General features: G+C 28.5%; 53 protein-coding genes across 53 annotated transcripts; 27 read left to right on the top strand and 26 right to left on the bottom strand.

Moving 5' to 3' along the window:
* Positions 1 to 1,817: 1,817 nt before the first annotated feature.
* GO595_003741 (uncharacterized protein) lies at positions 1,818 to 2,948 on the top strand (the record flags this gene model as incomplete). Its single annotated transcript, XM_067916795.1, has 1 exon — positions 1,818 to 2,948. One exon carries the CDS (start codon positions 1,818 to 1,820, stop codon positions 2,946 to 2,948), a length of 1,131 nt encoding a protein of 376 aa, XP_067776028.1.
* A 1,016-nt stretch (positions 2,949 to 3,964) lies between these two features.
* GO595_003742 (uDENN domain containing protein) lies at positions 3,965 to 5,578 on the top strand (the record flags this gene model as incomplete). Its single annotated transcript, XM_067916796.1, has 1 exon — positions 3,965 to 5,578. The coding sequence occupies one exon, from the start codon at positions 3,965 to 3,967 to the stop codon at positions 5,576 to 5,578; it is 1,614 nt and encodes a 537-aa protein (XP_067776029.1).
* Positions 5,579 to 6,584: 1,006 nt separating this feature from the next.
* Positions 6,585 to 9,374, bottom strand: GO595_003743 (alpha-galactosidase; the record flags this gene model as incomplete). The annotated part of the gene is made up of 1 exon (XM_067916797.1): positions 6,585 to 9,374. One exon carries the CDS (start codon positions 9,372 to 9,374, stop codon positions 6,585 to 6,587), a length of 2,790 nt encoding a protein of 929 aa, XP_067776030.1.
* A 701-nt stretch (positions 9,375 to 10,075) lies between these two features.
* GO595_003744 (Clan SC, family S33, methylesterase-like serine peptidase) lies at positions 10,076 to 11,122 on the top strand (the record flags this gene model as incomplete). The annotated part of the gene is made up of 1 exon (XM_067916798.1): positions 10,076 to 11,122. The coding sequence occupies one exon, from the start codon at positions 10,076 to 10,078 to the stop codon at positions 11,120 to 11,122; it is 1,047 nt and encodes a 348-aa protein (XP_067776031.1).
* A 13,105-nt stretch (positions 11,123 to 24,227) lies between these two features.
* On the bottom strand, positions 24,228 to 26,009 carry GO595_003745 (Dynamin central region family protein; the record flags this gene model as incomplete). Its single annotated transcript, XM_067916799.1, has 1 exon — positions 24,228 to 26,009. The coding sequence occupies one exon, from the start codon at positions 26,007 to 26,009 to the stop codon at positions 24,228 to 24,230; it is 1,782 nt and encodes a 593-aa protein (XP_067776032.1).
* A 5,662-nt stretch (positions 26,010 to 31,671) lies between these two features.
* On the bottom strand, positions 31,672 to 33,225 carry GO595_003746 (CAMK family protein kinase; the record flags this gene model as incomplete). Its single annotated transcript, XM_067916801.1, has 2 exons — positions 31,672 to 32,553; positions 32,638 to 33,225. 2 exons carry the CDS (start codon positions 33,223 to 33,225, stop codon positions 31,672 to 31,674), a joined length of 1,470 nt encoding a protein of 489 aa, XP_067776033.1.
* A 1,214-nt stretch (positions 33,226 to 34,439) lies between these two features.
* Positions 34,440 to 36,893, bottom strand: GO595_003747 (uncharacterized protein; the record flags this gene model as incomplete). The annotated part of the gene is made up of 1 exon (XM_067916802.1): positions 34,440 to 36,893. One exon carries the CDS (start codon positions 36,891 to 36,893, stop codon positions 34,440 to 34,442), a length of 2,454 nt encoding a protein of 817 aa, XP_067776034.1.
* Positions 36,894 to 37,091: 198 nt separating this feature from the next.
* GO595_003748 (Pab1p) lies at positions 37,092 to 38,111 on the top strand (the record flags this gene model as incomplete). Its single annotated transcript, XM_067916803.1, has 1 exon — positions 37,092 to 38,111. The coding sequence occupies one exon, from the start codon at positions 37,092 to 37,094 to the stop codon at positions 38,109 to 38,111; it is 1,020 nt and encodes a 339-aa protein (XP_067776035.1).
* A 160-nt stretch (positions 38,112 to 38,271) lies between these two features.
* Positions 38,272 to 38,712, top strand: GO595_003749 (putative Impact family protein; the record flags this gene model as incomplete). The annotated part of the gene is made up of 1 exon (XM_067916804.1): positions 38,272 to 38,712. One exon carries the CDS (start codon positions 38,272 to 38,274, stop codon positions 38,710 to 38,712), a length of 441 nt encoding a protein of 146 aa, XP_067776036.1.
* An 8,022-nt stretch (positions 38,713 to 46,734) lies between these two features.
* On the top strand, positions 46,735 to 47,232 carry GO595_003750 (COMM domain-containing protein 8-like; the record flags this gene model as incomplete). The annotated part of the gene is made up of 1 exon (XM_067916805.1): positions 46,735 to 47,232. One exon carries the CDS (start codon positions 46,735 to 46,737, stop codon positions 47,230 to 47,232), a length of 498 nt encoding a protein of 165 aa, XP_067776037.1.
* Positions 47,233 to 47,734: 502 nt separating this feature from the next.
* GO595_003751 (Eukaryotic initiation factor 4E family protein) lies at positions 47,735 to 48,244 on the top strand (the record flags this gene model as incomplete). Its single annotated transcript, XM_067916806.1, has 1 exon — positions 47,735 to 48,244. The coding sequence occupies one exon, from the start codon at positions 47,735 to 47,737 to the stop codon at positions 48,242 to 48,244; it is 510 nt and encodes a 169-aa protein (XP_067776038.1).
* A 5,410-nt stretch (positions 48,245 to 53,654) lies between these two features.
* On the bottom strand, positions 53,655 to 54,722 carry GO595_003752 (RNA ligase, Rnl2 family; the record flags this gene model as incomplete). The annotated part of the gene is made up of 1 exon (XM_067916807.1): positions 53,655 to 54,722. One exon carries the CDS (start codon positions 54,720 to 54,722, stop codon positions 53,655 to 53,657), a length of 1,068 nt encoding a protein of 355 aa, XP_067776039.1.
* A 3,427-nt stretch (positions 54,723 to 58,149) lies between these two features.
* GO595_003753 (tetratricopeptide repeat protein) lies at positions 58,150 to 59,805 on the top strand (the record flags this gene model as incomplete). The annotated part of the gene is made up of 1 exon (XM_067916808.1): positions 58,150 to 59,805. One exon carries the CDS (start codon positions 58,150 to 58,152, stop codon positions 59,803 to 59,805), a length of 1,656 nt encoding a protein of 551 aa, XP_067776040.1.
* Positions 59,806 to 60,155: 350 nt separating this feature from the next.
* On the top strand, positions 60,156 to 61,064 carry GO595_003754 (tRNA-dihydrouridine(20) synthase [NAD(P)+]-like; the record flags this gene model as incomplete). The annotated part of the gene is made up of 1 exon (XM_067916809.1): positions 60,156 to 61,064. One exon carries the CDS (start codon positions 60,156 to 60,158, stop codon positions 61,062 to 61,064), a length of 909 nt encoding a protein of 302 aa, XP_067776041.1.
* A 38-nt stretch (positions 61,065 to 61,102) lies between these two features.
* Positions 61,103 to 61,378, bottom strand: GO595_003755 (uncharacterized protein; the record flags this gene model as incomplete). Its single annotated transcript, XM_067916810.1, has 1 exon — positions 61,103 to 61,378. One exon carries the CDS (start codon positions 61,376 to 61,378, stop codon positions 61,103 to 61,105), a length of 276 nt encoding a protein of 91 aa, XP_067776042.1.
* Positions 61,379 to 66,845: 5,467 nt separating this feature from the next.
* On the top strand, positions 66,846 to 67,238 carry GO595_003756 (C2 domain containing protein; the record flags this gene model as incomplete). The annotated part of the gene is made up of 1 exon (XM_067916812.1): positions 66,846 to 67,238. The coding sequence occupies one exon, from the start codon at positions 66,846 to 66,848 to the stop codon at positions 67,236 to 67,238; it is 393 nt and encodes a 130-aa protein (XP_067776043.1).
* A 9,180-nt stretch (positions 67,239 to 76,418) lies between these two features.
* On the top strand, positions 76,419 to 76,979 carry GO595_003757 (Beige/BEACH domain containing protein; the record flags this gene model as incomplete). Its single annotated transcript, XM_067916813.1, has 1 exon — positions 76,419 to 76,979. One exon carries the CDS (start codon positions 76,419 to 76,421, stop codon positions 76,977 to 76,979), a length of 561 nt encoding a protein of 186 aa, XP_067776044.1.
* Positions 76,980 to 78,182: 1,203 nt separating this feature from the next.
* On the bottom strand, positions 78,183 to 78,842 carry GO595_003758 (Ras family protein; the record flags this gene model as incomplete). The annotated part of the gene is made up of 1 exon (XM_067916814.1): positions 78,183 to 78,842. The coding sequence occupies one exon, from the start codon at positions 78,840 to 78,842 to the stop codon at positions 78,183 to 78,185; it is 660 nt and encodes a 219-aa protein (XP_067776045.1).
* Positions 78,843 to 79,458: 616 nt separating this feature from the next.
* Positions 79,459 to 81,705, bottom strand: GO595_003759 (DUF5057 domain-containing protein; the record flags this gene model as incomplete). The annotated part of the gene is made up of 1 exon (XM_067916815.1): positions 79,459 to 81,705. The coding sequence occupies one exon, from the start codon at positions 81,703 to 81,705 to the stop codon at positions 79,459 to 79,461; it is 2,247 nt and encodes a 748-aa protein (XP_067776046.1).
* A 1,160-nt stretch (positions 81,706 to 82,865) lies between these two features.
* On the top strand, positions 82,866 to 83,879 carry GO595_003760 (GCC2 and GCC3 domain containing protein; the record flags this gene model as incomplete). The annotated part of the gene is made up of 1 exon (XM_067916816.1): positions 82,866 to 83,879. One exon carries the CDS (start codon positions 82,866 to 82,868, stop codon positions 83,877 to 83,879), a length of 1,014 nt encoding a protein of 337 aa, XP_067776047.1.
* Positions 83,880 to 88,050: 4,171 nt separating this feature from the next.
* On the bottom strand, positions 88,051 to 88,635 carry GO595_003761 (Carbohydrate binding domain protein; the record flags this gene model as incomplete). The annotated part of the gene is made up of 1 exon (XM_067916817.1): positions 88,051 to 88,635. One exon carries the CDS (start codon positions 88,633 to 88,635, stop codon positions 88,051 to 88,053), a length of 585 nt encoding a protein of 194 aa, XP_067776048.1.
* A 596-nt stretch (positions 88,636 to 89,231) lies between these two features.
* Positions 89,232 to 89,474, bottom strand: GO595_003762 (uncharacterized protein; the record flags this gene model as incomplete). The annotated part of the gene is made up of 1 exon (XM_067916818.1): positions 89,232 to 89,474. The coding sequence occupies one exon, from the start codon at positions 89,472 to 89,474 to the stop codon at positions 89,232 to 89,234; it is 243 nt and encodes an 80-aa protein (XP_067776049.1).
* A 665-nt stretch (positions 89,475 to 90,139) lies between these two features.
* On the bottom strand, positions 90,140 to 90,637 carry GO595_003763 (uncharacterized protein; the record flags this gene model as incomplete). The annotated part of the gene is made up of 1 exon (XM_067916819.1): positions 90,140 to 90,637. One exon carries the CDS (start codon positions 90,635 to 90,637, stop codon positions 90,140 to 90,142), a length of 498 nt encoding a protein of 165 aa, XP_067776050.1.
* A 543-nt stretch (positions 90,638 to 91,180) lies between these two features.
* Positions 91,181 to 92,440, bottom strand: GO595_003764 (protein phosphatase PP2A regulatory subunit B; the record flags this gene model as incomplete). The annotated part of the gene is made up of 1 exon (XM_067916820.1): positions 91,181 to 92,440. One exon carries the CDS (start codon positions 92,438 to 92,440, stop codon positions 91,181 to 91,183), a length of 1,260 nt encoding a protein of 419 aa, XP_067776051.1.
* A 10,498-nt stretch (positions 92,441 to 102,938) lies between these two features.
* On the top strand, positions 102,939 to 104,054 carry GO595_003765 (radical SAM domain containing protein; the record flags this gene model as incomplete). The annotated part of the gene is made up of 1 exon (XM_067916821.1): positions 102,939 to 104,054. One exon carries the CDS (start codon positions 102,939 to 102,941, stop codon positions 104,052 to 104,054), a length of 1,116 nt encoding a protein of 371 aa, XP_067776052.1.
* A 459-nt stretch (positions 104,055 to 104,513) lies between these two features.
* On the top strand, positions 104,514 to 106,076 carry GO595_003766 (MatE family protein; the record flags this gene model as incomplete). Its single annotated transcript, XM_067916823.1, has 1 exon — positions 104,514 to 106,076. One exon carries the CDS (start codon positions 104,514 to 104,516, stop codon positions 106,074 to 106,076), a length of 1,563 nt encoding a protein of 520 aa, XP_067776053.1.
* Positions 106,077 to 109,314: 3,238 nt separating this feature from the next.
* On the top strand, positions 109,315 to 110,175 carry GO595_003767 (uncharacterized protein; the record flags this gene model as incomplete). Its single annotated transcript, XM_067916824.1, has 1 exon — positions 109,315 to 110,175. The coding sequence occupies one exon, from the start codon at positions 109,315 to 109,317 to the stop codon at positions 110,173 to 110,175; it is 861 nt and encodes a 286-aa protein (XP_067776054.1).
* A 479-nt stretch (positions 110,176 to 110,654) lies between these two features.
* GO595_003768 (N-acetyltransferase eco) lies at positions 110,655 to 111,098 on the bottom strand (the record flags this gene model as incomplete). Its single annotated transcript, XM_067916825.1, has 1 exon — positions 110,655 to 111,098. One exon carries the CDS (start codon positions 111,096 to 111,098, stop codon positions 110,655 to 110,657), a length of 444 nt encoding a protein of 147 aa, XP_067776055.1.
* Positions 111,099 to 111,329: 231 nt separating this feature from the next.
* On the top strand, positions 111,330 to 112,124 carry GO595_003769 (proliferating cell nuclear antigen; the record flags this gene model as incomplete). The annotated part of the gene is made up of 1 exon (XM_067916826.1): positions 111,330 to 112,124. One exon carries the CDS (start codon positions 111,330 to 111,332, stop codon positions 112,122 to 112,124), a length of 795 nt encoding a protein of 264 aa, XP_067776056.1.
* Positions 112,125 to 112,869: 745 nt separating this feature from the next.
* GO595_003770 (cell division cycle protein 48-like) lies at positions 112,870 to 115,269 on the bottom strand (the record flags this gene model as incomplete). The annotated part of the gene is made up of 1 exon (XM_067916827.1): positions 112,870 to 115,269. One exon carries the CDS (start codon positions 115,267 to 115,269, stop codon positions 112,870 to 112,872), a length of 2,400 nt encoding a protein of 799 aa, XP_067776057.1.
* A 751-nt stretch (positions 115,270 to 116,020) lies between these two features.
* GO595_003771 (14-3-3-like protein) lies at positions 116,021 to 116,698 on the bottom strand (the record flags this gene model as incomplete). The annotated part of the gene is made up of 1 exon (XM_067916828.1): positions 116,021 to 116,698. One exon carries the CDS (start codon positions 116,696 to 116,698, stop codon positions 116,021 to 116,023), a length of 678 nt encoding a protein of 225 aa, XP_067776058.1.
* A 3,548-nt stretch (positions 116,699 to 120,246) lies between these two features.
* GO595_003772 (uncharacterized protein) lies at positions 120,247 to 120,597 on the bottom strand (the record flags this gene model as incomplete). The annotated part of the gene is made up of 1 exon (XM_067916829.1): positions 120,247 to 120,597. The coding sequence occupies one exon, from the start codon at positions 120,595 to 120,597 to the stop codon at positions 120,247 to 120,249; it is 351 nt and encodes a 116-aa protein (XP_067776059.1).
* A 341-nt stretch (positions 120,598 to 120,938) lies between these two features.
* On the top strand, positions 120,939 to 121,928 carry GO595_003773 (uncharacterized protein; the record flags this gene model as incomplete). Its single annotated transcript, XM_067916830.1, has 1 exon — positions 120,939 to 121,928. One exon carries the CDS (start codon positions 120,939 to 120,941, stop codon positions 121,926 to 121,928), a length of 990 nt encoding a protein of 329 aa, XP_067776060.1.
* Positions 121,929 to 122,292: 364 nt separating this feature from the next.
* GO595_003774 (uncharacterized protein) lies at positions 122,293 to 122,619 on the bottom strand (the record flags this gene model as incomplete). Its single annotated transcript, XM_067916831.1, has 1 exon — positions 122,293 to 122,619. One exon carries the CDS (start codon positions 122,617 to 122,619, stop codon positions 122,293 to 122,295), a length of 327 nt encoding a protein of 108 aa, XP_067776061.1.
* A 5,059-nt stretch (positions 122,620 to 127,678) lies between these two features.
* On the bottom strand, positions 127,679 to 129,649 carry GO595_003775 (Alpha amylase, catalytic domain containing protein; the record flags this gene model as incomplete). The annotated part of the gene is made up of 1 exon (XM_067916832.1): positions 127,679 to 129,649. One exon carries the CDS (start codon positions 129,647 to 129,649, stop codon positions 127,679 to 127,681), a length of 1,971 nt encoding a protein of 656 aa, XP_067776062.1.
* A 271-nt stretch (positions 129,650 to 129,920) lies between these two features.
* Positions 129,921 to 131,108, bottom strand: GO595_003776 (uncharacterized protein; the record flags this gene model as incomplete). The annotated part of the gene is made up of 1 exon (XM_067916834.1): positions 129,921 to 131,108. One exon carries the CDS (start codon positions 131,106 to 131,108, stop codon positions 129,921 to 129,923), a length of 1,188 nt encoding a protein of 395 aa, XP_067776063.1.
* An 8,076-nt stretch (positions 131,109 to 139,184) lies between these two features.
* Positions 139,185 to 139,763, top strand: GO595_003777 (small GTP-binding protein; the record flags this gene model as incomplete). Its single annotated transcript, XM_067916835.1, has 1 exon — positions 139,185 to 139,763. One exon carries the CDS (start codon positions 139,185 to 139,187, stop codon positions 139,761 to 139,763), a length of 579 nt encoding a protein of 192 aa, XP_067776064.1.
* Positions 139,764 to 140,606: 843 nt separating this feature from the next.
* On the top strand, positions 140,607 to 141,725 carry GO595_003778 (uncharacterized protein; the record flags this gene model as incomplete). Its single annotated transcript, XM_067916836.1, has 1 exon — positions 140,607 to 141,725. The coding sequence occupies one exon, from the start codon at positions 140,607 to 140,609 to the stop codon at positions 141,723 to 141,725; it is 1,119 nt and encodes a 372-aa protein (XP_067776065.1).
* A 5,277-nt stretch (positions 141,726 to 147,002) lies between these two features.
* GO595_003779 (CCR4-NOT transcription complex subunit 4) lies at positions 147,003 to 147,857 on the bottom strand (the record flags this gene model as incomplete). Its single annotated transcript, XM_067916837.1, has 1 exon — positions 147,003 to 147,857. The coding sequence occupies one exon, from the start codon at positions 147,855 to 147,857 to the stop codon at positions 147,003 to 147,005; it is 855 nt and encodes a 284-aa protein (XP_067776066.1).
* Positions 147,858 to 148,486: 629 nt separating this feature from the next.
* On the top strand, positions 148,487 to 151,009 carry GO595_003780 (uncharacterized protein; the record flags this gene model as incomplete). The annotated part of the gene is made up of 1 exon (XM_067916838.1): positions 148,487 to 151,009. One exon carries the CDS (start codon positions 148,487 to 148,489, stop codon positions 151,007 to 151,009), a length of 2,523 nt encoding a protein of 840 aa, XP_067776067.1.
* Positions 151,010 to 155,233: 4,224 nt separating this feature from the next.
* On the top strand, positions 155,234 to 155,929 carry GO595_003781 (33 kDa inner dynein arm light chain, axonemal; the record flags this gene model as incomplete). The annotated part of the gene is made up of 1 exon (XM_067916839.1): positions 155,234 to 155,929. The coding sequence occupies one exon, from the start codon at positions 155,234 to 155,236 to the stop codon at positions 155,927 to 155,929; it is 696 nt and encodes a 231-aa protein (XP_067776068.1).
* A 90-nt stretch (positions 155,930 to 156,019) lies between these two features.
* GO595_003782 (Eukaryotic translation initiation factor 3 subunit H) lies at positions 156,020 to 157,006 on the top strand (the record flags this gene model as incomplete). Its single annotated transcript, XM_067916840.1, has 1 exon — positions 156,020 to 157,006. One exon carries the CDS (start codon positions 156,020 to 156,022, stop codon positions 157,004 to 157,006), a length of 987 nt encoding a protein of 328 aa, XP_067776069.1.
* Positions 157,007 to 157,671: 665 nt separating this feature from the next.
* Positions 157,672 to 159,216, top strand: GO595_003783 (pseudouridylate synthase 7-like; the record flags this gene model as incomplete). The annotated part of the gene is made up of 1 exon (XM_067916841.1): positions 157,672 to 159,216. The coding sequence occupies one exon, from the start codon at positions 157,672 to 157,674 to the stop codon at positions 159,214 to 159,216; it is 1,545 nt and encodes a 514-aa protein (XP_067776070.1).
* A 297-nt stretch (positions 159,217 to 159,513) lies between these two features.
* GO595_003784 (uncharacterized protein) lies at positions 159,514 to 160,449 on the bottom strand (the record flags this gene model as incomplete). Its single annotated transcript, XM_067916842.1, has 1 exon — positions 159,514 to 160,449. One exon carries the CDS (start codon positions 160,447 to 160,449, stop codon positions 159,514 to 159,516), a length of 936 nt encoding a protein of 311 aa, XP_067776071.1.
* Positions 160,450 to 160,636: 187 nt separating this feature from the next.
* Positions 160,637 to 161,968, top strand: GO595_003785 (AGC family protein kinase; the record flags this gene model as incomplete). The annotated part of the gene is made up of 1 exon (XM_067916843.1): positions 160,637 to 161,968. The coding sequence occupies one exon, from the start codon at positions 160,637 to 160,639 to the stop codon at positions 161,966 to 161,968; it is 1,332 nt and encodes a 443-aa protein (XP_067776072.1).
* A 179-nt stretch (positions 161,969 to 162,147) lies between these two features.
* GO595_003786 (tRNA (uracil-5-)-methyltransferase-like A) lies at positions 162,148 to 163,794 on the bottom strand (the record flags this gene model as incomplete). Its single annotated transcript, XM_067916845.1, has 1 exon — positions 162,148 to 163,794. The coding sequence occupies one exon, from the start codon at positions 163,792 to 163,794 to the stop codon at positions 162,148 to 162,150; it is 1,647 nt and encodes a 548-aa protein (XP_067776073.1).
* Positions 163,795 to 165,726: 1,932 nt separating this feature from the next.
* Positions 165,727 to 167,649, top strand: GO595_003787 (ARF GAP-like zinc finger-containing protein; the record flags this gene model as incomplete). The annotated part of the gene is made up of 1 exon (XM_067916846.1): positions 165,727 to 167,649. One exon carries the CDS (start codon positions 165,727 to 165,729, stop codon positions 167,647 to 167,649), a length of 1,923 nt encoding a protein of 640 aa, XP_067776074.1.
* An 8,044-nt stretch (positions 167,650 to 175,693) lies between these two features.
* Positions 175,694 to 176,254, bottom strand: GO595_003788 (Ras family protein; the record flags this gene model as incomplete). Its single annotated transcript, XM_067916847.1, has 1 exon — positions 175,694 to 176,254. The coding sequence occupies one exon, from the start codon at positions 176,252 to 176,254 to the stop codon at positions 175,694 to 175,696; it is 561 nt and encodes a 186-aa protein (XP_067776075.1).
* Positions 176,255 to 181,865: 5,611 nt separating this feature from the next.
* GO595_003789 (Ras family protein) lies at positions 181,866 to 182,444 on the bottom strand (the record flags this gene model as incomplete). Its single annotated transcript, XM_067916848.1, has 1 exon — positions 181,866 to 182,444. The coding sequence occupies one exon, from the start codon at positions 182,442 to 182,444 to the stop codon at positions 181,866 to 181,868; it is 579 nt and encodes a 192-aa protein (XP_067776076.1).
* Positions 182,445 to 183,357: 913 nt separating this feature from the next.
* GO595_003790 (ABC transporter family protein) lies at positions 183,358 to 185,808 on the bottom strand (the record flags this gene model as incomplete). The annotated part of the gene is made up of 1 exon (XM_067916849.1): positions 183,358 to 185,808. The coding sequence occupies one exon, from the start codon at positions 185,806 to 185,808 to the stop codon at positions 183,358 to 183,360; it is 2,451 nt and encodes an 816-aa protein (XP_067776077.1).
* A 615-nt stretch (positions 185,809 to 186,423) lies between these two features.
* Positions 186,424 to 187,608, top strand: GO595_003791 (Pumilio-family RNA binding repeat containing protein; the record flags this gene model as incomplete). Its single annotated transcript, XM_067916850.1, has 1 exon — positions 186,424 to 187,608. The coding sequence occupies one exon, from the start codon at positions 186,424 to 186,426 to the stop codon at positions 187,606 to 187,608; it is 1,185 nt and encodes a 394-aa protein (XP_067776078.1).
* A 330-nt stretch (positions 187,609 to 187,938) lies between these two features.
* GO595_003792 (zinc finger protein) lies at positions 187,939 to 188,706 on the bottom strand (the record flags this gene model as incomplete). The annotated part of the gene is made up of 1 exon (XM_067916851.1): positions 187,939 to 188,706. The coding sequence occupies one exon, from the start codon at positions 188,704 to 188,706 to the stop codon at positions 187,939 to 187,941; it is 768 nt and encodes a 255-aa protein (XP_067776079.1).
* Positions 188,707 to 201,681: 12,975 nt separating this feature from the next.
* Positions 201,682 to 202,305, top strand: GO595_003793 (Ras family protein; the record flags this gene model as incomplete). Its single annotated transcript, XM_067916852.1, has 1 exon — positions 201,682 to 202,305. The coding sequence occupies one exon, from the start codon at positions 201,682 to 201,684 to the stop codon at positions 202,303 to 202,305; it is 624 nt and encodes a 207-aa protein (XP_067776080.1).
* Between the last annotated feature and the right edge of the window lie 3,667 nt (positions 202,306 to 205,972).

The following is a 205,972-nucleotide window of genomic DNA, read 5'->3' on the forward strand; positions in this document are numbered from 1 at the left end:
AATTTAACAAGCGGAAACCTTTAGCATTAATATCAATTCCTTCTTGTTCAAGAAGTAATTTAACTGTTTCTGTATGACCAGCTAAAGATGCCCATATAAATGCTGTATAAAATATTACAAATAATTTCCAAATATTATTTTGAAATCCAAAATTATCAAAATAAAAATTAAATTAAACAAATAAATATTTTTAGTATTAATATCAATTCCTTCTTGTTCTAGAAGTAATTTAACTATTCCAAAGTGACCTTTGGAAGATGCATTCATAAGCGCTGTTTCAAATATTTTAAATAATTTCCAAATATTATTTTGAAATAGAAAATAAAACATAAAAATACCATTTTTAGCATTGACATCAATTCCTTCTTGTTCAAGAAGTAATTTAGCTATTTCAGTATAACCATACCAAGATGCATTTATAAGTGCTGTTTCAAATAATATAAATAATTTTCAAATATTTTTTTAAGATATTAAATCAACAGAAAAAACTTCAAATAAAATAAAACAATCTCATCACAATGCGTATTTACATTAATTCCTTCTTTTCCTAAAAAATATTTCATAAGTTCAATATTTCCTGATTTTGATGAATAAACTAAAATATCTTTCGGAATGAAGTTTTTTTTAATAAGATATAATGTGAGCAACATATTTCCATTTTTTGCAGATTCATTAATTATATTATTATTGATTTTCATACCATTCTCAATTAAAAAGAGAAAAATTTCATAGTTATGATATAATATGCAAAATATAGCTAATTCTTCTAATTTGTAATATTTAATTTCCAATTTCTTTTCATAAATATATTTAAAGATATCATTTCGATGAAACATAATTGCTGTTTCATATGCACCTACAAATGAAGAATGATTTTTTTCACATAAATGAATGATTTCTAGATTTCCACCTGCAACAGCACATCTACCTGTATTATATACATCTGCGCCATTCACAAGTAAATATTTAAAACATTTAACTGATCCAAAAAATGCTGCATAATCAATTAATGTAAAATCATCATACATAAGATGAAGATCTTCATTAATAAAATTACATCTTTCATAAGGTGATGGCTCAATAATTTGATCAATATTAAAATTTGTTTGTGATGATATTTCTTGAAGTTTTTTGATGTCATCATTTCGAATTATTTTCGCAATTTCATTCGGATTAACTCCTTCTTTAACATATTTTTTATGAAGTTCCCAATCATTCTTTGAAAGTTCTTCATAATTTTCAATGATTTTCTTCATGAATCTGATTTTATTATATTTTTCAATTTCTTCTTTTGTCATGTAATGAGCAAAACATGATGATATACATTTTTGAACAATTTTTGGAGAAACAAAATTATTTTCAATCATTTTATTAAGAAGATAACTTGAGTCGCATGTTACTTTACTTAAAAGATGTTTCGTAAATACGTCTAAGATTTTTGATTTAGTTTGATTATTCTCTTCAAACACTTCAATTTCTTTTATAAAATTCAAATACAAATCATAATCATTCATTTTTATAACAAGAACTTGATAAATCAGTTGACTGACAATCATATTAAAAGATAATGAGTATGTTTTATCAAATTTAGTAATTAAATTTATTGATTGTGTAATATTTTTTTGATTTAATCCAAAGATTAGTTCTTTAATAAACATGAGTGCTTCCCATTCGTTTTGTGCTTTTTCCTTCGTTTCAAAGAGCATTATATTAATTCAAGAATCAAAAAATTGTAATTGTTTGCTTTCAAACGAACTCTTCATGTAATTTGATTATTTTACAAAAAAGTGATAAACACCGTTAATTCGTTCAGGTGGATGCTCCCAAAGAAACTCAAAAAAAAGCCAATTTCACTTGAATCATATTATACTCCATGCTCCACCAAAAAATTTTCATCAACAAAGCTGTGGTGTTCTTCTGACATGATTCCTTTTTTTGAAACAGAAAATTCAAAGGAATTTTTAAAATGGTGTACAAACTGGAATCAATCCGAACCTTGCTGTCTTTTAGTCGGAAAAACATCATCTGGTAAATCAAGAATAATTGAAACAATTGCATTCAACCTCAAACTACACATAATTGAAATTGATTGTGCTTCAATTTCTGGACTTAAAGAACTTATTGCAAACGCCACAGAAGCCACTAAATCTCACTCTGTTGGTGGATTTATTGATCATACTGAAATTGATTACACAAAATTATCATCAATAGTTGTTTTCGAACACATTGATGCCTTAATTCAAAAACCATCGCAAGTTACCAAAGGTGTTCTTGATCTTTTGTTTAATACCCGAATTCCCATTGTCATGACGTCTTATATCAATCCATTTAATCAATCAAAAAAACTCAAAGTAATATACTGTAACCCCCCAGAAGATCCATTTGGGGTTCTTTCTTCCTCATTATGGATGGTTATCGATAAATCTCACAAAAAACAATTATCAAATATTCTAAAATTCTCAAACTTCGACATACGTAAAACAGCTCTTCAATTCCAGGTTGGCCCAGATGTACGTGATTTAGTTCCTCCTGACATAAAATTCTACCTATCAATTCCTCAATATATTTTTGAGGAGGAGCGAAACGAAAGGGAAATAAGGGATATGTATATGGTTTTGACGGATTTGCTCATTTCTATTGATCCTGAAGACCAAATATGTAAACAATATCATCGAGAGATCGATGATACATTTGATGATTTATCAAGGAAAAATGAAATTGAAGAAGTATATCAAATTATAAATGAAAATGTACCTATGTCAAGGCTACCTCCAGCAGAATTTGAGGAAGTCGCCGAGTTAATACATACTGCATGCGAATTCCCATTAAGTCCAACAAGAAGAACAATGAAGCCATGCTTAAGTGGTGAAACGCATTTAAGGAAAAATGAGATTTTACATATACAGAGTATCGATTTATGGCCAGATTCAATGGATTTGGATGAATAGAAATTGTAATAAAAATATAAATTTATTCGATCAAATTTTGATTTACTTCGTTTTTGTTCATAAATATTGGATAAAAATTCGAGATGAGACTTGTACACAAAGAAAGGAGTTTTGATGTAAGTCCAAATGTTAATTCCAAATTTCCGAAAATATTCTGTAATAGAACTATTAGTAAAAGAATTTAGTTGACCTTTATACAATAATAAGTATTATATTCATGAACCTCATTTAAATGTATACATCTTCACTTTTGGTAAAGAATCCACAAACACATATATGCATACACTGGAGTTCATACTCCAGGAAACCGAATAATACGAAACCCATTATAACAACTACTATAAACACAAATCTAGATTTATTAATTTTAATTAACAATAATTTTTAGACCAATTAAAAAATGAACAAAGAATTTGTTTGAAAAATCTTTTATTGTTTATTTAGTAAACATAAAAAAGAAGGATAAAGTTTTTATATTAATAACTATGTGTTAGAGTTGATAGGGTGGTTCAGAGATGGCTTTGCCTCCGTTTTTTTCATCAAAAGCAGTTGGCCGTTGGTAAAGCTCATCATAACCAAAACATACTTTTTTTCCTTTTCTTCTTTTTGCTTTGTGGCCAGCCCCATCCATTCAAATATTTCAATGGGTTTGTTTTCGGTGTTTATTTCAGTAAACATCCCAAAAACTTCCAACTAACGTACAAAATCTCATTTGTGACCAAGCCAATAGAAACATAAGAAAAAACAGATTTTATTAAATTTCAATATGTAATCATCCTTTAGGATAGTTTTAAATTAATTTTTTCTTTAAATTTCTATGTAACATCATAAATTGATCAGGAAAAAATTGTTTCAATATAAGTAAGTCAGCCTTCAGAAATAATTTGCAACCGTTCTGTTTTCTGTTCCCACACAGGGTTTTTGTATTGAAAAACGGATATCTGCCGAATAATTTCAAAGGACCGCCGGTTTATAACAGATTTCTTTAGAAAGGCAAAAACTTTTTTGGGCTCTAAATGAGCAAAGCAAGCTTGACAGATGAAAAAAATACTACCGACTTAGAAGCTTCCAATAAGGCTCAACAGTTAACTATGAATCAAAGCGAATACCAATTTTTTGATCAATTAATATTAATTGGTGTTCCACCAAAATCCATGAATTCAAAATCCCCTTCAATACTGTCAATCTTCCCATCAACACAGAACTATAAAAAAGAAGAAGAATTTGATAAAATCATTGATTTTTGTTTTCCTTGTGGCTTTCAAGGTACTCTTCATGAATTCAATGATTCTCAGTTTATCTTCAATGAGTTTCCATTTTTCCTTTGTTGCTCAGATGGTAAGAAAACGTATGGTGCATGTATCCAATTTTATCTCCCACAAAATACTAATGCTTATTTTGCCACAAATAACAACCGACGCTCACCGTTTTGCCTTTGTTTACTTAGTCGCCATCCATTCTTTTCCTCACATTTCCAATTTCTTACTTATTTAACATATGTTTTATGCGGAAAAGAGAAAATTCCAACAGCGAAAACACGACGAGAGATGCTTCCACTCAAAGGGTTTTGTCACTCATCACTTACTCTTGATGAGCGCTCGCCTGTAGTTGCAGTTTATCCCGGAATTCATACTCCATTAGGAATTGTTGACATATTAATCTCATACTACAAGAAAACCATACCAAACCAAAACGTTCCTTTTTCAGATCCTTTATCCACTGACTTTCCTTTAATCATTCCAAATCATTTATCTCCAAATAATTGTATGAAAATGATATCTCTAGATGTTTTATTTTCTTCACTTCCCGTCAACTCAATTGTTTACCTATACACATCAGTGCTCCTTGAACAGAAAATAGTATTCGTATCTAACGACCCGCACAAGTTTTCGCTTTGCACGATCGCATTGAGTTCGTTAGTTTGGCCTTTTGAGCCATTAACCGCCGTTCTGCCGGTTTTGCCTCACAATTTCCTATCGTTCCTCGAGGCACCCACCCCATACATCATCGGACTTGATAAAAGTTATATTAAGAGCGCATCTTCTGCAGACGTTGTCGTTGACTTGGACCAAAAGTTAATAACAATTCAGGAACGTATTCCAGAGCTTCCAGGTGCATCTGAGTTAATCACTGAAATTACATCAATATTAAAGGATAGAGCACAAGAAATAACTCCTCCTTGTCCACATGTTTGTACATTTTTTGCGCTCAAAAGGAATCCTGAATATGACAGATTCATATCAAAATGTGATAAATTTATTTTTCCTGAAAAATACCTTTCGATGCATCCACAGAAGTATATATTCACTTCAAGTGTTGTGGAGTCCATTGGCGACATATTTTCTACACATATTTCGATTCCGATAAATAATTATATCATTTCATGTTTCGTCACGGAATCAAATGGAATGGAAAAGCCAGTCACTGTGTTGAATAAGAAATTGTTTTTGAGCATTGTGGACCCATCTGAGCTTGAGTTTTATCGGAAATTCTTCAACACGGTCGTGTTCCAGCACTACTGCAAAAGCGCATCGAAGGCATACGAACAGATAATAGGAAAGTTCTTCCCGAAGAGTGATTTCGATAAGGAAAGCAAAACAGATATAGAAAATTTAATAAAATGTTTTTAATGTTTTATAAATCTATAATTAGTTTTTAACTACGCAAAAAAAGAAAATAATTTTTAATTCGCAAAAGGTAATTTACTTTATGTTAATGAATTGTTATGTATTTAACTATCGATTACATGAAAATATGAAAATTCTAATTAAATATCATAGAAGTACTTCGATACAAATATATTTAATAGAATGAAATTTAATAGATTTCGGTGTTATGATATTTTAGAACCCACTTTATGAAATATTTGGAATTAATGAATCCTTCAAATTCCTTTTCATAAAGATTTTGTAAAACATATGCAATACATTCATCAAATGATGAAGGCTTGAATAATACAGGAATTTTGAATGATGCTGGAATCTGATATTCTTGAGGAAGGCGATGAATATATTGAATAATTTTTTGGTGACGATTTGAACGACGTTCAAATTGAGAATAGAATTGTTCTCTATATTTAGTTACTTTGCAATATAATTGGATGATGATTCCAAGATTTCTATTTTCGATATATTTTTTGAAGTAATAAAAAAGATTTTTATCACAAAAAACTCTTTGGAAAGGAGGTACATATGAATGACATTTACAGTTAGATGACTTCTCATTGATAATTGGAAAAAAATTTGTGGATTCTGTTTCAGAAAAATCATTCTTAACATTATATAATGCTTCAGACACTAAAGACTTTCTTTTAATACTTTCTTTTGGATGTGGAAAGAGCGTAGTTGAAGCAGACTTCCTTCTTGATGCGGCAAGTTTGTCAGCTAACTGTAAGCACTTCATGTATATATTTTTTTCAAGCTAAATAAAATAATATTAAAGTAAAATAAAAATTTCAATATATTGGAATGAAAAATACTTGTGAAATTTTAATAACAAATTCATAAAAAAGCAATCGCAATTATTTGTAAACGAGAATTGAATCAAAGATCCAAAATTATCAAAAATGCAACATAAAATATTATATCAATCAACAAAATAACATTAAATACCATGAACGATTTATTCTAATTCTTTCTATTCTTGTTTCTTTTTAATTAATACCATTATGATAATAACAACTACAGCAATAAATACAAGACCGACCACAACACAACCTGCAATCAATGCTGTATTATCTTTTTGTTCTGGAACATTTCCATCAAATTCGATTCTATTTCCCTCAATTAACATATTATATATACCTTGCGAAAACATAACGCCAGGTTTAATTGTTATATTTTCATGTGGTATATATACGTTATTAATAATTTTAACATTTGAAGCCGAACTCACATAGAAACAGCCTCTATAATTGAAAGGATTATTTCTTGTTTTATTATTCATTATTATATTATTCATAAAAGTCACATTACCAGCAGAACCTATCCACACAATTAAACCATAAGAATTCATGAAAGTATTATTGGCAAATAAAATATTTGATAAAATCGGATAACTTGTTTGTTCGATAGAAGGATCTTGTCTTAAATAAGTAGCGATTTGTATATCACGTGAATATTTACCACCTGCGATTTTCTCATCACATTCATCACATTGATTAAATGTACAATTACGTATTACAATATTATCAGCGCCATAACCTTCACACCAAGTTGTTAATGTATAACCAGTTTCGATTTTAATTGCTCCCATTTCAATGTGATAAAAACTACAATTTTCAATGGTTATATCTTTTGCAAGAAGTAAAATACCACGCGCTCTATTTTCATGGAAATAACAATTTCGAATAATTATATTATGTGTGTTATAAGCAGTATTAAATAAGACAAATCCATCACCAACTTTACCAGGAATAGTACAATTAAGTACTACTTCATATATTCCATTTTCTTGATCAATTGGAATTAAATCTTTAACAATTGCAAAAACATTTGTAGGCGAATAATCATCATAACGTAATTCGATTACTTGATCAATTTGATATAATTCATTGTTTTTATCCGAAATAGTTTTTAATGAATTCTCCGAATATTTTGTTAAATAAATAGAATTATCATGAATATTAATACAATCGTCTGCGCCTAATGAAAGTTCGCAATTCTCCATTAAGAAATATCCACTAGAACGTGACAAATGAAAATGATCAGCTGTACAAGTAATTGCTCGACGTGGTACACCTTTAGGTCTCTTAATGTTAACATTATCAAAATGCCAATACATTTGATCGCCTGAAACAATAAGCGCACTCCCAGGGCATGAATAAATGTTTACATTTCGTAATGTAAAATGTTTGTTTGAACCTAAATAAGCACCGCCATATTCATAATAACTATGTTGCATCCGATAGATTTGTCCTACTGAATATATGGATTGTCTTGAGTCATAAATCCTTAATACATTACCTGAAAGCCATTCTGTTGTAGGCTTAGTATTAGTTAAATACATTTGATATGCAATAGTTTTACCGCTTTCAGTTCCGACAGTTAATGTTTCCGGATCAACTTGACTTAAGAGTGCAACTCGAAGATTTTTGTTTGGGAAATCATCATATTCGAAAAACTCAAAATCAACTGTTGACGCAGTTACGTCTACAACTTTAACAAGACTTCCAAGTGGATTAGTATCCCAATTCCAATCGATATTTAAGTTTTGTACTAATGTTTGCTGACATGAATTAAAATTAATTCGTGCTCCACCCGATTGAAATAGATCGCCATCCCCAATAAACGTTGAACCAGATCCTTCTAAAGTAAAGTTATTCAAACGTTCCATATATATCATATTTCCTTTAAACATTTTATATGTTCCTTTGTTAATTATAAGTTTTCCTATGTGATTATTTCGACAATAATCAAGTGCTTTATTAATAATATCACCAGCGTTTTCAACACTTTCATTTAATCCAAATTCAGCCGCATTGATAAAAGTAGTATTTTCATCATCTGGTGGAAGAAGTACTTCGAATTCTTTTGCTCCTTGTGGTAATGTCTCATTATTAACCTGATAAAAATCATCATATGGTGGTTGTACTTTTGAGTAATATATTTCTGAAACTTTATATACTTCAATTGATGTAATAGTCCCTGATACAGTTAAATATGCAGAGATATATATGGAATAATTTTCTGCAAAATCATCAGTTATAAATTTAAATGTTGAACTTGTTGGACTTCCAATATCCAAATTCAATGAGCCATAATCATTAGTATCTCCTGTTGTTTGTCTATCTCGTGCATAGATTAAGACAGTTGATTCTTCCATATCAGATTGAAATTCATACGTTATATTAACAACATATTCTGCGTTACGTTCAAGTGGCGGAGAACGAATAAAGACGCACCAGCCTTGATAATTAGCTGCAACTGTAACTGTTTTCTTATCTTCAGAAATTGTGGCTCGATCATTAAGTAAAATAAATTCGGAAAAAGTAGAAAACATATGAACAGGTGACGAATATTTATGTCTATATAATGCATTCGCTTCATTAACATAAAAATCATTTCCGAAAAGTGATGTGATGTCGGCGGTTTCTGGCATTTTTAGGACGTTGCTCATAAATTTGGAAAAAGTAATATGTGAATTAGTGGATTCAAGTGAATAAATGACACAACGTGAACAAGGCTCATTGATCGTGATATCAAGATTAGTAGATTCAAGAAGTGAGAGTAATTCAAGGCGACAATTTGAATTAAGAATAAGATGTGGAGTTAAAGAAAATGTTAAGCCTCTCGATATTATGGAATACGATTCAATGCTAAGTGTTCCTTCTACATAAAATTTTGATGTAGGAGATAAATCAATTGAAGTATAAAGTGAACCATCAGGAGTAACTTCAATTTCTTTGGAGTTAATGCTAGAATACATATCTAAGTAAAGTGAACCTGAACATGAAATCTTATCAGAATCTAGTGATGAATTTGATTGAATTCGAAGTGTCGAATTTTGATTTATGATAAGAGATTCTGTGCTAACACTGGCATCAGTAATAAAAACAGAAGCAGATGTTATTGAAATCGAATTTTTTGCAGAAATTGATTTGCTGAAAATAACTATAGAGAGATTTTCGCTTTGCCCTCTAATTACAAGAGAGTTTTTTACATCGATCTCTTCATTTACAATAATTAAATTTGGTGCTGAAGAGTTTGTAGAATTTAATTCAATTTCAACAATATAATCATCATTTGATAATATCTGTACTTGAGGCTTTATTTTAGCTTCTTGTTCATATGTTGACATGCATAGTAAGATAGTCAACAAAAAACATTCAACCATTTTAAGTGGTTAAAATTTGAAAACGGGAAAAAACGATCAGTTTCAAGTGAATTGTCCCACAAAAAGTTTAAGTTGTGTTGGTTTTGTTCGTGATAGACAGTCGAAGTTATTAATTGAAAAGCACGTTATCGTTCTATCGTATTGCCACAAAATGGTTCCACAAAAGTGCCAACATGATCGCAACCTAACAAAAGTATTCAATTTAATTTTTTGAATGCGCGTCCGATCACTTCATGTTCTTGCAGGTCTTACTTGCACTTCTAATTTTAGCGATTGGCGTTTTTCTATACCGCATGTTTATTGGATATAAACCAAAAATTTACTACAATCCAAACGGTAAAGTATGTAAACTTGTTGAAGAAACATCTGAAATACACAAAGCTTATAAACCAACTCCATGGCTTATTGGCGGACACTTACATACTGTATGGGGTATGAGGTTCCGTGGGAGAGCGCCAGATAACTATCGCCGAGAAGAATTCAAATTTGAAGATGGAGGTACAACACTTTTAGATTGGTTTGAACCTAAAGACGCAACACCAGAAACACCCATTGTTGTAATTGTTCATACGCTTGGAGGTGGTACTCGTGAACCATGCACAAATCATTTTGCAATGGCTACTATGAAACATGGCTGGCGTGCAGTTGTTGCAAACTCCCGCTCATGCTCCGGAGCGCCAATTACCAGCAGTCGTTTATATAACGCGTATGAAACAAATGATTTACATGCTATTATTGAACATGTTCATAAGGTTTTCTCTCCAACGGCCGTCTTTATGATTGGCTTCTCCATAGGTGCGACACAGTCAACACTATATTGCTCTAGGGAATGTCATGTTGATGGCGTTGCTGTTGTTTCACATGTATACGATTCAGTCGTAGCTATTGGAATTTTGGAGAGCCCGCCACAAAACAAACTATATCTTCCTATTATTGTCTCGAAATTGACACATGCAGTACACAAAAATCAATTCATCACTGATCCAAATCTAAAGAAAGCTGAAAACGCAAAAACTTTGAGTGAATTTGATGATATGTTTACATCCAAGAACCTTGGAATGAGAGATCATATTGAATATTACGAGAATTTATTGATCAATCCAAACATTCCTCTATTCAAAGCTCCTACCCTAATCATTGGCTCTGATGATGATCCATTCACATCCAAGACAGTACAGCCAATCAAAGAGGTTATGAGCAGTGAAAATGCTGCAATGGTTTGTTACCCAGTCGGAGGTCACGTCAGCTTCCTCACAGGAATGGATGGAAAGAAGTCAATCGTTGAATCAATTGGCTTGAACTGGTTTGATACAATCCTTAAGGAAAAAATGAAGAAATAAATTGATAATAATCGACACTTTTTATATAAATTATTTCACTTCACATCGCGCCGAACATTTTAACGTTTTTCAAAAATTTCGAATTGCTTATATCAATTATATTCTAAGCTTAGAAAATGCATCACGAATTTTTTGAAATGTAACGATAGCTAAAAATTGAAATGTAAGATAGCTAAAAATATTCATTTTAATAATTTATAATATGTTTTAATAATTTGGAACAGCACTTCATATAGCAGTTAGAAATAATATAGAAATAGTAAAATTACTTTTAGAACAAAAAGGAATTGATGTTAATGCAAAAAATATTCATTTGGATAATTTGAAATATGTTTTAATAATTTGGGACAGCAAATCAAATTGCACGACAAAAAAGTTATACTGAAATAGTAAATTTGCAATCTAGTAGTTCAGTTGTTTTGATGAAATATCCTTTATTGCATTTTAATAAAAAAATATTGATAGTATTTTAAAAATGTGTCTAACCAAATATAAAATTATTAAAACATATTACAAATTATCGAAAATAGATTTTTGAACACATTATTTTTTCAACTGAACAAACAATCGATGCTTGATATATTTTAATATTATTTTAAAATTATAATTAATATTGCAACCGTTTACACGAAAATCACCAACTAAATATTATTGAACTAAATATTTATGGCATATGACTTATAGAATATAATATCATAAAGGTAGATGTAAAACTAAATAAAAATATATTCAATCTATTAAATTATTTTGAAAATTCATATTTATTTTGGTAAATTCTCATCAATGTTTATTTAATGTGCTTCCAAGCGTGTCAATGTCAAAAATTCATTTGTTTATGCATGTAACTTTTATAATATGGAAATTAAACTGTTTCATTTTCTAAACGATGATGCAACCAATGAAATTATTATTAAACAAAGAAGAAATACCCTAAAAACAATTGCAAATATCAAAATCTTGATTCAATTGCGATAATTATAAAAAATCTATGCATGATCTTTCTTGTTGAAGTTTTTTTTATAACGCACTTTGTAATATTATTGTATCTATGCATTTCCATTTTGCTTTATTGGCATATTTTTTATAATGTACATTGATATTTTGAAGATTTTCATATGTTTGAATTTTATCAACTTTTATTTTGATACAATTAATTCGATTGTTTTATGCGAACATTTGATCTTTGAGTTGATTTTGATTATTAGCAATATACGCTTCATTTCCATTTTTTATTAAAAATGATGATTTGATATTTGTAGAAGAGGAATATGAATTAGAATTTTGGTTTGTACTTTTTTTCAAGAAGTAAATTTATTATTTCTGTGTAACCTTTTTGTTGTGCAATCTGAATTGCAGTCAAATATTATTAAAACATAATCCAAATTATTCAAATGAATATTTATTGCATTCACATCAATTCCTTTATCTAAAAGTAATTTTACTATTTCTATATTATTATTTCTAACTGCTATATGAATTGCTGTTTCAAATTATTAAGGCATATTTCAAATTATTAAAACATATTCCAAATTATTAAAGCATATATAAAATTATTAAAGCATATTCCAAATTATTCAAATGAATATTTATTGCATTAACATCAATTCCTTCTTTATCTAAAAGTAATTTTACTATTTCTATATTATTATTTTCAACTGATATATGAAGTGCTGATTCAAATTATTAAAACATATTTCAAATTATTAAAACATATTCCAAACTATTAAAACATATCCAAAATTATTCAATTAAAATTTTTTTACATTAACATCAATTCCTTTTTGTTCTAAAATGTATTTCACAAGTTCAACATTTCCTGATTCCAAAGCAAATGACAAAATATTTTTTGGAATTTGATTATTTTGAAGAAAATATTTCAAGAGAAATAAATTTCCATTTCTTGCTGGTTCATTTATATTATCAGCATTAACATTAATTCCTTTATCTACCAAAAATGCTAAAACTTCATAGGGTTAATTCAGATGTCCCCAGGGACATGTCCCCGGGTGTTCAATTTTTTAACAGTTATTGTGAAAATTTATGGGTTTCAGCAGGATTTTTTTCGAAGTTGGAGAAAACCGAATAAATTGAGTTTATCGGTAATACAAAAAGTTAAAAAGACGATTAAATTGCTTTTAAAAAAACACTGAGGTTGAACAAAAGACACTTCCAATGTTTTATTTATTAAAAAATCGTCTAAAAATGTTTATTAGCACCACTGGATGTTTTCTTCGGTTAAACTGAATACAGTTTTTTCAAGATCAATAAGGAATTTCAAACAAGTTGATAAATTATTCAAATTTTTATGGTAGTCTCATTATTAAGTGTGTGGTTTATCATATGAGTAAAGTGTTGTATAAGAAAAATTGATAACCAGATAAACGGTCTCTTAACGTACATTTTAAGGTGTTAAACTTTTTATTTTGGGTAGTTTTCCTATTTTTGGGTATTATAAAAATCGTTGATATCAACGATGTTATCATATATATCAATTTTATGGGTTTCAAAAGAATAAAATGAAACTTCCGATAAATCTGAAGAAAAGCTTACACTTCCCAAAATTTATTTTATGTTTAAAACAAGAAACACAACAAACAGTTTACAAATTATTTTTCATTTGAATGTATACCATACAATAGCAACTAAAAGTGATAAAGCAAATGCAATTGTAATGTTGCGCGCTGTGAGTTTAGATTTGATACCTTTTGAAATGTTTTACGTTTTGTTGTCAACAAAGTCCGTTATTTTCTCTGATTTGGCTTCTGTTTCTTCTTTAACTTCTTCTTTAGTTTCTGCAGAAAAAAGAATTTAAATTCATTTTAGAAAATAGGTGAAATCCCATCACCCTTAAGAAAGGAGCTAAACCTAAAATTACAGAAAACATTAAAAAATTTATCGAAATTAACACATTAATAGATGAAGCTCATATAAAAATATTTTAAAAAGCATTAGAAAATTAATATATGTTAATTTTCAAAAACCATAGGGAATAAATTTTAATAATATATATATATATATTTATTTAACATACAGAAAGTTCATTGATTGGATAAATTATTTCTTCAATTATATTTCCTTCTTCCACGAAAATCATTTTCTCTTTATCCTTATAATATTTCATTTCCACCACGTTATTTTTCAATCTTTTTTCTATGCCAATTCTATTCATGAAATACACTTCGTAAATCGAAATTCTTCTCATTTGTGCCACAGCCAAAAAGTCGAAACCTTTTACTGAATTCCAAGTTATCCAATAATTTATTTGGGAGTCCATTTTCTTTTCACATATAAACATTCCGTTGATCGAATACACCAAAATTTTATATTTTTTTGTGTTAACTTCACAAACATAAACGACAATAAATCCCCAACCTTCAGTAATCAATATTTTATAAGGAATTAAATCCTTTAATTCGATTACTCGTACAGTTAAACATGTTTCAAGTGTACCAATGATTAAAGAACCGTCTAAAGTTCCTATCACTGTTGAATGATATGTTTTACTAATACAACAACATGTAATTCGATCTCTATATTGTCTTAAACTTGCGAATGGCTTATTTAAGTCATTTAATTTAAAGATGTTTAAAATAGAATCATTACCACAACATGCAATGAATTCTCCTGATGCTGTAATATATTCATGAGAAGCCTTAATGTTTGATAAATTTTTTGACGTGGTATTAAATATATAAAAATTATTCATATCTTCGGAATTAATAAATGCAATGATTTCATTACTAATTCTTTTCATTGTGAATTTTTTCGATATTTTAATTTGTTTATTCGTGAATATTATTTTAAAGTTATTATTCATTATGAAAAATCCGGTTTTCTCATCAAAAAAATAAAACAAAGGTTCTTTAGTTTGATAATCTTCAACTAAAAAACATGAATTAAACTTAGGTATATCATTCAACATAATTAAATTCGAATTTATGTCATAATTATTGGAATTGTTTTTGATTATCTTTTTAGGATGTGGTTCATCAAATAATTGATGAGGAATTTGCCCAACAAATCCTAATGTGTCTTCAATTGATTTCCGCATAATTTCATCAGTAAATTTATATTTAGTCCAAACATCTTCATATAATTTCTCATTATATAAATTATAAGCTTCTAATGCATTATTCCCTTTTTGTTTATACCCCCATAATAAATCAATCCAATCATTAATATGATTCGAAACGTAATCACTTTCAAGAATTTTTCGATGTAAATATATAAAATCAAATGGATTTTTAGCCCATTTAGGTAAAACTACATTATCAATTGATTTAATATTATTCGAAACTGGTTTACCAAAATTAAAATTATTATCATTTATTAAAATTTCAGGTTGAAAAAAGAATTCGGGTGTTAATTCCCAATATTCAGTATTGGTTTGTTGTATTAATGAATAATAAGTTTCTTTAAGCGAATAAAATAATCGTTCAGGACAATCGAAATGACCGCCTTGAAATTGCACATGCATTTTAGCAAATGGTTCCATTCGAATCATTAATATACATATAGACAAAGGTGAAACAGGTCCAGATGCATATAAAAATGCAGGTAATCCTTCACTATGATATTCATTATAATGGTTTAATAAATATTCAAGTTTTTCTTTAGTTAATGCTCCAATAGGTAAATGTAAATCACGAAAAGTATTTTCATTTAATAAATTTAATTCTTCAGAATCATAATCTTGAATTAACCATGGAAAGATTGGATATTGACTTAATACATTAAATGATCTTCCACTAAATATGTTCAAATATATTAAATAATCAAAATTTGAGATCTTCGATTCACACCATAAATTAGTTATTGGTAATGTTTTATAATATTGTGAAAATGTTTTTGTTTGTATATATGGACAATTCGAATAATATGTTAACTTCTCTAACACTGAAAATGATCGCGAATCACCAAAATCAATAAAATAAGATTTCCCATCATTACAAAAGATTTCGATTGCACAATCTTGATGAAAGATAGTTCTACGTAATGCATAATTAATTGATGAATTTATTATCACATAAATCTTTTTTGCAAACATTAATTGAATATGTGTTTTATATAATTGGAATTCGCCTTTAATTTCGCCTTTGATATGAATTAAAGTACATTTCTCTTTGATTATACAATTCTCACAATTAATTTGCGTTTGTTTATGTGATATTAAATTATGTATCGAATTGGATGTCGACATTGTCTTTTTCTCATCTGAATTAACTGAATTTATATTTCTATATTTCATAAATTTATAATTTCGTCGCATTTTAATCGGACAAAACTTATAACAAATCGTGTTGTCACGTTTCCAACGAATTTTATTGTTCGTCTTATCACTATTACTCCAAGGACCACCATTAATAGATAAGCTACTCCATAATTGATCCCAAATATGTTGACTTTCTTGTTTCCGCTTTTTAATTCCTAAGATTAATTGTGTCATCATATCTTTAGTACTTTTAGCTAAGTTTTGTTTCTCAAGTTGTTCTTCATGATTTTCAGCATGATAACTAAATGTGTTTTCAATAATTTGATTAAGTTCATTTTTAACTAAAATTTGATTTAATGAAAATAACCTCGAAACACAATTATTATTCGTTTCATAAAAGTTTTGTAATGAAATTTGTTTCTCATTTTCATTAAATTTAATGCATTGATTAAGTTCGGGTTGATATTTATAAAGAAAATAAAGTATTGTTTGATAACGACCATTAATTAATGGGAATTCATACTTTTCTGATAGTTGGATAAGTTTCTTAAAGAACTCTATGTCTTCCCATGTGCCATCTTCATTAATTCGAAGTCCAATTCGATAATCACTGGATTTTTGAAATGTAACAACATATAATTTCTTAAATAACTTCTTGAAATTTATATTTTCTTCTGTTCCTAAATCGAAAACTTCTTTACTTCCATAAAATATCTTAACATTTTTACTTAAATTTATATTATTTTCTTTTTCTGAATCATTTTTAGTATTTTCATTTTCTTTAGCATTTTCGTTTTCTTCTTTAACATTTATTAAATTATTTTCTTTTTCTTCAATATTATTATAAATTGAATCATTATATAGTTTAAGTAACGCTTTATTATGCGTTTGATTTTTTCTCATCAAAATCATAAAAAATGAGAAATCGATAAAATGCGATAAATTTTCTAATGAGAAATTACGATTTTCTTCAATTAAATAATTACAAAATTCATTTAGAAATAATAATTCCAATTCTTCTGAATCTTGACCATCAGCTTCACATATAATATCAATTAACATAAAAACTTTTTTCCAACTTAAATAAGTTTTCGGTATTAAAATTTTAATAAAATCATTTCGAAATTCTTTGTTTGATATAAATATATAATATGAAATTAACCAAATTAAATAATTTGTATTATCATTAATATTTATTTTATTTAATAATACTAACATAATTTCATTAGTTTTATTATCATTTAAATATAAACAAATACAACAAATAACAGAAATTAGATCAGGAAAAGTATCAATCGATTTTATTAAGTTTAAAATTAAATTATGTGAGATATTTTCATGTTTTAATTTAAATATCAATGAATTTAAATGAATCGATAATTCTTTTTTAGGTAAAATATTATTATCATGAATTTTACATATAAAATCGAAAACACTTTTAATGATTTTCGAATGAATAGTATTTAATGCTTGACTTAATATTAAAAAATCGGATTTTTCTAACTTTAATGATAAAAATATATTTATATTTTCTCTTAACATAGTATTTAACATTAACAAAAACAAATTCGAATGTTTTGGATTTTTATTATTACATTCATTACATATATAATAAAAATCTTGTTTCGTGAAATTGATTGCAGCAATTTTAGTTAAAAATGATATAAATATAATTCGACAACCATCGATATTTTGTTTAATATTTTTATTTTGAATCTTTTCATCATCCCTAAAAGAATAATAATTATTAATATACATAACATAATTTGAAAATTTGATTTTTTTAATTGGTAAACAATGTACTAATATATTTGACCAATGATTTAATATTAATGTATGTTCATTTATTGATGCCTTAATCCAAATTTCGTTATTAATTAAAATATATTTAAAAATCAGCTTTTTATGTTGTTGATTTAACATTTGAAACAAATCAAAAAAATATAAATATAAATCATATGTAATGAATTCAGTTGAATTTATTGATGTTAATAAATAAGAAATTGCCGAAATTTTATTCCTTTCCATAAATTGTTTAGTAATTTCGTTATTACATAATAAAATTGTATATAATATTTTTGTCGAATATTTTGCAGATTGTTCCCATAATGTACCATCTTCAAAAGGGGAATCGAATAAAGTAAATAATGGTAAAATTAAATCGATCTCCCATTTAGATATTAAACAATCTGCAAATGTATTTTGATTTTCTTCTTCTTTATCATTACTATTATAATTTTCATTTTCGGCTAAAAAATTTAATGAATTTGTTTTTCCTTTTGAACCTTTATAAAATATTTCATTTATTAAGTTTAAATCTGAATCATTTGATAAAGAAATTGAATTTATTTCAATGTCTCCATAATCAAATGAATTTGCGCCAATTATAATTTGTAAATCATCTTTATGAATATTAAATTCAGTTGCTAATTTAGGCAAATTATAATTTAAGTTTAATGAAGATAAAAAATAAAATGATTCATTGATAATTAAATATGAAACAGAGATAAAATTCCAATGATCAAATATTAAATTCTCTTTAAAATCAATATTTATTGATGAATTATTACTAAAACAAGCTAAATTAATTTTTAATCCTGAAAGAGAAAATGATATACTTGATTCAGAATTAAATATTGTTAATAATGTAATATCATTCTTATTTATATTATGTATATTACACCAAAATGATAAATGAAAAATCGGCGAATCAAAATTTTGATAATTTTTTATTGATTTATATATAGTTCCATTTAATCTATAAGTTAAATGTTTCTTCCAATATTCTTCTAAAATTATATCATATAAAGTTTCTACAAACAATGGTTGAAACTTAGAAATAAATCCATTTTCATTACGTTTAAATAATGAAATAAATTTCAATACTATAGTTTGTGATGATTTTACTATAGAAATTGATTTTATTATTTGTAAACATTTAGTTATTAATTCTTTATTATCAGTTATTTTTATTAAGTTTAATAATTCTAAATCAACACCAGAATCATGATATTTTAAACAGTTTTCTTTTATTCGACTTTGTTTAATTAATATATCTAAAAAATTTGTTATATGTTCAGTGTTTTGTATTAATGAAATAATTAATGGTATAAATTCACATTTTTCTATTAAATCATTTCCCGTGAATGACAAAAACAATTTATACAAATCTAAATCAATTTCTTCATATAAAGTTTCATTAGTTTTTTTAAGATAAGAAACATAATGATTTAAATTAACATTATCTTTTATTAGATACATATATTTAATTGTTAATATATAAAATGTTTTACATTTGTTTATTTTAATTAAATTCGGATAAACTGATTCAACAGTATCATTTAGAATTGAAATAAAAAGAAATTTTAATTCGTTTTTTTCATATATAATATATCTTATAGTTTTAAATATACTTTTTAATAAACTAATTGTTTTAATATATATTTTATTATCTTGATTTTCTTCATTATTCTTTAAGTTTTCAATAACTTTTTCTTTTAATTGTAATAAGTTCATTGATAAATTTAATTTTATTAAATGTGATAATGATTGAATCAAATTTTCTGTTTTAGTAAAAGTTAATATATAATAAGCACATAAATTAAACGCTTTTTTCTTCCAATTTTTTTCAAATAAATATGAAAAAAATGTATTTAAAAAATTATGATTCGTAAATAACAATTCCGAATTATTTGATTTAATAATTTCGGATATTATAACAAAGATATAATGCCTTGAAATCATTGCTTTCTCATGGAAATTAGAATTATCTCTTGATACATATGTATAAAAGTGATAAATACCAGAAATTGTTTCAATTGATTCTTTTGGATGTTTACAAATATACTCAAAAAAATAATTTTTTATTAACAAAATCCGTTCCATCCATTCGATAAAAAAATCGGGAAATTTATATATAAAATTAAAAAATTCTTTAAGTGAAAATTTATCATTTCTTAAGATTAATATTAATAAAAATATTCGAATTTCATTTAACTCTTCATAACCATTAATAATGTTTTGCTTGGAATATTTTGGATCAAATATAATTGGAAATTCGAAAATTGATTTCAATGAAAACGTTTCAATATATTTTTCCGATGTATTTGATAATCCATTAATAAACATTAATATTAAACCAAGTGTTCCTTCTCCATTTAAATGTATTAATGGAAATATTAAATCAAAAAATGTATCAAATGATTTTGTTGTTTCATTATTATTATCTTTTAAAATTTTATTTATAAAATTTGTTATCTTTTTAGAATATAAATCAAAATTAATATTTATTTTCACATCAATTTTCTCATCTGTAAATTGATATAATGAATTACTTTCTGGTTCTGATAACTCAAGTAAATTCGTTTCTTTGATTGTTGGAATCGGAATTATTTTACGTGGAATCGAATTCTTAATAATTTCCTTCAAAATTATATCTTCACTTAAAACAGGTTTACCACTTGTAACAATATTAAAATAACATGAAATAGAATCACTTAGATCTAAATTTTTTGTGATGATGTCGGTGATATTATTTGAGGGTAAAAATGTATTTTCATCGATTGGCAAATCTTTAAGAATTGAAAAAATACACTGCAAAATAGATTTATTTGATTCAAACTTGTTAAGAATTATTGCAATTAAATTAGTTGGTGATGAATATATATTATGTGAAACTTTAAAAAAATTGTTTAAGCTTGAAAATAAAGTAACTGGAGTCTCTGGTAAAGCGCTGTTGGCTACAAGTTTAATTCCAAAGTAATATGAAGAAAGAGCAATTTCCTGGAATTCATTATAAATTTGTAAAAGCAATTCAAATATTATATGTGAATCTTGAAAGAGAAAATTTGGGAATTCGAGGACCCAATAAACAAATGAATATAATGTAAAAAGACTACAGTTTAAATTGTCCTGAAAATTAATTTGTAAATCTAATAGTTCTGATTTTTGTGGCATAAAATCTGTAAATTTAGGTGCAATGATTTCACGTATTTGATCAAGTTCTGATCCTTGAATTTTTTCAATATTTTCAACCGAAATTTTAGGAAACTTAGAAGGAACAATAAATAGAAAACCTGACGTTTCTTCATTCTTTGGGTAGTATTTTAATATTGTTGCAATTGGAGAAGGATCAAATTCTTTCATTGCTGAGTGGATTATCGGCTTCCTGAGCAAACCTCCGATGGATTTTATTTGAATACACACAATTTTCACATGAAAGTTGATCTGCCTATTCAAATTATGTGATTCAATTTTTACATAAAGCATAGAAAAAGATGAAGGAAAAAGCAACGAAAAACATATATTTTCGGAGAAACTATTTCATATCAATATTTACATGTTCAAAATGAATTTTGATTTATTAGTTATTCCAATGTAATTATAAACAATAAAATTTTAATCATTTCTTTCTATTTGAAGAAATGGGAGTTTCGAAGGAGGCCGTTATTTTGACACAGCAAACTTTTTGAACCTTTAAAGGTTGACACCTGGCAAACGTTGTCAGTTATATTTTCGATCAATTGAAAAAATCCAATGACTTTAACCGAAAAGTCATAAACCGTTATGTCAATACGTTTTAAAAGTCATATCACATTCATAAATGCAACTCAATTAAGAAGTCTCCTATGAGGGAATAGGTTGTTTATAATGTTGAGAGCATTGCATCGCCAGAAAGCAATATCTGTAACCAGGCTGCTATGTGTTTAATGTAACTAACGGCAAATCCAAAATAATTTTCAACTTCTATGAGTTTAAACATATCAAATATATCACTTTCAGATTTATTACGTACTATATCCTTATTTCTTGCTTATCTAATTATTGATTGGATTAAAAGAACTAATCAACTGTTTTTTGGTGAACAAGACTTCAATTTATTTTTGCAAAACATGTACCAACAAAGTATTTCTCTCTTCGCAACTTTTGATATTCATGCTGTATCATTATTTGCAAAAATATGTGAGATATACTTCGATTATCATATTGAAACAATAATTTTTTCAATGTCTTGTACAGCAAAATTTTAGAGATTTTTTTTTATTAATACCTCACTGAGTGAAGAGAATTTAATTCCATCTCATAATCTTCTAATTCTTAGATTTGTATTTTCATATCTTTGTCCTCCTTATGTCCCCGTATTTATTAATCTTTTTTCTATCATCCGATTCTAATTTAAAGATTAATATGTTAAAGGTAATTTGAAATTCTTGAAATACCACAACTTAAACTTCCAGCATGCAATTGCCTTACATTAATAGCAGGAATTTTTTATGATGAAACACTTCCAAAAGAATTCATGATAAAACACTTGCGATTTAAATGAAGCCCCAGTAAATCTTAGGAATGCATTTTTTTCACTTATTAATGGAATAATTCAACATTTTTTATACCATTATTTTCAACTTTAAAGAGTTCAACAATTATATTTTAAGAAAACAGATTTTAATAAAGAATCAACATGTGTATCAAATAAAATTATTAGAAACTTAGCAAAATTATTTTTTTCCCTTATTAACTTTTATTTAAAATTACTCATTCAATATTAGATAAAAAAATTTGTTTATGGTTGCGGAAATGCTTGTGTACATATTTTGAGTGAAATTGCCAAAATATCTGATGCTTTGAACATTAGAGTTAGTGAATATTTACCATTACTAATTTTATAAAATTTTTTGTGTTTGAGGTTGGAGTTTAAACGGTTGCCATTTTTTTTTTTTTTTTAATTATTATTATTATTATTGGTTAAAGATCTTCAGAATAAATTTGTGTTTTTGGTATAAAATTGAGATTGCCATAATAAGGATTTTTTTTTAATTATATGCTTATTTTGGAATTGGTGAATAATATTTTATCAATTTTAAGATATCGAAAGAGTCATTAATTACATACATTGAACGGAATTGCTTTATAACATATAATGTTTAATAGATTAATTTATTTTCTATTAAATATATTTCAAGATCAAAAAAAATTTGAGTTTCATATTATTATGAACATTTGCACTGCTATCAAACCATATATTGGACAAATATTTTTCATAGATAAAATTATTTTGAATTCGTAAAAACGATCAAATTTCTAACAAAAAGTTAAAATATTCATGCTATGATAATATTTTATAAAATATTTATAATTATTAGCATAAATACTAATTATAAATATATGTTATTGACTCCTAGTTACTAGTTTCTCTAAATTATAATCTAATCAGATAAAAAAACCGAAATTTAAAATATTATAATGATAGTAATTAAATTTCAATATGACTATAGTACATTGTTTTATACATATTTTTATTTGTTTTTTCGTAAATGTGTGGGAGATTAATTCTTATAGTTCCTTTCACATAATTTTTTCATTTAGAATTGAATGCAAAATGATCGTTAGCTTTTTCATTGTTGTTTTCTCAACGTTGATAGACTTGATGATGTGTATTTGAAAGAAACTCAATGATTTGGTAGATCTGACAGAGATTCCGACTCTGGAGATGTCCCTTCAGAATATTTGTAATTATTTTTTGATCAAATACACTTAAAATATTGAATAAAAATAATTTGACTAGTTTCGGATTATTCGAATATATGACTTTTATATATATAAATTGAATATTTCGAAATTTGATCAAAAAATTATGAAATACAACTGCGGACAAAATCATAATATCTGATGACAATTATCGCAACTCACAGTATTTTGTGATATTTTAATCCCTTTTTTCCTGAAAAAAAATATGTTCATATCTAATCATTTTCAAATGTCACACCAATAAATTACAAAAAAGGTAACAAAACGTAACCAATAGCAAAACTCTATTTGACATTTACAGTTATTTTCTTGAACATTCAGTTGTTGCACATCCGAAAAAATTTGTATTATTCAGCTGTTTACTGACTACACTCTCGTCATACGTACTTCGTTAAGTATACTCGATGCCTCCTTCAGTGCCTTAATTAATTCGACGCATTTCTTCCTTCTTGCTGCGACTTCCGGATCCTCTGTGAGGTTTGGCTTCAGCACGAGTCTCTTGAACAACTCATGTCTTAAGTACTCGGTTGATTGCTTAATGAGAATTCGGTGTACACCTTTTGCGATTTGATCTTCGACTTCTCTACGACATATTAAGAAATATCTTTCAGCCAATTCGAGAAGAAGTTCAACATTACTTTGTAATGAACCACTTTGTAAATGTGCTTTTGTCTTTTCTTTAAATGTTGGATGCTCAGAGTTAATATATGCTTCTTGTGTATCAATGAAATCCTTAATAAATGTTGTGCATTCTTCAAGATTTTCCTTGGTAATATCTAATATCGATTGCGATAAAAGAGCTTTCGCTTTTGGAAATCGATCTAATTCAGCAAGGTGCACTTTTTCGTGTAACTCCATCAAACGGTGGTGAACCATTTCAGCGGCTTCAATTGAAGGGGCTCTCAATTTTTCAATATATTCGATCGTTAACCGTGTGAATGTTGCCTCGGGGAAGAACAATGCCCTTTGAATGCCACTGTTAGCCTCAATCATGTTGGCTACATCTTCTCTCTTCATAGTAGTTGGTAATGGGATAGTGTTTAGCTTTGCAGGGAAATCATTAACAAGATAACTCATCAAATAATAACCACCATCGATACCTGTAGCTCTTAATTCATCTGATGTACCAAGTAACAAAGAGTTGTATATAGATAAATAATGCTCAATCATTCTATATAAAAGCATTTGTTGTTCTTCAATATTATCTCCAAATGTTTCACCATATCCTTCAAGTTCAGCCTTCTTACGTCTTAGTAACTCATTTATTTCATTGTGGACGGCTGGAAGATGCTTCTTAATATGTTTCATCAAAATTTGATTAAGTGTACTTGCAAGATATGGATAACCATTAACATCAGCAATGTCTCTGTAGTCGTTACTTGTTACAAAGAATCTGTGTTCTTCTTCAAGTACTTTGCTCATTGGTTTTTTGGTGTTAATGTCTTGTTGTGAACGATTAACAACGCCAATGAAGCCGAGCTTGAGTGGATAGACTTTGTTTGTGAGGATGTCACGTGCATTTGTGCCTTTATCCATAATATCGAGTTTTGTCAATACGCCAATTGTACGATCTCCTTGTGGATCTACTTCTTTGGCAATGAGAAGTGAATCTGAGTTTGCAATATCAGTGTTTGCTGGTGAAATGGCAAGAATGATGGAATTTTCTGGTTTGATATATTTAAGAACCATATTGCGAATAAGTTGTGGAAGGTCATGTGATTGCCCTTCGGTGGCAACTTTGGTTAGACCTGGAAGATCGACTAATGTAAGATTCAAAACATTTGGTGAATATACTTTAAGGCCAATAGGTGCATCAGTAACGCCCTTATCATGGCATACACGTTCGGTTTCATCTTCAATCTCTTTACGAACGAGATCAAAATTAGTGAACTTCTTATCGGGAAGATGAAGGAAGTATGCATATTCTTCAGGTGTATCAGTGTGAATAAGTTGAAGGATAAGAGGACGACGAGTTACAATTCCAGAACCACGAGGGAGAAAATCTTTTTGAACCAAAGATTCGAGAACAGAAGATTTACCACAACTTTGGCATCCTACAACAACAATCTGAGGGAGGTGGATTGAATCGTTTCCAACTCTTGCAAAAACATCCTGGAGTTTGTTTAAAACAGGGATGAGGGCCTGCATTTAATGACGGTTTCTCGTCAAAACCGTTATTGTATCGTTGTTTCGGTGACGGTTTTAACTGGTGTTTCTTCTTGACCATATTACAAATTTTAAAGCAAAAAATATACTTCAATAAAAAAACAAAATAACTTTAAGCATTATTCAGGTTGTACTAACTTCTAGTTATAATTACTTGTTGCCACCAATTTTATGGGAATTAATTAATTTTAATTATGGAAAAAATATATTTTAAAATCTTGTATTACCAGTTTGTAATTAATTTAATGAGTTAATTTATCTTTCTTAATTAAAACTCAATGAAAAGTTCATTTCTTGTATTATAAAAATATTTTATTTCATCAAAACAGTATATTATTAGCCGTGATAATAGGAAATAAGGCATTTCTTTTATATTTTCGTTCGGCTTCTTTTATTGCGGTTTAAAATGTATATCTTAAAACTTTTTATTAGCGAACGAATTAAAGATAAAATACTTTATAATATTTTTAATTGAAATTATTTTTATTCCTGTGAATTAATTCTTTCTGGATTGTTTTTTAATATGAAAGCGGTTGGACATAAATTCATTAAGTGTAAAAATTTTGGTTGCTAAGGTTTTTCCATAAAAAATATATTTTTTTCTATGCACGAATTTAAAATAGAAAATATCATTGAGTTAAATAAACATGGCCAAAGGCTTATTCCTGCTTTATATGATATATCAAAGCTCTTAGATTCATCAGATTATGCTTTTCTTCGCTCAAATGACATTCAAAAAAGGTTTAAATCTCCATCAAAAAAAGCGCAAAAATTACCAAAAAGTTTGAAACCAAATGAAATAGGCCCTTATCTAAGAAGACCATATGCAATTCTTCAACATGCTCAGCAGTTTCAAATTAATGCTTTTAAAGCAATGGTAAATGTTTGTTCAAATTCATATTCATTAAATTTTTTATCAAATTATTATATCACTCTTAATGTGATGTATTTATATACAAACTATATTAAAATGCATATAATGCTCTCATTAAATACTGAACTTTTTACATTAGTTAATTGTTATAGGTCATGTTATGAAGAGACTTCAAACGATACAAACTATGAAATTATAGATCTTCTTAACTTTATTCATGATCGGGAAAATTTAAAATTAGTCGAAAGTGATATAAAAAACATTAGCACATTTTTAGTACCTTTTATGCAAACAATAATACCAATTGTAAAGGAAATGCTTGAAATGAAATCTGTTTCAAAATATTTTTGTTTAAGTGAAAATCCAGACACATCAATAGATTCAGATTCATTTATTCAACTTAATTATATAATATTAATTCATTTCTATGACATATGTGAATGGATTTTATTTTTCGGCATATCATCTCCACAATGTCTAACTGGTGATTCAAAACTTTTAGAAGGATTCAAAAGTGTTTTCCAAAATATATTAACTGTTCATATTTATGGAAGTCTTTATATTGATGCTAAAACATTATTTTCTTCTTTTAAGAAATATAAAGACAAAAAAGTTGATATTGATATTTCTTTCTTTGAAAACGCAGAAAATTTCTATATAAAATCTAAAGAGAATTATAAAAATAAAAGAAAAAGTCTTACGAACGAAATTTATTACTTTATTTCAGCATGTAATGCAGATATATCAATATCATGTTCAAAATATGTTATTGCTTTAAGTTTGATGGGACTTGCTGCATTTGAAATTAAGAATGTTTTTAGGATAAAAACACGAAAACCAACAATTATTTCATTTGATTCGGATATTTCGGAATTATTATATTTATATTCTAAATTAACGTCAATATATTTAAGATTAGTTCCAGATCTTCAAAGATTTTTTGTATATAATATTCGTGAATTTGATATTCCATCCCTTGAATCTTTAATGAATTCTTTTGCGATTCCAAAAGAAATACATGAATCAATGCAAATTCTAATAAAAGGATTAAGTTGTGTAGATATAAGTGATTTTGATAAAGGTATAACATATGATTTATCTTCTTGTTTATCATTATTACATTCAATATGTGATCATTTTTCAAAATTTTCTAAAAGCTCTGGAACAAGTCATTTAACACAACTTTTTAATCTTTTATCAGGAATCAGTTTTAGAGTTAATTTATTTCAAAGTACATTCCAAAACATTGTACAAATATCAAAGATTGGAACATTATGGGCTCATTTAGATTCATTTCATGCGATTTCAAAAGAAATCAATGGAAATAATGCTCGATATAATATTGTTGTTTTACAACTTTGTCATTATCATTCTATAGATAATTCGGCAATTTCGGAAGTTACATTTTTAGCAGATACCATAGAAAAGCATTATCAAAAAATGTTGAGACAAATAATAAGATCAATTAAGGAATGGTGTAACTTTATTATTAATTCAAATTATTTTGAACTTAGGAAACAAGTAAAAAGTTTTGGTTTATATAATATGAATAATAATGTAAACCAACCAAGAAAAGAATTATTTGCCATAAATAAAGTAGCACAAAAACTTTCAAGCACATTAATTTTTGCTAAAGAATTTGGAATAATAAGAATATGTAATAAAGAACATAATATATTACAAGAAATTATTCCCGAAATCTCAATATTAATTGATCAATGTATTCCTCAAGATAAAGTTTTCCCTGCATATATAATAATGAAAAAATTAGAATTACCAAGATGGATAGCACAACTTATTTCATCTTCGAGTTCTATTTCATTTTCAAAAATATTTAATAAAAACCTTCAAGAATTACTTAATCCAGAAAGAAAGTTTTTAGAAAAATATTGTAATACATTTAACCTAATTGCTCAACAACTAATGTATCCAAATGTTTATTATAGTATTACACAAGAAATGTTCTTAATTGTTCCAGGTAAAGAACAAAATATTAATGAACAAATAAAATTATTAATAAGTAAAACAGCTTTAGTATCACTTCAAAAAATTATTCACCAAAATGGATTTGATGAAATAATTAAATCGCTTGATACAATAGTTAAAACACGTATCAAATCAGTGATTGATTTTCTTTTAAAAATAATGAAAGGTAATTCCAAAGATTATGAAAGTGGTTATGCATCTTTTTCAGATTCAGAATCATTTTTAATTGAAATTTTAAATCTTTCTTTAATCCTTAAGTTTAGAAAAACAATTTCGAAATATGCATCAAAAGAAATTCCTGAACCACATAATGATGAAAGTTTAATGTATATACTTGGAAATATTTCTGGAAGTAATGAAATATTTCCTGATGATTTAAATTCTAGATATAAATGTTTACAAGTAATAGCTTCTTTGTTTTCTATACAATATTGGGAAAACTTTGAATATGATACATATAATGATTGTATTAAAGATAACTCACATTTAATTGGATTAGTTTTAGATTTATTATGTGGATATGGTATACATCTTAAAAAAATAACTAAATCAATTGAATTTTATGAAAATTTTTTTGGTTATTTCGTTATTAGTATTATCGCAGGAAAAGATCATTTTAAAACTAATAAGAAAATTAATTTCCCAAGTGTAACACTTTTAATAATCGCTGATCATATTGTTAAATCATCTGTTTATGCGAACTATTCAGCAATGGTAGGACATATTTCATATCAATTGGTGAGAACAATTTATACAGGAAAATTTGATATATATGAGAAAGAATTAAAGGAACCTCCAGCAACCCCAAAATCAAAGATACGAAATTAAAAATTATTTTATTTTATTCGTTTTATTATTCAAAAAAATCTGTAAATGAACTATTAATGTGTAAATTTTGTGTCGGATAAGAATTAACAGTTTGCATTTGTAATGATTTGGGTATAAATGAATCTGTTGGAAATTTGTTTGATATGGAAATAATCTCTGTTGCATTGTCCTTGAAAAACCGTTCAATCGCTTCAGACGTTGCAGAATTGGAAAGCTCATCAAGATTATGAAGTTCACTTTCTCGTTGTTTAGCAAGTGTTAATATCTCTTCTTGTTGGCGTTTAAGAATGTTGTTGCATTGAATGTAATAACGTCTGTTTATTTCTGAACATCTTGATTTAGAACTTTTTTGGAGTTTTTCTTCTGCTTTTAATTTAATCTGAGATGCTTCATCAAATTTCCCACTTTGAGATAATATTTTAGCTGTTGTTATTGTGTTTTCATATTCAATTTCTGCAAAATTATTGACATATTCTCTTTCTTCTTTCCATAAATTAATGGCATCTTCAAGCTCAGACCTATGCCTGCTTTGCATTTTTAGAAAAATCTGTTGATATTCAAGAATTACTTGGATCTTTGAATCTCGAATACGCTTATTGTATTTGTTACAAGTTGTCTTTAAAGCTAATGATAGATTTTGTTTTTTCTTAAAGTATTTATAAACATTTTTTGAAAGATATATCTCATCTTGATAATTTTGTAAAATAGAAATTTGTTGGTGATATTTTTTAGCAGCCGCAAAATCGCCTTTTTCGATCGCCTTTTCCATCATTTCTTTTGCTTCTTTGGGCATTTTTGGCGAGTTTTGCTGCAAAAAGGACATAATTTTATGTACGTTAAAATCTCTAATAAACGGTCGTATGTTTATCATAGCATTAGAAAAAATATAGAATGAAACTCATATGGGTTGTTTAAACAACTGCTACTGGCTTCAATAAGCAGTACAAAATATTATGAAACCAATAATATATTTAAACATTTTGAATTATTTCAATCTAAAATGTATAAATTAATACATGCAATAAAAGATATTTATTTTTGCCTTTTATGACAGTTTATAATCGAAGTGATTTGATATCAAATTTGGATTATTCCAATATATGACTTTTATTTGTGTAAATTGAATATTTCGAAATTTGATCAAAAAATTATTTCATAATTTTTTGATTATTTATACATATTAATATGCACAATAACATTGCTAAGTATGCTATTAGGTTTTTTCTATAATAAATATTATTGATTTTGAGGAAAGGTACATTTATTATGAAAATTTACATGCCAAAAGATCATCAAGACTCTAAAAACTCACCCTTTTTTTTCTTTAAAATTTTATATAAGAATTTATATATACCAAATTTTATTAATTTGAAAAGTGTACAAATTTCTTTGCTGAGTTCCGAGAAAAAGTAGTATTTTGCACATCATTATAAAAAACGTGATTTATTATTCAAATATTTTTACGGTTCTAAACTTTTTAGATGGAAAATAATCGTTGGTAGAAGAAAATATGTTATACATGCATATTATAATAAAATATTGTGCTTAGAAAAGAAAGACGAAAAAAATTAAAGATTTAAGCAGCTGCTTTGGCGGTGATCTCAATAAATTAATGAAATATTATTCTTATCGATCTCCAGAGTCAATAAAAAAGAAAATAACAAGAATGAACGTTAAGTAAAATTCTTAACTTTACTTGACTATTTTTTGTGATAATAATTGGTCTGGAAAATAACTCATTTAACTGAATATCACAAAAAGTAAAAAACTGTCGTTGTAATTTATACAACGATTCAAATTATTTGAAAGAATCAAGCCGCAAAATTTATGCAACGGTTTTCATCGATTTTACCACAATTTGTTTCAAAAAGAATGATAAAGCCGTTTAGCATTCAATTTCGGGAAACTTTTTCAGATGCCTTACTTGGTGACTTCATTGTTTCTTAATTTCGTTTTTTATTCATGCCCCGCTGCCATAACTTCTCTTATTCTCTGGTAAATTATATCCTGGTCCTCTTGTGACTCACATCCTATCATCTGTACATGAACATCGATTGCCTCTGGTGCACAGTAGTACATATCAAACACAATATATGTTTCCTTATCGTTTTTCGCGATGATCTGCATATCGTTTGGATGGAAAAATATGTATCTCAGCTGATTTAAAACGATCTGTATCTGCGACGCCAGTAATACAAGAGGTACATTTGCGGGACCCAAAATTTCGTTAGATTCAAAGTTGGGGCCAAACATTATTGGGTCATTCATTGCCCATGGCGCCGCATGTGCCAATGAAAATCCGTCAGGTGTCGGCGATTCTGTCGTTCTACGCCTCCTACGCCCGAGGTTTGCTTGGTAGAATGTACCTTTGTCTGATGTGAACTCAACTGGAGCATCTTGAAAATCATCATGGATAATCTGTGAAACAGCACACTCCCATGGAAGGTCTTGATATGATACCTTTCGAGAGAGCATCATGACAAAGATCTTTACGGGGTTATTTTCTTCGATTACCAATGACGAATTAATTTCAGATTCTGTGAGACCTATCTTCGTAAGAAGGCCAAAGACATCTGGAGGAATCGTGGCGGGGTTGATGGGGTAAGAAAAGTCAGCATATGGAATGGGAGAAGGAACAACATATGTTGATGGAAGACCTTGGCGAAAAGCGACGTGGTTCTTGATTTCGGCTATGGTTATACGTTTGTCAGGATCAACAGTCATCATCCTGCGAATAAGGTCTTTGATATTTGGATGGAAATCTGGCATATGAAAATAACCTTTTTTGACTTTGGCAAGAAGACTACGGATCGATGGGTCATCAAACGGTAAATATCCCTATGTGTTAGTTGTTGTAATTAATCATTTTCACGAGTGAAAATGATTATAAAAACATACTGCAAGAAGAGCAAATAATATAACGCCTGCGCTCCAAATATCTGCGCGGCGGCCATCATATGGAACTCCTCGTACAACTTCTGGAGCTGCATAGTGAGGAGAGCCACATGAAGTTTCTGCGATATTTTCTTTCATCCAACGAGCAAAACCAAAATCTGCTATCTTAATTTGTCCATTACCATCAATCAGAATATTTTCTGGTTTGAGATCTCTATGACAAATTGAATGAGAATGCAAATAATCAATACCATAGATTATTTGTCGGAAAATATTGAGAGCTTCGCTTTCCTGAAGAGACTGAGAACGAACGAGATAATCAAAAAGCTCTCCATTCTCGGCATACTCAAGAACAAGATGAAGATGCCTTGAACTTTCAAGGACTTCCTTCAACTTAAGTATATGAGGATGGTCCATTAGCTTCATTAGAGCTATTTCTCGGTGTATTTTCTTTTCAAGATTCGGTTTGTGTGCAAAATGAGATTTTTTAATGATTTTTATAGCAACTAATTCTTCTGTCTGGCAGTGCTGTGCAAGCTTTACCTTGCTTGTAGAACCAGACCCAAGTGTTTGTAAAAGAATATAATTGCCGATTTTTTCTGATTGATGTGACATAAAAATATGTAAAAAGTGACACTTTATTTCACCAAGTGAAATCATTTTCAATTGGAATAAATTTGTCGAGAAATTTTTTGAGTAAAGCAATTTGAAACAGTTTAGAAATTTGATTTATTGAAATTTATAAAGCATTGATTATTCCATCAGACTATCAAAATAAATTTTAGAGTGACTCAAAATTCCAATAAAAATTCAAAACTGAAGAAAATTCAATCTACGGTTACTGGCGTTCCGAACCTCTTGATTTTGTAGATTTTTTTTTCCTGCTTTCATTTTTTTTATATGATTCAACTCAATACATAAATAATATTTATGTGCATTCCTAATTTACAAATTAGAATTTGAATTAAGAATTCAAATTAAAGATATGTTTTTCATATCGAATCCAATTAGAGCACTTGCTCCTAACCAAATACATTATTAGTAGTGTTTCTTGTGTGTCGTTTTATATAATTTTTAAAGAAAAAATCCTAAATACTCAGAATCAAAAACTGAAATGTACAGTCAAAATGTCAAAAATATTAACATGGTGAAATAGCAATGATGGTTTAAAAGCTTTGATCGAAAAATTTTATAGAATCGTAAATGAGAATGTAAAAGAAGATCAATTTTCATTGAGAAGTTGGTTTTTTGAACTCTTCATTTAAATGAAAATATTATGCAAATAGCAAAATTAATTATTGATAAAATTGATACAAATTACCCATTTTCGTTTAATTTAATCATTATTCATATGATATGCATTTTGATTGGTATATGAAACAATGATTCTGACATATAGTTAAGGTTTTTAAAAGAAATTAAAATGTTTGAAACTGATACAAAAATGTCTTATTTATTAGCATATTTAATATATAGAAAAAATATCAATGAAACAAGATATATTATTAATAATTTACTTGAATATGGTTTTAATCAAAGCTCATAAATAATATAATTTCACATGATTATAATCATGTTGAATTACTTCTTGAACAAAAAGGAATTGATATAAATACTAAAATAAATTATTTGTTTTATTTAATCTTTATTTTAATAATTTGATGTTTGCAAATTATATTTGGAAATTATTTAAAATATTTAAAACAGCACTAATGATTGCATATATAAAGGTTATACAGAAATTGTTAAATTATTACAATAACTTAGAAGATATGATATCATACATGTATATGTTTTTAAATATAAAAGAAATTTCATAAAAAAATTATTTATTTAGCTTCATGATGTTTCTTCTTTCTGTGCTTTTTTTCACCATTTTTCTTCGCTTTTTCATCACCTTTATTTGTGAATTCATTTTGTAAAATTTTGACAACTTCATCAACATTTTCAACACCTTTTGTCAATGTTGGAATTGTTGGTGGACGTCTACCATTCGCTGGTCTTGGTGAGCGCCTCACTGTTTTCACCGTATCGGGATTGTAAACGAGGTTATCGTTAGCGGTTTGGGGCATCCCATAACGTTCCTCAAGTTCTGAAATAAGTTCAGAATTATCGTTGACTTTTTCACTTGAACTTTCAGAAGAAGATTTTGAATTTTCTTCGATTTTTGGTGGTTTGATCTCTTCTTCCTTTTCATCATTTGTTTGCTTGATTTCGATTTTCTCACCATCAGAACTAAGTGATATCACGTTTTCATGTTGTGGCGTTTCTTCTTTTTCTTCTTCTTTCGTTTGATTGATTTCAATTTTTTCTTCATCAGAGCTGAATGATATTATATTATCTTTTTGTGGAATTTTTATTTCTGGTTTTTCTCCATCTGAAGAACTTGAAGAAATTTTTTGCGGAATTACTTCTTTAGTTTGCTTTGTCTCGATTTTCTCATTATCGGAAGAACTTAAAGAAATCAAATTTTCTTTTTGTGGAATTTCTTCTTTAACGATTTGTTTAATTTCTGGTTTTTCTCCATCTGAAGAACTTAAGGAAATTTTTTGTGGAATTACTTCTTTAGTTTGCTTTGTTTCGACTTTCTCATTATCAGAAGAACTTAAAGAAATCAAATTTTCTTTTTGTGGAATTTCTTCTTTAATGATTTGTTTAATTTCTGGTTTTTCTTCGTCTGAAGAACTTAAAGAAATCAAATTTTCTTTTTGTGGAATTTCTTCTTTTTTAATTTGTTTAATTTCTGGTTTTTCTTCGTCTGAAGAACTTGAAGAGATTTTTTGTGGAATTACTTCTTTAGTTTGCTTTGTCTCGATTTTCTCATTATCAGAAGAACTTAAAGAAATCAAATTTTCTTTTTGTGGAATTTCTTCTTTTTTAATTTGATTGATTTCGATTTTTTCTTCATCAGAACTGACGGATATTAAGTTTTCCTTTTGAGGTATTTTGGTTGGCTTATCATCAGAAGAAGAACTTAAAGAAATTACATTTTCTTTTTGTGGAACTTCTTCTTTAGTTTCGACTTTCTCATCATCAGAAGATAATGAGAATGAAATTACGTTTTCCTTTTGTGGAATTTCTTCTTTGTTTTGATTGATTTCAATTTTCTCTTCATCTGAAGAACTCGATGAAATTAAAATTTCTTTTCTTGGAATAATTTCAATTGTTTTCTTGGTGAAAACTTTTTCTTCGTCAGAAGAACTTAATGAAATTAAGTTTTCTTTTCGTGGTATTTCTTCAATTGTTTGTTTTACATCAATTTTTTCTTCATCTGAAGAAGTTGAAATAATTTTTTGTATTTTCTTTATTGTAATTTTTTCTTTGACTGATGATGACGATGAACTTTTAACTTTTTCTTCCTTATCTATTTCAAATAAACTTAAATCTAAATCATTTTCATCACTTATGTCTTTCTTATGCGTTTGTGATTCTGGTAATATATCAACAATTTCACTAACAATACGTTGTATTTGATACTTTTTGGGTATAATTTTTTGAACTTGTTCAAATAAACATAACACACTTGAAATTTGAAGGTTTCGCTTTGGCCGTTTTTTCATTTCAGAAGAAGATGAAGAATCAGATTCAATGATACGCTTTGGTGAAGGTGCCCTTTTAATTTGATGCCTTGAAGTGTTTTTATAATTGTGCAAATCTTCGTTATCGCTCGAAGAATTCTTGTGCGCACTTTTCAATGGGCGTTGATCGTTATGAGAACGTTTACTCTTTGATTGAGTTTGATGAGGCGAATAAATTTGTTTTTTGAGCATTAAAATCTGCTTATCAGTAAGGAATGCTGAGTCTCCGAGATTTGATCCAGTATATATGTCTTGGAAAATAATCAAAGTTGTGAACAATCCTTTGAGTTCTTTCTCACTTCTGAATGCTGAATTACTTCCGAAAAATGAAAGCCTAAATAATTGAAATAGATTGTCTGTGGAAACAGTAGTGACCGTGTTCAAAAACTTTGTAAGATACTGGATAGTTCTAAAGGAACCAGCATATATGCCAACCAATGTATTTCTATAAAGCTTTGCTGCTCCATGTGCTCTTATAGAAACTTTAATTGCAAGGAGCTTTGTTAATGTTGGTTCGGTAATTAATGGTTGTTTTTTAGTGATAGTGTTTAAATATTGAATTAGTGTATTTGACAATAAAGGAATACTCATGAAAGGTTCCCAGTCACTTATTCGCCCATTGTTAAATAAATTTACTAAATCTTGGTATTGCTCTTCATCAAATAAATCTCTTTTAAATAAATTCCTACTTGATGCAGCACCCATTTCTTCTAATTTTTTAACAAGAGATTCAACAATGTATGGTATTCTTCCATGGTAGAAATTGATTGGCTTTGAGAAAAATCGCTCCATTTTAATGTTTAATTTGAGTTGACTTCGTTTTCGTGACTTTTTGAATGATGTGGTTTAATGCCGGTTTACTGCACCAAAAATTAAATGGAAAAATAATTTTTTTTTTACAAAATGCAAGAAACCAGCAATGTCATCCATATCACAGGTATTCAAACAGGAACTACACATGAAGAAATTGCTGAATTTCTTAAGCCTGCAGGAAAAATTTCGAAAGTTGATTTTATTCCAAATACAAATAAAGCTAACGTTGTTTTTGTCGACAGTAAATCCACAGATTATTGTTTAAATATTCTAAATCATTCATATTATAAGGAAAATGAAATCAAAATCTCTAGATATATTTCGTCTGATTTTAAGAAAAAGATACGTCCTTGGAAATTAAAAATCGAAAACATTCCGATAGATATTGATGTTTATCAATATTTCTCAGATTTTGGGCCAATTCACCAAATGTCTCTTCATTTTAATGAAGATAAACCCTTTGCCCATCTTCAATATTATCACGAATCATCAGCTAAGCTAGCACTTGAGGATGATAAAATGAAAGTCACAATTAAACCCAAGCCACTCATCAAATTTCCAGAAGGATCACAAATCATGGAAATCACTGGTTTACCAGAAGATATTACAGAAGACAAAGTTATGGAATTAGTTCGTCCATATGGACAAATCAAAGAAATTTATATGAATCAAAAACTTGAAAATAAATTATACACATTTGTAAATTTTGGTTCAAGACGTCAACGAAAAGCAGCAATCAGTGCCCTTGATGGAAAGAGGGTTGGGAAGTGCACAATTCATGCCGGAAGGCTTTTGGCATCATCTCCATTTCAAAGTGGTAAAAACGAAGAAAACGATTTCTTTAGACCAAAAATGGGAAAATATTACATTGAGTTTGTTGATCCACCGGATGATTTGGATGAACAAAAGTTAAGAACAATGTGTGCTGCATATGGCACTGTTTATGAAGTAAGTATCGGATCAAAATGTAATGGAATAGATTACAAATGTTCACATGTAGGATTTTCAACAAAAGGTCAGATGAGAAAAGCTTTGGCTGGTTTATCAAAGAAATTTAATGTTAAAAGATTACCAAAGTCATCACCATTCTTCCAAAAAAATGTTCAATAAAATTTACTGTTGATATCATATTTAAAAGGTATTTTTAAGTGATTCTTAACTTCTTTTAAAAAACAATTTTTTTTTTGCTTTTGAACTCGTAAAATCAAACAAACTTTCTCAGTATAACGGTTTTGATCTTTTTCACAGAAATTTAATCGTTCAATTGGTCATGTACAGTTTAGACGATCCACCAGAAATTTTTTCTGGCGAACCTTTTGTCGAGAAGAAAAGTAAGTTTCAAGCGTTTTGTGCTGCCTGTCATAATATTCAAGATGTTTGTCTATTTAGAGATACATTACTTGAAAATCCAAAAATCGAAGGTGCAACCCATAACATACTTGCCTACATAACACCAGAAGAAGAAGGATTTGATGATGACGGTGAAACTCATGCAGGAACACAAGTATTACAGATGATGCAATTAGCAGGTGCAAAGGATTGTGCTGTTATTGTGACACGTTGGTATGGAGGAATTCAGCTTCATGGTGATAGGTTTAGAATTATTACTGCTCAAGCACTAAATGTATTGAAAGCACATGGATTCATCAAACCAAAAGAAAATCAACAACAACACCCACAGAAAAAATGCGGTAAAAAGAAGGGTAAATAAAGGAATAGATTAAATTATAATGATTAGCAAATATTAATGAAATTTCATTAAAACTAACTATATTTTCTTTAAAAAATCCTTTTTATAAAAACATGTTTTCATTCATTTAAATTCATTTAATTCAAACTTAAGCGTTTTCATTCAACAATGTTATATAAGTAAAATTTATGTGTTTCTAGCTCAAGGAAAAATTTAACGTTCAACAAAATTATGAATTTTTTAATTCCAGAATATCAAAATGAAAATCTATCATTTTTTGCAAACGGGCATACGGACTTATCCCCTGTTCCCATTGTTATTAAAGGTTTTAAACTTTGGGGAGTTAAAAAATTCTTTAATGATTTAAATGTTCCATTTTATGTTGTTGCTGTTGAATGTCCTACATCTTCGACAACTTTCTACGAGGCTAAATACAACAAAAAACCTGATTTCGAAATATATGGATTTGAAGTTAAAAAAATTTCAAACAGAAATATTGTTTGCATGAGCTATGATAAACTTCTAAGCTATGGTGAAGTTATTCCTATCGAAGGTGGTGATTGGATGAGCAATGGATTTTTTTATCATTCCATGGCTGCTCTTTATTATCTTGGAATCATTCCAACAATTTCCACATTTTTATTCTCAAATCACATCACGCTTAATCAACTTGAAGAAGAAGTACAGATCCAGTACAATATAGAAGGGCCAATCAATTCAGTTCTCCCACGTTTATATAATGATGCATCATTCAATTTATCATTTTTTGGGTTTCTAGAAGATGATGACCCAAACCAAGAAGTAATCCGTCGTTATAGCAATGTCACACAAAACTCATTTGATCAATTTGGATTTTTCCCATTTGGGAGCATCAAAAATTCAATTAAGAAATTCAATTCTAAATGTTATCCAGATGCCACTAATCCTATTACCTTCACACCGAAGACATTTTTAGGTCTTAAAAATTCTCTTCATATCATTTCTGAGATTCTTATAAAAATTGGGTTTACTATTAAAGAAGAAGATTTTCAAAACTCTGTTGAACATGCACTCAGACACTATAAATCACAGCGAAAGATAAAAGAGAAATATTGTTGTAAAGAAACAATTCGGTCACTTTTGTTTGACGCGAACATTTGTGACGAAAACGGTTTAATTAAAGCAGCCGGATTTTCTGTTCGCGAAACATCACCTGTCATAAGCAAGCACATTTTTAATGACGAGAATAAAAGTTTGTACATATCTATTGATCAGTTACCATCAATGGATCTTCAAAAACAAATTCTTACAAATGATATTTACAAAAATATTGGAAACGTGAACAATTTTTTGAAGTTTATCGATGTAAAAGTGAAAAAATGTGATGAGGTAATGCACAAAATTAATTATTATATTGATTTATTGCCTGAATTAAATAAACAGGTAAAAAACCAATTGGATAAGGCTGAAGAAGATTTGGATAAAGCGCTTGATGAACAAGAAGCAACACAGGAATATCTGTTTGAGCTACATACGAAAATTGCTAACGAAAAAAGAGTCAATTTGCTATTAATGATAATTTCTGTTTTACTGGCGTTTATTTTCTTGTTTCATTTGACAAAATTGATGATATCAAAACATTGAACAAATATGTAATAAAATGTTTCTAATTTGTTTGTAATGACTTTGTTGTATAACGATCAAAAACAAACAAAAACAGACTTTAAATGGTTTACTGGCACAGCTGTGCTTGTGTCGAACAACCATGAGTTTATTACCTTGATCTGTAGTATTAAAATGATCTCTAGTACATATTGATGCTTCTTGTATCAATGATGTTTGAAATAATAAAAATAAACTGAAAAATTAATTCATGTAAATTTTCGTCATTTGCTTTATTTCGCTTATTTAAATAATCTCTTGAACATATTTATGCTGTTGGTTTTGATTGAACATAAATTTCCATCATTGTTTGATGCTCTGGATCCAGAGATAATGGATGATGGATCAATTAAAAATATTTTGACATTACCACTTTTTCAATTGATTTTGATCGTTCTCAAAAAGTGGAGTAACATTTCGAACTAAATTTATTTACTTTTTTTATCATATATTAATGGAGCCAATAAAGGGATTGATATTGATGAACTGTTTGAAAAAATTGGCGGGAAAGATGAGAAATAAAAGAAAATCAAAAAAAGATGAATTATAAATGCAACACAATTTCATGTCATCATTGGGAGACACATTGCATCAGCAAAGCCTGTTAAACGGTAAAAACATTATATAGTTAATGTTAACTTTTATGAATAATTAATAGCAAATGAATGGATTCAATATTTTATAAAATGTTTTTATCATTAATATCAATTCCTTCTTGTTCAAGAAGTAATTTAACTATTTCTGTGTGACCTTTTATAAATGCTCTCATAAGTGCTGTATAAAATAATTTAAATAATTTCCAAATATTATTTTGAAATATAAAATTATTAAAATAAATTTTTAATAAAACAAATAAATATCTTTAGCATTAATATCAATTCCCTCTTGTTCAAGAAGTAATTTAACTATTTCTGTATAACCATTCCAAGATGCTAAAATAAGTGCTGTTATAAATAATTTAAATAATTTCCAAATATTATTTTGAAATAAGAAATTATTAAAATAAATTTTGTCTTTAGCATTAATATCAATTCCTTCTTGTTCAAGAAGTAATTTAACTATTTCTGTATGACCATTCCAAGATGCATAAATAAGTGCTGTAAAAAATAATTTAAATAATTATCAAATATTATTTTGATACACCAAATTATTAAAATAAAATTGAGATAAAACAAATAAATATCTTTAGCATTAATATCAATTCCTTCTTGTTCAAGAAGTAATTTAACTATTTCTGTATGACCATTCCAAGATGCATAAATAAGTGCTGTAAAAAATAATTTAAATAATTATCAAATATTATTTTGATACACCAAATTATTAAAATAAAATTGAGATAAAACAAATAAATATCTTTAGCATTAATATCAATTCCTTTTTGTTCAAGAAGTAACTTAATTACTTCTGTTCTACCATTTTCAATTGCCAATATAAGTGCTGTATTAAATAATTTAAATAATTTCCAAATATTATTTTGAAATAAGAAATTATTAAAATAAATTTTGTCTTTAGCATTAATATCAATTCCTTCTTGTTCAAGAAGTAATTTAACTATTTCTGTATGACCATTCCAAGATGCATAAATAAGTGCTGTATAAAATAATTTCCAAATATTATTTTAAAATATCATAAAATTATTAAAATAAATATTAAATAAAACAAATAAATATCTTTAGCATTAATATCAATTCCTTTTTGCTTTAAAATGTATGTAACAAGTTCAATATTTCCTGGAGATGAAGCAAAAACTAAAATATTTTCTGGAAGTTGATTATTTTTATGGAAATATTTTACAAGAAAAATATTTCCAATTTTTACTGCTTCGTTAATGATATTTTCATTAATTTTCATTTCTTTTTTTTCTAAATATGTAAAAATTTCATAATTAAAATATGAAACGCATTTTTCTCATATTTCTTCTAAATTATTAATATCTTCAATTTTATTTTCATAAATATATTTAAATATATCATTTCGATGAAATTCAATTGCTGTTTCATATGCACCTTCAAATGATGAATGATTTTGTTCACATAAATGAATGATTTCTTCATTTCCACCTGCAACTGCATATTTACCTGTATTTTCGAGATTTGCACCATTCATAAGTAAATATTTAAAACATTTAACTGATCCAAAAAATGCTGCATAATCAATTAATGAAACATTTTCTTGATTAATAAATGAACATCTTTCATAAAGTGATGGTTCAATTGTTTGATTAAAATCAAAATTTGTTTGTGATGATATTTCTTGAAGTTTTTCTATTTCATCTTTTCGAATTATTTTCGCAAGTTCATTTGGATTATCTCCTTCTTTTATGAAATTCTTATGTAGTTCCCAATCATTCTTTGAAAGTTCTTCATAATTTGGTAAGGCACTTACAAAATTATATTCCATTAAATGAATTGATAATTTATCTTTAGACATATAATGTACAAAATAAGCACTCTGATTGTTTTTTACAATGTTTGGTTCAAGTAAATTATGTTCAATCATAGCTTCAAGAAGATAATATGATTCATTTGTCTGCTCATTATAAAGAAATCGTCCAAATATATCAAATATATTGTATTTGATTTTATTATTCTCTTCAAATGTTCTTATTTCTTTTATAATATTAAAAAATAAATCTATATTATTGTTTCTAATTACAAAAGAATAATATATCATTTGAATAATAATTAAATCATAAGATAAAGGATGGATTTCATCATAATTGTGGGTTATTAAACCTAAAGATCTAGAGAAATTTTCTTCATTCAAACTAAAAATTGCTTGATTTATTGATAGAAGTGTTTCCCAGTCGTAATGTTCCTTTGGTCTCATGTGGAAAATATTAATAACGGATATATCAATTCAAATTTGTATAAATAATCAAAAAGTGTTACAATGCAAATTGCCATTCTGCGGTTTTTGAACGATAGGGGATTTGAAAGGAAAAAGAAATGGAAATAAATTAAGATATCATTTACATTTCTTTGTGAATAATATGCATAATAAATAAAATTATTAACTTATATGTATATAAAAGATCAAAATCATATAATTACATTGTTTGCTCAATTGATACATCTAATAGGTTTTCTTCTGTTAAATTAAATATGATTTGCTCAAGATTTAACAACAATTTTATGTCAGCCGATTTATAATCACCAGCAGGATCGATTTTTCATATTTTATTATTATTATTTTGTTCCTGAGGTAAAATGAAATTATTTTTTAATTTCTGAGCTGAATTTTTCAAAAGTTTATAAAAACTGGAGATCCGCCGTTAAACATATAAATTCAATTTTCAATTCCCTATTATTTAATGGAAACAATAACCTTTTCGGAATAAATGATTCTCACGGGAAAAGGCATTATTCAATAATTCATGAAACATATCAAGAAAATATTGATTAAAAATACATTTAATTATAAATGTTTAAATAATAATCGAAATCATTTTTAATAATTTAATCCCTACTTTGAAAAATTGCTCTCAGTCACAGACAACAATGGATGACTAGACATGAATTGGCTTTCGAGATTCCTCCTTCTCTTCACCAAATACTCAGATAACACAACAACACCTACGACAATTGCAACACCTCCAACGCATAAACCCACAACTAATCCAATGTTTACGCCCTTATCTGTAATTCTTTTATCAGGTTCACATTCATATAGAATTTCACCTTTAGCAATTGTCAAATTACCAAATTCATTATCATTATATTTATATGGAACCATAACTGTTGATATGTTAACGCCATTAAAAGCATTAACATTAACTGTAGGATTATTCAAACCATAGTAATACACACATTTCAAATTAAGACAATTTTCAAAGGCATAACCTCCAATGGCTGACACTTTTTCACCGATAACCAAACTGCTCAAATTGGAGCACCCCGAAAACGAATAATTTCCAATTGAAGTTGCAGAATCAGAAATAACGAAATCCGTTAAATTACTACATTCATAAAACACATAATCATCGATATATTCCAAATCTTTTGGTAAAACAATATTCCGTAAAGAATAGCATTTCAGAAAAGCTGAATTTAAAATCGATACTTTTTCAGTTTGTGTACAAGTAACATTAATTATGTTATAACAATCAGCAAAACAAAATTCACCAATCAAAACAACGTTTGGAATATCGACTGAAATAACATTTATACAATTACGAAAAGCAGAAGAAGATAAAGTCGAAACATTATTAAAATCTATTTGCATTAAATTACGACAATTTTGAAATGCTGATTGATATATCTCGATAACATTATTTAAGTTAATTTCAGTCAAGTTAATGCAATTATAAAATGATGATTCATATATTTGTGTTATTGAGTTTGGAATTGCATTTAATGTTAATTTCTCACATTGATAAAATGCATATTTTGGTATGTATTTAATGTTTTCACAAAGGAATTCAATTGTTTCTAAGTTGATACAATATGAAAATATTCCTTCGGCATTTAATTCATTAATTGTTGATGGTAATACTATTGATGTTAAACTTTGGCAATATGAAAATGCAAAATTATTTATAGTTTGAAGTTTAGAATTGAATTTGACTTCTTTTATACTTTGACAATAATAAAATGCATATTTTTTAATTGTTTGAAGCTCATTAGGAATATTAATTGTTGTTAAATTACTACATTCATAAAATGAATATTTACCAATTGTTGTGATTTGATTTGGTAAATTAATATTCGATAATTTCCAACATTGATAGAATGAATGCGAATGAATATGATTCAGTGTTTCACTATTAATTGTAACTGTTTCTAAGCTTTTACATTGATAAAATAAATATGATGAAATTTCATTGACATTCTTTGGTATTGTAATTGATGTTAATTTGGAACATTTCAAAAATGCATTTTCTGAAATGGTTCGGATGTTATCATTAAGTTGAATTGTTTCTAAATTGTTGCAGTTTTGGAACGCTCCAATGCCAATGTATGTAACTGAATTTGGTATCGTAAGAGTTGTAAGTTTTGGACATGAAGAAAATGCATACCCATTAATTTTGATGGTCTTTTCACCAATTGGAAATGTTGTTAAAGAATCACAGGATGAAAACGCTGAATCTGGAATTTCAGTAAGTGAGTTTCCTTCAATATTTATGGTGGATAAACTTTGGCAAAGGAAAAAGATACCTCGACCAATAGTTGTAATAGTTTTTGGAAGAGTAATTGTGTTTAATGATGTGCAAGAAAATGAATAATCACCGATAGCCGTCACTTTTTGACCGATGGAGACCGTTAACAATGATGTACATTTATAAAATGCATAATTCCCAATGGTTTCAATGTTTTCTATTACAAAATTAGTGATCTTTGCACACCCAAAAAAGGCAGAGTTGCCAATTGCTGTGATATTATTTGGAATTGTGATGTTTTCTAAATTGATACAACCAGAAAACATAAGATCTTCAATAGATTTCATGTTTTCTCCTTCAAATGTTACTGTTACTAAGTTTTGACATTTTCTAAAAGCACCTTCACCAATAGATAATACTGAACTTGGGATTGTAAAGTTTTTTAAATTGGGACAAAAAGCAAAAGAATATTCCCCTAATGTTTCTATTTCGCCCTTAAAAATGACTGTTGATAAATTAAGGCAAGAAAAAAAAGATGAATTTCCTATTGATCTTGCTGCTTGATTTACAGTAACTGTCTTTAACATATTCCATCCGCTAAATGCATGGTCTGTAATGCTTGTAACATCATTGAAAAACTGAAGATGTTCGGTTTGATTTTTATATTCTGTGAAAGTTCCGAGTACAAAATCATAGTCATCTATAACCAAAGTTTTGTTGTCATCAAAAAAGATATGGAGTGAGTATGTTGAAATAAAAAATAATGCTAGCATCGATTTTTTGGAATTTTGTCAATTGAGGCGCTTTTAATAAAAACAGACTTTGTCAATTATATTCTTAGAAATTTAACGGTTTTATTGAAATCTAAGAAACGATACATCGTTCCATTTTGGTGTTCTGACATGTCGGATACCAATTGTATGTATAAATGGTTGAACAGAGTTCCCACAATCCATTCTATATCGATCAAAAAAAATTCAACACCATTTATGAAAACTTTACATAAAATTGAATAATTTCTAATCTGAAACATTTTGGTGGATTTATTTGTCAGTTATTACATTAGGGGTATTATTAATTCGCTCTGTAGAAAAACTTAAAAATGTTTACTAATTCTTTTATATGATTTTTGAAATCAATTGGTTGAATGCATTTCTCAAAATAAGAATTTTTTAATACTTATGCACATAAATCCAAACTCGCTTCTTTTATAAGCTAAGCGAAAGGTTTAATTATTTGATTATTGTCCTCAGTAACAACTTCCTTAGGTTGCCTTTGGAAAATGTCACTTTTGTGCATTCACAATGGGTGCGCTCAAATTTCTTTCTTCTTGCAAAAAGCCTGCTGTAGAACTTTTCAGAGAAATAATAACAAAAATGATGACTGGAGATCAATCACCTGTCGATTCTTTAACACCTCAACAAAGTGAAAAATTGATCACAACAATCAAATACTTAGCAGGAAAAACAAACGAAGAACGTACATCAATTCTATCAGAGCTCGAATGCCCAACCCCAGACCAAGTGGCTCAATTAATTCAAGCCTATGCACCTGCATTAGAAACAAATCAACCAATTCATCAACTTGTAGATTTTGATTGGTCGGCTTCTGTAATTCTTGGCACAAGTAATATATCAAATATCAAAGAACCTATTTGTACATTCAAGTTTGATGTTGAAGAAAATGTCAAAGGAAAAACTGAAATCAACACACACACAATCGAATTGACTATCGAAGAAGCGGAACGACTCCTTGAGCAAATTGAGACAGCAAGAGCTTCACAAACTTCATTGCTCAAATAATCATAATTCATAAACAAGTATTAAAAAAAATCATTTGCATTGATAAACAGTGAAGCTAATCTAGCTTAAAAAAGCTTTTTTAATTCTTTAATACACTAATTACAAAAAATATGAAAAAATTTTTTTCTCTAGATGTAAAATCCTATTGCATAGGATTTCCTTGTGACGTATCAATGATTTTTCAAGTTGAATTCTATAACTTAGCCAGTCTCTAAGGTAACAGAAATTCAGAAAAAACTTGTTGAAGTTTATTACTTATCGTTTCATATAAAAAGTGGATATTGTGTGTTTTATTTTTTAAAATGAATGCAAATTAATCGTTTCCTTATCTTGGTTGTTAGTCAAGAAAATATTGCTTAGGGTACCCCGTATCGGCGGTTTCCTCAAGGCCAAATAAATGAGTTCTGCAAAAACCACTTGCCCTCATTTAATTCAAGACAAAGGAATCGATTTTCATGATCTATCAACTGTATGGACATTCTTTTATCTAATTCCAAACCGAATGAATGCAAGCGGAGCAGATTGGAAGAATTTTCTTAAAGAACTTCATAAATTCGGAACATTCGAAGATTACTGGGCTATAATCAATACAATAGAACCAGCCTCAAGACTTCAAAAGGGCTGTCGTTACTACATTTTCAAAAATGAAAAAGAAAAACAAATCCAACCTTTATGGGAAGATGAAGCCAATCTTGGCGGATACGAAATATTTGGTGACTATCCTAACCAAGAAGAAGGTAAAAGAGGCCCTGCTAAGAGCAATGTTAAAAGTCAAGAAGATTGGATCAATTTGACCATAAGCATTTTGGGTAACATCTTTAAACATGTTGAATATATTAACGGCGTTGAATTTAACTGTAGAGGACCACGAAATAAGGTTGGAATTTGGACTCGTAAAATTGAAGATGAGACAATCTTCAATGAAATCAAAGCAGAACTTCAAAGCGTACTCGTAAATTGTAGCTCTATTGGTCATTCAATAATTGAACTTAAAGAAGATAATCCTAAATAAATGATAACTTGACTTAATTAATTCTTGCAAAAATTAATTCTTTGTACATTTGATCTTTGTTCAAATAGTAAAAAAAATTTAGTTATTGTTTTTTCAATTGTATTTTACCTACTTCGTTTCATCGATTGAGTGTGGAATAATTAATATAATTTTTTGATTAATTTATCTCATATGATTCCCTTAGAGCTCTAAGGGATACACAACACATGCCAAAATTGTAATAGATTTTTATTTATTTCTTCTTCTTGAATTAATTTAATAATTTGAAAAAAAATAATATTCAAATTCTTTTTGCACTACAAAAAAATTACATTTATCTTTTGATTATCAAAATGAAATAACTATATCATTTGTTCAAGTGAGATATCAATATTCATTTTTATATATATTGTTTAATTTAATAGGTAACTTGTTCATGATAGTTCAACATTTTAAATACCTATTTTTATTTTTATAGATATATGTTCATGCCTTATTTAAAATCGGATTAATAAAACAAAATCATTTATTCATCTTAAAATTTTATACAAATTGATGATCACTTTTTTATATATTTCTTATTCATTCCAAAAGTTATTTATTAAAAAAAAATTATTTTAACATTTATATTTATTGAAGAATAGACATAATTTTTCTTAATTTTGCTCTTTGTTTTCCTACTGACGCCTGTATCTGCATCAATATTTCCTTATTCGAGCACAAGTTCCTAAATATTTGTATTAACGCGTCGAAATTTTCCTTTGTAATTTTTGATTTTTGTATTTTAGCGTCATCGAACGCTACGAATTTTGCAAAAGCCAAAGCCAAACACATAATAATTTTCTGGTTATTAATTTTCGGCACAATTTTTATAATATTTTCAGCCATAGTATTTGTTTCCAATTCATCATAAGGCGGGAATTCGTTTATACCATATAATATAATATCATCTTGTACATCGATTCTTGCTGCAATAGTCAAATACAAAGAAGCTATATTTGATAAAGTCAATTGATATCCGAATTTATTATTTATACATATTTGTCTCCATTTTTCGATGATTGGTAAAATTTTTATAATTTCATGAATCAAATTTTGATCCATTTGTATTAACAAGTTAAACAAAAACGCTAAGTTTTGTATTAGACCTGAATCAGATGCATCATTTACTTTGTTCATAATGTTTTGTAATATTATTTGCATCATTTGATTTGATATTGTTTGATTCTTAATGAATTCGGTAAATATTCCGGTGATTTCAAATAGTTCAAGTTCATTATCTTTATTCATCCATTGAAGGAAATATTTACATAACTCATCGTTAATTATTGTGTTATATTTACTAAATGAATCAATAAAACTACAAAAATGTGGTAATAAATCAGTACATATTGGCGATGTAATTAATGGTTTACCTTGTAATATTGGAAGTTCTGAATTTATCATTAGTTTTATAATGTTAATACTTGATTCTAAAAACAAATTTATATTATTTTCATTTGAAAATTGTAATATTTTCTTTAATGAATCAAATGTTAAATTAATAATTTCTAGATCAGAAACTTTTGTCATGATTTCATATAAAAGTTTAAAGACTTCAATTGATTCTTCTGTTGTTAATAATTTACAAATTCTTTTAATTGATTTTATTGAATATTTTCGTAAATTCTTTCCGCCATTAGTAATACCATTAATTATTTCAGGAAACACTTCTTTAAATAATTGTTGTTTTAATTCATCCGGTAAAAATTTAATAATTTTTGTTATGTTATCAATGCCACTTATATATATCTTTTTATTAGCTTTTTTGTTTTTTATTGTTTCTAATAATTGTGGTATGAATGGTTGAATATAATTTATGATATCATAACGTAAAAACATTGTAATATTACCCAAGAAATCAATTGATTCTTCAACATGATATACATCATTAGAATTAATACATTGTGAAACTGCGGGGAATATTATCGACAAAACAAATTCAAGTTGTGTTTCATCTTTATGTAATATTGCTATTCCGATTTGTAAAGCTGCTGCTTTTTGATCCAAGTTATCACTTTTCATTATTTGCGTTATAAATAATATTAATTGATCAAGTTCTTCATCTGATATTTCTTCACAATTATCTATTACAAATGGCATAATGGATAAATATGGTATTATATTATCTTCGACTATTTTTGGTATTAATGAAATATATTGTTGGAATAATTGTGGATATTCAGTATCAATGATTTCTGTTATAGAACGAAATGCTAAAAATGCTAATGATCGAATATCTGGATTCGTTGATATTAAATTTGGTATTATACCAGGAATTAATTGATGACAATATGGAACTAATATTGATGATTCATCAAATTGTGTGATGACTGTTAAACCTGCTTGTTTAAATAAATCATTGTCTGACGTGATTGACATAAGTATATACTTTACCATTTCTTCAATGTTTTTATATGAAAAATCTGGAATCTGTTGAATTAATATCGTAAATAATAAAAGAGCAGTGATTTGATGATATGGTGAATTAGATTGAAAGGCCATTGATATCTTTTCTTGAATAATTGGGAAAATTATTTCATGATCAATTGTTTGTGCACATACTTTAAAATCTTCAAATTGATCTGATGGTAATGTGTCATCTTGTTGAATGATATATGCAACAACATCAAATGATATAGATAAATATTTCGAAATAAAATCATGTGGAAGTTTGGTTAAAATTGGGAAAATGGAGTAGCACGTTATCGAGCGAACGTTAACATCCAAATTGCGGTTGCTGCCAAATTGAATAACAAAATCAAGGATTTGGGAAACAAGATCAGGAGGAACATAGTCATGAGAAAGAAGACTACTTATGGCATCCCAAAGTTTAGAACATTGGGAAGAATTTAGTTGGGGAGTGATTTGTGCAATAGAAATGATTGAAACTATATGATCAATGGGTATTGGTTGAATATTAATGGAAATACATACCTTTTGAAATAGAGTAACACCTTGCAATTTGATAGAAATATCACCATTCTTTAAAGCAAGAGCTGATATTCCAAGCAAAAAATTGAGACTAGATGTTATACTTTCACAACTCATAGATTCTATAACAGTGGAAAGAAGTTGGGTAATGAGATTGATATCATTGCCTGATTGATAAAGATTGAAAATGAATGAAAAAAGTTCTGACCACTCGTTTTCTCTCTTACTACAAATAAAATCAATCACACCAAGAAAGCTATCAAGAACATCTTGTGTAAAATTTCGAGAATTTAAAAATTGAAGGCATTCTGTACAAATTTGTTCACGTTTAATATTATCTAAATTATCCCAATGTAAATTAAGAGCACGAAGAAGGAAAACAGTTGCTCCTTTTGTATATAAATTAGGATTTTTAAGAATTTCAAAAAAAATAAATATTGATTCTTGTTGTTCTAAAACTGAGGCTATTTGATTCGTTCGTAGGTCTATTTCTTCTTGTGTTTTAGATAATGCTATTAAAGATAAAAGTTGTGAAACTTGCTGAATATCCATTGATTTTAGTCGAGAAATGTTATATGAAAAATTACACGTTAATAAATTTATTTTAAAATGGATCAATTACAAAAACAAGTAAATCAAGTTGAATCTGCTCTTAAGACTCAACAAAAAACAAAAGAAATGAAGATAGAGAACATGCAAATTAAACAAAAAATAAAAAATGAAAGATTGAAATCAAACGAATTAAAAAATTTGGCTTTGCTGACAATACATGGTATAAATCTTCTTGGAATGGATAACAGTAAAACAGATGAAAGTATTTTATCATCATTATCTATGATAAAAGATTCAAAAGTTTTTAAAGAAAATGAACAAGAAGAAAAACAAACAGATCGTGTTGGAATGCTTTTACATAAGGTTTTAAGAGAAGTTGTAAATACATCAACAAAAGAAAATATTAATGTAATGGATTTACACAAATGTGAGCAACAATTAGTTGATCTATTTTATTATGCCGAAGAAGAAGGAATTATTCCTGGAGTTCCTGAAGGAACAAATTGGAAAGCACAATTTATTGAACACAAAAAGAAAATTATCTAAAACACTGTTTTTAATCTCATTTTTATTTTTTTGATAAAGAAAGATTTCGTTCATATAACAAGATCTTTATAATCGAATCCAATCGTGCTCATAATGAAGAAACTCTTAAGCCACTTATCTGGAAAGATGGCTGTAACACGCCACATTTTTCTAAATTTCAAATAAAGTTGTCCTTTTTCTTATCGATAATACTGAAATGAGGAAAAAAAATCATAATTTTGACATATGGTTTAATGAAGAATTTCAAGAGAAAGAGCGTTGGCGTCGAATTCTTTAATGGAATTCACAAACTAATTCTTCTTTAATAGAATAATAGAAAGGAAGCTTTATTCCGATTTCCCAATTAATTGATACACTTGGAGATACAACTTTTTTCACATTTGCGCAAGCAAAAAACCAAAAACGTTATCCAACACGAATGTGAGGGAAATTGTAAAATTATTTGTTGGGTGGAATACATTTATCGTTATATCAATATTTACCTGCGCGAATTATTAAACAGATAGCTCAAACTGAATATGATGAAGCACCGCTGATAAAAATCAGAGAAGGAAAGAACGATTTCATATTATGTGGAAAGATTCCCTTTGTTAAAGGATAACGAAATTGGTAAAAATTAATTTATTGTTCCTTGTTTCCTAAGCTGTAATAAAGATATCCATCTCTGTTTGAGGATATGGGATATGATAAAAGATATGACTCATAAATTTTGATTTTTTATTTTTATAAATTACAAGAATGCGCTGTTTGCGGAGCATCGCGAAGCAAACTATAAGAAAATTTTAAAATAAATGCATTGAGATATAGATATATAATAATAAAAAGATAAGAGTATAATAGAAAAATATTGGGAGTGATAAAATTAGTTATTGCGTTAATTTTAAAGAAACGCATGATCATATATAGTTTGAAATACATTGATCAACATATAGATGATGTTTTAATCGAAAATAATATATTATATATATAGAAAAAATGAGGGTAAAAATTATAATTTTCAAAGATAAAAAAAATAATCAAAAACATTCGGTTCGCACTGAGAAGGACATAATTCAGATGAAATAATTCGAAAAAATGAAATAGAATACTTCAATAAACATCATCACAAAATGATTTTAATTTAATCAAAGAAAAGAACCATCACTTTATGAAAGTTGATCATTTATTAATGATTTAAAAGTTTCATTAATTGATAATGCAGCATCGAAATGATATCTTTAAATATCTTGATGAAAAAAATTTAGAATCACAACTAAATTCATTATCTAATTCCAAATTACATTTTCGTTTTTGCATCAGAAACGGAAATGTTGAACATGTAATAAGAAGGAGGTATTTATTTGTTTTATTTAAAATTAACTTATTTATCAGTTGCTGACATATATTTTGCAAAATGAGGACGTATCCATTGCGTAACATCGTTTGCGAAGATCTTATCGACCTTTGCATGGTCATATTCTTTTTTAGGAAGTTTAGCGATTTCTTCACCATAATCCTTTAAGAAGTCTTTAGTTGCATCGTTCAAGAATTCGTTTCTAAGTTTCATGAAGTCCTTTTTTGTGATTTCTCCAATCTTTGATACGACTGAACAAATTCTAGATTCTGTTACATATTCCATTTTATGTCCGTAAATTTCCAATTCTTTTTCAGTGAAGTTTGACTTTGGATCAGATTTCTTTGGCTTCTCTTGTTTCTTGTTGATTTTTTCTTCGAATATTTCATTTTTGTTCTTCAAAATAATTCGTTGTTCATCATATACAATAGGATGGACTGGCTTTATAACAATTCCCTCAATGATGTTGTTTTCGATTGGTGGAAGTCCATAATATTCAACACCAATTGGATCAGGTGTATTATTAGGAACTGCCATACATTCATCAAATGTACCAATCTTTACAACATAATGAGATGTCATTTGAACGGCATTACAAACTTCAGTTACTATATTATCATCAATGTAGACAAAGTTACCATCTTTCTCAATCATAATGTCAAAGCAATAAAAATGTATTCCAGGGGCATATTGAATCCTTGATTGAATTCCCTTAAATTTTGATTTGGGAACATCAGGATGATTATAACTTCCCCCAAATAACTCACCACAAATAATAATTGTGGAGCTTTCCGTAATTAACCCTTTCTCTATAAGTATTTTTCGTATTTGAACTGATTTTGGCTCAAGATTATCAGCTTTTACGGCTTCTTGATAATTGTAAAAACCTTCATTTTCTTTTAATAAAGCATTTCTACGACTGTATCTTATTTTTCCATCTGGATAAACATAAATTGAAAATTGTGCTCCATCAACTTTGATACTTGCGGTCCATTGAATAGAAGGGTCTGTGAACCCTTTTTCTTTGATGAGGTCAATAAACTTTTGCCTTGAAACAGATTCAATCTCTGAATAAGCGCAGAATTTTTCAGACATGTCTAAATTTAGTGATGTGACTTGTAACATTAAACTTTTTTAGTACAATTTTATCGTTTCCAAATTTTTTAATTGATTTTTTGCCAAATCGACATATTATCATTTCACTTTTTTATATACGATAAAAAATAAACGGATCCAATAAAATTACAACTCTTTGTAAATGGTGCGCCCCAAAGTCTTTTGAATTCAACTATTTCTTTGCGAACTCCTGAAGGTGCGGAAATATAAGAGATATCTCGAATAATTTCCAAATACTATTTTAAAGTTTCAAATAACCTATCTATTTTTGTGTGACCTATTTCAGATGCTATGATTGCATATATGGCTATATTTATTTATGAGAATTATTGATAAATCACAAATAAAAAATTAACAAAAAATTCGGGGCGATTCGGGAATCGAACCCGAGACCTCTCGCACCCAAAGCGAGAATCATTCCACTAGACCAATCACCCTTTCGATAAATTTAATTATAGAATATTAAAATTGAATTAGATTTTAATTCTGGTTTAGCCTAAAGGTGAATTCAAATGTTATTTTGGCTTATTTTTTCATTTTTATCACGTTCTGAAACACAAGCCGAAGTAAAAGAAATATTAATTGGCAATTGGTCTGTTAATGAAAGAATTCCATCAGAAATTCTTAACCAAGATTCTGAAATTAAATCCTCTCTCTATGTCACGCAATCAAAAAAAAATAATATCATTCATATTAATGTTTTAGATATAAATCGTGAACTTATCAAAAATTATACTGCAGTTTTTTCAGAAAAAGAAAAGGGCATTTTTACATTAATTGATGGGTCAAAAGTTATTGCAAATTTTGATTTCTCTCCATACTTACCACCGCACATTGAATCATATGGAAAGTGGGAAGATGAAAAAACATATCATGCAATCATGATAACCAATAAGATTCTTCAATTAACAATCTTTGAGCCAAAAGACAACAGCTGGGTTGTTTTTACCCTTGACAAAATAGAATCTGAAAGCTCACTTCCATGGTATGAAAGAATTTATAAACATCTTTTCATGGCAGCAACTTTCATTCTTTGTTCAGTTGTTTCCTCTCTCATTCAACAATGCAAGATAAAGAGATTGGCAAACCAAGAAGTCCAAGATGAGGGACACTCTAAAACAGATTGATTCCAAAAGATAAAAATTTTTCTAAATTAATTTATTAAACATTTTTTTGATGAAATTTTAATGTAATTTTTTTTAATAGGTATAACATAAATAGATTAATGAACATCTTCATTCCTTTTTGGCACTAGGTCTTGAATTTTATTTTTACAAGAAATGCAGGAAAACATCGAACATGTCTAAACTACTTGTTACAATAAATCTTATTTGTTAAACTAATCTCGCTGATTTGGTTTAATAATTTTAGCTACATATGTTTATTAAGATTTATTTGATGTTTTAAATTATTGTGTGTTGATAAAATTCTTTTTTTGAACAAAATTAATTTATTTTAACTTTCAGTCTTAATTATCTATAGACAAAAAATAAATTTTAATTCTTTCAAAATTTTACAATTGGTAAACACCATATTTTTATTTTATTTATGAGGCAATAACAAAATATTTGCGTTTTGAGTTGATTTTTTATTTTGCCACGTTTCCTTTGAAGTACTTTCAAAAAGTCGATCTGAGTTGTTAACGGCCACCAATGGAGAAAGGGAATCAAAAAGCAGCTTTCGATTCTTATGACTGCTTTTTGATATTTCTCCTCTCATGTATTTCTTTTGTAATAAGGTGGTGGAATCTTTATTATCCAGACGGAACTGTATTTGATGAATTTCATTTTGGAAATTTCACAAATTGGTATACAAAATCAGAATTCTTTTTTGATATTCACCCTCCACTTGCAAAACTTATTATGTTTTATTTTGCAAATCTTTCAGAATATGATGGAAATATTGTATTTCCTTTTGTTAAACATTATCCACAAGAAGATTATATACAATTAAGAATCACACCATCATTTTTTTCTTCTTTGTGTGCACCATTGATATATTTATCTCTTCGTTTTACACATGTTAGTCATCTATCTTCATTTACATCATCATTATTAATTATTTTTGACACATCAACAGCAACTGAAGGACGCTTTATTTTAAGTGATGGAATCCTTCATTTTTTTTGTTGCTTACACATTGCTGTTCTTTCATATTCTTCTTCATTAAAAAGAGGAAAACGTTTTAACGTCTTCCACATCCTAAACGGTCTCTCATTAGGGTGTGCCTGTTCATGTAAGAACACAGCATGGGGGTTAATGGGTTTAGATGCATATGTTTATATTGTATATTTCATTCCTGTTTTAAAATTAGGTATATTTGATTATTTATTTGAAATCTTTATCTATGGCGTCTCACTTTTTCTTATTCAATTTTCTGTTTATTGTCTTTCATTCTATGCCCATTTCATATTACTTCCTTTTTCAGGGCAAGGGAACAAATATGTAACAAATAATCTTCGATCAAATCTGATCAGTTTATCATCCCTCGGGACTGAACTTTGGGGAAAAAGAATTGTTGGTTCTGGTCTCTTCTATAGATCAATGGAATTGACTCATGTCATGCACAAAAAGAATATGCACGTTGTAATGTTTCATCCATCACAGAGTCGACCGTTTAATTGGCCACTTTTAACCGGCATGAGCGTTCTTTTTTGGGGACATTTTGGTAGTTACCAAGTTAAATGCCAAGGAAATATAGTGTCGTATTATTTAGCGTTTATTGGTGTTGTCGGAATTATCCTTTTCGGATTTCGAAAAAATAATTTTTTCATTATTCTCAGATTTGTAGTCGGATGGGCTGCATGTTATTTTCCTTTGTATCTTGTGCCTCGTGTACTTTATTTATATCATTATTTAATACCTTTAATTTTTGGCGTTATGTCATATGGTGCTTTACTGGACTTCGTTCATCCAAAAATCAAAGGAATAATAGCTTGTATATCATGCGCTTGTGTTATTTTTGTGTTTTGGCTGTGGAGTCCTTATGTATATGGGGCTACAATGAGAGAAAATGAATTAATGACATGGAATCGGAATTGGCTATATGGAGATAAAGCATTCCAAAAAGCGAAGGAAAATCCATTTGGAAGATTACGCAAATAGAAATTTGTTTTGTTTAAATATTTATAAAATATTTTATAAATTTTTTGATTTTTATTCATCAAAATTTCAATTTTTTTAATCAGACATCAAACAAAAACAAAAAACAACAAAAAACTCGCTGACCGGGAATCGAACCCGGATCACAGGAACGACAATCCTACATGATAACCATTACACTATCAGCGACTCGATTACTGCATGGCAATTTGCAATGAAATTTTTTATTTAGTGTAACATTTTGCAGAAGTCCACAATTGAACCCACGTAAACTATTCAATACTTCTGTCCTTTTGTCCCATCGTATGGAGGGCTATTTGCGTTCCAAAAACCTCGGCGTGACCAAAATAAACCAAAAGAAGTACAACAAAGCTGTTGAAGACTTCAACAATGTAATTGATTCATTGACACCTCAAAATGAGGAAGAAACAATTCTTAAGTGTAATTGTCTATTAAATCGCTCATTTTGCTATACACAACTTCACAAATATACAGAAGCACAAGAAGATGCAAACACAGTCATTAAAATATATAATGATTATCATCACAAAGGAAAACAAAATAACCCCTTAACACCCATATTAAGTCTTGCACATGTACGACTTGGTGAATGTTATGAAGCACAACTCGAATATTTAGAAGCATTTCAAGAATATAGCGAAGGCAATCGCATCAATAAGAAAGGCGAAGCACAAAAATCTTTTCAGAGTTTGTTAAAGAAGTTAAACATTCCAATCATTGATCCCAAAGACAAACAACTTCAATCATTTTCACAAATTATCAACAATTTTCTCAATGAAAAATCACTTAATGAGTCACTTGAATCACTTATCAATACACTCCATAACGAAACAAAACTTGAAGCAGCAGTTATTACCAAAATCAATTCGACAGATTCACCGAATATAATCTATGGAATAATTCAGTTATATCATGACAACAAAACTCTCATTAACAACTCGTTAATAGCGTTACGGTTACTTGTGGAAAGTGGAGTTTCGAGTGTATGGAATGGATATATTGTCATACGCAATGTCATGAAACGCTATGAAAGTGATTTAGACATCATTGGTAACTCCATTAAATTACTCCGAATGATTCCGCGCAACTTATATTCTCATTTATCGAAAGAAGGTTTCATCCCATTAATCACCAAATCATTAAAGATCATTAATGACCACGGTGAAATCGAAGGCGCGTTTTTCTTACTATTCCAAATAGCAAGTAGTCCATCTCTTTTAGTCGAACTTATCAATCAAGAGATAATCGAAATCATATTGGAGAAGAAAACTATGGGCGCGTTATTATTACTAAGTAAGTTATCACTTGTGCCGGAATTATTAAAACAAGCGGAAACACTTGGCGCAATTGATTGGATATTTGAGATGTTGAAAAAGGAAAACATTAATGAGGCTGAAATCATCGCAGCTTCGTTAATATTCTCAAGAATTTTGTTACGAAAAATCTCAAACGAAGAAAAAGAAAATAGAATCCTAAAGGCAAATAAAATTTTCGACGCTTTGGCCCCGCTTCTAATGAAGAATACAAAGAATGAAGAAGTTGTTGCAACAACATTTGCGGCATTTTCCATCGCCGTAAATTATGCACCTGAAAAGGCAAAGGAATTCAAGTTGATTAGATTGGCATCTGTGTTATTGGCAATGCATATGAAAATGGAAGACGTGGCTCAAAACTTGGTGGCGTTCTTGTATGAGGCTGCAAACTCAGGACTTTTGGATGATGTTAAGGAAGTGAAACCTGCGCTACCAACTGTTTTGAAGGCGCTCTCGCAATACCCTTCGAATGAGGCAATTGTCGAAAGATCTGTCGCTTTGGCATACTTGTTGGACCACCCAAACAAAATGGACATGTTGAGAGCCGCATTGATGCAATTTAATAACTCAAACTTCTTAAAGGTGTTCATCGCACAGAACGGAATACTTTCGGCGCAAAAGAAATAAATTTTAAATATAACACCAAATTTTCATTTTGACATCAAATTTTGATGCGTCATATTTTTCATATGAAAAATTATTACACTCGAAGTTTTTTGGGAAAAAAGATGTGCAATAACATTATGAACTCTCAAAAGCATTAATGACAAATGAATTTTATTAAAAATTATTTTTTTTTGTGGGGATCATTGACAAGAGCAAAACATTTACTCTACTTTTTGATAATGTATTCAATTACCTGTCAAAAAACATTTTCATTCAAATGTTTGTGCGACAAAACTAGAAGTTCTCAATTTTTTGCCAAAAAAATGGCCCAATACTCAGATTTTTACCGAAATAAGCTCTTTGCAGGACCAATGGTCCGCGCATCTTGTCTCCCATTCCGCCTCTTATGTCTTGAGTATGGTGCTGATGCTGTCTATAGTCCAGCCACAAGCATTGATGCAATTTTGATCAGTCATATCAAAGAAGATGATCCAAGGACACTATACTTTGGATGGCCTGATAGCCCTCGTGTTCATTTCCATTCTTCACCAAAAGAAGATGGGAAACTTGTTTTTCAATTAGTTGGTCATGATCCCGCCAAAGCTGTTCTTGCTACCCAAAAAATTATATCATTTTCATCAGCTGTTGACCTTAATTGTGGATGTCCTGAATCCTTCGCGACATCTCGTGGCGATGGTTCTGCATTAATGAATGATCCGCAAACGGTCGTCGAAGTAATTTCTGCTCTTCGTCGAAACTTTAATGTACCGATCTCAGTTAAACATCGAATTCATCCCAATATCGAAAATTCGATTCAATTTGCAGTTGCTTGTGAAAATGCTGGAGCATCAGCAATTGCAATACATGGCCGTTTAAAAGAACAAAAGAACAAAGGAAATATTGCTTATGATGACATGAAAACAGTGTTTGAACACATCCATGTGGCAAAGATTGGCAACGGAGGTGTTAAATCAAGATCTGGAGCCCAAAAAATGATGGAATTAACAGGCTGCGAATCAGTTATTATATCATCCGCTGCTTTGAAAAACCCGTCTGTCTTCTCTGAAGAACCAAAAGATCCTATTACTGTCGCTCGAAGATACATTGAAATTGCCGAAGAAAATTGTATAGATAAAAGGGAGTGGAGATGGTGTCTTAATTCCATGCTTGGAAAACATAGGTTTATTACAAAAACACAAGACTATCAGAAAATCTCAAATTCAAAAGATTTATCGGAAATCAAACAAATTATATTTGCAGAAAAACCATTTTCAGCCTAAGTATATAAGTAAAATGTTGTCAATAAAATCGCTTTTAATTAAAGCCTTCCAACCGGTCTATTATTTTGTTGTTGTGTCTGATGAGCTGGTGCTTGTCTAGGTTGTGGTGGAGCTGGTGCATTTGTTGCTTTTACGTTGCCTCTAGTTTGATTAGTTGGAGCTGTAACATAAGATGCTTGACCTGTTTTGCTATTATATCCATCAAGATTTGGCATAGGTTCATTGCTTGATGGGTGGTAGAGGTCTTCATTTGAGGAAGACATGAAGTTTACCATAAATGCATTAAATCGTTGTTGGTCTCTTGTTTGTCTCATCGAACTTATGTGACACTTTTGTACCCGCTATATCAAAAAGTTTCAATTTTTGGACGTTGGGATTGAATTTGTGTGAATGTCTCTGAATTTATTTCGGTTTTTGTCTTAATTTAACGTTTAAAATGAATTTATGAAACAAAAACACATTGAAATTAACATGTTAATACTACTAGCATATTTTTTTTAAGTAATTGTTTCATTTCCTTTTTTTCTTGTTTTTAATATTTTGTCTTTTAAAGTTAACTACAAATTGCACTCCTTTTGCTTGCCAATGTGGCGTTCTGGAACATGTCTTCAATTGTGTTAACCCAAGGTGCCAAGCAGTTCGCAATTATATTTAAGATTACCCCTGAACCAAGCCAACTTATCCAGCCCAAATCGCGCATCCAATCGTTGAGGGAATCAAAACCCTTGATTATTATAACATTTGCACCAATTTATTTCAAAAGCTTCTGCAATATTATCTAATGCCTCTTATTATGAGTATCCTAAATTCACATTTAAAACACGAAATGACATTAAAAAATGGAACTTTTGGCGGTGTGGATACTTGTGATGTTGAATTTTGTGATTTTTCAGACGACTTGAGGTGACTTAACGTCTTCATTTTTTAAAACGATTTTATCTATATTTCAAATTTGTTAATGGGGTCTGTATTTTTTATAATATACACGAAAAATGTATTATATTAAAGAAGCAAAATAGTTTCTGAAAAAAATGTTCCTATATGGATAATTCAAATTATAATAAAATATTTTTTTCTCAATTATTTTATGAAATTTTTCTAAATTACATTATGCATATGAATAAATATCATATCTTCATTATTATATTGAAATGATCTATTTTATTCTCTGAGTCAAAAATAATTTTTTTATGATTACAGTTTCATTAAATGAAGTATTTTAATATTTCTCTCTGTTCAGGATATGTACATCTATACAAACTGCTTCAATAGCATACAAATTTTTAAGAAATTTCTGGTGTCCAGTTTTTAGAAAAAGGAGCCTTAATTTAGTGTGAAGAGTTTGTGTATAAAAAGTGAAAATAAAAACAATTTATTTGAAGAATTTCACAAATTCATTTTTCATATCATTACGAACAAGATCTAAAGGAGTTTTGTTTTGCTTGTTCCTTGCAAATCTATCTATTCCATCGAACAAAACAAGTCTTGATACAGTATAAACTCTTCCTCCTTTTGCAGCGAAATGAAGAGGTGTATCACCATTATTATCTTTTTGGTTTAACATTTTAGGATTCAAGTCCAAAATGTACAATACCGCATCAATATTTCCAGCGCCAGCTGCCATATGTAAAAGTGTTTGAAAAGGAAAAAATAAACGCCATTAAAAGAACTAAAAAAACATTATTTCTTATTTCTATCTTTTTCACATTACATGATTTTAATATATTACCATCAAATGAAGGTTCAGTTAACGCGATATGTAAAGGAGTATTTCCATCATCATCAGGCACATAAGCAGACTCGATATTTTTTATAAGAAACTTTCGAATAGTTTCATTTGATATTTTACTTGTATACATGTAAGGATTAAACATTTTTAATCCAAACCAACTTTTATCCACAATAACTTCATAATGCAAAGCAGTTTTATGAAAGTTATCTTTCACAAGTAAATCAATCGAAGGATTAACAAATAGAATACGAATAAAATCATTTAATTTCTTTTGTGCTGCGATATGAAGTGGTGTCAAGAAAAAGAAAATGAAATTCCATCAAATATTAAAAAGAAATTTTATTTTGGATATTAATATTAACATTTGATGATTCAAGAAGAAGTGAAGCTGATTTTTTATCTTTAAGTGAAACAGCCATATGTAAAGGGGACATTCCATTTAATGATTCAGTTATGTTAACATCAATTTTAGGACATTGTAATAATTGATTAACATAATCTGAGTTTTGTTTTTTTACTGCTAAAAAAAGAGCAGTTTCACCTTTTTTATTTTGTATATTTAAATTTATATTTTTCATTTGTAATATTTTATTAATATGTTTAGTTCTTTGTTTCTTTATAGCTATATGAAGAACTGTATTGCCTTTATTATTTTGGGAATTTATATCAATTCCTTCACATTTTAATAATGCTTTAAAAATTCGTTTTGATTTAATTTGCGCAGCATAATGTAATGGCGTATTTCCATAATTATCTTTTAATAAAAATTGTTCATTTGTAAGTGAAATTACAAATTTTACCATAGTTAAACATTTTGATTTCACTGCTACATGTAATAAATATTCGCCATTTTTAGCTTGCAAATTTATATCTATCCATGATAAAGGTATTAACATTTTAATAAAATTTTGTGCATTTCTATAAATGGAATAATGTAAAAAAGGATAACCATTTCCATCAATTAAATTTAAGTTAAGTTTTCCAGTATTTAATAACTTTTGAAACATTTCAACTTTATCATATTTAATACAAGTATGTGGTGCAGTTATACCTTTAGGTGTTATAATATTTATATCAATTCTATCATCAGATATTAAATAATCAAAGATTTTCGTTTGAGAATATTTAATCGAACATATTAATGGAGTATTTTTATATTTATTATCAAGTAAAGAAATATCTTTCTCAAGTAATAATAAAACAATTTTAGTATTACCATAACAACATGCATAATGTAATGGATTCATATCATTAAAATTATTTTGTGACATAAAATCATTTGATTCTTGTTTATCAATAATAGTTTTAACAAGTTTTGATGATTTTTCATCAATCGCTTGTATTAATGGAGTTTGATTAAAAGGATTTTTCAAAAACAAAGATTTACTCGATTTAATTAGAATGAAATCAACAATTTCTTTTTGTCTAAAATGAATTGCTGTATGAATTGGGAAAATATCAAAAGAAAAAATTGAACTTTAAATTTAGATAAAATAAACATATGCAATACTTAAAACTCGTGGAATTTTTTTCTGTAAAAACTCAACAATTTCTATATTTCCTACAACTATAGAAATATACAAAATTTTCGATATTTTTTTGATTGGACCTTGAATAAAATTATCCATAATCCATTCGAATAAATCATTACGAAAAAAAGCAATTGCAATTTTTAAACATCTTTCAAAATCAACTTTATTTTGATTTAATAAAGTTATAGTTTCAATGTTTCCACCAGCAATTGCATAATCGCCGACATGTTTTAATTTTATTAATTTTTGTAATGATGGAAAATCATCATTTTTTAATTCCAATTGAACATTTTCTTCATCTTCTGATTCATCAGAAGAAACATTTATAAAATTTTGTTCTATTTCAAGATGTTTTATAGATCCAAACTCAGTATCTTTATTTATCAAAGCATTATTAAGTAACATAAATTTTAGACATCGAATCGATGAATAAAAAGAAGCAAATTGAAGTAATGTCGGATGTTGAATAACAGAAAACGTATGATTTAATGGAAGTATTGGAATAGTACTATTAATATCAATAAACTTCTCTTGAAATGTTTCAATATCATCTTTTGATATATAATATGCTAAAGTGTTTTCTATATATTCTTGTTGAAGTAATTTATTGAACATTTGAAAGTTTTCAGATGCTAAAAATAATTTAACGCAATTAATATCTTCATAACATTCAAAGCGCCGAAAAAATATAAGAATTTCCTTATAAATGTCTTTTCTATAAATCTTTAATTCATATAAAAACCAAAAAAAGCGAATTTTTAATTGATCATAAAAAAGTTGTGAATTTGAATTTAGCTCAAGAAAAAAATGAGTAATAGCATTTAATATTTGATCTAATGTAAAAACATTATTATCAACACACTTACGAAAAAAGAGCATATGATTTTGTGTGATATTTGTGGAATTTGAAAGTTTTTTTATAAAAAAATTCGGGGGTTCTAAATTAGATTTTTTTATAAATAAACATAATTTAGAATTATAAATAGCAACATCTGACCTAAAATGCATTGCATTAAACATCGCTCTTGTAATTTGATTAAAACTTGATTGATCTTGCATAAAACTTGAATCTAAAATCCTTTCTTGAATGCTTTCAAAATTAGATTCATTCATCGATATAATCCAATTTAAAAGGTCAATAATAGGAGAAAATTTTGCATGAACATCTTTCATCAGTTCATAAAATTGAACTGTCACTTTTTGATAAATATTCTATCTAATGAAAACATAACGAACAACTGCGTAACTGATATTCCATCACTACATACATTGTTTCTTTCTTTCAAAATTAAAATGCTTATTAAATCACATGAAGATGAAGGACACAAATATTTTATATTATTCCTTCATTATTTTCCCATAAATATTATTCTTCGTTAAATGTTTCTACATACTTAATCAAGAATTTCATGATTTCAGAGTTATAAATTGTTTAAAAGATTTCGTGACATGCAAATTTATAAAACTTAATGCTTCATATTACACTCACAAATTCATATATTTTTATTTCCTAATATCTTATAATATTGATAATTTTTGCTTAAAACAAAGATTTGAAAGGAGAAGAAATAAAATTTTATTTATTGGTCGAGCAGGTTTGTTAAAAAAGTGACTAAAATTTTGCACACAAAAATAACTTCTCCGAATTGAAATTTCTGAGCAACGATCACACTCAAATGTTACTTCACTCCAACACTGATGGAGCAAAAAGTTCTCGACTCCCTCCTCGTAGCACGCCGACTAGCACAATTTTGTCCAACCTCATTATCTATTGACGATTTTAAGTATTTGGAGCAAATTCAAAGGGAGTCACATTCATGTGTCTTTATCCCACCAAAGCCTAATGTATCCACACTAAATGAAGGAATGAGTAGAAGCAAGTCTTCACCTAAAATACCAAAAAGATTTTCGTTATTATTTGAGGATGTAAAAAAGGAAACAAAACCAAATGATGCTGGAAAAATGAAATATGAGTTACCAAATTTGGTTAAAATAAATCCGCCGACAAAGGCTAATCATCCGATTGTATCAATTTCATTTTTGCAATAATATTTCTTATAATAAAAATATGATTTTCGATTTTTTTAATATTTAATGAAATGTTTTGATAATTGAAGTTCAAAATCATATTCAATGAATATTACTATCTCCTATCGAAACGATATTTAAGCAATTACAATTTTGTTTTTTAGTTATAACTAGCCAGCCAACATATGAGTATTCTCAAGATCAGTTCATAAATTTGTTAAAAGATCACTAAACTTAATCTCACAGTGAAGTAGTAGTTTGCATGCGTCGCTATTCGTTTCTGCTGACTATTTTTCTTCCATGGAAGCACAACCTTATCTTCTATCCATTTGTAATCATTTAACAATTTTGTATTCGGTATATTCAATTTGTTACAAATTTTGGGTTACATAATTGTGTGAATCCAATTGAAATATTCATTTTGCCACTTGTTAGTCAAAAGTATCATAAATCTTTCAAATTTTGAAGTTAATTTTTTTGTATTGTTTGATGCTTGAAGTTTATGTTTCTTCAGCATGTAACCTTCCAAGCGCTGATTCAAATGGGTACTCTGATCCATACGTAGAGATATGGTCTGACGAAATTCCGTTATCACCCCGCGACGACAAAATATTTTTCAAAAAAACTAAAGTTCAAAACAAGACCTTAGATCCAGTTTGGGATTCAAAATTTTCCAAACCTTTTCGAATACCTTTTGTTTTATCCAGTTGTTTGGAGTTCAAACTTTATGATCATGATGCTTTCAAATCAGATGATTATCTTGATAATGCCAAGATTAAGCTTACACCTGAATGCTGTAATAAAGTTCTTACTTTACCAGTAGAGACATCACAAACAACTAAAGGACCACCAACACTTACCATCCACAAACTTTCCTACTGATCCAAATTACAAGAGCTACAAAAACATTTATACGTATATTACATACTCACCAACTGATTCAAGCAATTCTTCGATTTTCCTCGATGCATATATTATAGAATTTTCAAGTACTCTTTCATGTTATCCGGTAATAAATGGCTATAGCTTTTATAAGTCGTCTAAATCCATGCAAAATCCTCACATTGGACCCTCTGGATTCACAGATGTATTTCGCTTCAACATCAACAAATTCGGTTCACATATTTTCACTGACGAATTTATATTATTTTTTGTTGCAACAACAAAAAATTATTCTGGTGAAGTTACACTTAATTTTCTCTGCGCACCAATCGAGCGTAAACAACGCAATAAGACAAAGAAACTTAAGAATTCTGATCAGTACAAACTCATACGAACATGTACAATTCGAGCGAATGCGAATCAACACCAAGTTTCCCCACTTTCTATACATTATTTCAAAAATAGTAACATAAACAAATTCGAAGAACTTCAATTTCAACCATATCAAACTATTGACGAACTTCTTCATCAAGTTTGTTCATATTATTCATCGAATAAAAGGTATTCATTACGAATAGAAATGTTGCCCAATTCTCCAATGAGTTTAATCAAAGCATGTCAAATACATCGAGTGGAAATCCCCAAAAAAATTGATTTTATTGTTCAGCGCGTTGGATATTGTTCTCCTTCTTTACGTTGCAAAGTATATCAACAGAAAGACAAGAAATTTGTTGAAATCGATAACATTTGTAATGAAAATATGAAAAATGATAATGAATCAATTGTCTTTTCGAATACGTTCGGAGATTTTCAACAAATAATTTCCATTGATTTGGAAAAATTAAAATATGAATCAGAAATAATTCCGATTTATTTGCAAACAAATATAAATATCGATTACGTGATCAAGTTCGACGACGCTTCTGGATTATCGATAAGAGTTTTGGACGTGAAAGATGGATATGAATTGTTGAATTGCGTGCCGCCTGGAGGAAAATCGATTTTAATAATGGCTGTGCTGATGAGAAATGCAAATAACGCGTGGAATCTGTACAGCTGCATGAAGTCTGATTATATAAACCCAGATGAGTTCGATAATTACGTGGATAAATTCGTAAATGGTAAGAAATTGGTGACAAGTCTATTGGAAATGGATGAGTTGTAATTAAAAATTCACTTTGGGCCATTAATAAAAAATAACTATTGGAAGGAATTATTCTTATTCATATTACTTAGCATGGAAAATATGATAAAAAGAAAAAACTTGGCAACACAATAATATATTTATTTGATTGAAAATATTGTACAATAAGTACATAAGAGAATAGAAAATATTTTTTTATACATTTCTCAATATATTCGTTTACAACAAATTTCACATATATGCTGGGAGTGATTTAGTACATTGCAAGTACAATAAAATAATTTTGTAATCCAAAACTAACATTCACATTAAAGTATTACTTCGGAAATCATATACATTCATAACACATAATCCATAATTGTAAAATCTATTCCAAGTGATGTCAATCACAAACACTATTACTTTAACATGTGTTGTTGCCATTATTTGTAGTGCTGCTATTGATCCTCTTTGTGATTGGATTAGTTATTTTAGGTTTAAAAAAAATGAACATTTCCTGCTTGAAAAATTCTCTATCACACCGATGAATAGTTTGAATAAGTCTCTCTTTTAATTTAAGTTATTTTGGGCCAATGACACGTTTTCAGATTGGGATTTGATCGGCAGATTATACGACTTTTTGCGTCACGCTTAATTCAATAAGAACCGTTTTCTATAATTTGCCACTATAATTTTGACAATTTTTGTTACTTTTTACATTTTTGTCAAAATATATAATAACAATGTCATTCAATAAAAGATAACATTCAATCTGAATATATATATATTTTGACAAATTCATCATCTCATTTTTTAAAGGACAATGAACTCAGATGAACCTGGTGAAGGAATTAGATGGGCAGCAATAAATAACAATGTCCTAGTCCTTAAGTCACTCCTTAAGTATGATATCAATTCAAAGGATATTTATTTTATTAATTCAAAATTTATTTTGAAAATTTAATGTTTCATTATATCATTTGGCGTTTTTTCGATTTTTTTCAGACTGCCCTTATGCTTGCTTCCGAAAAAGGACATATCGAAGTCGTAAAAATCCTTCTCGAACAAGAAAGCATCGATGTAAATGCAAAGAATATTCATTTATCATTTAAGTTGTTTATTTCAAAAGCTTTTAGTTTCATTCCAAATTATGGTGTTTATTAAAATTATTATGGACAGCAATTACATATGCATGTAAGGGTGGTCAAGCTGAAGTCCTCAAATTACTCCTTAAGATGGATACAGTCGAAGTTGATTTTCATGACTTAGTTTTTTTCAATGATTTGGTGTATTCATTTATCATTTGGAATTTGTTTATCATATTTAAAACACCTTTAATGTATGCTTGTATCTTTGGACACAACGATGTTATACAAATCTTACTTCAACAGAAATTAATTGACATTAATGCAGTTGATATTTGTTCATTTTATTTATTATTTATTTTAATGATTTTATGTTTATTTATTGAATTTGGAATTTGCTTAATTTTTTTCAAACTGCTCTGATGTGGGCATCCTATAGTGGACATGTTGATACTGTTAGGTTACTTATTGAGCAAGAAGGCATTGATCTAACTGTTGAAGATGATTAATTTTTTGATTTGAAGTTATTTTAATTTTTATGAAATTTCTATATAATGCTTGGAATTTATTCCAACAATTTAAATCAGCATTATCAATTGCAGAAGAAAATGGTCATGATGAAATCGTTAGTTTACTTAATGATAAATTGGATTCACTCACTAACTACATTTCAAGGAGTTTTAGATGAACTCAATAAAAATATATAAAAAAATGCTTTTTTTTTCGATAATGGCTTTGTGTTCAGATGATACAAATCGGACTTTTTAAAAACTTTATTTACCAACTCATCAAATCTGCTGTCAAATTTCGGTTAACCAACAGAAATAATCGGCATCAACTTCTTCCAAACTTAAAATGAGTCAATTGATTAGTACACTTGATGAATTTACAAGCAAGCAAATGTTCTTCCAAACAAGCACGGAGTTTGATAAAATCGTTTCTTCAATTGAATATCCTGTGATCAAGAAAGAAGATATCAACGACATTTCAAATAAACTTCAAAACAACCCAAAAGCACAAATACCAGAAATCCTTACCTTTGTTTCACCTTATTTTATATTTTATCCCAAAATATTGAAAAATTTCCTTGATTCCAAAATCGAAAACCAACAGAAAGCTAACATGTTTGTATATGAGAATGCCATTGCATTTTATTCGCATAATTTTAAATGTGATTTTTCGAATGAAATTGATATTTTATTTTCAGCACTTTCTAAGATATATACCAATTCCAATGCAGACAAAGTCGATTACTTCTTTTTTACCATCTCACATTTGGTTATAACCAAATCACCACTTTCATTAAATGAATTATTTTTTTCATCAATCTACAAATACCTCCATAAGAACCACCAAAAGGATTCTACTGTCTATCAATTTGTAGTTGATGTCTTATTTTGTATTTTTTCCATTAACAAAATTGAATATTCGCATGATTTCTTTTCGTTCATCCAAGAAATCTTTGATACTACGTGTAACGAAGAGTTATTAATGCCCATATTAACCAGCAGAATGTTTAATTTAGAGTATGATATCTTTGCAACGATAGCATCGATATCAAAAGTGAAATATAGTTCGAATATTGAGTTTATTTATGGCAAATTACCATTAGTCATCAGTAAGTTTAATAATGACAAGCCAATCGAAATCGAAAAACCGATTAATTTCCCATATTCGGAATTTAAAGAAAAAGATACGACATGTTGCATTGATGTATTTAGTTATGAAGATGAAATTGCATATTGTGATATCCCCGAAAACAATTTACAACTTATTGATTTCATCGGCGATGAAGTTAAGAATTCGATACATATATTACTTTTAGCGTTTAATAATACACGGAAAGAATATATACAATCATTTTATGAAGAGTTTGACAAACTGATTGATAATGATTTTTCTATTTCATTATTTGTTATTTATTTATATTTTGTAGATTTAAATTTAGGCGATTTAAGTTTAACTAAAAATGATATAAATACTTTACTTAACAAAAACATTTTTGATCCTAATTTAACCATCTTTAATACAAAATTATCAAATAATTTGAACTTTTTAAGAAAAGAAATTATTGATATAATATGTAAATTATGTTCGAAACAAATATTAATAGTTTTTGAGAAATTTGCAAATAATCCATTTTTGTTTTGTGAAATACTTTTTAGAATACAAAAATCAATTAGTTTAGTTCCTGATATTACTATATTTCAAAACGAAGAAATATTTTGTATATTAATGGAAGTTGATTTTAAATGTCGAAACTTATATAAAATAATTAATAATGAATATAAATCGAATGCTTTAAGTGCAAGATCGAAAATCTTTAACTTAGTATTAACATTTTTACAATATAAATCATTCACATTAAATACATTTCAATTACCATTTTTTACTATTTCGTTTTTATCGGCATTTTTCGAAAAACAATTTCGTAATAGTATATTATCACAATTAAAAGAAATATTAATAAATTCGAATTCTTATGAATCGAATCCAGCAATTGATTTCATTGAATCAACAGTTCGAACAATATCTACAAAAGATAATTCTAATTTAGTTTATATTGGAATTATAAAATGTTTAAATGATTGTGTTTTATTAGATCCACGTTTAACATTATGTTGTTCTAAAGTGTTTAAAACGATTATTAATGTATTACCATTAAATATTATTAATTTAGAATTAATTACGAATTTATTAAAATTCGGTGTTAATATTTATATCTTTTTGTTTCATTTTAAATTAGAAAGTTCATATTTAATTAAATTAATTGAAATATTAAATGAAGTAAAATTAAATAAAACAATTCAAACAAATTTAATTGATTTAATAGCTAAAAGTACATCTGTTAATTTTAAGTCATCATTTTTAATACAAAATCCAAATATCATTGAGTTTGTTATAGCTGTTTATTCATCACATAATAAACTTGAGAAAATATTAAATTGTTTATTTAATTTATGTTGTTTCTCATTAAGTAATATCATTAATTTACATTATGGGAATATTGATTTATTATTATTAGAATTTTTGAATAATTTTCCGAATAATTTTGTGTTTCATAAACTTCCATTTAATAATATAAATCAAAAGAATATAATACATAAATTAATATATCCTTTATTCATTAAAATATCAACAATACAAAGTTCTTTTATAGTTGCAAATAAAATTATGGAAATCATTTGTCCACATTTAATTGATAAATCACAATTTGAATTTGATGAAAATACAATAAAGAATAAATCGAATTATAAATTTAATGATTTATCATTTGAATTATTAAGTAATTTATTAGCAAATTTTGCATCTTATAATAATAATAAAATGATTTATTTCTCATTATTAATGAGTCAAAGTATCGATACTGAAACTAATATTCAATTCCAAAAATTATTATCCGGATTTTCTTCATGTTTTTGGATATATATTGATCAATATTTCTCACGACAAATTAATACACGATTAATAATATTTACAATTAAATCGAATTCGAATGATTTAATTGAAGCTTATATTCAACGTTCTTCATTCTTCTTAAGACTTTATGCAGATTCTACACATTTTGAAGATTTCATTTTAAATGAAAACATTAGTTTAGGAACATTTACTATGATAACATTTACATTAAAATCAGAAAATGGTCGATTATTTATAGCATCACGAATTAACTCTGATTTAATTCGACGAAGTGAAATAATTATAAATTATAATATGAATACGAATTGTAAAATTGTAATTGGTAAAGAAAATAATGAAGATTATCCTGAAATTATATCACGATCTTCATTCCAATTACGATCTATAGCTATAATCTTATCAGAGCTTGAAAAGCTTCAAATGGATTCTATATATCAAAGTGGTTTTAATTTTATTATTCCTAATGATTTAACAGTATTATTATATAAGAAAGATTTAACAAATTCAAATTATATAATACCAAACATTTATGAATTATTTAAGAATAATTATTCTGTTAATTATTATTTACCTATTTTGTTCTTCTTTGATATATGTAATCAAAGTCAAATCGAAATGATAATTGATTCATTTGTTATTATATTTGGAGATCGAATCTTTAAATATATTTATTTGTTTCCATTTTTCTTAAAACAAAATGATCCGAAATGTTTTACGTATAATATATATTTAAAGTTTTATTCATTATTAGAATTAACTAAATCAGAAAATGAAATGTTCGATGTCTTAAATAATTTAATTGTTAATTTCGAACTTTGGTATAAATCACCAAACATTAATCGAATCTTTAAACATTATAAGAACATTGTCTTTGAGAATTGTACAAGTTATACATTATCACCTAAATTCTTCCCAATTATATTTCCAGAGTTTTGTATCTATTTTATGGATAATGAAATATTGACAAGTGAATTCATTGAAATTATTACATCACGAGCACAAAAGTTATTAACACAAGAAGAATTACAAATTATCATTCAACAACTTGACGGATGTAATAATGAACAATTTGTATTTAAGATCATTTCAATATTTCCATATTTATTCCAAATTTGTCCACCAAATGATCAAACGATTCAAATCTTATTTTCATGTTATTATGCTATTAATCAAAATTATACACATTTAATATTACCATGTTTTAAAGACACGAAATATTTTGAACAATATGTTTTGTTTTTAATGTATCATCAAGATTCTTATAATTTAAGTAAGTTCTTTGAACAACATAAAAGTTTTCCAGGTTTAATCTCTTTAAGTTTAATCTTGTTTAGTAAATCAGATGAATCTGTACAAGATCAATTATCAAATACATTATTAAAGTTATGTAAAAATAAAGAAGTTATACCCGAATTAATTAAGAATGAATTATGGATGTTATGTCCTTTATTATTTGCAGGCCAAACTAATGAAAAGAATCAAAAGAATATTTATTATTTCTTGTCACAATTAATTATACAAATATTAGAATTAGAATCAAAAGTTGAAATAGGTATTAAAATGATCGATAAAGCTATGACTATATTAGAAATGTTTAATTATTCTGATTTAAATATTTTATTCATTAAAATTATCATCGAACAATTATTAATTAGAAAATATAAATTTAATAACGCTTTGTTATTGTTATGTTTTAGAGCTATGTTCTTAAAGCCTTATCATCATTCAAAGGCTTTAAAAGAATTATTTATTAATTCACCTTTTCCTTATGAAAAAGAAGAAGAAATTTCAACAACTTTTTCACTGGGCAATATTTTGAATGTCATACAAAAAAGTAAGACGATAAAGTATACCTTTCAATTATCTCGGCCTGAAGTAATTAGTCAAAACGAAAATACTTTGTTAACATTAATGCGTTCTTTATTACCTACATTACAAAATAGTCAACAATTTAATGATTTCATATTAGAATGTGTAAAATATTCAATAGGCGAAACTAAATATCCCGACATATTTTCATTGAAATTAAAGAGTTATGGCATAAAAGAAATTATTAATCCAATGATTGAAGACGTAGAAAATAAACTTTCTTTAGTATCAATCGAATTAGAAAATTATATTATTAAAAATGAAGTGAAGACGATAAAAATTACAAATCCTCAAACACCTTTAAAACAATATAAAAATAGTTTATACGTTATGCAAAAGAATCATTGGGGAAAAATATTAAAATATTTCGCATATCAAAACACATTTTGGAAATTTAATTCAACTTCTTTAAAGAGATCAAATGTTAATTTGTTTAAACTTAAACGTTTCGTTAACTTTAAGAAACAAAAAATTATATTAAAACAAAATCAAAAGAAATTCAAAGGTAAATCATATAAAGTTAAATGTACATTAATTAAAATTAATGAAGAAATCGAATGTAATTTTATGATATTTAATGATTTAATTAATATGGATTACAAAAATAAAGTTCTCAAAATTCTGCCGGCGTACGTTAAATATATTTTCATTAAGAAAAATTTGAATTCAAAAGATATCACTTTAATTGAATTCATTTTAATCGACGGACGATCAATTCTCATTGATTTCGGAACGGTTTCGGCTATGATCGAAACTATTTCAAATTTGACAAGTCTCAAATTTATTAATATTCAATGTTTCCAAAAAGATACAAATTATTTAAAGTTCTTTGAATCACAACATATTGTTAAGAAATATAATCAAGGCAAGCTTACTAATTTCCAATTAATTTTATTATTAAATCAATTTTCAGGAAGAAGTTTTAATAATATTAATAATTATTATGTGTTTCCATGGATTAATAAAGACAACCAAATAATGTTAACTAAGAATGATAAACAAATTGATCAAAAAGATTTATATTATTATTTAGGAAGAATTTCACCATTTTCTTTATTACGGAAACAAAATAAAACAATTTTAAGTTCGATTAATGAACTTTATAATAAAATCGACGCAAATGAAATTAAAACGCAATCGATACCAGAGTTTTATTCATTTCCTGAAGCTTTCATGTCATTAAATGATAATGAAGTTTCAGATTTAAGTGTTGACAATTCATTTGGTTCAATTTACGAATTTATATATTCAAATCGTAAATTAATTGAAGAAAATAATGAAAACATTATTAAATGGATCGAAACCAATTTCGTTGTCACAAACAAAACTTCAAATAACGTGGCATTAACATCAAATTCTTTACAACTAAGAGATACTTCTGATGTTACATTTAATTGGAAGAAATATAGAATCGGAGAACCTATAAAAGATGCGTATTTCTTTCATAATGTACAAAATGTTTTCGTCATATTTATGGACTTAAGTAATAACATCTCTAAAATTACATTTAACAAAGATTTAAATACAAAATTCCAAATTGATTATATACCTAAATCTTGTACAAATGTTTTATGTTGCTCAAATAAAAGATTGTTAGTCATATCAGATAAGAATAGAAAGTTATACGACATGACACAACAAGGAAAAGAATATAAGTCTTCAATTAGTAATATTGACTTTCTAATGGAAGACGGAAACTTCTTCCTTTCTGCATCAAAGACTGGTGAAGTCAAAATCTTTTTCAATAATTCGTTTGAGGAGCCGTACTCTCAATTTTCAACGCTGACCGACAATTTATCGGCAATAACTTTTTCTGATAGGTACTCAACGGTCGTCTGCGGAACATCAGGATGTAGAGTTTCAATTTATTCGATTCACAAGGCAAAGTTCATAAATTATATCGACTTGGATGATATACCTTTGACAATACAAATTACAAAGGCTTTGGGAATAATTGTCATTTGTTTACAAAAAGAAATTGTATTAACAACAATTAACGGATTCTTAATTAGAAAGGTGAAGTTTGACTTCGAAATAGATAAAGTTTGTACTTTCGCACATAAAGGAATTGACTTTCTTCTAATGGCTGATACAAATGGTCACGTGTTTTCTTCAGAAGCATTTTATCCTGAAAAGAAATCATTATGTCTTACGTACAAAGGTAAGTTAGAAAGAATTTATGTATACAAAAATGCAATTACTGCCATTACATATAATGGAGATATTTATTCATCAGAATTTTAAAATGCTAACACAGGAAAACAAACAAAAATACTATTGATTTTCAACAATTATCTCTGGATTAAAATGGGCGCAGAAAAAACAATTTTGGTGGGAGATAATTTTGGTTACATATAACCATCGTTTTTCAACATTGAATTAAACAGTTTTTATTTGGTTAACCAAACAAAAGCAGAAAATCTAAACCGCCAAATAGAATGGTTTACATGAAGGATTTCTGCCAAACGTCTTGGTTTCTGTGAAAAATTGACAGCAATTGGCGGTTGATGTTCCAGCACTATTGAATTATAATTTCGGTTATACTCAGAAATGATAGAAAGTTTTAAATTAAAATTTCTATCGTAAATCATTCCGAGGATGAATTCCCTCTGGCTTTGTTGTGACCCAATACCAGCTAAAGACTTACAGAAGAAAGAAACAAAGAACAGATCCTCACCATTCCTCGGTGTCTTCACTGAAGATCCTTCAATTATTGGAAGAATTCTTCCAAGACCAAAAACACCATTTAAAGATGAAACAGATCAATATTATGTGAGTAAATATGATGATGATGAACATCAAACAAATCTTTGTGAATCGCCACCTACTATTAATATTGATTTTAATTTCCACGAAGGAGGCATCAAGAGCGGTGAACTTTCAATTTTCTAAACAGACTTTATGTTTCTACATTCCATATTTCGGACTCTTTTTTTTATATTAATTCTTTATTAGTTTTCAAAATCCGTTTAATAATTTGTTTCATTAAAAATCTGTTTTTTCGTCATTGACTGATGGAAGCGCTTTTGAGTTTTAAATATAAAGAGAAAAAAGCTTAATGATTTTTACTTGGAAAAATGAAAAAAAAATCAAAAAAACGACACGAACCAGATTCGAACTGATGCGGGACAAGCCCATGGGGACTCTAATCCCACGCCTTAACCACTCGGCCATCGTGTCTTCGAATTTTAAATTTTAGAAATATATTTAATTGTTTACATGTACAATTTAAATAAATATAGAAGCAGCTTCATTTCCTCTCTAATATCTAAGGTTCAATGATTGTATTTTTATGTGTAATATAATATAATTTTTCCGAAAACATGTTTATAGTGATAGAAAAATTCCTGACAAATATTGAGTGAAGTCTATAAATTCAATGGATAAATATAAAAAAATTAAATTCCGACAAAATTAAACTAATACTTCATTGGTAAATCGGATATATTATTGAACAAGACAAACTTCGCGTTTTGTGTTATTTGTGTGCTTCACATATGGTGTTTTAAGGTCAATCGGTTCATGATCCATTTGTGGCTCTATGTTGTTTTCTAAAATATAATTGACAAGTTTGGTTATCGATTCTTCAACATTTGATCCTGTGTTGAGATCAACTGTAAAATATCCAACAAATCCGTTTTCTTCACTATATTTACGATATTTTGCTTCCATTGGTTTCCAATTTTCATTGATATCTCCTTTTAAACAACCTATTAGAAGTATAGGAACTGGTTTGCCTTCTGACGTGAATACTTTCGACTCAATATCTTTCTTCCACAATTCAACGCCATCAAATTCATTTGGATGATTAACAGCGAAAACAATAATTGCTCCAGATGATTCTTGATAATATACATGACTCATATTTCCATATCGTTCTTGACTAGCAATATCCCATAATTGTACATTTACTGTTAGTTTGTCATTTACTTGTATTTTTTTGTTCGCAAAGTCAACTCCAATTGTTGTTTTATAAAATTCGTTGAAACGACATCCTTCCACAAATAAACGTATGAGCGTTGACTTACTTATGTAGTCGGGCATCTCGCCAGTAACTATTATTTTCATTATGCGGGTGATTTCCGTGGGGGAACCTAATTCAACCATTAAAATTTTTCTATTGTTTATCTCAAATATGTCAGAAAAATTTCTTTAGTCAGTATAAACTCATTTTTCAAACAAAAATATCTTGCAACCAAAAAAATAATTTTTTTTTATTCTTTTGTAGTAAAATATGCAACATTATTTTTATTTTTTAAATATTTGTAATTTGAAGTTTTTTATTCATATTACCATAACCCTGAGATTCATATCAAAATTTGTTCTCGTATTTTCAACAATGAAGGCCTAAATCAAATTTTTAGGCAAAGTGATTTATTTATAATGTGATGGAGAATATATTTGTATCGTTAAAATTTTTTGTAATTCAGAGTTAAGGGAGATCTATTCATTATAAAGTTAATGTTCAAAATCGAAAAATTGATCAATTATGAGAAAATGTTCCAAGATTCTCAAAAAAGAATGGTCGAAACCAGATCAAATTTCGAAAAATGATTGTTAGAAATATCCTAACAATGACATTTTTTCAATTTTACTCGGTTTTAAAACAACTCATACAAAATATAGTAATAAAAAAATATTATAAACACTTTATTGCACTTTATTTATTAAGTAGGCATATAGTAAAAATGCCACTTTATTTTATTATTTTATAAATAAAAATTTAAATGTGTGTAACAAATGCTTGTTCATTAAAATCATTTGCAAATGGGTCTTCTTCAATATCTTTAAATGATAATCCAGAATAATTATTGATTTCCCTCGTTTCATTTGAGTTTCCAATGTCAATATCAATTTCATCATCTTGATCATTTTCATCTTCATAATTAATTTTTTGATTTCGTCGGATAATAATAATAATCGTAACAATTATCACAGCAAAAACAATTATTCCAATGACAATTCCGATGATTAAAAATATATTCGTATCTTTCCCTGTTTCATTTTGTTTATCGTCATTACCATCATAAACATTCATAAAATAAAAATCGAAATAATATGAAATATAAGTTGAATACATTATAACTGTATAATCATAATAAATAATTTCAGTGATAACATATGTATAATCATTGGAAAATTGTGTGAAAATCATTGAGATTGAACTATATATATTATTAATTGAAATTGTATTTATCAATGTTAAAGAATTTGTTAAAGTATTTGATAATGTAATTCCATATGAATATGAATGTTTTTGTGTCTCCATTTCTGTTGATATTAAAGGTGATTGTGAAAATGTTGGATGTGGTGATTGAGATAATGATGGAGTTTTCGAAACAGATGCTGATGCTGATGGTGATGGAGATCGTGAAGGTGATCTTGTCGGCGATTCTGTTGGTGAACGTGATGGTGAAGGTGATTCTGTTGGTGATCGTGATGGTGATTTTGAAGGAGTTGCATCTGGAATTGGAATAGTTATATTTGCAATGTCACCAATATTTCCAGCTCCATCAACTGCTGCAACAAAGACATTCATTCCACTGGTAATTTGTTGTGAATTTAAAGAAATGTAATTGTCTTTTGTTGAATTTGTTAAATCATCAACAGTAACACTTTGATTATTTGTAACTATGTAAATATAACGATCAACTCCTGTCGTAACATCAACTTCAACTGGCTCAGATTCTGCATAAACATCATCATTAGATTTTAAAAGCGCTTGAACTTTGAATCTGTATTTCGATCCTTTATCAATACCATTAATATTAACTCTATATGATTTTTCATCATATTTAAGATTGACTGTTGGTGATTCATAATCTTGTGATGAATGATCTTCTGCAAATGTTTCATAAGTCCTTTGATTTAAATAATAAATAGTATTCGCAAAAATTTTCCTTTCTTCGATTGTCGATTCACAATTACTATGACCTGTTTGAATCATTGCTGTGTTATCTTTCGTTGTAAGATAGAAATTATGTTGAAGACCTGAACTATCTGCTTGTGTATTTGTATTAGTTCCTAATGTCATCCAAACATCACCTGTAGTTGCTTGATAATTTGTATGTGTCGTTGGAATTGTGAGAACAGTTCCGACATCGCCGATTTGATATGGATAATTTGTTAATAAACCTTTGCGAACGACTGTAATAGTTTGTTGTGAGATAAATTGATATTGAATATTTACACCATTATAAGAGTTATCACTTTGTTGAGATTTAATTCCAAAAAGATCTCTGATTGAAAGTAAACTTGTTGCAACACCATTAATATATAAGTTATATGCGATGGAATCATGTCCTGCCAAAAATCCATACCCTTTGTTGATGTATCTTGTAACTGCACCTTCAGCTGTTTCTGTTGTAATTCCATAACCTGTACTGGCATCCCATGTTCCAAAAACAATAACACTATAGTTGTAGAGAAATTCGTCATCATTTGCTCTTTCTTCAAATTCATTAATTGAAATTGGTGTGACATAAATCAGTTGTTCACCTGTAGTAGTATCAATACCATAAGGTTCGAAGGTGGTTCTCGAACCATCGCTATCTATCATGATACCTCCTTCCATCCAAATCTTTAATGAGGCTGATTTTGGGAGTGTATGCCACACATCAGATCCTTCTTCATCTTTATATTGAAAATTAACATCATAAGTGTTATAACTCCCAGCCCATGAGGAGCTCTGTCCTTTATTTCCATCAGTTTGACTCGGATAGATGTTTAAAACATTAACACGTGTACCTGATTTATACGTACTGATTTGTTTCCAGGTAGTATCATAATCACCAGTATCTGTGTCATAACTTTGTTGGAAAACTTTATAATATATTTCTTGATTTTCAATTTTTGACCAATTTAAATATGCGCCACCTTTACCAGATGCATATGAAGTATTAACCTGAACATTTAAGCTTATGGTTTGGCTTGATTGACAATGAGCTAAGATGAACGACAAAACGAACATTTTTAGATAGGATTTTGGTTCATGAACACAATTGTAAAAGTTATTTCGTCGAATTCAGAGGTTTTCCCACAAATTGACTCAAAACAGCTTTTTGAAATAAACGTTACTTCTTGTAACATTTAAATGTTTCTTGAAAAATTGTGCGCGCTTATATCAAATTTAAAATGACTCAGCATAAAATTTCGAAGGCCTTCATTCACTATGCTATATTTTTGGAATATACAAAGGGATTGATTTCTTGTGACTTCGAAATCGAAGCAGGGATGGTTTTTGCCCTGCTCCCATAGTAGCGGTTATCAACAATTCAATTTCAAAGCAACGGTTAACCGTTTTCAAAGTCGATAATGTTTCAATTTATTTGAATGTACCGGTTCAAAGACGCTGACTTGGCAACGTTACAGGTTCGAACGTTAAGTCCAAACAACCCGAACTTTTGCACAAATGTAGATCGGGTAAAAAAGGTTAAGTTAATTGCAAAAAATCAGCAGTGCCTTCGAATAAAAATAAGTGACAAGTGGCATAAAAGAAAACCTGTAAAAAAAATAAATTAAGATCAAAATCAACTCGATCAGTACTGGTTTTTTACCAATCGAGAAAACACATAAAAGAAACCTGATTTAATCCGTGTAACGATATTGTTTCAGTTTAGGCCATTATAGTTGTTGAATCAACTTTTTTGTTCTATTTAATTTCCATTTTTTTTCATCTTCCCCTTCTTCTCCTTTTAAAGCACAAAACATGCGAAAGATATTGGAAATAACTAAAACATTAAATAAGAAAAAGAAATCCAAAATGTATTTAAGAAAGTCTGTTTGAATTTTGATCTAAAACCGTAAATCTTGAGAGACCGTTAATGGAATGAAGAACATTGTTATCTCAAAATTGTCCATCAGATTTTTCTTGAGCCTTTGCACAGCTCATATATTGCTTAATTTATGCATATATAACCCAAAAAAGTGTAAGTTCTGTTGGTTTTTGAAGTGTCACATCCTTTGTTAATAAGAAAAATTGAAATGAAAGTTTGATTGATGGGACAATTCTTAGCTGTAAACGATTACATTTTGAATGTTTGCACAAATTTTATTGAAATATTTCAATATAAACAACTTTTGAACTTTTGATTTTGTAAAGCATTTAAATATCGAACCACTCATTCAATCATGTTGTTGTTTTCCTTCCTTTGGTGCGGCATACTAAACAAATGTCCTACGTGTGATCCAGGTGAATACTGTTCATCCACATCATCAACTTGCATAAAATGCCCTCCTGGTACTGCTACTTCTACTTCTGGATCATCTTCATGTAATCGATGCAACAAAGGATATTACAATGAAGATTATGGAGCCACGAGATGTAAAGCATGCCCAGCAGGTTACTACAATGATGAATATGGTTCCACTTCATCATCAGCATGTCGAATATGTGAGCCAGGAACTGCAAGCTCATCAGCGGGATCTGCATCATGCAGTAGATGTAACAAAGGATATTACAATGAAGAATATGGATCTACAAAATGCATAGCATGTCCAGCAGGTTATTATAACGATGAATACGGGTCTAATTCTTCATCAGCATGTCGAATATGTGGACCAGGAACCGCGAGCTCATCAGCGGGATCAGCCTATTGCAGTCGGTGTAATGTTGGTTATTACAATGAAGAATATGGATCTACAAAATGCATAGCATGTCCAGCAGGTTACTACAATGATGAATATGGTTCCACTTCATCATCAGCATGTCGAATATGTGGACCAGGAACCGCGAGCTCATCAGCGGGATCAGCATATTGCAGCCAATGCAACAAAGGATTTTATAACGATAAATACGGATCTACAAAATGCACTGCATGTCCAGCAGGTTACTACAACGATGAATACGGGTCTAATTCTTCATCGGCATGTCGAATATGTGGACCAGGAACCGCGAGCTCATCAGCGGGATCAGCATATTGCAGTCAATGCAACAGGGGATTTTATAACGATAAATACGGATCTACAAAGTGCACAGCATGTCCAGCAGGTTATTACAACGATGAATACGGGTCCACTTCATCATCGGCATGCAAAAGATGCCCCAGTGGAACCATTAGCTATAGCTCTGGGTCAAGTTCATGCGCGAAATGCAAAGAGGGATATCACCCGAATTCTTCTCAAACTGAATGTGTTAAAAACTAAAGTTCGCACATTGAAAACTTTATATAAAAGTAATTTGAGTTTTCATTAGAATTATAAATGTTGCTAAAAAATATTTTAATTATTACCGAATTATCGTAACCATGAAACAGGTTTTGGATTTTGGATGAAATAATTTGGTATATGGTCTTGAAGAGTGGTTCTTCATCTAAGAATTCAAATGTAATTAATGATAAAACCCAAATTTGCTTAAATTAAAATATGTATTTTTAATAACTGTTTGGTATATTGGTTTGTACTCTGCATTCTAATTTTTACTTTAAGAAGATTTGTGTTAAATGTTTTTCAAAAAAAAAAAAAAAAAAAAGACAAACTGAACATTTAATAAAATACATATGACTTCAACCATAATGATAATGATTCTTTTGAATTCTATTATCATACAAACAGTATATTAAAGTAATTTTATATTAAGCAAATAAAATATTGGTTTTTAGTAAACTATTTCATGGTTAATTTATTTCTAAGAAATTCATCATAACATTTAAATTTTTATGATTATTTTTCATAATGAATGCAACAAAAAACCCTTTACAAAGTAATCCAGAAATATCTCAAATGGATTCAGTTGATCAATTCCAAAGAAGATTAAGTCGTTTTTCAATAACATGTATAACTCATAAAGAAAACAGGAAAAATAGATTTATAATTCATAAATCTGTAAGAAAAACGAGTACATTTGTTAAAAGTCCTTCTTTTGAAGTACATGTTGAGCTATTAGCTAATCAAAGAAATAATATAATAAAACGGTCAAATAAAGAACAAATTAAAACCATACTAACATCAGAAGATTCACTTTGGACGTCAGATGATGCGAGCGAAATAAATACATATCAAACTCAAATATCAGAAGTTGATGATTTAATTGTTTTTTAATGTTATATAAATAAAATATATGAAAACAAATTAATTTTGAATAATTTATTTATGAAGTAATGTCATAAAAATTTAAAAACAACATGCATTTTAATTGTTACAAAATTGTTATTGGAAAATCTGTGAAGATGTTATCTCATGTATCAATTATTTTTTCGAAATTATATCATTGAGGTCTTTCCTTCTATCCTTTAGTTCAATTGTTCAAAATGAAATAGATTTAAATAATTTGATCACAACCAAAAGTATTTCATTTGGATGTCATAGTGTATTGTGCATAAATGGAAATGTGTTTCACCAAAAGCAGTCATCTTAGCAATAATTTGTTCATAAATGATTTTAATAACATAAATGTTATGAATTTTTTTTCTGTTCCATTATTTATCAACAAGGAAAATAATTGCATTTTTTAGTAAAATATGATGACATTTCGAACTTCATTTCATTTTTTTTTTTTCATGTTTTAAATCTTTTTCTTTCTTTATCATAGGAGTTCATTTCATATAAAACAAATAAATTTCTTTTACATTAACATCAATTTTCTTATGTTCGGGTAATAATTTGACAATTTCTGCGTTACCATTTGAAAATGCAATCATAAGTGCTGTATTAAATATTATTTTGAAATAAGAAAATATTAAAATAAATTTTGTTTCAGGCACTAACATCCAATTCTTTATGTTCAATAAGTAATTTAACTATTTTCGTGTAACCTTTTTCAGATGCTTTCTTAAGTGCTGTTTCAAATATTTAATATAATTTCCAAATATTATTTTGAAACATCCCAAAATTATTAAAATAAATTTCAAATAAAATAAATAAATATTTTGTGCATTAATATCAATTCCTTCTTGTTCAAGAAGTAATTTAACTATTTTTGGATAACCACTTTCAGATGCTAAAATAAGTGCTGTATAAAATATTCAAAATAATTTTCAAATTTTATCATAAAATATAATAATATTAAATTAAATTTCAGGATAAATTTAATAACATCTTTAACATTAAGATCAATTTCTTCATGTTCAAGAAGTAATTTAACTATTTTTGTACAACAACTTTCAGATGCCAACATAAGTACTGACCTAAATACATTAAATAATTTCCAAATATTATTTTGAAATATAAAATTATTAAGATTTATTACAAATAAAGAAAATCAATTCCTTCAGCATTAACATCAATTCCTTCTTGTTCAAGAAGTAATTTAACAATTTCTATTCTGTCATTTAAAGATGCATTCATAAGTGCTGTATATAATAATTTAAATAATTTCCAAATATCCTTTTGAAATATAAAATTATTAAAATAAATTCTAAATAAAACAAATAAATATCTTTAGCATTAATATCAAATGTTTTTTGTTCTAAAAAATATTTCACAAGTTCAATATTTCCAGATCCTGAAGAGAAAACAAGAATATTTTTTGGAGTTTTTCTAGATTTAAGAAAATATTTGACAAGAAAAATATTTCCATATTTTGCTGATTCATTGATAATATATTTATTAATTTTCATTCCTTCTTTTTCTAAAAATGAAAAAAATTCTTAATTATGATATTCAATACATTTTGCTCCAATTTCATCTATAGAAATATTTTCTAATCTTTTATACAAAATATATATTTAAAGATATCATTTTTGCGAAATTCAATTGCTATTTTAAATGCCCCATAAAATGGTGAATTATTTTCTTTACATAAATCAATGATTTCAAGATTTCCACTTGCAATAGCATATTCACCTGCATATTTCACATCTGCACCTTTTGTCAGCAAATATTTAAAACATTTAACAGATCCAAAAAATGTTGCATATTTAATTAATGTAACAAACCATTGATTAATTAAATCACATCTTTCATAAGGTGATTGTTCAACCAATTGATTAAAATCAAAATCATTTTGTGATGATATTTCTTGGAGTTTTTCTATATCATCATTTCGAATTATTGTTGCAATTTCACTTGGATTATGTCCTTCTTTAATTAATTGTTTATGAAGTTCAAAATTATTCTTTGATAGTTCTTCATAATGCTTTCTTAAATATTGATAATGAAATTCATAACTTAGGACTTCTCTTATATTCTCTTTTGACATATATTGCAAAAAATATGGATTTTTTGAATTTTGAACAATTTTTTGATCAAGTAAGTTCTTATCAATCATTGTCTGAAGAACATAACATGACTCTTGCGTATCTTCATTAAGAAGAAAATTCACATATTTATCAAAAAGATTAATTTCTTTTTGAAATTTCTCTTCTAATTTTTTAAATTCATTGAGGAAATTCAAATATAAATCAATATCATCTAATCGTAGTTTTATAATTCCATGCATAATCTGGATGATAATCGTACAAAAAGAATTCGGATAAATATCATCAAATTTTTCAATGATTGATTTTGCAGCTTGCATAATATTTTCTTTGTTTAAATTAAGGAATGAATGTTCGATCGATTGCAATGTTACAAATTCATACATATTTTGTTTACATTCTTTTTCATTGGGATTGGGTTCCATCATTGTGGGGGAAACGATACAACAAATTGAATATTTTATTTAATAAAAATTCATTTCAATTTGTTTATTTTAATGAAAATCGAACATTAAGAATAAATTCTGAAAATGATTTTTCAAATGATTATGAAAATTATAAAATTCAGTACAACATTTAATCATTGAAGGAAGTGATACAATTCCAAGTTCAGCTTTTGTAAATTGGAATTCATTATCCACAGTTAAAATTGGTATATTAGTTTATACAATTGAACAAGATGTATTTTCAGCATGTAATAAATTGGAAAATGTCATATTAGGCGAAGATTTAACAACGATTGGAAGTTATACATTTCAAAGCTGTATTAATATAAAAAACATTACAATTCCAAAATTAGTTACATCAATAGCAATAAATCCATTTTTATATTGTTCAAAACTTCGATTTATTTATGTTTCCAATGAAATTTTACATTTTTCAAATTATGAAAATGATGGAATTTTATATGATAAAAATATTGAAAAATTATTTATTTATCCAATAGGAAATATAATAAATTCATTTACAATACCAAATTCAGTTATATCAATTTGTGAAAAAGTATTTGAATTATGCAATAATATAAAAACGATTATTCTTGGCGAAAATGCTGAAACTATTGGAAGTTATGCATTTTATTCATGTAAAAATTTAGAAACGATTATTTATTGGCTAAAATGTAAAAACGTTTATCTTTCGATTCTCTTTTCGTTAATGAATGACTATCACTATAACAGTCTCTAAAGTATGTCGCCATCAATAAATCGAGCTCCATATGAAAGGTTTCGTGCTAATTCATCTTCATATCGTAACTTCGCATAATATGGTATACATGCATCACATGGACAATAACAATCAACCATTTGACTTGGGTTTGATAAGTTTTGGACACTCCATGCAGTAAGTAATTCACCTTCAGAGTTCACGAAGAGATCATTAGGATATGTTTCTTTAATCCAACGATCATTCCATGATATCCAACCTTTTTCGTAATATTCATATATACTTGTATCTTGATATATATCATATGTACTAATTAAGATATCACTTAAGTTGTTTTCGGGATAATCAATGTATTCTTTTCCTGATCCCATAGCATTTACTATACTTTGGATACCTAAACTTTTCATTTCCTTAAATAAGTCAATACGTGATGTTTTCCAAGAGCCCATTACATACGTAAGAGCTCCTCCAACAAGTTTATCAATGTTTGTGTTCCGTTTAACTTTCTCTGTAAAGGTTACTAAAAGACCTTTTTCTTGTGCTATCTTTCGATAACGTTTGGCTATAGTAACATGATTACCAGAGAAAAACAAAACACGCATTTTCCGTTGATATGAAAAACGTCCTTTTTCAAGTTCAAAATATGGACCGAGAGTATATAACCCATCAGATCCTACGGATACTATAGCATGTCCATCATATGGCGTATCAAAGACATACATTAATGATGACTTACTATTAGTAACACCATATCATGGCATGGATAATTTGCCCATGGGATTAGAAAAGGATTTCTGATAACTACCGCTGGTGGTATATACTGTATCTCCATTAGGTATGTTAAGACCTTCATGATATGACGCTTTTGTATGTTAAAAACGCTTTCGGAAAAGATGGACCGCCATCTTAATTCATCATCTTTAAGATCAAATGTGATGTTGTATGATGATAAGCCATCCATAAAATGAAACGTTTTGGAGTTAGCTGATTGTGTAAAGACTTCCATAACTGTCCAACTTCCACTTATTCCATTATTAATCCATGTGCGATTTGACGTCTTGTCAAAAACTGTGGTACATAAGGTGCCTGCATCAATTTGAATATCGAGTTTGTCATTGGAAAATGTGACATTTGATTCTGGAGCATCATAATGTTTGACAAATTCATACCATATGTTAGTGATTTTGCCTTCTGAAGGTTAGCCACCTGTAAATCTTATCGTGATACGATGTGTTCGTGGTGGAAGATTAACAACGGTTTCAAGATTTTCTTGTTGACCTGTTTTAGTTGATGAAACAGTCCCAAGAGTCCAGGTCAGAGTTGTACCATTTTCATCACCTGGAACAATTGTCGTCTTGACTATACCTGAAACCATATTAACTGTTGCACCAAATTTGTATTGATCACCACCTTTTACTTCAAGTGGCATACCATAACCCATACCATATTCTGTAGCAGAGCCAGTATATTTGAATGTTAAGGAACCATCTTGTCCTTTGCTAAATGTAATATCACCTTGAGGCCAAGTATAGTAACTACCGTTGATGGGTACTCTTTCACAATTTACAATTAGAGCAAAAAATGGTAGAAGCAGCAGGGTTTTTTTCAATTATATCGTTTATTTTAAACAAAAATATTTTTATCAAAAGTATGATATATTAACATGTTTTTACTTAGAGTTATATGAAAAAATGCATTTATTAAACATATGTGAATGCAGCTTGTCCTTAAGCCCACAAGAAAACTCTTGGGTTTAAGAAAAGTGGCATTTTTGGTGCACCCCAGAGAATATCACTTTTACGGTTATTTTTGACGGGATTTAACGGTCGATTTTCTGGTTCCCTTGTTTTGGGGGGATATAGTTCGTTTGCATTGTGTTAACATGTTCGAAGCTAGGAACGCCAACTAATGTCTTGGGGTTTTCAATAATTATTGAAAATGTTTTTTATCTTTACAAACTTTGGCAAAACGATCACAAGGAAAACGGTCGTTGTGATATGCCGATAGGTTTAATACATACAAATATTTGAGCAAAAGCGTTTTCATTGAATTATGGTTGTAAACGGTTGTCAGTCAAAAAACAATAAGTCACATAGTTTAGTAAGCTTATATGGATAGGCATCTCTTGGTGCAGACTGGTGGAATTGACTTTGTGCAGATTTCGTGGCAGCGCCTTACAACTTTAGCAAAATTTTCTTCATCATTTGCAATGACTGAAATGATCTTTGAACCAATCTTGATAACCTTAGTTACTACCTTGACAACCTTTCCAAGCTTCTTGAAGAACTTCTTAAGTCTAAATTTGTTTTCACCAAGTTCTGGGGCTTCTTCGAGAACATATTCAACTTCATATTCATCATCATCTTCTTCATCGTTTGTAACTTCATCAATTACATCAACAACCTTCTTTGTCTTGTCAACAACATCCTTGATCTTCTTAATGACTTTCTTGATCTTGAATTTGTTTTCGTCATAATCGTATTCATCATCATTTTGAATAGAAACTGGTGGGATTATTGGTTCAGTTGGGACCGTTGTTAAAATTGTTGGCTCAAGTTTAATTGGTATCCTGATTGAGCGTAAAGCAAGGAGAGCAAAAAACATTTTGGCAATTTGACGACGATTTGAAAAATATTTTGTAAATCATTCAAACTTTAAATTACAATTCAATATACAAACGGTTTGAATTGATGTAAAAAAACATTTCGAGGGTGAAACCCTTCATCACAAAATGAGCGCTTTTGGAAATAATCGGAGTTGATTACAGGAATCACTATGGTGAGTACTTTATGTGCAATTTAGAGGGAGCATTGTAGCAGAAGCTGAAGGCCTTCTAAAGCAACCCCTCTATCATTTTTGCACATGGAAGGAGGATCTTCCTGATTCGCACCATGAAAATATAATTGATTTTATTAAACTGTTTTTCTTGAAATCTATTAATTGTTGATTTATTTATTATTTTATTTGAACCAATTTTTATTTAAAGCTTTTTAATTAGAGCATATTTTTTTAGAATAAAATCATTTGAAGGAGAATAAGATGAAATTCGAAATATTTTTTTTTTGAAAATATTATTACTTTGTGTACACAGATTAACGACAATTTAATAAGCAAGTCAAAAAATAGTAATTATTTACACACGATTTTTTATTGATGTGTTTTACCTTTAAATATAAATAAAGAAGAATTTGGCGCCACTGCAAAGACACCGTTTGTTGGATGCGCGCCAACCGCCGTCACTTTTTTATTAAAGTCTAACCTTGTGTCTGTCGGTTTTTTAGCTTTCGCACTTTGTGCTCTATGTGTACATTTAGTTTTATTAATTGGGTTCCATGATACAAAGTCACAAGAATATTTCCCTGTTATAATGCTACCATCAGGCATCATTGCCATATCAAATTTGTCATTAATAAATCCTTCACTAATTATCCAATCCATTTGTGTTGGGTACCATTGTACATTTGCTGTTGCTATTGGTGCATTCATATTACGAAAATCCCACATTTGTAAATCGCCAAATGTTCTAACAGTAAATGTTCTTGCGTCTCGTGAAAATATAATTGATGAAATTGGCTGTGTACCTGAAACAGTTGCTTCAGTTGAGAATGTGGATAAACTAATACTTATTGATGGTGATATATCTTCTGGTTGTTGTCGTAAATCATAAAGTTTTACATTGCCTAAGGAATCGCCAACCAAAAACGAAAATGGTAATGATCTATGGACTGATGCAGTTGTATATGCTACACTTTGATTTGGATCAGGAGTAGATCGAACAATAGTTACTGGCTTAGAAAGTTCGAAATCCCACAAGGAAACATTATTTTCGCCTATAGATAAAAATGACTTTTGATCTTCGAGACAACATATTTCAACATTAAAGTCACCTGAATAATCATTAAAAGATTTGACATGTGTAGGAAAATATCGTTCATGTTTAATGCTTGGAATTGGCGGAATAAAAGTATCAAAGGAATTACCAGAACTATTTTCCCATGAAAACTCTTTTGTATAATCAAGACGCCAAAGCTTAACTTGACTACTATTACAAGAAAGAAAAAGAGGGTTAAGAACAGTTGTAGGAACCCATTTTATCGAATTAACTGTTTTTGAACTAAAAACAGAACGTAAATAATCAAATTCGGAAATATGAGCTTCAATTTGACATACAAACGAAAACTTTGGGCCTGTTTTAGGATTGTCGTCAATTGAAAAAATAATAATTCTTCCACCATGATCACCAACAGCCAAAAATTTACCAGCAGGGTCAAATGATATAACGGATATTCTGTCTTCTCTTTTTAATAAGGCAGGTGCTACATCATCTCCAAAAGATTCTATGAAATCGACATCCATTCTGCCAAAGAAACCGTTTGTTAAACACGGCACACCCCGAACGGTTTTCATACAGAAATTTCGAGTTTTAATTCAAATTTAGATGTCAAATTCGCTTTTTATTGAAATTTATGAACCGATTCAGCAAGTTTCTCAATTTCTTCTTTTGTGAAATTCACTTTCTTTGTACCAGGGATAGCCATCATAACAGGTATAGGAATTTTTTCTCTATATTTTGGATCATATTTTAATGGAACGAATTCCAAAACTAAATCATAATGCTTCGGTTCAAAGTTTAAATTCTTCATTAGTTCGCAAATATTTAAAGGCATTACTTGTTTATTATATTTAGAGAGTAATGCCCTTAACATATTTTCATAATTCCTTGATTGGTTATTTAAATATCGAACAAACGTAACCAAGAAATACAAAACCCAGTTTTCAGAGGGAATTTCGGTTTTTTGAATGGATTCAAAGTCTCCCAAAATTATCTTAAACAAAAGTTCATCGTCAGAATATTTTTCTAATGATTTTTGACAGTAACCGTCAACGTCATTCAAACCAATCAATATCCCCATTGAAAACAGAGGTTTTTCTGAGAAGGGGAGTTTTGTCACTTCATCGAGAACGTTTAGATTCATGAAAGAATTTGACGATTTTAATAAACAATAATTTAATAAATAAAAAGAAATATTATCATGGAATAAGAAGAATGAAACAATTGCGATTAGCACGAACTTATTTAACAATTTTTCATTCACGTTCATTAAAGGTAATAATAAACATAAAGCGACTGAAAGTTCTTTGGAATTTATATTAAATTCGGAAATAATTTTATTAATGAAAACTTCAGTATCATTTTCATTGTCATTATAAAACGGTATTTGAAAGACAGTTCCTAATAAGGAATTTTCTTTCTTAAATAAATCGAAAATTTTATTTTTAATTTTTATGTCTTTAATTTCATTTGATAAAACAATTGCGATTTTACATAAGTTTTTGATTCGTTCATCAGAACTATCACTTTCGGAACAATATAACTTTCGAATTTTTCGAGGATTTTCGATTTGTAATGTTCCTAAAACATTATAAAACAATAAAGAAAATTGATTATTAAATGTAATGAATGAAGACTTAAATCGTAATTTAATTAAATGATAAATTAAATCCGGAATTAAATCCAAATCAAATAATTTCATTTCAAGTAATGAATTAATTATAGTAATTCGACATATTAAATCATCTTCTGATTTACTTTCACTTAAATTACTAAAATAATTCGACGAAATTTTTGGTAATTTTTGTGCTAAGTATATAATAATCTTTAATTTGTTTTGATTCTTTAATTCTTTTAATTTATCAAACCTTTCGCATATTTGTTTTTCTATTGCAAAATTCGACCAAATATATTCATTAAATAAAATGTCATAATTTGCATTCTTTAAATATAATGAAATGAATTTATCGAAAAATATTTCTCGATTTTCATCATCTAAAGATATTATTTTAACCCATGGCGATATATACATTAATAATTTCGGTAACTTATTCGATGATATAAAATCAATTACTTTAAAGAACTCGTTTACGAAAAGTGGCGCTTCAGAAGGATTTTGTTTTGATATATCTAATGAAACCATTTGTAATATTTTTTCATGACATTCCAATGTTAAATCCAAAGGAAATGACAAGAAGTTAAATGTACGATTAAAATCATAAGTAATATATATACTTCTGATAACTTGGAAAGCAGCTTTATTTAATTCTTCATTATTCTTCGAGTTTATAGTATTAGCTATAGCTATATTTAATAAGATCCATTGTATAGAGTTTTTATTGATATTAAATTTCTTATTTAAAGTAGTAAATGAATGACCTTTTTGGATAGCAATGTTTAATAATGAATATAAATTCGAATCTGTTGATGATTTAACAATGATAGAATTAGAATTCGTTTGTTTTATTTTGAATTTATTATCTTTTTGTAATGATATTTCTGATATTGTTGAAATCGGTATAATAAATTGTGTGAAAATCGGATAATTTAATTCTTGTATTATTTGAATTGATTTTTCATGTATTCGAATTAATGAATCTGTTTTATTTACAAATGCTCTATGGATTGATTCATGAGGTGATAAACTTTCTTTAGTTAAACTTGGTAATTTAGTTGAAATCTTTCCAATACTTTTTATTAATACATTTGGATCTCTTACAAATATAAATAAATCTTTATTAATATGTGGACATTTCTTTAATAATATTGTTACGAAACTTGATATCGGATTTACAATGAAAACATTTTTAATTTTAGTTAAAATAGTTTCTGGTATATTATATATATAATTTAAAACTAAATCAAATTTAGGATATAACGTTTTATCGAATTTAGTGAAATCTAATAATATATAAAATGGTTCTTCACATTTTTGGATTTCATTAAAGAAGTAATATATCAATGCTTTTTTATCCGATACTTTTGGTATATACATTGAGATCATATAAAAACAATTATTCTCTCTAAAGAACCATTTTGAAAAACTTGAAAAATTAATGTCACTAAAGTCACTATTCATTAATTTCGTGAATAATATTGATGTTGAATTTAATGTATTTGTAGTCTGAGTCTTTTCAATAATTGTTTGATTATTATCTTGTAAATATTTTAATAAATTCGATGCTTTAACTTTTATATCATTTGATGTTAATTCTTCGATTTTGGTTTGAAGTGGATTAATACATATAATTAAATTCTTTGTTAAAGTTTCAATGATTTTTGATTCATTAAATTCTAATGTTTCATCTTCTTTAGTTTCAGGATCAATTTTAATTAATTCATGAATCGATTTAAAGATTTCATCACGTGCTTTATCAGATACTTTACCTAAGTTCTTATATTGTTCACCTTTATCTTCAATTGATTTATTAGATGTTAATGACATTAATATAACAGAAACCTTTTTCAAACAATTCTTTTGTTCATTAGAAATAGGCCTTTGTATATCAATCATATTTAATAAGTTTAATGACAAACAAATAAATCTTAAAAATATTAAACCGAAAACAATTTGTAAACCTAAATCTTCGAATTTCTCAATAACTTTTTTATATATATGTTGTATAATGATAATTAAAGTTTTTGGTAAATTTAATAAACATTTCGAAATTCGATTAACTAACATCAAGAAAAATTCGATGAAATCTTCATTATTTTCATAATTATTTTGTGAATCAATCATTTCGATAATTGGTTGTTTTAATGTATTAATTAACCATTTACTAGCAAATATTCGAGGTGTAAAACCTATAACTCTTGAAGGGATTTGATTACCTCTAAGTAATGCATTTTTATTTTCTTCTCTAACAAGGTTTAATTCATTTGTTAACATTTTATCAATGAATTCAAATGCAACATGTTTTAAACATGAAGCTTCAAGTAATGCATAAGATATTGTTTCAACTTTAGATAATGGGACTATACCTATTAATAAATCAATTAATTGGAAATTGTTCTCAAATAACATATCAAGTAATGATATTTCTGGTTGAATTACTAATGGTATAATTGATTCAATTGGCTTTTGTAATGTTGAAGCTATAGCATTTAAAAATATTGTTTTCACTGTTTCTGATGATTGTAAACATTCTGGAATACAATGTATTAAACCATTTTGTAAATTATTTTGTAAAATTGTAATTAAAAACTTTTGGATTTTATTATTAAGTTTATTTTGTGTTTGTGAAATGTTTTTAATTGCACATTCGATATAAAACTTAAATTTATTAACTGATTGAGATTCATTAATTATTAAATCTTCTTCTGTTTCAAAGAATTCGATATTCTTTAATAACATATCCATAGCTTCGAATGTTAAAATTTTAAAGTTTTTAATGTTTAAATCATTTGATATATTTTCTTGTGATTGTGATACCCAATTAGCCAAATTATTTGATATATAAATTCGTTCAGGTATAGATAAATCATTACCACATAATTCGACTAATGTTATAATGAATTGAATACACGTTATATGTAATTCACTTAATTTGATTAAATTACAATAATTAGTACAACAATGACCTAATTCACTTAAACATTTAATTGATGTTTGTAAGAAATCTTTCCAATGTTTTTGTTTTAATAAGTTTTTCATTAACGCCATTGAATTATTAATGAAAATTGTATTCGAACTTGTTACTATTATATGTTGTTCATCATTTGGCATAAATACTTTAATCCATCGTAATAATAAATTAATAAAATATTCATAATTTTGTGGTAATAAAGCAGGTGGTAAACAATTAATTACTGCTTGTGATAAATCATCTTCATAACTTAAAAACATATTAACATAATTTAATATTTCACGTGAATCTTCTGATTGTATTGATAATAAAACAGAAAAACAATTTGAAAACTCATCAATTAATACTGAAAATGGTTTTTGTACATCAATTTTATCAGTTATTTTAATTGATGATGATATTTTAGATGAAACTTTCTTGAAATATTCTGTTAATGAATCCCAAATTATATTTAAGTTCTTTGAAGGATTTTTAATGAACTTTAATGATGATATAATCGATGGATGGACGGCAATTATCGATGTTTTATTTTTACAATTTGTTGTTATAATTTGATAAAATTCTATTGGCATATCGATGTCATTAAATTGCATTACATTTATAATTTCTAAAATATTCGAAAAAATAGAAATTGCAATTTTACAAATGTTTGAAGAGAATGAAATCAAAAATATAAAAGCACATTTCTCAAAGTCATGTAATATATTTAATATATCATTAATAATATTTTCATCGAATTCATGATTTTGTAATAATAATAAAATGAAATTCGAAATCGTTAAAATAATTTCTGGTATTTTAAATGTAAAAGAATTTGTATAACTTAATGATTTCTCGACAACAAATGAAGAAATCGTTGATATAATTAACTTACACATCATTATTATCATATAATCATCATCAATTTTAGTTATTCGACTTATATCAAAGAATCCAATTAAAGCTTTAGCACATTCAATGAAATCATTCGAAAAACATGTCATTAATAAAATGACAAATGCATTTTGTGACTTCTTAAAGAATAATTCCATTAATGAATAATCTTTCGAAAAAGCTTTACATATAATTCGGAAATATTCTGGTGATTCGAGATCAGATGAAAATTGTATGATAGCATTTGATGATAAATCAATTAAATAATCGATTTCTAAATTTCTGACTTTATATGACTTAGATAATATTTTAAAGACATATAAACCTTTCGTTTGTGTTAATGTTTTATTTAATATTTGTAAAAATTTGGTAGAAAATAAGGAATAATCAAAAATCATTAAAGCTAATGGAAAATTAACAAATAATTTGTCTTTGACTTTCTTAGGGAATTGTAAACATTCGTTTGTGTTTTTCTCGATGTAATTAATTAAAAAATCAAAATGTGGAAATGTGTCTAAAAGTCGATAATTCTTCATATAAAAGATCCCTATGTTAATAATATCAAAGGAATTAACAATTTTAGTGATATCAGAAGAGTTTTGTGTGATGGTCTGATTCATTAAATTCATAAAATCAGGAGATAAAAAGAGTTTAGGCAATAGAAAATGAATGGCAAATATGGCGTTGATTTGAGTTTTTGGGATTTTTTGGATAAATGATTCAATTAATGGGAAATTGGTCTTCGTTTTAAATTGATCAATATAACTTTCTGGTGAGGCTTTAAGAGACTTCTTGATAATATTTACAATGAGTTGTGGCGTTTTGATCTTTTTGATTTTAAGAAGTTGTCCATAATTTTGCGATATGATTTCTAACGAACTTTTAGCTGTTTCAAAATCTAAAGAGATAAGTGAAAATAAATGTAAATATTTGGTAAGGATGTCTGTATGACCATGATCTACTTCTTCGAGAATAAGATTTGAGATATGATTATAAATAGAATTACTTAAACGACCAATACTTTTGGTAAAGCGGACAAAATACTTTGTAATGGTCTTATAAAGGGCTTCAGATGAATCAGAAAATAAAATTATTTGTTTTATAATCGATGTTGTTTCAGTTGAGATTTCCTGAAATATATCTTCTTGATTATCGATGTAATCAGAAACACATTGATTTGCTAGTTCAAAGTAAATACAAACTGTTTCAAGATCAATAATTGAGATTGTTGATGAATGGATTCTTTGAAGTCTAGTGTCAATACCTTGTAAAATGGCTCTTAATACAATATTTTTATAAAGGCTAGAGAATTTTTTGATGATATAAAAACCTTGGGAAAAATTAATTGATAAAAAATCTATTCCAGAAATCGGCAATGTATCATTAGAAATAGATATATTCTGAAAATGTTCTGTAATGCAATTGTTGAGACGATCCAAATAATTCGAAATAACTGGAATTATATCATTATTTGCCATTTTGGGATTACAATTGTATTATATTATTATAATGATATAAATAAAAGTTCTCAAATATTTTGATGTCATTAAGTATTTATCTCAAAATTATTCGCCATCTTTTTCTATTCAAATTCCACGCGACTTTTTCAATATCAAACCGTTGCAACCACAATCAATTGTAATTCACACATATTGTCACTTTTTGATGTAATTAAATCTTTATTTATATATATTAATATACATTCATTTGGTTAAATGAATGCCTGCGTAGCATAGTGGTTATTGCGTTCGCCTTGTAAGCGAAAGGTCGGCGGTTCGACTCCGCTCGCAGGCAAAATTTTTGATTTTTTTATTCATCCTGAAAATAAGTCTACTAAGTAATTTTTTTATATAAAAAAATAAGCATCACTCATATTTATTTCCATTAAATCTTTCATGAAATATATCTTGACGTTATAGGCTTATGATACATAAGGTAAAACTATTGTATTCATAAAACAGTTATTCTATTTTATGAAAGAAAAGTAGCTAATTTTAATAAAATTTTTTTCCCATTTTTTGTTTTCATATCGAGAGGTTGCTACGGTTATTTGCATAACTTTTGTTTTTCTAAATTTAGAATGGGAGGCAATATAAGTCAAATATTTGAGAGCGACCAAAAGCAACACGCTGGAAACCTTCAAATGTTGCAGAACTTAGAGCAAGTAATTTTCGATTTAAATGATAAAAACATTGATGATACTATAGGATCTCTTTTAGCAAACTTCCCACAAGAGTTTCCATATTCATACAATTTAATTATAAGTAATTTAACATACTCATATTATATATCAAAAGGACTTGATCAGCTATGTCTTGAATTTTTAAAAAAATTGGAATTAAAAGAAAATGAAATTGGTCTCAATAATAACAAAATCATTGATATATTTATAAAATGTTTAATATCTAAAGATACGCAAGAATCAAATTTTCTTTTGGAAAAAATGATTGAAAACAATATGGCCGATCCTTTAATTTGTAAAGACAAATCAACGCCATACTTTGCACATCGCATTTCAATTGATAAAATAAAAAAAATAAAATCAAATAAATCTTATCGATACTTCTTGGAAAGCATTGAAGAACTCTCAAAGAATGATTGGCAACTTCATAAGCAATATGTTAAAGAAGGACATAATCCAAATGAAATTGCAAGAATAATTCGCAATGATGAAATAGAAAAACTACAAGAAATATCATCACAAACAAATTTTGATTTCAACCAAAAAATAAAACCATCACTTTATGAAAGATGTTCATTTATTAATGACGGTTGTGTAACATTAATTGGTTATGCAGCATTTTTTTCTTCAGTAAATTGTTTTAAATATTTACTTATGAATGGTGCAAATGTAAAGAAAACAGGTAAATATGCAGTTGCTGGTGGAAATGAAGAAATCATTCATTTATGTATACAAAATCATTCTGAATTTGACGATGTATATGAAACAGCAATTAAATTTCATCGAAATGATATCTTTAAATATATTTTTGAAAATAGAATAAAACAAATATATAGTTTCAGGGGGGTGGGAATTAATTGTATTTTATATAATAATTATGAAATTATTTCATTTTTGTTTGAAATAGGAATGATTATTGATAAATATATAATTTTGCGTGCTATTGATACAGGAAATTTATTTATAGTCCAATATTTTATTGAAAAAAACCCAATTTCAATACGTTTTTCTGATCTTGATTCGGTATTCGAAAACAGAGAACTATTTAATTACATTATTAATAACAAATATTTTAATTCTGAATATAAAAATGTTTTTATTAATGGTTGAATGTTTAATTATTTTATATAAATTTTCATAAAAATATTTAATGGTTTGTTTGTTTATTCTGCACGTAGAGGTCGCACTGATATATTTAAATTACTTCTTGAACAAAAAGGAATCGATATTAATGCTAAAGATATTTGTTTTTATTATTTTATATTTGTCTTAATAATTTTATATTTCAAAATAATATTTGGAAATTATTTAAATTATTTGAAACAGCACTTATGAATGCATCCGAAATTGGTCATACAGAAATAGTTAAATTACTTCTTGAACAAGAAGGAATTAATATTAATGCTGAGAGTAATTCTTTGTATTTTATGTTTATTTCAGCAATTTGGCATTTCAAAATATATATTTGGAAATTATTTAAATTATTATGGACTGCACTTATGTATGCATCTGAAAAAGGTGATATAGAAATAGTTAAATTACTTCTTGAACAAGAAGGAATTGATATTAATGCTAAAGATAAAATTTATTTATTTTGATTTTTATTTATTTTAATAATTTGATATTTCAAAATAATATTTGAAAATTATTTAAATTATTTAAAACAGCACTTATTAGAGCATCTGAAAAAGGTCATACAGAAATAGTTAAATTACTTCTTGAACAAGAAGGAATTGATGTTAATGCTAAAAATATTTATTTGTTTTATTTAAAATTTATTTTAATAATTTAATATTTCAAAATAATATTTGGAAATTATTTAAATTATTTTGGACAGCACTTATGTATGCATCTAGCAGTGGTTACACTGAAATAGCTAAATTACTTCTTAAACAAGAAGGAATTGATATTAATGCTAAAAATATTTATTTGTTTTATTTGATATTTATTTTAATAATTTTATTATATTTCAAAATAATATTTGGAAATTATTTAAATTATTTTGGACAGCACTTATTTTGGCATCTTCAAATGGTTATACAGAAATAGTTCAATTACTAAAGAAACACAATGCATGCTAATGAAAAATTATATTGGTTTAATCCGAGCTAATTCAAAAAATTTCTACACTTTGCTAGCAAATCAAATAAAAATTGAAAGATTGATTTGATTTTGTTATTTATATTAATTTTAAAATACACATACATAAAATTTATTTTATTATTTCTTCAAAATTATAATTCAATAATCGCTATTCATCTCTATCATAGGTTTACATGATGGACATCTTCCAATGCAACAATATTCATTTCTTACCTGTTTTTCATTCTTAAATCCAATTCTTCTAAAACCAATAGGTTCATGTGATTGATGAACACAAACAACAGATACATTCTCGGATAACCCGGTAACAATTTCATCATTCTTGCAATAAATACAGTATTAATCCCAGGATTAGCTGGAACCTCATTAAAACCTTGTGATATATTCCACAATACTTTAGACAGTAACGTAAAATCACCAGGTGCACAAGGCTCAGCTTTAATTTTATAAGTTTCACATGAATCGACAATAACAAATCTATCAATAGTTTTACACCACGAATCGACATTTTTAAGTTTCCATGTCTCAGATATAAATGAAATTAATTCATTCATAGTTATATTATTTTTATTTAATGTATCGCTACGCAAATTCCATCGTAACCTTCGATAATAAATTGCTGTATTAAATTGATGAGTAGAAACAATTTCAAAAAATTCAGTAGGAAATAAACAATCGAAATTAGTAGTAAAAATAAATTTCCCTTTCGATTGACATATGCCAATATTCTTTGCAATATATTCGAAAAAGGCATAACGTGAGTTTAACTTTAACTTCTTTGTGTTAAGCAACTAATTCAGCATAGCCAAATAAACCTAAATAAAATATGAAACATGTAACTTTTTATTAAATAAATCATGTACAGCAGAAAGATTAGCAGATTTATTGCAATTTTTGTTTAGAAAATGAAAAGGATTTATTTTTTAATGGAATAGTTTTAAATCTGGATGAAACTTAAATTAAACAAGGAATTAAAAATGGTGATATAATTGAATGTAAAATTATATGTAAAATTTGATGATATGTTTAATAAAAATGTCAAACTATTTCACGAGAAATTGCACGAGTTTTAGATATGCAAACAGATAAATTGAAATTAATAAATGAAATCAGAAGTTCACATTATAAGAATATGATAAGCAGAGAATAAGGAGCTCATAGATAGTAAACACACAAACATTGAAAACTAATAAGCTGTATAAAAAGGATGATGCAACTCAGTATAAAAAAGCGATCGAATAACCGCTGATATAAAAATGAACTTCTATAAACCGTCATGACCAAACGCAGTAATTCAATTTTTGTGTCACATTGGCCCTCAAACAAATGCTTTGGTTTGTTACACTTACACAAGAATGTAACTTTAAATGCAAATACTGTGGAAGTGACGAAAACTTTGATATTGAAGATCTCTCGCCTTTTCCAGAAAATCTTACTTATAATCCCGATAAATTAAAAAAACTTAATGAAGAAGAAGATTTAATTATCTGCTTTTATGGTGGTGAACCACTTCTCCGAATTGACCTTATTCAACAAATAATGATAATGATACCAAATGCCAAATTTGTTCTTCAAACAAATGCTTCTTTGTTGAACAAGTTACCTACTGAAAACCTTCTCAAAATGGACGCAATTCTTGTTAGCATTGATGGTGATGCTGCTGTTACCAATCTCAATCGTGGGCCAAGAGCTTATGAAAGAGCAGTTGCAAATGCAAAAGATGCACGTGATCGTGGATTTACTGGCGATATGATAGCGAGAATGACTGTTGGCGAAGACTCTGATATATATAGAGATGTCAATCATCTTCTTAATGTTGAACATAATGGAAAGAAATTGTTTGATCATGTTCACTGGCAATTAAACGTCCAATGGGACACACCTGCTTATTCTGCCTACAAAGATTTCTTTGGATGGCGTGACAAAAGTTATAATCCAGGAATAACCAAACTTGCTGATGAATTTATATCATGTCTCAAAAATGGTACAGTACTTGGAATTACACCATTTCTCGGACTTATTTGGTCTTATCTTACAGGTGAGAAATTTGAAACTGTTCGTTGCTCATCTGGCTGGGAATCATTTAACATTGAAACAAACGGTGATATAACAGCCTGCCCAATTGCCCCAGAATTCGATTCCCTTGGTAACATAGAAACTATTCTTAGCGTCAAAAAAGTTCATCATGCTGAGAAAGTTCAAGAACCATGTTCATCATGTGAAGTTCTTAGTGAATGTGGAGGACGTTGTTTGTATTGCAATAAGACACAATGGTGGAATGAAGATGGATTCAAGGAAGTTTGTGTTACTGTTTTCCATTTATTGGAACAAGTCAGAGAAAGAATAATGCCAGTTGTCAGAGAAGAAATTGAAGCTGGACGTAAAGTGCAAGAAGATTTCCACTATCCAAGCTACAACAACAGCACAGAAATTATTCCATAAAGTTGTCAACTTCTCAAAAAATTCTTTTAGTTCAATGGTTTATATTTACGTAAAATGAAAAAAATTCAAATTTTGGTTTTGCTATTAGAAAACAAAGTTTGTTTTTTTTTGTTTCATGAAACAATGTTGTGAGTTAAGTTAAAATTATCATGCAATTGAATTAGATTCAAGAAGAAACAAAGATCTTTCGATCAATGATTTTATTTTGAGAACGTTAAAAATTATCGAATATTTGACAGTTGTCATGCTAAATATCTGACTTTATGTGAAACGATCAGCAAACTTTTTGAGAATAAACGATGTAAATTCTACAGTACTCTAACGCCCTTACATATTCAAAAAGCTGTTTAACCACCTAAAATTGAAAGATATAAACAGTTATTTTGAATGAAATACCGTTTTAACCGTCAGATTTTAGGAGTTGCTCTCAATTTAAATATCGACCTTTACTTCACAAATATGGGAAGGCGTCGCGTTTCGTCACCTCTCCTGATCTCAAATCCTGAGACCATAGCGTCACTTCAAAGCAGCAACATAGAATCAAATTTCAGCAAAGAAGATAAAGAACTTGGATCGAAACCACCACTCAGAACATTTTTATCCATGTCAGTTGGACCCTTAATCTCACAACTTGTTCAAGCCGTATATGGAATTGCAGATTCCTTATGGGTTGCAAGTACAATTGGCTCTGAAGGCATATCAGTTTTTGGTGCCGTTTTTATTGTTGAATTTCTTGCCATAGCAGTTTCAAATTTCCTATGTATTGGTTTAGCAATTCGTGTTTCTTATTTGTATGGAGAAGCCCGTGGGGAAGAAGTTCCGCAATTGTATATTGATTATATAAGATGTTGTGTAATTCTCGGAATAATTGTACCCTGTATAATCTTGCCAATAACACGGCCCTTAGTAGAGTGGTTTGGTGCTAGCAAACACCTTTCTCTGATGTGTCTTCAATACATGATACCGATTACTGCTGCCTGTTTCTTTAAGTTCTTATATATGATGAACTGTGGCTTGTTACAAGCGCAAGGCCGTTCATTTTTATATGGGGCCATTCAAATAGGAGCATTAGTTGTTAACATGTGTGTCTTCGATCCAATCTTTTTAAAGGTGTTAAGGTTACCTATATGGGGTGACTCTTTAGCACGTATTATATCTGAGGCAATACCAGGTATAGTATTAACATTTTTAGTTTTTCTTGGGAAGTTTACCATTAAAGTTGAACCGAAAATGTTTTTAAATCGTTTCTCGAAAGAAACGTGGCCAGCTTTTAAAGTTGGCTTTGCGACATTTGTATCTCTTGTTTCTTATTCGATCCCATTAGTTTTAATGCAAAAGTTTGTTAATGAAGCAGCGATATCGATGGGAGTATATGATGATGTAATAGAAGTTTGGTCTGTTAATGAAAAGTTATATCAAATAGTCGGAGGTTCATGTGATGCATTAGCGTTAGGTTTATTACCATGTGCGTCATATGCATATGGTTCCGGTCGTATGAATAGGCTTTTGAAGCTGTTCTTGCATTCATTATGGGTTTCTACTTTGTTGGCTGTTACGTTTTCTGTCATTTTAATTTTCTTTCCGAGTGAAATCGCTTCTCTTTGGTCAAAAGATCCACAATTCTTATATTGGGCAAAACAAATGATACCAAAAACTTTTTATCTTGCTCCTTTTATAGCTTATCAATATTGCGTACCTGCATTATTACAATCGTTACAAAAAATCGTAGCTTCGACTGTATTAAGTATAACTACACAGCTTTTGCCTTTGCCTGTCTTTTCTACTGTTTTATATTTCACTAATAAGCATGACCCTGCAAGGATACTTTATTCTTATGCTTTAGGTGATGCTTTCGCATTTATACTTTGCACTGCTTTCTTAATAAAGCCTTTAAGAGTTTTATTAAAGGCTAAAAAAGATGAAGAATTGGATGATAGCATTGCTTTAACCCATAAGAGCCAAAGTGATACCGCATTATTATATACGATCGGAAGTGATTCAAGAAGTAAAATATGGCAATGAGGTAAGTTAAAATCAAATATTTTGGAAATTGATAATATATATATATATATATATAATATTTAATGAAAAATTTGTCCTTTTGGAATAGAATATGAATATTTTTCGAAAGAATTATATACATATTTTTATTCAAAAATTTGGTTTTTGTCTTTTGAAATATATCATATGTTTTGAGCTCCACAATGAAAGACTTCATAAGGAACAAATTGATGTTCTTTTTTGTTTTTTTAGAAAAGAATATGAATATTTTTATTCGAAAATTTAAATTTTTTGTTTTTGTCTTTTGTTTCATATAAAATAGAAATATATCATATGTTTTGCACTGCACAAAGAAAGATTTCATAATGAAACAAATTTATGTTCTTTTTTAAATTTTTAGGAAAGAATATAAATATTTTTCACAAGAATTGTTTACATATTTTTAAGCGAAAATTTGAATTTTTTGTTTTTATCTTTTGTTTCATAAAAAAAGTACCAAATGTTTTGCACTGCACAATGAAAGACTTTATAATGAAGCAAATTTATGTTCTTTTTTATTTTTTTTTAGGAAAGATTATGAATATTTTAATACAAAAATTTGATTTTTTTTTGTTTTTGTCTTTTGTTTCATATAAAATAGAAATGTACCAAATGTTTTTCACTACACAATGAAAGACTTTATATTGAAACAAATTTATTCTTTTTTATTTAAACAATATTTACAAACCATAATATACATTTATTATTACTAAAGAAATTGAAGTTTATTTGCTAAAGCATTTGTTTCACTGTTAATGACTTCGTTTTCCGATTGTTTTGCTTCTTCGAGCAAAACCATTAAGTTCGGGCTTCCCAGCACATATTCCTTTACAATTTCGGGGCTCATATTGTATAATATATTTAACAAATTCAACAAATTTATTACGCAAAACGAATTCATTCCGATCATTTCCGACGCAATTCTCAAGCATGCGAAAGCAGTTTCGAGACATTCCTTTTTAGCGTCGAATGAATTTTCGTTGATTGCGTCAATTAAAAACAAAGAAACTGCGGAAATTATTTCGGTCATTAAATCCACGGCATAAACAGTTTCATCTTCTTGATCGATTACATCCATTTTAGGTATCACAACGATTGCAGTTTTATATATAGAAAACAAGCGTTTGAAATAAGGCGAAAAAATGTTTTTAAATGTTTGATGTAATTTATTAATTGATTCCAAAACTAAAATCCGTATTTCTATGTCGTAATCGTTATCTAAAATCTCGAGAAAGATTCGAATTATTTCATTAAATATAAATTTCGTTTCGGGGATTTTAAACAGATAATATGATATACATATTATTGATGTTTTAATCAGATTTATATCTTCGCTATTTAAACAGATAATAATTTGCTCAAATATATATCGAAGTAAATTGGAATCTTTAATGATAATACAAATGGATGTAATCAATTGAAGCGATGAAGGAATTTGAAGTTTGCTATAAATGATTTGTATGTGCGGAAGTATTTGTGGATAATAATTCATAATTCGATCTTGTAACATGTCTGTTAAAAATGTGATTAAATTAAGTAACGAATTTAAATATGAAAAATCAAAATTTTCAGAATTAAATTTCGTAATGAGTTCAAACAATTGGATAATATATCGTTCAACTAATTCGATATTCATGTTTTTCTTGAATATACCAAGAATACATTCAATAGATGTTTCCGTTGGAATAGAAATTAATGAGTTTATAGTTATATTAATTTCGTCGATGTTCATAACATCAATTAGATATTCAATGATTTCTTTAGATTGTTCACCTAATGGCGTTGGTATAAGTTCGATAAGCCGGGGGATAAAAATGGCATAATTACGTTCTATAGGTGTATAATCTAAAAGATTATATAACAAGTTTAGTGATTCTTGAACAATTCTTATCGGACCGTTTAAACCGTTCATGATAACGGTCGTGACTTGTGAAACGTGTGCGGTTAAGTCGGTTTCTGGATTGAAATATGAAAAAGAGGCCGTTAAGCAGAAAAGTGCCGTCTCGACTTTTTGTGGTGTTCCTGCGTTCAAATTTTCAATACCGTATTTGAAAAGTGCTTGTGTCATTTGTGGGAATTTATAAACAGAAGAAAGAATGCATTCACGTGCTGCTATATAAGGATACCAACATTCAATGTCATCGATTTCTGTGATATTTGGAATTAGTTCTGCAATTTGTAAAAGTATTGGAAAGATCACTTGAAATAATTTCAAAAGCCCTTCTTCAATATTTTCATTTGTCCACTCTTTTTCAATAAGTTTTTGCCACATTTGAATTATGTTTAAAACAATAAATTCATTTTGATTTGATGTAGTTAAATCAGTGATGCTTTGACCAAGAACATCAGTTAAACAAAAAAATGCATCAGGTGATTGAGATGCAAACGAAGTTAAAAACTCATAAATGTTTATCTTTAAGTTTGGTGTTATTGATAAAGAAAAAATTTTATTAATAAAAAATTTTTGTTGCATTAAATCTGGAATAACATTTGGGATAATTGGAATTAGAACAGAAAGAAGTTCGAGCAAAAGTGATTTTAATTCATCGTTGACGTTTTGAAAGAGAAATGTTTGAATTATGTTCAAGATTTGAATTTGTGTATTTAATGATAAAATTGTTTCTTGCAAAATAAAAAGAAGTGACCTAAATAGGGGATAAGGATTATTTGAGTTGACTATCATTTGGCAAATAAATGGTATAATTGGATCATTTTCATTCCATTCAAGTAAGTAAACTGCAATTTGACCTAAAAGATCAGATGTGTAAAAAGAAAGATTAACATTTGATGTATTAAGAAATGGGAGAATAAGAGTAACAAATTCATTAGTAAAATTAACTGGTATTAAATAAAAAGATAATGAAATTTCATTTGATTGTTTAATTTGAACAGCTTTTCTAAATGAAGAACGGGAAAGAAGTAATGCCATTAAAACAGATTGCTCAGGAACATTTCCGGAATTTTGAATAATTGAAAATAATATTTGAATAAATTCTTCTGGATTTTCTTTCCTTAATGAAATAATTTGTTGTTCTGCCTGTTCTCTTATTTGGTTGTTTGGGGATGTTGCATTAAATAGAAGTTGTGCAATCCCCAAAAATTTATCCATTTCCCCAAAGACCGTTTATAAAATCAGGTGTACGATAGATGCGGTTTATGTGTAAACTATATAAAAAACCGCATATGAAAATAAACGTTCATATAACCGCCGATTATTGGGATGCGAACTCCAATTAATCAGCTTCATGATATATCTACACAAGAAATATTTAACAAATTAGCAGCAGTTGGAACCTTCCAAACGCGTCTTCATTTTGAAATGGGAGATGAAGATGTTATCACAGAATCTGATTCAAATAACATTTGTCATAATATCAATTTCATCCCATCTATCCCAGATATTCCTACAGGAGCTGCTGTAAGGCTCTTTCAAAATCTAAGATTCAAATGGCTTCAGAATAATATTATTTTTATCAATAAATTCATATTCAGTATCAACGGAAAATCAGCAAAAATTAAAGCTAAACGCACAGTATCTCCAAATGGAGACGGTACCACATCACGATCCACAGTTACAATTTCTATTCTTGAAACAGATTTAAACGAAGACGTCACAAACAAACTTTTCAACTATATTACATCTCGCGTTAAGAAAGAGAATGATTTGCTTTCGTTATCGCAAGGCACTAAGATTATGATTCAAAATAATTTTTCATTACCATTTGAAAAAGTTTTTTCTGATGTCCGAAATTACATCTCTGAACTTGACCATTTACTTGAAGAGGATTCTTCAGTTGACGTTTCTATTCTTGATGCTGTTTCAGAACTTCAGCTCTTACTTACCGAAGTGAATTCTTCATCCAACAAAATTATGTCGGCGCTTCGACGAAGAGACGAACTGCAGCAACAAATAAAGGAACAATCGAAGGAAATTACAGAAGCAGCAAACGAAATCGAAAATGCACTTTCGCATCCAAAGAGAATAATTAAAGCGCCGGATAAAAAGAATGACATAGCGTTTGTGTTTGCACTAATACCGCTGTCTGTTGCATTGATAAGTTATGCCCTAAGAAAGAAATAATGTGTAATAAAAATTGTTTAGTTTCATACTGTTTAAATTATTTTTGTTCATTTTAGTTATTGATGATATTAATTTTGAAGATAAAGATTGGGAATCCAGAATATGTTAAAGGAATGGAGATATTGATATGCCACTACTTCTTGAACAAAAAAGATTAGTTTGAAATAATACTGAAGATATTTATTTGTTTTGATACTTATTTTACTAACTTGATATTTGGAAATTATTCGATATGCAAAGCAACTGAAAATTCATCCAATAAAGATACAAAAGTAATGATAATTTAAATAAAAATATTTTGTAACATCTATAACCAATCACTTAGGAAAGATTATTTCTATATATTTTTCTTCTGAGATTAATTTACAATTAAAAAAGCATTGACATCATTTAACCCTTATAAAAAATGTTGTTTTTGATTTGTTTTGAATATCATATTAAAATATCATTTACATTAAAAAGAATTGTTTATGTACAATTTATTCATTAATCTTCAAACAATATACAAATGGATTTGTTCCGCAATATTTCTTAGCAAATGACATTCCCAAATCTGTCGGTTCACTAAAGCAAACCATGCATTTAGGAATGTTCGATTTTTCTGTTTGGCGTGCTGCATCAACAAGAAGTGTCGCAACTCCTTTGCGTCGATGTTTTGGCGACACCCAAAATCTTGCAATTCCAAGTGGACATATGACTTTACGTGTTGAATCTTCAAGTAAAAACCCCTCCACATTTCTTTCGATCAAACAATATCCAATAATAAATGGCTTTTGAAGAGCTAGATAACAAGTCCAACCTTTTGGAAGAGGTGGTGATTCACCTAAATCATTTGAAGAACGCTCAATAATTTGTGTAACAAATTTTTTTACATTATTCGGTGAATTCTCATTTACTTGAAGAACACTAATATCACCTTCCATTATTATGAATTTTTTTGAAATTCTTGGTGCATAAATACCTTCAAGAAAACGTTCATGGTATCGCTCATGTGAAGCTTCTTCATCATGAACGCCTTTTTGATATAGCATTTTACATATTGGACAAATTATTATTTGTTGCTTTGTTCCTTTCAAGCGTTTAATTTGGCGGTTAATATGAACCAATTAATTTTAAACGTACAGTGATTCCACGACGGTTTTGCACTTAGCAAAATGGAAGCACGCCTTTCAGCACCACAAACACTCCGAAAGATATTGGACGCATTAAAAGAACTTGTTGATGAAGCAAATATTGAATGTAATGAAAGTGGTTTATCATTACAAGCAATGGACTCTTCACATTGTGCACTTGTATCAATGAATTTAAATAGCAAATCATTTGACAAATTCAAGTGCGACGATAATGAAACGCTTGGCGTTAATCTATTATCAATTCAAAAGATTCTTAAGTGTGGTGATAGTCAAGATACCTTAACACTTTCAACCAATGCAGATCATACTCAACTTAAGTTCCAATTCGAGAACGGTGGTCGATTTTCTGAGTTTTCTTTATCATTAATGGATATTGATACAGATAAGTTATCAATACCAGAAGCAGAACCAGAAGTACGTATCACATTAGGGTCCAGCGATTTTAACAAGATTTGTCATGATTTAACACAATTTGGTGATACCGTTAAAATTATGGTAAAGTCCAAAACAATTGTTTTTAGTGCTACAGGACAACTTGGAAACGGGTCTATAACATTAAGTTCATATGATTCTGTTGAAGATCGTCCAGTTGAAATCGAAATGGATAATTCAATTGATAAACTCGAGCTTTCATTTGCACTTAAGTACCTTAACTACTTCACAAAGGCATCACCGCTTTCAGATAAAGTTGTTCTCGAACTTTCTACAGGTCGACCACTTATTGTGTTATACCAATTAGACGATGACACAGGATACATCAAATACTATCTCGCACCTAAAGTCGAAGATGATGATGAGGACGAAGAAAATGAATAAACTAATATTATGTCCTTTTTCTCACGCGAAAATGTTATTAGTTAATAGTTTCAACAGTTGAAACTAATAATTTGATTGAGGAAAAGATTCAAAATGCAATTGAAACCATTTCAGAGAAATTACCCCAGTATAAATAATATTTTGTGGTTTTATTTAAATAAAATACATACTTAATTAATCATTTGCGTATCATTGGATATCAATCCATTTAAGCAATTTGACATTTTCTATATTTAATTATTTTAAGATCCTTTGATAAGGGTTGCTTTAAATTTAAAATATTTTTAAACATTGTATATAATTTTAATTTATTTATATGGGAATTAAACAAAAGTAAAAATATGGTATAGCTCTGCAAATATGTACTTGTTTATTGATGAGTATATACAATTATATGTTATTTTCCATTAAAATGACAAGTTCGATGGTATAACATAAATTTCAAAAATCGTTGCACACTTCAATCTTTTTATTTTCCTTTGGAACTTTGGTTTCAACTTCAACACCTTTTGATTCTCCTCATTATTCATTTGCAAGTGCTCTTCCATCTTCGCTTTTATCCATGTCAATTTTATTTGCGCACATGAAACAAGGGAAATGGCTGTTGCTTTTGGTTTATATGCAACTGAACAAACAATAACCATTGCCGAATTTGGTGCCAATTTCCTTCTTTGAATCCAAATGTATTCGATGCGCATCAATAGCGCGTAATAAAACAAATTTCGTTAATTGAATTTTTGTTTATTTAATTGAAAAGGTCTTCGTCTGTTTCGGGGTTCGGGTTCGAGAATGCTGGTCCTGATGGCTGGCTCTGGCTGTTGTTCATTGGGGGCACATTTGGCTGGAGGGGCGGCACCTGCCCTACGCCTCCGATTGTCCTTGCCATTGACATTGTCTCTGCGAAGTGCCTATACCTTGCCACGTCTGCGTCGCTGACTGACTTTCTCGAGTTCTGGAGCGCGTAGTTGAAGTGCTCCTGCCTGATTGTGTATATGCTCTCGTCGTCGCACTCGGGCGGTATCTCTGTTCCGTTCTCTATTGCCTCTGCCCTCATCTTCTCTCTTCTGATGTATTCGTTGAGTGTCAACTTGATTGCAAGTCGCGTTGCCTTGTTACATATTTCCGCGATATCTGCGCCACTGTATCCCTCTGTCGCGTGGGCTAAGCCTGCAAAGTTCACGTCAGGCGCCACTGCGACCTTGCGCATGTTCGCCTTGAAGATGGCCATACGCGCAGGCTCGTCCGGCAGTGGGATGTAGATGAGCTGGTCGAGTCGCCCTGGACGCGTGATGGCGGGGTCAATGATGTCCGGCCTGTTTGTCGCGCCGATTGTGAAGATTGTCTTGCGCGCCTCCAAGCCATCGAGCTCAGTGAGCAGTTGGTTGATGACACGGTCGGACACGCCGGAGTCGTTGTGGTTACCTCTTGCGGAGGTGATGGAGTCGAGCTCATCAAAGAATATGATGCACGGAGAAGCTTGGCGTGCTTTGTCGAAGATGTTACGGACATTTGACTCGGACTCACCGACCCACATGGAAAGTAACTCGGGGCCTTTGACGGAGATGAAGTTGGCGGCGCATTCAGTGGCGACTGCTTTGGCTAATAATGTCTTACCGCAACCTGGAGGACCATAGAATAAGACACCGCGTGATGGGTCGCGCTTGAAGCGTTGGAATAACTCGGGGAAGCGTAATGGATATTCGACTGTTTCTTTGAGCTCTTGCTTGACTTGTTCTAAGCCACCAATGTCTTCCCAATGGATATCTGGGACTTCGACAATGTTCTCGCGGATTGTGGACGGGTTAGAGTTCTTGAGCGATGCACGGAAGTGATCCATTGTTACTTTCATTGAGTCTAAGATTTCGGTATCAATTGTATCATCTTCTAAGTCGATGAGATCAAGTTTTTCTCTGATGCATAACATGGCTGCTTCTGTGCACAATGATGCAAGATCTGCGCCAACATAACCATGTGTATCATGTGCGATTGCTTCTAAGTCAACATCGTCGGCAAGTTTCATCTTCTTTGTATGAATACCAAGAATTTCAAGACGGCCTGTCTCATCTGGAACACCAATGTCAATTTCTCTATCGAAACGGCCAAAACGTCTGAGCGCGGGATCGATTGTGTTTGGACGGTTTGTGGCGGCTATGACAACAACGTTTGATCGGCTCTTGATGCCGTCCATGAGCGTAAGGAGCTGTGAAACAACGCGCTTTTCGACTTCGCCGCCTGTCTTGTCACGGTTGGGTGCAATTGAGTCGATTTCATCGATGAAAATAATGGATGGTGATTGTTCGGATGCTTGCTCGAAAACTTCACGAAGGTTTCCTTCGGATTGGCCTGCCATCTTGGACATGATTTCTGGGCCATTGATCATGAAGAAGTGTGCGCCGGTTTCATTTGCAATTGCTCGTGCAATAAGTGTCTTACCACAACCTGGTGGACCATAAAGTAAAAGACCTCGTGGTGGTTTGATACCTAAGTTGGAGAAAAGTTGTGGATGACGAAGTGGAAGTTCAACCATTTCACGAATTAATCCAAGTTGTCGACGGCAGCCACCAATATCATCATAACCAATGTCGCCTTTGGTGTCATCTTCACGTTCGATTGGATCACCTTCTGTGAAGATTTGGGTGTTTTGTGTAACTGTGCAATATTCTCCTGGTTCACACTCAACAATCTTGAATTCGACTGTCCTCATCATGGCATTGACTGTGAATGTGTCACCTTTACGGATTGGACGGAATGTTGGTGCGAAATATGGTTTTAAGAATGATTCGAAAAGATCACCAGTTAAGCCTTCGATTGTATCCTTGAATGGAAGGATAACAACTTTTTCGCAGTATGGACAGTCTTGGCAGCTGTGAACTGAGACAAGATCACCAAGATAAACACGAAGATTCTTCCTGATAACTTTGTTCATTTGGATCTTAGCAACATCGCAGTTTTCTTCTTGGATAGCAAGAGCAAGTGTGTCTCTCCTTCTTTTTCCTTTGAGAATAACGGTTTCACCACCGAATAAATTGAGTTCATCCATTTTGTCTGGATTTAAGCCAACAACTGAATTATCGTCTGTGAGTGCTTCATCAACAATAAGCCTGTATGGAGCTTTCTTTTTTGTTGTTTGATCTTGAGTTGACATGAAAAGAAATGAAAAACGGTTTTTGTTAATTTTGTCAGTTACCCGGCCAATTATAGAATTGAATAAAACCGTTGTCAAAAATCATGATGTTAACACTTTTCAGATTGAAAATTTTGAATTATTCGTTCGTTCAAATATACACTATACTCCTTTTTAGAGAGCCTAAACATTAGTATTGTCAAAAATTATAAAATATGAAAAAATAAAAATATGTAAAAATTGATGTTTATTAAGAAGGATGAAAACCAACAGAAAAAAGTGGGTTTTGAAAGTAAGATGATCAGTCATTATAACTGGTCGGCCATTTTATCTAACAAAATATTTTGAATGGTTTACGCATGATCAATGAAACTTTAAATGGAAACGAATTTACTGTCGAAATACTTTGACGTATTCGATATAACATTTTTTACATATATGTGTTGTAATTAATATATTTACAAAAAAATGTTTTATTTTATGATATGATTAAAATTAATCAATAATAAACAGTTTTAAAAACATGAACACATTTTTGTGAAAGAAATGATTTATCAAATGCAATGAATTAAAAATTTTAATTATTCGTATCATTTTTTTTTAATTTTCATATTCATTGGAAAATTTATTTCCTGCATATCATACAAAGCCAGCGTCAGCTAGGTTTATGAAGTGAGCTTTTTAATAAAATAACCTCCATATCGTTTTAGATGGTTTTTGTTACCTTCTTTTTTAAGAATCTTGAATCAAAATTTAAATTAATAATTCGTATTTACTTTCCCCAGTTTTTGAGATTTATAGCTATCACATTAATAACTTCCATGGCGTCTTCTTTTTCTTCTGCAGGTAATGCCTTAGCTGCGGCAATGGCTTCATCATATGCTAGACTAGCAATCTCTCGTGCAGCGCCCTTATTGCCAGCAATTTCATAATGGAAGACAGAATAATTTAAGGCAATTCCTGTTCTTAATGGATGAGCTGGTGGTAATGCAGCGCGTGCTGCATCATATGCTTGTATGTATGCATTTCGCACAACTTGTACTTGCATTCTTTGGATCTCTGCTAAATATCTACAATAATCGGCTTTCATCTTAAGGAATAAAATTCTAGAAGATTCACTCGTGGGGTGCATGAGAAAGGCATTGTCAATGCTTGTAATATACTGATTAAGAAGACCTGCAAGTTCTTCTTCGATTTTTGATTTGAATCCTCTCAATGCAATAACGCGATTGACTTTTCCTTTGTTTTCTTCCCTTTCTTCAACAACACAAATAATGCGCCGTGCTCTGCGAAGCTGATCAATGCGGCCTTTTGTAACAACACTAACAGTGGCTTCATCTTCTGGTGTAAGTTGACCATGTACAACAGCAAGCTTTGAAACTTCATCAGAAGCTTTTGAAGTGAGTCCTGCAGTATGATAAACCCTTGCAAGAAAAGAGTGCTTATTCATGTGGGGTTTCTGGGATTCAATTAAATAACGGTTTTCGAGTAAACTATTCAAGTCTATCGTACGCACCAAATTGAAATTTACCCCAAAGGGGAAAAGTGTTTTTCGTTTTGAAATTGTTTTATTGAGTTATAAAGAATAATAAATATTAAAATACTTGGTGAACATAAATGTATATGAACTGTATTTTAATATAGAAGATAAAAAAGGAAATCACAATGAAACAAAGATTTATTATTAATTATTGTTAAACTATTCATTTGCAACTCTAAAACCGAAAATTCGAGGTACATATTTTTCTGGTTGTTCTGAAGGAACCAAATGAGGGAAATGTTTTAAAAATGAATGAACCCAACTAGGACCAAAGAATGCACCATCTGTAAAACTGCTTGGTTCATCATTTATCATGTAAATATCATTACAATTTGGACAAAACATTTGTATTGATGTTTGACCAATGTTATCACTTGAGCCATAAGGAAGACAACATATTCCTCTACAAAGCGTTCTCGGACAATGTGGGAACTTTCCACTATTGTACTTGGCAAGCATTGCATTCTGTCCTTCAGTTGTGAGAAGATATCTTGCATGAAGAAGACCATAAAGACAAAGTCCATAGTTATCCATATCTTTTGGCCATTCTTTTGGTCTTTCTTTTTGGTCTATGTATGGACCTCGAATCAAATCATATGCGTATTTAAAATAAGGAACTTTTTGTCGAAGTCCATAATAATTAAAAATATTGTTCAAATATTCATCATCGATTCTAACAAAGTAAGTTCCATATGTTGTTGTTAATAGCCAATCAACCCAAGATTTCGGATCAGATCCCATTCCTGAAATGTTGTCACTTTTTAATAATTGTGTACGGGCCACCCTGAAAATCTCGAATTGAATACTTTAGCTTACAACGATACAAAATATGAATGCATTTTCCCTACCAGAAATCACAGATCATAATGATGTATGTTTTGCTTGTTACGGGACATATGCTGTAATATCGTATCCCAAAATGGTAACCATTTTTGAAATCCAAAAATCTTCATTCAATTTTTTGTTTTCTTTCCAAACTGATGAACAAACTCCTTTGGAAATCCTTTTTAATCCAAGCGAGTATGCCACAGAAACATTATTTTTAGGATATAACAAAACTTGTCTTTATATATTTTCAATTACCCAACGAAAAATTATTCTTAAGCAGAATATCAAATGTTCTTCGGTTCTTTGGGATTTGCTTCAACCACAATCTATATTTCTAGTTATTAATCGTCACGAGTTTCAACATCTTACATTATCAGATCAAACTCTTACTGTAAATTATTCCGATCTCGTTCGTACTGATGTCAAACAAATTGTCACACCACCAACACATCCCAATTTTTTATTTCTTCTTACTGAAAATGGAACATTAAATCATTATGCAAGGCCCACATCTAATAGGCCATTTAAATTCATTACAAGTTACACCGAAACGTTCAATAATGAAAAAATTACTGCAATATGTTCAAGTTCTATTGAATTTCTCATATTTATGACAGATCATCATATTGGTTATTACTCTCTTGACAGGTTAAAATCTTGTTGGTGTATTAGTGTTCAAATCGAAACATTTCGTTCCATTTTTACTTTACCTGCTTATCCCAAATGGATTTTCTGTTTGAATAACCACAGTGAATTTTTTGGTATCAAATATTCACTGAAAAACAGCGGTTTTTTCATTCGAACGAACCGGTTCAATATCACACCATACACCGACAAATGCATCAAAGGAATTTACGTTGTCAACAATGAATTCTTTTTCTTTATCTCTGACTTAAATGTTTGGAGAATATCAGTGAACAAAGTGAACAACAAATATAAATTTTATATGAATTCATTATTTAAATATCCATTTTGGACTAATTCCATTTTGCCAACATTAAACAATGATTTAATTGCATTTATTACCTCGAAGAATGAATTACAAATCATTGATTATGATAATATACAAATAAAATGTAATTATAATTTAGGAGACATTAAAATAACAAATATGAAATGGATTAATTCCGAAATAATTTTAATGTGGAATAACAACGAAGTTTTCCAAATGAATATAAAAAATAAAAATATAATTAAATTGAAATTTAATATCGAATCACAAGAAAAACTTCAATTTAATGAACTTAAAATATTCGGAAACTTTTTATATATTAAAATGAATAATTATCGAATTTGTATTTATGATGTTTTGACATTTAAAGAATATTATTATAGTTTTAAGGGTTTTTCATATTACAATTTTGTGGAATTTCATCAAGATCAAAATAAATTTGCATTAGCAACTGCGAAAAATGAAAAAGAACTTCAAATCATTGATGAAGAACGCGAAACTTTATACACATTTGAAATCAGTTATAAAAAACTTTTAGCGATAATTCACTTTAATGATACATTTATTGCATATATGAAAAATGGACAAGTTCTAAAATCGAATGACAATACAAACAATGAATTTACTTCATCAAATTCATATAATTCGTTTTATGTACAAAATTCATTTGCTGTTTTACATAATTCGTCACAATATGAAATCTTTAGCAATTGCATCGGCTCAATAAATCATTATAAATATGATAAATCACAAATAATCGGAATAAATAATAAAAATATAATATTTAAGACAAAAGATAATATTTTTATAATTGATTTAATTCATAATAATAATAATGAAGAAGAAATAACTGTAAATAAATATAAACCTTTTATAAATAATTATAAAATTAATAATTTGAAAAAACATTTGTTGTTTAAGGCTGCAATTCTTGCAAATGCTCAGCCTTATCTTGATGAAGTGTCGGAAACTTATTATTTCATGGGATTAAGCCAACAAAAGTATAAACTTCTCCAAGGAGAAAACCCAAATCGTTTATTTAGAAACATTTTCATGTCAATTAAATGCGATTCGTATTCAAAGGAACAAATAGATCAATTAAATTTATGCGCAAGTTCTTGGGAAAAAGGTCAACGTTTTGCAAACGCCGCCGTTATTTATCACGCTCTTAAAAATTATCAAAAATGCGCCGAGAATTTGATTTTAATGAAGATGAACTTGATTGCAATTTACTATTGCAATGTTTATAAGTTAAGTGAACTGAAATTGAAAGCTTTACTTAATATCGTCGTCGGATGTTTGAAAAAAGGCGAAATTTTAAAGGCTGTCGATTTGTTGGTTGAAGTTGGTGACCTCCATGCGGCTCTGAGTGTATTGTATAGAAATAATTTGATTGATCATTTGGAATTGATCAAAAATAAATATATAAAATCTGATATGGAAATTAAAGGAATTTTCACAAGTGAACAGATTGGTGTCGAATTGGTTCCTGTTGAAGAATTAGTTAAAACTTGAAAAAAAATTAATAAAAATTTTTGTTGTTAATTTTGGTCGAACTTTAATTGTTATTATTGAAAGAATTAAAAAAAATATGTAAATAAATTTTATTTTTTACTAATTACTAATTTAAATTTAAAATCCATGTTATTAGAAATCAACAAAATGAATATGTAGAAACTTAATCCGGCTTTTTATGGTATAAAAAAGGGATATCATTAAGGGATTGCGTGATAATATCATTGCCAAGTGCTGCACCCATAACTCGAGGAATTTTACCATCAAATTGGTAAGGAATTTCTTGAGGTGCAATTGATGGCATCGCACTTTGATTATAAAACATGTTTGTACTTTGTGGGTATCCTTGGTATTGAATAGGTTGATTATCTTGGAATTGTGGAATGCTTGGATTTAAAACGATCATTTTGTGGATACTTTCTAATGATATCATTGCTATTTCTGTTTGGAGTTGATCACCTTCGATTGATCTTAATATTTGATCTCCTAGTTCTGTAAGATGGGCGAGAGTCATTTATTTTTAAACGTTGCGTATCGCATTTTTGAAAAAGCGAAATATTTTACAAAAAGTGTCATTTGATGAACTTCTTACCGCTTGATCCAAAAAGCGAAACACTTTCTGCTTTAGAAAGTGGGAATTGTACACCTGAAATCTTACTCGGGTGTTCCGATTTAAAGAGGGCTTATAGCTCAAAAAATCCAAAATTAAATGAATATTTATTAGATACAAAGAATTTCGAGGATTTCTTTGAATATTTTCTCAACACAAAAAATCCCCAACATCAGCAATTGTTTTGTAGCCTATTCCAAGATCAAAATAAAATATTATTTAACCAACTTGCAATGAATGAAAAAATGATAGCCAAAGTTTTTGAATGCCTTGTTGACAAAGACCTTTCAGTTGAAGCACAAAGAAGAAACGGAAGTTTAGACCAAATTTTCACAACGATTTTTTATTCTAAATCAAATTCTATTCTTAATGCCTTACGATATCGACCAGATTTTATACTAAAAGCACTCAAAAACATAGAATCTCTCAGTATTTACAATGCTCTTGATGAAGCACTTGAAGGCAAAAAGGGTCTTATTGATTTATATTATTACATTTGCAAATGTTATTTTGGAAAGGATGCAAATCTTGATCCATCTTTTGTCAAAGATCCCAATCTCGAAGGAATTCCTGAATTTACACCTGAACAAAAGAAAGCAGCCAGTATGATCATTGTCAAATATTTTTCAACCTATTCCAAATCCGGTATCAAAGAGCAACGCTTATTTGAAAGCATTGCTAAATATCTTTATAGCAAATACAAAGAACTGACGCCGATAGACTATGAATTTTTGACAAATTTACCACAAATCTGCCGTATAAAAAGTGACGGCAGAAATGCGGTTTACGATATCGTTGAGGAGGCCGTTAACAAAGACGTTATTTTCAATGACGGTGTCAAATCCATCGGAAACAAAGCGCTTCAGTTTTTGGCAAAATATAATGCATATGTTAGTGAAGAACAAGTTAAAGAAATCCTTAAAAAGGTTATCCAAAATCAGAATCAATATTTCGGTAACCAACAATTAATGTATCTTTTGGAAATATTCGAAAAGAAAAAAGAAACATTTAGCGAACAATCAAAAGATGATTTAAGAAAAGATTTCGCAGTATATTGGAATTATGTAAATGATCTCGCATTCGAGAAAAAATTTGTTTTGATTCCATTCTTACTGCAAATCGCAAACTACATTACAGGATCGGATTGTGACGAAAAATGGAATGAGTTTAGCAAAGCAGTATTGGAGAAATGGAATAATGGTCAGTTAGAAATCAACTTTGAGTTTTCATTTTAATGGAAATAAAATATTTCGCTATTTTTCCTTAATTTTGTCTTTTTGGAACCTCAGATTGAATAAAAACTCTTTTTGATAAAGAAGAAACTTATTCGAATTGTGTATCGATTGAAGATATCTGTTCAGCATCACTTTATTTTACCTTAATATTTTTATAAAGATAACAAAAATATTACAGCAGAATCTAATATACCTAACAGTATCCCGATGGTTATTATTATTCAGAAAATTTTTGTCAATTAATTTGTAATTAAAACAAAATAAAATACGAAAAACTAAAGTTTCTCATTGTAGTATAATGCTTATTAATTTATAACAAAATAAATAAGTTATATGCTAAAATTTATAAAAACAAAACAGAACTTCATTTTTTGGCTTTGCGCTTTTTATCGCGTGAGTCTTCCATCGTAGCTTTTCTAAGTGTTCCCCAACTTGGAACTCCATGTCCAGCGACAAATTCTTCGCAACGAGTTGTGTCTAAAAGTGAATATGAATCCATTGGTCCAAATGGTTCTATATCTTTTCTGTGATTCAAGAAGTCAAAAGAAATTTGTTTCCAATCTTTTGCAATTGGGGCTTTTTCTTCCTCTTTTCCAGTTCGAAACGAGAAATCTTTCCCATCATCTGTAAAAAGGGTTTTTAATGAAATTCTTGAATTCGTACCTGAAATGTTTTCTTTTTCTTCGGCCATTATTTAAAGTTTTGGGGTGTCCTGAATATTGACGATAGATAACGGTCTTCTTAATAATAAACGTTAAGCATTCAATGGAATGGGAATCTTCATCAAAGAGAATTTCGCAATTGCTAAATGACAACCCCACAGTTTTACAAGTTATTCAGGATGTATCTTTTAAAGGTGTTATGAAAAAACAAATGCCTTCTTTAATGGATTTTTTAATCAATAATATTGGTGAAATAACAGATATAGCACTTGGATCTAAAGAAACTTCTGATGAAAACTCTCAGTCCTCATGCCTTACGATTTTGACTACACAAATATATCCTTTTACTTCTCAACTATTATCAAATCAAACAATTCTTCAACATTTATATCAATTCATAATTCAAGACGATGATAATGTTACAGCTTTTCAAATTACTTCATTTTCTATAATATTTCGATTTTTACTTCAGGTTTCTAAATTCTCAATTCTAAATGATCTTCCCAATAAAAGCGATTTTTTTCTTAATCTTCTTCATCACATTAAACACTATAGTGTTTGCAATATAATAGATCTTATTACAATGGATAGCAGAAATTTCACAATACAATTTTTAGAAGATTGTTCAGCCATAAAAGTCATGTTTGATATAATATCAGAACCAAATTATCCGTTCAAGCCAAAACTTCTTCATTTTATCGAAAATATTGTATCAAGTGCTGATATCAATTCATCATTACTTTCAATATTTGACCAAAATCTAATTAATTTAATTATTTCATATTCAACACAAAGTGAATCGATTGGACTTTCAGATATTTCGTTTGATTTATTACATGAATTATATTGTATTTGTAATGAAAGTGAAACAACTTCAGTTCTTTCTAATTACGATGATATGTTACTTGACCAAATTCCATTAATTTGTAACTACATTATAAATCTTCGAACATTTGAAACTAATTCAGAAAAAGCGATTCAATTAATTCGTCAAATCATACAAACGAAAAGTGAAATAATTTATAGTGAAAATATTTTAAATCTCATGAAAAATATTTTTGAGAAATTTTTTGCATTTAAAACAAATTCTTTTCTTCATAACTCATTCTTATGTTTAATGCAATGTGTTTTCGAATATGATAATGAAATGTTTGTGAAATTTGTTATCGAAGTAAATATGAGAAAAAGAATTATCGAAACTTTTCGTAATAAAAAGAAATGTTTTGCATCATTTTGGGGACAATTAATTGAAATTTCAGAATTAATAAATAAAAATGAAATCCTAAAAAACGAAAATGAATGGAAATGTTTTTTTGATGATCTAATTCAGCCAGAACAAAATATTATGGATAATAATTATGGCGGTTCTCTTATGTTTCAGGAAGAAGAAGAGATGGAATTCCCAATAGGAAATTCGCAATTAAAAACAAAAGATATTGAATAAATATATTATTCATGTTTGTATCTTATTTAAAAATAAATAAATAAATAAAATTATTGAAATAAAACACTTGATTTAAACTTTATTAGTGTATAAAAGTTTACCAATAATAGATTTGATAAAATGAAAAATCATATTATTTATCTACAAAAACTGAAGAATATGGGAAATGGTTAGATTAAAATTATTTAATATTCAATGATTTAAATGCAATCAAAAAATAATTGTATAATTTTTCTCAAATTGATTAAACAAAAACGAATTTCACAAAATTAAATCAACGAGCTAATTTTATACAAATTGGATTTTATTTAGCATAAAAATTTATCTTTTCAGTTGATTAAAAAAAATCATTTTATTGTGATAAACATTGTTTTGATCCATTTTTATCATTTTGTTCAAGTTTTCGTTTAAGTAATTTGTGTATTTCTGGATTTTTTTTGGATGCTCTCTTTAGGGCTTCTTTAAATATTTTGTACAAAATATTCTACCAAATCATCAAATTTCGGATAGAAACTATCTAATAAAATTTTAAATATTTTTAAAGTTAATATCAATTCCTTCTTGTTCAAGAAGTAATTTAACTATTTCAGTATAACCACTGCTAGATGCATACATAAGTGCTGTCCAAAATAATTTAAATAATTTCCAAATATTATTTTGGAATTTCAAATTCTTAAAACAAAATTTATATAAAATAAAAAAATATTCTTAACATTAATATCAATTCCTTCTTGTTCAAGAAGTAATTTAACTATTTCTGTTCGACCATTTGAAGATGCGAAAATAAGTGCTGTTTTAAATAATTTAAATCATTTCTAAATATAATTTAAAAATTCCGAATTATTAAAATAAATATTAAGTAAAACAAATAAATATTTTTAGCATTAATATCAATTTCTTCTTGTTCAAGAAGTAATTTAACTATTTCAGTATGACCTTTTTCAGATGCTTCCATAAGTGCTGTCTCAAATAAAATAAATAATTTCCAAATATTATTTTGAAATATAAAATTATTATAATAAATAATAAATTAAACGAATAAATATCTTTAGCATTTACATCAATTCTTTCTTGTTCAAGTAGTAATTTAACTATTTTTGTATAGCCATTAAAAGATGCATAAATAAGTGCTGTATCAAATAATTTAAATAATTTCCAAATATTATTTTGAAAAATAAATATCAATTAAAACAAATAAATATCTTTAGCATTATAATCAATTCCTTCTTTCTCAAGAAGTAATTTAACTATTTCTGTATAACCTTCATCAGATGCATATATAAGTGCTGTTCCAAATATTTGAAATAATTTCCAAATATTATTTTGAAATATCAAATTATTAAAATAAATATCAAATAAAACAAATAAATATCTTTAGCATTAATATCAATTCCTTTTTGATCAAGAAGTAATTTAACTATTTCAGTATAACCTCTATTAGATGCTTTAATAAGTGCTGTTTCAAATAATTTAAATAATTTTCAAATATTATTTTGAAATATTAAAATATTAAAATAAATTTTAAATAAAACAAATAAATATCTTTGGCATTAATATCAATTCCTTCTTGCTCAAGAAGTAATTCAACTAATTCAGTATTGCCTGTTTCAGCTGCATATGTAAATGAAGTTTTAAACAAATTAAATATTTCCTAAATATTATTTGTAAATTTCAAATTCGAAAAATAAAAAGTAAATCGATTTTATAAATATTTTTGGCATTGATATCAATTCCTTTGTATTTAATAAGATTTTGAACTGCTTCTATATGACCATATTTGGATGCCATTATAAGTGCTGTATAAAACAATTTGAATAATTTCCAAACATTATTTTGAAATCTCAAAAGATTAAAATAAACATTAAATAAAGTAAATATATATTTTTAGCATTTACATTAATTCCTTCTTGTTTGAGAAGAAATTTAACCATTTCTGCATGACCATTAAAAGATGCATTCATAAGAACTGTATTAAATAATTTAACTAAATTCCAAATATTAATTATTAATACCAATTTATGAAAACAAATCGTAAATAAAAAATATAAACATATTCAGCATTAATATCAATATTAGAATTATTTTTATGTTTAAGAATATATTTGGCAAGATCGACATTTCCACTACTTGAGCAACAAAACAAAATATCACTTGGAAACTGAAAATTATCAGGAAAACATTTAATTATATATAAATTACCAGTTGATGCTAGTTTATCAATTGGTAAATCAGTGATATTTAATCCTTCTTTTTCCATTAAATAAGAAAGAATTTCATATGAATTACAAAAAATACATCCTGATATTAAATTATCCAAATTTAAAACTGAAACAATTTTATTTTCATAAATATATTTAAATATATCATTTTGATGATATTTAATTGCTGCTTCATATGCTCCTTTAAATGTTGAATGATTTTGTTCACATAAATGAATAATTTCTTCATTTCCACCTGCAACTGCATATTTACCTGTGTTTTCTACATTTGCACCATTCATAAGTAAATGTTTAAAACATTTAACTGATCCAAAAAATGCTGCATAATCAATTAATGTAACATTTTCGTGATTAATAAATGAACATCTTTCATAAAGTGATGGTTCAATTTTTTGATTAAAATCGAAGTTTGTTTGTGATGATTTTTCTTGAAGTTTTTCGATTTCATCATTTCGAATTATTTTTGCAATTTCATTCGGATTAACTCCTTCTTTCATTAACTTCTTATGAAGTGCAAAATGATTCTTTGATAGTACTTCAGAATTTTTCTGAAAATCATAATATAAAAAGTTATGTTTTACCTTTTGGATATCATATGATTTCATGCAATGTATAAAATAGATACTATCTCTGTAAATTAACATATGATCACCAACTATCTCTTCACCACGCATAAGCTCTAAAAGATAATTTGATTCTTGTGAATCTAAAGAAAGTAAAAATCTGGTAAAAATTGGAATTATGTCATATTCGGAAATTGTCTTAACTTGTAACAACTCAAGAAACATTATACAAACTTCAAAATCTATATTTCGTGATAAAAACAAAATATAAATTAATTGACTTACAATATTGAATTGTGTATTGTAATATTTAATTCCCAATAAAATATATAGTGAAGCAATTGTTTCTTCATAATTATCACCGTTTAAATTGATAACAATTCTTTCAAGTGATCGCAATTTTTCAATACACTTTTCTTTCTTGTTAGTGTTTTGCTTTTTTGTTTGTTGTTTCATAACAAGTATTAAATGAACTTTTTGAATATAGCTATATAAATAAAACGTTTTACGAAATATTGAATTGTCTTACAAAAAGTTTTATCGTTTTTTATTGTCTTTCGGTTTGTGTTATTAATTATTTGTAAAAAAAAAATGAGTAAATGATATTATGATATTAATTATTTGATATATTATAGGTTGAAATAAAATCTATCCTGACAATTTCCAAAAATTTTGGCTTTTCATATGTGTAATTTTCATGAGGTAATATCTCAGAAATGGTATTAATATCATATCATATTCTATTCGTTATCGACAAGGCAAAATATCAACAGCCGCTGCATCTCTTCAAAAATGAGTGTTAAAGTTATCACTGTTTTACTAAACAAAAATAACAAAATTATTGTTTATATATATAAATATTTCAAATGTGCATCCAGCTTCTCATTGCTGCAATTATCTGAGAATCTCTGTGCACTCGTGTGTAGTCGCTTCCTGCGTAAGCTTGTGCATCAGCGACATACGCCTTCGCATAAGCCCTTGATCTGCATGATTCGCATGTCGTCACGCACTTGCTGCAGTCGGATTTACCGTCGGGAATCGACTTCACACCATCCTTGAAGTAATACGAAGACAACAACATTCGAATTGGGTAATCGTTATCATTATCAGCGCCGCCATAAGGATCAGTGAACAGTTTGATTTCGTGCATTCTATGCGTGTTCGGATCGCATCCTTTAACCAGTACGCATCCTTTGTCATGCATATCGCGTGATGATGAGCCATCGTTTTGTTGATCGTGGTCATCATTTTGGATAACTTTCCTGATGCGCGATAACCTTCCGCCATCATTATCCGGCTCATTAGGATAACCACTCCACCAAATCTTAATTTGATTGATTTCGGTGTCTGTTAATCCTTGTGACTTAAGTTGGTTAGTGAAATATGTTGTGTACGAATAATCAGAATCGCCGACTAAAAGTTGTGATTCGCCTCCAGTGATAACTTCGAGCCACGTGAAGAAGTCAACTGGATATGAGCCGCCTAACCTTTGCTTGAACTTAGCGAAGATTGCTGCTAAGTCAATTGGATGAATATGTTTAGCTGCGTCAACTCTGAAGCCAGAGAATCCAATGGACAAAAGATCAACAAAATAATCGGCAATACGTGTGCGAACAAATTCTTTGCTTGTGTCGAGATCTGTCAAACCAGTGAGCCAGCCAGTGTTCATTATGTTTGGATCAGTCCATGAATTAAGAGATTTGTCGCAATGGAAGTCCATTGGTCCATATGGAACTGCTGGGTATTCAAGCACATTAGATGGCTCGCCCCATGAGTTATATTTGTATGTGTAACCTGGCGTGTAATACGGTGATTGGTTTTCTTCATCAGATGATTGCTTGCCGGGCCAATACGTACAGCCTGCGCCCGGGTTACGATGATCTTGTGCATCATTACCGGAGCCTGACATATGATTAACAACTGCATCAGCATAAACACGTAATCCATATGAACGACACTTCTTAATCATGTTGCGAAGTTGTGTACGTGTTCCTGCACGGCCTTGTAAACGGTAGGAAACTGGCTGATACATGAAGTACCATGGATTAAGTTCGTTCTCCATTGGTTGTGTGGACATAACTTGTTCTTGGTGTGGGAAAAGTTTAACGCCAAGATAACCCGCTTCTGCAATGACTTTACATTCTTCTGCAATGTCATCATCCGGCCAACCAAACATTTCGACAATTGCACCCTTTTGTCCATTGCGATAATCGCCATTTCTTTCTTTGAGTGGTTCAACATTCCAAATGAAATCAATTTCATCAAGTTCAAGTGTTTCACCTGTAGCAGCAACGACTTTGACTTTGAGAAGTCCTTTGTATGAGGAATCATATGTTTTGGATGGATCTGATTGAGAAACACCATCGAAATAATATGTGAGAGAAAGATCATGATGCGTTTTTGTATAAATTGTTACAGTGCAAGATGTACGATCAGAGTTGTATTGAAGCTGGGCATAACCAACAAGTGTGCTCATATCTTGATAACCTTTCTTCCAACCTTCTGTACCACGTTTGGGCGTATTCCAGAGATGAGTAGCCCATTTGCTATCCATATCGCCTGAACTGCTTTGACAAGAAGGAACTTCGAATGTTGAGCAATCACTATTTGATGCATTAAGATAATAATTTCCAAGACTTGTGGTCGCAGCTTGATATGTAGTAGTTTTGCTTGAGCCTGAACGGCCGAAAGCGACGTATCCGATTAAAACACCAGAGACAAGACCAATTGCAAGACAAATTCCAAGAATTGCCTTCTTAAGGATAGGCTGTCTTTCCCTTGGCTCTTCTATCTCTCTATTTGATAGTAATGGTTCGTTTTGCAACTCTTCCATTCTAAAAAATGATAATTTCGTCAGCTCACATTCTTTGAATGGATTTCAACCTTCCGTCAACTTTTTGGATACTTTATCTCACCTTCCATGGAAAATCTTTAACCGTATAACAGCATTGAAATTTCCTCCTCTAAAGCATTGAAAACTTGCGCGAACGTTTGTGCACTTTTGTTCTATTAAACAAATTCATCAATTGCATATTTCGTTTATTCGTTGACAATAAAAACGAATAATAAGTTTATTTCTCAAATTTGTAACACATTTTTAGATATTATTTCATTTGGCTTTTCTGCATCTGTTGCTTCGCCATGAACTCTCTTACCTTCACTGGGTCGAGCTCTATCTTTACTGTACTTGGGTCAGCGGCCTCAGCGCGCTGCTGCCGCGCCATATCTCTTGCCGCGAGAAGGAATTGGAACTCTTCCATTCGAGACTTGCATCCGTACTCGCGGCCATTGAATGGTATTCGCTGTCTTATTGTTGGCTGCGCTTGTGACTGCGTGGGCTGTGTTGACTGCGAAGGCGGCTTATGTATTATAGTTGACTGCGCGCGATTACGCTGCTGGTACATGTTTGAGGATGCGCTTTGCGGCTGGCCTCCTGGTGGAATACGGAACGTGATCTTGTTTGGCAAGGAATCAGTGCCCTGCTTCTGTTGATTTGTGTTATTTTGTGCTGCACTTTGAGGCGCGGGCTTCTGTTGGTAATGGCTTACATTGTTTTGTACTGTTGATGTCTTTTGTTGCGTTGCGTTTTGTGGTGTTGGCTTTTGCTGATATTGGTTTATGTTGTTCTGTACCGTCGTTGGCTTTTGTGCTGTGTTTTGATATGTTGGCTTTTGCTGATATTGGTTTATGTTGTTCTGTACCGTCGTTGGCTTATTTGTATTGATTTGTGGTGGCTTTTGCTGATATTGGTTTATTGTGTTCTGTACCGTCGTTGGGTTATTTGTATTGGTTTGTGGTGGCTTTTGGGATGGCGATTTTGAAGTGCTGCTTTGAGTGCTGTAGGCTGCGGGCGTTCTTGGTTGACATAAATTATTTTGTGTTGAAGATGGTTGAGAAGAATGGTTTTGAAAAGCTGATTGTTTTTGTTGAAAACTTGAGGCCTGTGATGAAGGAGGCTTAGGTGGATGATTTTGATAAGAGTTTGTTTTTTGTTGGTATCCTTGAGTACTCTGTGGTGGTGATGGTTTTGGTGGATAATTTTGGGACGTAGGCGGCTTTGTTGTATTGTTTTGATAGCTGTAAGCGGGAGGCGTTAAATTTGATTTATTTTGAATAACATTATTGCTTGTGGATGTTTCTTTGTTAATCTGAGGAGCCTTTGTCAGAATTGTAGACTGAGTTCGCTCAAGAACATTTGATCTTGTCGGTCTTAAATTTGTATGAGAAGTTGGTGAATTTTGAACTGGTTTGTTGGCGGGATTATGTGGAACGTATACACCCCTTGATTGCATAAGGCTTGCCACTGGATCACAGCCAGACATTTGATTTATATCACCTAACCGTATTACACCATTGTATTTATATGTAAACTATTGAATACTATTCAATTTACAGTATGACACTTTTTGAAAAGTTTTCCAAAATTTTGTCAAGTGAAGTGTCGGTTTCGGTTCCAATTTTATAATAATTATTTGATTTAAATTACCCAGAATTTTTTAATTTTCTTGTAATTGATTTGACTTATACTACATTCTATACTCAATGGAATGAAATTTACTTATGAATGGTTCGCATGTAATTAACACATGTAAATATGCAATTGCAAGTGGGAATTTAGAGATAATTCATTTATGTAAACAAAATCATTTGACATTTGATAATTCAGTTGAATTTCATCGAAATGATATCTTTCATCATTATTATGAGAACAAAATCGAAGAATGCTTAGGAAGGATGTGTGTTTTGTTTGAAAATTATGGAATTTTTGAATTTATAAAAGAAGAAGAAATGATAATTGTTGATGATATCGTTGATAATCATCGATAAACTGCAACTTATATATTGTTAAATATATTGTAATAAATAGTTATATTCCTAATGATTATTAGGCAGTTCTTCTGAATCAGGGAATCTCGGACTTGTTAAATATATTTCAAAGCAAAAAGATATCCATATTAATGCTATCTATATTTGATTTGATATTTTGGAATTTAATTTGAAAATCTGATGTTTAATTTGATATTATAATATTTACTATAATAATTTGATAAATCACTTATTATTGCATCTGCAAATGGTCATAAAGAAATAGTTAAATTATATCTCGAACAAGAAAGAATTGATATTGATGCTAAAGTTATTTATATTTTTTATTTCATAATAATATTTGAAAATCATTTTAAATAATTAAGACAGCACTAATGTATGCATCTGAATATGGTCATATAGAAATAGTTAAATTACTTCGTAAACAAAAAGGAATCAAAACTAACAGGTTTTAAATATATGTACATAGCTTTTTTATAGGATTACTTCCCAATTTGAAAAAGTAACATCAATAATATATTTAAAGTCCTTAAGTACTTATAGAAATTATGTTAAATTTTATTGCATCAATTCATAATGGCCTATCTATTGATTCCAAATATTATTAAAAAAAGTTCCTGCTTATGAAAAGATTTATACTCTCAGAGAGATTTTGTAATCACAACGATTTTCCATTGTTCTGAATTACGAAGTAAACAACTCAATTACAAAATGAAATGAAATCTAAAGAAGAAGACTCATTTCTCCAGGAACTTCCTATTGATGACCCTTTATCAACACAAATGAACAATGTAATTTCAGCGTCTTCTTCTCCAGATTCATCTCAATTCCGATTTGCATTGAAATCGTTTCAAAATTATGTAACCTCTGAGTATCGAAATTCTATTAACCAACAAGCTTTTGTGTCCAAATTATTTCATGCTATTACATTAAATTCTTTAAATCATGATCCATTGTTATTTACCATTTTTTTATCAGCTTTAACAAACGTTAATATTGGGAATAAGTTATCAAAAGCCACCAAAATGGCCCGCGAAATTCCTCAAATTCCTCCTTCATCAAATCCTCTTGTTTTTCATTATTTAGAAAAGACATTAGTTTGGCTTTCAAATCATCTTGGTACAACTCTACAAATGATTTTAAGTCCATTACGTTCACAAGTTCAAACATGGTTTTCGACCAATACGGAAACTTTAATAATTTCATCACTTTATTTATTAGATATTTTTCTTCGAAGATTTACTAATTTTATGCGTTCATTTTTAGATACTTCCAAAAGTATTATTTTACGTTCTTTTAGAAATCAATCTCCGCAAGTTATTAAAGCAGCAACCAAATCTTTTTTTTCATTTTTACAACTTATTAACACACCTTTATATAGCCATTCTATATCATTATGTAATCTAATTGCTGAACATCTTTCTGATCCAAGTATGTCTTTTGAACCATTATTTATAGAAGCACTAAATCAATTATTCATCAAATTCCCGAATCTAATTCAATACTTTACATTCAAGGAACCGTTAATTCCTGATTTAAACAAAGATTGTCAAAATCGTTTACAATTAATACCATTATCATATCAATGTTCACCAGAAGTATTTAAGCCAAATCATTTTACCCAAATCTTTGAATTATACTCACATTTATTAAGCAAAGGGTATTCATTCAAACATGAAATTTATTTATCATTAGGGAAATTTTGTTTTTTAATTGGAGACATATTACAAGAACAATATAAATCAAATGCTAATCAACTTCAAACAATAATTTTACATGACAATAAAACAGATGAATCTATTTTTGCATTACTTTCTTTGATAACACCCAACACGCAAAACTTTTGTGAAGTTATCGATTCCGTCTTAAATGGGAATATCACAGATACAATTTTAGAAGGATTATTTAACTTCACTAAAAAATGGCCAGCTTTAGGACCACAAATTCGTTCTAAGTTATTACCATTATTTACTTCAGACATAATATTACAAAATTCTAATCGAAAAATTCATTCTTTTTCATCATTAATATATTTTCAATTTCCACAAAAAGAATTATCAGATAATTTGTTATTAATGTATAGCTCACAATTAGATAATTCTGATTTAATCATTCGGAAACAAACAGCTCGATTTTTATTATCACAACAAAATAATTTCCCACGAATTAAAGTTCGATTAATATCTTATTTAATAACAGAGATTGATGATGATTTACGTTTAAAAGTATTAAAGAAAATGACATCGAATAATGAATCGATTGATTTAATTGATCCTTTATTTGCTATTTTACATGATCGACAATTTGAATTAAGGTTTCAAGCGTTACGTTTGTTATGTAATATTGATTCAGCTATAGATGTTATATCGGAATATATATTAGAAATTGTTCATTATTTAAATAATATTAATGTTTTAGCTAAACATGCAATTTATTCATTATTAATCATCATCAAAAAAAGACCAAATTTAATTCAACCTTTTTCACAATTTTTACTTAAAAGATTATTAAAATCGAATAATCAAACATCGTCATCATTAGAATTATTATCAATTTTATTAAGTTTCTCATTAAATTCAGTTGATTTATCTCAATTAGCATTTCATATTAATTCGAATTTATCGATACATTCATCAACTAAGAAAAATAATTCAACAATTAATTTATTAAAATCGTCATTAAAATATACAAATATTCGAAGTTTATTATTTGAAAAATATCCAATAATATTTTATCGATTATATGAAATTTCAAATATATTAAATAACATTGAAGATCGCTTAAATTTATTAAATGTAATTGAACAAATTGGGTTAATACCAGTATCAAAGATGAATGAAATCATTTTAGCGAATAAAGTAAATTCAAGTACATATTCTATACTTGGAGCATTAACATTAGTTAATCAAAAAGCTCTAGATAATGATTATATTAATCAAATCACTAATATGTGTGTATTTGAATCCATTTCGATTTTATTAAATATATTAACAGAAGATTCATTATCTACATTACATGCATCTGCAATCGAATCTCTTTTAATCATTCTTTTAACTTATCATAATGTAGGTGATGGTATTGAAGAATTAATAATTGAGAAAATTCATACGATTTTATCAAATGGTGGAAATACTATAATTACAATGACAATGCAAAACATTGTACCTTTTTTAGCTATTTTTGGTAAAAAAATTGCTCCGTTATTACCTTGTATTATTAATATGATATATAATTCTTGGCTAAAAATTGATATTTCAATAAGTTTACAAACTATTAAATGGATTGCAATATGTATACCTAATGAATTCATTAAATATATACATAAAATTATAATGTTAATGTTATCTTCTTTAAATAATTTATCTCCGAAAATTGTTAATAATATTTTCGATACAATTATATCATTTGGTAAATTAATGACTTATGTTGATAATATAATTATTCCTTCGATATTAACATGGATAGAAAATCATTCGGATTCAACAGAAACAATTAAAGAATCATTAATTCATTTAAAGAAAATTATAATTTATTGTAAAAGTCGAAAATATTGTACTGAAATAATTCGAACTTTATTATTAATTGGAAAAAAGAATTTAGATTTAATTAATGAAATAATTAATATATTTTATGTTATAGCAATTCAAATGAAACAAAAATTCTTAATTTATATAAATGAAATTTCAACTGTTTTTAAAATAGAGAATTTACCTGATTTCAAATATTTAATAAAATGTATTTCATTAGGTATCGAAATCCCTTCTGAACTTAAAAAGAAATGTGAAATAATCGATGAACCTTTAATAAAACCTAATCAATTTTCATTAAACATATCAACGAATAAGAAAACATTACCCCAATTAAAGTTGCCTTTAGATGGATGGGATTTATTTGAATGGTGTCATTGGTTTGATGAATTTGTCCCATTAATATTAGCATCTTCTTCATGTAAAGCAATTTCTTCATGTAATTCATTATCGGAACGAAATGAATTTGTTAAAAACTCATTATTTCCAGTAGCTTATGCATTTACATATATCAATGATCAACAAAACTTACAAATTAAACATATATTAATCACATCATTAATGCAACATTGTGTTCCTAATTATATCATTCGACCATTTCTTAAAGTTATCGAATATTTAGAACTTGTAGAATTAAATGTTCCTGTATCATATAAAGTATTAGCAAAAAAAGCTAAAAAAACTGGACAATTTTCACAAAGTTTAAGATATAATGAATATATCTTTGAATCATTCTCACAAAAATCAATTGAGAATTTGATATCATTAAATTTACAATTAGGTTTACCTTTAGCAGCTAAAGGTATCTTACGTATTAGTACAGTTAATAAATCCATAGAAAGCTTAGCGGAAAAATTAGGTTTATGGGAAGAAGCATATGAATCATATTGTAAAATGAATAATAATGATGAAAATATAATCAAAGGTAAAATGAAATGTCTTGAAGCTTTATCAAGATATAAAGATTTATATGAATTAACTAAGGATGATATATCAATTTATTCTGCTTCTGCTTGTTTTCATATGTTAAATTTTAATAAGTTACATATCATCATCAACAAATTAAATTCGAATGATCAAAAAACAATTTTTTATAAAATTATTGATAATGTTTATATGAATGATTTAAATAACGCGGAAATATTAATAGAAAAATTAAACATTGAATATATACCACAATTATTCCCAATGATTTTCGAAGATTATGAAAAATGTTATGATATATTAATTAATGCTACAATTATCTCTGAAATTAAGGACATAATTGAAATCAAGAAAATCGAATATATTAAAAATAGTCCAAATCCTAAAGAAAGAAAACATTATGAAAATTATGTAAATAAAATATTAAAAGATTGGAAATCTCGCTTTGAACAATTAAGTGATTCCACGAAAGCAATGTATGAAACATTATGTATACGTTCATTATTATTAAATGAATCACAACTTAGTGAATATTGGCTTCAATTCCTCGAGAAAGAATCATTAAAAGGTAAAACACAACTTGGAGAAATAGCATTAAAACATGTAAATCTTCAATTACCAGAAGTCCAATTTTCACAAAGTTTAATGTTATGGAATTCAAATTCGAAAAAAGAAGCAATTGAAAAGTTAAAATTATTAATTCAAAACATCTCGAAAACATCGAAATTATTACCACGTTATTTATATACATTAGGGATATGGTGTTTACAACAATCGATGCATGATTTAGCTTATGAATATTTAAGTGATTCCACAAAATTATGTTCGAACTCATCTGAATATTGGGGTTATTTATCACGAATTAGTTTAATCTTATTTCATCGTGATCAATGTCCGAAATATTTATATGAATCATTACAAGCTTTAATTAATGGATTAATTAATGGACCTAAAAATCCATTAAATTTCACGTTGAAAACATTTTCTATTTTATATCATGTAAAAGAAGCAAAAGAATTTTCGATACTTTTAAGTAATAACTTGACTAAAATATCATCACGTTATTGGTTATTTTTATTACCACAAATTGTTTCCAAATTAAATTTAATTGAATTAAATGAAATTTTAGAAAAACTTTTGTTACAAATATCTATAACTTATCCACAAAAAGTACTTTATTCATTATTAGTAAATTGTTTATCGAATAATAATGAAATCCGTGAACCAGCAAAGAAAGTTATAAACATAATTCGATTAAGTCAACCAACACTTGTTAATCAAGTTTTATTATTTTCGGAAGAAATGTTACGAATTGCATCATTTTGGTTTGAGTTATGGAATAATAATATTGATATCTCATCTAAACAATATGTTTTATGTAATAACTTACAATCTACAATCGAAAACCTTTTACCATTACATAAATTAATCACAAATTCACCTAAAACACTTTATGAAGTTTCATTTATATCGAAGTTTGGATCGATCTTAAAAAACGCGGAAAACTTTTTATATGAATATCTTCAAACTAAAAACGTTTTATATTTTCATCAAGCTTGGTCAATATATGTTGAAGTATATAAATTAATTCATCCATTCATCACCAACTTAAAAGAATTCCAATTAATTGATGCGTCACCACTTTTAGCTAATCTTAATAAAACGCAATTAACTATACCCGGATGTAATGAAGATATATACATTACATCATTTTTAAATCATATCCAAATAATAAACTCCAAACAAAAGCCACGAAAAATTAATGTATTGGGATCGAATGGGAAAATTTATCCATTTTTACTTAAAGCTAATGAAGACACACGATTAGATGAACGAGTAATGCAATTATTTAATTATATTAGTAACTTCATAAAACAATCGAAGAAACCATTAGCGTCTAAGTTGACAATTACTACTTATGGCGTTGTCCCAATTACATCGAAATATGGATTAATCGGTTGGGTACAAGATACACAAACGCTTCATGAAATAATACGAAACTTTCGAGTTTCACATGGAATTAAGAACTTCGATATTGAACAATTAGTTACACTTAAGACATGTCCGAACTATGATAAATTACCAAATGGAAAAGAGAAAGAGAAAATGTTTTTGTTGGGCTTAAAACAAACAAATGGAGATGACCTTAAAAGAATTCTTTTGAAGTTTTCGACAGATTCAAATGATTGGCTTGAAAGAAGAGTTTTGTTCACGACTTCTTTAGCTGTTACTTCGATCGCAGGTTACATACTCGGATTAGGCGACAGACATCTCTGTAATATAATGATAAAGAATAGAACAGCAAAACTAATACACATCGACTTCGGTGATTGTTTCGAAGTGGCGATGAATAGGAATTTGTTCCCCGAAAAAGTTCCGTTTCGATTGACGAGAGTATTGTTGAATGCTTTGGAAGTGTCGAAGATCGAAGGAACTTTTCGATGTTGTTGTGAAAATGTGATGGAATTATTGAGGACAAATAATGAGCAAATTTTGGTGCTTCTTGAGGCTTTTATTACGGATCCGTCACTGATGTGTGAGAATTATGGAAAGTTAACGCCTGAGAAAATAATGAAAAGAATTTATGATAAATTAAATGGAAATGAGTTCGAGGTTAAACAAATGTCCGTGAAAAAACAGGTCGAAAGATTGATATCGGAGGCAACGTCAATTAGCAACTTGTGCCAAATGTATAGAGGATGGTACCCTTGGTGGTAATCATGATAAATTATGTTTTGTATTCTTAAATAAATCCAAATATAAAGTAATTTTTAATGGCGTTAAATATATATTTGTATGTAAGTAATTTATGTTACTATAAAATGTTTTTACTTAAATGTTTAAAACATTTGTTTTACTATTTGTACAGTCAAATGATTCATTTACTTTTGTTAAATTTGGAAACCAAAGTTTATTTTTATTTTATTAAGTGCATAATTTAATTAAAATATTGCATGTGCTTGCAAAATAAATTTACAATAAAGCAAAAGAACCAATTTTTATCGTCATTTCAGAAGTTTATTTTTTCACCCAAAAAACAACTTTTTGAGATGTTTATATGTTGGTAAAAAGTCAAATTCCTTTTAACTTATGATTGAGCAAGAAGCACCAGTACCACGTGTAATCTTAATTGGAAATTCATTTTGCGGGAAAACAGCATTATTCGAATACTTAAAAGGACATAAAACTGTGGTATATGAACAAACAATAGGTCCTTCAAATTTTGAGTATTCAAAAAATATCAAAGGAAAAAATTACAGAGTTCAAGTATGGGATACTGCAGGGCAAGAGCAATATCGAGCACTTGGTCCAATTTATTATAGAAATGCAGCAGCAGGAATTTTTGTTTATGATATAACTGAAGCAGATACATTTAATAGCATACCAGAATGGTATAGAGCATTTGCAGATTCTGTCGGAAGAAAATCTTTCCTTTTTCTTGTAGGAAATAAGTTAGATTTAGAAGAAAAAAGAGCTGTTGACCAAAGCACTGCAAATTCATTTGCAAAAGACAATGGTTTTATATTTTTTGAAACGTCAGCATTGGAAGGAACAAATGTTGATTTATTATTTCAAGCTGTATTCGATAAGGTTCATCCAATAGAAACAGTTTCTGAAAGCAAAGAAAAAGAAGTTGAGGTGGTCAAAGATAACAAATGCAAGTGCTAAGAAAACTAAATTTATATGTATATTTTGTTACGTAAACTCTTGACACAGTGTTTCGTTAGGTATTTGTTTGTTACTATTTCCCCCAAAGCTAATGTATTACGATTTTTTTTAATCTTGAATTCAATTGATCAATTTAGCATTTGATGATTTTCATTACTGAATAGTTACTCCTGTTTTATGGTGACAATTGAGTGCAAAACAGAGTTATTGTTTATTGTTGTTCCAAAATTTTATAATTTTCCAAATTGTCGACCGTTTAAACTGGTATTTTTTTTAATTTTTACTCTCTTATAGTTACGCCCATATTAATTAGTGAGAAATTGCTAAAAAGAATTGGTTATACCAATAAATATTTACTGGCTTTTTATCAAAATTATCTTTAAAGAAATTGACATTACATTTAATTATATCTTATTTGTCTTAAACATAAATCACCACTTTCTATAGCCTTTCCCTGAAGCCATCATATTTCTAATATATTTCTTGTTTATTCATTAAAATCTGGCTTAAACCCAAATCAGACAGAAAAATTTCGTTGTCAGATTTTTATTTCACTTTTTATCTCTTAACGTCCACAGACTGTTTACTTTTGGGTAAAAAACAATCGTTAACTGCAGATGGGACAAATCAAAATGGTTAAACAAAAAAATCCCATAATAAAATGCGCAAATAAATAGTTTTCACATCCGCCACGAAACAGTTAATGTTCCAAAAACCAAAAAAAAGATTTTATCAAACAACACAATTCCTATCACCCATTTTTGTCATAAATGCACAAATTTCACCATCGTTTTCTCACAAAAGTGAAAAATTGAAAGACAATTTCACTTCAACATTTTAGAAATGTCCGAAGCAAACGATTCACCTCCAGCAGCAGAAAACTCCACAACTCAAGAACCTCAAAAAACACCAGCTCAAACGCAAAATTCTGCTCGTTATTCCCAATTAATGAATGCCGTCAAAAACTTACCGCAAGGAAGCGGCGGAACAAAATGGGTTCTTCCTGGAGAATCCACTACAAAGGCAGCACCAAAATCTAATGCTGCTGCAAACAAGTCTTTCGCTCCAACTCCATCTCAACCAGCAGCTATTGCAGCTAAACAAGCACCAACTGCAAAACCAGCTGATCCTCCAGCACCACCGGCACCAAAACCAGTATCACCTCCACCTGCAGCGCAAAAACCAGTATCCACATCTGCTGCTAAGCCAATAGCAGCACCGGCTTCACCAAAACCGGCTGCTTCACCAGCTACAACAGCACCAAAACCAGCGGCTGCACCTGCAGCATCTCCAAAGCCAGCAGTAACATCACAAAAAGCTAACTTCGGAGCACAGCGCACACAAATGAAAGCACACGAACCAGAGCCAGAGTTCAAGCAAAAGTTAGAGCAATTACATTCAACTCCAAATCGTCCAGGAGTACTTGCACAACATGACTTTATCCCGCGCGAGCAACCAGTTGTACATGCAAGTTACACAACGTTAAAGCGCTGCACAACATGGACAGGACCAACGCCCGAAACATTTGATGAGAAAGTTGATTGGTTAGAGCAAACAGGTGAATTCCATACATATGAATATAAGACAATTCCGACCCAAATCCCTCAACCACCGAGCGGCGGATCAAGCTTCCAGAGAGCAAGATCAATGTACGAAGGAAAGCCTTCATCACCTCCATCGCCTAACATACAAAGAGAAAGCACTGGTCAAATGTCTTCATTGATTTCGAGATATAATAATAGAGGAATGAATGAAGAAGAGCCGAAACGAAAAGAGCCAATACAGTTGCCTCAGAAACAGGCACAAAAGGAACCTGAACATGAACCAGAAACAGAACCAGAACAGATACCTGAAGAGGAACAGGTTGAGGAAGTGCTGATTGATATGCAAGTTCAAGAACCTGAACAAGAGGAACAGAAAGTAAATGAAGAAGAGGATAAACAGGAGGAAGTTGATGAATGAAAAAGCAAAGTAAATTTGATTCCTGAAACAATGAAATTTTTGGATTTTTTATGTGATGAATTTGTTAATTTGATGGAAGAGTTTGATGTGGCTATCGTACCATTCAATAATTTTTCGTTTTGTTCTGAAATTGTTTTCTGCATTTTAACAAAACATTTCATAAAGATATTTATAAAATTATGTTTTCACATTTAAATTTAAAATAAACATTTGATAAAGATTTTTAAGTTCATATTAATGTATGTTAAAACTTTTATGGACACATTTATGCTTATACAAAAATTATTCTTCTTAATGTTAAATTTAATTTGATAAAAAAATATGAAAAAAAAATTGGAAATTCCAAGTTTTTTATTTCATTTGACGTGTACGATTATACTTGAAATTATTATCCTCATTGATTCCTTTCTTCTGTAACAATTCTATAATTTCTTCAAACCCTTTTCGCTTAGCATATCCCAAAGCTGTACTAAATAAATTAGAAAATTTCCAAATATTATTTTACAATATCAAATTATTTAAATAAATATTATATAAAATAATTAAATATCTCTAACGTTAATATCAATTTCTTTTTGGTCAAGAAGTATTTCAACTATTTTTTTGTTACCTTTTCTAGATGCATAAATAAGTGCTGTTTTATGTTATATGAATTAACACCAAAAAATTATATAAAACTGAAAACATTTTATATAAACTTTAGTGAAAATAAAGAAGCAGTTTTGATATTGACATCAATTTTTTCTTGTTCAAGAAGTATTTCAACAATTGCATAAAATCCATTATCAGATGCGATCATGAGTGGCGTTTTATATAATAAAATGGATCACCAAATAATGTTTTGATATTTCAATTCTTTGTTAGAAACATTAAATAATTGAAATTAATGCCTATTAAATTAATATCAATTTCTCCGCGTGAAAGTAACAATTTAACAATATCAACATAACCATTCATAGTTGCATAAAGAAATGCTGAATTTCCAGATTTAGTGATAAAACCCAAAATAATTAAAATAATTATCAAATTATATAAATCAATATCTTTAATATTTAAATCAATTTCTTTTTGTTCAAGTAATAATTTGACTATTTCAACATAACCATTCTTTACTGCAAATATTAGTGATGTTTCATATAAACTAAAAAAAATTCCAAAAATATATTTGAAACATAAAATAAAAATAATAATCTTCAAACAAATCAATTTAACATTTTTAGAATTTATATCAACTTTCTCAGTATTAAGAAGTAATTCAACAACTTTTATATGGCCATTATTAGAAGCAAACATTAGTGCATTCCAAAATAAATTGAATAATTTCCAAATATTTTTAGTTGATATTATATTAATAAAATAAATATTATAAAGTTAAAATAAATATTCTTTGCATTAATATCAACTCCTTCTTGATTAAGAAGCATTTCAACGACTTCCAAATTTCCATTTTTAGAAGCAAAGGTAAGTGCTGTTTCAAATATAATGTTTAATTTCCATATATTATGATAAAACATTAAAATTTTTAAATCAGTTTTATATAAAATAAAGAAAAATCATGTGAATTAATTTCAATTCCTTTTTGTTCAAGAAGTAATTTAACAATTTCCATATAATATTTTTCAGAAGCAATCATAATTGCAGTTTTATATAATTTGAATCAACATCAAATATTATTAAAAAATATCATTATAAAATGATAAACTTTAATTAAATTGAATAAATATTTTTCTCATTGATATTCAAATCATTTTGTTTAAGAAGTAATTTAACAATTTCAATATGTCCTTTTTCAGCAGCACATATAAGTGCTGTTTGATATAATTTAAATAAATTCCAAATATTATTTCGAAATATAAAATTATTGAAACAATAATTGATCATATAGATTTAACATCTTTAGCATTAATATCAATTTTTTCTTGTTGAAGAAGTAATTGAACAATTTCAACATGACCTTTCCATGATGCACATATAAGAGGAGTTTTATATAATAGAATGAATCTCCAAATAATGTTTTGATATTTCAATTATTTGTTATAAACATTAATTATATCAATTAAATACCTATAGAATTAATATCATTTTCTCCACGTAAAAGTAATAATTTAATAATATCAACATAACCATTTAAAGCTGCATAAAGAAATGCTGAATTTTCAAATTTGGAGATAAAACCCAAAATATTTAAAATTATTATCAATTAATATATAACAATATCTTTAATATTGATATCAATTTCTTTTTGTTCAAGTAATAATTTAACTACATCAGTATAACCATTCTTTGATGCTAAAGTTAATGCTGTTCCATATTATTTAAAAAAACTCCAAAAATATATTTGAAACTCCGAATTTTTCAAATTAACTTCAAATAAATCAAATAAATGCCTTTATCATTTATATCTATTTTACCTTGTTTAAGTAATATTTCAACAATTTCTGTATAACCTTTAGAAGATGCATATATAAATGCAGTCCAAAGTATAAAAATTAAATTCCAAAAGATATTAATAAATATGAAAATATTTAAATAATAAACAAATATTATAGTTAAATATCTTTGGCATTGATATCAATTTCTTTCTTTTCAACAAGCATTTTAACTATTTCTGTATAACCATTTTTAGCAGCAAATAAAAGAGCTGATCCAATTAAGTAAAAAATTCAAATATTAATTTGGAATATCAATTGTTTGAAATCAACTTTAAATATAACTTATTAACATTTCTAATTTTTACGTCAATTCCATCTTGTTCAAGTAATAATTTAACAATTTCTGTAAATCCATTTTCACATGCATATATAAGTGCTGATTTATTATATATAAAAAAACTCCAAATATTTCAAAGAAATAAAATATTATTTAAATAAACAGCAAAATTTGGAAATAAATATCTATAACATTAATATCAACTTTTTGTTCAAGAAGTAATTTAACAATTTCAGTATTTCCATTTTTGGCTGCTAATAACAAAGGAGTTTCAAATGATTGTAGAAAATTTCAAATATTTTAATGAAACATCAAATAATATATTTTAACATATTACACAAAAATGAATCATTTCCAACATTAATATCAATTTTTTGTAACTGAAGAATCTTTCTAAATATTTCTGTGTTTCCATTTTCACATGTACATAAGAAAGCAGATTGAAAATTTATAAATAAATTCCAAATCATAATTTTATACCCAAAATAATATAATTAAATATTAAACAATATTTAAAAACATTTACTGCTTTTATATCTATTCCTTTTTGTTGAAGAAGTAATTTCACAATATCAAAATTACAATTTTGAGATGCTAAAATAAGTGCTGTATTAAATATTTTAAATATTTTCCAAATATTATAAACAAAATTCGAATTAATAAGACAAACTTTAAATACAAAAAATAATCATCTTTAGCATTAATATCAATTTTATCTTGTTGAAGAAGTGATTTAAAGACATCAAAATAACCTTTTTCAGATATGATCATTAAAGGTGTTTTAAACATAATAAATAAACTCCAAATATTGAATTTAAATATTGGATACCACAAAAGAACACGAAATAAAACAAAAAAAATATTTTTTTCATTAATCGAAAATGTTTTTCTTTCAAGAATAAAATTCGTAAGTTCAACATTTCCTAATTCAATAGCAGAAATCAAATTACATATTATACCATATTTTTCTAGAAAATATTTAATAAGGAAAATATTACCAATTTTTGCTGCTTCATAAACAATAAAATTATTTACTTTCATTCCAATGCTTTCCAAAAATGAAAATATTTCATAATTACCATATTTAATTGCTATTTCCCCTAATACTTCTAATTTATTAATTTCACCAATTTTATTATCATAAAGATATTGAAAGATATCATTTTGATGAAATTCTATTGCTGCTTCATATGCATATTCAAATGTTGAATGATTTTGTTCACATAAATGAATGATTTCGGCATTTCCACCTGCAACTGCATATTTACCTGTATTTTCTACATTAGCATTATTCATAAGCAAATATTTAAAACATTTAACAGATCCAAAAAATGCTGCATAATCGATTAATGAAACATTTTTTGCATTAATGAATGAATGTCTATTATAAAGTGATGGTTCAATCTTTTGATTTATATCAAATTTTATTTGTGATGATGTTTCTTGTAGTGTTTCTAAATCATCATTTCGAATAGCTTTTAAAATTTCTGTGTCATATCCTTGTTTTATATAATACTTATGAAGTTTCCAATTGTCTTCTGAAAGTTTTTCAATATTTTTAAAGAATGGATAATTGAATGGACACCCAGCATATCTTAATTTGTAAAGCATTCCTTTTGTCAAATAATCTGCAAAATATAATGTCTTCTTGTTTCTTATCTTTATAGGATCAATTAAGTTTTTATCAATTAATTGCCTAAGTAGAAAATTTGATTCTTCTGTCTCTATGCCAAGAAGAAATTGTGAGAAAATGTTTAGAATGTTGGGCTTAGTCTTCATAATTTTTTCTTCTTTGGATTCAATTTCTTTAATGAAAAGAAGGGAAGTATCAAAATCTACATGGGAAATAAATGAGGAATAAATTAGATGACATATGACAAAATTAAATGATGTTGGATAATCGTTACTAAAAAATTTGATGATTGCTTCAGCCGATTTTTCGGTGTTATCTTTACTCAGACTAAATATAGTCTGCTCTATTGATGAGAGATCTTCCAAACAATTCTTCATGATAAAAGGAAATTGAATAATAACCGTTTTGTTGTCAGAAAAGCCGATCGAAACTAACTGTAAAAAATGAGCAGCACTTTTTGCTCGGCTTTAACAGAATTAAAATCAAAAAGTGGGACCGATACTATCGTTTTTTCCAAACTACTTGTGTTGTTATAAAAACAATTTTTATTTATTTATTTTAAAGGCTTAATCTTGAAATATGACATTTACAAAATACTTTGTTGAAAAGAATATGTACTCTTTTGGAAGCATTACTGTATCATTTACCCAATTGCTGACAGAGAGTTTAACATAAATTTTTATGATACTTAATATTTATAAATAATTATCAAGTATATATGTATATATCATTCATTAAAAAAATTTATAAGTAATTGGCTATTTTTTGAGATAAATATATTTTGTGTTTATTGTTTATTGAATAGTTTATTTTGTAATGTATACAAATTTTTGTGTTCTTATTATCTGGTTATGCAAAAAATTCACAACTTTATTTCCATTCAAAAATGAAGTACAAAAAAATATTACGTTGAGAAAAATTGATGAACAATTTTTTTATAGATTTTCTTTATTTATTCTTTCGAAAGCCGATCTCACTGTTATTGATGACAGTGAAAATTGTTCTGTTAGGCTTACTCCGCTTTTATAATCTACCTTTAATGGTTGAACTGTGTTCATATTCTTGCTTGGAACCGCAGTAACTTGAGTGTTTCCTGTTGTATTTACTTGTTGCTTTTCAACAACAACATTTACTTTGGGTTTTTGTTGTTTTTGTACGACAATTGGCGCTGGTTTAGGTTTCTCTTTCGGAATAATACGCCGTGGAGGGAGCTCTGTTGGTCTGTCGTCTTGGAATTCGTAGTCGTTATAATCGTCTGGACGTAATGGGCGAGTTAATTCAATGAATCTTTGTGAATTATGTTGAATCTCATCTGTGTCAAAAGAATCCGCTGGATCACCTTTGTAGTGAAGGTACATACAATCTGCATTGGTACATTTGACGCCACTTAAGTAATTTGAGCAATATTTGCTGGTGCCAAATGAGGCCTTAATGGGATGGTTTTTGTAAACAAAATCCTCAAGGGCATAGATGCATTCAAGGGCATCTTCGTTGTTCATAAATGTAACATAGGCGCTAACTGTTGGACGAATGGAATTTGAAGAATGTTGTGTCTGATTATTGATTACAATCTTCTTAATAGGTCCATATTGCCCAAAATACTCATAGCGTTCAAGAATTTCTTCACTGGCAATCTCTGCCGGAATTCCAATGACATAAACAAGATCTCGTTGAATGACTCGGTATATCGCAAGGCGAGCTCTATCTGGGAGTATAGCCCTCCCACGGTTGTTATTCTGTTTCCTATGATCTTTGGAGTCTCCAAGAGACCCTTTGCCATATCCTCTCATTCAAACTAATTTCATTTGAATGGTTTATTTAAATATTTAAATACAGGTGAAATGAAAATTTATTTGCTTTCCACAAGCAACCTATAGTATCACAGCATTAGGAAAAAAGTATTAGGCGTCTTCTTGTTTCGGTGTTGTGTGATATCTTTTTAATTTGCATTTATGCTTTTGATTTGTGCACAAATTTTTTAATGTATCGATAATAGTTCCTTGCGCTTGGATTTTTAAAAATGATGCCGTGGATTTTACAAAAGAAACATATTTTCAATTTTTCAAAATGAAATGGAAAATTTGGAAATTTCCAAATTCATATCTTGTGAAATAAATGAAGACGTTCGTTATTGAACATGGAGCATTTTTTTGTGTTTTATTTTTTAGGTTGTCGAAATAATTGCAATGGATTGTAACCTGTTGGTCAGGTTTGTAGCGCCCATATCAGCTTTTTGAAATCTACTTTTGTGGGAGATCATCAGTTAGTTTTCACTCATTTATCTCTTTGTGAGGTGCACATTGTATGGAAAAAGATCGGACTTTGAATTATCGAGATATTATCAAAAAGTGCATGATAGCGATCATTTCCCTCTGATTTTCCACTGTAAGCGGTTAAATTCTCACATAAAAAGCAGAATATGTTCTCCAAATACATTAAAATCGATTCTACTTTAACCATTACTTTCCACAGTGTTGATCTCAAAAGAAAAATGAGAGATGAATTTAGAATATCTTTTGAACGTGGTGAAACCAAAGGTACATCAGATATTGTCAGACCAAATGAAAAAGGTGTAATAAATTTTGAAGCCAGTTTTGATGCTAGATGTACCATGTACATTTCAAAGAGTGATAAAAAACCACGTCCAAAACATGTTCAAATCCAACTTAATCGTATGACTGGTCCAACAACCTCAAAAATATATGGAAAGCTTTTACTTGATGTTTCGCCATACTTTGAAAAAGGCATGGTTGAGAAGGAAATTGAAATGGAAAGTGGAAGATCAATAACACCGATTCTTAATGTCTCATTTTATCTTCGAAAGGAAGGGGAAGAAATCGAAGGTAACTTTGATAAGGAAGATGTTTCATTTGTTGAGAAAACACCAGCCAAGATCCGAATTAATCAATGGGATAAGACAGAAGTTGAACCTGAAGCAAATGATGACTCACCAAAGAAGATAAAGAAACTTAACACACATAAAGGCTCTGGGCAAAATGAAGATCAACGATCAGTCAAGAAAAAAGTTCGAAAAGTTTCCAAAACTTCACCAGAAGAAAACGAATCCTACAAAAAGAAGCAAATGAAGAAAGTGAAGAAGCCAAAGAAGCCAGCTAAAGATGAAATAGAAGTCCCTGTTGTTGAAGATGAAGATGAAATCCCACAAATCGAAGAAAAGAAGAAGAAGTCAAAGAAACAGAAGAAAGAAAAAGAAGAAAAACCACAAATCGAAGAAGAGAACGAAGAAACTCCAGCTGTAGAGGATGAAGAAGAAGAGCAACCAAAGAAAGAGAAGAAGAAAGACAAAAAAGAAAAGAAAGAAGAACCTGAAGAAGTTAAAGAAGAAGAAAAGCCAAAGAAAGAGAAGAAGGACAAAAAGCAGAAAGAAGAAATTCCGCCAATTGTAGAAGACGAAGACGAAGAGAAACCAAAGAAAGACAAGAAGAAGGAAAAGAAAGAGAAGAAAGAGGAACCTGAAGAAGTAAATGAAGAAGAAGAGAAGCCAAAGAAAGAAAAGAAAGATAAAAAGAAAGAGAAGAAAGAAGAACCGGAGGAAGTTGAAGAGGAGAAACCAAAGAAAGAAAAGAAAGATAAAAAGAAAGAGAAGAAAGAAGAACCGGAGGAAGTTGAAGAGGAGAAGCCAAAGAAAGAAAAGAAGAAGGAAAAGAAAGAAGAGCCTGAGGAAGTAAATGAAGAAGAAGAGAAGCCTAAAAAGGAAAAGAAGAAAGGCAAAAAGGAGAAGAAGGAAGAGCCGGAAGAAGTTGAAGAAGAGAATCCAAAGAAAGATGAAGACATCATTGAGACACCTCCAATTGTTGAAGACGAAGAAGAAGCCAAACCCGAACCTAAGAAGTCCAAGAAAGACAAGAAGAAGAAGGACAAAGAAGTCATTAAGCACAATCCGAATGTTCCCAGGTTCACAGAGCTCTTCCAAAAAGTCCTATCATATCCCTTCCAGCCAATCAAGACGCCAGTCTACATTGATGCAGCGCATAACTGTCCATATCCGAGTTGCATCTTTCCATCATTTGCTATTTTGTTACATTCGGAACTTCTTAAACCCAAAGTCTATAATGACAAAGACTTTGACACGTTAAGCTCGACCTATCTTGACTTATTTGAACGTATTCCCGTTGATGCCAAAGACGAAAAGTTCCTTGCGACATTAATGATCATCTTATTAGTTAACTCACATGTTACGAAAGAACATTTAGAAACGCCACGTAACAAATTGTTTATTGAGAAACTGAATGATTTACTTAACAAACAATCGAAAGATTTAGTCTCATCATTATTAATTAACTTCGAAGTATTATGTAATCGTTATAGCACAGCACGATTTGAAGTTGATCCATTATTAGATGACTTCCGTCAAGTGATTGAAGGAGTTCGTACAGCACTTAACTTTACTAATGCTATTAATAGTTATTTGTTACAACAATTCATCACATTATTAGACGCAAAAATGTCAAATAAAATATTATCCAATCCAATGCGCTTTACATTTTCGAAGGCGATTGTTTGGAATTCATTCATCACAGCGTTTGAGTCTGTCGAAGGATTACATTTACGTTATTTACGACAAATTGTTAATACATTAGTAATGTCTGTAAATATTTCGAATTCTTCGCCAAATGATAATATAATCGGTAATAGTAACGAAAGTATTTGTAAGGACTTAAGTTACGATTTGGTAAGTTATTTGTTGTTTAACTTTAAGCCCGACGAAATGATACCGCAAAGAATAGACTACGATGGATTCTTGCAAAGATATAACATAGAAAAGATTACACAATTCCAACAAATATTGCCAAATAAAATAGAAAACTTTTTGATGGCTGCAGAACAGGCAAGAACTTCACTGTGGAATAAAAGATCGGGCGCTACTGAGACCGCAATTAAGGTGTTCCCTTTCTTGTCGGATTATGTAGCAAATAATTAAATAATTAAAATGAATAAAACATTTTGAACTCTATTTCTTCCTGTGGAATTTTGTTCTAAACAAATCGAATTCAATTATAAATATTTACATGTTGGGAACTTACAGATTTATGTGTTGGCAAAATGTAAAATATTTCGAAGTGTCGATTACACAAAATAAAATTTAATATAATATTAAGCAATTGCTGCATTTTGAAGTATTTAATTTATGAGTCTTATTATTAGCTTGATTATTTTCATTTAATTTGTATTGTTTAAGTAGATCAAAAATATCTATGCAGAATATTCATAATTAAATGTGTATGTATTCATTTTTAACTTCAGTTTTATTTTTGGTGTTACAGAATTCTGACATCACTTTTATAAACAAACTTTGAAATGTGAAATTAAAATTAAGCATTCAATTGTTCTATGTCATATTCGTCAGCATCATTATGTAATTTCATAAGGGATCATTTTATAGATTCTGAATATTTTAGTGAATTTTTATGATAAGAATTTCATACAAATTGGTAGCATTCAGATTTATACATAGTGACTTTTTATTTGATTATTTTACTAAGTATTAGCTTTTTCAGTCAATCAACAAGGGGTTGAGATGGAACCATAATTGCAGTTTTTAATATATTGAAAAAACATCAATTTCTTAACAGATATATTGAACTATTAGAACCAATATTGCACAAATAATATCATAAAATCATTTGTTGTTTAAATATTTTTTGAGTTTGAACCAACTTTCTGCATCAGGATTAATTGAAAGATAATATTTGTTATAATGCTCCTCGATCACGTACTGGCTTTTCCTTTTCCATCTTTGGAACCTTTGGAGTGTGAAAGCGAACCTTTTAAGCTTGAGCGTATGAAAAATGTACTGTACCCATTTCTCTATATCAAGAAAATGAAGAGATTAATGTGATCTAAAGTAATAAACAATTGACACACTGAATTAAAAGAATGGATGCATCAAGTTTTCACGTGAATATTTTCTTATACACAATTTATAAAACTTAATTAATTTTTTTTATGAATAGAGCATGGCAATTTATGATAGTACCAAAAGTTTCGCATATATACTATACTGTTTCATAAAAATGTTATTTTTAGAAAATTTAATGAAACCAATTTTTATTAATAAGAACAAATGTTACACAAGCAAAACTTTTTCTCTATGCTTCATTATGCTTAGATTCAACATTTAGCATTCTTTGATATTTCTTTTCACCGTCCCTTAGCGTCAATGCTATTTCCAACTGTTTATCCAATTTATTACAACTCAATAAATATTTTGCGGTATTTGTTTCATTTGAATTTTTTCCAAACATTTTTTCATAATTTTCAAGCAGTTCCAATGCAACATTTGTTCCCTCGATAAGTAGTCTCTGCGCAATCATCGCAGACACGTAAGCACTCATTATTTGTTGATTATAAACTTCATAAAAAAACGGAAAAGTTATAATTCGAAACTTATTTACATTCATTTGCGTTGTGAAAAATATAATGAATTGTATATATGGATGTTTAACTTTTGAGGAATCAAAAGTAAAGTAAAATGTATCACCAACTTCAATTTTTGGTACATTTATACTTTTACTTGTTTTAAGAATTCCTTTTCCTGCATAATCAGAAATCCCAAGATGATCTGGAGCTATTACATATATAAATGCATCATGATATAAGTAACGATTTAAAAGTGAAGAGAAAACACCACAAAAATCATTGTTACTTATGTTCGAATTAAGGATCTTTAAATAACCGCCGGTTATGATCGGCAAATCAATGAGTGGATTTCGATATTGAAGATCATTAACAAATGCTAATAAAGATACTTGACCACCAAATTTGGATATTTGGATAGCATTTGAGCGAAAAGATTGAAAATGTGACATGTGATGAAAATCATTTTCATCTAATATTAGATGAAGTGAAGAACCAAATGAAGAAGTGATCTGTAAAATGAAATTTGAAAAACTTTCAAGAGAAATACTTTGCGGTGAGTATGTTAATGAATTGATATTTACTTTGATTAGATTTAAATATTCACAAAAACCAGGTGATGCAATAAAATATTGGGAAGGACGTCCAATGATAATGTCATCAACAAACCTTTGAACTGTGAATACGTCTCTGAATTTGAAAACATCTAATGAACCATGAAAAATTGCAATGCCAACTTGTTTCATTTGATATGTTGATTTACAGTACTTAAAAATTAAATCAAAAATTTCTGGCTTGTGTTGTAAGAGAGAAAGTGAAATGATAAAAAAATCTGTTGGGACAAAACTTGTACGGACTGCATATTTTGTACTTGTAAAAACATCATAAACTTCATCTGTGTATTCTGTGCTGGTTTCGTCTGTATATTTTATGAGTTTTGTTGTTGATCCACATAAAGAACATTGAAATGAATCATTTAATCTTTGGTTAAATTTATTGTAAAATCCACCACACGAGGAGCATCGAAAAATTTTTTCATCTGAAAATACAGAAGATTTTGGATTAAATAATGATGAAGGAAATGGTTGAACAAGAAACCCAAGATTTGATGGTTGAGGATTCCCTGTGGAAACACAATTATAATGTGTTACTTGAACATAGCTTTTCGAAATTTGTGATGGATTTTTTGAATTTTGGTCGATTACTTCCATCACACAAAAAAATGAAAAATTTTTGTTTCGGTATGGAATCAAAATCATTTGGAATCTTAAATAGTTTTGTGTTTTTGTTTAAAAACAATAAAACAGAAGATCTTTAGTTATTTTGATTCAAGAACAAAAATTTATAAAATTTAACTTCTTTACGAGATTACAATTACAAAATTACACTAACAAATTTACTAACTTTCTGGGAAATTTAGTTTGATCCATCATCTAATCTTTTTTGTAAATTTAGTAAAGCTAAATATGCATGGTGATTTTTTCTTTGACATAAACACACGCACGATTCATACAGAATCTGAACTTATTATACAAATTTATTATGATAAAATTTATCAAAATTTACATTTTTGGATAAGAACATTTTAAGTCACTTCGAAAATTTCTATCCAAACAAATAAAAATTAAAATATATGTTGTATTTCCGTAATACTATATAGATATAGTTAAATAGCAATTTTTACTGATGTATTAATTATATCAACATTAATTAATTTTCATTCCTTTTTCAAGTAAAAATTCAAAAATTTCATAATTATGATATAAGATACATTTGGCTCCAATTTTTTCCAAAACATTATTTTCTTCTTATTTATTTTCATAAATATATTTAAAGATATCATTTCGATGAATTTCGATTGCCGTTTCATATGCATCTTTAAATGATGAATGATTTTGTTCACATAAATGAATTATTTTTAAATTTCCACTTGTAATTGCATATTCACCTGTGTTAATTACATTAGAACCATTTAATAACAAATATTTAAAACATATTATCGACTCAAAAAATGCTGCATTATCAATTAATGTAACATTTCTTTGATTAATAAATGTACATATTTCATCTAGTGATGGCTTAATTGTTTGATTATAATTAAAATTCGTTTGTGATGATATTTCTTGAAGTTTTTCTATTTCATCATTTCGAATTATTGTTGCAATTTCATTTGGATTATGTCCTTCTTTAATTAATTGCTTATGAAGTTCCCAATCATTCTTTGATAGTTCTTCAAAGTTATCTAAAAAATATATAATGAATGCTTTTTCATTATTATTATTATCATCATCAATATTTTCTAATGAATTAGTTTATTTTTGTATGATATATTATCAGAATGTGATACATGATGCGCAAAAATATAACGATTTAATATTTTTGATAATATTACCAAATGATTTTATTAATTTTTGTTCAATCATTTTTTCAATTATATAAAATGCTTCCTGAGAATTGGTGTGAGAAATAATATCGTTAAAAATTTGAAATATTTTACTGTTATACTTTTTATTCATTGCTTTTAAATAATTTAAATAAAGATCATCATTTTCATTCTTTTGTGTAAATACAAAGACGACCATTTTCTTATCATAAAATCAAATGAATAGAAACATAATTCTATTGTTTGTTGAATTGAAGAATTAAAATTTTCTTGATTTATTTTAAATACGACTTGTTCTAAAATAGAAAGAAATCCCATATAAACAGAATGATGAATGAACATGGAAAACAAATTAACGTCTTCTTTATAAAATAAACGTTTTTACGGCTAAATTCGTTTTGTTGGATGGAACTTAAAAGAAACGAACTCCTGAAGTGGGATCCTCCTGTTTCTACAGAAGGAAAGGATCAAAATCAAACACAGAAGAAAAAAATTGGTAGTTCTAGTTATGATAATATGAATCGAGATGTTATAAATTCAATGTTTCCTCCAATTGAGTTTGAGGAAGATGGGATAACGTACAGACAAAATGTTAGTACAAGTGCTGCTACAAAGAGTGATGTAATAAAATTAAAAGAACAGTTTCAATCCTTACTCCAAACAGAAAAAGCAAAAAATAATGGTATATGTATGATTAGATCTGAACTTTATTCTCAATGTTTTGATGAAATTATTCGTCAAGTCACTGTTGATTGCAACCCAAGAGGAAAATTATTGATGCGCATACGTAAGCATTACCGAACAACTTTGGACGCATACAAAGATCTTTACAATAACTCTTTAGATTGGGGAAACAGAAAAGCAAAACTTGTTGAATTAGAAATACCTGAATTAGAATCGCGTAATGCTGAACTAAAAGACCGATTAAGAACACTAGAACTTAAAGCGAACGATTTACACATAAAGCTAGATAATCTTGAGAAAAAACTTGCAGAAAATCGATCACTTCGAGAAAAAGATTATGCTGATGAAATTGCGTTTTTAAAAAGATTAGGACAAATGACTAAGGCTCAAATTGACATGCTTGATGCCCAAAAATAATTATAAAGTGTTTATTTGATAAAAATTTGTTTCCAAAATTTTATGCCACTTTTATTGGGGCACCCCCTCTTGGTTTGGCCACTAATTCGAATGACCTTAAGCGTAACACTTTCACCTGCAGCACTCTTTCAAATTATCAAAGACATCAAAATGGGCCCATCCAGTGATTTCTCTACAGGTCGTTTATATGGAATGCCTTCTGATGGAAATGGTGCTCCAATTGAAGTTACACATACTTTCCCAAATTTCTCTCGTCTTTATCCAAAACGTCCTACAGAGGAACAAGATATAAAAAACTATGATGCAGATGTAGAAAAATTCACAATTGATCATCTTAACAATGTTCAAAAATTAAATTATGATCTTGAGAATGTTGGTTGGTATTCTTCACGTAACTGTGGCCGCCGCTTTGATTTCAACGATTTACCAGCACAATATTTTGCACAAAAGAGAGACTCTTCATATTTCTGTCTTGTCGTTGATATGAGTTGCTCCACCCTCAGCCTTCGTGCATTCCGTATCAAAGATGAAGCCATGAACTACCTTTCCAAGCATCCATTTGGCATTGATGAAGAAATTCCAAATATTGATAATTCCATGTTATTTGACAATCTTCTTCAAGAACTTAATGTTTCATTCAAATTAACCAAACTTGAAGAAACAATAGTTAATCAGATTCTCTCCTCATTTAGTCTTGTTACAGATGTATTTCATCTTCGCGATCATTCATCATTCGAAAGCCACATTCCGGACATTGCTGATAAGATTGCCAACATCAATGATGAGCTCAATTATAGCATTAAAGACGCCGAAAAAGTCCGCGAGAACCATGCACAGAGAAATGCATTTATTAAAGAAAGAAGAGAAACCAATGAAAAGCGTGCAGCACGTGGTCTCCCACCATTACCAGAGGAAGAAGTTGATTATGCAGTTCCACTAATTGTACCTTGCAATAAGGTTAAATCTATATCCGATATTTACACTTTCAACTCTAAATCAGCAGCATTAAGAGCGGAAATGGAGGAAGAAACTACAAAGATTTCAGTCCTCACTGCACTTGGAAACGCAAATCAATAAACAGATATTTCATTTAAATGGAATTCAATGCTAAAAACGTTTTTTCTCCAGAAAATTTGCTATCGTTATATTGAATGTTTCTATCGTAATTTCCAAAGAAAAGATTAATCTAAAAAAAATTGGAATTCCAATTTTGTAATCGATATAATCTCACCGATACTCCCAAAGTGTGGTAGCAAAGCATTTATTGGAAAATATTGAGATTGATTTTAAAAATATTTTTATTTTATTAGTAATTCGGTGTTTGTCCTCGAGAAGCATAAGGAGTTGATATATCCGGATCAGAAGGAACAACTGAGCGAGGTCTGTAGGGATTGTTTTCGATAAGCCAATTTGCAAGATAACGTATGGGATCTTCTGGTTTCTCTTTACAAAGAGCTGTCAATCCTTTTAAAAGAGTAGGGAATACACGTTCTTTAATTTTTTCGACTTCTGGCGGCAGCCCTTCCATCTGTTTGCTTTATTTAACGTGTTTTAAACGTTTTCACTAAAAATCATTAAACTTTTTCAAGATATATTCAAAAAGTTAGTATGATTTTTTAATATTTTGTATGAGAACTGTCAAAGTCAAATTTGAACCAACCATTTAGGGTGCCCTGAACTCAATGAGCTCTGTTCGTGAAGAGGAAGTTGGGTGCATATGCTTTGTCAATAATTTAAAGGGGATGACTGGAATTATTAAACATAAATATTCTGATTTTCATGTCCACGAAATTGATAAATATGGAGTTGTGCAATATTTAACATCACTTGATCCACTTCCACTTCCGCCATACCCAGAAGGATATGAAGAGTGGCTTGCTTCTAAAGATATTTTCTTCACATTTAAACCAGATACAGATGATCAAGTTTCCAGAATATATTACGAACAACCCAACATCGAAATAACATTAACTCGCGATGAATGCACTCTTGAACGTACTCTTAAAAGGCGGATTCGTCCTCTTGTTACCTCTTTTGTTCTTTGTAAAGAAAATCTTAATCAACCACAAGTCATTAGTTTTCTCTCAAAAAAGACCGGGAAACCCAAGCGAAACATTGGTTTTTCTGGTACCAAAGATAAACGAGGAATTACGACACAAGTTGTTACCATCAAAGAAGTTCCCATATCACGTCTCCAAGAAATTGCGCCAACCTTAGGTGATAGTATTAAGATTGGCCAATACAAACAAGTGATTAATCCCATTTCATTAGGTGATAATCAAGGTAATCGATTTACTTTATTAATTCGCGATGTTAAAATACCAGAAAACGCATCACTCAAAAGTGGCATTGAACGACGGCTTTTAGCTTTAGAAGAAAACGGATTTTTGAATTATTTTGGGATGCAACGTTTTGGAACTGGTAAAATCCCAACGCATCAATATGGGATACATATATTAAGACAAGAATGGGATGAACTAATCAAAATCTTTATCACTCCACAAGAAGGAGAATTAGAGTCAACACATAAAGCAAAACTTATATATCAACGTACGCATGATCCAGTTTTAACACTTCAAGCATTACCCAAATCAGCACAATCCGAAATATCAATTTTTAAAGCAATGTCTGAATTACCAAAAGATAAACAATTAAAAAATCCGTGCGAATTATTTAAGCGTATAGATCGTAGGCAACGAATGATGTATGTACATGCATATCAAAGTTATTTATGGAATCATATATTAACACAAAGATGGAAAAAATATGGAAATGAAATTGTAGAAGGTGATTATGTACAAACGAAAGAAGGAGAAATTATCCAAATTACAAATAACAACAGAAATAACTTTTCAATTTTCGACGTTGTAATTAAATTGCCATCAAAAGATGAAATGTCATGTGAAATGATCGAACTGATGGCTAAAGATAACGTTACTCCAAAAATGTTTAATGACTTGGCAAGTGAATATGGAGCTGGTGGTGATTGGAGAAAGATTTTAATAAAACCATTGGACTTAGAATGGGAATTAATAAGTCATAATAATTTGGATGATTTGTTAATTGATTCGGATATGGATAGAATTAATGGAATTACAAATGTTAATAATAGAGTTGAAAATGGAAAATATAATTCATTGGTGATTTCTTTCTCACTCGGAAGTGGCCAATATGCTACAATGTGTCTGAGAGAATTACTAAAAAGATCAACCGAATGGTTCACAGACTCAAACATGTCGAAACCTGAAAAGGAATCATTTTGGAAAAACTTTTGTGACATCAGTTGAACACTTTCTAAATGGTTAAAATGTTTTTATAGAGTACATATTATGTGTTTTTATAAAGAGATAATATAATAACAATTTTTTTGTAAATAAGAAACTTGTTCGGATTTGTTATTATCATTTTAAATTGGTTTGACAATCACAGATCTGTTTGTGATTAATGGGATAAATCTCGTGTAGAATGCAAATAAACTTTACAATGATATTCAATGATTTATCAGAAGACAAAAATTTAATGAATAAAAAATTTACAAAAATAAAAGTTCTAAAAACTTAAATTTTAATAAACAAACAACCAAATTAATTTTGCTGAGAGTTCGTGTTTTGAGTGTAATTCGGAATGGAATACAGCAACGAGTCATTTATCGTTTGATTCTCTTCTATTGCTCTACACAAGCATTCATTATATGAAATCTTCCCAATTAATATAAAACATAACAATATCATAATGGAAATTCCGATGATGATCAAGATTGTTGTTTCGCGTTGTTTATGGGTGATGGGCGAAACGACCGTTAAGTTTTTAAATGAGTATTCGAGGTGATGCGGGGCGTACTCGAACTTGGTGTCTGCGGATATATGAAGGCTAAGGTCAAATCCTGGTGAATTAATATTTCCTGAATTATCGTAATTTGGAGATATAACAATAATTAATGGCCTTGATTGAATTGATTGAATAGAAACATTTGTAGGCTCAGATAAATGTGATATGGGTTGTTCTATTGCACCATCATAAATGTCGATTTGTGGACATAACTTACAATTCTTTAATTCACCAGTGATTTTTTGTTGAGCTGGTGCAGCTGCAAAAAAACAGGTTCTTTCTGTTATGTTTTGTTCGTTAGTGATTTTTATATCCCAGGGATTATAGTTATCAATAATAACTTTTTGACAATCAAAAGGTGCAAGAATTCCATATGACACTGAAAAATATACTGGACGTAATGCAGTAAATGTATATTGTGCTGGAGCGTCGAATACATCGTCACCTATTGCCGTATCAGGGATAGTAGCTTTATAATCTAAGTCAAAACGCAGAGGTTTTTCATGTACAAAAAATCTCTCTACGGAGAGAGTATCATTACTTGAAAACATATGGAAATATGAGTTGTTTTTAATAGATATTGAGATACATTGACTAACTTTAAGATCTAATCCAAACATAACTGGTTGTGTATCTGCATTCAAGTTGAAATCACATGCCAAAGTGAAACATGGCAAAAGAAATATGCACATAAGAGTTTCACTCAGTGTTTGCCTCCAACTTTTTTATTTGTATAGTTTATTTTTTCTAGCTTTTTTTTAAGTTTATAAAAATTCCAAAATTTCAAATGTTTACATATTATTTGTGAGTTAATAAACGTTCCTTCTGAAAAGAACAATAATTCATTCAAAATAACCGTTAGATTTGTTACAAAGCAGAATGAGCTCAATCAAAGACGGATGGTTAAACAAGCAAAAACCTGGAAAACACACTAAATGGGGTCGTCGCTACTTCCGGATCATCGGACAGGACCTTATTTATTATAGGAAGCCAGGTGCCGCTGAACAAGGAAAATTTAATATCCCTTCTTTAGTCAGCATTGAAGCAGCACCAGAGTGTAAAAAACAACCAGCATTCAAGATAGATGCAGGCTCTGGTAAAGTCTATTATTTGGTCACAGATACACCAAAATTGGTAAACGAATGGGTTGAAATTCTTAACGACATCAAATCTGGCAAGACCGTAGAAAGGAAAGAAGAAAAGAAGATGACTGTAGAAGATTTTGACATATTGAGAGTTCTTGGTCGTGGCACATATGGTAAAGTTCAATTAGTCAGACTTAAGTCAACCGGCCAACTCTTTGCAATGAAGTCAATGAGCAAGCGTGTACTTGCCGAAAACGACCAACTTGATCAAATCATTACTGAAAGAAGTATTTTATTGAGATGTCGTCATCCATTCTTAGTTGGTGCACACTATGCGTTCCAAACACAAGCCAAGCTTTACATGATTCTTGACTATGTTCCTGGTGGAGAATTGTTTGGCCGACTTAAAGATGAAACCACATTTTCAGAATCACGTGTTCGTCTCTATGCCGCCGAAATTGCACTTGCCATTGGTCACCTTCACTCCATGGGTGTTATTTATCGTGATCTCAAACCCGAAAACATTCTTATTGATATGCAAGGACATATCAGAATAACTGATTTTGGTCTTGCAAAAGAAGTCGCCGGTGACAACACAACAACAACCTTCTGCGGAACACCAGAATATCTTGCACCAGAAATGCTTCAGAGACAATCATATACAAAAGCAGTTGATTGGTGGAGCTTTGGAGTCTTAATCTTCGAAATGTTGACTGGCCTTCCACCATTTTATGATGAGAATGTCAATTCAATGTATCGTGCGATCCTTAATGATAACATTGATTTCCCATCATCGATGTCAGCAGATGCCACTGACTTCATTTCTAAGCTTCTTGATCGTAATGTTGAGACTAGATTAGGTAGTAGCGAAAGAGATGTCGAAGATGTCAAAGCACATCCTTTCTTCTCATCCTTAGATTGGAAGGCAGTCTACGACAAGAAATATGAACCTGAATGGGTGCCACCAATTTCAGATGCAACTGATGTTTCATGTTTCGATGAAGAATTTACTGGAGAAGCTCCAGGCAATTCATACGTCGATAGCAGCTTGATCGATCAGGACACGCAGGACGCTTTCACTAACTTTACCTGCGATACAGGTGATCGTCTTCTTGACAACCTTTGAGTACTTCAATTTCACCTAAAAACTGCTGCTGGCAACTTTGTGTTCGACTTTTTGTGAGTTTTTTTTACCGCCAACACAAAATTCAATTGGTTATCGTTTTTGTTGGTTTGGATTTGAATACTTGAAACAGTTTATGACGAAAGATAATTTATGATTAGAAAATGTGTTTATAATCACTTTTAGCGCGTCATTAGCATTACTAATTCCACTCTGTCTGTATGAGGGAACATATCAACACCGAACCAATTTCTTGGTGAAAATGGTTTTGTGCCTTTTCCTGTATTTGGATTCATCAAAATTGTCTGTGAATCTCTAACTAATGACTCCGGGTTACAGCTTACGTATACTATTCTTCTTACGTATTCGCAATCCCTCAGTGCATAAGCGGCTTTCTTATGTAATCCAGCGCGCGGTGGGTCCACGATGCAAACAATTTTCGCACCTTCTTCGGCATATCTTTGTAATATTTCGTTCAATGTATCTTCTGCTTTACCAGCAATGAACTCTGCGTTATTTATGTTATTCTTCTGCGCATTTCTTATTGCGTCTTGAATCGCTTGTTCTTCTATGTCTACGCCAATGACTCTCTTTACTTTGTGAGCCATTGCAAGTCCTATTACACCTGTTCCACAACATACGTCGACCAAAATTGTGTTCTCATCGACTTCTGCTTGTTCTTCGATCTTAGAGAACAACACTTCTGCTCCAGATGTATTCGTTTGGAAAAATGACATCGGCGATATATCGAATTGAAGTCCACGTAAATGTTCTTCAATTGTTGCCGGTCCGGATAATAATCTAAAGTTTGGATCCTTTCCATATCCTTCGTATGCATTAGTCTCTGCAATGTATAACGATGTGACTTGTGGCGCAAAACGTTCGATGTATTTTTTGATTATTTGTTCGTCAAGTTTTCCAAAGATACATGTGGACATCATCGATTGCCCTGTCTCTGTTGTGCGAATAAGCACAAACTTCCAATAGCCTGTGTTAAGACATCGATCGAAAACAGGCGTTTTAGTTTCGATGATAAATTTGCGAAGTTCTTCGGCTAAATGTGGCGCAATTTTGGGTACGTTATAACATGATGTAAGTGGTGCAACAACATCTTCAACTCGTGAACCTAAATTAAAGCCAACACAGATGTTGCCATTAAGATCATAGCCAACTGTGAGTTCGACATTGTTACGATATGCACTTGTTTTAGGCGCTGGAAAGACTGTCATAAGCGGTGAGTTGGGTGGAGTAATGGGCTCAATGATCTTGCTGAATTTGGCGGACTTGTGCGCGATTTGATCGCTATATGACATGTGATGCCATGGAGCAACGCGATCATCAATTGAACGTGTTTCAAGATCTGATGTGGCACGTGCACGAAGACGATGACATAACATTTCGGTGACACGGTGGTTCTTTTTAAGTGGAACAATAAAGAGTTGTCGATTTGCAAAAAGATTTTGAGAAAGATGCTCATATGCTTTTTTGCGATCTGCATTATTATCAAAAATAATGCTTCCTTGATATTGGCTCTTCTTCTTTGAGGTGCGTAAAAATGATATGCCTTCTTTAACAAGGAATTTTTCAAACTTTTCACGATCCCAATGATAATTTAGGCCTTCCATATAAAGGCCACAAGGATCACCAGGACTTGGATCTTCAATAGTTTCTGGGATGAAGCGTCTATTGATTTTAGGTGGTTCCTTTTCTTTTGGCTTAGGGCGCTCATAGTTTCTTTCTCCTCTTTCTTGACTTGGTTTTGGTTGCTTTATAGGAGCTGCTAAAACATGTGGTTGCTCTTCAACTGGTTTGGAAAAGATACCTCCCATTGTTGACTGAAGTCAAACATAGCTAGTGAATTTCGGCGCCAAATGACGATCGGGTAAACTATTCAAATACTGTACACTTTTTTTTCAGGTAAATTAACTCACTATTTTTTTTCATTTGATGATACTGAAAATTAACTGATGTGAATTGTAAAACAAATAATTAAAAAATATTTAAAATTTTATGGTAACATAAAAGACACAAAAAGTCTTGAAAATATCATGTAGTTGATAAGATATTTGCATTTGAAAAATAGCTGCACGTTAAGTTACCACATTCTTTTTCCTCTGAATAATTGGAAACAACGGACACTTTTTAACCGCCCAGTTAATTCTCAGGAAAATTTTTGACAAAAATGTCTCTTTTGGATCGCTTAAAGTTCTATAGGGCTTTAGATCAAAGCGCTTTAAACGGGAAATTAACTCTAGATGAACTACTATTAAACCCAAATTCAATTATAGCTATAAGACAAAAACTTCCAAATTTATTATATTTTGTTTATAACCATTACCTTGATTTAATTAATTGTGCAATAGGTAAGACATCCATAAATCAACATACTCTTAATGATGAAAGTCTATTTTTACTCCTTGAATTACCAGAAATGATATTTCGTTCAATTGATAATCGTTTTCAGTTTTTTCTAGAAATTATTGAATTCCTTACCACGAATACAGTCAATCCTCATTTTGTTGAGAATTCGATTAAACTTCTTATTCATTTTATTGAACGTACCAAAGGCAAAATCTTAAAGAAATTTAATCAAGCAAACTCTGAAATCATATTCAAGAACATATTTACACTATCAGACAGGATGATATGTGATGAATTATTTTATACCATTACACAATATCCAAAAGAATTGAAAGGATTTCTCGTTCGTTTTGATTCTTTTTCAATTCTTGTTACACATCTTCAAACTCCCAATGAAATTGTCCTCAAACGAGTATTACAATTTTCATATTCGTTGATTGATTTATTCAAATTTGATGTTCCGTACTTATTATTTTATTCCAAAGACGTATTTATCAATTCTGTATTACGTATCTCGTTTGAATTTAATCTTTTTCATGAGTTATGTTTCAAGTATATTCATAAGATTACCCAATGTTCACAAGTTACGTCGACATTTGTCGTTAATTTGTTAAACCATTTACAAGTTTTTCATGATTTTATAGTAAATAGTGAAAAATTTGAATCATCACATTATTATTTAATTTTAATCATATGCCATTTAATCAAAAACATTCCGAATTTTTCGGATCTCATTGCAAATATTTTTGTATTTTTACTCAAAATATTTTTCGAATTTCCATTCAATACATTTCTTCATAATTCATTTGTATATTTATTTGAAGAATTATCAGTTTTAAGTGAATATTCAATGTTCATACAAGAGACAAACATTATGAACATCATTGCAATGGAATTCCATCGTCGATATGAAATACAAGCGAACTATTGGGGACATCTTCACAAGTTAACTTCATTAATAAATGTAATGATCGAAGCTAAAATGATCGAAAGTAACGAAATATGGGATAAGTACCTGATAGAGGTGCACATTCCAATATCAAATGTAATGGAGAGAAGATATGGAGGACCAATACAATCGTTGGTGGAAGAGATCGAATATGCTTATGAATATGAAGAAGAAGAAGAATATGAAGAAAATGGATTTTAATTATTATTATTATTATTCTTATTAATAACAGACTTTTGTAACAAAATAAAATGTTAATTAATGTTTATGTGTTTTTCATTAAAATTATTGTGATATTCTCCAAAAGATATTAAGATGTGAACCATTGAAACATTTGATGTTTTCTTCTGTTTTTCAATTTTATTTACTGTATTTTAATATGAGCGAAGAGTTCTGGGAAACGTTAATTTTAACGTACTGCGTTTTGAATGGTTATCTGGTCATATTCAAAATGTCTGTGGATTATAAGAGCCGTGTAACAGCATTGATGAACCTCCCAGAAAATCAACGTTGTGCAGACTGTGGTGCAAAAGATCCAAGATGGGCTTCTTCAAAACTAGGAATTTTCATTTGTATCAATTGCAGCGGTATTCACCGTTCTTTAGGAACGCATATTTCATTCGTTCGTTCATGTACACTTGATACATGGAAAGAAGAAGAAGCTGCGATGATGGAAAGAGTTGGTAATGCTAAAGCAAATGCTTATTGGGAGGCACTTCTTCCACCTGATTTCCAAAGACCTTCATCAACTGATGTTACAAATATGACTAAGTTTATTCGTCAAAAGTATGAACAAGAAAAATGGGTTGACCATTCAATGCAACCACCACATCTACCTGAACGTCGTAAAAGAAGGAAGAGGAAAGTAGAACATACACAAAATGACCAAGCTAATTCACCCAATATGATTGATTATCAATCTACAAACAATCAAAATAATAATCAAGATATATTCGGATTTCCAACAAATTCTAATGGTAGCAATGAAGACCTTATTGGAGGATTTTCTGCTCAAGAAGAAAATAACATATTTGGAGATTCAACATATGAATTATGTGATCCTATTGAAATAACAACACCTACACCAAAACCAGAGAAGATTAATAATCCTTTCTTATATATTGATCCATCGCAAATTATTCGGAACACCCAAAGAGAGAACCCAATTTTCACTCAAAAACAACCTCCGGAAATAAACGTTCAAAAGCAGAGCACCCCTGAAATCGGAAACTCAGAAGAACAATATGACCCATTTGAAGGACTAGATCAGGACTCAGATTACTTTCCAGAGCACCAACAACACACTGAAGACCATGATCACTTTTCTATCAGAAATGCTAAAGATAAGTTTAAATCATTCTTCAACAAAACCGCCAATTTCATCAAAGAGAAGGCCTCCTCAGTTGCAAGCAACATCCAACAGCATTATGGAGGTCAAAGTGAAAAACCAGCAAATCCAACATATCAACCATATACTTCAACTTCTATCCAAAATGCCCCACAACGTCATGGACAAAATGAACCACACAAAAGGCCTCCACAAAAAGACGCATTTGGTATGCTTGACAGTACATCTATATTTGATGATGATGAACTACCACAAGAACCACCACAGAAATCACCTCCACAGCCGCGACCACAAAATCCGTCAAACAGCACCGGCGGCTTGTTTGATATGCTTGGTAACGACGGAGTAATTGATGATTCACAAACGCCAATTTCCGAATCTGCTCAACCACAGCAACCCAAAGACATCTTTTCTAATGATAACGCAAACACAAATTCACAGCAAAACAATGACTTATTTGATATGTTAGACAATGAAAGCGCAAAAGAAAATGTTCCACCGCAACAAAGCGATGACTTGTTTGATATTCTCGGCAATGAGAAAACAAATTCTCAACAGCAACAGCAACAAAATAACAATAACAACTTATTCGACATTTTAGATAATGAAGCAACAAAGCCACAGCAGCAACAGCAGCAAAACGAAGACTTGTTTGATATCTTTGGCAATGCGCCACCTCAACAGCGTCCAACTTCTTCGCAGCCACAGCAACAAAACAATGACTTATTCGATATGTTTAGCGGCAGTAATACATCACAACCAAAACAGCAGCAGCAGCAGCAACAAAACAATGAATTATTCGATGTGTTTAATAACGGAAATTCACAAAAACAAAACAACGAATTATTCGATGTGTTCGATAATGGCAAACAACAGCAACAAAACAATGGTTTGTTTGATATGATAGGAAATGATGCAAATAATGGCAACGTATATAATATGTTCGGCTCAAGCCAACAAAGAAATGCAAAAGAAGCAGATGCGAAGCAGCCGAAAGATCCGTTTTCAGTAATTGATCCGTTTTGATTTGGTAATGTTAATGAATAATTACATTCACTTTTAAAATTTACCTCTAAAAGTTTTTTATAATTTTATTTAAATAATTTAACTATTTCTGTATAACCTTTTTCAGATGCTGAAATAAGTGCTGTATGAAATAACTTAAATAATTTCCAAATCTTGTTTTGAAATCCAAAATTATTAAAATAAATTATAAACAAAACAAATAAATATCTTTAGCATTAATATCAATTCCGTTTTGTTCAACAAGTAATTTAACTATTTTTGTATGACCATTCCAAGATGCTAAAATAAGTGCTGTATCAAATAATTTAAATAATTTCCAAATATTATTTTGAAATAAGAAATTATTAAAATAAATATCAAATAAAACAAATAAATATTTTTAGCATTAACATCAATTCCTTCTTGTTCAAGAAGTAATTTAACTATTTCTGTATGACCATTTTGAGATGCTAAAATAAGTGCTGTTCTAAATAATTTAAATAATTTCCAAATCTTATTTTGAATTACCAAATTATTAAAATAAATATTAAATAAAACAAATAAATATCTTTAGCATTAATATCAATTCCTTCTTGTTCAAGAAGTAATTTAACTATTTTTGTATAACCATTTGAAGATGCAATCATAAGTGCTGTATCAAATAATTTAAATAATTTCCAAATATTATTTTGAAATATAAAATTATTAAAATAAATTTTATATTTTTAGCATTAATATCAGTTCCTTTTTGTTCTAATATAAATTTAACAAGTTCTGAATTTTTTGATTCTGTAGAAAATATTATTAAATTTGTTTATGATACTTTTATTAATTAAATTTAGAATAATCATTTTCTCAATTATATAAAATGATTCTTGTGAATTAATATCAACCAAAATGTTAGTAAAAATTTCAATAATTTTTTTTTGAATATTTTTGTTAATTTCTTCTTCTTTTGTTTGAATTGTTTCTAAATATTTATAATATATATTGTCCAGATTCTTTTGTGATAAAAATACAAAATAAATCAATTTGCTTATAATGAAATTTCATAATGAATATGCAATCAAATAATTTCATTGTTTGTTCAACTATTAAATTAAAATTTTCTTCTTTTAAAATAAAGATAATTTTCTCTAACTTTAAAAGGAGTTCCATGAAAAATCGATTTTCTAAACATTCATTTTTTAAGATCAAATAGGAAGTAGTTATCATTTGGTTGTGATCCTTTGTTTCTTTTGAAATCTAAATTACATTTAAATACTTTACAACAAAAATAAAAAAGTTCTTTTACAGGTGCCCTAAAATTACTCTAACAAAAAATATTTAATCATCAGTATTATATTTACATTTTGCAATATAAACATTTAACGTTAATAGAAACGATTTGAAAATAAAACGAAAATATTTCAAAAAAACAAAATAAAATACAAATTCATTTTTAATATTCCAATATTTTTTCACACCATTCGCATACCACCGGATATGTCGATTTCATTGTTTCTATGATATCATTAAAATGTAATTCTTTTGCAATTTTATATCTTTCGATCAAATTTGATATATTCAACAAAAATTGTTTCATTTTTTCTTTTGCGATTTCTTTGTTTTGTTCTTTTTGATATTCCTTTGCAACTGATATACATAAATTCGACGTAATTGGCTTAAACAATTGGAAGTTACTCAGAAACTCTTCGTTGCCGTTCATGATGCATTGTCTGAATATTACTTTTCCCCAAATTTCTTCGTTGTCCATATCATATGCAATTCCAAGTATAACTGAACATGAAAAATCGTTTGTACACATCAAATCGAAGACTTCTTTCTGCTGAAGATTTATTAAATTATTTTCATTCACTTCTTGAAGTGATATAAGCGAAAGTTTCTTCAGACATCGCATCGAAAGACTATAACATTTCTCATGTAAGAAATACGAAAGCGAAAGTAAATAATGTTTCGACGCTTCTTGAAGCTGCGCTTTGTTCGTGTTATTGCTTAACAGCGAATCGGCATATTCCATTTGTAATTCACCGTGCGCGCGATAAAGATGAAATTTAAGTGTTAAGTCAAACAATTTTTTGTGGTTCGCAAATTTGGCGCATGTGTCGATAACAATTTATTATCAAATGACAAATGTCTTTTGTTAAATTGTTTTCTTGTATTAATAAATCGATTTGATTATTCATTATTATATATTGGATATATTTAATTAATAGTTCTGGCTTCGGAAATATTATTATCATTTTATGAATAAGTTCGAAATTGTTATTATCTTTCGTTAATATATTATAATAATTATTTAATATCTCTGAACATCCATCAATGTTTTTCATGGTGCATATCGATGAATGAAGATAATTGTTTATAACATTCGATATGTTTTCTTCGTCATGTTTCATCTTTCGCGTCTTATTAAATAATATTTCACCAAATGTTTCTTGATCGCCACTTAAGTTACTAAATTCAATGAATGTTTCTTGGAATTCTTCTGTTAATAAATTCGGCGTTTTAATAATAAATGTTTCGACAATTGCTGCGGTGCTTTCTTTGATACTTAAATCACTTAATTGAAGAATTTCTTTGATTATTCCCCAATTTTCTCGTTGGAATATAATTTCATTTTTAAGGATATCAATAACTTTTTTAGTTAATATTTCATTTTTGTTCCATTTTAATTTATTCGATATTTTATATATTAAATAAATAATTTTAAATCGTTTTTCTTTTCCTTTCGATATTTCAGATAAAAGTCCTTCGATGTCATCAATTGTTCCATATTCTTTAACAATTTCTGTTTGTTCGTCTGTAAGTTTCATATCATTAAATATATTTTGTAATGTCTCTAGAATTATTATATTTCGCGAATTTCGATTTCGCCATTTACAAAGATTTCGCGCATCTGTAATTCGTAAATGGTCTGAACAATAATTTATACTTAAGTCAATCGTAGACTCAAGAAATCGTTGAATTGATTCTTCTGAATATAAAATTGGAGTTTTAATATTAAATGTAATTTCGCGTTTAATTTCATTAATATTTGATATCGTTGGAAATAATATTTTTAAGATGTTATTAAGTTGAATTTTTATTGTTTCGATCTTCAGGAACTTCTTTATGAAATTTGTCACATATTTCTAAATGATTTATTAATGATTTAACATTATTTTGGATTTCATTGTCTTCATTATCTTTGAAATATTTAAGTGAAAATTTTAATATTTCAATTAAATTCATTGGCTGTGTATACGAAAGTAATAATCCAAACATCGAAATATAAAAATATGGATCAATGTTTTGTATAGTTTTCGTGATCTTATTATGAACTTTAAGTAATTCGTCAATAGTATTAACTGTCGTATATTGATATTTAAGATATTCATCGGTAACTAATGATGTAGAAATGCCAAAACATTTCGATGCCTTTTGTCCAAGTAATAATGAATGATGTAATGTTAAGTCTGTAACAATTCGTTCATAACTTCCAAGTAAATCTGTGTTGATAATACTTTGACGAAAGTCATCAAACGTTTCAATAACTTCAACAAGTTTTACACGTAATTCTAAAAATTTCGATACTTTTGTATCTGTTAAAAGTTGTAAATAACGAAACAAATGAATTTGTGACTTATTCGAACAATATTTAGCTAATGAATCTTGAAGCTTAAATAGAATTTCTTCAAGTTCTTCTCGTTCAATTTGACCAATTAATTCATCGTCAATATTCGATTCAAGTTTATTATTAATTTTATTAAGTGAAAGTTGCGCCCGTTTAAATGCAAATATTTCAACTGAATGATACCAATTAGAAATATTTGTTAAAATTGACGTTTCACTAAATATTTCTAATGTTTTATATACTTCTTCTGATTTATGTTTTAATAATAATTCTAAAAAGATTTCTAATAATAATTTAACGTTTTCTTTCGGATTGTTGAAATTTATTTCTTCAAATTGAACTTGAAATGTTTCTGATATTGTAATAAGTGTAACTAATGAACAAATTATCGAATTCGATCCTTCAATCGAATATGCAATGATGGAATATAATTTGTTTTTCCGTTTAAGTGCTTCTTTTAATAATAAAATATATTTCGATTCTTTATTTTGATGAATCGCATTATATATAATTAATGCGGGTTCTTCTTTTTCATTATTCGTTATTTCGTCATTTTCTTTTTCATATTTCGGTAATTTCTGCGTAAGATAATACAAAAGATGATCTTTAAGTGGATTATTCGGCATTTCTTTTGTGATAATATCTGAGATTTCATTGTTATTATAAAAACCCCAATTTCTTTGCTTCGATCAATGAATAAAAGAATTTCCGCTGGTCGATTTTGTTGCGCAAAGTAAACAATCGGCGAATAATCAATAGAAAGTTTGCAACGATATCGTAATAATGTAATTAATAAAAATTGTTCAATGTTTTCCGCATTAAATTTATTTTGAATTACTTTAACACTATTTTGATTTTTATCATTATAAATCTTTAAAAGTTCATTTATAATTTCGTTATTGTTATTATTATTGTTATTGTTATTATTTAAGTTATCATAAATTGTTATAATTAATTTGTAATCAATCGATGAATCTTTGTTAAATTTAATATCAAATAATTCAATAAATGTTAAAACTGATAAACGAATTTGAACATTTTGAAATGATTCTGTAATACATTTGTTACAAATTTCTTTAAATTCATTTTCATTAATATTATCTTCATTCGCTTGTTGAAATGCACTAATTGGTAATAATGATTTAATATAATAAAAATATGGCGCTTCATGTTTAGAATTAATTAACTCTGGATGATCGAAGTGTGGATATGGTGGCTGATTTAATGTTTGTCCATAATATTTAGTAAATATTTTATTAAAATCGAATTGTTCAAAATGCGTTTCAATCAAATCATGGACTTCTAAGTCAAATTTCGATGTATAAATTGGTGAACGCCATTTACTTTGTGGTGGGTCAATTACTTTAGTTGTCGGATGTGGAATTTCTCCTTTAATTAATGTAGAAAGAAGAGGATAATTATCTTTGAAATGTTCTGATAATTCATTAATTTCTTTAGAATTAGGTTTAAAAAGTGTTGGATCTTTATTCCATATTAATGAAGCTAAAGGCGCTAATGAATCTTTCGGAAGATTATTCCATATTTCGATCAAATTATTTTGATTAATTTTTTTATTAGTTAACATTTCCATACATGACTGTGACGCTAATGAGATATCGCGTTTGACCCATAAATTCCATATAAATTGAATCATCGGATCTGAAACATCTTTAATATTAATATCTTTACTTTTCGGATGTGAAAGAATAAACATTTCATATGGAAGAAAAAGTTTTTTCTCGCCACAATATTTGGAATATTCTTTAAAGAAATTAGAAAATGAAAGTGTACTTTTATTCCACCATTGTTGTTCAAAAAGATGTTTATTTTTACTAATTCGAATTAATAATAACTCAAAATTATTAATTTCTTCTTCACAAAAATATCCATTGTTACATAATAAATTTAAAAATGTTTCACGTTCATATTCATTTAAATCTTTATAATAAAGATTTATAAATTTTAAACATTTTAATTTAGGTGTACGTAATAATTTATTTTTAGAATTAAGTTCTTCTTGAAATAATTGCGTCATTTCATTAACTTGATGCTGACAATGCATAAGCCAATAACGTTCAACTTGTGAACCTTTTCCTTGTAAAAGTTTCAGCATTTTCGGATGTTGTGTTTCAATAAGTGAAATACTTCCAACAAAATATAATGGCGAATTAACAATTGGTTCATCTGGAATAGGAAAAAGTTCCGGAAAAATTGTAATGTTATAACCATCACAATGTTTGGAAAGTTCTTCAAGTGTTTTATATGGCGTTTCTTCAAGAGTGTTTTCAAGAAATTTAATAGCTGGTGATTTACTAAGTTGTAATGATCGTAAAAATGAGGTATTAGGATATGTAGTAGTAAGTTTTAAAAGAATTCGATGATGTTCTTCATCTTTAGTAGTAAGTATTGAACGCTTATGAAGATAATCATAAAGAATTGCTCGTGTATTATTACGTGTCGTTTGACGCCAAATATTATAAAAAAAATCTGTTGATGATTCTCCTATACTTTCAAGAAGACGTGATGCTTCATTTAATCGATTATTACAAATTAAAACATATGATTGTTGTCGTATAATAGTATTGAAAAGATATGATGGTTCATACTCTGGAAAGTTTGAAGATAAAATTGGATAAGTTTCAAGAATTGAATTTTTGCCTTCAAGTGATTTTAAAACAAATTCTAAAAGATGCTCTTTAGTAAGTGTTTGTTCATTTTGTCCTTCTTTCATTGGAAATAAAAAAATTAAATTTAAAAAAATAACTTTTTAATTTTGGATACTTTATTCATATCGTTTTATTCTTCTTCATTACAACAATAAAAAATGGATTCTAAAACATAACGTGATAATCTACTAGCTTCTAAATCTTTATCAAATTTACCTTCTGTTAGCCAATTAATAAAATTTTCATTGTTCCGCATTTCATTAATTGTTTCTTGAACAATTTCATTATTTAAAAATGAAATAATTCTTGAAATAGAACGAATTAAATAATATCGTTCTGTCTCACAAAAAACATCCGCATATTCAAATAATATCTTAAAACATCCATTTCCTATAAATTCAAGAAATGAAATTTCATCAATTTTAGATGAAAATTCAATTAAAAGTTCAAATGCTGCTTTTTTATTACGAAATTTATTATCTTCATTAACAACTATTGATGCTGCAAGTTTATAAAATGATTCTTTAAAAATTATTTCAGTCGTATCTTCATATGAAAAACACATATGTGAAAAAAAAAAAAAAATGATTTTTCCATCGTCATTTCATTTTCAAGATATTTAGAAATCCATTCAACAAAATGAATCGAAAAAAGATATCGAATCCCGTTTTGACTTCCTTCTAAAATCTCTTGTCCTATGATTATAATATGATTAATAATATTAAAATCATTAATATCAAATCCTAAAAAGATTTTAAGAAAATTATTATTAATAAAATATTCTAATAAAAATTCATTCGAAACAATAAAATTTTCAAAAAATGAAAATGCAATATTTTGAAATTTTTCTTCTTTAATTAAATAAATATGTTCATAAATAATATTAAAAAGTTCAATGATTTCTTTTAAATTTTCTTGAATATGTTGATTAATATTTGGAATTGGAAGTAAAATATTATTACAAAGTGTCGTAAAATATAAAAATGTTGTTTCTGATGAACAATTTCGTCCAAATTCAATAAGTAATGGAATAAATTCATTAACATATATAAGTGTTTGTGTCCATGTACCATAAAGTGAAAAATTTGAAAGAATACGAAGTGAAGAATCTGTTGGAAAAATACTTCGTGTTAATAAGATAATTCGTTCTGCTATTGACATGTCAAGCATATGAGATGGATAACTTAATAATAAATGAATAAGTTCAAGTGACTTATTTTGAAGTGTTAAATCTGTAGAAAATGAAAAATCTAAAATACGATGAAATGTTTCTGGTGTAATCATAACGTTTTGTGTTTGAATAACAGAAAGAAACCAATTTAACGTTGAATATTGAACTTCAACTTCTTCCGAAAATAACTGTTTGGAGTTATTAGAAATTAAAATACTTAAATCACCTGGTCTAAAATCTTGGTGTGCTTCGATAAAGTTTTCAAGTTTTATTTCTTCATCTTTTTTGTAATTACTTGACTTCATTGTTTCATTTTTCTTTTCAGCCCAAATACGTTAAATATATTTTAATTCAAAAACGATTAAAAATAATTAAAAATTCCTTTCTAATAAATAATATGTTCTTTTTCATGAATTTTTTTTTATAAATATATAAATTACTTCAAAATAATTTATTATGTGGTTTAACATTAAAATATTTAATAAGTTCATTATCTTCTGGATAAAAGAATAAGCCATTAATTGGTTAATTCAAAACATTCACGTGAAAAGATTGTTTTTTGTTGATTAAAACTATTACTTCCACTTCTAAAATTTCTTATAACAAATATGTTTATTGTACATAACATACTTCCCGCTTCGTATTCTTTGGAGTCACTTGCAGATCCCTTGCATATTCAGTAGTTTGTGGCTGAATACCATTATCATACACATACTTAACAAGTGAGGAAATAGATTCTTCAACATTTGATCCTGTGTTGAGATTAACTGTGAAATATCCAATGAATCCTTTTTCTTCACTATATTTCCGATATCTTTCTTCCATAGATTTCCATCTTTCATCTACATCCCCTTTCAAACAACCTACCAAAAGTATAAGAATTGGTTTACCTTCTGACGTGAATACTTTTGTTTCAATATCTTTTTTCCACAATTCAACAAAATCAAGTTCATTTGGATGATTAGCACCAAAAACAATAACTGCGCCAACAGATTCTTGATAATACACATGAATCATATTTCCATATCGTTCTTGAGCAGCAATATCCCAAAGTTGAGCAACAAGAATTTGGTCGCCCATTGGATATTCCTTACTTCCAAAGTCTACACCGATTGTTGTTTTACAAAATTCATGGAAGTTTCCTTGAAAATAGATACATGCAAATGTAGTCATATACTCAGGGTTATAACCAACAAGCGATATTTTAATAATTTCCTTAATTACAAGTGGTTTTTATGTTAGGTCAACCATTTAAAATAAATGTTTTGTTGTTGTGATGCTTTTGGAATTATCGATCCATATAAACAAAAGTGGCAAAAATTCCATATTTGAAATCTTCACATTGCACATGTCTAATGTTAAAAAGTTATTGAAATTACTTCGTGGTAATATGTTTTTTGATATCAATATTGAAAAAGTTTATGAAATCGAAACATTAATACAATTGTAATTAATTCAAGGTTTTCATTTACTTACTTAACACAAAAATAAATCCATTTGTTTTTGTTGAATAATATTTTTCTGTGCAAAAAATCAAACAAAACGAAATTAATTTATGTACGATAATTTCTTTTCAGCGTTTCTTGTGCATAGAAACCAATTTTTTTTACTACTAATAAATGATTCATACTATATGAGTAATTGATACTTTTATTCTTGAGACAGAAAAATTTATTGATTTAATTCTCAACAATATGAGTTGTAATCTTGTTTCGTTTGTATCTTTCTTTAAAATCATTTTTTATTCATATTTATCTTTATTTGTACAAACCATTGTTTAAATATTTCCGAGAAAATTTCAGAATACGCAAACTTTATTTTTTCATATTTTTGGGTTTATCATTAACATCATATAAGTATAATGATGTTCCATATCATTCAAAAACTGTCATATATTTCTCAAAAAGTTGTATCCATTCAATCCAGGATTGTTTTTGACTTAAATAACTGTTTTGTTTCAATTAAGAAATGTTTGATTGGCATTTTTTCCATTACCCATAAAAGAATTAAATTCAGGCAAATGCAGCTGTCTCCTATGAAAATACCTAAAATAACAACTACAATATCTTCACTTGAACTAATGATACTATATAAAAAAAATAAAAATATTAGGTGATTCCCGTAATGTTATTACAATATCTAATCAATATACATTTAATGTTTCAGAAAAATATGATGTAACCACAGTCGAACAAATAACACCTATTTTTCGGTGTGTAACGTGTAAAGATCTCCGGGGAAATGAATCCATTTTTATATGGATTAAAGGCACTGATCTTACTTCAGTAAAAGATATCATGATCTCCAGGCAAAATCAAGAATGTCAAGTCATTGAAGGCTGTCCAGCGCATAAAGGCTACAGCAAAGCTGCAGATGATATTACTTCACATTTCAAAGGAGTTTTTAAAGAGAAATACTTCAAAGAAATAATATTTTTGGATACTCTGGTGGAGGAGCGATTGCAGCCATAGCTGCAGCACTTTTGCGTTTTAATGATCACATTAATGCTAAAGCATTTACAATTGGAACACCTCTATGTGTTTGCAATGCATTAGCCACAAGAATTAGAAATGAAAATTTAAAGGAAAAATTTATTATTACAGTATGTAATACTGATGATATTGTTGCATCTAAAGGTCATACGATTGGAGTTAATATTTCAAATTTCTTTTGGATTTTAGTTAAAAATGCTGGAATTTCCTTAATCAAAAGCATAGGAAAAATTTCATTTGAAACTTTAACAGATACAATATCAGGTATTTATTAAAAATTATGATTAATAATTATGAAATTCCAGATCAATTAGTATACATTCAAGATCAATATTAAAAAAGTAATATTCGAAAAGAAACAGTTTTGATGTCTAAAGTAGTTGCAAATGGTAAATCTTCATCTGACTTGATTAAGATAAACATAAATGTTGTCAATAAAATATATCAGTAATCATTCATTAGATAATTATATATCAATAATTGATCGTATCCAAAATAATAAAGCTGTTAAAATGAATGCTTCACATAGATTACTTCATGGAGCTCCAACGAAATGTGATAATCGTGATGTTGAAAAACATATAATAGAAAATTTTGCTGAATATACGACAATAACAGAAAGATTAGAAAAACCTCAATACAATGATTTTATATATAAAAATGCGATTCAAGATGATGGAAAACCTTTAATTACAGATCAAGATAAAATAGAACAAGAATATGATGAAATTTATGATGGGGAACTTATTGATGCACTTGCTGAATTTACTACGAAAGAAGGAATTAATACAAATGTTAGTAATATTGATTTTTGGGTTTATGATTTTTATTTATGGTTTAATAAAAATGTTTGATGAGGCACTTAGAATTGCATCAAACAAAGGATTGGAAAATATTGTACGTTTAATTCTTGAGCGAAAACAATTTCATATTAATTCTAAAGATTTAAATTATTGAAATTTGAAATTTATTTAAGGAATAAAATATTTTCATCTGATATTTGGAAATTATTTAATTTATTTTGGTTAACAATTATGTTTGCATCTTCATGTGGTTACATAAAAATTGTTAAATCTCTCATTAAAAAAGATGCAGATATTTATATGAAAGATATTAATTTGGAAAATTTTGTGTAATTTTTAAAGTATTGATGTTGTTTCGTAATTTAAGGAATTTCCTAATAACAAATATAATTTCATTTATGCATTCATGTGAATCTAATCAATATTATATCATTAAATATTATCTTGATAAAAATCATGTATTAATCAATGATAAATACTTTATTTTTATTTTTTTAATGTTTAACTAAAAAATTTAATATACATAAATAAATTTAACAGCATTTATGATAACTTCTGAAAAAGGGAACACATAAATAGCTAAATTACTTCTTGCAAGAAGAGAAATCAAATTCAATACCAAAAGCATTGATTTATTTTAATTAATGTTTCTGAAAATGGCCACACTAAAATAGTGACATTACTTACAGTTATGTAATATAATATCAATCGAAAAAAATAGTGGCTTTTTGAATACTTGATCGGTAAGTGAGCGTAAACAAACGCAAATATCTTGGAAAAAAATCCGAGTTCAAACATAAAACATTGTTCCTTTTACTTCATAAGTACGTTAATATTATATATAAAATTAAAGCAAATTTGAGAAAATATTTTAATTTCTTGGAAAATATCATCTACATAACTACAACACAATGACTAACCTAATGCCCTCACTTAGTATTGGTATAAATAATATATAAATTATCCCAATATTTAATATCTTTGATTATGTGGATTTGGTATCGTTCAAAAATGCACGTTAAGAAAATTCGGTAACGTTCGAAACAGAGTTAAATGCCGAATGATGATACTACCACCATAAATACAGGAGATAAAAAGTTGAACGATCTATCAACCTGCTTGAAATTCCTAATTGAGCTTGAGAAAATTGTATTCAGTTTAACCGAAGAAAACTACCAGGTGTCGGTTAAAAAAGTATTGGAATTATTCGATACAAATTTTCCAACATTTAATATTATTATAAGTAAATTAGTTTATAATACATTTTCATCACCAAAACATAAATATGATATTTACTTAAATTTTTTAAAAACACTTCAAACAAAAGAAGAAGAAATTAATCAAAAATCACTAATTTAATATCAATTTTTATAAAACGTATATCTACAATGAGCACACAAGAATCATATTATTTAATAGAGAAAATGATTGAACAAAATTTAAATTGATAAAAGTATTACTGAAAATATTAATTCAAAATATTTTGCTCATTATAAAACAAAAGAAGGAAATCAAAAACAAACCCACATGACATTTGGCTCTAATGGAAATGACCCAATTAAAAAATACTTTTTGGATCATTATGATGAACTTTCAAAGAATGATTGGGAACTTCATAAGAAATATGTTAAAGAAGGACATAATCCGATTGAAATTGCAAAAATAATTCGAAAAGATGAAATAGAAAACCTTCAAGAAATTTCATCACAAGCAAATTTTAATTTTAATCAAACAATTGAACCATCACTTTATGAAAGATGTTCATTTATTAATCATGAAAAATGTTACATTAATTGATTATTCAGCATTTTTTGGATCGGTTAAATGTTTTAAATATTTACTTATGAACGGTGCAAATGTCGAAAATACAGGTAAATATGCAGTTGCAAGCGGAAATCTTGAAATTATTCATTTATGTGAACAAAATCATTCATTATTTAGGGGTGCATATTGTGCAGCAATTATGTTTCATCAAAATGATATCTTTAAATATATTTATGAGAATAAATTAGAAAAAAATACAATCAATACCAAAAATATCTGAAGATAAAACTAATAATTTGATAAGTTTTTGTATTAAAAAAGATAATTATGAAACTTTAGCATTTTTGTCTGAAATAGGAATTAATGTTAATGCTGATGATATAAATGTATCAGCAAGAAATGAGAATTTATATCTCGTGAAATATTTCCTTCAAAATAATCAAATTCCAAAAGATATTTTGCCATTTGCTTCAGAATCAGGAAATATCGAACTTGTGAAATATGTTTTAGAACAAAAAGAAATTGATGTTAATGCAAGAATTATCCATTTGAAGAATTTAAAATATGTTTTAATAATTTGATATATGTTTTAATAATTTGGAATATGTTTTAATAATTTGGAACAGCACTTCATATTGCAGTTAGAAATAATAATATAGAAATAGTAAAATTACTTTTAGATAAAGAAGGAATTGATGTTAATGCAAAAAATATTCATTTGAATAATTTTATATATGTTTTAATAATTTGGAATATGTTTTAATAATTTAGAATATGTTTTAATAATTTTATATATGTTTTAATAATTTAGAATATATTTTAATAATTTAGAATATTTTTCAATAATTTGAAATATGTTTTAATAATTTAGAATATGTTTTAATAATTTGAAACAGCACTTCATATAGCAGTTAGAAATAATAATATAGAAATAGTAAAATTACTTTTAGATAAAGAAGGAATTGATGTTAATGCAAAAAATATTCATTTGAATAATTTTATATATGTTTTAATAATTTGGAATATGTTTTAATAATTTAGAATATGTTTTAATAATTTGAAACAGCACTTCATATAGCAGTTAGAAATAATAATATAGAAATAGTAAATTTACTTCGGAACAAAAATTCTAATTGTATTCTTTTATGATTAGAATACATTTGATTATCTGAAGAAATATTAATAATTTGAAGACTTCCACATGAACTAAAAGTATGTGGTGATATTAATGTAACACTAGAATTGTTATGTTATTCAAGGAATAACAATTGTTTCCAAGTTTTATTTAAATGTAACATTTTCCTATATTAGCAATCATATCTTGTATGCTCATTAATTTATCTCATATTGAAGAAGAAATGAAACAGCCCTGCTCCTTTTCTAATTTTTGGTCTTTTGTTCCCAGCATTTCTGATTTTTCAGTATTGTATATCTGAAATTGAAAGTTTATTGAAGTTGATCTCTGTAGTAATCAGTTTTTTCTACATTAACATCTAAAAAGTTTCTAAAATCAGAAATGCTGGGAACACATTGTTAATTCAAACAACACAGATAAAAATCAGTGTAGAAACATTTCATGTGAATTGAATTTCAAAATTATAAAAAATCAATATGTATCATCTATCATTTCTGTGAAAATATTGATATAGAATATCATTTTTTGATTTAAAATATGAATAAATATTTGTAAAGAATGTTATGATATTAGAAACACTTAATAATATTTTACTGAATAACACAAACTTTATTCTTTTCACCTTTTTTGCCCTTACCTTCTTTGGGAGTTAAATCAATTTCTTCAGATGATGGATAAATATCATTATCAACAATATATTTTGCAAGTGAGAAAAATGATTCTTCAATATTTAAACCTGTTTTAACATCAACAATGAAATATCCAATGTATCCTTTTTCTTCACTATATTTCCGATATTTCTCTTCTAAGTCTTTATAACTTTCGTTCGTATTATTAACCAAACACCCTATTAAAAGAATAGGAATTGAAATATATTCTGATGTCAAAACTTTTCTTTTAATATATTCTCCCCATTTATTTACATCATCAAGTTCACTTGGCGAATTAGCGTCAAAAATAATTACTGCACCAGATGCATCCGACATATATACTTGAGTATAATTTCCATATCGTTCTTGGCCTGCGATATCAAGAATAGCAAGTCCTACATGCTTATTGTTTATTGTTAAGTCTTTACTTGCAAAGTCGACACCAATTGTTGTTTTATAGAATTCGCTGTATAATCCGTGTGCATAATACCGTATTATTGCAGCCTTTTGCTTAGCCATTTTCAGTTTGCTAAAAACAGCGACTCTAACATCAGATTTAATTAAATGTAACACGAATTGGATGAATTTCAATTCCACCGATTATTTTCTTTACAATTACCAAAATGCCAAATACCTATAGAACTTAAACCAAAAGTGCCAAATTTTGGATAATATATATTAAACCCGAAAAACCCAAATTCTTTCAAATTCCAATGACACAAAACTATGGAAATTAAATAGTATTGAAATTAGCACATTTTTATATCGATTTTATTTGTATCATTCTTATTAAATAACTTAAGTATTCATGGAGAAAAAGTTAGTAGCATAACACCCTTATGCTAAAATGTACACCTTATTTACGTCCAATATTATTTTTTTATTATTTTTTCAACAGATATGTGAATTTAAATATAATATAATGTTTTATTTATTATTCATAAAAATTCTTTTTTTTTTTTTTCAGCATATGATATTTATATGATTTAGTTAGCTTCTCATATCCTAATTTTTTCAACAAAATCTGATGTTTTTCTCCAACTATTTTTTATCCAACAAATTTAATTACAGCAAAATGACATCTAAATTATTTTTTTGCTTCTAAAATTGACAATGTTTGTCTGTTGCAAAAAACGATTGCCCAAAAAGTCATTTTTCCCATTCTTGACGATTATTTCTCATTCAATCAATGCAACAAAAGTGTCGGATTTTCACCCCACCCCTACGGTACTATAAAATCGAATTTTTATTTAATATTTTATTTCTCCAAATTTGCTGTGATTCATTTGGTACTATACTTTCATACCATTAACATCACTTCGAAAGCCTTTGCTCAAATGAGCTTTAATTGCATTTTTGTCCAAGAAATTTGCGTTGATACAATTTCGCTGTTTATTCAACTGCAGACAAAACACATTTACATACGACATACTTAAGCGGCTTTTGCTTCTTCGCTTTGTATTAACTTCAAAAGCATATCTTCGATTTGTTCAACAGAGAAACTATACGACTTGACGCCCATCTTCTTCATCTTCTTATCGAACTCCTGCAGAAACTCCGAAACTTTTGGCGACACCGGAATTGTTATTGTGTCTTCTCGATCATCGACGACGTGCGCCTCCGGGATATACTTCTTCACCAAGTCGAGCACTGGTCCGACTTTTCCGTCATCTCTTTCTATTCTCAGCAAGTAACCACATTTATATTTGTTACGGAGTTCGGTCGAGTTGCCGCAGAACAGCAACTTACCGCCGGCTAATATGAACAAACGCGAGCTAACAGCTTCTGCTTCTTCGAGCGCATGGCTTGTGATGATTGATGTCGTATGCGTAAGCGATGAAACCATTTTCCATATCAATTGTCGCGCTTGCACATCGACACCTGCAGTCGGCTCGTCCATTAATACAAATGGAGGATTACCCAATAACGATAACCCAATGCAAAGTTTTCGCTTTTGTCCACCGGATAAATCGCCTGCTCGAGAGTCAAGCATATGATCAAGTTGCATCTCACGCGCGAAATATTGGATACAGTTCTCCAGTGTTTCAGGATTTACTCCTCTAAATGCACCAAATAATTCGAAGTGTTCTCGAACTGTTAATAAGTTAATGATGACATTATCTTGGAAACAAACGCCTAAATAGTTTTGGATTTCTTTAAAGCGATTTGTTTTGTTTCGTCCTAATAACCTAAATTGACCATCACTTGGCTCAATTGCACCAGAGATAATGTTGATGAGAGTTGATTTGCCTGCACCATTTGGCCCTATTAATAGAATTACTTCTCCTGAATCAACATAAAAGTTAACATCATCTAATGCTGTGATGTCCTTGTGTGAATGATATACTTTGGATAAGTTATTAACTTCAAGGAATTTATCACTTTCAGGTGATACGCGATATGAATTAGGCTTTTGGAACACTCGGCGCCATGCATCTTTATTAAAGAATTCTGACCACCGAATAATTGGAGTACCAAATTGTCGTTTATTTGTAGCATTGAATAAAACAAACAATAAGAAATAGAAAATACTATCGATAATTAACCACATTAATGGGATCCATGGTGGCGCAGTATATGATGCATCGTTCAGGGTGGCCCAAGTAAACGGTTTGTTATCGTTGATGGATTGTGTGTAACCGCCCATCAGAAACATTTCAAATGCGGAGAACGGTATGATGGAAAAGATGTGCGCACAAGCGATGGATGAGTTGTTTTCATCAAGGGTGAAGAACTGATGAAGATATGCAAAGAATAATACGAAAACTAAGATAACAACAGTTACAGCTCGGCCTGTCGAACCTTTCTTCATAAATGTTGATATCCAAAGTTGGAACCAGATATGGGAAATTATAAAGAAAATAACAATGACAAGGAAAAGGGTAAAGTCAGTGCCAATCATTCCAAACCAATATGTAAGAGTTGCTGCAAGAATGATATATTGAACTATTGTCATAATAAATGGTGTAAAGAATGATACAAACCAATAAGCAGATTCACTGCATCCCATAAGAAAGCCCATTGCTGCTGAATGACTATCTTTTTCTTCCAAGACAGTTTGGAAATCTGGCATTGTGGATAAAACAATGGGCAAAATGGAAATAAACGCAATGGCAATACCAACATCAACACCACGACTAAATCCAACACGTGAAAATTCTTGTGAATTATAATTGGCTCGCCACATATCATTAACATAATTCTCAATTCCTGAGTTAGGATAATACTTTGAAGCCATCTTGGCCATTCCATCTCTTATTTCTTGGTAAATTTGAAGAGTTGTTGATGAATCTAATGAATATTGCATTTGGTAAAATAGTTCTATGTTTGGATTTGTTATAGCATCTTCATCTCTAACATTAACCCATCGAATACCAATACCGTTTCTATCTGTTCGATATATAATTTCTTCCATCTCTTCTTGAGTTTCAACATGTTGAATAGGAATTGGGTCTGTATATGGTAAAGTGTAATTAAACAGTTGCGAATAAATTGATCGATCTTTAAGCCATAAATGGAGATAAGTCGTATTACCTACTAAATAATCAAGTTCTGTCGCATTTGGGAGAACAACAAAAGCAGGTTCATTCATTGATAAAAACATTAAAAGACCATATGGCATACTACTAATTGAACTAACTGGAGGATTAACAATTTCAGTATAATCTTCTTTTGAGAGGATGTATATGAGATAATTAACAAAAACAAGAATAAGTGAAATTAAATATTCAATAATTGATGCAGCATGTCTTTTTTTGATTACAAATTGTTTTTTAAATAAAGCCCGAACTTGACGGTTGAATGAGTACTTCAAGTCAGACCAATTACCAAGTGGATTTTTTTCTTCAATATCACTTAGTTCCTTGGAATCGCTTGAACTCATTCGCAAAATGTGTGACCAAGTGAACGAGTTTTTGTGATCATTCAATTATGATGTAAACTCTCAATTTTTCAATATAAGAAAGAGTTCTACGACAATTGGCATTTGTGTTCAAATAGGCGATCAGAAACCATGATAATTCAATCAAAAAGCTCCATCGTGAACACGATTTTTTAAGAGGACCAAAAGGTGGTTAATTGATTGAAGGGTTTAGACAAATTGAATGAATTACAAAAAATCCGGCCAAAATTCATATCAAAAAAAATATTGATATGACTAAATAATATTGCCAAAACTCATGAAATCATGTCATAATCATTTTTTGAAAATAGTTTCAATCATTCCAATGTTTTAACAAAAAATTTTATTAATTTACTAATTTGTTAAATAAAAGAATTAAGTAAGTATCAATATCTAAAATTATGGATTTAATAATAATATTTCAATGTGTGATTTCTTTTTAGAGGTATTTTTACTTTAAAAAATGAAGATATCAAAGCTTTATTGTCAATTCGATGAGATGAACGTTGTAATCAAAAATAGCGATACAGTTTTTTGCGAGATTTTTGCGGTTAAGCACTTTCCGAAAAGTGGCAAATAAGGTTCGCCTAAATTATTATGAGTTTCGACTACAAAAGCACCTTCTCACTTCCAAGAAGCATGACACCAGATGCTTGTCGACTCCACTCCTCTTATCCACTTTATGAGAACGATTATGTGCATCTTATTTCATCTGATTTATGGGAAGCAATAACTGGCGAAAAACAGCCTCCTATAGGTAACTGTCATTTTTGCAATGTAAACGCTGATTTTGTAACAACTCAAGGCGAATATCCAAATCAATATTTACAAATGGCAAAAGACAGACAAGGAAGCCGAAACTTGCAACAGAAAATACAAGCAGCTAGTGAAAGTGAACGAAATATGATCATCAATGAGCTTCTTCCATATTTATCACAACTTGTATATGATCCATGTGCTAACTATGTTATACAAAAAATTTGTGATTATTGTAATGAATCGCAACGGAAAGTATTTCTAGATTTCTTCTTAAACAACATCCAAACAATTGTCGAACACCAAAACGGTTGTCGAGTTTTACAAAAGTTTATAGAGACGATAGACTCTGAAAAAGTTGACCAACTGTTCCTATCGTTGAAACCGAATCTTCTTCGTTTATGTGTATCACTTAATGGCAACCATATTGTTCAAGCTTTCATCGAAGCACTTCCTCACAGAGTCAGCGAGATTGTTGACATTATAAAGGATAATGTTATTAATCTTGTTGTTGATAATTGCGGATGCAGAGTTGTCCAAAAGTTATTTGAAAAAGAAGATATCCGAAACTTAAAGGTTATTGTGGATAGAGTTTCACAGTGTGGTGTTGATCTTGCAATCAATCAGTATGGAAATTATGTCATCCAAAATATCCTCGAAGGTGGGTCTACAGCACAAGTTGATTATCTCTTTGGGTTGTTTGTCGGCCATTTTTATCAATTTTCCATACACAAATTTGCATCAAATGTAATTGAAAAATTGATTCGAAGAGCAAGCTCAACTCAAAAAGAACGAATTTTCTCTGAAATCATCGGAACTGAGAATAATTATGATACAAAAAGAATCCTTCAATTAGTTGGAGATCAATTTGGTAATTATGTGATTCAGAGAATTTTGGAAAATGGGACTGAAAGTCAACTTAACATCATTTATGAGGTCGTTTATGATAATTTTGATACAATAACAAGAAGTCCTTATTCAAAACATGTGTTTTCAAAACTTCAATCCCTTGGGTTTGAGTTTTGATATGTAAATATTTTTTTCAGGTTTTGTTTTTTTAATATTATTTTGTAATTAATTCCATGAAGAAACTTTTTGTTCTAAAATGCCTTTGCAATATGCTATTAAAATTTTAGAGATTTTGTCTATTCGATATTTCTCAAAGGGGAAATAATTTAAAAATAACTCAAAACAAAAAAAAAAACATTTTGAAGAAAAAAAAACATTTTCAACTAGTTGAAAAATAACGAAAATAATTGTTGCGGTTACTTGATTCAAAATTTTGAATGTAATCGATAAAAATTCAGTGATTAACCGAAAAATTATATTCAAAAATCTATTTTACAACAAAAAACATCATTCAACATTATCTTCGAGAACTGTTAATAATGGATCGCCGTCTATAAAAGGGATCAAAAGTTGATCTTCTCCAACGAACTTCTTTAAATCCATTGGACATTTATCCTTATGACTTTCTATGTGCTTTACATAGTCAGAATCAACTTCTCCGTTACACACAAAGCAGTGATTTCTCGACTTTGAGTAACGCGCAAAATTAACAAATCGAACGCAATTATAAAAATCCCATTTGAGAAGTTTGCGCACATCATTCAAATCAAAATGATGCGCTTGACGCATGTGTCGGACAGCATCTTCGGGATTGCGAAAGACATTGTCACATATGAGACAATAAGTTTCGTTGACTTCGATTTCATTGAAATCGGCAGCAGCAATTTCGAGTGGTTGCATCTCTGCGTTAAGATCATCATCCTCATCATCAATGGGAGCACGGCCGTTGAGTTCTAAGTAATTAACCATATAATATCGGTCAAATGATGGATCATTCGGAATACGCAAATGGCGTTTCTTTCGGAGATGTGACCGAAGAGTCCGTTGGTTAGGAAACTGCGCGCCACAGCAGATGCAGATGTTTGAATCGAGCTGTTTACGGAGTAATGCAATTAATTCTGGAATGAAAATAAGATTGGATGGACGGCCTGGATTGAATTGGTGCTCTTCAAACTCCCATTGAAGATATTCATGCCATGTTCCGCGAAAATTTTCGTTACAAAATAAACATTTCATTTCACTTTTTTCTTCCCGTTCCTTTTCATGTTCTACCATTATAAAGTTAAGTCTCATCTGGTGAAGGAGATTTCGTATATTGAAATCTTCTTCTGATGTACTATCAATCGTCTGATAATATGGAATATCTGAATCTATTATTGGTGGTGGATGTGTCCGCCAGAATTCTAAATACTGGGGAAGAAGTGGAATGTGTCTTATGTCTGTAAATATTATTTTATGTGTTTGGCCAAGATGATTAAGACATTCAACAGGGTCATGACTTTCAAAAGAGCACAAAAAACAAACAAAATTGTCATTTGAAGAATATCGGTCAATGTGCTGATGTAATAGAAGTTGGTAATTCGGAAGATTTTGTTGTTGAACGTCCATCGACCTTTTGTCACTTTCCTATCGTTGCCTGTTTGGTTTTAAGACAATTTCTCATCTAAGCAATGAACGCAGATCAATTTATATCACGCACATCATAATTCTAATCAAATTACAAAAGAATGTATTATTTATTTATTTCACAATGACTATATTTAATCAATTCTTTCATAATCCATATCTTCTGTTTTAAGTTTGATAATGCTTTCTTCGGTAGTTCTCTTCTTGAGAATGCAATAACATACAAGGAAAATCACGAGATATATTACAAAGTTAAGAATATCAGATATGTTATATATGTGCATTAGTCTATACGCTTCTTCTGGCTTAATATATTTCGACCCAATATTTGCTCCAATGCAAATAATCACTGTTTGTAACAAAGATGATATTAATGTGAAATAAGGTTTTCCGATTATCAGAAGAAATTGTGCAACTGGTAAAACAAAAGCATCTACAATCGTAGTGCTGAAAGAAATAGTGATGAATTTTTTCGTGAATTCAATTTGTTCTGGATCTGTTAAAAACATACTCGAGAGTTGTCGAGGAATTGCGAAAACAATAACAAGGAAAGCTGCAAGGAAACCAATGCATATCGCAAGTGTAGTGAAAAACATCTTGAAAAATCTGTTATAATCTCTTGATCCATAAGCATGAGAACCTGCAGAAAGAAAACCATTTGAAACGGCGGTTGGTATTGAAATTAAGAACAATTGAATTTTTGAATAGGTGTTGTGGGCACCCCCAAAAGTGGCAGATTGGCTTTTGTCAATCGAATTCAGCCCTTGCAAAACAAACAACGGTGGAAGGAGAAGGCTCAAGAATTGGAAAATAACTGGTATGGAGTAGGATAATGCAGTACCTGTTTCTTTCGTAAATTTACCAATCAGATATTTTAATGGAACTTTTATGGAAAATTTTCCTTTGAAAATTAGAATTGTTAACAATATCCCGGTAATGCCAAGTGGAACGACAGCTGAAATTTTTTCATACTTCGATTTGACTTTAAAAACAAAAATAAATAAAGGAGCCAATAAAACAGAACCAACTAATGATGAAGATAACTGAATGATAGCTGATAACCCTGATCTTCCTATTGCTTGCAAATAGTTGTTTCCAATAATGGCAAGCATGATTAAAGGAGTTGAAAATAACATTGGATAAATATATTCCAGAGCTTGATCCATTAGTTCATCAGCACAACCAGTAAACTTTAGGAATGGCTTCAGAAGGAAGTAAAATCCAACCATAAAAATTATAGTTGAAATAAATGAAATTCGGAAAATATCAGAAATTAAATGACTTGCATCATCTCTTCGACCGTTTCCAATCAAAAATGATGTTCTTGCTGTAATGGATGTTCCAAAGTAAATGCAAAGGAACAGAATAGTTGAAATTGGTAAAGATGAATATCCAATAGCTTGGATGATAGATGGTTCAGTTTTTTGATATCCTTTTGAAATAAAAAGTGTTTCTATTATTTCAAAGAATGATGTAGCTGAAGTTGAAAGAGGACCAAAAGTCATTAAAAGAATCGTAACGAATGGTGAATGCTTCACAAATTTTTTATTTTCTTCATACATCCCTGAATCTAGTGGTACATCTTCTTCTAGATCATTGTTCTGAAGGAGAGGTTCATTTTCTTGCTTCATTTAATAATAACCACTTGTCGCTACCTTCCAAGCATTCAAATGCATTTGAAACAGCTTTATTAAAAAAGTGACGGGATGATACGGTTAAGGTTTTCTTTTAAGATAAAATTACGTCTAATCGCATAACACAATTGGAAAATGGATCACATCGTAGCGGTTTTTTGAATGATCATTCAGCCAAAACGATCAATTTCAACACAATTATGTTAACCGTTGTCATCTGCTAACGATAAGAATTCAATTTTGGAAACACAAAAAGTAAAATTTTCAACTGGTCAGTTTGAGGATAATTTATTCAACTGCACATACAGCATCAATAATTTAGCTATAACACAAAAGTTTATAAAGAAGCTCATGGAATAAAAATGAAATTTTGTGCGATTCATTTTATATATTTAATCTAATAACAGACTTCACACCGAAATGATCCGATAGCCTGACAAACGGTTCTCCTTCTACTTCGAATTTTTCAACGCTAGTAGAAAAGTTTTCAACCAAATTGTCATTTCTGTGTTTGAAGAGAAAAATGTAATCAATGGATTTTTTGTGAGGAGTTTCCGTGTCTCTGATCTTTGTAGTCGTTGTGGGATGTATACCTTGTGTTGAATATAATGTATCAAAAATTTCATAATCTTCAAGATTGATTAAATTCATTAATCTATAGTATTCTTTTTCATTGCTGATTGAATCTGTGTTCATATCTCCAAGTAAAAATATCGGGAAATTGTCTTTATGTTTTTTCATTATTTCAACAATTTGTCGAATTTGATCTGACCGTACACTTATATCTTTATCTGTATCACTTCCATACGAAGCTTGCATATGCGTGGAAAGGAAATGAATATGTTTGTCTTTAGATATCTGAATTTTTGTATAAATAACACCTTTCGCAGCAAGAGCATCGGATTTGAGACCAGATGAATATACTACACTATCTATATCTACAATTGGATATTTGGAAAGGACCAATGCACCGCCATCGACAAAAAATCGTGAAAAAAAGTTGAATTTATGTATCGTAGCTGAATGATTAAATCCATATTTTTTTACACTTTCAATTAGATTTTTGACAAGTGAAGAACCGAAGTGAAATGCTTCATTAAAAGAAACGATATCATAATCGGAAATAGCTTTTGCTATTAATGAAGATCTTTCCTTTGTGTATTCTTCCTTACCAAAACGTAGCATTGCTGGACGTAAAAATACGTTATATTGTAAAATTTTGATTTCTTTCTTGGAACCAACATATACATTTAAGGGATCATCTATTGGTTTTAAATGAGGATCAAACGTTACATAATATGTTATCTTAACACCTAACATTACCGAGGCAGTAACTAGAATAAGGAATCCAATAATCAATGAAACCATCTCGATTGCGCCAGTGATGTCATCTGATTTTGAAAAAATAATTCGGTTTCAATTTATTTCAGGGTGGATTGTTTTTATTGCAATAAAGTATTCAAAAAATTCGTAAGTCCGCATAATGGGAGTAATTGAACAAAAAATCAGTATGTAATGATTTCAATTTTGATATCACCGGTGATATATTTTCAACGTTGTGCGGTAATTGAATCACATCGTTCTACTTTTTCTTTTATACAATTCGAATTGAGAATAATGTAACACAAGTGAAAAAATAACATCTTACATATAATGAAATTGATTCAAAAATGGAAGGAAGGATGACTCAATGGCTCTTGAGAAAGTAAAAGATTGAATTTTTGGTAATTGGAAACCACTTAAGCGAAATTGTTGATTTCGAATATAATTGTCAAATTAACAATCGCAAATTACAACATTCCAAATTATAAAATATTCCATTGGACAATAGAAAGATTCTTTGAGTTAAAATTGTTTGTTTATTTTGTGCAAACCTAATAGGCATTTTCATCCAAACACATGTCTAATGGATTTTTTTTCTGGAGATTTTCGTTTCATGCTTATAAACGCATAAAACAACAGTTTTCTATATAAACTTGTTCAAATAATTCGACATTGAGTCAAGTCATTGAATATTTTGAACTGAGACCGTTTATTAAAAAAATGGTCGAAAAATCCATTGTTGATCTTTATCAAAATGGTTGTACGCACCAACAAATAACTCAAATCCTACATGTGTGTAGCCTTAGGGTAGGAAGAGTAATAAATGAATACAATGAAACTGGTAAAATACCATTACCAGTAAAAATAAATATATAAAGAAGAGGTGCCAAACCAAAAATTACAGAAGACAAGATGATTACCTCCTTAAAGAACTAAAAAGTTACATGAAATATATAAGTAAATAAACAAAAACATAAAAGAGATTTTAGAAACTATTTCGACATTAATCTCATTGTCAATTTTGACAAGTTTACAAAAATTCATGTCAATTTTCAATCTATCGTAATGTCGAATTATTTGAACCGGTTTATTTCTACATAGAGAAATTTTATTAATATTTTCATTTTTTTATTAAAACGCGTGTATATATAAATTTTTCGTTTTGTTATAGAAAGTATTTCAAATATTTATGCAAAAGTAAAAACGATCATTTTGTATTGAATATAAAAATGAGGCTCAAACAATTTCAAAGGCCTTTTTCCTTTACCAAAACGATTGACATCAATTGAAATTTCCGAAAGAATTGAACAAAAATCCGTTTAAAATCAAACAATGGAGAGGATGAAAAATGTTGATATGAAAATTATTGTATTAGGTTCATCTTTTGTAGGAAAAACATCAATTATTAATCGATATTGTAATGGTACATTTTTTGAAGATACACTTTCAACTGTTGGCGCAGGATTTTTTTCTCATACATTAATTGTTGAAGACATTGAAGTTAATGTCACTCTTTGGGATACTGCTGGCGAAGAAAGATTTCAAAGCATAGCACCGTCTCTACTAAGAGGTTCAAATGGGATAATACTTGTTTTTGATTTAACTCAAAAAAACACTTTTGAAGACATTGACGCATACCTAGATTTGTTTCACCAAACATGTAAGATTGATACAAAGCAAGCAGAACCAGTTCTACTTATTGGAAATAAGATGGATTTAGAAAATCAAGCTGTTTCAATGGATACAATTCAAACATGGAAAAGTTTGAATAATGTTGAGAATTACTTTCCTGTTTCTGCTAAAACAGGCGAAAATATCGATATTGCTTTAGATAAATTCTTTACACAACTTGCTCCTGAAATTGTAAATGAAGACGCTCCATTACAGATAGTAATTGCCTCTGCGTCAGGTAACTCTGAAAAAACGAAGTGTTGTTCATGAATTTATTTTAATTATTTAATTTTGTAAAAAAATCGATTTCCAATACTGTTTTTTTATTTAATGCTTATTAACAAAAATAAATGAATTTAATTTAGTGTAAAAATGCAAAATACTTACTTTTGTTGTATCTTAACTTTATGATTTTCTGATTACATAAACTTTTCTATTTTAACATTTAAAAAAAAAAAGACAACAAAACAACTTTAACGGTACTTTTAAATATTTTTTGAAAAATTTTCTTGATTTTTAGTGAGATATTTTTGTTTGAAAAAATGGAATCAACTTCTTGGTTGATAATACGAAGGAAAGTTATAAAGATTTAGAAGAGAAATATCGGAAATATAGCGAGGAAAAAGGATACATTGGATATTTCACAGTTGATGTTAAATATTGAAGAATCATTTTTCTCACTTGCAAAATATATTGTTGATAATGACATTCATCCATCAACTGAAGAAATTGATTTAACTCCCAAAGAAGGTAAGGGCAAAAAATGTGAAAAGAATAAAGTTTTTGTTATTCAGTAAAATATTATTAAGTGTTTCTAATATCATAACATTCTTTACAAATATTTATTCATATTTTAAATCAAAATATGATATTCTATATCAATGTTTTCACAGAAATGATAAAAATAGATTATCTTGAAAATAATGAATGATTCAAAAACACTTAATAACTAAAGTATTTATATTAAGTATTTATAATTTTTACACTCATTTTTTTATATAAAATTTATTTTATTTTCGATTAAAACATCATCTATGTCGATCAAAGTATTTCAAACTAATTATGATCATACGTTTCTTTGAAATTAAAACAATAACTTATTTTCTCACCCCCAATATTTTTCTTTTATACCCTTTTTTATAATTTTATATCTATATCTCAATGAGTTTATTTTAAAAATTTCTTATTTTTTGCAGAGCAAAGCAAAGCAAACAGTGCGAAGCGCATTCTTGTTTTAATTCATACCTGTCAAAAATTTAGGGCTTTGCCAACTTCTATGAGAGGAAAAAAAAAACTAGAATTGGATAAAACTGACAGAAAAATCACTGACCATGTTGAAGATTTTGACTTTAATGATTTAAATCTTCCTATCAATGATATACAAGAATAATTCATCATCACATTCTAAATCTTTTTGTGGTGAGTTTAAAGCAATTGTTATATGTTTCAGGATTTTAATGATATTTTTTACAAGCATTTTCTTTTGCTCATTTTTTATTCCGCGTAATGAATATCTTGAAGCTAAACGACAGAATCCTGAACATGATTTCTATGAAATGCCTGCTCTTCTCCTTCGGTTATATTGGACTCATTAAGTTTTCATAATAGCTTTTCTTATCACATTTTTTATTCTTTTAATTTTTGAGTTGAAAATTTTAATTCCATTTCTACCACTATCTGTTGGCGGCGCTTTTATTCTGTGTATCATGACGCCATTATCCATTCAAGAAAATGAAGTTATTGAAAATGCATTTAGTAATTCACAAAGTTATACATCATATGAAAGTGCTATTCATGATATTGTTAAACAACTTCCATGTTTTGAAATTGGTTTTACTGGTGTATCAAAGCGAAATAAAAGAACAACGTATTGTTATCCACCAACTTTTATTATTAATGCAACGACTTCATTAACCATTCCAAAACTTTCCGGAAACTATTCGTGGGTACAAGTGACATTAAATGTAACTTATTCAACAGTTTTGGAATATTTGAATCGTTTTTGTGAATTGTATCGAAAGCATTTGCCTTCAGAAAATCAAAATGGAAGAACAATTACTTGGACTGATATTTATGGATATAAAATGAAAACGCATAACCCAAACACAGTGTTAGTTAAACGAAAAGAATTAAGCGGGAAACTGAGCATTGCTGTGGGACAAACAATGATGTTGTTTTGGGCAGGGCTTGGATATCTTTATAGAATGATGGTTTCCAATATATCGCCCTGTAATTATAAAGACAAGCATCGATATCAATATTTCAATCGAATGTATTCCTGATGAAAGTAGTGAATTCTTTGAAATTTTGAGTTTGACAAACACAATTACAATTAATTAATAATGTTTTTGTAAATATTTTGTAATTTGTAACTGTGTTTTTGACATTAAATAAGTAATCTCTTAAGTAGTATATCAATTAGGGAGTTTTCTTGCTTCATAACTTTTAATCTTGGTGAATGCTTTTTTGACTTTCAAAAAGAACACTTTTAGTATAAGACTCAGAATTTACAAAGGGAAAGAATAAACTTATCAAAAAAAATAATAACAACAGAAATTTGAAAGGTCGATAGACAAATTTATATGGATATGGAAAGAAAACTTTCCTACAAGCCCACCAAAATGCAAAAACTCCAACAACTCGAACAAATTGTATTTAATTTAAACAAAGATAATCTTAGTATTTCTGTTCAAAATACAATGACTCTACTTGAAAAATATTTTATTTATTCATACAATTATGTTATATGTTCCTTAATTATACATGCATTTGCTTCTATGAGAGAGGATTATGAAATATATTTTATTTATTTACAGGCAATACAAGAAAAAGAAAAAGAGTACACTGATTTAAAGCTTTTTAAAATGTTTAAGCAAAGCCTTTTGCAAGAAAAATCACAAGAATCGTATTATCTTCTTGATAAAATGATTGAAAAAAAATTAGTTGGTTTAAACATCATAAACAATCTTCAATCAATATATTTTTCTCATTATAAATTTGATTCACGAAATAAAACTGATAACAATAATCCATATTGTTCTACTTTTTTAAAAAATTACGAAGAACTTTCAAATAATAATTTTGAACTTCATAAGAAATATGTTAAAGAAGGACATAACCCAAGCGAAATTGCAAGGATAATTAGAAACGATGAGATAGAAAAACTTCAAGAAATGTTATCACAAAATAATTTTGATTTTAATCAAACAATAGAACCATCACTTTATGAAAGATGTTCATTTGTTAATAAGGAAAATGTTACATTAATTGATTATGCGGCATATTTTGGTTCAATTAAATGTTTTAAATATATACTATCAAATAAATCTATTAATGACAATACATTTAAATTTGCAGTTGCAGGTGGAAATCTTGAAATCATTCATTTGTGTGAACAAAACCATATATCTTTAAAAGACTCTTTAGAAATAGCAATTAAATTCCACCGAAATGATGTTTTTCGTTATTTTTATGAAAATAATATTGAAGAAACATTGTTAACCAAATACTTAAAAATATTTGAACTTGACAAATTAGGAGAAGTTTGTATAAATTATGATAATTTTGAAATTCTTGATTTTTTGTATGGTGAAGGAATGAAAACCAGCATAGATATGATTAATGAATCTGCACGAGTTGGTAATTTCTTTCTTGTTAATTACTATCTTGATGATTATCCAATTCCATTTAATATTTTAAAATTCGCTTCTAAATCAAGAAATTTGGATCTTATTAATTTAATTCTTGAATATCAAAGAAGTAACAATGCTTGTATTTGTTTATTTTGTTCAATGTTTATTTAGCATTATCATCATTTTAATATAAAATATTTACAGAAACATTTCATTCAGCTTGCAAGAAAGGTTATATTGATATTGTCCAAAGTATTCTTAAACAAAACGGAAACAACGTTAATGAATATATTTATTATAATGACATTCGATTTAAAAATAATATTTGGAAATTATTCAAAATATTTAATCCTGCGCTTATTTTAGCAATTGAAAATGGTCATACAGAAATAGTTAATATACTTCTTAAACAAAAAGGAATTGATATTAACGCTAAAGATAACATTTATAAAAAAAATATCATGTTTAAAAATAATATATGGGAATGATTTAAATAATTTAATTCAACACTTATTTTAGCATCACAAAATGGATATATAAGAATAGTTAAATTACTACTTGAACAAGAAGGAATTGATGTTAATGCTAAAAATAATCTTTATTAAAATAATTTCAAGTTTCAGGATAATATTTGGAAATTATTTAAATAATTTAACATGGCGCTTATTTTAGCATCCGAAAAAGGTCATATTGAAATAGTAAAATTACTACTTGAACAAAAAGGAATTGATGTTAATGCTAGAAATAATCTTTATTAAAATAATTTCAAGTTTCAGGATAATATTTGGAAATTATTTAAATAATTTAATTCAACACTAATTTTAGCATCACAAAAGGGATATATAAGAATAGTTAAATTACTACTTGAACAAGAAGGAATTGATGTTAATGCTAGAGATATTATTTATTAAAATAATTCAATATTTTAAAATGAAATGTAAAATTTATTTCAATTTTTTGATACAGCTCTTATTTTAGCCATGAAAAATGGATATATTGAAATAGTAAAATTACTACTTGCACAAAAAGGAATCAATGTTAATGTTAAAGATAATATGTATATTGATAATCTGCTGTTTTCATCACAATATTTGAGGGTTGTATAAAATATTTAATACAGCACTTATTTTAGCATCTAGATATGGTCATCTAAAAATAGTAAAATTACTTCTTAAACAAGAAGGAATTGATGTTAATGCTAGAAATATTATTTATTAAAATAATTCAATATTTTAAAATGAAATGTAAAATTTATTTCAATTTTTTGATACAGCTCTTATTTTAGCCATGAAAAATGGATATATTGAAATAGTAAAATTACTACTTGCACAAAAAGGAATCAATGTTAATGTTAAAGATAATATGTATATTGATAATCTGCTGTTTTTCATCACAATATTTGAGTGTTGTATAAAATATTTAATACAGCACTTATTTTAGCATCTAGATATGGTCATCTAAAAATAGTAAAATTACTTCTTAAACAAGAAGGAATTGATGTTAATGCTACAAATATTACTTATTAAAAATAATTCAATATTTTAAAATGAAATGTAAAATTTATTTCAATTTTTTGATACAGCTCTTATTTTAGCCATGAAAAATGGATATATTGAAATAGTAAAATTACTACTTGCACAAAAAGGAATCAATGTTAATGTTAAAGATAATATGTATATTGATAATTTGTAGTTTATAAATGATATCTGGAAATAATTTAAATTATTTAATGAATCAGTTGTTGCATTAATGAAAAACAGATATATATCTATAGATATAGTAAAATTTCTACTTGAACAAGAAGGAATTGGTATCTACGTTAAAAGCATTATTTATAACAATCAATTATTATTTCAAACTAGTATTTAGAAATTATGTAAAAAATTTCAAACAGCACTTATATCTGCATCTAAATATGGCTACATAGAAATGGTTAATTTTCTCATTAAACAAAAAATAGTTGAAAATGTTAAGTATTTTTCTTCGTTTAATATAATATTTAAAATTAATATTTGAGAGTTTTTCAAAATATTTTGTGAAGTACTTATTATAGCATCTGAAAAAGGTCATATTGAAATAGTAAAATTACTACTTGAACAAGAAGGAATTGATGTTAATGCTAAAAACAAGTTTTATTAAAATAATTTTCTATTTCAATATGATATTTGGAAATTATTTGAATTATTTAATACGGCACTTATTTTCGCATCTGAAAAAGGTCATATTGAAATAGTAAAATTACTTCTTGAACAAAAAGGAATCGATATTAATACTAAAAACAATTTTTATCTTAATAAATTTATGCTTCAAAATAATATATGGAAATTGTTTAAATCATTTCAAACAGCACTTATTTTGGCATCTAAAAATGATAATATTGAAATTGTTAAATTACTTCTTACACAAAAAGGAATTAACATTAATGCTAAAGATGATATTTATTATAATAATTTGGTATTTCAAAATAATATTTGGAAATTATTTATTTTACTTAATACAGCACTTATTTTTGCATCTAGGTATAATCATATGGAAATTGTTAAATTACTTCTTGAACAAGAAGGAATTGATGTAAATGCTAAAAATATTAATTTTACATATTATGCGCTTATTTCAGTTTTTTTGTGTATAAAAATAATATTTAATTTTTATCATAAAAATTTAAAACAGCATTAATTTATTCTTGTGATAGAGATCATACAGATGTTACATTATTACTTCTTAAGGAAATAGGAATTGATAAAAATATTGAAGATATTTTTCAATTTTATATGAAATTTATTTTATTTTCATAATATTAAATAGTTTTATTCGGTAATTATTTCAAATATATAAAACAGCACTAATGTATGCATCTGAAAATAATAATGCTAGAATAGCCCTCATCCTCAAAAAAAATATTGATATATCTTCAGGCAATTATTGGCTTACAACAAATTCTCAATCAAATGGTTGGGGTTCTATAAACCCATTTAATTCTCAATCAAATGGTTGGGGTTCAACAAATCCATTTAATTCTCAATCAAATGGTTGGGGTTCAACAAATCCATTTAATTCTCAATCAAATGGTTGGGGTTCAACAAATCCATTTAATTCTCAATCAAATGGTTGGGGTTCAACAAATCCATTTAATTCTCAATCAAATGGTTGGGGTTCAACAGATCCATACGATGATCAATCAAATGATCGGAGTTCTATAAACCCATACGATGATCAATCAAATGGTTGGGGTTCTATAAACCCATACGATGATCAATCAAATGATCGGAGTTCACCAAATTCGTTTAATTCTCAATCAAATGGTTGGGAGTAAAATAAATACATTTAATCAAAGTAATAACAATTTCTTCATTTGATGAATTAATTAATCTTTTGCATATACCATAAAATGTAAGCATAATAATATTTGATTTTGTTTCTTTAAATTTAAAAAATAATTCATTAAAATTATAGTATGTGATAAAAACTCATTATTCATTATACTATTTTCACATGTAAACAAGTTAATTGATAAGAAGTTAATTACATAATTACAAATGTATAAAAACAATATTTTACAAACAAAATAATTTCTAATCATTTCCTGTCGCAGGTGTCGTTGTACTCAATGTCATAACATGCACAGCATCTCATAGCACTTGCATTTTCGAGTTTAATGATCATCCGAAAACACAGCTAACAAAGAATTAATTGCCTCAATCTCAGTACAATTCATAAGCAAAATATTTTCTACATGTTACCTTTTGAAAAAACTCTCTCTCAAAACAAATCCAAATTGATGATAAAATGAGTCATTTGAATCTCTCAACAAATTTACTATTTCTGCATTACCATTTTCAGATGCTTTCATATGTGCTGTTTTAAATAATTTGAATAAATTCCAATAAATAATTTGAAATCCAAACTCATTAAAATAAATTTTAAATTTAATATTAAAATATCATTAACATTAATATCATTTCTTGTTCTAAAATAAATTTAACAAGCTCAATATTTCCTAAATGAATACTTTAATTAAATTTTTTATTTTGGATTTATTTTTGTGTTATGTAAGTAAATGAAAACCTTGAATTAATTACAATTGTATTAATGTTTCGATTTCATAAACTTTTTCAATATTGATATCAAAAAACATATTACCACGAAGTAATTTCAATAACTTTTTAACATTAGACATGTGCAATGTGAAGATTTCAAATATGGAATTTTTGCCACTTTTGTTTATATGGATCGATAATTCCAAAAGCATCACAACAACAAAACATTTATTTTAAATGGTTGACCTAACATAAAAACCACTTGTAATTAAGGAAATTATTAAAATATCGCTTGTTGGTGGTAACTCTGAGTATAGGAATACATTTATGCGTATCTATTTTCAAGGAAACTTCCATGAATTTTATAAGACAACAATCGGTGTAGACTTTGGAAGTAAGGAATATCCAATGGGCGACCAAATTCTTGTTGCTCAACTTTGGGATATTGCTGCTCAAGAACGATATGGAAATATGATTCATGTGTATTATCAAGAATCTGTTGGCGCAGTTATTGTTTTTGGTGCTAATCATCCAAATGAACTTGATTTTGTTGAATTGTGGAAAAAAGATATTGAAACAAAAGTATTCACGTCAGAAGGTAAACCAATTCTTATACTTTTGGTAGGTTGTTTGAAAGGGGATGTAGATGAAAGATGGAAATCTATGGAAGAAAGATATCGGAAATATAGTGAAGAAAAAGGATTCATTGGATATTTCACAGTTAATCTCAACACAGGATCAAATGTTGAAGAATCTATTTCCTCACTTGTTAAGTATGTGTATGATAATGGTATTCAGCCACAAACTACTGAATATGCAAGGGATCTGCAAGTGACTCCAAAGAATACGAAGCAGGGAAGTATGTTATGTACAATAAACATATTTGTTATAAGAAATTTTAGAAGTGGAAGTAATAGTTTTAATCAACAAAAAAACAATCTTTTCACGTGAATGTTTTGAATTAACCAATTAATGGCTTATTCTTTTATCCAGAAGATAATGAACTTATTAAATATTTTAATGTTAAACCACATAATAAATTATTTTGAAGTAATTTATATATTTATAAAAAAAAATTCATGAAAAGAACATATTATTTATTAGAAAGGAATTTTTAATTATTTTTAATCGTTTTTGAATTAAAATATATTTAACGTATTTGGGCTGAAAAGAAAAATGAAACAATGAAGTCAAGTAATTACAAAAAAGATGAAGAAATAAAACTTGAAAACTTTATCGAAGCACACCAAGATTTTAGACCAGGTGATTTAAGTATTTTAATTTCTAATAACTCCAAACAGTTATTTTCGGAAGAAGTTGAAGTTCAATATTCAACGTTAAATTGGTTTCTTTCTGTTATTCAAACACAAAACGTTATGATTACACCCAGAAACATTTCATCGTATTTTAGATTTTTCATTTTCTACAGATTTAACACTTCAAAATAAGTCACTTGAACTTATTCATTTATTATTAAGTTATCCATCTCATATGCTTGACATGTCAATAGCAGAACGAATTATCTTATTAACACGAAGTATTTTTTCCAACAGATTCTTCACTTCGTATTCTTTCAAATTTTTCACTTTATGGTACATGGACACAAACACTTATATATGTTAATGAATTTATTCCATTACTTATTGAATTTGGACGAAATTGTTCATCAGAAACAACATTTTTATATTTTACGACACTTTGTAATAATATTTTACTTCCAATTCCAAATATTAATCAACATATTCAAGAAAATTTAAAAGAAATCATTGAACTTTTTAATATTATTTATGAACATATTTATTTAATTAAAGAAGAAAAATTTCAAAATATTGCATTTTCATTTTTTGAAAATTTTATTGTTTCGAATGAATTTTTATTAGAATATTTTATTAATAATAATTTTCTTAAAATCTTTTTAGGATTTGATATTAATGATTTTAATATTATTAATCATATTATAATCATAGGACAAGAGATTTTAGAAGGAAGTCAAAACGGGATTCGATATCTTTTTTCGATTCATTTTGTTGAATGGATTTCTAAATATCTTGAAAATGAAATGACGATGGAAAAATCATTTTTATTTTTATCACATATGTGTTTTTCATATGAAGATACGACTGAAATAATTTTTAAAGAATCATTTTATAAACTTGCAGCATCAATAGTTGTTAATGAAGATAATAAATTTCGTAATAAAAAAGCAGCATTTGAACTTTTAATTGAATTTTCATCTAAAATTGATGAAATTTCATTTCTTGAATTTATAGGAAATGGATGTTTTAAGATATTATTTGAATATGCGGATGTTTTTTGTGAGACAGAACGATATTATTTAATTCGTTCTATTTCAAGAATTATTTCATTTTTTAAATAATGAAATTGTTCAAGAAACAATTAATGAAATGCGGAACAATGAAAATTTTATTAATTGGCTAACAGAAGGTAAATTTGATAAAGATTTAGAAGCTAGTAGATTATCACGTTATGTTTTAGAATCCATTTTTTATTGTTGTAATGAAGAAGAATAAAACGATATGAATAAAGTATCCAAAATTAAAAAGTTATTTTTTTTTTTTAAATTTAATTTTTTTTATTTCCAATGAAAGAAGGACAAAATGAACAAACACTTACTAAAGAACATCTTTTAGAATTTGTTTTAAAATCACTTGAAGGCAAAAATTCAATTCTTGAAACTTATCCAATTTTATCTTCAAACTTTCCAGAGTATGAACCATCATATCTTTTCAATACTATTATACGACAACAATCATATGTTTTAATTTGTAATAATCGATTAAATGAAGCATCACGTCTTCTCGAAAGTATAGGAGAATCATCAACAGATTTTTTTTATAATATTTGGCGTCAAACGACACGTAATAATACACGAGCAATTCTTTATGATTATCTTCATAAGCGTTCAATACTTACTACTAAAGATGAAGAACATCATCGAATTCTTTTAAAACTTACTACTACATATCCTAATACCTCATTTTTACGATCATTACAACTTAGTAAATCACCAGCTATTAAATTTCTTGAAAACACTCTTGAAGAAACGCCATATAAAACACTTGAAGAACTTTCCAAACATTGCGATGGTTATAACATTACAATTTTTCCGGAACTTTTTCCTATTCCAGAAGAACCAATTGTTAATTCGCCATTATATTTTGTTGGAAGTATTTCACTTATTGAAACACAATATCCGAAAATGCTGAAACTTTTACAAGGAAAAGGTTCACAAGTTGAACGTTATTGGCTTATGCATTGTCAGCATCAAGTTAATGAAATGACGCAATTATTTCAAGAAGAACTTAATTCTAAAAATAGAAATTAATAATTTTGAGTTATTATTAATTCGAATTAGTAAAAAGTAAACATCTTTTTGAACAACAATGGTGGAATAAAAGTACACTTTCATTTTCTAATTTCTTTAAAGAATATTCCAAATATTGTGGCGAGAAAAAACTTTTTCTTCCATATGAAATGTTTATTCTTTCACATCCGAAAAGTAAAGATATTAATATTAAAGATGTTTCAGATCCGATGATTCAATTTATATGGAATTTATGGGTCAAACGCGATATCTCATTAGCATCACAGTCATGTATGGAAATGTTAACTAATAAAAAAATTAATCAAAATAATTTGAACGAAATATGGAATAATCTTCCGAAAGATTCATTAGCGCCTTTAGCTTCATTAATATGGAATAAAGATCCAACACTTTTTAAACCTAATTCTAAAGAAATTAATGAATTATCAGAACATTTCAAAGATAATTATCCTCTTCTTTCGACATTAATTAAAGGAGAAATTCCACATCCGACAACTAAAGTAATTGACCCACCACAAAGTAAATGGCGTTCACCAATTTATACATCGAAATTTGACTTAGAAGTCCATGATTTGATTGAAACGCATTTTTGAACAATTCGATTTTAATAAAATATTTACTAAATATTATGGACAAACATTAAATCAGCCACCATATCCACACTTCGATCATCCAGAGTTAATTAATTCTAAACATGAAGCGCCATATTTTTTATTATATTAAATCATTATTACCAATTAGTGCATTTCAACAAGCGAATGAAGATAATATTAATGAAAATGAATTTAAAGAAATTTGTAACAAATGTATTACAGAATCATTTCAAAATGTTCAAATTCGTTTATCAGTTTTAACATTTATTGAATTATTTGATATTAAATTTAACAAAGATTCATCGATTGATTACAAATTAATTATAACAATTTATGATAACTTAAATAATAACAATAACAATAATAATAATAACAATAACGAAATTATAAATGAACTTTTAAAGATTTATAATGATAAAAATCAAAATAGTGTTAAAGTAATTCAAAATAAATTTAATGCGGAAAACATTGAACAATTTTTATTAATTACATTATTACGATATCGTTGCAAACTTTCTATTGATTATTCGCCGATTGTTTACTTTGCGCAACAAAATCGACCAGCGGAAATTCTTTTATTCATTGATCGAAGCAAAGAAATTGGGGTTTTTTATAATAACAATGAAATCTCAGATATTATCACAAAAGAAATGCCGAATAATCCACTTAAAGATCATCT

Source organism: Histomonas meleagridis (assembly GCF_020186115.1).
Source record: "Histomonas meleagridis strain 2922-C6/04-10x chromosome Unknown contig_23, whole genome shotgun sequence".
In the NCBI taxonomy this organism is placed as follows: domain Eukaryota; phylum Parabasalia; order Tritrichomonadida; family Dientamoebidae; genus Histomonas; species Histomonas meleagridis.